The 288,358-nt window shown below is 39.9% G+C and overlaps 5 protein-coding genes, 1 long non-coding RNA gene and 1 pseudogene across 21 annotated transcripts in view; 3 read left to right on the forward strand and 4 right to left on the reverse strand.

Moving 5' to 3' along the window:
- The first annotated feature begins 35,751 nt into the window (after positions 1-35,751).
- On the forward strand, positions 35,752-48,298 carry TMIGD1 (transmembrane and immunoglobulin domain containing 1). 2 transcript variants are annotated; one of them, XM_072782183.1, is made up of 7 exons: positions 35,752-35,826; positions 37,945-38,048; positions 40,333-40,611; positions 43,309-43,584; positions 46,467-46,570; positions 47,590-47,630; positions 48,180-48,298. In XM_072782183.1, exons 1-7 carry the CDS (start codon positions 35,780-35,782, stop codon positions 48,181-48,183), a joined length of 855 nt encoding a protein of 284 aa, XP_072638284.1. In that variant the 5' UTR covers positions 35,752-35,779; the 3' UTR covers positions 48,184-48,298. The 2 variants fall into 2 exon arrangements, with proteins under 2 accessions (XP_072638284.1, XP_072638283.1); XM_072782182.1 differs by having other exon boundaries at positions 35,764-35,826; positions 37,942-38,048.
- Positions 48,299-68,518: 20,220 nt separating this feature from the next.
- On the forward strand, positions 68,519-116,738 carry BLMH (bleomycin hydrolase). The gene is made up of 12 exons (XM_072779170.1): positions 68,519-68,717; positions 69,045-69,242; positions 71,996-72,105; positions 72,795-72,936; positions 73,512-73,600; positions 75,040-75,132; positions 92,450-92,605; positions 93,545-93,703; positions 93,820-93,887; positions 95,722-95,839; positions 98,828-98,897; positions 115,791-116,738. Exons 1-12 carry the CDS (start codon positions 68,705-68,707, stop codon positions 115,940-115,942), a joined length of 1,368 nt encoding a protein of 455 aa, XP_072635271.1. The 5' UTR covers positions 68,519-68,704; the 3' UTR covers positions 115,943-116,738.
- A 12,065-nt stretch (positions 116,739-128,803) lies between these two features.
- Positions 128,804-165,527, forward strand: SLC6A4 (solute carrier family 6 member 4). Of its 2 annotated transcripts, none has more exons than XM_072779171.1 (14): positions 128,804-128,957; positions 141,299-141,753; positions 144,084-144,218; positions 145,161-145,380; positions 146,152-146,290; positions 146,868-147,002; positions 147,322-147,425; positions 148,491-148,618; positions 149,655-149,767; positions 150,617-150,748; positions 151,793-151,892; positions 153,813-153,913; positions 157,597-157,764; positions 163,412-165,527. In XM_072779171.1, the coding sequence occupies exons 2-14, from the start codon at positions 141,411-141,413 to the stop codon at positions 163,484-163,486; spliced, it is 1,893 nt and encodes a 630-aa protein (XP_072635272.1). In that variant the 5' UTR covers positions 128,804-128,957; positions 141,299-141,410; the 3' UTR covers positions 163,487-165,527. The 2 variants fall into 2 exon arrangements, with proteins under 2 accessions (XP_072635272.1, XP_072635273.1); XM_072779172.1 differs by lacking the exon at positions 128,804-128,957 and adding an exon at positions 131,742-131,894.
- Positions 154,198-165,470, reverse strand: LOC140606180 (uncharacterized). Its single transcript, XR_012008568.1, has 3 exons — positions 165,201-165,470; positions 161,355-161,438; positions 154,198-156,688 (listed from the first exon to the last, which is right to left on the reverse strand). It is a non-coding gene; the product is annotated as an uncharacterized lncRNA (long non-coding RNA).
- Positions 165,528-178,499: 12,972 nt separating the features above from the next.
- NSRP1 (nuclear speckle splicing regulatory protein 1) lies at positions 178,500-232,610 on the reverse strand. 7 transcript variants are annotated; one of them, XM_072779176.1, is made up of 8 exons: positions 232,457-232,504; positions 231,323-231,416; positions 225,203-225,375; positions 188,974-189,030; positions 184,351-184,479; positions 182,776-182,983; positions 181,706-181,814; positions 178,500-180,078 (listed from the first exon to the last, which is right to left on the reverse strand). In XM_072779176.1, exons 4-8 carry the CDS (start codon positions 188,980-188,982, stop codon positions 179,034-179,036), a joined length of 1,500 nt encoding a protein of 499 aa, XP_072635277.1. In that variant the 5' UTR covers positions 188,983-189,030; positions 225,203-225,375; positions 231,323-231,416; positions 232,457-232,504; the 3' UTR covers positions 178,500-179,033. The 7 variants fall into 7 exon arrangements, with proteins under 7 accessions (XP_072635277.1, XP_072635280.1, XP_072635274.1 ...); XM_072779179.1 differs by lacking the exon at positions 225,203-225,375 and adding an exon at positions 229,951-230,046; XM_072779173.1 differs by lacking the exon at positions 225,203-225,375 and adding an exon at positions 231,988-232,017 and having other exon boundaries at positions 232,457-232,493.
- Positions 232,611-240,129: 7,519 nt separating this feature from the next.
- Positions 240,130-288,358, reverse strand: part of EFCAB5 (EF-hand calcium binding domain 5) — a 177,895-nt gene continuing 129,666 nt past the window's right edge. For 7 of the 8 annotated variants that reach the window (XM_072779183.1, XM_072779188.1, XM_072779184.1 and 4 more), the window contains 11 exons: positions 287,742-287,956; positions 286,206-286,362; positions 275,023-275,312; positions 273,306-273,475; positions 272,597-272,825; positions 270,025-270,177; positions 268,424-268,539; positions 256,418-256,671; positions 254,983-255,269; positions 254,500-254,596; positions 240,130-240,870 (listed from right to left, as the gene is read on the reverse strand). In XM_072779183.1, coding sequence (XP_072635284.1) covers positions 240,677-240,870; positions 254,500-254,596; positions 254,983-255,269; positions 256,418-256,671; positions 268,424-268,539; positions 270,025-270,177; positions 272,597-272,825; positions 273,306-273,475; positions 275,023-275,312; positions 286,206-286,362; positions 287,742-287,956 — 2,162 coding nt within the window. In that variant the 3' untranslated portion in view covers positions 240,130-240,676. Of the gene's footprint in view, positions 240,871-254,499; positions 254,597-254,982; positions 255,270-256,417; positions 256,672-261,322; positions 261,427-268,423; positions 268,540-270,024; positions 270,178-272,596; positions 272,826-273,305; positions 273,476-275,022; positions 275,313-286,205; positions 286,363-287,741; positions 287,957-288,358 lie in introns of all 8 variants that reach the window. The other variant, XM_072779181.1, reaches the window with a different exon arrangement.
- LOC140605609 (mitogen-activated protein kinase 3 pseudogene) lies at positions 256,678-260,227 on the reverse strand (annotated as a pseudogene).

A 288,358-nucleotide genomic window follows, 5' to 3' on the forward strand; every position in this document is an offset into this window, starting at 1 on the left:
TTTCCCTCCTCCCCGTTTCCTCTTCTGCGTTTGCTCCGCTTGTCCTCTACTCGCCCAATCTCTCTGTTATGGCTTACTCGTTAAAGTCCCACCCACTTTTCTCTGAGTACTCTTACTAGCTCCCTTCCCATCTTTGTTGCAGTTTTCCCCACTGCGCTTTAACGCTTAGAACCGACAATCAATCGGAAGAATCAAAGGTTCCAAAGAATCAAAGGACTAAAAACAAAACAAACAAAACAAAACAAAACAAAAGGTTCCAAAGAATCTACGTTTAAGGAGCCAAAGGATGCCTTAGCCCTTTCCACCCTGAGCCCTTTCCCCTGGAGCCGCCCTGCCTTGGCTTGAGCCCAGCGCCGTGCAAGCCATTGAAGACAGTGGGACGCTTCAAGCTCACCTCACAAGGCAGTCCATTCCAGAGTTTAGTTTCTGTGTTGAAAGAAGGTGTCTCCTTTATGTTTAGCAGAAATGTGCTGTGTAGTAGATTCCCTTTGTGTATACATTAGTAGAATCATGTATGATGTATATTGTCTTTTGATGTCACTCCAGGTTATTTAACTGTCACCAATTCTTGTGTGTGCTGGCTTCAGCCCTATGTAGGCAGATTTCATTTCTTTTTTTTTTTTTTAATTTTTATTTATTTATGATAGTCACAGAGAGAGAGAGAGAGGCAGAGACACAGGCAGAGGGAGAAGCAGGCTCCATACACCGGGAGCCCGACGTGGGATTCGATCCCGGGTCTCCAGGATCGCGCCCTGGGCCAAAGGCAGGCGCCAAACCGCTGCGCCACCCAGGGATCCCCAGATTTCATTTCATAGTTCGCTTTCTCACCTCTCACAACTCTCTTGAAAGATTTGTTTAACTTTGGCCCTAGAACGGCATTCTTAAAGCAGCAGGTATGACATTTCTGGAAACACTTGCTTGGTGACTGTAATTCCTGAACTCCTCCATGTTTTGTCAAAGCTGGCAAATAAGGTTTTCATCGTCTAGAGAAGAGGCCTTTTAAAATGGTTTTTAAAATAATCTTCAGTCACTTTAGCTTGAAGAAACACAAAACCTCAGAATTCTTTTATCAAGTGTGAAATTTTACCCATCTAATAACATAATTGCAGTAACTGTGATATTTCCTTCTTTCAGAGCCAGATATTTCAAGGCCCTTTCTCTGAACTATGATTGAACCCTACTATGACTAGTACAGAGTTAATTCATTTCTCTGTCGAATATTTATTGAGCAACTACTGTCTGCCAGAGCTAGATGCTGACAAAATAGAGATCAGATACAGTCTATGATAGAGACAGTCAACCTGAAGGGGAAAAAAGGACAAGAGAAGCTGAAGGAGAAAAGAGGAATTCTGGGCAGAAGGAGGAGCAAACACAGAAAGCTGCAAGGCTTGAGAGCAAATAATGCAGGCACTGAGGACTGCATGCAGGTCAAGATTACTGATGTGAAGACACTCACAGGTTTGGAGGTGACCTGATAGGACACAAGCCAGCGAAGCAAGACCAGAACCTGAAAAGCCTCACAAACTAGGCTCTGGGGAGCATTTAATACAGAAGACCATGGAGAGCCACTGATGGATTTTAAATTTGAAAAATCCCCTTGATATGGAGCACCTGGATGGCTCAGTGGTTGAGCAGCTGCTTTTCGCTCACATCATTTTTCTGGGGTCCTGGAATCAAGTCCTACATCAGGCTCCCCACAGGGAGCCTGCTTCTCCCTATGCCTATGTCTCTGCCTCTCTCTCATGAATAAATAAATAGAATCTTTAAAAAAGAAAAGAAAAATTCCCTTGACAGTAACAGAGAATAGAGCAGAAGGTCTAAGATTTGAGACCAAGAAAGCCATAAGGAAGATACAATCCAAGAAGACATGATGAAGTTCTTAACCTTCAAAGGTGGTGCCAGTGGAAGCAGAGAGAAGGAAATGGGTTTGAAAGACTTTCAAGGGAGAAAGTATACAGAATCTGGTGACAGAGAAAGAGGATTATAGGCTGACTCCCAAGTTACAGCCTAAGCAACTTGCAGGTGTTCACTGAGATACAGGACAGAAGAAAACATAGGCTCAGGTGAAGATGATGAGTATAGCAGTCACTGTGCTGGTCCTGTAAATGCCTCTTTCTCTTTCATGGCCCACTTAGTTTAGTGCACATCATACACCACAGCTGCAACTCATCGGGAACAGAAGCCCCCACTCTGTACAGAGACCACTTCCTCTTGGAGAGTGCTTAATCATCCAAATCAAAGAAGCCCCAGGGGACATGTTAACCTCTAATCAAATATTTCCTTTTCTACTATTTTCACACTCCTTTGAAACCTCTTCCTGCCACCTCACTCCTGCAACCTCACCTAGTGAGGCATCCTTGAAATGTAAATAAACAAGCTTGAGGGCAGTTAAACAATGTGATGTAACTTGAGCCAGGGCCCTCCCAGGAATCCTCTGACCTCTTTCAGGTCTAAGCACACTGTGCCAGTGGTTAGAAGTGAAATCTGACCCTGGTTACTGCTCACTGGAGGGGAAACCTCCAGCTATATACCTCTAGCTGTCCCAGAGAAGTCTTGAACCCTGTGACAGGTATCCCTTTCCTTCTCCCCCATAAGGAGAGTGTTGTTCTCACAAATGAGGGAACTCAGGAAAAACTTGAAGGTGAAAAGGCTTCCTGTTCACAGAAGCAGAACAGTAATGACCTGGACTTTCAAAAACAAGTCAGAGCTGTTGGATGGTCTTGTTGACTTTGGTAACCACTTTCTTTAAAGGACTTGAAGGTAATTAAAGCACAGCATAAAAAAAAAAAAAAAAAAAAAAAAAAGCACAGCATAGACCATGAACTTGTAAATGTCACATTGTCTGGCATGAACACTCATACACTTACAAATTCAGTTTGATAAATGTTTATGGAGCACCCACTCTAGTGAAAGGCCTACCTTGCTGGGGGCAGGAGAACTGGAAGATGAATAGGAAAGTCTCCCCTCCCAGGAGGCCAGAGTCTAATGAGGGAGATAGAGCATAGACAGGAAGGACATGGTGTGTCTAGGGCCAGAGCTATGCAAAGGCACTGTGCTAAACCCTTTCTGTTGGCTGCTGCATTTAATTCTCACAACCATCCTGAAGTAGGTACTATTATCATTCCTATTTCAAAAATAAAAAGACTGAGGCACAAGATCTCAGAACTGGCAAGCCACAGATCTAGGACTCAAACCCAGGGAGTTTAGCTTCAGAGTCTATTTGTTTAATATCTGTAACAAAACTGCTTTTGTGTAGTCAATTAAAAACAACAACAACAACAACAACAAACCTGCTACTGGAACACAGGAAAAGGCAACTAATTGTGACGAGTCAGAGAAATTTTTACCAATGCTGTCAGATCATGAACAGAGTTCAAATCCTAGATCAACCATTTCCTAGCTGTATTAACTTGAGAACGTTATTTCAGTTTTCTGATGATTAAATGAAATAATACATGTATAATATTTGTGTCATACTTTGCATATTACAAGCTTTCAGAAATCATTTTTTTAAATAATAATAATAATTCTCAAACAGGAAAAAAAATGGAGGAAGAGGCACTCCAGGCAGTGGGACCAGCAAGGATAAAAGGACAGAGGCAGGTTGTGAATGGTGGATAGAATATAAGATGTGTTGACAGAAGCAGGAGTCATAGCTGTGAAGGCAGGATGGTGCCGGATGGTAAAAGGACTTCAGTACTATGTTGAGGGGGTTTTGCTTAATTGCACAGCAAATAGGAAACTTAGGGAGTTGCTTATGAATGGAGTGGTATGGATTACATCTTTGTTCTAGCAAGAGAATTGCAGGGACAGTGTGGGGCACACTAAAGAGCAGTTACCATCCAGACAGAAGCTGTCTGGCAAGCATTGCAAGGGCATAAAGGAGAAGATAAATTAGAAAGATGTTTGGGTTGTTGGATTGGTGAGATTTCCCAACGGCTTGGGTAAGAGGGAAGAAGAAGAGAGGGATGACTTCACAAGCTGGTGAGAGTGACCAGATAGATAGCCTTGCCATTATCCAAGACAAGGAAGGCAGAAGACAAACTCTTCGAGATGAGGACTAAATTGAATTGACCATTCGATTTAGCAGCGCAGAGGTTCCTGGTGACCTTTGTAAGAGCAGTCATGGCAGAGTTGTGCAGGAAAAACCGGGATGGACTGGGTTCAAGAGATACTAGAAGACAATGAAGTGGAGTTGGTGAAATAATTCTTTTGAAGAGTCCTGTTATAAAGAAGAGTAGAAAATTGGGACTAAACGAGTTGGGTGCAAGGCCAACGAGTTTTTTGGGTTTGGGTTTGTTTTTTGTTTTTAAGATGGGAGAAATAATAGGTTGTGTATTGATGGGAATGATCTAGTAAAGAGGGAAAATCTGATAATGCATTAGAGAGGGTGGAGAATTGCTGGAGCCATTGGATCTAATCCATCAGTGGAAGGGCTTAGGTAGGAGCCAGACACTTTATCTGTAGTAACACAGAATATATGGGCGTAGGCACAAGTAAGTGGGTAGATAAGGTGATGAGAGCTGGTGGATATTCTCTGATTGCTTCTGTTTTCTTAATGAAATGGAAAATAAGGCCATCAGCTGAGACTAAGGATGCTATAGTGGGTGTCAGAAGTTTGAGAAAAGAAAGGTGTGAAATAATCATCTCAAAGACTGGGAGGGAGAAATGGAGGGTAATAATAGTTTCCAATCATTGATACTTAATAGGGACTGGCTGTTTTTTTATCACGTCCTTTATACCTGAAAGCTAATGTGACATGGAACAGAGGGTCTGTTTGTTTGTTTGTTTGTTTGTTTGTTTGATTGATTGATTGATGAGATCATCTGGGAGCCTGAAAAGTGTAGTTAGAGTTCAAAGAATTGGGTTCTGAAAAGCCAGCTTGAGGGGATGGAGGGCTCCTGAGAAGATAAACATAGACAAGGGAAAGGTTGGATCACAGTTAAATTCTCCATTTCACTTAAATTTTGCTCCATGCCCAGGTCCCCCTAGTGTTGACTCACTCAGATAAGTGACCACATGCTCTTGGTTACCTCTGCAAAAGAATGTCAAATCCTAGCAGCTTGCAGCCCAGGAAACACTAGTAAGAGATGAAATCATCTCATTCTGACCAAAAGCAACCATCTGAAAGCAAATTTGAGATTTGAAAGAAAGGTATCATGTCAATGCAGTTTGCATACTAATAACATAATGTGCTTTTATGTATGTTATTCATGCTCACAACAACTCTGATGGGTAGCAGGGCAGCCTAAAAAGTTTCTAGTTTTCAGCTGCTACTAAACAGCTCAGACAAGTTCTGTAGCTAGACACACAGCAGAGCTGGGAACTCCAGCCCAATCTGCAAAATCTTTCCAGAGATTCTGCCCTCACACCCTGAGGCTCATTGCACTTAACTCACACTGAGCTGTCAGTACATGGTGTGCACATCTAACTTGCAATGAAAAAGACTGAAAGAAATAAGCAACCAAGCCTAAAACAGAAGTAGAAGTGTATGTTGGTGAACACCCCTTAAAGAATATGGAAATAATTTTAAGGGGTTAACAAAGAAATGAAATGCCTTTTTCAGGTGACCAGACACATGGTTAGTGCCTGTAGAGGAAGAAACTGAAGAGTAGGGATGCCTGGGTGGCTCAGAGGTTTAGCGCCTCCCTTCGGCCCAGGGCATGATCCTGGAGTCCCAGGATCAAATCCCCCCCACATCAGGCTCTCTGCATGGAGCCTGCTTCACCCTCTGCCTGTGTCTGTCTCTCTCTCTGTGTCTCTCATGAATAAATAAATAAAATCTTAAAAAAAAGAAAAAGAAAAGAAAATGAAGAATAAACTGAAGGCCATAGAAACTTAAAGAAGAATTAGAGAAACTGACAAAAAGTTGTGTATAGGAGATGAGAATGATGAAAACATGAAGCAATATTCAATTAGAATTTTCATAAGTTTGCTGATGTGTTCCAAGCAACACAACACAAAAACAGTTTGATTTCTGAAGAGGAATTCTTAAATATAAAATGAAGCCTCAAGATGGGTGAAGTAAGGAAATTTTCCAGAGAAGATCTGACCACATCTTGTAGGTGCTGTTGGATCCTTGCCCAGATCCTCTTTACCAAACCAGCCTACCCATCCCCTAACAGCTGCTATACCTACACCCTTTTCTGGAAGGTTCTCCTTATCTGACAGGAGATGCTTTATCCAGAAATCCCTGCCAAGTTGCACACACTGCCTGTATGTGCCTCCCTGCTCCTCACTCCACTCCCCAACCAGGGTCATGACAGATGCAGGGTCCCTTGCCTCTGGATGGGACAAACTTTGCAGCAATTTATGATCCAAAGCTTTCTGTGGAATCAGGCTGAAGTAAGAGTCCTTTCATCTTTACTTAGCTTCTTCCCCTATCTTGCTTCCTTTAATCCCTTACAGGTTTCTCCTGAGGGCACTTCCTCAATGAATCATTCATCTAAGAATGTCTCAGACTGTGCTTCTAGAAAACCTGCTTTAAGACAGCCAGATAGGGTGTAACTCCACAGTACTTCTCTCTATGGGTTAGATAGGATACATTTTGTTTTATGTTTTTGTTGTTGTTTGTTTTTTGTTTTTGTCTTTATAGAGTTTGCTCTTACTTTCTTGGAGTCTGTTTCTTTCCAGGGCAAAGAGAAATGAAAGATGTTGATTGAAATCTCTTTCAAAACTTACCCTTGGTTAAGCAGGCCTGTTCTTTAAATTTTAGTTAGTTAGGCCTGTTTCTAGGGCATATATATACTGTTGCCCAACCACAATGCCGCTGACAGTGATTTTGATCTGCGTTTCCAAAAAATTCACTATCAACCAGCACCAAATGGACAGCAGTTCTATTCTCACAAGGCAGAGAGGGAGGTAAGCAAGTATCAAATACTTTCAGTTATACATATCAGAAAACCTGACTCGTTTAACTTGAATAATAAATGGAATTTGTTGGCTCATAAAACTAAGAAGTCCAAAGGAGAAGCCTGGATTCAGGCATAGCTTTACCTTATGACTAAATGGTCACCAAGCACCTGTCTTCTACAATGTTCACTTTATTCTAAGTTTGTCTCCCTTTGAGGTCCCAAGGGGGCTGCCTGAAGCTCCCAAAACCACATGCTTTCTCATTTATTCTCAGCAAGAAACAAAGGATGTCCTTGTCCTATTAATATTGCTGAGTTTCACTTAGATTGGATCAGCTTAGGTCACATGCTCACCCCTGAACCAGTCACTGCTGGAGAGATGGAGTCTACTGATTGGCTTAGTGTAGACTATGAACTCCATGGCTTTGGCTCGGGATGGAATCTGATCCCAGGAACTACATGGATCCTCAGATGGAAGTCAGAGCCTCTAGCAAAAAGTAAGTGGAGAATGGAAGCTGGGAAGACAACCAATCTATATCAACCTGTGTCACCATACTAACAACAGAACATTTTATCCATTCAACATTGGTAAGGTATATATCCATGTGCCCCGTACTGGGGTCTGGGAGTTACCTAACCTTGTATGAGACAAAAGGAAGAAGAAAAGAAGAAGGAAGCGGAAGTCCTGCAATGCAGTGAAATAAGAACAGAGAGGAATAAGTAAGAAATACGTGAATAAGTATGTACACAGTGCTGGTAACTAACACCCATGTGGGCATTAGAGCTTATAGTATGCTCTTTATACAGTTTGTCTTGCTCTTCCTCACAACTTGAAGAGAAACAATTGTCCACATTTCTGACTGTCCAGTATCCAGACCCCCTCCCTTCTTTTAGGGAATCTTCCACCTTATGAGTCTTGGTGGGATGTGAGACTTTCTCCCACAATACAGGCTGAAAATGCCAGGTGCTTGCTCTCCCGGGTCATGGGCACACAGCCTGGGTTTGGCCAAGCAGATGGACCTGAGAGCAACTTTGAATTGTGACACAAAGAGGCAGAGACTGTTGGAAATTCATTTTGATTATAGTGGAGTGTGAGTGGTAACAACCTATAGTTTCCATGTGACAGAGCAAACAGGACACCCCACTCTGAGCACCAGTGGTAGTGGCAGGATAAGCTGCTGCAGATGGTACTTGGTGACAGTAGGAACAATGTCCTAAATTCTGCCACTTGCCTTAGGGCATTGTTACTCTCCAGGTAGCATCTTGGATTTTCCAGTCCTCCTAACAATTCCGTGAACCAACCAATATCCTTTTAATAAACTCATCTTAAACCAGAATCTGTTTGTGTGGCTGCAACTTTCTGATATACAGCCCTTGAGGTCAGTTTTTTTTTTTTAATATTTTATGTATTTATTTGAGAGAGTGACAGCATGAATAGTGAGGAGGAGCAAAGGGAGAGGGAGAGGCAGGCTCCTCGCTGAGCAAAGACCCTGATGATGTGGGGCTCAATCTTGAGGTCCTGACCTGAGCCCAAGGCAGATGCTTAGCCAATTGAGCCACCCAGGTGCCCTGGGGTCAGTTTTATCATCCTTATTTTTCGGGTGAAAATACAGGCTCTGAGAGGTTCAGTAACTGGTGCTGAGGATCACCCTATCTTCCAGCTAGTTTGTTCAGTACAAGCCTCATTCATAGGTAATGAGAGAAACTGGGAAAGACTCCTTCATTCCCCAAATAGTCCTTCCCTTTCCCCCATATGTCTAGTGCCTGAAATATGCCTTTAAGAGAGGAGTTCCTCAGAGTCTTAAAGGATTTTTTCCTCAATTCAAAGGCATGCATGTCAGGGATCTTGTGATCTTAGCTGAGACCAGGGATGGGGTGGGAATGGTGGGGATTCTTAGGACTTAACTAACAGCTGCTTGAGAGCTGGGCTCATGAGAGTAGGATATAAGTGGGTGGAACAGGAGAAGGAGAAAAATCCTCAAAAAAGAATAGGGTTGCCATGTGACTGGAGCCAAAAACAGACTTTGCCCCCATATTTCTATAGAGGATCTTTGGCTTGGCTGGCTGCTTAGTCTGCCAGGGTAAAGAGTGGAGATGTCAGCAAAGGAAGCCCCAGGAAAGACAGAATTGTTCTATGCTCGTGGTTCTCAACTCTGGTTACCCTTGAGAATCCCAGAGGGAACTTTTACAAAACATAAATGCAAGGGGAATGGCTGCTTGCCAGGGACAGGGTTTCTTTTTGGGGTGATGAAAATATGGTGGACTTAGATAAAGCTGATGGTAGCACAAACATTGCGAATGTACTAAATGGCATTGAATTGTGCACTTTAGGGGACCTGGGTGACTCAGTCAGTTAAGCCTCTGATTTCACCTCAGGTCATGCCCTCAGTGCCCTGGGATTGGCCCATCAAGCTCCCTACTCATTAGGGAGTTTGCTCTTCCTTCTCCTCTCCCTCTCCTTTCCCCTCTCTCTGCTCATGTTCTTTCTTTCTCTCTCAAGCAAATAAATAAAATCTTAAAAAAAGGGATCCCTGGGTGGCGCAGCGGTTTGGCGCCTGCCTTTGGCCCAGGGCGCGATCCTGGAGACCCGGGATCGAATCCCACATCGGGCTCCCTGCATGGAGCCTGCTTCTCCCTCTGCCTATGTCTCTGCCTCTCTCTCTCTCTCTGTGTGACTATCATGAATAAATAAATAAAATCTTTAAAAAAAAAAAATCTTAAAAAAAAAAAAAGGAATTGTGCACTTTAAAATGATCAATTTTAGGGGCATCTGCATGGCTTAGCCAATTTTTATTTTTATTTTTATTTTTTTATTTTTTATTTTTTTATTTTTTTTTTAGTGGCTTAGTCTATTAAGCATCCGACTATTGATCTCAGCTCAGGTCTTGATCTCAGTGTTGTGAGTTCAGGCCCTGTATTGGACTCTATGCTGGGCGGGGAGCCTACTTAAAAAGAAATAAACTAAATGGTGAGTTTTAGATTATATGAATTGTGCCTCAGTTAAAATTTTAAAAAGATACTAGCACTCTGCATCCCTTAAGAGGGGAGAGGGTAATAAAGGGCATGTATGAGGGTGGAGAATCTCAGAGAAAAAAGGAAAATTGGAGGAAGCTCTTAAAAAGCGAGACTTTAGGAGAAAGTGTGTTCTATAATGGAAAGGTAAATCCTAAAGCAAAATATAAAGTTAACAGTACTTAACTTTTCAAGACTTTTATGGGAGTTGGATTTGGATTTTTTTTTTTTTTTTTGATGTAATTCTGTGCTGAGACAGAACCAAAGGTAGCCTAGTTTTATTTGGGTTATACCTTATACCTATTTTACAGGTTTGCCCAAGGCTGGCCCTTGATTCCAGCCACATATTCATATGGGACCAAGTGCTCTCTTGCCCAGATGTGGTAAGGAATGCCCAGATTCAAAGACATTCTCCAAAAAAAGAGCAAGTAACTGAGATTGTGCACTCTTGCATAAAGACCTCAGAGTACAATTCACACTCCCTAACCAGATTAGTTTAGTTACCAGGGGTGCTCTGGCAGCCAGCAATTTCAGCCTCTAATTTTGATGAAAATACTTGCCGAGACTGAATTGGCATAAGCAACGCACATTCACACCCAGCCAGCTGGACTCCATCTCAAGAGTACATGATAAAGCTCCAGAAGGTGAAGAGATTGATGCTATTTATGGGAACAATCTGCAGTCATCTTTCCGTTATAGGTCTGGGTGGAAATAGTACAAGGGAATATAGGAGCTATAAGGAGAAAGCAGCTACTGAAATGCTGCAAGCCCACACAAGGAGCCAAAGCTCCCAGGATAGCCTGAGTGCCAGGGACACAGAACAAGGCAGTGGGTTTGCAAAATGACCCTTGTAAGAAGTAATTACTAGCTCATTTGCTTACTAAAGAAGGGAAACACTTTTCACAGCACCCAAAGAAAGACCAGACAATGAAGACAGATAAAAAAAGAGTGAACTGATGCAGTCAAAGATAAAACAGAATGAGTGGAAATTATAGCAAAACTCTAAGGGCACCAGAGCAGATGTTCCCATCGGGTTCTCAAATGTTGCTTCCCAACACCACCCCACCTCTCACTCTCATCTTTGCCTCCTTCCAGTACTTCGTTGTGTTCTGCAGGTATTCCATCCATTTATTAGTTCATCTAACATATCTTGACTAAGCACGGTCTCTATTGCCAGACTCAGTCAAGGCTCTGGATATACAGAAGTGAAGAAAACACAGTTAAAACCAGATTAAGAAAACCATCAGAGGTCTTAAGTGCCGAAGAGATTATGGTTTCTCCTTCCCAAAAGACAATTCACAATAAAATTTTATTTTTCAGAATGCCACAAACCTTACATATGTGCTCAAATTAAAAGCTTCTTTCTAGATTTAAGGATTACAAAATTCTGGTTACATTAATTAAAGATGGATATTTGTCTTGCTTTCACTTTGGTGTTCCTACCCCCACTGGTGTCTTAAGGGGTCCCAGCTTTGGACATTGTCTCTTCCCTTTATTTTTTTTTTTTAAGATTTTATTTATTTATTCATGAGAGACACACAGAAAGAGAGAGAGGCAGAGACACAGGCAGAAGGAGAAGCAGGCTCCATGCAGGGAGCCCGACATGGGACTCAATCCCGGGTTTCCAGGATCAGGCCCTGGGCTGAAGGTGATGCTAAACCACTGAGCCACCCGGGCTGCCCTGTCTCTGCCCTTTAAAAGCTCATGGGAGGGGGCACCTGGGTGGCTCAGTAGTTGAGCGTCTTTCTTGACTCAGGTCATGATCCTGGGGTCCTGGGATGGAGTCAGGCATCAAGCTCCCTGGAGGGAGCCTGCTTTTCCCTCTGCCTATGTCTCTAATCCCTCTCTCTGTGTTCTCATGAATAAATGAATAAAATCTTTATAAATAAATAAATAAATAAATAAATAAATAAATAAATGCTCATGGGAGGACGCCTCTTGCTTTTCTGGCTGCTACAACTACTTTTCTCGTTCCCAATTTCTGGTAGTCATCATGGTTGTTAATGAGTGAAAGGAAGAGGGGGGTGGCAACAAGGGAGGAATTGGTATTCTGGAAAAAGAACCAGTCTGCTTGTTGACAAAATCCCACAAAATCATTGTCTCTCATATCAGGATGCTGAACGAACTTTTGGTGGTTGTTACTTCAAGGTGTGGAGGAGGTTTTGAGAACAACAACATATTAGGGAGACAGAATGGCTTCCATCTTCTAAATCATTTTGTACTTTTACCGCTATCTAGAAATATAGAAACTGGAAGGTTATATGACCCCAATCATAAAGATATGGCTTCAGCAAATGTGGCCTTCTTTACCATAGCCTTGAGCGCTAGAAATACAGGTTACTTCTTGAAGCTGAACACAGGCACCAATGTAGCCCAGAGACTAATGCTTGGGGATAATGTTAAACCAAGCAGAACTTGGTAGATAGCAGGCCCAGCAAAAAGTAGTATAGGAATGGGTCAAGGCCAGGAAGGAAAAGAGAGTTCCTGAGGTAGCTTCTAAGAGCTAAAATAATTAGATTTGGAGCCTGGGAATTGCAGAAAAAGAAAGTTTCCAATGCTAAAAGCTGGACAATGGGAGAGGAAATAAAAGTCAATGATTTACTGACGAGAGTTGGCTCCAAAGGCAAGATGAAGTAGCCAAAGAAAAATATAGGAAGAGAATGTTGACATGTTAGCAAGGTGGGGTAGGTTGTTAAGAGGCCTAGATGGCATTTTGGCTACTGGACCCAACAGAATGTTGTTCAAATGGAAGTCCCCTCCCAGTTCCTCAGTAAGCCTGAGAGGTCATACAGGAATTTGTCCATGCATGATCAGAAAAACTCAGAGCTGAAAGATGTACCAGTTAAGTGAGATTAGAAGTGTCTAAGATATCTGACTTGTGGTTGTCAAGTGAAGAACAAGGGTTCCAGGACTTTTGGATCTCATGGAAATATAAACTTTTTTTTTTCTTTTTGAGACAGCCTGTGCACACAAGCAGGGGAAGGAGCAGAGGGAGAGGGAGAAGCAGACTCCCCGCTGAGCAGGGAGCCCATCGCAGGGCTTGATCCCAGGGCAGGATCCTTGAGATCATGACTTGAGCAGAAGGCAGATGCTTAACTGACTGAGCCACCCAGGCGTCTAGCAATATAAACATTCTTAAAAATTAAGATGAATATATAGACGTGTATTGTTTTACCTGCCTCAAAGAGTACTCTACTTCTTTAGAAACTGTTCTTCCCGGGGCAGCCCTGGTGGCTCAGCAGTTTAGCACCGCCTTCAGCCCAGGGTGTGGTCCTGGGGACACAGGATTGAGTCCCACGTCTGGCTCCCTGCGTGGAGCCTGCTTCTCCCTCTGCCTGTGTCTCTGCCTCTCTCTGTGTCTCTCATGGATAAATAAATAAAAATCTTAAAAAAAAAGAAAAGAAAATTTTCTTCCCCATTCGAAACACAGTTATGGTAGGGCAGTCCAATCATAGTTTCTCCATTCTCCACTACAGGCCTGGCATACAACCGAGGCTGGTCTCTGCGATAAATATGGTGATTGATTCAGGGATGATGTGTACCCCAAGCCAGAATGATCAATTTCTTTTTTTAAATATTTTACTTATTTATTTATTTGAGAGAGAGTGAGAGCAAGAGAGAGCACAGAAGAAGAGGTTAGAAAGAGAAGCAGTCTCCCTGCTGATCACGGAGCCCGACACAGGGCTCCATCCCAGGACTCTGAGATCATGACCCGAGCAAAAGTCAGACACTTAACAGACTGAGCCACCCAGGCTCCCCCAAAGATCAGTTTCTAAGTGGAACTAACGAGAAAGGTGATTTCTTCTCCGTTCAGTTAGAAGACCATGTGGATGAAAGTCTAGACTTGCCTGAAGAAAAAGTTCCAATTTACCAGGGACAAATGAATTTTGAGAATGAAGCCAACATGTGAATAGAGGCAGAGCAAACAGGTTATACAGGAGTGATCTGAGAGTAATTCCTGAGGGCCGCTTCATCTCTGTCCTCCATGGATAGGTTGAGGAGGCAATAAAGACTGTTTTCCTTTTTTTTTTTTCTTTTAAGATTTTTATTTATTTATTCGTGAGAGACACAAAAAGAGAGTCAGAGACACAGGGAGAAGGAGAAGCAGGCTCCATGCAGGAAGCCCGATGTGGGACTTGATCCCGGGTCTCCAGGATCATGCCCTGAGCCAAAGGTGGCACTAAACCGCTAAGCCACCCAGGCTGCCCTGTTTTCCATTTCGACTAGTTTAAGTTGTGTTCTTTAACTTTTATCCAAAGAGTCCTATCCTAGCAAAGCTAATCTGAAACATTCCCTGAAATTGATTACCTGGGGAATTTATAAAAAGTTGCATAAGTACCATCACACATTCACTAGACAGTTTAAAACTTTTTAAAACTGACAAGACCAAAGGCAAAACTGCAGAGAAACTGGGACTCTTCTACATTACTGGGAAGTACAAGGTAAAATGGCAAAAATAAATGAAATAAAACACTTTTGTTAGACATTTTCTAATAAAGTTATAATAGACGTCTCTGATGAGAGCTGATCTACTTCTAGGTATGTATCCAAGAGAAATGGAAAATATATGTCCACAAAAAGATATACAAGATAATTCACAGCAGCTCTATGATTAGCCCCAAATTGGAAACAACCCAAATGAGAATGAATAAACAAACTGCATATATTCATACAATGGCATAACACTTAGGAATAGAGGAGAATGAATTACAATGCGCCTAAATTTCAAAACATTTTACTGAGCAAAAGAAGCTAGGCGCAAAGGAGTACATACTGTATAATTTCAGTTATTTTAAGTTCTAGAGTAGGCAAAACTAATTTATAGTGATAAAAGTCAGAACAGTGCCTGTTTGGAAGGAGAGATTGCAAGGATGCCCAAGGAAACTTTCTGAGGTAATAGAAATATTCCATATTTTGATTAGGGTGGCAGTTACATTAATCAATGTATTTTTCGAAACTCATCAAAGTTTTTTTAAAAAGAATATTTGTATACTCTTGTTCACACAGCAGCATTACTCACAGTAGCCAGAAGGTGAAAGCAATCCAAGTGTCCAATGACAGATAAACAATATATGGCAGATACATAAAATGGAAGATTATCTAGCCCTAAAAGGGAAGGGAATTCTGACATGTGCTACAACATGGATGAACCTGGAGGACATCACACGGAGTTAAACAAGCCAGTCACAAAAGAACAAACACTATATGCTTCTACTTATATGAGGTACCTAGAGTCAAAGGCAAAGAGACAGGAAGCAGAATGATGATTACCAAGGCTGAGGGGAGGAGGAAATGAGGAGTTAATATTTAATGGGGACAAAATTTCAGTTTGCAAAATAAAAAGAATTCTGAAGATGTACTGTGGTGAAGGCTGCACAACTATGTGAATGCCTTTAATATCACTGAACTGTATATTTAAAAATTGTCAAGATAGTGAATTTTAAGTCATGTGTATTTTGCCACCATTTAAAAAAAAAGCATATTGAAAAAAGACTAGGGGCACCTGTGTGGCTCTGTGGTTGAATGTCTGCCTTTGGCTCAGGTCATGATCCAGGGGTCCTGAGATTGAGTCTCATGTCGGGCTCCCCATAGGGAGCCTGCTTCTCCCTCTGCTTATGTCTCTGCCTCTCTGTGTGTCTCTCATGAATAAATAAATAAATCTTAAAAAAAAAAAGAAAGAAAAAGAAAGAAAGAAAGAAAGAAAGAAAGAAAGAAGAAAGAAAGAAAGAAAGAAAGAAAGAAAGAAAGAAAGAAAGAAAGAAAGAAAGAAAGAAAAGGAAAGAATAAAGACTACCTACCCAGGGATTGACATGAGGTTGTCTACTTTTTGCTTTGTCAAGTAAGCATACTGATGAGCAACAATCTGCCATCTATTACCACCTGCATTTCCTAAAAGGAGGTACATTTTTGCAGTTAAGAAATGTAAGAAGATTGGGACTCCTGGGTGGCTCAGTGGTTTGGCCCCTGCCCTCGGCTCAGGGCCTGATCCTGGGATCCGGGATCGAGTCCTGCTTCGGGCTCCCTGTGAGGAGCCTGCTTCTCCCTCTGCCTACGTCTCTGTCCCTCTCTCTGTCTTTCATGAATAAACAAATCTCAAAAAAAAAAAAAAAAAAAAGGAAATGTAAGAAGGACATAGCTATGGGGCGCCTGGGTGGCTTAGTCAGTTAAGCCTCCAACTCTTGCTTTTGGCTCAGGTCAGGATCTCAGAGTTGTGAAATCGAGCCCCACTTCAGGCTCTGCACTCAGGGCAGGGCTGCTTGTCCCTCTCCTTCTACTCTCTCTCTCTCTCTCTCTCTCAAATAAATAAAAACAAAATCTTAAAAAAAAAAAAAGAAGAAGAAGAAGAAGAAGAAGGACATAGCCCCAGGATAAAAAACAGTTCTTTCCCCAAAATGACATTTGGATATGTTTTCCCATATTCTTACTCTTTTTATTTCATTACTGATTAATTAAACACACACACACACACACACACACACACACACAACTTCCTGGGTTAGCATCGTTTTGGAGACCAAGAGTTTGGAACTGCTACTGGTAGATACTACAAAGTAGGGATGGATGGCACCACCAATGATAGAAATCCTGAGTCCACCAAACCATTATGCTGATCCAATATGATCTTTCTAGTGTCCCAAAAGCATGCTTTCTTTCACAGGGAAGAATTTAAAGCAAAAATGTCCCAGAGGCAGTGACTGAAAGTCTTCAGACACCATCAGATGGTGCACTGGTGCTTCTCTTGCGCCTACATTTTTATTTGTGTGCTTGTAATGGGGGCCCTGCTTAGCCAGCAAAAGCTTCTGCTGCCGCAGCTTCTCAGAAGCCAGGAAGTAAAGCAACCCAAAGTCGATGTAGCCAGGGAGGCTGAGTCTGTGTGGGTGGTGGTAAGGTGAGAAAAAAAAAAATAACAAGTGTGAAACCACAAGGAAATTCATAGTTGGTTTCAAGGTTTAGCCTTTGCAGCAGAGTCCCAGGAAATCTTGGGAGCCTGAACACTAAGCTTCATTCACCTGCTGAGGAAAGAGGTGAATGGGCACTGCAAAGTGAAGTGGTCAAGGAAGTCTCAGTGTCTACTGTCTACCCGCTTCATATTCTTTGAGTAGAATTAAAATATTTTTTTTACATTAGCCTTATGAAATTCCTTAATGATCTAGCTGAAAGCATTTATGTATTAGAAAAGTAAGACATAGTTAAAAGGAATCTGTATCATGTGATTAATATGATACTCCCAGCATTTGTATACATACATATCAAATAAGACTTTAAAAAATATTGTCTGTGTCTTGTTTCCTTCCCAATAAGTAGCTGAAATGTTAGAAAAATAGTCTATGTGAAAACTACATTTTAAAAATAGTCATACACTGTCAGAAAAATCACAAATAAGGACAAAACACTTTTTTATGCCCTCCAAAGGAGATTCCCTTTCACCATGCTCAAGTTCTCAAACTCTATTCCAGTCAGTGCTCCCATGGAGAGGACTTCCTCTGATACCCTCGCCAGGTCACCTCCATGCATGAACATCTTCACCATCTGGCTCAGGCTCTGTCACTCTGCCCTTAGCTGCCACCACCACCACCCTCACTCCATATGGATATCCTTCTCACCCTGCAAGGCTCCAGCTTCTTGCATTCAAGCAGATCTCCAACATCAGTACCTTGCATAGACACCTACCCTGTGTGGGGCTGCTCCTCTGAATGGTTACCCTCTTTGCTCTACTCAGGCTCTGACATCCTGTGACAGGCCACACCACCACATAGATGTCCTCCTCACTTTGGCATGCTGGCTCTTCTTTGTTCAAACATGTAGGACCTATTTTGTAAACATCTGTAATTGTTTTGCTTTATTTCTAGATTTACATAAATCTGACTTCGTGACTAATCCCATTACATCACGTTTCCCCCATTCCCTAGGTTTTTATTCTGAAATATCTTAATTGACTGGATTTCATCATTAGTAGCTATTACAAAAAGTATTTATATATGCCTTACCTGAGCTAAGCCTAACCAAATAGTACGACTATTTGTTGATTGCCTTCATATACAGGTAGAAATTGGGCTGGGTATAAAATTCTTGGGTCACACTTATTTCTCCTTAAAACTCTGTAAACATTGCTCTATCATTTTCTGGCATGGACCATTGCTGTAAATAAGTTTGAATCCAGCTTTACCTCTTCCTACAAGTGACTTGTAGGGGTGCCTGGGTGGCTTAGTGGTTGAACATCTGCCTTTGGCTCAGGTTGTGATCCTGGGGTCTTGGGATCGAGTCCCACATCAGGCTCTTTGTGGGGAGCCTGCTTCTCCCTCTGCCTCTCTCTCTCTGTGTGTCTCATGAATAAATAAAATCTTTTTAAAACAAAACAAGTGACTTGTATCTTTTGCCTAGATGTATGTAGAATTATTTACTTGTTCATGAAGTTTAGTCATTTCATGTGACTATGTCATGTTTTTATGCCTCTCGCATTAATTTTTCCTACAACACAGTGTATGATTTAAATTTGTAGATTCTGTTCTTCATTTCAGGAAACTACTTTCTCTTTGAATATTTTTTAAAATAATTTTATTAAAAATTTTATAATTTTTTTATAATTTATTTTTTATTTATTTTATTTATTTATGATAGTCACACACACAGAGAGAGAGAGAGGCAGAGACACAGGCAGAGGGAGAAGCAGACTCCATGCACCGGGAGCCCGACGTGGGCGCCAAACTGCTGCGCCGCCCAGGGATCCCTCTCTTTGAATATTTTTATTCTCCATTTGCTCAGCTTTCTACTCAGGGACACCAAGTATATACATGGTGGATTTCCATTGTCTTTTTTCAATGTGTTTCATTTCTACGACTGCAAAATTCTATATAGATGTAAAATGTCTAAGTTTGAGCTGCTGTAGCAAAAATACCATAGACTGGATGGCTTACAAACAAAATTATTTATCTTAGTTCTGGAGGCTAGGAAATTCAAGATCAAGTTGCCAGGAGATTCAGTGTCTGGTGAAAGTTCACTTCCTGGTTCTTAAATAGCTGTCTTCTCACTGTGTCCTCACATGATAGAAGAGGCAAAAGAACTCCATGAGGTCTCTTTTATAAAGGCACTAATCCCATTCATGAGGGCTCCATCCTTATGACTTTATCACCTCCTAAAGGCCCCACCCCCTAATGCCATCACATTGGGAGTTAGGATTTCAACATATGAATTTTGGGGAGACACACCCAGTCTACAACATAAAGATAATAATCATTACTATAGGTATGATCCAAATATGGACATTTTAATGTTCTTTTTCAGTTCAGGTCTCATATGGTCTTTAGTGTATGTGTGAATGTGTGTGTGTGTCTGTGTGTGTGTGTACATGTGAATGTGAGTATATATATAGTTTTTATATGAAACACTAAAAAAAATGTGCTAAATGGGTGTCACTGTTTATAGTAATAATGAAGGAAGAAAACAACACTTATCTTGAGACAGATGTAACACAAGGTCCAGACTTTATAAGAATGTGAATGTGAAGTCTCTGATGTAGTAGGCTGAGATAAAAGATAACGCAGCAGTCAATTTGTTTTCCAGGAACTACAGAGACCAGACAATAATTAGAACTAATTTTTATTTAATGCTTAAATAATGCTTCAAAACTGTACAAGGCAAGGACATAAGTTCTTTAGGCAGCTCATTCAATGAGCACAATAACTATATAAAATAATTATTATTAGGCCATCACTTAATAATGGGGAGACTAAGTCTTAAAAGTGTTAAATAAGTCTCCAAGTTGCCTTAAGTGGTAGAGTGGGTTTGGAATCTGAGTTTCCCAGAGCGGTGTCTCCACACTAAGCCTCTGGATTCTCTTTCTCACCTATTTTCTGCTACACTGGGAAGTCCTGAAGGAGAAAGAGAGATGTGTGTGCCTCTAAAGGGTACTCATATTTTAAGAAGTCAAATCTGTTGGTTCCCATGAATGTGTATTATCTTTACAGCAATATGTTAAAACTGTAAAACATATGGACTGGAAAGTTGTTTTTAGCCTCTGTCACCCACTGTCTTTTTTTCCAATTGCTCCTTTGATCTTCTCTCTTAAGGTCTCAAAGGCAATCAAAACTGGAAGGTTTAATATGAAATCCATTGTTATATGACCCAATAACTTTTTCTTCTTTTGTTTCAGTCATTGATGCCTCCCTCTCCTGGCTTTCTAAATGCCATTAGTCACCAAAGCTTATTGCTCTGTCTTCTTTTCACCTCATTTTCTGGTATCTGTCCCTTTCCACCCCAAATGACACCACCCTAATTCAGCTTCTTATTACCACTGACCTGCAATGTTGTGTGGCAGAAGTGTTGACTGGTCTCTTGTCCTAACATCTTTTTTTTTTTTTTTTAAGATTTAATGTATTTTTTCATGAGAGACACAGAGAGAGACAGAGACATAGGCAGAGGGAGAAGCAGGCTCCATGCAGGGAGCCTGATATGGGACTTGATCCCAGGACCCTGGGATCACTACCTGAGCCAAAGGCAGACGCTCAACCACTGAGTCACCCACGCACCCCTGTCCTAACATCTTCTTGCCTCCCCTTCCTTTATCTTGTACATAGGCTCAGACTTCTCTTTCTAAGCAGTGGTTTTCAATTTTAAAAAAATATTTTATTTATTTATTCATGAGACACAGAGAGACAGAGGCAGAGACATAGGCAGAGGGAGAAGCAGGCTCCCTATGGGGAGCCTCATGCAGAACTTGATCTCAGGACCACGGGACCATAACCTGAGCTGAAAACAGGCACTCAACCACTGAGCAACCCAGGCATCCCTCAAATTCTTTTGAGAGCACACCCTCTCAATAAAAATGCTTGAGTACGAATATCTAGTATATTTACATATTTCTAAGTAATGTACATAGGACTAAACATATACGAACATTGTAAAATGTGCATAAGAATATAAATTAAAAGGAAATAGAGAGGAAATGACTACTCTTATTTAAATTTTTATTTGATTTCTCAGACTTACAAAACATTTTTGTTCTCTGTATACATGAATAAATATCACTGTTTTTGTTTTAACATTGGTTCAATAATTAGTGACTCAGAGGTTCACAAGTACATTTCTAACTTTGGTTTATTTTGAAAAAAGCTTTTATTCATCATCATAGCTGAAAAAGATACAAAGTAATATAGTATTAAAATGCACCAAAATGCATTATTAAATCCTAATATTCATTTCCACCCACCAGTTATGCCAGGTTTTATCAAAATTCAGCCAATAAATTTACTGATGTCAAAGAGTTGTTCTTGCAAGCCAATTGAAAGGCATTGTAATCGTATGTCTGGAATATGACTAGATTAGAGGACTTTGTTTCCAAAATTTTTTACACATAAAGATTCAAATGTTTCCTAGGTGATGATACAGTTATATTAATTTCAGGAATAAAATAACAATGGAAACATTTCCAGACATCCATTTTCAAAATGGTCTCTCAATAAAAAGAATTTCTTTGCAAAAGCAGTTACTTTTATGTTGCACTACCTTTTCTTTTAAAGATATGTCTAAATGTATTTATTATTTTAATATCTGCTAGGTAGCATAGCATTGAAAGTCACTTGTCATAAGAGAAAATGTCAAGAATTTTGGAATACTAGTCTTTTTGTAAGAGAAAAAATGTGTAATTCAAACATTAGGGGTAAATTTTTATGATTTTGGATTAGGCAATGTTGTCTTAGATATGATATCAGAAGCACAAGTGACAGAAAAAATAGGTAATTTATACATCTTCAAAATTAAAAACATTTGTGCTTCAAAGGACACTATCAAGGTAGAAGAAGGACAACCCACAGAATGGGATAAAACAGGCATAAATAATATGCCTGTTAAGGGAATTGTATTTAGAATATATAAAGAATCTTACAACTCAACAATAAAAAGAAAAATAACTCAATTGAAAATGGCCAAGAGGAGTGAGGGTGGCTCAGTTAGTTGAGTGTGTGACACTTGGTTTCCACTCAGGTTATGATCTCAGAGTCATGGGATCAAGCCCCACATCATCATCAGGCTCTGAGCTCATCAGGGAGTCTGCTTGTCCCTCTCCTTCTGCCCCTTCCCCCACTCATGCTCACTCTCTTTTTCGCGCTCTCTCAATAAACAAACAAACAAACAAACAAATCTTTAAAAAAAGAAGATGGGTAAAAGATTTGAGCATTTTTCCAAACACAATACACAAATGGCCAATAAACACATGAAAAGATGTTCAACATTATTATTCATGAGGGAAATGCAAATGAAAACCACAATGAGATTGCTAAAGGGAATGGAGTTTGTTTTGAGGATGATGAAAGTGTTCTAAAACTGATTGCGGTGATGGTTGTGCAACTGTGAATGTATGAAAAACCACTGGACTGTACACTTAAAAGATCTTATTTTTAAGTAATCTCTACACCCAACGTGGGGCTTCAACCCACAACCCCAAGATCAAGAGTCACATGCTCCCCCAACTGAGCCAGCCAGGTGATCCTGGGTTGTACACTTTAAATGGGTGAATTGTATGGAGATAAATTATATCTCAATAAAGTTGTTAATCTTTTGGTTAATCCACAATGAGTTACCGCTTTAAGCATACTAGCATAGCTAAAATAGAAAAGGCAGACAACAACAAATGATGAATATGCAGAAAAATCGTAACCCTCACTTCTTGCTGGGGGGATTGTAAAATGGTACAGTCAATTTGGAAGCTTCTCAAAATGTTAAACATAGAGTTATCATAAGACCAAGCAATTCCTCTCATATGTATATACATAAGAGAAATAAAAACACATGTCCACACAAAAACCTGTACATGAATGTCCATAGCAGTATTACTCATGATAGCTAAAAAGTGGAAACAATCTAATTGTCTATGAACTGATGAAGGAATTAGCAAAATCTGTCATATCCATATAATGGAATAATATTTGGCCATTAAAAGGATACATGCTACAAAATGGATGAATCTTGAAAATATCATGCTAAATGAAAGAAGTCAGACATAAAAGACCACATGTTGTGTGATTACTTTCATTGGACATGTCCAGAATAAGCAAATCCGTGGAGATAGAAAGTAGATTAGTGGTTTTCAGAGGCTGGAGGGAAAGGGGGACTAGACAGTGACTACTAATGGGTAGAGGGTTTCTCTTTGGGATGATGAAAATGATCTAAAATTTGATAACAGTGATGGTTGCACAAGTCTACGAATATTCTGAATACCACTAAGTTGCACATTTTCAAAGGGCAAATTTTATGTGAATTATATCTCAATCAGCCTGTTATTACAGATTTTTTAAAAATCACAAATAGGGGTGCCTCAGTAACTCAGTTGGTTACATAATCAACTCTCGATTTCGGCTCAGGTCATGATCTCAGGGTTGTGAGATCAAGCCCAGCGTTGGGCTCTGTGCTAGGCATGGAGACTGCTTAAGATTCTCTCTCTCCCTTTTCTTCTACCCTTGCCCCTTCCTCTCTAAAAATAAAAATAATAAAATAAAATAAAAATCACGAATATAGTAATGTGAATGCAATAAATCAAAATAGCATTATAAAGTTGAATAGGGGCTGCCTGGGTGGCTCAGTGGTTGAGCATCTGCCTTTGGCTCAGGGCGTGATCCCGGGGTCTGGGGATTGAGTCCCATGTTGAGCTTCCTGCATGGAGCCTGCTTCTCGCTCTATTTATGTCTCTGCCTCTCTCTGTGTCTCTCATGAGTAAATAAATAAAATCTTTAAGAAAAAAATAGTGACTAGGACTCTAGAGAAAATATAGAGTATGATTGTATGTTATAGGATAAGCTTCTGAAAATGTGATTATTTTGCACAAGAAAGCAAAAATAGTACAAATAGTAAAAGGGATACTGAGTATCTGAAAATTAGATATTACTGGGCTAGCAGTTTATTCATCCCTATTCTTCAGTGTATTGTTTATTATGAACTTGTTCAGATATAAACATAAAGCCACCCATGACTTTTTATTGTCTTTTTCAAACAAAACATGGTGAGCTCTCAATAAAGAAGTAGTATTTTTTCTAGAATAAGAACAAAATAATACTTTCCAAATTGATAAATTTTGTTTCTAACAGCAGACAGAAAATATTATAATTATAGCAACATTATTAAAATCTACACTTTTGGGATCCCTGGGTGGCTCAGCGGTTTGGTGCCTGCCTTTGGCCCAGGGCGCGATCCTCTAGTCCCAGGATCGAGTCCCATGTCCGGCTCCCCACATGGAGCCTGCTTCTCTCTCCTCCTGTGTCTCTGCCTCTCTCTCTCTCTATGTCTATCATAAATAAATAAATAAATATTTTTAAAAAACCTACACTTTTGCAGCAAAACAAGGCTATAAATCATTTTATTGCCAAAAAGGTATAAATACAATCACGGGGCTAATTACACAATTTATGCTCAAAGAGAAAGCAAACAAAAGTTGTTTATCCAGTAATGTTCTAGGCTGTTGCAAAAATTCAACAACATGCAATGTAAAAGAGCAATTAGTATCGTGTGCATCCTAAAAGATACTTCCCTTCACACAGGAAGGAAAAGGCTGCTGTTCTATGTACAAAACTGCCCTTGGTATTTGTGGCTACATATAGGAAGGGGAAAATGCTCCATGACATTTTTTTCAAAAGATTATATTTATTTATTCATGAGATACTCACAGAGAGAGGCAGAGACATAGGCAGAGGGAGAAGCAGGCTCCTTGTAGGGAGCCAGGTGCGGGACTCGGTCATGGTACCCTGGGATCATGCCCTGAACCAAAGGCAGATGCTCAACCACTGAGCCACCCAGGCATCCTGATCCGTGGCATTTTATTCTATTCATCACTGCAGATTCTTGCTATGGGAGAAGAGTTTTCATCTATAATAATCATTTTGTGAAAAAAAAATATATTGGAGTCGGTATTGTTGGAAACGTGGCCATATGCTTAGTAAAGAAGAGCATTATTCTAGGAATAAAAGGTTGCACCGGAATGACAATCCACACACTGCTTCCCTCACAGAGAACAAAGCAAACAATAGGTGCCCTGACCTTGACTCAGGGCTGAAGGAAAGAGAGGAGATTGCAAATATGCAATATAACCAATGAGTGAATGCCTTTTCAGTATGTTTCGAGAAGAAACAAGAGTGCTTCTCTAAGTGGAGGCATGTTGTCTGCTGCAGAAGGGTGCTCCCACACATTTTTTTTTTTAAATAAAGAAAGTGATTTATAGTATTTCCTTGTGACACTTATACTGCATGTAGAGATATTTCTCTAATTTCAAGGGGATTATCTCAGCTCTGTGTTCACATGCTTGTATGGCCTCAACCCGGCACTTCAAGACTGACATAGCAACAAGTCTTAAAAGTTGAAAATGGGAATAAACTCACAGAGTTTCTTAAGAAGATGTAAGCAACCTATGTTAGTTATTTATCACTGCATAAATAATTACCCCAAGACTTGGCAATTTACAATAAACATTTATGCTCTCACAGTTTCTGTGGGGCAAGAATCTGGGTGAAGCTTAGCTGGGTGACTCTGGTTCAGGGTTCCTCACGAAATTGCAGTCAAGTTATTAGTGAGGGCTGCAGTTATCTCAGGGCTTGACTGGAGAAGGATCCATTTCCAAGCTCACTCAGGTGGCTGTTGGCAGGCCTCGATCATCCCTGGCTGTTGGCTGGAGACAGTTCATTGCCATGTGGACCTCCCCCAGGGCATCTCACAACGGCAACTGGATTCTCTTGGTAAGTGCTCAGATGGAGAGCAAGACAGAGTTGGATTTGTAACCTAATCTCGCAGTGACATCCCATAGCTTCTGCCATATTCCATTGTTAAGTCCTGGCCACGCACGAGGAAAAACAATTACACGCAAATATGGATACCAGGAGGAGGGATCATTGAGGTCCTCTCAGAGACTGCCTGCCACAGTATCCATATACATGCATGGACTTTACCCAGACCAGGGGTGCCCCCATGATTCACCAGGTCTTGGTCAGTGAAGCTCTATACTCCTCCAATTGGCATAGCCTGAATTCTCAGTGCTCTGTGATATAGAAGGCATATCTTGACCAACCATGTTAGTCATTGGAGATAGGTCCAAGGTCTAAGTCAGATCCTCATTAGGAGTCCAATGCCCTTGGGTACATATCTATTATAGAGCTGGTGGGTTTCCAACCCTGCCTCCTTCAGTTGGCATGGCTATGTGGTGGGACAGGTCTGGGCCTATTGATCTTCTTTCCGGTGGCAGGGACAAAGGTTATCTTTGGATAGCATGCCCTCCTAGCCAGGATACATTGAGATACTAATTATGCCAATCCCTCAAATGGAGTTGGTCTGGCGTGACCTGAGAGGTCAGTGGAGTGGGTTTGACCTGAGAGGATGCTTCATCTTTATCCTTGGGAGTTGGCTCTCAAACATGTGTAATGTTTGTTTCAGCCAGTCAACTAAAACAAGAGTGTCCTGAGTTGGGGCAGCAAGGCTCTTATTGATCTGCTCCATCAGGGATTAGAAAGAGCTGGTTGTCCTTCAACCTCCATTTCCTCTGTACTTAATAACAAAATCCCTGATTATTAGCTGGGCATGGAGCTGCCTGGAGTAAAAACCACAATGATCAGTCTTCTTGCAGTTAGATGTGGTCACATAACTATGTTCTGGCCAATGGGGTATAAGCAGTAGCTATTGTTATAAGCAATGTAAGTAGTTGGTACAGGCAACTTCCAGGAAATAGCTTTAAAAGAGGAAGCAAGTTTCACCCTCTTCCCTTGTGTTGGCTACAATGTGGATGCAATGACTGGAAGTCTAGCAGCCATGTTGAGATAACTTTGGGAATAGAAGCCATGAAGGATAAAGCAATATGTAAGAAGGGTACGGTGGCACACCTTACCAATCCTGGGATGACTATCTCTGGACTTCTTAAATATGGGAGAGAGCAATAGATTTGCATATTTAAGTCATTTCTAGATTTTTTTGTTACTCCTAAGTGATTCTAGTCCTAACTAATGATGTGGCGTTGTTCAAGGCCAGACCCTAAATGTATACAATCTAGTCTTGCCATGACATGAACTCCCCTACTACTCCCTATGATATTCTTCTAGTAGGCAGATATTGTCTCTAAATGCAGGGCAGAGAGTTAAAGCAAACATTGCCAGGGTTCTCATTGGCAACTCTGCAATCTGCAGAGAGGAGGACATTCCTGCTGAACTTAGGGATGGAGCTACGTCAGGACAGGGGCTAGTCCTTGGAGTTTTCTTTAGATAGCAGGACCAACAGGTGCCTGTGGGGCTCTGAACTGAGCTCTCCTGCCATCTGTCCTGGGTGTTGCTGAAGTCCAAAAGCCTGATAGGTTCAAGATGTGTAGGTCAAGCCCTTGTCTTACTCAGATATGCAGAGCCAGCAGGTACTTTAAGAACAGAGAATGGGACTTGGAAGTACAGATAAAAGACAAGTAAAGCTGTCTTCTGGAAGAAGGCAGGGACTGGACACAAACAAAAAGTCTGTATCAAGCACCAACGTGGACAGTGTTTGTGTTGTGTGTGTAATGTCAGCCAGAGGGCCCTGGGAAACAAAGGCCATGTCTGTTTTCCTTTCATGGCCTCTGCTCCCCGGTGTCAATTACTTTCTCAAATGAAACCCACACCCAGGCTTATGCCAGGGCTATGTTCAGCTCCCACTCTCCTTTTCACAGCATGCCAAGGAAATAACTTGGCTTGGGGCACACATGGGAGGGCATTGCTCGGGGATTTTGTGTTGATAGACCCCAGAGTATCTACTAGTTTCTTGGGCCGATTGAATTCCTAATATAAAATGTAAGTCCTGTTTTGTAGAAAGGGCAGGAATTCACCTTAGGCAATAGGAGAATTTCAGCAAATTATAACCTGCTATCAGACTTCTGGTCTGTGCGTATTTTTTAATGCTTCTGAACAAACTTAACTTTAGCTTGATAAAGTCACTCCAACTTCTTCAGACTGTTCTCTGTTCATATTCACTGGCCCAATAATACCTCTAGTTCAAAATCCATTACCCAGGGCCTATTATTTTCAAATATATTTTCCAAAATGGGGCACTCGCTGGCCCAGGAGTGGTCAGAGGGATGGAAAAGATGTGGGTCCTCAAATCAGGCAATCTGTAGGGAAACCAACACTCTCACACTACAGTCCAAAGATATCATCTGTAGTTGTGGAATAAGAAATAAAGGAGTATATGCATTACTTAGAGTTATAAAGGACTAGCTGAGGAAGTAAAAATATTGATAAAGCTTTAAAGGGAAGCAGTCTGGGGGGTGAAAGGCAAATGTTAGCACACTAGATCCTTACCTTACATAGCAGGAAGCCAACTGATACATCAAATGATGGTATTTTTTCAACAAATATTTGATGTACGAAGGCAATGAGGATACAGACGTAATACAAACTAAACAAATTCACTATACTCATCATTCTACTAGTAAGCCTATCAGCTAAAGACAGAGTTATTAAGGTGACTACCAGAAGGAATAGTAAAAGCTTAAAAAAAGTTGCCTTGGGGAGCAGATTTAGAAGGGGGGGAGGTGGAGAGAAATAGGACAAGGGATTGTTTCTCCTGCAAGTTCTGCCAAACTGTGTGTACATTAAATATGTCAAGTTATTACTTAAATATTCTACTACCTATTAGCTAGATATCCTTGAATAGATGACTTCAATCCCTGGGCCCCCATTCTTTTGTCTGGAAATTGGGGATAATAATGATCTCAAAGACTAGTGGCTACAAGAGTATCTGCATAAAGTAGACACAAAAATGTCCGTCCCCTCCCTATGTTTCCCATATAAAATTCTGCAGTTTAAGACTTTCAGGCTGAGAAGTGACATAATGTTCCTGGGTCTGGCCTGAGAAAGCCGTATGACTTTTCTCTGTCTGCTTTTGTCCATCTGATGCAAAGATGCTCATTTCAAATTTCTCCAAGTGCTAGGGGAATAGGATGTGCATTGGTGAGAACCTGCATCTTGAAAGAACACTAACCAAATAGTACCATGATTTCCATCTGGACGATGCTGTGCAAGTTGTCGATATGGTCTTTACTACTCACTTATGGGCAGCTAAGGTAGTGGCTGTCCTGACTGTGTCATTGCCTCAGAAGCTTTCACAACCAGCTCCTTAATCCCTGAGGTACTGAAGTCCTCATGATGTAAAGGAGAGAACAATTGTGAATTCAAGAGAGAGAGAGAGAGATCACTGCCTGGAATTAGGATGTAATTAGTAAGAAAACACTAAAATGTCAACACAGAGCAAGGAGGATTGTTGACATCCAAGCTGGCTATGAAGGGGAAGTGTACAAATGTGATCCTTTGTGCGTTTACTCACACACAAATACACACACAGGGCAGCACGCTTGCAGGTTCTGCGATCTGTCAGTGAGGGGTTGGGGTAAGGGAGGTTTTAGGGATGAAGCATGGGCAGCGATGTGCTGGTAAAGATCTAACTACCAGTCCTGGGGAGGAGAGCCCTGTACTGTAGCAGTTGCCAGTTTCAATGGTGTAAATATTCCCCACGTGGCTCATTTCAAGCTACTACTGAGTTGCAATAACTGAATGCAGAATTGAGAAGAAATGCACAGAGTCAGCTTTTACCAGCTGGTACTAGTGAGTTCTAACACATTGCTGGCTGCAGGTTTCCAGCACAGTTCTTGTTCAGAACCGCCCCCCCACCCAAAAAAAACCCACCCCAAAAAACCCAGCTCCTTACACTCATCTGCTTCTGGAGTTCTAGATATTGATTTCGTTTTTATTCCAAATTCATGCTAAACCACCCAAACAGCATTGTTCATTCAACCCTTATTGATTATTTACTCTTTTGTAAAGTTCGTGCCCCATCATAGCTCATGGGAATTCTGGGACTGGAGTATTTCCCCCCTCAAAATCTACACAATGGTTGGCAGGGCCATTTGTTTATTCAGAAAGCAGCCAACAGGATGCTACAGGCCCATCAGTGAACTACCCTGGCCCTCAAGATTTGGCAAGCTCCTGTTGGCCAAGGAAAGCTCCTAGCAGGCAAGAGGGAGCTCCCTCACTTCTAGTGCCCCCACAGCTACAGTTCTTTGGAAATTAAGTGGCTGTCTGTCTGGCACATGTACGAACCTCTTCCTCATCTCACAGGAAACTCTCCCTCGTTAGTCTCCAGGGCTGCCTCTATTTGAACCATCCTCCGCCCCTTTCCTGGAGCCAGAAGAGCTACATCCAGGCCCCAAGGGGCCTGATGTTTATATACTTAGGGGATCACCTTCTTTAAAGAAAAGAATATGTCAATATAAATATAAAGCTATTAGGGTCAGGGCCTTTAGAATGGGCCTGTGCAAATGAGGGTCTCCAGCGGAAGCTTCATTAGCTTCCAGTAAACACAGCTTGTACCAGACTATGCTTCAAAGAAAGCTGGATGTTTGCCTGGTGACGGTGAGCAGTGGAAGGTCCTGTGATTTTTTTTTTTTCCTTTTGGAGGAGGAGGAAGCTCCAAATCCTGTTCTGCTTAGAAACTCTGCCTTTGAGCCCGATACTGGAAGACATTGTCCAACTTCTGAGGAGGCCATTTTATTCTGTATCACTCTTGCTGTATCACATGGCTACTCCCCCCTGCTTGGCACAGAACACAACAGTATGCCTGTAACAGGCAGAGACCTTCCCCATTGGCCCAGGAAAACATCTCTAACTTCTAGCAGTCTGACTTCAAAATCACTGCAGATGAGAAGGGACCTCTAGTGGTCAATCTCAAAGGTCACATCACGGCTACCTTCTCCTTAGTCCCTGAATAATGTTCTAGTCTGTCAACTCTGGGTTGTCAGTTCTAAGAGGTAGAACAAGGAAAATATAGAATAGATCAGAAGAATTTTTGGTTTTGATATAAGTAGGTTGTGGAGGGTAGGATGACTTCTGCTGTATGGCGTGTAGACGAGGTAGTGGGTACTTTTTTTGTATTCTTGCAGACAAAATCTACTCATCCCGTAGGGAGACTGGGTCCAGGGTTGTGCCAGGGAGTGAAGGCATATAGGGGAATCAGAATTGGGACCTCAGCTCAAAGTAATAGATGTTCTTCATTTTGAAGGTGGAGCATAATACTGTAAAGGAGTGGATTTTAAGCTCTTTTTAAAATCATGACTCCTTTGAGAGGCTAACTAAAAGCAAGAAACTGTCTCCTCAGAAAAATAACCACGTGCACTTGCACACAGGTACACGTCCACACACACAATTTTTGTCTGAAATTCAGGAATTTCACTGATGCTCTAAGGCATACCCATAGTGGTTCAAGAAGCTGATTAAACTCTGGAATAAGGCATTTGGCTAAGAATGCAGTGGGGCAGCCAGAAATCCTGAATGGATTTTAACCCCTGTGTCACTTTGGACAAGTCTCTTTACCTCTCTGGACTGCACTTCCTTATCTATTAAAAAAAAAGGAAGGGTAGACATAGAGGTAGGATTTCCAGATAAAAGAATACTTAATTAATCTGAATTTCAAATAAATACAGATTTTTTTTTAGTACAACTATATCCCAAATATTGGCTTTGTCATGAGTTAACAGGACATAATCATACTAGAAAAGTATCCATTGTTTACCTGGAATTAAAATTTAACAGGGATGGAGGTGGATCCCTGGGTGGCTCAGCTGTTTGGCGCCTGCCTTTGGCCCAGGGTCTGATCCTGGAGACCCGGGATCAGGTCCCGCATCGGGATCCCCGCATGGAGCCTGCTTCTCCCTCTGCCCGTGTCTCTGCCTCTCTCTCTCTCTCTCTCTCTCTCTCTGTCTATCATGAATGAATAAATTTAAAAACATATTTTAAAAAAATTAACAGGGTGTCCTGTATTTTCATTTGCTAAATCTGCCAGCCCTAGACAGGTGGCCTTTCAGGTCTTGATTTAAGGTCTAAGATTTTTGATGATGAAGAAATCCAATGGAGATTGGGAAGTTAGAGGATTATTAATCACTGGTTAAGCTAGAAATTCTGAAGTCCCATGACTGAGTGAGTATAAGCAGTGTATTTATTTTTAAAACATTTTAAAAAGATTATTTATGTTTTGGTAATCTCTACACCCAACGTGAGGCTTGAACATATGACCTCAAAATCAAGAGTCATGTATTCTTCTGAGCAAGTCAGCCAGGTGCCCCTGAGTTTAAGTGGTTTAGTGGGCTCTGTGTCAGATTCTGGATAGTAAAGTCACCCAAGTTTTCCTGCATTGCTCAAAGAACCACTCTATTGTTGCTAGGCTGTGACTGCCAGATTTCTAGCTTTTCTGTCACTTTAAAGCCCTCAATGCATTCCCCGTGACCCAGCTAGATGATCCTCCAGGCTTGCAACCCTCCAGCCATCTGCTGCCTCCGTCACAGCAGATGTGAAGGCTGTGGCTCGAAGACCTTTGAGAATGGCACTGGTTAAAAATGGCTTAAAAATTGTGCCTCTCAGACCTTTCTGACATGCTGGTTGCTTATTTTCCTCTCCCATTCTTCATTCCCATACCACGGGAGGTACTGTGAGGCCCATGCACCTGCAGAGTCCATCTTCTACAGACAGCCCTGTGTACACAGTCTCTTCCAGGGGAGCACCCAACCTGCATCCCTAATTTATCTCCAAGTGGGTATTCTCCCCATCTCTTTCCCCCTTCCTTTCTTTCTCTTCCCTCCATTCCTTCCCTCCTTTCCTTACTCCTTCCCTCCCTCTTATTCTTTTGCTAATATTTCTTGAGTCCTGTCATTCAGTAGGCACTGCTCTAGGCACGTCCCCCTTAGTTGAGGGGCTCCCACCTCCATCACTCTCATCAACATTTAGTCCCATAGTTTGTGGTTCTCAAAATGAGAAACCTGAACACTGTGTCAGTCACCTGGTAGGTTGTTAAAGATGAACATCTGAGTCTCATCAGAACTGATGAAGGAAAGGTGCCTGGAGACTCCCCAGGTGTTTGTTTGTTTCTTTCTTTTAAAGAGATTTTGTTTATTTATTTGACAGAGAAAAAGCAAGGGAGAGAGAGAGCATGAGCAGGGGCAGGGGAAAAAGCAGACACCCCGGGGAACAGGGAGCCCAACACAGGGCTTAACCCCAGGACCCTGGGATCATGACCTGAGCTGAAAGCAGCCGCTTAACCACCTGAGCCACCCAGGTGCCCCTCTCCAGGTGTTTGTTCTGCTCACCTAAATCAGCAGGCTGTGGATGCCAGTTCTCAGACCCCCCTCCTCTGTCCAGAAATGCATGGGACTAATGTGGACCAGATTGGTTTCTACTCCAAAGAATTTCCAGATTCGAGTCTGCCTCTCTCCTCTCCCTCTGGGCCTGATCTACTTGTGGAAGATGTGAAGTATAGACACTGTTAATACTCCAACCAGCCAAACTACTTGGGCTTAATGGTTAACTACGAGGCTTAACTATTTGTGGCAAAATTGTTTTCCTTTTCTGTCAGTTCTAGGAAAGAAGAATGTTCCAGAAATGGCTTTTTTGACCTTAGACAAATCTCATCACTTCTTTGACTCTCCAGAAGGGGCGCCATGATATCATTTTTTAAAAATGTGAAATGCCTCTCCAGCACTGAGTGCATGCTGTCTGGCTCCTAACCATTATTAACTTTCCCTTTAAGATGAGAAGACCCTTTAAGAGAGAAGCTTTGCTTTGTGCATCTTTATATCTCTCAGGGTACCCACTTACTGTTGTGGAATTCAGGAAGCACCATTCATCTTGTAGACATCATAGATTTATATAGTTAGTAAAGCAATTTTCCACAGATGTCAGGAGAGTGACTTGAGAAGCAAAGTCTTTTATTTATTCATGATAAAGACACCATGTTGGCTTGGATGGCACTCCCGGTGTGTAGAGTATTCAGCACATAGGAGATACTCAATAAATATCGCTAAATAATTTCCCTTAACATTTTAGTTATGAAAATGTCAAGTATGTAGAAAGGTTGAAACTGAGTATCTATTTACCCTATCTAAATTCTAGATTCAGTAGGTGTGAATTTTTGCTATTTGTTTTGTGTGTGTTTGTATGTTTATTCTTATTTTATTTTTTAAAAGATTTTTATTTATTTATTCATGAGAGACACACACAGAGAGTGGCAGAGGCACAGGCACAGCACAGGCAGAGGGAGAAGCAGGCTCCGCACAGGGAGCCCGACGGGTGACTCAATCCTGGGTCTCCAGGATCACGCCCTGAGCTGAAGGTGGCATACACTGCTGAGCCACCAGAGCTGCCTCTATGTGTATTTTTGCTGAATCATTTGAAAGTTAATTGCAATCCTTGTGGCACTTAACCCATAAATATTTCAGCAGGTATCTCCTAAGAATTAGGACATTCTCGTACATAACTGCAATTCTATTATCACACCTAAGAATAATTAATCGTTATTTCTTAATATCCTTTAGAAATAGAAGTTGATATTGGTGCCCTGCTCACATGCCTTTGGCCTGCCTAGAGGTCACCTGCAAACAGTTCCCATATAGCAAACCGGCGACTTCCTGAGAGTCAGGAATGTTCATGGCTGGATTAAAAGAGTGCACTCCACCCTCATAGGATGGGCTGGAGATGCTGGGGAGTCAATACCTCAAGAATGTTCCTTAACTTATGATGGAAAGAAGTTAATGGATAAATATCTAAGCTTCCTTCTCCTCATGAGTTGATTCTGAGGTGTGCTCCGCAGAGCCTGTCAAAGGGTCCATAGGACAGTCACCCACAGCCCTAGCTTGTTTATTAACATACCCTTTATTCGTTATCCTTCCTTCCCTACCTCATTTCCTTACTGTGCTCCCTGAGATCACCTTGAATTAAACTACTTGCAGCAAAAGCTTTTGCCTCAGAGTTAGCTCTCAAGGGACCCAGAACCAAGACATCAGTTCATTACTAAATTCATTTACAAATGATGATAGTAAAACACACTGCTCTTGGATTCACAGAGAAGCAAACTCGAACCTTCTTAGATGGTGCTTGCAACTCAACCACAGAAATGCCCTTAGCTACGATTCTTACTGGAACGATATTATATGCTGAGGCTGTTTTTATTTATTATGCCTGCCCAGCCTGTATTATTAATAATAATAGCTACTGCTAATTAAGAGCTTACTGTGTGGCTGCTTCACATACTTTATCTACTCCTCACAATGACTTTGTAGGGAGCACGTTATTATTTTTCCCACTGTCTTGACAAAGAACTTGAATCTCATACAGGTTAAATACCTTGGTGAAGTCACACGACCACCAAGAGGCAGATCTCTGGTATGTGTCACCAACATGTTAAAATGTGCAGATAACTGTAAATGTTCTTTTATTCTATTCTTGTATAAATGGGAACGGTACTAGCCACGTAACACAGTGTAACAATACCATAAACATACATATTTTTTAACCAATAAAAAAGTTATCTTCAATTGCTAATTTGTGAAAGTGTAACACAAGGATTCCCTCACAAGACATGAGTTAAAGGGATAAAACTTTTCGTTGTCGTGCTTGGCTCAGTACAGCTTATGCACCAGGCATAGGTTACCAGTGGCAAGTAATATGTCTCCAGCATTATTTAAGTTGTGGAATCTTCCAGTATTTTGGCTGCCATGTTCAAGTTAGATAACTTTGATAATCTGACATCCTGAGAATGGTAACAGGGCGAGCCTGAGGAGAGGGTTGATTTTCACAGCAGCCAAAATAAAGCCCGGTGCATTATCTAACTTGAACATGGCAATGTTCTGTGAAATGTGCCACACAGTTTTGCACAAGGTCAGGTTTTCCTGGAATAATTACATCCTTAGTAATATCTGGTCCCACCTGGTAATTTGGGTACACATGAAAACTTAGAGTTGAAGATGTCTTTCCTAGTTAGTGTCTTCTCTAAGAATCCATAAAAAGAAAGAGACTTTGAACCCAATTTATTTTGTTTGCTTGACCCTACTGTCATAAAGTGTTTAAACGCAAGTATTATAAAGATGGTAATAGGGAAAGGATTTGGGGTTCCAGATGAAGGAACGATTGGCCAAGGAAGTCAGCTTTTCAGAGCTCAGCAGGTAAGCAGTAAAACTTTGTCTTGTATGAAGAGTAGAGAGTTGTGAAAATTTAGAACAAGCCAAGTAAGGGAAATTCATTTTTAAAAGATGCTGGCTGGTGTGGTGGAAGGGGAGGGGAGATGTTAATCCTCCTCCTTAATTACTAGGGTAGGGCAGGGTCTGCCAAGGAGCCCATACACTTACTCAGTTCTTATTAGGCACCTTCGGTGGTCAGTGCTTCAGAAAACTCTACAAATGACCAAATTCTGAGGTCATCACCATTGGAGTGCCTTGATAGAAATCTTTTTGGCAAAGTTTTAAAATTACAAAAAGAATTGATGTTGGTACTAACTACATTTTGTGGAAATATTGATGTAAGGTTACCAGTCAGAAAGGGTGAGTCTGGCGGGAGTGAAGCTTGCTCCTGTCAGGACAGGCTTGAGGAGGAGCAGAGCCTGTCTACAGAAGTCCTAGGGAAGTTTCAGCTCTTGAATGTTAATATTTATATTAAAGGCACAAAACTCCATGTCCCCCTGTGGAGAGGCCAGGGCTCAGAAGGGATTAACGGCACTGCTGCTTCTTCTTTAATTCATGAGAGACACACACAGAGAGGCAGAGACTTAGCAGAGGGAGAAACAGGATCCCTATGAACAGGACTCGATCTCAGGGCCTTGGGATCATGACCTGAGCTGAAGGCAGACGCTCAACTGCTGAGCCACCCAGGTGCCCCTAACAGCAGCTTCTTAATGGAGAATAATATCAGTGGATGCAATGGGATGGTTAAGAGCCTGGCCTTGGGAGTATGGGGTTTGAATCCTAGCCCTGACATTTACTGCCTTTGGGATCTTGGGCAAATTATGTAATCTCTCCAAACATTTATTCATTTTTTTTTAATTTTTATTTATTTATGATAGTCACAGAGAGAGAGAGAGAGGCAGAGACACAGGCAGAGGGAGAAGCAGGCTCCATGCACCGGGAGCCCGATGTGGGATTCGATCCCGGGTCTCCAGGATCGCGCCCTGGGCCAAAGGCAGGCGCCAAACCGCTGCGCCACCCAGGGATCCCCTCTCCAAACATTTAGAAATGACCTCAAGAGGGTTGCTAGGGACTTCATGGGGATTGAAAGAATGTATGTAAAGGGTTTAGCACAGTGCCTGTTGCATAGGAATCATTCAACTTGTGTTTCTACCATATTCATAGCGGTACTCTTGAAAGGAGGTCAACGAATGCATGTTTTTCCCAGATGAAGTGGAAAGTATCTAGGGAGGCAGATGACAGAAGCAAAAGCATAGCAGGATAAAAAGGAGGACTTTATTATCTATTATTTTTAGTTTACACTGGGTTAAAGGGAACGCATATAAGAGGGGGACGATGGTGGTGGGAGGGGAGAAAGCAGAGAGATTAACTTGGTTTAAGACTAGAGACCATACTGCAACTGAGTCTTTTCTAAGTTATGAACCATTTGAGTCTATGGGATTTGGAGGGGGTCTCAAAAACTCTCTTTAGCAGTGAGCAACTTTTACAAAACGACCCAAGAGAGGCTTTCTTTTTTTTTTTCTTTTTAAGATTTTTATTTATTTATTCATGAGAGACACAGAGAGAGGGAGAGAAGCAGAGACACAGGCAGAGGGAGAAGCAGGCTCCATGCAAGGAATCCGATACAGGATTTGATCCCGGGACTCCAGGATCACACCCTGAACCGAAGGCAGGCACTAAACCACTGAGCCACCAAGGGATCCCTAAGAGGGGCTTTCAAAACCAGAATTACTACAGTTCAGTAGAGACTGTCTGTGAACGAAGCAAGTTTATTTTCTCTTTCTGTTAAAATGACATTCTATCCATTTCTCCAGGGAAGACTGGTTCTACCCTCCCCAGGGCTTCTCCAGGGCTGCCCTATATCTTATAGCCTATATCTTTGTGGTTTTCATTTTCTTGCCTTAAAAAAATCTTTAATACTGAAGGTACTTTGAACTCAGTAATCAGAGCAAGATTGTTTAATTAAAAACTAGAAAAAGTACTGTTACAGCTGGGATGACTCATCTGGGATTTTATTTTAAATGCAAGATAGACAAGAGGAAGGTTCATAAACTCAGTGTAGACCAAAGTTCAGAACAAACTACACCCTTTTTTCCCCAGCAGATCAGAAGTAAATTTGTTAAAGATGGCGTGGAACATCAGGGAACTAATGAAAATGTGCAAATTTCTTCTCTTAGCGATTTTGTTTCTTCCACGTGAGGTGACAAGTAAGTTAATAATATTCCTTTGGTCTCTTTGTAAATAAAGAAAAATTCCCGATTAAAACATGATCAGTTGGCTCTGGGAAAATCCAAAATCCAAATCACCAGATACACAGTTGGTATGGCTCAGAGAACGGGAGTCAGACAACATGATAAAATGTTAAATGGAAAAATTGTTTATGGCTCTGAGATGGCAAGGTAGAGTAAATATTCTGTTATCTCCATAGCCGCAGCCAAAATTTTTCTACTTTTTAAAACAATTTTTTTACTTTTTAATGCATTTCATTACTTTTTTTTAAGATTTATTTATTTATTTATCCATGATAGACAGACAGAGAGAGAGAGAGAGAGAGGTAGAGACACAGGCTCCATGCCGGGAGCCCAACATGGGACTCGATCCCAGGACTCCAGGATCGCTCCCTGGGCCAAAGGCAGGCGCTAAACTGCAGAGCCACCCAGGGATCCCAATGCATTTCATTACTAATGACATCCAAAATAAGTTTTTTTTTTAATTTTTTTTTATTATTTATTTATGATAGGCACACAGTGAGAGAGAGAGGCAGAGACACAGGCAGAGGGAGAAGCAGGCTCCATGCACCGGGAGCCCGACGTGGGATTCGATCCTGGGTCTCCAGGATTGCGCCCTGGGCCAAAGGCAGGCGCTAAACCACTGCGCCACCCAGGGATCCCCAAAATAAGTTTTAATGTCTATTTGAGCATACTGCTACAGGAAAATCTTCCCTGCATTTGTTCTCCACCCCACCCTGGAAGTAGATCCCTCCAAACCCCAATTTTAAAAGTAATACGTAGTCATTGTGAAAAAAAAAAGGGGGGGGGAATATATAAAAGAATAAAGAAGGTGTGCCTGGGTGGCTCAGTTGGTTGAGTGTCTGACTCTTAATTTCATGGGATGGGCCTGTGTCAGGCTCCAGCTCAGCAGGGAGTCTGCTTGGGATTCTCTCTCTCTCCCTCTTTCTCTGCCCCTCTCTACCCTGCACGCATGTGCACATGTCATGTCCTCTCTCTCTCTTGATCCTTCTCTAAAAAAAAATTAAAATCTTTAATAAAAAAAAAAAGAATGAAGAAAACCAAATCCCATCATCCAGAGATAATCACTCAACAACATTTTGATATATATTCTTCCAGATTTTTGAAAAATACTAGGCAGCAATCACATAGTTTTCACCAGTACTTTGTGCATTTTAAAGGAAAAGTTCATGTGTTTACAGACTGTATTAACAAATGTTCTGTAGAAAACAAGTCTGTGGCAGCTAACGCCATTTTTAGCTGTGGTTACTTGGTCCTGAACCAAGAAAGTAAGAACTGAAATTCAGGTGTGTTACAGTGAATGGATTTCTGGAAATCAGAGATGAAAACCAACTGCTATGTATCCTGATTATCCTTCCACCACACCTCGACTACCCTCAAACCATAGCTATTTAAACATCAATTATTTTACTGCACTGCCCAAATAAGACATAAGAAATGCAGAACCAAAATTTCCACAATCCTGCCACACTTAATCAGAAAGCTTTTCAAATTGGCTTCTGCCCATATTCAATTGTATGTTCAATTTTATATATTTATAGTTATTATTATAGATGTACTTTACATTATGCCTATTCTCCTAAAGTTGTATCTTAAGTATGTTTCAATTTTACTATAGTCCTTTTTCATTTGTATTTTCCTCTCCTGCCCCCTCCCTTTGTTACTTTCAACTCCCTTTGCTACTTTCACATAAACAATTTAAGTCTGGAAAGGTTTTTTTTTTTTTTTTTTTTTACTTTTTTCTCTATTTTTATCAATCCTACTCAGTATACACAGTGAGATTTTCCCCAAGATTTTTTCTCATAAATGCATGCATGTGTGCATGCATGTGTGTGTATGTGTGTGTCAATGGGATAGTTCTGTGCATAGTAGTTCTGAAACTTCACTGCACATTAGAATTGCCTGAAGGCTTTTTGCAAATGCAATGCCCAGATTGCACTCATATCAATAAATCATAATGTCTGAGGGTGGAAATCAAGCATCAGTATGTTTTTAAAGATTCCCCAAGTGATTCCAACGTGCAGCAAAATCTGGTAATCATCATTTTAACATTTTCCTTTTTTTTAAAGTTAATAATACATTCTGAAGCTTTTCCCTTGTAAAATTGTATAGATCACTATGACTTTTTAATTATTGTAGAGTAGTTCATTGTACTGGTGTAAAGTGATTTATTTAACCAATCCCCTGTTTATGCCACTTAGATCATTCATTTTGTGTTAATGGTTTCTTCCTGCCCTCCCAGGTTCTGTTCTAACTGTGAATGATAGAACTGAGAACTATATCTTGGACACTTGGCTCGGCTCCCAAGAATCTCTGAAATGTGCTGTTCAAAACCACACCAGAGAGGAAGAACTTCTCTGGTACCGAGAAGAGGGGACAGTGGATTTGAAATCTGGAAACAAAATCAATTCCAGCTCTGTGTGTGTCTCCTCCATCAGTGAAGATGACAACGGAGTCACCTTTACCTGCAAACTGCAGAGAAATCAGTCGGTGTCCGTTTCCGTGGTGCTGAATGTCATTTGTGAGTGAGGGGGGAGAAACTGCTAGTCAGTCTGTGCTGTCTGCCCTATATTAAGTGGTACTTGAAATTTGGGACTAAAGAGTGTGTGTATTTTAACATTTGTTTGGTGTTGCCTAATTGCCCTATTTATGCTCCTGCAACAATGCATGAGGGTGCCTATTTCCCCATACCCTCGTGAGCACTGAGTACCCTCAAACTCTAAGAACTTGCCAGCCTGATTTGAAATTTTATTTTCATTTTCCAAATTAAGAATGAGGGTGTCCACCCTTTCATAAGTGTATTGGCTGTTATGTTTCTTTTCTGTGAAATGCCTGCTCATGTCCTTTGCCCATTTTTTCTATTGGGTTATTTACCTTTTTTTTGGGGGGGGGGTTATTTACCTTTTTAAAATTGGTTTGGCTAGGGGTTCCTGGGTCGCTCAGTTGGTTAAGTGACTGACTCTTGATTTTGGCTCAGGTTATGATCTCAGGATTGTGAGATTGAGCCTCCCAATGAGCTCTGCTAAGAACTCTGTGTTGAGCCCCATGGGGAGCCCTGTGTGGGGCTCTGTGCTGGGTGTGGAGCCTACTTAAGATTCTCTCTCTCCTTCTCTTTCTACCCTTCCACTCCCTCACCCTGAAGAAAAAAAAAAAGAAAAGAATGCCCATGAAGTAAAATGATTAAAGTGTCCTATATTACACTGTAGCGCTCTAAAACAATGAGCTAGGTCTCTATGGTTCAATGTGGATATATCTCAAAAAGATACAAGCTATTGAGAGAATAAAGTCTTTTATGTAAGTCTTCTAAAACAATATGATGTATTTCCTATTGGTACATTATATGTATAAAAATGGTTTTTAAAAAAAGATCTGAGAAAAAAAAGATCTGCAAGGATTTACATCAAACTCATAGCAGTGGATATCTTTGGGGAGCTAGAAAGTGAACAAGATGGAATCAAAGACGACCTTAACTTTATCTGAAACGTACTAATTTTTGCAAAAAAAGAATACTCATGTATAGTTGATAGACTTCAAAATTAATTTTAAATAGTTAAATAAAAGGAACAACTAATAGGGCATGTCCACAGGTCCTATGATATATTTGGTAATAGTGTTATCTATTCTAGCAGCTTCCTACATATCTGAATACCATGTAACATTCTTGTTGGATATGGATACAGAATTTCAAGCTCATTCCAAAGAGCAACAAAATGTCATTCTTCAGAAAGAGTTATTAATAGCACAGCCTACTCATGGTCTAATTATTCAGTGCACAGATTATACAAGCTTCCTTTTTCCTCTTCTCCACCTCTATCTCTTTCCTACTACCCACTTTTCAAGCACTTTATTAATCTTCAGCACCTTGACCAGAAAAGCAAGGGGCAAGGAGAAGAGAAAGAGCTCAGCCATTTCTCCCCTTGGATGTTGGAAAGCCGTGTGGGGGTGAGGGCTGGAATTATCTGGTGAGGATAAATGTGTTCAAGTATCTATGTCTCAATGACTGCTCTTATCATAGAGGGACTAAGGACTTGCTTTAACAGAGGAATGAGAGAGACTCAGAAGATCATACTTTCCATGGATGTCAGAGTTGCCACCATTGGAACACCTTCTGGGAGGAGATTATTTCTAGAGGATCACTGAGGAAATGCAAATAGGTACTGGTAAATGTAGCCAGGGCAAATGTGGTTAGATGAAATGCAAAAACAGAGGATGTGAGGACACCACAAAACCACCGTGGCCACTGCCACCACCACCACCACAATAATGGTTATTAGCACTGTGGTAAATTCTTTGCAGGCATTATGTCATTTAATCTTTACAACCCCTTGTGAGGTAGGTAATATCCCACTTTTCTAGATGAGGAAACTGAGCGGTTACGTAGCAGTTAAGTAACTTTCCCAAGGTCAGAGTAAGTGGCATGGATGGAATTACCGATAACTGCAATTTCTGCTTTCTTCATATTATACTCTTTTCTCCAACATATTAGTACAGATGGGTTTCAGAGAGCAAAGACTCAAGGCTTATACTTTTAGGTAGTGTTATAAATTGTCTACTTGGTACAGATTCATTATTTTAAAGAAAGATTTATTTATTTGAGAGACAGAGAGAGTGCTCATGCGTGGAAATGGGAGGAGGGGCAGAGGGAGAGAATCTTCAGGCAGACTCCTCCCTGAGCGTGGAGCCCAAACAGGGTTGGATCCCACCACCCTGAGATCATGACGAGAGCTGAAACCAAGAGTTGGACACTTTACTGACTGAGCCACTCAGGCACCCCCAGATTCATTATTATATACATTTGTTTCATGGTTTATCTTCTGTACCACATAAAAGTTCTACGAGGTTTGGAACTGGATGTATATAATTTACCATTGTATCCCCAGTTCCTAGTCCAACACTTGGCACAGAGTAGATGCTCAACAAATTTTAAAAAAATTATTTGTTTATTCATGAGAGACTCAGAGAGAGAGAGGCAGAGACATAGGCAGAGGGAGAAGCAGGCTTCCTGCGGGGATACCAATGTGGGGCTTGATCCTAGGACCCTGGGATCATGATCTGAGCTGAAGACAGACCCTCAACCACTGAGCCACCCAGGTGCCCTTCAATAAATTTTTGTCAAATTAATGAATTACTCCATGAGATGGACTGAAGGGAAATCTTGAACACTGATAGTAAATTACTGCTTATCTGCTAATTCAACCTAAATGCTTGAGTCTTGCAGTTCCTCCTATTCTAAGTGGAGACGACTTCCAAACAGTTGAGGAAGGCAGTGATGTGAAGTTGGTTTGCAATGTGAGATCCAACCCCCAGGCTCAAATGATGTGGCACAGAAATAGTGATATCCTGAATTTAGAGAAAAATCACCAAGTCCACCAGACAAGTGAGTCTCTTCAACTGTCAATCACCAAAGTCAAGAAATCTGACAATGGAACCTACAGCTGTGTTGCAAATTCATCTCTGCAAATGGAGACCAAGGACTTTCACCTCATCGTCAAAGGTAACTCTCTCTTTCTCTCTCTCTCTCTGGTAACTCTCTTTTTAAGTAATGGTAACTCGCAAAAAGTCAGAATAGGTTTTCATAAATGTTTTTGTGGCAATTGATGATGACAGTTGTGATTAGTAGCTATGATTTTCTTTAGTGAGTCATCCCTATCTAAGGAATTTCCACTAAGAATTCCAAATCTTCCATTTGGGATGCCCATTCCATATGAAACACTGCTTTTTGAGTAAAGGTCCTTTTTAGAACCAAGTGGGGGGACAATTCTGATCAGCGTTTAGGGAGGAGTACTTTTCATGAATTCTCCTGGGCAACAAGGTTCGTTGGAACTGGACTTTTGAGTTTACAGCCAATGACAACCAGAAAGAGAAGTCAGAAACACCAAGAGAAAGATAAAATAGATAAGAAAATGAATCTCTAAAATCATTCTTATCCCTGAAATTGTGATCTACAGGCTAAGCAGTAAGGAGGGAGGGGGAAGATGGTTCCTGAAAGGTCTTTCTCTTGGCTTCATGCTCCATCTACCCAGATTCTTCACACCTGCAATTAATAACAGGGAACAAATGAAGTTCCAAGTGTTCTTCCCTCCTCATATTTCTCATTCATACAAGAAGAGAAAGGGGACCTGAGCAGAGAAAGCAAGGAAGACAGTAGAAAGAAATGAGGTCAGAGAGCAAACGGAATGCAGACCAGTGTTCCCCCACCTCCACGTACCACTGGTGATTGTGGCAAAAATTGACCTTGAGGTGAGCAGCATGAAAAGAAACTCTCAAGAATGCAGCTGTGATGACTGAAATAGGAACAACCATCTTGGTACCAGGATAAAGAAAGCCGCAGTCTAAGCACAGCACAGAAGACCCGTAGAGGATGTTGAGTCTTGAGGGCTTTTTTAGGCAGTGCCCCAGCCCTGGAAATTTTCGGGTGTTGAAACAAGCAGGACAGTGTGAGATAGAAATTGGCAGTAGTCAAGGCTGTCAATCATTCTTTGCTGCTATTAACTGAATCCAAGTTCAAAAATAACTTGTTTTTTTGATACAGATTCTGAAAGTTTGATTAAAGTAGTCAAGTTTTCTTAGATAACATCTCTTCTAATTTGAAAAAAACATTTATTAAGACCCTTAACTGTCAATTTTAGTTGCTGAATATACAGGCATACTAAAAAAATCGTTAAAGTTTGCTTTCATGTTAAAACTTCAATTATGAAGTTGAGAGACATATCAGATGATGTCATCTGCAAACTTGGGCAAGCTAAGTTAATTTTCTGGTTAGAAAATTTGAGGTACCTGGGTGGCTCCGTGGGTTAAGCTTCTGCCTTTGGTTTGGGTTGTGATCTTGGGGTCCTGGGATCTAGCCCCCTGTTAGGCTCTCTGCTCAGTGGGGAGTCTGCTTCTCCTTCTCCCTCTGTGCTCTTTCTCTCTCTCAAATAAATAATAAAATCTTAAAAAAGAAAAAGAAAGCCTCTGTTTGGGTACATTTAATAAGTTCCTTCTTGTTCTAATTGGATCATATGGATCGGTTGAAACAGAATTTTATTTTTCTGAAAAAATCAAAAAAGAGAAAGGCAAGATACCTGGCACAGCAGATGCAGAAAATGCTCATGCACACATTTCCTGGTCCGAGGCCAATATGCTCAGAGCAGCCAAACAAGCTGAGGCTCTTCTTTCTTGTTAGAATATTATTCACTTTGTCGTTTGCTTCCCTGTGCCCACTCATTGCCTTTCTTGCTAGTTCCTAGGAAGCCAACTGAACCCCTGCCAGAAGTGTTGGACTATGTGACCACTGGGCTTATTTCCTCCCCCTTCGGGGAGATCTGGGACACAAACACAGTGGCTGGTGGGGAGGAAGAGCCACTGCAGTTCAATGCCCATTACTGTGATTACTGGCGTGTTCAGTAATTTGTCCTGCAGAGTGACAGTATGCCCAGGGGCCGCTTGCTTTAAAAACCAAAGCCACAAATAACCCAAGTACTCCTAGGATAGAAGGGGTAGAAGAGGCAGCTTATTGAAGTTGAGGCTATTCACCTCTCCACAAAAGCATGGCTGGTAGGGACCCCTAGCCGAGTCATTCTTTTGTGTGTGTGTTTTTTTTCAAAGATTTTGTTTATTTATTCATGAGAGAGAGAGGACAGAGGCAGAGGGAGAAGCAGGCTTCCTGCGGGGAGGCTGATGCAGGACTTGATCCCAGGACCCTGGGATCATGACCTGAACCAAAGGCAGACACTCAACCACTGAGCCACCCAGGAGTCCCCTGGCCCTGTCATTCTAACCGGCTGTAAAATTACATGCAGAGATTAGGGAATTATATCATCCCTCTTGGTTACAAAGGAATCACAAGTGCTCCGTGATATAAAAAAATATATATATACACAACTCATATGGCAAGCTGGATGCTAGTTTGGCAAATTGGCTTTCAAGTGGGCAGGATCCTGTTTTGGGTGGAGCTCTTCCAAACCAACTTGTTTTTCTTATTTTTTCCTGCTCTATTATTTTCTTGGCTGTGGGCTGCCTTCACAGCTTTAAGTGCTCTGCTGCTGGTGCTCAGGCTAACTATGTTTGACATGAACCTCTCCGGGCTTCATAGCTCAGTAGAGTAGTTTCTAAATGAGGCCACACAAAGCTAGAAGTGAAAGCACAGATCTTGAGCACAAGCGTTTATCCTATGTGTTGGGATTATCTTGCCTAATAAATATGAAGGAAAAAATACCAAATCTGGTTACCAATAAGAGAGTAAAACTTGGGTAGGTATTATTGGGTTTGTTTGAAGGATTTAATTAAGAGGATGATATATGTGAAGTGCAAGGCATCATGGCTGGGACATAGAAGTACGTAAATTAGACTCATGTAAATGTTAGTTGCTATTCCTTGTGTTTGCATTTCCAACAGATAGAGCTGTGACTGTGCCAAAAGAACCCATTATTGCCGCATGTATTGTGGTCTTTCTGACATTGTGCTTTGGACTGATTGCTAGAAGAAAAAGAATAATGAAGGTATCTAAATATTCTAAGCTATTGAGGTATAAATTCATCTAAATCCAGTCAGGAAACTGGCTATCTAAATGACTATAGAGTTGGGAACCATAGTTGGACAATCTGGTCTCTCCAAAGACCAAAATGGAAGTAGCTCAAAGGAATAAAATGGCACACATATGATGAATACAGCTTTAGCAAAGAATGGAAATACATATGGACAAAACCTGTATGAAAATAGCTGTGGTGTTAGGAATAGGGGATTTGGGGCTGATATTTCTTTCTTTTAAATTTCCCTTTATTGTTGCTATGGTACCTTTGGTACAATAAATAAACATACAGAGAAACATCTACTGTGGATTCAGAGATCTGCATGAAAAAAGTGACACTGAACAGCAGTTCACCTCTGAGTATAGCCACAGTCCCTGGTAGTAATGAGCTAAAGTTTGAATTGTTGAAGGGTTAACCTTGTCAGTTAGCTTGATGCCGAGTATGTGTATGCATAGGTTAATGCCATGCATTTGGCTCCACCCAGTGCCAAAGGGAGGCAAATGTGGCAGAAAGCCTCTAAGGAAAGACCTGTATGATCTAGGCTGTTAGTTATGCAGCAAGAGGTGTTCTTGAAACATATGGTAACTGGGTGTGATTCAGGGGAACAACGTCTCCCAAGAAGAAATTCACCCACCCCCTGGTGCCAATCCAAAGCAAAATTTTTTCCTGGGAAAAGAAAAAGGAAGAAAGGAAGAAAAGGAAAGGAAAAAGAAATATTCAACTACCTAAGAATCCTGGAAGCATTTTGGTTTAAGAATTACATCTTTGTAGGATCAGTAGAAATAATTAGTATGGCCAAAGACATAAGACCTGCACCAGTGCAGAGGTTCTATATTTCCAGCTACCTCTGTATTGATGAGTACTTTTCTTGGTAGGAGATTAACAGACATTTGGGCTTCCTATCCCTTGAGCCACATTGATGCATTCAAAATGTTTATCTACAGCCTTAGAAAAGCAGGCAAACTCATTGCCCCTGTGTTTGCTTTTAGCTCTGCATAAAGAATGAAGATCCTCAAAGAGAAACCGCTTTGTAAGTACTCTGGGCTGGGGCCAATGATTTTCCATGAGCAGACAGGTAACAGTGGTGTGTGTCATAAAGCCCATCCTGGGCAAACTCCTCCTGAGATGGGAGGTGCTGGGAGGTGAAGAGGTTCAGATTAGAATGGAGGGTGGAGGAGAATCTGCCTCTACTTTAGAAGAAGACAGGTGAGGCTCCATTGGAAGGTTGCCTAGAACTGAGAATACTACCCTTGCTCTTAAGCCTGTTTTCCACTTAGGAAGTTCTGGGCTACTGTCCAGCTCCTGCATTGTATAGCTACATAATGTAAATGACTGAGAGGGCTGACCCTGGGGGAAGCCATGCGGCTTCTCCTTCACAACGACGTCAGAAGCCACAGTCCTCATTCTGAACACTGCCTTCTCTGTGGGGCTTCCTTTTACTCTGTTGGCCCCAGCCTTGGAGAAGTAAGCAGTCAGTAAAAAGAACGAAGGCATTCTTTCCGAGAGTGTGGATTTTGTTTTGAATTTTTTTTCTTATTGCCATGATCATCATTATAATTGATTTCTTGGTTCATTTCAGATGAGAAAGCTGAGATGCCATCCAACACAAACAAGAGTTTTGCATCAGGACTTCCTTGATTTAATGTAGTCCCATCTGTATTTATTGCTATTATTAAATTCACTCCTGTCAAATTGTCAGAGGTTATGAAGAAGTGTTTCATTAGGCACTTAACAGTAGCTGTGATGACTAATTTGATATTCTTGCAGAACATTTTTATGGAGAAAACTATTAAGAAGGAAAAGTAAGATTCTGTTGTCTTCTCCTTGAAGCATATGTTATTTAATGGAGGTTTGCTCCAAAAAGCTTGGTCACCGTTTACCATTTAGTATGTATTTTTCTAGGTAGGAAATGGGCAGACATTTGGGTTTCATGAATAAGTGCAATACCAAAATGGAAAGGAGAGCTGAACATAGAGTGATCAATTTTTGAGTTGCCAAAGAAGTACATAAATAATATCAATTATCATCTACTTTCACTGTCGTCTCATAAATGAAATGTTTTAGGACTAAAAAAAGGATGGATATAATCTCAGAATATAAGGCATTCCTTTAAACAGAATAAATTTAGCATTATGAAAAAGTCAGCATATGTCCTTATTTTTCTCATCTCATCCTGGTTTGGTGACACAGTCGCTGACTTTGTAAGCTCTATGTGGGGATGGAGATGAAAACTGCCGGGGACATGGGCTAGCCAACGGCTCTGCACACAAAGCAGCCTTTGCCCTTTTGGCACAGTTGTTTGCCTAGATCCAGCAACATTAATTATGAATCAGCCTATACTCTTCTCGTATACCTCTGTTATAAATTGCAGCTCTTCTGATTTATCATCAACCTTCACTACTTCCATTATTTCTTCATTCTCTTTCCCTGAGAATCTCTGCTTTGCTGTCCCACACAGTGGGATGGGTTAGGAGAAGAAGCCCTCTTGCTCAGAACCACCTTTGATATCTGCTGTGCTCACCCTCTAACTTAGGGGGAAAAAACCAGAATTTTTGGTCTAATATTGCAGTAGCTAAATGTGCCACAGCAAGAGAGAAAGCAAGAGATCTGCTATCAGCCAAGTGGTTAAAAGTTTCTCACTGACATGGAAGCAGAGAGGAAATGAGCAGATTGTATGAAATCCCAACAGTGTTGTGTGTAAGAGGGACCCAGACACATCCTCCTTGTTAGGCTTCTCTCTGCTTCCTTGGAACCTTCTGCATGGAATGGAGAGACCATTAAAGACTGGGACTTACAGGTTTTTCAGTCTTCCTGGAGGCCCCAGCAGGTTTTTGTGGGGAAGCCTTCAGATCTTGCTCCTCATTCAGGATTTCTCAAAGTAGAATTTGGAAGCCTTGTGAAAACAGTGTAAGAACAAAGTAGGAGGATTGTGAAAATCTGAAAGTTTAGACAATTAAGGAGAATTCCAGAGACTACATAGAAAAAACTAGATCTCAGGCAATGATTGGGATAGTTTAAAGTGGAATGGGAAATGGGGAAAACCTATTAAATTGGTCTTGGAATCAGGAGACCCGAATTCCAGTCTTGCTTGTGTTACCTTGGACAAGTCCTTTAAGCTCTCTTGGGCCTTTGGAAAATAAGGAGGTTGAATTAGAAGAAGGATTAGGATTAATTTTCATGTTAAATTTCATGTTAATGCATGTGATGCTCAAAAGATTCCCAAATAGTTTAGTTAAATGCTGAAAGGAGTTGGCAAGAAAAATGAAAACGTAATACCTTTGCCCTACCTAGTAGAATTATGAATCAGCTTTGTTCTAGGACATATGGCAATCCTTAAGTATTACAGGTCATCAGTAGAGAATCTCTTCACCCTTATAAACTACTGTGACCTTGTACATTAGCACAGACAAGGGACATTAAGTGGTTTTAACAGAGCATGGCAATATCATAAACAGTCACTGCATTTCATTTTGTTTCGGTTTTGAAAAAAACACAGAGCCTTTATTAAAAATTGTGTCTGGGGGATCCCTGGGTGGCTCAGTGGTTTGGCACCTGCCTTTGGCCCAGGGAGCAATCCTGGAGTCCTGGGATCGAGTCCCAAATCAGGCTCCCAGCATGGAGCTTGCTTCTTTGTCCTCCTGTGTCTCTGCCTCTCTCTCTCTCTCTGTCTGTGTGTGTGTGTCTATCATAAATAAATAAATAAATAAATAAATAAATAAATAAATAAATAATCTATATTAAAAAAATAAAAATAAAAATTGTGTCTGTTATTATTATTATTATTATTATTATTGAGGGGGATGAGGGGCAGAAGGAGAGGGAGAAAAAGAATCCACACCCAGCAAGAGCCTGAGGTGGGGCTGGATCTTATGAGCCTGAGATCATGAGCTGAGCTAGAATCAAGAGTTGGACATTTAGTCAACTGAGCCACCCAAGCAGCCCCAAACTGTGTCTCTTATTTAAAATGAGAAGTTCAGCCTAGAACCTGACTTAAAAGGTCATGAAATTCTAGAACTTAAAAGAAGCCCCCATAACCTTTCCCTAAGTGTCTTCTCTATCTACCATAAGCTACTTGAAATTCCAACATTAATAGTCTGTTTTTGACAAATACCAGTGGAGAAGTGACAGACAAAGCCAGTTGCTATCTTCTCCACCTTTCTATCAGTTGCTATCTTCTCCACCTCTATCAATAGAGGTACCTTTTACAATAATTATTTTTCTCCGTCTAGGGCCCCATTTTTTGAAAACAAAACAAAACAAAACAAAACAAAACTGGTCTATCAAGCACCTGAATTTATTAGGTAATAATAATCTGCTTTCCCAATTTTCAAAACATCAGTGATATTGGGGTGCCTGGATGGCTCAGTCAGTTAAGCATCTGACTCTTGATCTCAGCTCAGGTCTTGATCTCAGGATTATGAGTTCAAGCCCTGCATTGGGTTCCACACTGGGTATGAAGCCTACTCAAATTAAAATAAAGAAATAAATAAAACATCAGTGATAGCTACTTGCCAGTCTGAACTTCTTTTATGATTACAACACAATTACTCAGTTGATGTAATTCCATTTCAAAGCAAAGAAATCTGGTGCTTGACTTAATTAACCTGGGCAATCTTTTATAGGTTAATAATAAAATCACTGCCATTAGGTTTTTTGAATCACTGAAAATAGCTTACAAATTCCTTTGCCAATTTTACCCCTGTTATGGCCACCATCACCAACTTCCTGAACTTACTGGCAGGAGGTCATAAAGTCAAATTCTTACAGAGGTTAAGCAGTTCAGTGGAATAGGCAAGTGGTAAAACAATAGGAAGTGGTGGGAACAGTGGCAAATGGAGAACACAACTTTGTCTAAAAAAGGGTTAATTGCTACCATCGGGCACAGATTTTCTGATTCTTTAAGAGAAGTCAGAACTCTGAATTAAAATGTGTAATTTTGGGCCAGCCCTGGTGGCTCAGCGGTTTAGCGCCACCTTCAGCCCAAGGCCTGATCCTGGAGACCCAGGATTGAGTCCCACGTCGGGCTCCCTGCATGGAACCTGCTTCTCCCTCTGCCTGTGTTTCTGCCTCTCTCTCTTTCTGTGTCTCTCGTGAATAAATAAGTAAAATCTTAAAAAAAAAAAATAAAATGTGTAATTTTCTTACTTAAAAAAATTTGGCGGGGAGTGCCCTGGGTGGTTCAGTTGATTAAGCATATGACTCTTGGTTTCTGCTCAGGTCATGATCTCACAGTTGTGGGATCAAGCCCTGCTTCAGGCTCTATGCTCAACATGGAGTCTGCTGTTCCTCTCCCTCTGCTCCTCCCCCTGCTTGTGCTCCCTCTGTCTCTCTCAAATAAATAAATACAATCTTTAAAAAAAATTTTAAATTTAAATCCTGGATGTCTAGGAGTAGAAGAATCCTCTTACCCCAATACATGCTGATCTCTGTTAGTTAAGTTACAACCCAGCATTGTCTTGGGCTTTCATTATTTCGTGGAGATTTTTATGAAACAGCTCTTGTAATTTTCACTCCTATCCTCTTCTCCAAAGCTCAGGCATGACCATGAAGAAGTAAGCCAGAGGACAGTTAGTTATATTGTGCTGAGGACTTTACCTGCATTATTTGATCCTGTAAACAACCCTTACAAAATACTCATGGCTGTCCCAACTTTAATGGAGCTAACTAACTTATAGGGAGTGGCTAAGATGGGATTCCTATTGGGCTGATCCAAAGCCTGGGGCCTGGAATAGGGGAGAGGATATCAAAGAAGGGGCAAAGGTTGAATAATAAAGACAAACTTCACTTCTCTCATATGTCACCAAGAATGATGTCCAATCCTACTTCTAGTGACCTATAGACAATTTATTTGAGTAAGTAAAGGGAATTTAAAACAAACTTAGTTGGGGAGCATCTTGAAGATGTTACAACACTCCTTGACATCATTCGATATGTCTTGCGGTGTTGCAGCACTGGAGCTGAGAATTGCTGCCCTAAATATTTGCTCCTTCTTCTTCTGATTATAATCAATGAGTATTACTCTTTGCCAAAGGGTTTGCCTAGATAATTTCTTATCATTGCAACAATCCTAAAAGGTAGGCGTTGGAATCCTCATTTTATAGATGAGGAAATTGAGGATTAGAGAAACAAAATAGCTTGTTCCAACTTGCACAATTAGAATAGGGTGGAGTTGGGATTCAGTGGCCTCAAATTGACTTCACAGTCCACACTGCTTCTCTACACTGCACTGTCCTGGGGTAGGGGACAGGGGTAAAGATACTGGAATGTGACTGAGAGCATCTTACTGACTGGGGGCTTGAGGGTCGTGGCAAAGATATTTATCATTAACTGAATATCCTTGTTCTTCTCACACTTCCCTGCCCGCTACTAGATAGTCCATATGACTAGTCCTATTCAAGGGGCTATGGGTAGAAATAACAGTGTCAGTTCTGGGCAAAGCAAAGCAGAATGGGTGCATGTTCTTTAGATTCTTTTTTCCCTGACATGGCAACTGTGGAGAGATGTTAGAGCATCTGCCAGCCTGGGATTCTGAGTAGCTATGTAGAACAGAGCTACCTGTTCACAGGTAAGTGAGAAATAGACCCTTGTATTAAAACCACTAGGCTTTAGGATTAATTTGCTACTGCAGCATAACTCAGCCTATCCTGACTAATGCAGGCATTTCATTATAATAAGAAATCAAGAGACAATTTAATCTAGTTTAATGAAATGATGCTTAATATCAGGCACAAGTTAATCATAATCCCCATTCCCTCCCATCAGAGACCCTGCATTATTTAAAATGCTGACAAGCCTGAAATGAAAATCACATTTTCCCCTTTGAACAAACTCACATCTTTAAAGAAGACAACACATCTTTAAAGAAATAGGGCATCCATAGTGTACCACAAACTCTTTAACACTCTGGAGAGCTTTCTTCAAGAGCCTATCTCTGCAACACAAGGTGATTCCAGAGCAAACAACATAGAGCACGGGTAGTTTTCACTGACAGAATATGGAAAGACATGGAGGACACTACTGTGAATTCCCCGACACTTGAGTTCTCAGAGAATTATGCACATGTTAAGAAAAAAATTGTGGAGATCTGGCACCCCTGCCAACAGATTCCTATGGTAAAGTATTGCTGTGGAAATTCAGGAAATAGTTGTCTTGATTTCTTCAGACACTCATGATAGCAACAACAATAGCCTCAGCCTCTACTTAAATTATGGCTACTAATAACAATTTGTTATACTTTCACGCTACCTAATAATTTATGGAACATTGGTACATGTATCTTTTTTGATCCTCATAGCCACTCTGTGACATAGGTAGTGCTCTTTTCCTATATGATTTGCAACCAGAGATACTAACGTTCAAAGGTTAAAGTCATCTGTCCAAGGTCACACAACTAGTAAGAAGAGTCACCCCCTCTTATCACCCTGCCTTTGGGCTCTGTGTCAGTACTGCTGTTGCTTTCAGTTTTGTACAGGACAGTCATTCAGCCCTCCGAGCCTTGTAAGTGATCACTGTATGCCAGGAAGAAGGGAGACAGAAGAGGAGAAACTAAACTAGCATACACAATTATTCGGAACTGTCAAAATTGAGTTCCTAGTCTAGGTAACCTGAAATATCCAGGCATCACAAAACAATAGATACACTCTTCTATGTACCTACCTTGCTGTGTCCTAAGTACTTTTGTAAAAAAAGATTTTATTTATTTATTCATAAAAGACACACAGAGAGGCAGAGACATAGGCAGAGGGAGAAGCAGGCTCCCCACAGGGAGCCTGATGTGAGACTCATCCCGGGACCAGGATCACACCCGGAGCCGGAGCCGGAGCCGGAGCCGGAGCCGGAGCTGAAGGCAGATGCTCAACTGCTGAGCTACTCAGGCATCCCTGTCCTAAGCACTTTAAATATATGATAATTCGCTTAATCCTCATAACAATCACACAACAAAGATCCTATTTTTATCATACCCATTATACAGGAGAGGAAAACAAGGGCACAGAGAATTTAAGTCCTGTGTGTCCTGGGTCACACAGCTTATTAGTGGCTGAACCAGATTTAGACCTGGGTAGTATGGTTTCTGAGTTTTTAACCACTAGGAAAAATTACCTTTACATTAAGAACTGACTGGCAAAAAAAAAAAAAAAACTGACTGGCACAGTACTTCCTATATGGCAGGAACAAACATACATAGACTGATTTAAACCCTATTACACTTAACATTTGAATTCAGGTTAAAAGTAGATGTAGAGTGTCAGAGTGAGGGGGGAATGGATAAAAAGGGCAGAGGTGAGGAAGGGTGGGGGGGAAGGAAAAGAAGGTGGGAGAAAGTAGAAGAGGAGGAAAGAAAACAATGTAGAAGTGCCTGTGAGAGGCTGGCCTTTCAATGCAAAGAACCTGCGCCCTGACGTGAGCAGAGGATGAGGAGGAGAATCAGCTCTCCCAGCCAGTTCTAGTTTCTTCACGGTTCCTAAAGTGTGAGCATCTCATGAGCTGAGGATGAGTCTAGTGTTCAAGGATGTGCATTTATCTTACAACATGGCTCCTAAAGCAAGCCAACTACTTAATTTGGTTCTCAACCAAAGAAACAGCAATCTCTTCCCATCCTGGAATGAAAACCCACTCTGCTATGCTGATGAAGAGGAGCTGTTTGGGTCTTGGAAGTGATGCTTCCCTAACGAATTTCCAAGGATATTGGTTATAATCCATTTTTTGCCTGACTTTGGAACTTAATTGAGTAACACCAAAACCCATTTGTATCATCCATCCTGACTGGTGCTGAAGGAGGTCATTGAATTCTGTAGTTTGTGATGCAACTCTGCTGTGTATATTCAACATTGCTCATAGAAGAGTTTTAGCTATCAGATGTACATGAAACTACCAGATGTATGAACAGTTGCTTTGGGGAAAAAAAAGGCCTCCTTTCTTGGCTCGGCCACTAATGAGCTGCTCAGTTCAAGGGTGTCCCATAATCTTCCAGAGATTCTAAACTGAAGTTCTAGACCAAAAGATAATCTCTAAGATCCTGTGAGTCCTCATATTAAATGATTTGATAATGAAACACTTCTTCGGAGGCCCTATACTTCCTTGTATGGCATTTTGCAAACTGTATGCTTCTTTTGCAACAGATTCTCAGCCCCAAACAGGTCATTTTTCATTCTGTCATTTGTAGGCTTTATAGGCAGCTCAAGGGCATAATTTAAAACATTCCACCCAAGAGGGTATAAACTTTGCTTCTGCTAAAGAAGTATAGCCTTGACTTCCTGAATTTTATAGTTATGGTACTCATAAAAGTGTTTAATAACAAACTTGGCTCACTTGGAAATTACTAAGCTACAGGACTTTGCCCCCATTTGAGACATGTATTATATTTCTTTTTAAGAAAATATTTACTGATTTATTAACAAGTTCATATTTCTTTTTTTTTTTTATTTATGATAGTCACAGAGAGAGAGAGAGAGGGAGAGAGAGAGAGGCAGAGACATAGGCAGAAGGAGAAGCAGGCTCCATGCACCGGGAGCCCGACGTGGGATTCGATCCCGGGTCTCCAGGATCACGCCCTGGGCCAAAGGCAGGCGCCAAACCGCTGCACCACCCAGGGATCCCCCAAGTTCATATTTCTGCTAGAGATTTCTGTACAATCTCCTTTGATTACTCTAAATGCGGGCATAACTTATTTTATGATTCTGTAATGCTATTAATCATCTAAGGTTTCTGCCATTGATCCTTCTTTGTCTTGTTGCGTGGTCTTCATGATTTTCTACTTTGTCAGACAAATTAAAATGGGCCAGTGTAAAAGCATAACATGTAAGTGTTATATGTAAATGCCTAAGACAAACTTCCTGATTTTATCTCATTTGTCAAAACCTAAAATAAAAGCACCCATAAACCTAAACCATCCACAAATTGAATATCCACAATGGTTGCTTTGTTGCAAATTGAAAAATGACATACGACACACAATAATTTATAAATCTGCAGGTTTATTGTTTAGGCTGACATGTCTAAAGCACTTGAGTTTCTTTTTTTCTTTTTTTTTTTTTTTAAGATTTTATTTATTCATGAGAGAAACACAGAGAGAGGCAGAGACATAGATAGGCAGAGGGAGAAGAAGGTTCGCTGTGGGGAACCTGATGTGGGACTTGATCCCAGGACTCTGGGATCATGTCCTGAGCCAAAGGCAGATGCTCAACCACTGAGCCACCCAGGTGCACCTAAAGTACTTGAATTTCAAAATGCTTTCATTTACACTTTATCTTTCAAGCTTATATTCTTAGTCTCTGGAATCAGGCTACCTGGGTATAAATCCTAACTCTACCACTTCACTAGCTATGTGATGCTGTATAAATTACCTATCCTTTCAGATCATCTAATCTTTACCATGACCCTGAGTTAGGATGTAGCTTCTATAACTATCCGCATTTTGTAAATGAGGAAATAAAGGAACAAAGATTTGTACATGTAAGACTGGCATAATAAGCACTCACTCAATTTTGGCTATTATAACTAGTATCTTACTTTTCAGAAAAGGAAATAGACACTCAGTTTAAATGATTCTTTATGCCTATAAATAGTAGTTGAGACTAAAATCAGATTTAATGGGCTTCAAACCTTTACTCCATGCTGCGTTTCTTATTTAACATTAAAAATTGGCTTTTCAGGGCATCTGAGTGGCTCAGTCAGCTAAGCTTCTGCTTTCAGCTCAGGTTGTGATTCCCAGGTCCTGGGATTGATCTCCACATTGGGCTCCCTGCTTACAGGGAGCCTGCTTCTCTCTTTCCTCCCTGTTCATGTTTATGATCACTCTTTCTCTCTTTCAAATAAATAGATTCTTTAAAAAAATCAGAGCTGCCTGTTTGGCTCAGTGGTTGGAAAATATATGTATATATATATATATATATATATATATATTCTACAACTTCTTTAACCATTTATCAGTTGATGGACATTTATGCTCTTTCCATAATTTGGCTATTGTTGATGATGCTGCTGATAAACATCAGGGTGCATGTGTCCCTTCAAATCAGTATCTTTGTATTCTTTGGGTAAATACCTAGTGCAATTGCTGGATCATAGTGTAGTTCTATCTTTAACTTTTTGAGGAACCTCCACACCGTTTTCCAGAGTGGCTGCATCACTTTGCATTCATACCAACAGTGTAAAAGGGTACCCTTTTCAGTTTGCATCCTCATCAACACCTGTTTTTTCCCCCTGTATTGTTAATTTTAGCCAGGGACGAGGAGGTAATCTCATTGTAGTTTTGATTTGGATTTCCCTGATGATGAGTGATGTTGAGTATCTTTTCATGTGTCAGTTAGCCAGCTGTATGTCTTCTTCCAGTGATATTTAATTATGTTCTCTCAGATCTAATTTCTTCTTTTTCATCTCTATCATGTTCTCTTCCATTATGCCTATTTTTTCCTTTCATCTTCATTTTAATCTTTTAGTAATTCGACAAAATTTAGGTTTTGGTGATCATTTTATAAAGATAATTGGCATGAGGAGAAGCATTTTTCAGAGCAGCTTAATCAGGACCTCCTGTGGCTAGATTATCTGAGAGCATTGTATCAGTGCTCTGCTTTGTTGTTTACAGGCATCTTCCTTTCTTCCCAGCAAAGGGAAAGAAAATGGAGGCAGTGTTCCTGCATTTTCAGAATAAGGTCTCAACCTCTCAGTGGGCACAGTTGACCCTCCATGTTTGACTCCTGCCTTTACTCTTAGCTTGAGCTATGTTCAGTGTTCTCAGTTCCCAAACAGCAACTTTTAGCCTTAAGATCTTTGAATAAATCTTACTTCCACCTAGAATGCCTTTCCTCAATCATCACTTAAGGAACTCCTAATTGTCCCAAACTCAGATGATCTGTCATCTCTTCCACGAAGCTCCTAGTCTAACTTAGATATTCCTTTTCTATGCTCTACATTACATGGTGCAAACCTCTACCAGAGCATAATGGTTAGGATCAGGCTTAGAGTTGGTTTGGGCTAGGGTGATTTGCCTCCAAAATATATCCCATATATATCTACTTCTTTTTCTTCTCTATGGCTGCCTTCTAGATCTATGTCACCATTCACCTTTTGCCTGAACAAATTCTTGTCATCTAACAGGTTTCCTGCTTACATTCCTGTCTCTCTTCAATCTATCACTTACACTACAGATAGAGTAATCTTTTTTTAAAGATTTTATTTATTTATTTATTTGAGAGATCGAGCATGAGGAAGAGGCAGAAGGAGAGGAACAAGCAGACTCCCTGCTGAGAGGGAAGCCTGATGCAGGGCTCAATCCCAAGACCCGAGCCAAAGTCAGATGCTTAACCAACAAGCTACCCAGGTGCCCCTAGAGTAATCTTTTTAAGAAGAAACCTTTCATATATACAAAATATAGATAATGTATAAAATTAGGTATAATGAATAAAGTGAACAGCTACCAATTTAAGAAATAAAATATTGCCTATACCTTTGAAGCAGACTGTGTCTCTTTCCCAAAGGTAAACACTATCTTGAATATGGTGCTTAATTTTCTCTTGTTCTTTAATTGTTCTTAAGATTTTATTTTAAGTAATCTCTACACCCAACAAACTCACAACCTTCAGATCAAGAATCCCATGCTCTGCGGACTGAGCCAGCTGGATGCCCCTTCCTTTGTTTTTGTTTTTATTTTTGTTTTTATTTTTTTTTAAAGATTTTATTTATTTATTCATGAGAGATACAGAGAGAGAGAGAGAGAGAGGCAGAGACACATACAGGCAGAGGGAGAAGCAGGCTCCATGCAGGGAGCCTGATGTGGGACTCGATCCCTGGACTCCAGGATCACGCCCCAAGCTGAAAGCAGAAGCACCTAACTGCTGAGCCACCCAGATGACCCTGTTTTTATTTTTTATTATTATTTTTTAAAAGATCTTATTTATTTATTCATGAGAGACAGAGAGAGAGAGGAGGAGAGAGAAGCAGGCCCCCTGCAAGGAGCCTGATGGGGAATTCGATCCCGGATCCTGGGATCATGCCCTGAGCCGAAAGCAGACACTCAACTGCTGAGCCACCCAGGTATCCCTTGTTTTTATTTTTTAATTCCTTTGCCATGTAGGCATCTCTAAACAATACATTATTTAAATTTGCTTGTTTTTGAATCTTGAGATTTGCATGCCATTTGCTTTGCAATTTGCTTTTTGCACTCAACATTGTTTCTGAAATTCATCCATGTTGATTTTCACTCTGTGCAGTGTTCAATTGTATGAATGTCACAATTCATGCAAATTACTGTTGATGAACTATTGGAATTCTTCCAGGTGCTATGCAATCACCAACAATGCTCAGATAAATGGTTTTGACTGTGACTTCCGGTGCACGTATACAAGAATTTCTCCAGGGCAGGGTTGTCCAATACAACTTACTGTGATGATGAAAATGTTCCATATCTATACCATATAATATGATTGTATGTGTAGTTACTGAGCACTGGAAGGTGACTACTATGACTGAGAAAGTAGAGTTTTTAGTTTCATTTAATTGAAATTAATTTAAAACATTTTAAACAGCCACAGGTGGCTGGTGGCTACCATAGTGGATGGAGTATCTTTAGAATATTACACCCAAGAATAAAATTGCTGAGTTATAGAGTGTGTGCGACTCCAATTTTATAAATATTGACAGATGTTTTCCAAAGTGGTAATATTTATGCTTTCACAAGCTGTATGTAAGAATTATCAACAGTATTTTATAACACCCCACCTTTAAAATTTTTACCTGTCCACATATTAAGTGGCATCTTATCATAATTTTATTTTGAATTACTATCATGACTGTTTATTTGCTAGTTATAATTTTTTTTTTTTTTTGGTGAAATGCCTGTTTTGTCTTTTTCTCTTTCTTTCTTTTTTTTTTAGAGGGAAAGAGAGACGGTGGGAGGAGGGGCAGAGGGAGAGGGAGAGAGAATCTTAAGCAGACTCCATGCCTAGCACAGAGCCTGACGCAGGGCTCAATCTCATGACCCTGAGATCATGACCTGGGCCAAAATCAATGACTGAGTCTATTTTCCTATTAAGTTGTTTGTCTTTTTCCTATTTATAGTTGGGAATTCTTCATGTATATTTTAATGTTTTTTTAATTAAATGTGTTACATATACATTCAGTGTATCCTTAAAAACATAAACCAGGACATGTGCTTCGCTCCTTTCCATTGCACTTAGAATAAAATCTAAACATCTTACTGATGTAGTAAGCATTGAGGTTGATGCCCCACAGCCATCCCACCCATCCTGCACTCCAAAGAAGCCACGTAGTTTAGGGAATTGACTATTGCACTAGGGATAGGCCAGATGGATGTAGGGGTAATCCCATTCCCTTAATCAATGGTCAGTTCAGGAAAAGGCACATGACCTCATTGTAGACAGTACAATCCAGGGTGAAATTTCTTGGAAGCTCCTGAGAAAGATGGTCTGAACTCTTAGAAGGAAGTAAGAAAAAGCCAGGTTTTTATCCATTAGACTTGAAGAAGTAAGCACAAGGGGAACAAGGCCAGGAACAGTGCCAATACTGAGGATGGCAGATCCCAGTGCCAGAAAGAAGTTGGGTTCATTTTTTCATTTTTTCTTTCTTTCTTTCTTTCTTTCTTTCTTTCTTTCTTTCTTTCTTTCTTTCTTTCTTCCTCCCTCCCTCCCTCCCTCCCACCCTCCCCTCTTTCTTTCTTTCTTTCTTTCTTTCTTTCTTTCTTTCTTTCTTTCTTTCTTTAAATTTTTATTTATTTATTCATGAGAGACAGAGAGAGAGAGGCAGAGGCATAGGTAGAAGGAGAAGCAGGCTTCATGCAGGGAGCCTGATGTGGGACTCACTCCTAGGACCCTGGGATCATGAGAGGAGCTGAAGGTAGATGCTCAAACACTGAGCCACCCAGGTGCCCCAGCACCTGGGTTCTTTCTGACTTTGTTGGCCACTGCTTATTTCTCTAATGAGGCCCTTGCCTTCATTTTCCTCGTTTCTTGCTACTTTTTCCCAGAGATCCTCACATGGTCAGATCTTTATTGCCATTCAGTCTCAGCCCAAATGGTCACTTCCTCAGAGGGGCTTTTTATGCTACCACTACCTCTAACCAGTCACTATCACATCATGCTGTTTTACTCTCTTTATATCAGTATTGAAATTATCTGCATCTGTATATGACGTTTCCCCCACTGGAATGTAAGCACCATGAGGGCAGGAACCTTGTCTGTCTGGTTTTCCTGCATATTTCTCTATCTAACTACAGTGCCTGACACATAGTCAGTACTCACTGAATATTTTTTTTATTAATCAAAAAATAATGATCAATTTTGTTTTTTAATTTTCTCTACTAGATTGAAGCTTTTTAAAATTTTTTTTTATTTATTTATGATAGTCACACAGAGAGAGAGAGAGAGAGGCAGAGGGAGAAGCAGGCTCCATGCACCGGGAGCCCGACGTGGGATTCGATCCCAGGTCTCCAGGATCGCGCCCTGGGCCAAAGGCAGGCGCTAAACCACTGCACCACCCAGGGATCCCTAGATTGAAGCTTCTTGAGGTCAGGGACCAATATCTTATTTATTTTTGTGTTTCAAGTGCCTAGTTCAGTAGCTGCCAAATAGTAGATAGTTCAATAAGCTGTTGAATAAATGAGAGAAAGGAAGAACAAGAGGGAAAGAGAGAAAGAGAGGAAGAGACAAAGAGAAAGAAAGAAAGAAAGAAAGAAAGAAAGAAAGAAAGAAAGAAAGAAAGAAAGAAAAGAAAAGAAAAGAAAAGAAAGGGAAGGAAGGAAGGAAGGAAGGAAGGAAGGAAGGAAGGAAGGAAGGAAGGAAATAAGGAGAAATATAATACTAACCTATTGCTTTTATGGGCAATATTACTTGAAGATAATTTTCTCCCAGTCTTCTTGCTACCTTTGGGGGAATTTTGTAGATACAGTAATATTCTCGCGAATAAAAGATGCATGACCTTCATAGTGCTTCACAATCTGACTATAAATGATCTTTTCAACCTTATTTCTTACTACCTATATGTCTTCTTTTCCTCGTCATTTACTCTTGCCACACCAAATTCTAGTGCAGTTGAATTTTATTTTTTAAGATTTAAAAAAAAATTATTTATTCATGACAGACACAGAGACAGAGAGAGGCAGAGACACAGGCAGAGGGAGAAGCAGGCTCCATGCCGGGAGCCTGATGTGGGACTCGATCCCGGTTCTCCAGGATCACGCCCTGGGCTGAAGGCAGTGCTAAACCGCTGGACCACCAAGGCTGCCCCGCAGTTGAGTTTTTTTTGTTTTGTTTTGTTTTGTTTTGTTTGCAGTTGAATTTTATACAAGGGATACATTCCTGAAACTTTACACAAAGTTAAAAACATCCATAATTCAAGACTATTTAGCAGTAGTATTCAGCAAGACTGTTTCATGATAAATGTAAATTTATTGAAGGGAAGATACTATTTTACTAGCTAAAATGGCTCCTCCATGTGGCAACAGAATAAGTAGTTTCTTTTTTTTCTTCCTTCCTTCATTTCTTTCTTTTCTTCCTTTCTTTTTCTTTCTTTCTTTTTTCTTTCCTTCCACAGAAGTACTTTCTGATTTACTGAGCTACCACTAGCTTTGAAAGTATGCCATTTCTGACAAATGTTAAACATCGTGAAGGCTTCATGTTGCTGCAAATTTTGTGCATGCAGCAAGGTATTACTGATAGTTTATAATGAACTATTTCAGATGTGTATAAATAACATACTCACAAAACTTGACCAGACTTTCTTACTTCTCCTGAATCACATTCAAGCCCATTTGTGCCTCTTTGCCTTTGCATATGCTGTTTCCTCTGCCTGGAATGCTCTGTGAATGGGTAGCATCCAGAACAGGGAGTGCGTGGCAGAAATGTCATATCCAGAGGAAGGAATAATATTACTGATAAAACAATGTCATTCTAGAATATGGAGAATGTTTAAAAAAAAACCATGGACATGATTTACAACCGATGCCAAATATGTCAAACACTTAAAATCTGAATCTGGAGGAAGGGTAACAGGGTTGGATTAAGCCTACATGGAGTTTAGAAATGGCAGAGACTGTAGAAGACCTGAAGTTGCCAATTATCTGTACTCAGATGAGTGCATCTGGAGAAAAAGTGTAGTGAAGGGACATGGGCTCCTTTGGGCCCCAAGAGTCCCAAGATCCAGTATCTGAAAGCCTTATCTGAGTCAGCTCCTGCTAACTTTACTCATCTCAGGGAGGCAGGAATTTGCAGGTTAAGGGTAGGGATGGGTATAGAAGGAGAGAAGTAGAGCAGCCCAGGTGGCTCAGCGGTTTAGCGCTGCCTTCAGCCCAGGGTGTGATCCTGGAGTCTCAGGATCGAGTCCCACATGGGGCTCCCAGCATGGAGCCTGCTTCTCCCTCTGCCTGTGTTTCTGCCTCTCTCTCTGTGTGTGTGTCTCACATGAATGAATAAATAAAATCTTAAAAAAAAAAAAAAAAAGAAGGAGAGAAGTAGTCCTTCCAAACTCTGCCTAGGTCACCTGAAATAAGGGGATGAAAACCCCAAATATAAATAAATGTAATAAATGTAAATGAGTGAAACAAGCTTGATATAAAAAAAATGTTAAGGAGGCAAGCCTCCTTAACTTGTGTTTTTTTTTTTTTTCACTTTTGATAGAGAAATGACTATTGTGGGGAAATATTTTCAAAAGAAGCCAGTAGCCCAGATTTGTATATAAAACTTCCCAATTCTAAATACTGGCTCAAAAATTTTAAAACACCATGTAGGCCAAATGATACATCTAGGAGCTGAATTTGGGCCAGCAGAACAGCAGTATGTGACCTCTGAAGTTTACTGTCAGGTCTGGTGAACTATCAGAAGGCTTTCTGATCAAAGCAAATCTCAGCGTTAACTAGGGCAACACTTAAATTCAGAATACTTACATTAGATACTAATCCAGACTTCCATCCAACATAAAAATCTGTTCTTTTCCATCACAGTGGAAGCAAATGACCAATAGATGTCAATACTGGTGGACAGCACAGGAGGGAGCCAGGATGTAGAATTTGCTTGGAGACTGGTCCTGTTTGCTTTAACTGGGTGGAACCCAAGGAAGCAGCAGGTGCTAGGCACATCTGCAATGGCAGGTGGCATCATTTCACAGGAGTTATAAAGGCTTCCATTTCTAATATTGTGGACTTCATCCTAGAATTGTTTCAGTTGTTTTGTTCTATGAGGTGTCACTGGCCCTAACAACATCTCTTCTGGATGGAGTTAGAGGGGTAGGTCCTAAGAATTCTATTCTTGGGGAAATATCTTTCTGGGTGGGTCATTTGGGAGTGAACCCACTGAGAAACCAGTTTTATTCTGCCCTTCTTCTCTGTGCTCACATGGGGGCTGAATACTTGGGTGTGAGTTGCTGGGTGGAAAGCTGGTACTAAGGGTGCCACCCTGACAATGAGGGTAGAGCAGGAGATCTGGCAAAGTGATGATAGGAATCTCTGGGCATGGGGTGGGGAAATGTAATCATTGCCATGAAAAGGGTGGCAGTAGCTGTAAAACTGGCCCCTCCACCTTCTCCAGTGATTCCATCTCTCCTTTTTTTCTGGGCTCTTGTTCTAGTGATTATACACTTCTGGCATCCATCATCTGTACTGGTCCCTGCCTTTCATCCTCCTCATAAACATAAGATTTCCTTTTCTCCCCAAAGAGCTTCCCAGTTAGTTCTTCCGCCTCAGTTTACTGCAGTGTGGCTTCTGCCCTCCGCTAAAGCCCTCCTCTCTAAGCTCACCTCTGATCTGGTGGTGAGCCAACTGCTCTGAACCTTTCCATCCCCTTCACTATCTTCTCCTTGCTTTCCTGGATTCCAAGACATACCACTCTATATCCTCTCTTACCTCTCTGTCTGCTTTTTCTGTCCTTCCCTGCTGGTTCCTCTGTCTTCACCCATTCCTTAAATGTTGCTATTTCTAGAATTAGTGGTATCCTCATATGGCTTCCTTGTAATAAACAGTAAAAGATGCACCATATGCTGAGTACAGTCCTGGGCCAGGGTGCATGGCTTGGCAAGCAGAGCTTGGACTGAGCTTCAGGCTCTATTCACCCCACTCAGCCTGGCATCCTTGTTCCTCAAACACCCTATAAAACTGCATGCAGGGACACCTGGGTGGCTCAGTGGTTGAGCATATGCGTTAGGCTCAGGTCATGATCCTGGGGTCCTGGGAGAGAGTCCTGCATCAGGCTCCCCGCAGGAAGTCTGCTTCTCCCTCTGCTTATGTCTCTGCCTCTCTCTGTGTCTCCCATGAATAAATAAATAACATTTTTCAAAAATAAAATAAGATAAAACTGCATGCTGTCAATGAGGGTACTATCCTCACTCCTCATTCCCTTTTTGCTTTATTCTCTTTCACTCTGCAACCTTGTTGACTTTCATGGTTCCAAGAAGTGCATGTCTTACTTAATCTTTAGACATCTTTTCATTTGCTTCCTCTAATTCTGTTCTTGGGGATCCTGTGGGTGCCCCAAACTTGCCAAGGCCCAAACTGAATTCATGACCTGCTCACTCACATACTTCTAAATATGTATTTTTCTATATTCCCTCTGGGTTAGACACCACCATCCAGCTTCTCATTCAACTGTAGACTTCCAGGTTATCTGTATCTCTTTCCTTTCCTCAGTTCAAGGATCGTCTCTCAAAGGCACTACTGGAACATTCTCCTAACTACTTTCTCTATCTCCAGAATCCGTCCCCTCTAAGTCATCTTCCTCATTGCTTGTTGGCTTTCTTTCTTTATCCATTGCTCCTTTGTTTAAAAATCAATTCTCCTAATTAATCATAGAATAAACTACAGATGCTTGGGCATAGCATATAAAACCCTTCGTATCCTGACCAAACTTACCTTTCCAGTTCTATACCTTGCCCCTGAGCTCAACATCTTCCTTTCTCTTAACCACATCAGACTATGATGCACAGTTTCTTCAACATGATTTTGCCATGTGTTTTAATGCTCTGTGCCTTTGCTGTTGCCTTGTATGCCCTTCCTGTTTTTTGGTGTTGTTTTTTTCCTTGTAAAATCCCATCCACTCTAAGATTATGCTCACTTATCATCCCCTTTTTCAGGCACTTCTGGCCCTAATTAATGGCTCTCTCCTCATTGGTTCTACAGTACTACTGGTATACTAGTATAGATTGTCTAAAGGTTATTTTGCATCTTCCCCACTGCATTGTGAATTTCTTAAGGGTAAGCTTAAGCTTTGTTGATCTCCATATCATCAGCAGCTTGCTCTGTGCCTGGTACATGAAAGATATTGAATAAAATTTTGTCACTTGAATTGGGCAGGATGCTTGGACATCATTTTGTGAAAGAGCCAAGACTTTTTTCAACATAGTTTCAGCCTGTTCCTTTTCTTCAGACATCAGAAGAATCTCAAAATAGGACAGTTGATGGGCTCTTTTGGAGATAGTTATGTCATATCCCCAAACTTTAGGTAGGTCTCTGTGGGGACATAGAAATTGTGTTTTCTCAAATAACTTGTTTCTGAGTGTGGATTTTTCCAGATAATAGGGTTCCTTAGAATCAGCGATGACTTTCAAACTAGGATCTAGATTCTGGGTTCCACAGTAGACTCTCACTGTTCTGAGTAGCAGAAAGGATTTTCAATAAGGCAGATATATTTGTTATTTGCCTTATCATCTGTGGGCGTCATCCCAAAATCTCATTAAAGGTTGAGATTTCAGGGGTACCTGAACAGTTGGTTGAGCCCCAGAGTCTTGGTTTTAGCTCAGCTCATGATCTCAATCCTGGGATCAGCCCCACACATCAACTTGAGATTTTCTCTCTCCTTCTCCCTCTACCCTTCATACTCATGCTCTCTTTCTCAAATAAATAAATAAATAAATAAATAAATAAATAAATAAAATCTTTAAAAAAAAGTTTGAGGGGCACCTGGCAGGCTTAGTGGGTTAAGTGTTTGCCATGGCTCAGGCCATGATCTCAGGGTCCTGTGATGTGTGTAGCCTGGCAGCGCCCTGCTCAGCAGGAAGCTTGCTTCTCCCTCTCCTTCTGGCCCTGCTCCTGAGCTCTCTCTCTCTCTCTCTCTCTGTCTCGCTCACTTTCTCAAATTAAAAAAAAAAAAAATCGTAAAAAGAAAACAAGGTTGAGATTTCAGAGCACAAAAAAAAAAAAAAAAAAAAAAAAACCACATAAAGGGCTTGAAAATCTCAAAACCTTCGAAAACTGCTGAGTTCTCTTGAAAGCCTGCGGAAAGGACAGGGGCGCCCATCTGCAGGCTCTGTGGAGGGCCTGGCAATACAATGTTGATGCATCCTACTGACCTCCGGCTTCCCCTTTAGTTAAGCCCACAGAACATGCTGGGCTAAGCAGGAAACACTCACTGACTCCATGAAGCCCAAAATGGGTAGTTTTCTTGAAACGAGCAGAGGCATATTTGTAGAACCGTGGTAGTAGCTTCTGAGTGGGTGGGAAAGAGCTTGGTTCCAATTTTCCCTCAAATACAAGAACTTGGTTCTGACTCGAATCCAAGCAACAAGTTGCCATCGAAAATGCAGCGAATGGTCAGCGAAGGATGCCTATAGGAAGAGCCTCTGGGCACATTCCGTGCACGTGGGTGCGTGTGCGCGCGCGGCGAGCCCACGCACCCCAAGCCCCGCGTTAATTCTGCAGCCCCTCGGCTCCGCCCTCGTGCCTCGAGCTGCCTTCAGGCTCTGGAAAGGCTTCCTGGGTGCATTCCCCAAAGCCAGGGTGTTCGGGCTCCGGGCCGGCGCGGCGCGGCGCGGCTCGGCCTCCCCGTGGGCCAGGGTGCCGGCGTCGCGCGGGGCAGCTGCCGGCCACGCGGAGGTGGGCAGGGGCGCAGGCGGCACGCAGCGATCGTGAGCCCGCCCGCTCGGCCCTCCCCCGGGCGGGGCCAGCCCGTTCGGCGCTGACTCAGCAACGCGAGGGGGAGTTTTGTCCCTCCGCGGACCCCGTTTCCCCGGGCCTCAGCCCTCCGCCGCCACCGAGCCGGTTCGCTCCTTCCGGCGCTCCGGCTGCGAGTGGCAGGTCCGGCAGCTGAGGCCGCGAGCCCCCGCGTAATTCCGGTGCTCCCCCCCGAGAACCCCGAAACTACCGTCCCCCAGCCGGGCGCCGTGGCCACCATGAACAACGCCGGTGAGGCGCCGCTCTTCCCCGCCGGGGCCCTCCCGGGTCCTCCCTCGGGGGCGGGGGCGGGGGCGCCGGAGGCCGGCGGCGGGGACAGCCGGGCCTGGGACCCGGGACCCGGGACCCGGGGGCGCGGGCGGGAACGCAGCGTTCTGGGCGGGCTGCAGCGCTCTTGGGGGGGGCCGGCCCTGCGGCGAGGGCGCCGGTGAAGGGCTTCGCCGCCGCCAGGGTCCCCTCCGGAGGGTCTTCCGAAGTTAGAGCAGGGCTCCGGGAGCCCCGGGTCAGCCCTCTTCAGCCCCCTTTTGGTGTCGCAAATCCCGTGTGGTCTTCCAACAGGACTGAACCCGGAGAAGGTGGCTGCTCTGATTCAGAAACTGAACTCGGACCCTCAGTTCGTACTTGCCCAGAATGTGGGGACCACCCACGACTTGCTGGACATCTGCCTGAAGAGGGCCACGGTGCAGGGTGCCCAGCATGTGTTCCAGCACGCTGTGACTCAGGAAGGCAAGCCGGTCACCAACCAGAAGAGCTCAGGTGAGGTCTCACGGCTCCTTGCACACTTTTCTTGGACCTTATTAACAGCGCCCCGTTTCGAGGTCTTGATGGTCTTGAGCAGAAGTTTGTTTGAAAGAACTTGTAGCGAATTTCAGAAAACAGACACAAGGAAAGGCAGCTCCAAGGACAGTACCTTGTGACTTATTTTGGCCCCCCGTGGCTTGGTGGTGTATTTGCTTCGAGAACACCGAAGTGACAAGTCCATGGTCATTTGTTTGAATGTAATTGAGGATATTCCGCCCTGAAGTCATGTGATTGTAGCCTGGAGTCTTGGAGAGATGTGTTCTTGGTACAAAACGGACCATCCAAATACGTTCATGCTCTAGAAAACTCCCCAACGTGTTCTCGCCCTGAAGGCCATACACAAATGTCTGCAATGGAAAAAACTCAATGTAATTGTATCAAAATATCAAATGTGTGGGGTTTTAAAAAAAGATTTTATTTATTTATTTATTTGAGAGAGAGAGAGAGAGAGAGGCAGAGACACAGGCAGAGGGAGAAGCAGGCTCCTCACCAGGAGCCCGACGTGGGACTGGATCCCAGGACCCCCAGGATCACGCCCTGAGCCAAAGGCAGACGCTCAACCACTGAGCCACCCAGGGATCCCCCAAATGTTGTTTTTAAGGCTTTTTGGTTGCAGTTTGAGCAGATGTGCTATTGGGCTCACTAGACCAATTTGTAATGCAGAAAAACACTCAGTTCTCATGCTTTACCTGTTAAGAGTTCTTATTTTGTTGTCTAGCACCACTGTCAGAAAAACAGCTACAGTAAAAGATTGGTTATCCAGGAATCTAAATAAGGAGGACATTCTTGTAACAAAATCATACTAAAATAACTTTTTAAATTGTATCCATTTAAAAACTACTCTCAGTCTTTTTTTTTTTTTTTTTTGAAAGAGAGAGTGAGCAGGAACACAAGCTGGGGGAGGCAGAGAGAGAAGCAGACTCCCCACTGAGCAGGGAGCCAGATGTGGGGGTCAATCCCAGAACCCTGAGATCATGACCTGAGCCAAAGGCAGATGTTTAACCGACTGAGCCACCTAGACACCCCACTCCCAGTCTGTTTTGACAGAAAGCAGATCGGTGCTTGCTGAGGACCAGTCAGAACTCAAAGTGTACATTTAATATGGGTATATTTCATTGTATGTAAATTATACCTCAGTAAAATTGATTTTTAAATGTTAAGGGGAAAAAAGCCATGACCTTGCCATAGTTACTGTTGTGCCATAGTAAGAAGTGCTTGATGGTGTGGACTGTCAGGCTACAAATGATCCAGTTAGTAATGTCACACTGGTCTTACATAGTTCAGATTGCAGTGATCTCTTAGGGAAAAGCCTGGAAATGTGCCTCTAGAATAGATCACTTCTTATATATTCTGTAGTATCACTTTTATTTACAAGAGATTCAAGTAGCACATAAGCTATGTAGTTTATTTCATGCAGTTTTCACATTAACAGTTCATCTGGATCTTCTTTACTGGAAAATAATATAGTATATATGAGAGAGGTGGCATACAGACAAACCTAAGGTAAAGATGCACTATGTAATTAGTGACTTTTAAGAAACACTGTAGTTACTTATTTTAAATTGTTTTCTCTTGTTGCAAAATTATTGTTATTTTTAAAAAAGATTTATTTATTTTAAAGAGAGAGGGCACACCAGTGAGGGTAGAGGCAGAAGGAGAGGTAGAGAGAGAACCCTAAGCAGATTCCACACCCAATGGAGAGCCCAGAGCGGAGCTCTGTCTCATAATGAGATCATGACCTGAGCCAAAATCAAGAGTCAGTTGCTTAACTGACAGCCACCCAGGCACCCCTGAAGATTTTATTTTTAAGAAATCTCTACATTCAACACAGGGCTGGAACTCACAACCTTGGGATCAAGAGCTACGTGCTCTACAGATTGAGCCAACCAGGCATTCCAACAACTTTTTCTTTTTACTTCTCTTTGGGAGAATGGAAGTTGACTTATGTTAGGGTTACCTTATTTTGAAGCATATACTTTGTGTTCCAGAATAAAGGGTAGAACTTTTTCAAACTTTTGTCATATATTGCCAAATTGCTCTCAGATATCTTTTACCTGTTTGGATTTATGTCCAGACTGTATAATAATGCTGTTTCCCAAATTCATCCCAATATTGGGCATTATCAGTTAAAAAATAATGTATCCTCACCTAACAGGTGTCTTGTGATGAACTTCAAAAAATGTTTCTTTGCCATTTGTATCTTTTTTGGCCATTAAATTATCTATTCATGATCTCTGCTCATGTCTTTAGCAATATATCTGTTTTTTTCTTTCTTTTTTTTTTTTTAAGATTTTATTTATTTATAGAGACACACACACAGAGAGAGAGAGAAAGAGAGAGAGAGGCAGAGACACAGGCTGAGGTGGGACTTGATCCCGGGTCTCCAGGATCACACCCTGGGCTGCAGGCAGCGTTAAACCGCTGCGCCACAGGGGCTGCCCAATATTTCTTTTTCTAATGTGATTTTCTTAGGTGATTTGTATTGGATTCTTTAAATGATATATAAAGAGTTTTTTTCATATGTTAAGGATATTAAGTCTTTGCATATATATTTCAAATACTAATTTACCTTTCCTATTTTGTTCTTTCTAATTTAGTTTTAAATTGTTCAAGATCTTGTCATGCATTCAGTTTTGGGAAACAGAGATAGAACAATGTAATGTATGTGAACACTAATTCTAATTTCTTGGTTTGCTTTCTTGTTTCAGGGCGATGCTGGATCTTTTCTTGTCTGAATGTTATGAGACTTCCATTCATGAAAAAATTAAATATTGAAGAATTTGAGTTTAGTCAATCTTACCTCTTTTTCTGGGACAAGGTAGGGGACTGATCTTGCAAGACTCTTTGTTTTAGTATCAACGTTGGTAGGGAATATCCCTTCATTTCTTGCTTTTCCAGTTGTAGTTTGCCTTCCATTATAGATGGGACATCACTTATTCTGATTTTCAAAGTATCAAAGGTTGATTCTCTTCAAAGGCAGAATTGCTTTTGGTTGGTAGGAGGCTACTTTTTACAATGAAATAGTAAGTCTACTTACCCTACTGTTTCTTTGTTTCTTATTTAAAATTTTTTGTTTTGTTTTTAATGATTTCTCCTTTTACCATCTTTATTTAGGTTATTTGGTCTTTCTAAGACCAAATTTCCCATCTCTGGGTACTGGTTATTTGAAAAACAGTAAATAATTTTATTTGTTTTTTAATTTTTAAAATGTGCTCATTAGATGTGTTCATGAGGGGTTTACTGATTAAGACTCTAAATATCAGATTTTGTTTCAAAATAAAGCAATGCATTGTTTTGGATAAACTATTGGAATGTATCTGTAGAGCTATAAGAAGAAAATAAATATTCTTATGAAGCCAGATATTCGTATTTAATTACCAACTTTAGTTTAAAAATACCTACTATGGTGGGTCTATGCTAGGCCCAAGATTCCTATTGTGTTGCTAATGCCTATAAAAGTATTAGTTCTTTTTTTCCTTTAATTTTATTTAACTTCTCTTGTTCTAGGTTGAACGTTGTTATTTCTTCTTAAATGCTTTTGTGGACACAGCCCAGAAAAAGGAGCCTGAGGATGGTAGGCTGGTGCAGTATTTGCTTATGAATCCCGCAAATGATGGCGGACAGTGGGATATGCTTGTCAATATTGTTGGTAAGAGCATTTCTCTAATGGAACTGAAATAGTGTGGTCAAACAAGAGTCTATGATTGGGCATGGCCATTTCTTTGTGGGTTATGTACAGAGTAGAATAGAATTAGTCTCCCAGAAGGGTATACAGTTAACTCTAAGAACTTTTATCTCACACTCTCACCTTTCTTAAATGAGAGGTAAGGAGATAGGTACTGTGATGAGTTGGTTGTATTAAGTAGAACTAACTTTCTGTGAAAAAGCTTATTTCTTGTCCATTGATATAATCAAGAAACATATTGAAACTGCAACTATTTGAAAATATCCTCAATCAAAAAGTAGTGCCTTTTGGAAAAACCTCATCATGCTGAGCACTTTACAAAGTATGATAGATCAAAAGAACAATTCATTTTTAGATATATTGATAAATATCCAGATTAAATGATCTGTTTATTAATATGAAGCATAAGGTTGTTAAGTTTTCTGATTTAGGCCAGAAAAATACGGCCTATTCTTTAAAACAAAAAGCTATTTTTGCCCCAGTTTTTAGTGTTGAAGTTTATTTTACCTTATCGATCACTAAACTTTGTTTTCTTTTAGAAAAATATGGTGTTGTCCCTAAGAAGTGCTTCCCTGAATCTTACACAACAGAGGCAACCAGAAGGATGAATGATATTCTGAATCACAAGGTGCAACATATGGAGCAGGGTGGGATTGAATTTAGTGTACTTACCTTAAAACTCTTAACTGATTTTCCATGGGGATTCCTGGGCATTTCAGTATACACAGTCTATGTACAAGGTAGCTGCTCAGTGTCTATCAAAGGCAATGTAGCTACATATTAACTATAAAAATAATTGAGACTGGAGTTTTTCTTTTCTTTCTAAAAACCTTCTACTTTTATTTCTATTGATTTAAATGTTTTCTTATAGGTACTGAGGAAAGAAAAGTCTCATGCTTAATATGGGCTATAAGCCCGCTGGGTTCTAGTGGGAGTGGGCTGGGAAAGCTTTATGTTCTAGTAAAACCAGAGAGAACTATTTGTGAGACTTTCTTAAAGAGTATGTAGAGTTCTGAGGTGACCCGAACCACATCAGTGTAGTTTATCCACCCACTAAACGTTTGATGTAGTCATTGAACTGCTTTTCATTGCTTCAGTTATCTTAATGAATCATTCTCTTTCTCTACATAACCCATTTTCCCAAGGCGGGAAATATATATATAATTTTTATATTAAACTCTACACACAACGTGGGGCTTGGACTCACGAACCCAAGATCAAGAGTTGCATTCTCTACTGACTGAGCCAGCCAGGCACCCCCAGGAGGTTATAAGTATAAGTCTTAAAGGGATGCTGTTCTACCAGCCAGACATCTTTTTTGAGAACTGGGAGTTGCCAGAATCTGTCCTCTTGATCTATGAGGCTGAAATTGGATTTGTCACCACTGGGAGAAAGATTACATTTTAAAATAAACTATACATGTGTTTCCCCAATATTAGAGATAGGTTATTTTCCACTCAGGAAACTCAGAATTCTTATCCACAGGTTAAAAGATCTTTAATAACATATTATTGGATTTCATTTTAGAGGAGAGCAAGATCCTTTTTAGCACGGTGGTTAGATTTAAGACTCACCTTTATCTTAGGTCCTTTCAAAATTGAAAACAAAAAATGAAAACTATTGGGGGGGGTGGTGGGCATAGCCATTGTTAAAGAGATTTGGCAGAGAAAAAGTGAATAACCAGTAAAATTCTAAATAAAAATCTACTAGAATGACTTAGTAGCATAATCAACTTAAGTCTCCTGCTTTTCCTAAGGGTGATAGGCATTATGGGATCAGACATTTTCCTCATACCCAGGTACAGACTGTCACAGAGCATATCATCAGTTGCAAAGCAGTAGCAGTTCCACATAGAATTCTTTGGGAATAATCCCTTTTTTCCCTTTACGGAAAGTTTTTAACTATGTGTTTAAGTGGACTGGTTGGGGAAAACATATATGTTTTTATGAACTTTGCCCTGGGTCTTGGCCTAGTTATACTTCAAAAGAACTAGCACTGGTCTGCTAGGCTCATTTACAGTTGAAGTTTGGTTAACTATTTGGAGTACTGAATAAGTTTCTGTCATAGATGAGAGAATTCTGTATACGACTACGGAACCTGGTACATAGTGGAGCGACCAAAGGAGAAATCTCAGCCACACAAGATGTCATGATGGAGGAGGTAATAACAATTGGGATTTTTGGTGACTGTTTTAAAAATCTCTCAGGATATTTCCAACTGTTAAAATAATTAAGCATAGTCATTGCAGTAAGTATAGAATTGAATTGAAAATTACAGCTGAAAAAACTGAGGTATACATTGCATTTTAGTATGGGACTTATACTTTCATCTTCTAATTCTCAATTTAGTGTTTTATATAATTTATTCTTTTATTCATTTCATAAGTATTGATTACCCACTAGGACCTTAAGGCACTAGGGATACAAAAGAGAGAAAGACAGCTCTACAGAGTTCAATCTCTTCCAAGAGTATGTATCTTGGAAGAGATATGGTAAATCCTATGCCACAGGTGTGAAAAAAGGATTTGGTGGTCTTAGAGGAGGGAGTAACTAATTCAGTGAGCTGAAGGTTTTGTGGGAAAGATATTTGAACCAGCTCTTGAAATAGCAATAGGAGTTTATCAGACGGGTAATTGGGAAGGCCATTCCAGACAAAGGGAATTGCATGTACAGGGGCATGAGGACAGAATCCTCAGAGAATAGAGTAGCTGAAACAAAACATCTTGTGTGTGATTGGTAGCAAATAAAGCTAGAAAGGCAGAGCTGTGAGGGATATTAGGTAGTTGCCAGGACTTTTGGCTTTATTTTGTAGGAATAAAGATGGGAAGCTGTTGATGGTTATTTTAGTTAAAATAACATATGTAAAAATATTTTGGAAAACATAAAAAGCATTAAGCAAATTTTATGTGGTAGTATTTATTATATATGCAGTTAATCTTTATTACTTAAGACTATCCATAATACAGGGGTGCCTGGGTGGCAAAATTGGTTAAGCATCTACCTTCAACTCAGGTCATAATCTCAAGGTCCTGGGATTAAGCTCTGTGTTGGGTTCTCTGCTCAGTGGGGAGTCTGCTTCTCCCTCTCCCTTTGTGTGCTCTCTCTCAAAAAGATCAATAAAATTAAAAAAAAAAAAAAAGACCATCCATAATACAGATGACTGTGTAAAAGTATGAATTACTTTGAAAAAAGAAAAGCGTTTCCCTTTTTCATCCAGTGGGCCGTTACTAGGAATCAGTCAACTGTTTCCTTTCAAAACTATTTGTATAGAGTTAAAATGATCTAATTTTTTCACTGCTTTGGACAAAGCTAGTGCTTCACTCATGTTTTCCTTTGAATTTTAGAGAGCCAGTAAAGTATAGTTGAAAGCATGGTCTCTGGAGTCAGACTGTCTGAGTTCTAATCTTCTCATTATTTAACAGATATGTGATCAGAGACAGAGTTCCTTAAGCTCTCAAGTCTGTTCAAGTGTAATGTGTCTAGCCCAGTGCTTAACACAGTAGCTCGCTTGCTTGCTTGCTTGCTTTTTCTTTCTTTCTTTCTTTTTTAAGATTTATTTATTTATTTGAGAGAGAGAGGGAGAAAAAGAATCTCAAGCAGACTCCCTGCTGAGTGCGGAGCCTGATGTAGGGCTCAGTCTCACAACCCTGAGATCATGACCTGAGCTGAAACCAAGAATTGGACACTTTACTGCCTGAGCCACTCAGGTGACCCTGTTTCTTAAATATTCATTGGTTTCATTTTGTCAAAAGCATTTAAATTATTTCATACTTACCTCATTTAAGGATTCCTATTTTAGAGAAGTATCTAAGTATAGTAGAAAAAATAATCTTTGCAGTTAGATATGGATTATAGTTTGAGCTTTACCACTTATAGCTCTTTGACTTGGGTAATATATATATATTTTTAAAGATTTTATTTATTTATTCATGAAAGACAGAGAAAGAGAGGCAGAGACATAGGCAGAGGGAGGAGAAGCAGGCATGCAAGGAGCCTGATGTGGAACTCGATCCCAGAACTCTGGGATCATGCCCTGAGCCAAAGGCAGACACTCAACCACTGAGCCACCCAGGTGTCCCAGATTTGGGGTAATATTCTTAACCTGTCTGAGTTCAGTTTGGGATTTAAAATATATTCCTCATTGGATTTTTGAGGGGATCAAATAAGGAATCAAATATAAGAATGCAAGTCATGGTGCCTGGCACATGGCAGTTGTCTAGTAAGTCTTCTCTTCCTTCTGACTTGGAATGCTCTCTCGTTGAGACCATATTTCCTGCATAATTTGCCTTCATTTATGATGAAGTAAAATGGTAGGATGTAATAAGGATGAAAATTCTGTAAACAGTTATGGAAAAAGGCTTAGATAATATTTGTTGCCAATAATAAGCATCCTGTTGGCTTTAGTTTGCTTTAATGATCTTTCAAATGATGTATGTAAGATCTGGGATTGGCTGGTAAGAATTAGGGCAGGTATATTTCACATATATTTCCTTCCCTGCTCCTACTTCAGAAAAAATAATAAAATATAACCTTATTAAGTCCTGAGTATGGATGTTTTATAAGATTATTTACCTAATGATTCTACCTAAATTGTTGACTACAGAATTCTGTGTGGTAGGTCTTTAGATTTTTACAGTCTCTCAAACCCATCTTTATTGATCCTGACTCTTTGGTAATGGAAGAGTCTAACTAAGGTTTTAAAAACCACAAATTAGTACCTATGATTTGCCTAGCCTTTTAAGCACATCAAAATCAACAGCTGTGAAGCTCAGATAGCTTTGAATGAAATGTGTTTGTACTAAAGGCATTATTTAGAGAAGTGCAGGTTGCTTGTTGTGATGACAGACCAGACAGCTCCATTTTGGAAACATGTAGTCACCTCTGTTACAAGTTTTCTCAGTGTATCTACCCTTTTTTTTTTTTTTTTACTCCCAGATTTTAGGATTATTAATGTATTCTTTCAAAACTCTCTTAAAAGCAGAACATGAAACAAGGAGTAGAAATAATATCAATCCCATAAAAGAGATAGGAAGCCATTGTGGTTTGCTTAAGAAATTCTGTAGCAGTGGCTCTCAGCTCTTAAAAATAGAATATAGGCCTAGGCTTGCTCCAGACATGCAAGATCAGTTTCCCTGAGACTGGAGCCTAATTATGTTCTTTTGTTTTTTATATTAAATATATCTTTGAATAAAAAGCATTTTCTAAATATCAAGAATATAAAAAGGTATATAGTGAGAAGTCTTCTTCCCATTCTGTTCTCCATCCTTCTAGTTCCCATACACCCCTGCAACCAGTTTTATTAGTTTCTGTTCTTATATTAGTTGTTAGTTATCCTTTCAGAAACCTTTTTTCTTCACAATCCAATATGAATTTATATTATTTTCCTCCTTTTTTTTGCAGAGATGTTAGTATTGTACTTATATTGTTCTGCACATCCTTTTGTTTAACTTAATATGTATTAATGTATCTATGTCTATTGAATATAAGTGTACCATAATTGATTTATTTGGTCCTTAGTAATGGACATTGTTTTCAAGCTTCTATTAAAAATATTGTAAATAATGTTGTACATGCATCATTTTGCATACATGCTTGTATATGTGTAGGTTACGTTTCTAGAAGTAGATTTTTTTTTTTTTTCTCAATAAGTAGGTTCCATCCCCAGCATAGAGCCCAGTGCAGAATTGGAACTTAACAACCCTGAGATCAAGACCTGAGCTGAGATCAAGAGTCAGGAACTTAACCGACTGAGCTGCCTCAAAGTAGAATTTTTTGTAAAAGTAAACTTTACTTAATGTGGGCTTGAACTCATGACCTTGAGATCAAGAGTGGGCATGCTCTACCACCTGAGTCAACCAGGTGCCCCAAGAAGTAGGATTTTTGGGTCAGAGAAAAATACTCATTTGTAATTTTAATATGTAATGCCAAATTATCCTCTTTGGGGACTATACCATTTTATACTCTCATCAGCAATATCTGATAGAACCTATTTCCCATTAGTTTTATCAAGGCAATATATTTATCAAACAACTGGATACTTACCAGTCTGATAGGTAAAGAGTTGATAATCTGATAGATAAAGTATCTCATTGTAGTTTAAACTTATATTTTTCTTTCTTTGAGTGGTGCTGAGCATCATTTCTGTGAACTATTCATATCTTTAGCTTGTTTTTCTTTTATAATTTCTAGGTACTCTTTACCTTAGCCCTCTTTGATATATTGCAATTTTTTTCATAGTTTATTGTTTATGTTTTTTTCTGTGCAGCATATTTTACTTATATATGATCAAATTTGAAAACTATGGTTTTTAATTAGAAAGGCTTTTCTCTAATTATGAAAGAATTCTTCCATTTTTCTTCTAATGCTTGCAGGGTTTTTATTTTTGTATTTGAATCTCTAATCCACTTAGAATTTATCCTGGCATAGGGTATAAGTTATAGATCTAACTTTTTTCCCCCCGAGAGACTACCTGGTTTACACACATTTTTCCTTTTATCCTCTCTCTGCCCCTTAATTTGATGCCATTTTTATCATTCTAAAGCCTCTGGGCTTTCAGTTCTGTTCTATCAGTTTGTTTATTCATTTGCCAATAACTCTATTTTACTTGCTGAAGCTACTTATAATGTAATATTTGTGAGGCTAGTCCCATCTCATTCTTCTCTGTTTTCCTGTTTTGGCATTGGTCTAATTAAGGCATCTATACTATTAAAGATTTGGTGAACAGTGAGTAGGGTAGTTTACTTAGAATCTTAGGGCAGAGCTAGAATGGTATTTCTCAAAAAGAAGTCTATTAAAAGCTTCTCAGATGTCTGGTTAAGATCAACTGTTGCAAAGAAGTAACATTTTCTAGTGTGATTATCTCTTTTGGATTCTGGAAGAGAAGAGAGAATTATTTTTTTGATAGCCTTAGAGGACATCTCTGACACTGAATAAGGAACTAACCTCAGGTTAATTCTTAAAGGTTCTTAAAGGGAATAGATAATGTTCACATATTATGTTTCCTTTTTTACTAAAGAGATATATAATAGGAAAACTAATAAGTACTTCAACCAAAGACTCTCTTTAATAGTTAAAATTCTTGAGTAATAGGAATTAAATATTTAAATTTAGGTAGCCTCTTTTAAGTATTCTGGAGCTAAAAGTTAGTTGACTGAATTACTTCAGAAGTGAAAATTTCACATCTCCAAACAATACAAAATCCTTAGTTAAAATGGAGATAAATTGTGTTTTCATGTTTGCTTACAACCCTAAATACATTTTACATCATTATCTGTCTTGAACACCAAATATAATGAAGATCTTTATTCCTTAACTTTGTAAACTATCATTTAAATGTCTTCATTGAATCTGAAGTCACATTTTTCTTTTTAGCTCATTGAGGATCAGAAGTTTTTTTGAAAATAAACTTGTATGTCTTCTATCATAATTAATGGATGCTGTTAAAAGAAAGACAAAAGCCCAGGAACATGTTTCCTTCTCACAGTAGATGAAAAACTTTTATCCTTCTAACTCTTGACTTGAAAGAATGTTCAAAATTGCTTACTGAGTCAGACTTGGATCCATCCAGCCCAAGGTTCTATTTCTGATGATAGCACTCAGGAGGCATACTGTATGAAGCATTCTGGACCTCCATAGCATGCAGTCAAATATTTCTCAGTGCCTGTTATATGAGAAGAGTTGCAGATAATACATGTAAAGTAACTTACATTTAATAGGGAAATAAAATAAGTAATACAAAGTGAAGTAAATGTCTTGAGAGATATGCAAGCATATTTAACTACAATGATAGAATTGCTACAGTTTACTTGGTGATCAAGAAAGACTTCCTGGAGAAAGTTGCATTTGAGATGTGCTTTGAATGAAGTGAATTTGGAGTAAAAAGCATTCTTGGTATACTCAAGGCAGATTTGGTGAGCAGTGAGTAGGGTAGTTTACTTAGAATCTTAGGGCAGAGCTAGAATGGTATTTCTCAAAAAGTAGTCTGAAGTCTGCATTAGAATGATCAGAAGTTTGTCAAAAAATGCATATTTCAGAGTCCCACTGCAAATACACTGAATCTGAATCTCTGGAGATGATCCGTATAATCTGCATTAAATTAGTGATCCTGAGGCACATTGAAGTTTGAAGCTAGAATAATGTGGAAAGTTAGAATTAGATATAATATCATAGGAGTTTTGAATACTAGGATGAGAATTTAATTTAGTAGGAAATGAGACGTTAGGAAGATTTTTGAAGAGTGATGTGAAATAAAGCTGGACTTTAGGAGATTAATTAGGTGAAGTTGGAAGGAGGAGAGTTAGGGAGACTAGTTATGAAGTTGTAGCAGTTCAGGTGGTACTAATTTGGCCTGAACAAGGGTAGTGACCAGAGAAATGGAAAAGAGTGGAGAAATTGAGGAGAATCTGTATAACTTGGCAGCTTATCTGCCAAGAATTCATCATTAAAAATAATGTTAAGGAGGGGATCCCTGGGTAGCTCAGTGGTTTAGCGCCTGCCTTAGGCCCAGCGCATGATCCTGGAGTCCTGGGATTGAGTCCCACGTCAGGCTCCCTGCATGGATCCTGCTTCTCCCTCTGCCTGTATCTCTGCCTCTCTCTCTCCGTGTCTCTCATAAATAAAAAAGTAAAATCTTAAAAATATATATATAATTTTAAGGAAATGAATAAACACAAACAGGAAACAGAATCAGACCAAAAATACAGACAACAAACTGATGTTCGCCATACAGAAGGAGGTTGGAGGGGTGGGCAAAATGGATGAAGGGGAATGGGAGGTACAGACTTCCAGTTATAGAATGAATAAGTCATGAGAATAAAAAGTACAGAGTAGGAAATATAGTCAATGGTAATGTAATAATGATATATGGTAACAGACGGTAGCTACATTTGAGATGAGTGTAGCCTAATGTATAGAGGTATTGAATCACTGTTTTACAACTGAAACTAAAGTAACATTGTATGTCAACTATATTCAAATTTAAAAAAATATTTTTTTTTTCAAATTAAAAAAATTTTTTAAAGAATACAGTTAATCTGGGAGAATGCTTTTGTGGTTCACACAAGTCAGAGAAACTATTTTCAGAGACCTGTGAAGAGGAAAAATAATTGGCTTTAAAGTGCCTAGTCCCAAGGCACTCACTGTCCAGTTGGAGATGGTTTTCAAGCATATGGAATCAATTCTGGAGCTCAGGAAAGAGAATGATCAAGTGATAATGATGATAGTACAAATGGCTAAAGTTTTGGGAATGATTCAAATCCCTGAGGGAGAATAGAAGGTATTTTTGAGCATGTTATGAAGACACACATGTAAGTTGTGTCTTTCTACGTTGTCAACTTTATTCAGTCATAAAGCAGGGTTAAAATAATTGTAAAGGAGGTTCAGGATTCCAAATTCATTGACTGTATGTTTAACTTGGCTTCATACACATCACACAAAGGAAAGTGCAACACAAAGTCATACAGCAGACAAGATACAGCAAGGGTAAGAAGTTAACAAATGCAAAGTCAGTTGGGGCCTTGGCCTGGATAGGGTCACCTCTAGACATGTGCTACTTGTTATGTTCAAGCAGTGGAGAATCTGTTCAGAGATGAGTCAGGCAGAGCTTTGGTGGCAGTTGCCTTTTTGATTTGGTCAGTTGTGAAAGGGTCAACATCTGTTGTAGGGTCTGACAGTTTGCTGCAAAAATCCTCCCATTTTTAGAGTTAATCAGCTGTGAGCCTTTTGCAGGCTTCCTCTGATTGTGCTATCAGTTCTGGTTGTCAGCCTTTGCTGGTTTTGGCAATATCTGGTCTTAACCACTGCAACACCCTTAGCTGCTTATGTCACTGCTTAACATAAGTCACTGCTTGATGTGAATGATTCCATCTTGCTTCCTCCAGGGGAATAGAACAGATGTGAGTAAAGAATTCTGGAAAATACCCATTTCTATAAAAGTGAGTGCCAGAACTATGTTGTGATGTAGGCATTGGTCATCAGTGTCAGATGTTGCAGATAGGTCAGATAATAATGAGGACTGAGAAAAGGCTGCTGATTTCCTGAATAGGGGTGTGTCAGGAAAAGTCAGCAGAAAGGAGAAGGGAAGGAGCTAGATGGAGAGGAGTCAGACCACGCAAGAAAAGAAAGGCAGTTTCAAGAAGCTTGGCAATGAAGAGAAGGAAAAAAGTTGATACTCATTAAGTATTAATGGAATGCCTACTAAATATTAATCATATCTAAGCACTAGGATTACAGTGATGACCAAGACAGACATGGTCCCTGCTCTCATGGACTTTACGTTCTGGTGGAGGGAGACACACAATACACAGTAAATGAACCAAGAAACTATCTAATGCGATATACATACTTTGAAGAACAAATAATATGATGATTGTTGAGGTGGTCAGGAAAAGCCTTTCTGTGGTCAAATTTGAGCTAAGACATGACAAACAGGAAGACCACCCATGCAGAGATGTGGATACAGAGCATACCAGACACAGGGGACAGTAAGTACAAAAACTATAAGATGGGAGAAAGCTTAGTATTTTGAAGAACAAAAGAAGACAGTGTGGCTTGGCTTGGAAAGAAGGTGAAAATGGTTGGAATGGGTCTTGTAGAGGAAAGGAGAATTGGCTTACATGTGGCCTGCAAGCCATGGTAGTGAGGTAACTATGACAGTATTAAAAAAAGAAAAAATCCCTCTGAGTGTTTTGAGAATGGATAGTAAAGCAGAGAGAGAAAGTAGGGAGGTGAGTTAGGGGGCTCTAGTGGTTATGTAATGAGAGGTTATAGTGATTTGGACCAGGCTGGTGACAGTGAGGATAGAGAGAAGTAAATACATTTTGGAGTGTATTTCTGAAGTGAAGTTGTCAGGACTTGCTAATATGGAAGGGACAGGTAAAAGGGAAGAATCTGGTGATGTCATGGTAGCTTGAGGTGGAGAGCTTGCAGATATGAAAGAAGGTCTTTTGGCAGTTAGGGAGTGTGAGGGAACCCGTGTGTGGAAAGGGCTAGCAAATGCAAATGAGAAAAATAATAAATACTAAGGTTTTAGAGAAGGGAAAGAACAGATGTGGTCTAAAGTAGTGCTTTCAAACTTTAATGTGCTTACCAGTTCCCTAGAGATCTTATTAAAATGCAGACTGATTCAGGTCTGGATAGAACTGGAAATGCAGATTTCTTACTGTTTCTTTGATTCAGACACCACTCTAGAAGTATCCTCAAAGTCATCATTTGACTATTAGTTATCAGCTCTCTATATGAGCTCATTTCCTTTAACATCACAGAAGGGCACATAGCTTTTAAGTATACTTTTTAATGTCTTGCCCTGCCTAAAAATATATGTAATGCCTCCAGAAAATATCTCCTCTGCCACAGGTAGGTGTTTTTATCTTATTTTTTTAATTAATTTATTTTAGAGAGGGTTGGGACTGGGAGAGGGAAAGGGAAAAAGAGTCTTAAGCAGGCAGAGCCCAACTTAGGGCTTGATCCCAGGATCCCGAGACCAGTCTGAGCTGAAACCAAGAGTTGGGTGCTTAGCTGACTGCAACACCCAGACACCCGTTGATTCTGTTTTTAATCATTGCCTTTCTTTCATTCTCCACTAGAAAGCAGTAGAGAGCTGTCTTCTCTGCTCTGCACATGAGCAGTCACCAAGGTCCCTACTCCTTCCCTCTTGTAACTAGCTTGTTTACTTCCACATTGAATTTTCTTTCTTCATAGTTCACCTGTTTTCTGTTACATTTTTGTGTCCGTATGACTTTTCTACTCTGTGATCAATAGGTCCATTTACCTTTGAGCTTAATTCCTTGGTCAGTAAGGAGCAGATGAATTTTTTTTTTTTAAGATTTTATTTATTTATTCATGAGAGACACAGAGAGAGAGGCAGGGACACAGGCAGAGGGAGAAGCAGGCTCCGTGCAGGGACTTGATTCCAGGACCCCAGGATCAGGCTCTGGGCTGAAGGCGGCGCTAAACCGCTGAGCCACCTGGGCTGCCCCAGGAGCAGATGATTTCTTAAGGGCACTGTAACTTTGTAACTTTTATAACAATAGTAGCAACTAGTATTTCTACAGTGCTTCAAATTTTATTGTACACTCTCTCAACAACCCAGTTTTGTAAATACAAATAAAGATTCCAAGATTCTGTCACTTCTGTAGTGGTTCCAAGCCCTGAAATCTTTTACCTTCACTAGTTTTACTCCATTACAAGTTGTTAGGTTATCTTTGAACTGCCTTTCCATTGTAACCCTTCCTCCATTCCATGTCTGCCTGTAGCCGACTTTAAGCTCTCACCCTTGTAAAGATTCATGACTCACTCAGCTGTTGCCCCCACTTTACTCCCCCATCCCCCACGTCGGTCTCCCACTGAGCCAGGTGTATGGGAATTGACTCACAGCCACATCATTTGTCTTTGAGATCCACACATCCATTGCTTCCTGTTCCGTGCTTCATGCTTTCTGTGTCCTTTTTTCTTTTTCCATTCCTTTATTCACCATGTTAGATTTCAGCAAATCGTTGAAAATGAACAGATCTCTCTGGGAAAAGTATTTTTAGAGACCAATTACAATAGACCTTTCTTCATAAAATTAGACTTGAGAGGCAGAATTTTCTTTATAATTTACATTCTGCCTACTTATAGGCAATATAATAGGTAATAATATAGGCAACAAATACAAAATGAATATAAACTGGAAATAAGACTTTTGCCTTTCTGACCCCAGCTGCAGCTTTTTGATGCATTACAAGTTGGTCCTCATATTCACATTGTGAAGTTAGTTTCAACTTCCAGTAATTTTAATTAGCCAAGGATATAAAATCATAGAAGCCAGTTGACCACAAGAGGCAGCTATAGATGAGGCATATGGCAGCGGAGCTTCCCTTTACTCCTCAAAGTGTGCGAGGGAAGGATCTCAGTGACTCCTTCACCAAGATCAATTTTTGGCATATTGCTGCCCTGCCCTCTTATATTTGGTCCACATCACAATTTTAAGACAATATCCTCTAATAGTCTATATTTAAAGGAATAATTACAAACTTTGGATTCTTCCAGGTTATTGTTATTATTGTCATTTTTTTATTTTTTATTTTATTTTATTGTCATTTTTAAAACTATATTCAGAATCAGCAGGGTCACCTTATTATTTGGTTGGGCAATTCAGAGGAAAGCAGACTCAGTTCCCAGGTGACATTAAGGAATAGATCTTTCTACCTTCAGCTTTCTAGCATATTGGAAAACCTATATTCCCTGGATGCACTCCCTTGACTCTGTTTTAATACTTTTTTATTGGATTGGTTCTGATGCTAAGTGTAATATAAAATCACAATTACGAGTAATTATCCAGTAAATATTTTTTTTTAACATATATACCTGATACTGTCCAGCTAGGCATTGGGGATTTAGCAGTCAACAATACAGACAGGAATTCCAGCCTTCGTATAGTTTACTTTCTAATAGAGATGAATAGAATAAGTAAAAAGTATAATATGCCAGAAGGTAAGTGCTATGAACAAAAATAAAGGAAAGATAGGAAGTGCTGGGATGGGGAATGGGTAATTTCAATTGAAGTCACAAATATATTTTCCTAAATGGGCTAATTGTGGCTTTACATATGTACTTATATTCTGAGGAATATGCTTTTAGTCTTAACTGTATTCAATTGTGTGTAATGACTTGTGTTCAATGTCTGGTATCTTTCTTTTGTTCTGAAAGCCAAATGTATCTCGTGAGAAGTAGGTGATGCTCCCAGGTTGACCACCAGAGAGCAGAATTGGCTGTCCAAAGCTCTCTTGTCAGTTTTGTACCTTTGAGAACAGGGAATGTTATTTTAGAACAGCAGATCCTCTTATCAAGAAGATATAGTATCAGGGACTCTGGAGATTATACTTTGGAAAATTTTTTTAAGTTAGAGCTCATTTAACTATTTTAGTTGGCTTCGAGCCCGGTACTCTTTCCAGAGTGTTACAAACTGACGTGAATGTGAATGGCTTTGGATAATTATAATCATGGTAAACAAATAATATAAAACAAAGCAACATGTCTCAAATTATGGTTTTACTAAAATTCTAGAAAAAAGGATGTCACTCTTACTTTCATTTATGCATTATAGGCATCTTTAATAAAATTTCAGATTTATAAAACATATGCAATAGGGCATAAGCATTTATCTTGCAGAAGGATTCACCATAGAATCCATTTAGATAGCAAAAATTTGAATTTCCACTAATGTATTTTTGGGGAGAAGGAGGAAATGATTTAACATTTTTTACTTTAGATAGAGCCAAATAGTAAGGTACTATGTAAATTATAGTGTAAAACATCTGTATTTATATTTAAAATGTATTTAAAAGTAAACAAATTCACCTAGTTGTCTTAATATCAATGGGCTTAGCTCTAGCCTTTCCTTTTTATTGGCCACTGTCTGGCAGAGCTTGATAAACCACCCTTGGTTGACTAAGAATTGATCAAAATGGTCTCACTGATATATGGCCATACACGTGTAACAAATACTAAGTTGATAGTACACATCATTTAACAGTGTGATGGTTACCAGAAGGAAGGGGATAAGAGGATGGGTTAAATAGGTGATGGGCATTAAGGAGTGTACTTGTCATGATGAGCACAGGATACTCTGTGGAAGTGTTGAATTAACTATATTGTACACCTGAAACTACTATTATGCTGTACATTAACTGGAATTAAAATAAAAGCTGTAAAAAAAAGTACACATCATTTAAGTTTATAAAACTTTCCTCATCAAAGCGTGTTCTAGCTGTACACTTTCATTGTCATTGTCTTGAGCATAGTTACCAATGACAGTGTCCTCCTCATGACAGATTTGTACGGTTGCCATATGTGACCTTGGTGCTGAGCAAATACAAATGATTTTCTAGTCCATGTGAATCCCAAACAACTCATTCATCCATGGTTAGAGTAGTTCAATTACAGTTGCTCATATGATGCCCTGCCTCTTCAGTAGTAGAAACCAACCTGAGAATGATACAGCCTTAAGAGAGAGGTGGTTTAAGGACCAACTGTTCAGGCCCATATAGTAAATACTGGTAAAGGAATATTCTCTCTTGGAAAACAGAACATAACAAAATGAAAGGCAAGCATAACCTCTTCCGTTGGTTAATCTGCTTCTATTAAGATGGTAGAATCCTGCTCTGTCTTCTATAATAACCCATGAATTAAGAATCTCTTTTTCCTTAATCATTGGCCTAATGTAACAAGCAGGCTTGTTCCTTGTTTTCTAGCTTTGGTTCAGAGCATAAATTTGAACCGTGGTATCAGGTTCCAGTCTCTCCCAAGTGTTTTGAGGCCTGAAATGCAGTGGGGATGATGAAGAGAAATAAATACATAGCAATTTCGGTTTTGATGATAAAATACAAATGCAAACTAAGCATTAGGAGATCTTACGAATGTGTTCCCTGATGGATGAGGAAGTCAGATAGGGACGAGGGTATCTAATAAATTTCCCTCAAGGTCAAACTGGAAAAGGTTCTGGCTTCTGAAATCAACCACTCAAGTACAGCTAAGGAGTACCCAAAACTAAGCTTTTAACGTGGTCTTTCAGAGTAAAAGTGATGGGTGAGGATGGGAGAGGCATAGATTATCTGGTGATTTCACTAGAACAAAGGTAGGAGCAGATATTTCTGAAGGGGAAGGACTAGAAAGTGAAAAAAGAATGTGGGTTCAGGTTAAGGACAGCAGGGTTCTCCAGAGTAGAATAGGTCCTAGGAGAAGGAGGGGAAAGAGAAGTGTTTCTTAGAGGCTATAGCTTTGTTTTGTTCTCTAAGCTTTTGCCTGCTTTTCGGGTACCTTTGGGATATGGCACAGGTCATCCTCTGAGTTAGTCATCTTCCTAGGTTGAGACCACAGTGATGGAAAGAGCCCATAGAATTCGTAGGACATTATTTTAAAAATAAAATAGCTCCACTGCTTCCAGGAATGACTCTGCAACATAGGATAGGCTACCCTAATCGTATCCATATTTAGTACACCTTTTCTTAAAATTTAGAAGGACAAAGTTCAGAGATTTTCATTCTAACAGAGAATTTTCCAAAGTATAAGTTTCTAGTAGATGAAATGAGAAAAAAAAAAAAACCGGTGTTATTTTGGGAGCCATTGTTCTTCCCTTAACTGGAGGAAAACGAGAAATGTCCTTAATTATAAATGGAATTGATAGATGATGATTTCCTAGTATAATCAGCTTGTGACAGGTGTGAGTCCATGGTCCATTTGTCAGAAATGGCCTGGAGCTGGCATGTTTGACTTAACTATTACCGAGTTCTGGGATGTTGGAGTGTAGGAAAATATTGTCTATACCTGTGAATAAGGCCTCAACCATCAGAATGTTTTTAAAGAGAGCAGAAGCTGAGTTTGAACTGAATTCAAATTTCATGCCAGTTGCTAGAGAACTTTTGATTTAAGAAAACTGTTTTAATGTGGTTCTTCTAGGGCTTGTTGGGATATGTCTAAGACCTAGTTCCTGTCCGTACTGATTAAGTCTAGTGGTGGGGAAGACCTTAGAGAAACATAAATGGCTCTATGGAATCAAATGTTAAATTTTTATGCCAGGGGCAGCCCGGGTGGCTCAGCGGTTTAGCGCCACTTTTGGTCCAGGCCGTGATCCTGGAGTCCTGGGATCAAGTCCCACGTTGGGCTCCCTGTATGGAGCCTGCTTCTCCCTCTGCCTGTGTCTCTGCCTCTCTCTCGCTCTCTGTCTCTCTGTCTCTCGTGAATAAATAAATAAAATCTTTAAAAAAAAATTTTATGCCAGAAGTGTTCAAAGAATGGTTTGTGTGAGCTGGAATAATTAATGAAAACTGAAAACTTTCTGAGGGAAGAGTATTCTGTACTGAGCTATAAAGTATGGGAGTAGGATTGGGATCTCAGGAACAGAGGAAATAACAAAATTATGAAGGTGATAGTGAGTTGAGTGCATTCAGTGGACAGTAAAGAGACCCAGACAAGTCTGACTGGAGAGCAGGGTCCATGGTGGGAAATAATGTTTGGTGAAGTTACAAGGGGCCTTTAAAAACTGGGAAAGGCACATTAAAACCACATTGAGATTCAATTACATAACCATCAAAATGGCTAAAATTAAAAATAGAATGTCAGGTATTAGGAGGAATGAAGTACAATTGAAATTTCCTTACTTTTTTTTTTTTTCTCTCATACTGCTGAATATATAAGTTCCTTCAACCATTTTGAGAACTGTTTGGATAAAAATGTCCATAGTAGCTTTATTCATACTAACCCAAACTGCAAACAACTCTCATGTCTCATGAACAGGAGAGTAGATAAACCATAATGTGTTTACACAGCGGAATACTACGGAGCAGTGAAGAATGGATTAGTAAGCCCACTCGTAGGCATTATGTCAACCAAAGAATCAGACACTAAAGAGAATATGCTGACTGATGAGTCACTGAACTCTAGCTCTGAAACTAATAATACACTATATGTTAATTAATTTAATTTAAATTTAAAAAAGAATGTGCTATATGAGTCCATTTATATGAACTTAAAGAAAGACAAAATTAATCATTGGTTATATAAGTTAAAATGCCACTTACCTTGGGGGAAGTGTTGGTTATTGATTGCAGAGGATCCAGGGAACCTCAGGAGTCTGGAAATGTTTCATATATTAATCTAAATGGTAGTTATATGAGTATAAGTGTATGTGAAAAGTTGAATAGAGTTGTATGTTTCAAATTAGTCCACTTTACATACCTACTGAATATGTTATGTCTTAGTAAAAAAGTGAGAATAATAAGTTTCAGAGTTTAGATTTGTTGTGGGAGGTAATACGGAAGCATTATGGAATCTTCAATAGGAAATGACTTGAAGAAACTAGTGCTTCTAAAATTATTCATCCTCTAATGATATGGAGACTAGAACAGTGTTCAGGTCAGCTATCATATCTAGATCAAATATAGTGCTAGATGTTATAGGAGAGACAAAATATCCATGACCTGGTCCTTATCCTTAAGAATTGAAGTCTTTTGGAGGAGACAAATTATTTGAAACCCAGAAAGTTACAGTGATAAATGCTTGATTTGTGGGGGTATGGAAATGCCACTGAAATCAGATCTGAGTTCAACTCCTAGTTCTGCCATTTATTAGTTTTCTGACTTCAGTCAAGTTATTTATTTCCTTGAATGTTGGTTTCCTTATCTGTAAAATAGGAATAATATCTACTACTTTTGTTGAAAAGATTCAGAGATGTGATATTCAAAGATTATAGTACAATGCAGTAGACATTTAGTAAATGTTCCCTTTTCTTAAACCCTGTACTTATACAGCGATACATATTTTTTTAAAACAATGTATCACCTTCATTTAGATCATGGTTCTTGCACTTATTTGCTATGTGGCCTTAGGCAGTTTACTTAATCTCTCAATCTTTTAGGAGGGAAAAATGGGAAGGGAGATTATACCTTAAGAGAGAGTTATGAGAATTAAAAGAACCTAGCGGATATGCAGTATCTAGCACAAAAGAAGCATGCTAAATAAATATAAGAACCATTTCTCTTGTATGTAATGGAGTATACAAATGTGTAGTACAGGGACACTTGGGTGGCTCAGTGGTTAAGTGTCTGCCTTCGGCTCAGGTTGTGATCCCAGAGTCCTAGGATCGAGTCCCACATTGGGCTCTCTGCATGGAGCCTGCTTCTCCCTCTGCCTGTGTCTCTGCCTCTCATGAATAAATAAATAAAATCTTAAAAAAAAATGTGTAGTACAAATAATGCAGGTAATAAGTGATGAAATTGAATCAGGGTAGTAACTGTGGGGTGGAAGAAGAAGCTGATCTTGTTATATTTTAAAAAGATACAGCAAATTTGATATAGCAGAAGAAGCCTTTCTATACTGTGACCTTTTATAAGGTATCTCTGTATGCCTCTATTTTTGTCTTTTTATAAGATGAAAATGATACAAAATATATCCTTGGATTGTAATGATGCTAACTTGAAGGTGTGACATCATTAAAAACTTTGGTAGGGTCTCAACCCAAAAAGTGGTATCTTCCCTTGAAAGTTATTCCAAGCTCCAACTGAAAAGTGAATGCCTTTTCTATGAGTGGAGACCCCGTCACAATCAAAGCAAAACCTAGATACCTAAAGGGAAGAAAATCCATTTATGATATGTGTCATTATTTGTCACTTGAAATATAATCAGCAGAGTAGCAACCCAGGTCTTGTTGGGTATCAGTGGTGAGTGGTTTCTTGACTAAAGTTTAATTTGCAGGGCAAATACTAAGTACTGAATATTAACATTTCAGAATTGTATTGTTCAGTGTTTATGAACTCACAAGTCAACTGATATCAAATCCTGGACCTCAACCTTCAAATTTCTGGAACAATATTAGATTTCCTGTGAAACTTCTAGCTTGATTTAGCTGCTAATTTCTAGTGTTTCCCAAGCTTGAGGAAAGCAAAGAGGTAAAAAGTAAGGCTTTTCCCCAGCCATTGCTCATTTGTCCTTCTCCTTTCTTCCAGATATTCCGAGTGGTGTGCATTTGTTTGGGTAATCCACCAGAGACATTCACCTGGGAGTATCGAGACAAAGATAAAAATTATCAGAGGATTGGTCCCATAACACCATTGGAGTTTTACAGGGAACATGTCAAGCCACTCTTCAATATGGAAAATAAGGTTGGAGACTGGCACTGGCAGCCACTGGCTATTTATTTTCAAATACCTGTTGACTACAAGGAAAGGTCTAAGATTCTTTGCTTGGTCATCAAACTAGACACTGAACAAACTTTTTTTTCCTTTCCTTTGAGGTATTTTATGTATGTAATGATAAAGTTGGTCATCTGAGGATCTGTCATCTTTCCCCATTGCTCCTCTTCGGAGACTTTTCTAACTAAAGGCCAGCGGTCAGTTTAATTCCCACACACTCCTCCAGTTTGGTCCCAGAATTATTCTAAGGTGCAAGCCAATGAAAGGAGATGAAGTGTTTCTCACCATGAGTTCCGAGCATCTCTGTACTGTGGGCCTCACTGGGGACTTTCTCATAGAAAGGAGCGCTGTCCTTAAAGCACTGTTCTCTTCAGGTTTTTCCTGTTCTCTTCAGGTCTTCTCCAGCTAACTAGCAAGATGATCAGAGCCTCTTACTCTATTGGCATTTCGACCCTCTTACAAGTGGCTTTGTTTTAGGAGTGGAAACTCAGCTTGGTTGCTGTGTTGCCAGGAGTTGAGCCTGTCTTGTAACGTGAGAGCAGGAGTCTTATAGTGACAGGATCTCTATCTTGCCATGTTCAGGGCATACAATTCGTCAGAATTAGTTTGGAGGTAGTTCTAGTAGGAAAAACAATTAGATGCAGCTCCCAAAGGGTGTCCCTTGCACTAACTAGGTTATGCAAGAATCTCTCTTCACATGACTTTGCCACCTTTTGTTTCTTTGTTTTATTTTATTCTTTATTTTTTATTTTATTCTTTATTTTATTCTTTAACAAGGTATTTGTAGTGTTTTATTCTTGTAGGCAGAAGTGATGAGTTTGATGCCCATGTATGAATATAGAGGAAAGGTGTCTGCTTGTTTGACATTCCTGGTTTTATGTTCTAATCAACATGCGTTAATCTCAATAGATTTGTTTAGTGAATGACCCTCGGCCGCAGCACAAGTACAACAGAGTTTACACAGTGGACTACTTAAGCAATATGGTTGGCGGGAGAAAAACTCTCTATAACAACCAGCCCATTGACTTCTTGAAAAAGATGGTTGCTGCCTCCATCAAAGATGGAGAGGTTGGTGTCTTTTCTGGGTCTTCCTCATTGGGGTTAAAATTTCTTCTCTACTTATTTGATGTAATAGGCAGGCAGGATTTATGTTGACTCTTTTTTCTTCTTTCCTCTGTTTCTAGGCTGTGTGGTTTGGCTGTGATGTTGGAAAACACTTCAGTGGCAAGCTGGGCCTCAGTGACATGAATGTGTGAGTACAAGAGATTTAAAATAGAAAATCATCTGTGGGCTATTGCTGTTGGATTGCACTCTTGGTATGAAATGACTTAGCTGAGGTTCACCCAAAGATGAAGGTTGGCCTGAGGGCGGTTCTATCTTTTTCCATCTTTTTTTTTTTTTAAGATTTTATTTATTCATGAGAGACACAGAGAGAGAGAGAGAGAGAGAGAGAGAGAGAGAGGCAGAGACACAGGCCAAGGGAAAAGCAGGCTCCATGCAGGGAGCCCATTGTGGGCCTCGATCTCGGGACCCCAGGATCACACAAAGGTAGGCGCCAAACCGCTGAGCAACCCAGGGTTCCCCCCTATCTTTTCCATCTTGTAGAGTTTAAGGACTCACTGCATAAGCTCCACATATGTATATGCTCTAACCTGGGAAGTTAATATCATACTTCATATCTGAGTTGAAATTATTGCATGTTCCTAAAAAACTATCCTATATGAGAAAAGCACTTTCATTATTATTATTATTTTTTAAAGATTTCATTTATCTATTCATGAGAGACACAGAGAGAGAGAGGTGCAGAGACACAGGCAGAGAGAGAAGCAGGCTCCATGCAGGGAGCCCAATGTGGGACTCAGTCCCTAGTCCCCAGGATCATGCCTTGGGCCAAAGGCGGCGCTAAACCACTGAGCCACGAGGGCCGCTGAGAAAAGCACTTTTAAAAAAGAATTGATTACTGTGTAAATCTGCTCAGTACATTTGAGGTGCGATGAAAGGTTTTCTACACTTCTTGTTTGCTATTTCTTCCTTCTTAACTACTTCTCCTACTTTGATGCCTTATATATTTTGTCTTTATGGCAACTAGAACTAATTTACGTGCATACTTTAAAGCATGCCTCCTGTTTGCTTATGGCAGTGAAGGTTCATTTGCTAACTAAATCATACAGAATTCCCTATTATGCCCCTTTTGGTTTCTTATTGTTACTTTTAAGAAGTTGAGTAAATAATTTGACATTTAACAACAGAGAAGAGAAATCTGCTAAAAGAGAGAATTCATGATTTTTTAAACTTTGACAGATATTCTCTAATCTTTTTGACATTATTTAAATTTTACTGTCAGCAGTGGTCTAAAGGAGTTCAGAAACTGGGTGGTTCAGCTCAGAAGAGATTTTTTTTTTTAGAGTGGGAGGGGCTGGGAGGGGCAAAGGGAGAGAGAATCTTATGTAGGCTCCACACCCAGCATGAGACCAATGAGGGGCTCAATCTCCTGACCCTGAGATCATGACCTGAGCTGAACCACCTAGGCACCCCACAGAAGAGACCATTTTTAAAAGAGGTTACTTCAAAAAAAAATTTTTTTTGAGGTTTTCTTGCCAAATGATCATCACAAACTTGTCAGCCTTTGAGATGGGAAATTTGTTGACTTCATATTTTCCTCAGTACTCTTGCCACACGTAGAGAATGGAATCCCATTGAAAGACCAAATTCTGGGATCCCTGGGTGGCTCAGCGGTTTAGCCCCTGCCTTTGGCCCAGGGCGTGATCTGGGGTCCCCAGATTGAGTCCCATGTCGGGCTCCCTGTATGGAGTCTGCTTCTCCCTCTGCCTGTGTCTCTGCTCACGCTCTCTCTCTCTCTTTCTCTCTGTGTCTCTCATGAATAAATAAATAAAATCTTAAAAAAAAAAAAGAAGAAAAAAAAAGAAAGACCAAATTCTGCATGTGTACCATATTCTCTGAAGAGCCACAGCCCATATTTGGACTGTAGAACTCCTTCAGTTTCTTTTATGTTCCTTTTGCAACCAGAAGTCAGTTTTCCCCATGATTATACTGTCCTTATTTTGTACTACCATGCTTTTTTACAGCTATGATCATGAGTTAGTGTTTGGTGTCTCCTTGAAGAACATGAATAAAGCTGAGAGGCTGACTTTTGGTGAGTCACTTATGACCCACGCCATGACCTTCACCGCTGTCTCAGAGAAGGTATGACCCTCAGCATGCTTATTGCAGTGTTTGCCCAGATGGACCTACGTTCTCCTGTAGACTGTTATCCAACAGATCTTCATTCATGTGATTTCTGTTAAAAGTTAGCTTCCAGGCAAGACATTGTACATGCGTCACTTGGGGTTTGGCTGCATGCTCAGAGGTAATAAAAATAGGAACTTTCCATGAAGAGTAAAATTTGGGTCAAACAGGAATAAGGAAGTAACAGCTTTTCTGTGACTTTGGAAGTTCTTGATTTGAAGAGAAAACCTGAGGGAAAAGATAAGTTCTATTTATAAGGAATTAAAATGTACCCTGAAAGTGTTCATATTTTGATGACTTACGTTTTCAGACTTACCTTCTTTTCATTTGTCATTCAGATTCTTCTGCAATAAAATGTCAATACAGTAATTTGTGGACTCCTTGCCCATTATAGGATTTATACAGAGCTATTCAGAAAATTGGACGTAAAGTATTTAGAATTTCCTATGAAATACTCTGAATAGTAGTATCGCTATTTCTGGAACCATGTATTGGAAACAATAACTGAAATTTTATCTTTCATAAATAAGCTTTCCCATTTCTAGGCTGTAGAGTATATATTTCACTCCTGTGCTCAGGGATCATGGGAAGAAAAGACTTAAAACTACTTTAATTCTTTACCAACACAAGCAAAGGTGTTCTTTTTCCAGCCAAATTACTGGATAGAAAGTTAAAGAGTAACTACCTTGATATTAGAAGCAAAGTGTTAGAAGGAACTTTTCATAAAATGCTATAAGAAATAGAACAAAATACCAAAGTAAGTAAAATACTAAAATACTTAAAATAAAATATTAAGTGGCTTTTATTTATTTATTTATTTTTAAGATTTTCTTTTCTTATTATTATTCATTTATTCATGAGAGAGACCGAGAGAGAGGCAGAGACATAGGCAGAGAGAGAAGCAGGCTCTCCACAGGGAGCCCGATGCAGGACTTGATCCAGGACCCTGGGATCACAACCCTAGCCAAAGGCAGATGGTCAACCAATCGCTGAGCTACCCAGGTGTCCCTTAAGTGGTTTATATTTATATATTTGGACCTACCATATTGTAAAATTCAGTGTATGTATAATATACTCAAATTATTTAGAGAATTATTAAAAAACAAAAATAAATGAAAAACCAGTATTTTCCAGGAGAGGTTCAGCTTTTTATCATTTTCCATCTCTATTATACTCCTAATTTTGAGAAATAAAAATCATACACACCATGTCATTTTCTCTGAAACTTCCATTCTTTGATTGGTATGGCTTATTAACGTGCCATTTTTTTCCTCAGGGAAATGGAGCTACTTTATGTGCTAATAGTATAGAGCTGAATTTATGTTATCATAACTGGAATTCTATATTGAGATCTCTCTGATCCCGCCACTTTGTGTTTTTGGCTACCAATACTAGTTTGTACTACATTTGAATAATTATGCAAAGGTAAATGGTAGTAGCTATATTCTAGGTTATTTTTCTTGGTTGCTGATTTCTTGGAATCTGTGTTGGAGGTCCAGGTATTATACCATATTTGTAGATGACACAGAGAACAGCTCTATCTAGGTCATGCAGGCAAAGGAAAGAAGAGGAATCAATTGCAGACTCATAGTAAATGACCTTAGGTGGTATAGATTCTAACGGTGATATTTAAAAGGAAAGTAAAAATGTACTACAATGGGGAAGTGGAAAACCAAAACAGACATCTGGTAGGCTAGCCCAAAATATATAGTTTAATTGTTGTTATTTTTTTTTTTTTTTTAAGATTTTATTTATTCATAGAGACAGAGAGAGAGAGAGGCAGAGACACAGGCAGAGGGAGAAGCAGGCTCCATACAGGAAGCCTGATGTGGGACTCGATCCTGGGTCTCCAGGATCACACCCCAGGCTGCAGGCGACGCTAAACTGCTATGCCACCGGGGCTGCCCTAATTATTTGGTTTTGAAGGTACCCGGGGCCAAGATTAAGGGGTAGGACAGATAAGAGTGTTTGAAACTTGTTAGTTTGATAGTTGGCTATTTCTGAGACTGAAAATTATTGAGAGCTAAGAAAAGAGTAGAGTTAGATCCCATGTAGATGAGACTCATGCAGTTATATGCAAGTGGGAGTTGACAGATGAAATCATTAGGGGCCAGGGCTCTTCTCAAAGATTTGAGTTGTTTTGACATCAGCAAATGCCCTGGGTAAATGTAAAAGAAAAAAGTCTTTTCCCAAATGGAGCCTTCCTCTTGTCCCTTTCTGTGTTACTATAGTAAAGGTTATAAATGAAGGTTATCATGATAACTATCATTGTCCTTTTAAGAAGATTATAATTGAGTTTATTTTATTAATGAAGATAAAAGAGGGAGAACAATAGAAGAACTGTCTGGATTTTGTTTTATGAAAATAGTCTTTGTACTTTTGCTTTGCCATTTAATCTCTATTGTATTAAATTCCATATTTATGTAACTGAATCAATAAAAGCACACATTTGGGGAATATCATTACTTGGTTGCATTGAGTAGAAAATTAGACAGTATGATGAGAATGTGTTTGTTTTCTTTTGAAACTCTGACCAGGTCTTAGAGTCATTTCTAAGATGAATACAGTAGGAAGCCTTTACAGAGACTGCTGATTGGTTAAAAGCAAGGGTCCCTGGGTTCAGATGGTGTTGACCACTTTTAGTAATTTGATATTTCATATTGTCAGCTAAGTAGCACTTTAATATGTTTATTTTTAGCATCGAATATAAAGGAGAAAATAGTATTTGTTGTTAGGTTTATTGCATTTTTACTCCCAAGAGAGTTAAACGCCACTTTTATTAGATCCCCTTAGTTATAGTAAAGAATACATGGCCCTGATCATGTATATCATAGCTGTATAGAGAAGGCTATTTCTTCTGAGTGGCTGAAGAAGAGCTGAAACTATATGATACTTCAGCAGGAGGGATCTGTTTCAGACTATACACTGTTATCCACTCTTTTGCAGGATGATCAGGATGGTGCATTTGTGAAATGGAGAGTGGAGAATTCATGGGGTGAAGATCATGGCCACAAAGGTGAGCTTAGTCTAACAATGCTAACTCAGGGTGACTGGAGTTTTCACTACTCTCTGCCTCCTAAGAGATATGGGTAAAAGCTGCTCTGGTGTAGAGCATTTTTTTAGTAATTAATCCATTGCATAGACTATTGCACAGAAAACCTGAGGATCTCGTTTGCCCCCTTGATCTCTGACCGACATGGTATGCCTGAAACCCCCAAGTTGATTCTGAGACCAGTATGTGCTGGTCTTCATTGTAAATCATGCTGACCCTACCAAACCTCTTTGTACCAAAACCACTTGACCAGTGAGAAGGTTGAATTCCCTTTGCCAGGATGCTTTCCTATAATGCATCTGGTGTATTTTCATCTACTGCACAAACTCTCTAGAAAGTCAGAACCTTCTGAATGGGAGAATGGGATTGGCAAGAAACCTTAAGCATTTGTTGGAGTCTCCTTAGACGTTGTGAAGTCCAAAGACTTCTAATGGTTACCATTTAGAACTATTCTATTCTGACAAATCAATACCCAGGCAGAAGTCTTAAGGAGATTATAGTGATTGGGCTAAAAGCAAACAGTTGTAATATATGAGTCGTAGAAAAGTAAAAAAGGAATCCCTGGGTGGCGCAGCGGTTTGGCGCCTGCCTTTGGCCCAGGGCGCAATCCTGGAGACCCGGGATCGAATCCCATATCGGGCTCCCTGCATGGAGCCTGCTTCTCCCTCTGCCTGTGTCTCTGCCTCTCTCTCTCTCTGTGTGTGACTATCATGAATAAATAAATAAAATCTTAAAAAAAAAAAAGAAAAGTAAAAAAACACATATATAAGCAAAATGAAGAAAATAAAAATTTAAAGTAATTCTATCACCCAGAGATCACCATCAATTAACAGCTTAGGGTATATTCTTGCAAATTTTTGAGACCCTACTTTTCAAGACAGTTTTTCATAGTTTAGATAAAAGCCTTTTAAGGTTTTTTTTTTTTTTTTTTTTGTATTGTTGGTTTTTTTAAAAAAGATTTTATGTATTTGTGCGTGCACGAGAGAGAAAGAGAGAGAGAGAGAAGGAGCAGAGGGAGGGGCCAAGGGACAGGAAAGGCAAACTCCCCACTAAGCAGGGAGCCTGATGTGGGACTTGATTCTGGGATTCCGGGATCATGACCTGAACCGAAGGCAGATGTTTGACTGACTGAGTCACCTGGGAGCTGCAAGGTGTTTTTATGCTTTAAGTTTTACAGTTTCTAACCCAAAGTGGCAACCACCATAGAGTATTATGCAAGTGAGCGTGTATATTCACTTGTGTTGGTGGTATTTTGTAGCAGCTCTTTCCTAGAGTCCATATTCTTAACATTTAGCCAGTGGATTCTGACTAGGAAAAATGCAATAACCACAGCTTACTAGACTAGCTAGAAGACTGAGAAGAAATAGGTAGGAAATTGAGTGAGATACCCAAACGTTTGGAATCAAACTTCATTATACATCCCACCAATCAAGAATCAGCCAGAAATTTCCTTACTAAAAAAGAAAAAGAAAATAGAGATCTCAGCAACTCTTTGTTACCTGTTTAGATAGTGGTTTCCCAGTTGTGTTTTTTAGTATTTCCAATGGTAAGAGGTAGAAGAGGAGGAGTGCAGAGGTTTGGGGGTGAACACATGGGACATCAGTCATTTTTATTTGAAAACTGCTATTTTAGAAATTGAGCTTTGAACTTGAGTATGCTGTGATTCAGCAGCACAGGCCAAAACCTGAAAGCCATATAATTTGTCATTCCCAGTCTTTTCATCTCCCCGTGATGTGATCCTTGTGAATTTTGGCTGACCATCCTTGGGATCTGCTGTGAAACTCAGCAGCTCAGTGTTTCTGTGTAAACAAATACAAGTGCTATTCGTGCATTTCTGTTCATCAGCAGTTGGGTGTACTTCTGTGATTTCTGCGATTGTTTTATGGTTATATGGTGCTTGTTATATTATGACTTAAAGTAAGGTATTTTTTAAAATTAGCGATTCCTTATATGATGAGTTTTAAGACAAATACACATTGGGATCAGGTGGAAAAGGTTAGAAAGCTTAACAAACCTAGCAGAAAGATTAAGATAACTCATGATATAGTTACATCTGCAAATTGGTAGTAAAGAAATGAATGCAAAGGGATAGCTTGCCTTGAATTGGAAGGATTTGATATTTGTAATATTTTATTTTATTATTTTATTTTATTAAAGATTTGTATTTATTCACGAGAGACACACAGAGAGAGGCAGAGACACAGGCAGAGAGAGAAGCAGGCTCCATGCAGGGAGCCTGATGTGGGACTCGATCCCGGGACCCCAGGATCACACCCTGGGCTGAAGGCAGGTGCTCAACCACTGAGCCACCTAGGCGTCCCAATATTTGTAACATTTTAAAACATAAGATATTGCTTCATATGCACTTCTGTAGCTTCTGTTTCATTTTTGGTCTAATTTGGTCCCTGTAATTGGGTTTGTTATCATAAAGGTTAATGCTTAGGAAATGGACTAAAGTTATGGTTTAGATGAGCCTGGATCTTTTGGCTTGCTTCTATGATATTTTTTCCATCTGTAACAGTCACTCGGTTTATAGATTAGTAGTATGTTTTTTGTTAGTCTCAGCCTGCCAATAACCAATGTTGTGGCTTGATCAGTCCTTGTGGTTTTTATTTGTTTGCAAGATGCCCTTCAGCAATAACCATCAGGAAATTTTGAAAAAATAAAGGTTTATTGCTTACAGAACCTGGAAATTACACAGCTCACCTGGAGCCAACACATCAGTGTTATAGGTAGACAGAGAGCATGCACATGCCTGGAGTTATCTTTTAATGGGAGTTGAGGGTGGGAGACGGGTTTCGTGGGCTCACTGTTTATTGGTGAATTTAAAACATAAGAGCAGGAACTTAAAGTGTGGGAAGAGAAGAAGCAAGTGGCCTAAATGGTCAGTTACCAAAATCAACTAGGATCTCCAAAACAAAGGAGCCTCAGTGGAAGGAGGTGGCCTGGCTCTTTATGTAGTCATGTGGCTGGCAGTGTGTTTATTTGAGATAGCCATCTCTGCAGTGGATGTCTTAGCAATCAAAGCTTAAGTCAGGCCCTTGCATTACAAAAAAAAAGAAAGAAAAACAATTCTCAGGTTTTACACTACACAGTTATATCCATTTAAGATAGAATAAACACTTGTTAAGTCAGGCAAATGTTCTGTTTGCAGTGTAAGTTATTGAACTTACTTTGAACCTAAATACTGTTTATTACTTTGAACCTAAATACCATTTATTTATTTATTTATTTATGAGAAAGAGCAAGAGAGCAAGGGGGAAGGGCAGAGGGAGAGAGAATCCCAAGCAGACTCTGCCAGCTTGAGAGCCAACTCGGGGCTCGATCCCAAGATCACAACCCCTGCCAAAACCAAGAGTTGGATGCTTAATGGCCTGCACCACCAAGATGTGCCCCTAAATACCTACTCTTAAAGAAGATTCTGGGCCACTTTGTTATTTCTTTTTCCCCAATCAACTGTACCCCTTTACTACTAAATAAAAATTTTATTTTTGCTAATTTAGTAATTCCATTATATTGAGAGAGCTGAGGTCTTATTCACCCTATAATCTGCCTGTAATCCTTCTTGGTGAAATCTTCAACTATCTAATGAAGATTAAACTAACTTTTTTGTTGTTCTTGAATAACTGAGCAAAGCATTTCAGTAGAGCAAAAAGATATGAGCTAATTGGGGGTAGGGGGTAGTTCTCAAAGCCAAAATAAATTATTTTCATGTATTTTTTAGTAATTTTTTTGGGGGGGAGGGCAGGCAAAGGGAGAGGGAGAGAAAATCTTAAGCAGGTTCCACACTTAACATGGAGCCCAACTCAGGGCTTGGGGTTTGATCTCATAACCCTGAAATCATGACTTGAGCCAATTAAGAGTCAGTGGCTTAACTGAGCCACCCAGGCCCCCCTTAGCAATGTTACTTTTTACTTAACAGTAAGGAAAGAAAGAAAACCGTATCTAACTTATTAATTAGCACACTTGGCCTGACCTTAGGAGAGTATGTGTAGTATGTTATTATGCTGGTGATACACATTCATCCCAGCAAGGCCCTCCTGTCTGTCATCCTGGTGGGCATTGACCAGCATATGTGAGGCAGAACCTCTGTGCTCTCTCAGGAGACAAAACAATCTTAAGCAGCATTGCTGGGATTGTTTCTGTAGATAACATTGTTAACCGTTTGTTTCTATTCTATTTCTGCCTGTTAAGATTGATGGTTTCTGAAAAAGCAGTGTAGATATAAACACAGCAGAGATAATTAGGCGTGCTGCCGTTGCCCTTTGCCCACTCCTGGCTTTGGTCTTCCCCATTGGTCATGTTCATGGCCTTTCTTGCCAGAGATGATGAAGTAAATCGAATAACCTGTTTACCAAAATGGACAAAAGTACCTTCTGACCCCAAGAGATGTAAAAGGAGAAATTAATTCTGGTCATACTGGGCCCCTTGGGTTACTTCCTTTTGGTGAAGTCCAGCATTCTTAGCTGAACTGAAATTGGACCACATGTCTAACATGTTGTTTTACCAACATGGCTTTCTTCTTTCACTTGCTTCTTAAAATACTTGGCTGTGCATTTTGTACATTAATGGATCACAACAAAATGGAGGGGCTCAGTCATTAAAGCATCTGACTCTTGATCTTGGGTTGTGAGTTCAAGCCCCACATTAGATATAAAGATTACTTTAAAAATTAGAATCTTAAAAAAAATTGATTTCACAACTGGATGAGGAAGAGACCTTGGGACTTGTTACATTGTCTTTCATTTTGAAAAGTCAGTAGGCTTATTTGTTAGAGTAAAATAGTTTGGTAAAACATTTAAGAATTTAAAAATAGAATAGCCTTTAGTGCTTCTCTCAGTTAGTAAGTCACTTGAAAAGAGTATACTGTAAACCAAAATAAGCTGCAGGTCATCTAGCTAATAAGTGATGGAGCCAGAATTATAATCCAGACAGTCTGATGCCAAGAGCCTGTTTTTTTAACCACTAAACTTTGCTTCCTCTCAGTTTCTCTGTCCTAACAGCATGTGGTCTACTCATGGAAACAACAAATCAGTTCATGATCTTTGGTGATCAGAAACTAGTGGTTGGGGGACATATAAAAGTATAAAGGATCTGGAGACATCATGTAAATGTGCCATGCCAGGGGAAGGGGCCCGAGGAGCACCATTATGGCTACGGATCTGAATGAGTAGGGAGGGATGGGATATCTTGTGAAGGTTTATGTTCAAATACAACAACACATTGTGCGTTGGGCAAGTAAAAAACTTTAACCACCTATAACTTCCCAGAATTATTGTGTCCATGCTGCTTTATATTTTTTTACCTTATTATCATGCATAATTTCAAGTATATATAAAGTAAACAGAATAGTATTAAGGAACCTCCCATGTGCCTGTCACCCAACTTCAATAACTATCAAATTCTGGCATGCATGTAATAAAGTGTTTCTGATAGTCAATAAATTGAATTCTTGAATGGTCTTCCTAGTGAACCAGTGTCATTATAGAACTTCTTTATGGTTGATTCACTTAATCATGAGATGTATTCTAGTTTTAAAGTCTGATACAGCAGAATTCTGAACATGGAATTATCATAGCAAAGTTCTCAATGTTCATTTAGTCTGGTTTCTTAATATGCTACATAATACAACCATTGAGTGAGGATAGGGAGAATATTATTTTCTAAATCTTTTCACTGTAGAAAAGAAAATATTTCTTTTTTTTCTTTAAGATTTTTTTTTTTTTTAAGTAATCTGTATACCCAGCAAGGGGTTTGAACTCACAACCCCAAGATCAAGAGTCACATGTTGTACCAACTGAGCCAGCCAGGTGCCCCAGAAAATATTTTACTTACTTATTTTTAAGATTTTATTTATTTATTCATGAGAAACACAGAGAGGCAGAAACACAGGCGGAGGGAGAAGCAGGCTCCCCACAGGGAGCCTGATGTGGGACTCGATCTCAGGACTCCAAGATCATGCCCCAAGCTGAAGGCAGATGCTCAACTGCTGAGCCACTCAGGCATCCTGAAAATATTTCTTTTAAAAATTTTGTCTCTCCTAGTTTTTATTTTGAACCAAAATTAGTTTTTCATTTTTCAAATTGCTTTTGTACCTTTCAGATGAACATCTAACATTTTTTTAAGGGGCGTCTGGGTGGGTTAGTTAAGTGTCTCCCTTCAGCTCAGGTCATGATCCCAGGGTCTTGGGGTTAAGCCCCAGGTCAGGCTCCCTGCTCAGCTGAGAGTCTGCTTCTCCCTCTCCCTCTTCCTGCCGCTCCCGCTGTTTGTGTGTGTGTGCATGCGTGTGCACGCACTGTCTCTATTTCTGTGTCAAATAAATAAATAAATCTTTACAATTGTTTTTAACCCATATTCTTCATCTTTTCTTACAAGTAGCCTCTCTGTTCCTGACTTCATTTTAGTGACATTTCCAGGCTTCTTTCTAAAAGAGAATGTCTTGATTTCCATCAAAGAGATGTTGCCATATTATATTAGAGATTTATCTGGAAAGAAATTTATTTGGCTGATTCAGGTTATATCTGGACTTCTGCTGCTTCCTGAAAACTAGCCTCACCAGCCAAACTATACCATATGATTTTGGAGATAGTATGTCCAAAGCTAGGCAAAAAAATCATATCCTTCATCTAATGTTTATCGTGAAACCGAAAGAGACAGTTACTACTTTCTTGATTATAGATCCTGGACAATAACTTAACTTTGTATAGTTTCACATTTCTCTATCAGTAACATGGATAATTTCTATTTCTTTATGACGTCCTACAGTTTGTTTATAGCCATCAAATGAAATAATACATGAGTGCATATTTCAAACTGTATGCTGCATACATATGTATGTAACTCTGAAGAGTTTAAGGAGTATTCCATATTTTTCTCAGAGGTACTCAGTATATATAGTTCATAGCATCTTTATAAGAACTCAAAATTTGTTGATGCATTTGTATTTATTTTTCCTCGTGGCATGGAGGTAGAGTAACTCAGGATAGGAGCATGGTTGTGTGGCTCAGTGGTTTAGCATCTCCCTTTAGCTCAAGGCATGATCCTGGGTTCCTGGGATCGAGTCCCACATCAGGCTCCCTCTGGGGAGCCTGCTTCTCCCTCTGCCTATGTCTCTGCCTCTCTCTCTGTGTTTTTCGTGAATAAATAAATAATCTGTAAAAAAAAAAAATAAATAAAAGAAAAAAGATTGTTCTCCAGAGAGTGAGTTTGCACATGCAAGTTGGGGGAGAGGCAGAGGGAGAGACTCTCAGGCACACTCCTCAAGCCCATCCCAAAGTTTAATGCCACAACCCATGAGATCATGACCTAAGCTGAAACCAAGAGTTGATCGCTTAACCAACTGAGCTATCCAGGTGCCCCGGGATTCAGATTTCTTAATTTGACAAAGACAGCTTCCCTAAAAATGTATATTACCTATAAAAGATAATGTAGTATATGCAGATCTGTTTGAGATTCAGTTTTGTACAAGTTACGTAAATTACAGGCAATATTGAGCTAAATATACTGAAATAAGAGAAAATTATACAAGCTAAAAGCAGAGGCTTCTAACTTTCTGGAAAGGGGCAAGGTACAAATTTGTTGTGTTGCCTCAGGGTTTTCATGTCTCTACCAGCTTGGGAAAAGTGCTGCTGTTACCAAATAGGAGTATCAGAGTTCTTTCCTCCATCTTTATTAACCAGAGAGCCTGCATGAATCGGGCTAAAAAAACAGTACATGTATGTGGAACAGAGGGAGTGTGCGTTCTCAGATTGCTTCTTCCTTATCAAAGTGTGTGACTAGGAAAGAGCTACCATTTGTGAGAGGGGACAAACAATGGCACAATAGCTCCTTTTGACCTGTAACAGGCCTCTGCTTTAGGGATAAATCTCCTCACATTCAACATAGAGTTTTGTGCATATATTTGCTTTCTCCTGTAGAGAGGATCTACTGTTTTCACCTGATCATCTCCAAGGTGTATTTGCATTGATTTGAGAAGGATAAAGGTGAAGAAACATAGGATCTGGAGCCAGACCACCTGGGCCTGGCAATCCCACCTGTTGGCGGTCTGACCTTGGTCATGGTATTTAACCTACTTATACTGTACGTTTCTTATCTGTAAAATAGGGATAATAATTGTACCCCCCTCATAAGGTTGTTGTGAGAATTGTGGCAGGCATATAAGGAGTGCTCAAAAATATTAGCTGTCGTTATTATTGTGGTTAATGTTACCTTTGGACAAATGAAGGCAGAACAAGAAGGCCCCTTAAATATTCTCTTCTAGAGGAGGGCTGTTTAACTTGCCCATGCTTCCCCAGTTTCAGATCTCTAAGAATTCAGGATCATAGTGTGACCATTGCACTACATCACCAGTTTACCAGATGGATGGCTCATCACGTGGGCTTAGTTTCGTGAGAGAAAGCAGTGGGGATGAATAAACCTAGTGCTGAGGAAAAACCATTAGCAATAGCATCACCTCACATTTATTGATGGGATGCAGGGAACCATGCACAGACTATGGTGGAATGAATGTCTGACCCTCCGAGGAACTGATATTCACCAGGGACACAGGAAAGGGGTTTGAAGAGGGCTGTGATGGGACAGAAGTGGCATTCATGGTGTGCTCCTCAGACTGTAAGATACAGGGTCAGTGGGCCCAGAAAGGGAAGTGAAGAGATGATTTTTCCAAGAAGGCAAATGACAGAGAAAGGGATAACTGCAGAGAGCCCTCTCAATAGGGAGACAATAGGAAGACTCTGAAGCCAAGGTGGGGGCTTTTCGAGAAGTCAAGGAACTGCAAGGTGTCAAGGAGAACTTGGTGCTGAATAGTGCTACAGCAGAGCAGTCAGAAAATGAGTCAAGGGAAAAGGCTTTTGGGCAGTTTTTAGAAACTTTAGGAGGGATGGGAATGGAAGCCCAACTGTCCTATATCTACCACATCAGCCAACAGCCGTACTAATCCCTCCAAATGCTAGGTACAGGGAGGGGACAGGAGGATTGGAGCTGGGACAGTTGAGGTTGTAAATCTTGCTCCATATATAGTGTTTGTAATTTATTATAAGAACAAATAAGTAGGGGCAGCCCGGGTGGCTCAACGGTTTAGCGCCACCTTCGGTTGAGGTCGTGATCCTGGAGACCCGGGATTGAGTCCCATGTCGGGCTTCCTGCGTGAAGCCTGCTTCTCCCTCTGCCTGTGTCTCTGCCTCTCTCTTTCTGTGTGTCTTGGATGAATGAATAAATAAAATATTAAAAAAAAAAAAAGAATAAGTAAAACAAACACAAAAATAAGTGCAAAATGAGGGATAAATTGCAAGGTAGATGGTGAGTGGTTAGAACTGTGAAGGCCCCTTAGTGAGTCTTCAAGGGTGAGTGGAATTTTAAGAAAAATTTTTTTGGAAAGGAAGTGGGAGGCCAGTAGCCCTTGGCATGTGGAGCATGCGTCAGGTAAGTCTGAGGAATGAGGCCAAGAAAGTGTGAGCTTTTGAGGATATCAAAAAGCAAGCTTTACCTGCAGCAGGAGTAGTGACAGTTTTGGGGTCAAAGAGAAGTCTTTGAGTTTCAGTGGACAGTAGAACCCTTGGATGACACCTAAATCTGTACTTTGCTCTCATGTCCATCATTAGAAATCTGGCAGAATTGTGTGTGTTCTGGATAGTGCTTACTGGTCCAGGGGAAGGAGAAATCTGACTGGTTGGTACGTTGCCTTCTCTCCTCAGTGCAGAGGTGGGTGGGATCCTTCTGGACTCCTTAGCAGAGGACTCTTCCTCTTTATTAATTGAATAATTGAACTTCTGTTAATTGAACTTGGTTGTGATTTGATGCTTCTGTTAATTGAACTTGGTTGTGATTTGATGGTTTTAAAAAATACAACCCATAAACCAAAACAGCCCTCTTTCCCTACCATATTTTTCACTCTGTAAATTCTCTAGCTTTTGTTGTTGTTGTTGTTGTTGTTGGGTTTTTTTTGGGAAAAAAAAAAAAAAGTCATAGGTAATACCAAGCTAGAAGAGTGTCCCTTCTATTATTGAAAGATTTCAGGAATGTGTTCCCACCATATAGCCAGACTTCTGTGTTTACTCGAGGGAAGAGAAGCCTCTTTACAGATCACTGTCCAATGTCTGTCTCATAATTGGTTCCTTTTCTCTTTTTTAACATCCAGCCCACCCTGTTCTCTGTCTTCTAAATACATGCATCCAGATCATATGGCATCTCTTTGATTTAAAGATACAGAATACCTCATAAGCAAAAACTGGGCCATGACATGGCTATTGATGTGAATGTGTGAGCAGGTGGAGTTGGTACCAAGCAGGTACCTGAACTAGATTACGTGCTGTTACTTGTTGCTTCAGCCATAACTACCAAGTCTCTAAGCTCTCTCTAGGAGGAAGCTGAGCCCCATGGCAGACACTCTGATATTGAAGCCCAGGTGTGCATACGGGCTTTACTTACTGGCTATATGACTTTAGACAATTCATACCAACCCTTTCTGCCTTGTAGTGTTGTTTAGGATTAAAACCAAAACAAGGATAGTGAATGTGTTGGGATCCTTGGGTGGCTTAGCAGTTTAGTGCCTGCCTTCGGCCCAGGGCTGTGATCCTGGAGTCCCGGGATCGAGTCCCACATCGGGCTTCCTGCATGGAGCCTGCTTCTCCCTCTGCCTGTGTCTCTGCCTCTCTCACTCTCTGTGTCTCTCATGAATAAATAAAATCTTAAAAAACAAACAAAAAAAGGATAGTGGATGTGAAATTGCATTGTGAAATGAAACTCCCTAAAGATTTATGTCTATGCTTTTGTTTGCTTTCTAGAGTGTAATTCTTTTAATAAATAATAAAATCACACTGCTCTAAAATCAAATTACAAGAAAGCATATCAAGGGAAATCTTATTTCCCTGTCACTCTCTACTCTCTTCCCCTTCCCCTCTTTCAGGTTACCAATTTCTCTTAGTTTCTGTTTCATGTTTTTAGCATGTTTTAGTGCATCAAAGGTAACACACCATATTACCCTGCTCTTGCTCTCACTTCACTAAACAGCATGTCTTGGAGGCATTTCAATATCAGTATGTTTCCGTAACGGGACAGCTTGGTTATTTTCCATTGTCTGGATGTACCATAGTTTATTCAACCAGTTCCCTTACTAATGGAACTTGGGGTGTTTCCAGTCTTTTGCTGTTACAAACAATATTGCAGTAAGTTAATATATATATGATACTTAGAGCAGTGCCTAGCATATGGTAAGTGCTAAATGAGTATTAATTATTGTGCATAAATACATAAAGTATTTGTGCAACTATTGTATGTCTGTGGGATAAGGTCCTTGAAATGGCATTAGTGAAGGTGGGTAAATGCATTTGGAACTTTTGTAGATATTGCCAAATTCCATTTCATAGGGATTGTGTCATTTTGCACATTAACAGCATACCCTATAGAAATAAAAGATATTAAGGCTGCTTTACACAATGGGCACCTAACAGAAGTGGTTGACAGATTATCATCACTTATCTGTAGAAATTATGTATGTTCATACTTGGAGACTAGACTGTGCCAAGGCCATAGTGAGTGATGGGTTTTCATTTAGACTATGCTTCTAATATTTTCCTACCACTTAACCTACCTTTTTCTCGTATTTTTCATTATAATAGCAGAAACATGTTCATTAAGCATAGCACCAAAGTTAAAACTGTAAAGGAGAAAAGATTGATAAATTTGGCTTCATAAAAATAAAAACGTGGAGTGGGCTAGAAAGCATCACAGACTACATTAGAAGGAAAATGACATGACAAGAAAAAAATGTGTGCAGCCATGCTAATGTATTAATATATGACATGTTATTACCGATCCCTGTGAAAAAGGGAAATACACCAGGTAAAAATAGGCAGAGGCCCCAGATGGGAAGTTTGCAAAAGAAAACTATAAATACAAGTAAATACACAAACACAGAAAGGCTTAAATTGGACCCAAAAAGACCAATTTGTTTGTAATTATAGATACCAAATATTGATGAAGATTTAAGAAAATTAAATAGATAATTAAGGATATGTACAAAGATTTAATTGCAAAAATATTTATAGCATGAAAAAACAAGTCAGACTTCATCAGTAGGGGATGGGTTAAAATTCATTGGTTTACTCATCCAAATTCAGCACTTAAAAATTATGATGTAAATAGTTGTATTCTTTAAATTAATATGGAAAGAGATGAAGTGGAAACCAGCCTGTGTGGTACTTTGTAATAAAAAAGTATATGTGATGTCTTGTTTTTATTAAATGTATAGAATCTACACACACCGAAACTTTATCAAAGACTGTATGTAAAATCTGAACACGGCTTATCTCAAGATGGTGAGATTGTAGGCAGTTCTTAAATTTATCTCTCTCTTCTGCTCCTCAACCACCTCTTGCTCATTTTCTTCCTTTTCATCTTCCTCCTCTTCCCATGTTTACAAAATCTCTTTAATAAGCGTTGTTTGGGTAATCTTTAGGTTTGGGAGTCAAAAACCAATGTAAGACTTAATTCAGAAGTTTTGAGGAGAAAATCACCTAACCCGTTGTATAAAATTACCAATTTGTTATTTTTTGTAAGGTTTCTTCACCTGTGTACCTGGATTTGTAACATGGTTTTAATTATATTAGATATATCGTTTTTATATAGTTTACTCTCATTGCTTAAATATTTTCCATGTTGTTACATGGTCTTTGCAACTTCATTTTAAGTTTAATTTCATTTTAAGCTAATGTTCCGTGAAGTAGTTTCAAACTATTTTTTAAATTTTTTTTTTAAGATTTTATTTACTTTTTCATGAGAGACACACAAAGAGAGAGGCAGAGACACAGGCAGAGGGAGGAGCAGGCTCCATGCAGGGAGCCCGATGTGGGACTCGAAACCGGGTCTCCAGGATCAGGCCCTGGGCAAAAGGCGGCGCTAAACCGCTGAGCCACCCGGGCTGTCCAGTTTCAAACTATTTATTAGGAAGTTGGAAATATGAGACAAATGCCAGTGAGGTTTTTGTTTTCCTTTCTTGGAGGCTTTCTTCAACGTTGAATTATCACCATCAGATGAAAGATTGGCAGTGACTTAATGAAGCCATGAGAGTCCAACCTCCTTAGGTCCCTTCTGCCAGACACATCCATCAGAGCAGAACAGAAACTTGATTTTGTCACACCTTTTTCAAAAACAGTCCCCCCCCCCAAACACCACATCAACCCCAAATCATGTGTTAGTGAGGCAAAGTACCTCATAGAAGATAGCAAAAAATACATCTAATTCATAACTGATAATATATTTATCACTTTAATCAAGTCTGAAAGGTTGAAATGTAAGATCTCTGGTAGAATTTCAGAAAACTCTTCTCAGGTAAAGATCTTCTTTCCCTTACACTAACCTTTTCTTTTCTTTTTTTTTTTTTACACTAACCTTTTCAAAACTATTCTGTTTCTGAGTGAATTTGGCCTAATCAGTCTAGAACTGTATCGACAAACACTGTTGTTCCCTTTACAGACCAACACTACCCTTTCTCTTAACAAATACAGAAACATTGGCAGTTTTATAAGGGACTGTTCACTTATTTCTTTCTCATTGTATGTAAATAACACTTTAAAGCTTAAGCAAACTGTAATTTCACCTATTTCCTAAAGCTGAATTTCTTTATCCATTTATCTGTTTCCCTAAATATAACCCTGGGATCCTGGTTGCAGATTTTTCTTTTCCTTTTTCCCTGGGGAATGCATGTTCCTAGTGGCCACAGTGCTTACAGGCTAGAAGCTGCAACTTTCTTCAAATCAAAATTTTAACCTTTAAACCTGCCTAGGGGGGAAAAAAAAAAAAAGCCAAAAAAACCCAAACACCCTGTCTGAATGGGTATTTTGCTGCTCCCCTACGCAGTGCTTGCTTGGGTTTCAGACATACTGATCTTAATCTGAAACTCCCAAGACACACAGTATACAACAGTTACAGCAGCCCCAAGTTCATTATCTGCTCAGGGTGCAATTACCTGGCAGCCACCTAGAGCGTGAGGTTTTTCTGGGCCCCCAAAGAACTCATATCCTGAAAAGAGAGACTAATCAAGGCAGGTCCTCTGGGTAGGGACACTGCGAGGGTGGATTGCAATTGATAGGAGCTTTAATTTGTGAGGACTTAATCTAATCTGCTTTTGGAACAAGATAGTGTACATGTATTTATTGTCCATTTTCTCTGTGCATTCTTTGAAGACTCATTTGATTGTGTGATGATAGTATTGTCATAAGGACACAGAACTTTATTACATGAATCTGCCTCTGTCCTTCACCTGCCTCACTGCCCAGAGCTACTCCAGGGATTTATTTAGCCTGCGTTATGTTAAGGGGAAGGATGACTATTGTCTCAAATGGCATGGTGTTTAGGAGTCTGGTTTCCTGTCCTGAAAGCCCCTTTTGGGGAAGGCAGATAATGAATTTCTCAGGAAGCAGTTACTTAGGATGCAGCAGGAAATGGTACTAGTTAGCTCTTCAGTAGACAGAGTTGTCTGTCCGTCAATAGAACTTGGTAGCAGTATAGGTGATAGTGCAGCCAGGTCCTCGACTGACTGACAGAAGGAAAGCCAGGGACTTGGGAGTCTATAATCAAGCCAGGAGCCAGAAGCCGCCCAGGCTGCAACACGGACCTGTGTTCCCTTGTCAGGACCTTCCGTTGAGAAAAGGAGCTTTGGATCAGGAGGCTGGCATCATGGACAAATATGCCTTCCTTTACCCGTCCTGGAGGGAGCCCATAAGCACTTTGCCAGGGCATTTTCTGGTGATGATAGACATCCCGTGCCACATCACGGGGAGCTGTCTTTGGCTTCTGTCAGAGGAGAAGAGGGGAAGTGGGTACGGGTCACCTGACCAAACAGTTGTGTTTTCATGTTAAATAATGTCCCCTGTTACACCATTTAGCTTACACAATTAGATTTGCCATCCTGTTGTATTTTAAGTACTTAAATCGGTCTGGCCTGTAAAGCAGCAGTTGTCAAAGTGTGCAGGTCCCTAGGGCCCTCTTAGGAGGGTTGCAAGGTCTTCCTTCAACAACATATCTGTGTGAGGCCAGACTTTGCTTCCTCTACTTCAGCCAGAGAACAGATTGCAACAGATTGAAGACAGAAGCAGATAAAAGAATTCACCTGTCTTCTGTGAAGCCAGACATTAAATTGGAAAACAAAGCCACTTTTCTAACTAAAGTTTATTTTGTTTTGGAGAATATAATGATTTTTTCCTAAAAATATATTATTTATATTCATGTTTTTTTCATTCTTATGAATTAGTATTTTTAACTTTTGTTTTAATTTCTAATATGGTAAATATCAATAGCTGTTGCCTACATAAACCATTTTTGGGGGTCCTCAGTAATTTTTAAGAGTGTGTCATTTGGATTCAGGGACCTAGAAGTTTGAGAACTACTGCACTAGAGGACTACCTTGGGAGAAATACCTATATCTTCTTCCTTTCTTTTGGTCCTATGTAGTGAGAAACTATATAGCACAGATACAGATTTGTACAAACAGTTTGAGAGAAAAATGGCTCAAGTGTCAGGTACAGAACAGGTGCCAAATACAGTAAGATAGGTGATGATGATGATGATAACTGCTAGTGCCCCTGAGTCCTTGGATGTGTAGGTGCACACAGTACCTCTATGTAGATTCACATTTTTGTGCTCTGTGCTCTCTCCTTGACCAGTTCTTGTTTTATTTTATTTTTATTTTTTTTTTTAATTTTTTTATTTATTTACTTATGATAGTCACAGAGAGAGAGAGAGAGAGAGAGAGAGGCAGAGGGAGAAGCAGGCTCCATGCATCGGGAGCCTGATATGGGATTCGATCCCGGGTCTCCAGGATCGCGCCCTGGGCCAAAGGCAGGCGCCAAACCGCTGCGCCACCCAGGGATCCCCAGTTCTTGTTTTAAATACACACACTTTAGTCTCACATTTTAATTTTGCTCTTTATATCATCTGTGGCTCAAGCGAAGCATTTCCCAAGCATTTCCCCCTGCCTGTTTAGATTTGTTGGATGTATGTTCCTGAAGGGGAATTTGTTTTGTCCTAGTGGAGCCTGAGATACAGGGTTATTCTTCCTAATGGGAAAAGGCAGGCTTCTAAGATGGATAGATTGGTGACACCATGTTTTGTCCCACCTGCACTTTCAACCTGGGGCGCTTGTACAACTGTGCCTCTCTACAGCCCTCCCCACTAAAGAGATCCAGAAACCCCAGGGACTTGCTGAGGAAGGCCTTCCAGTGCTGCCTGAACTTCACCACAGATTTCCCACTAGGAAAGTAAAGACTGTGTAACTTGCATATGTGTTATCATCTGCAAATAAGTGGCTAACCTGGCCCCAGGTTTCCCCTGGCAGCTTATTAACTGGTTGTAGGAATTTACAGTAGGGAGGAAGGTAGGAGATGAGCCGGTAATGCTGAGAGGGTGGGGAGGGTAAGAATGGAACTAGTGTGCTTGCCCTTCTGATCCTAGAGATTAATCCCCTTGGTGTGGGCTATATGAACACGAAGCGTCTCCACCTGTCTTCTGGGGCCATGTGCTCATCTTCAGCCCAGACAGCCTGGCCAGTGCAATAGCACCAGATATGGTAACGTCTTTGATCTGAGGCCCAGGTCTGAACCTTACCTGCATGACTGGAGCCTGTCATTTACTTACTCTGGAATGTCACCCAGTTTTCTTATTGATAAAAGTATAGGCATGCCCGTCATGTCTGCTTCACAGAATTGTTAGTAAGACTTAGATTAAGTGAGGTTATATAGATGGGAAAGCTGAAAAACATGTGCAAATACAAGTTTTGTAAGACACTTTTTTATAGTGCCAGTAGGGTTCCTGCCCTTTGCCCCTTGCCCTTTGCATTCACGAGGCTTCTGTTCTTTTCTCCAGGTTACCTGTGCATGACAGATGAGTGGTTCTCTGAATATGTCTACGAAGTGGTGGTGGACAGGAAGCATGTCCCTGAAGAGGTGCTAGCCGTGTTAGAGCAGGAGCCCATTGTCCTGCCAGCCTGGGACCCCATGGGGGCTTTGGCCAAGTGATGCTGCCTCCAGCACTCTCTTCCTCCTTTGGGACCTGAAGTAGCTGCAAAAGACAGATCCAAGGACTGAAGCCAAAGTTACACAGGTTCCCACAGGACACAGTCAGACTCTTGGATTTCTCCTCCAGGAACCTCTTTGGAGAAGTGTGCTTTATGATGAAACAAAATATTCTTAAAGGAAAGATCAGGTCACACTATGTACTCTCCTCACCTCCAACAGCTCAGGATCTCTTCGCATTTTAATCAGATGTAATTGTTTGTCTTAATTGTCAAAACAGGTCTGGTGTAGTTAGTGTCTTTTAATAAGACAGGAGAGGATGAGCGATTGAATATGGAGAGAAAATGGACCTGATGCTCCTTGTTTCTAGAGTAGAGTTGGGGGAGGGTTATCCTAAGATTTGAGCTTTCAAACTGCATGCTGCCTGACAGTATCACTGTCCTTCCTAGATGGCAGTCACTAAATTCATTTTTTTTTTCAAGGTAATTTTATGTGCCTCTAATAACCCAGGAAAGGGAGGTTGATCAAGTCTGACATGATTCCTTCCTATTGTTTGGAACTGTGAGGGAGCACAGCTCTACTCCAGCAGGGTTAGTAGAGGCTTAGAGAAAGAGGAGTGTGAGAACAACTAAAACTTTATCATGATCTGAATTATAATCATTAGGGGGAGCTCTAGCCAAATGGTTTAACTTCTGCCTCTGGAATTGGGAGTTGGGTGGGTAGGAAAAGGTGATACCATTCTTTCTGACAACTAGATGGTGCTGAGAAGCTTTTGAATAAAACACTTTGCTAAATGAGAGTAAGTGGCTTATTTGATCTATCTAAGAGTTTCTTTATTTAGCAACAAAGGGAGGCAACCAGGTGACTCATATTCCTCAAAATGGAAAAACAGCTAGAGAGTTCAGGGCTTCCCTGCTTCAGTTTCTCTGTGGTATAGATAATCCTTGCCAGCTGGTGCCGATCCTCACTAGCTTCTGCAGAGGATTTCCAAGCATCTAAGAGAGCTTGCGTCCCTGCACTTAGCCCTTTCTTTCATCCAGATCCAGGGTCTCTATAAGAGTAAGAAATGAAGCTTTGTTGAGTCCAGCCTTGGAATTGGCTGGAGAGTATGTGATTTACTGAGACTGCATCTCCCTTTCACTGAAAGCAAATAAGTATAGCATCCTAATCAGCATTTCCATCAGTGCCTGAGCCCCCTACCTTTCTGGCTTTCCTAGAATCTTCTCAGTCCTACCAGGGATATTGTCTGGTAAAGCACTTTCCAAGATAACATTAGATAAAGACCCAAGCTTTAATCGAAGTGTTTACAATATTGTTGTAGACCCTTGATGTTCCAAGCAAGATAAATAAACCCATTTCTAGACACATCATGTCAAAACCCTAGAACAGATCTTTTTTTTTTTAAATTTTATTTATTTATGATAGAGAGAGAGAGAGAGGCAGAGACATAGGCAGAGGGAGAAGCAGGCTCCATGCACCGGGAGCCTGACATGGGATTCGATCTTGGGTCTCCAAGATCCTGCCCTGGGCCAAAGGCAGGCGCCAAACTGCTGCGCCACCCAGGGATCCCCCTAGAACAGATCTTAAAAGCATCTAGGAACACAGATTATTCCCTCCAAAGAAAAGACAATTAGATTGACAGCTAACCTCATCAGCATCTGTATAAGCAAGAAGACAGTGAAATATATCTTCAAGGTGCTGTGAGAAGTTAACTGTGAGCCTAGAATTCTATACTCAATGAAACTGTCTTTCAAGGGTGAAATAAGATATACTTTCAATCAAACAGAAGGGAAGTGATCCAGTATGGAAGTTCTGAGATATGATAAATAAGTGCATCTAAACAAAATGTGCCTGTAGGTAAGTCTAGTAGCATTCAAAGAAAGATGAAACTAAAATACACAAAAGTAGATAATTATAATTAGGGAGGTGATTGGACTAAACATAATCCTTGTCATTTAGGAAAAAATATTGATTAATTTTAGACTTTGGTCTGTTAGTGCTTGCTTCATCAGCACATATACTAGACTTTGGTATGTTAATAATTTATCCTAAAATTCTCTAGATTAACTACTAAAAAATAAGGATATAGTTTCCAAGCAAGAATATAATCAATCCATGAAAATACAAGATGGTGAGAAAAAAAAATGTGGAACAAATAGAGCGTCCAAAATAAGAGATAAATGTAAATGTGTCAATAATTACAATATGTATAAGTGGGTTGTGTTCCTGAAAAAAGATTGTCAAACTGGAGTTTTGGGGTTTTTTTTCCTAAGATTTTATTCAAGAGTGAGAGAGCATGAGGTGGGGAGGGGCAGAGGGTAAAGGAGCAGACTCACCACTGAGCAAGGAACCCAACGCAGGGCTCAATCCCAGCACCCCAAGATCATGACCTAAGCTGAAGGCAGATGTTTAACTTGACTAAGCCACCCAGATGCCCCTCAAACTGGAGTTTTTAAAAAAGAAATTCAGCCATAAGCTGATTACAAGAAACATCAGCAACCTGGGGTATAAAAAGGATAGGAAAGATATATCAGGCAGATACTAATCAAAATAAATCTGTTGTGGCTATACTAATAATTAGCAAAATTAAGGCTACTCAATAACTAGATTGATTCTTGGGTATATTATTCACAGCCTTCCTGGAGTTGTACAACACAGTGACCTTGGAAATAGGCTTAAAACAAAAAGCAGAGATATTAGAGATACAATCAATGCATAATTATGTGTTTACTTGATTCTCCAGAAAAATATAGATCCTAAATTTTAAATTAGTATGTACCTAATAACCTCAAAATATATAAAACAAACTATATGGAAAAATAATCCAAATCATAATGGAAGATTTTAACACACTTCTCAATCGTTGATAGATCAAGCAACCAAAAACTCAATTGAGTATGTAAAAGATTTAAGCATTTAGTAAGTTTGGTATAATGGACACTGCAACTAATAACTGCAGATTCTTCTTGAGCACACATGGAACTTTTTCAAAAATTGGCCATGTATTACAGAGTAGAGTCAACCTCAACAAATTTCCAAGTGATTAAGTTAGAAGCTAAAATTAAGAGATAGCTAGAAGTTTCCTATATGTTTATAAATTAATTCATAGATCCAAGAAGAAATCAAAGGAAATTTAACCTGAACAATGGTTAAAAAAAAAAACAAAAAACAACCTGCGTATCAAAATGGCAGGTCCAGCTAAAACAGTACTTAAGTTTTATAGCATTAAATTTTTATTAGAATGGAAGAAAGGCTGAAAATTGAGCTAAACATCTATGTCAAGAAATTAGAAATGCAAAATCAACCTAAAGAAAGCATAAACGTAGGGATCCCTGGTGGCTCAGCGGTTTGGTGCCCACCTTCGGCCCAGGGGCGTGATCCTGGAGACCCGGGATCGAGTCCCACATCACGCTCCCTGCATGGAGCCTGCTTCTCTCTCTCTCTCTCTCTCTCTCTCTCTCATGAATAAATAAATAAAATCTTAAAAAGCATAAAAGTGCAGAAATTAAAAATAGGATCAACTTAGCCATAAATTGGTCCTTTTTTTTTTCTCATAAATTAGTCCTTTTAAAAAATGAAGTAAATTAACAGATCTTGGCAATTAAAACATACACAAGAAATTAAAAGGAGAATACTATTAGGGCACCTCGGCTCAGTCGGTTAAGCATCTGCCTTCGACTCAGGTCATGATCCCAGGGTTCTGGTATGGGAGCCCTACATCCAGCTCTCTGCTCAGCAGGGTGTCTGCTTCTCTTTCTCTCTACCCCTCCCCCAAGCACTTGCTCTCTCTTAAAAAAATAAAATATTGGGATCTCTGGGTGGTGCAGCGGTTTGGCACCTGCCTTTGGCCCAGGGCGCTATCCTGGAGACCCGGGATCGAATTCCACATCGGGCTCCCGGTGCATGGAGCCTGCTTCTCCCTCTGCCTGTGTCTCTGCCTCTCTCTCTCTCTCTCTGTGACTATCATAGATAAATAAAAATTAAAATAAAATAAAATACTTTTCAAAAAGGAGTATACTATTATAGATACTGCAGATATTTGAAAACTGGAGGATACCCTCAACTTTGTTAAATGGTTTAGAAGACCTACATCCACAACCTCCAGAGTAACAGAAAAGGAGAAACAGTAATCTGGAAAGCAGACAGAGGCATTGGAAGATTTAGCAGAGCTGAAAAAAACTGAATCCTAAGCAATGGTGGAGAAAGCCAGCGCTAAGCAAACCAATTTACATTGCATAATCCCCTGAATATGGTAGTTCCAGCTAGTCATTAAGGGAATTGGGAACAAAAGGAGGGTTACTGGAGATGTCTGTTAGGTTCCCCCTCCCTACTTTGGGCAGCTAAGTAACTGTACATCCCCTGCTCTGTCAGCCAACTCAAGATTTATTCTCGAGGGAGAAGAGTTCATGGACACATAACTGAGGATGAAAGTGCCATAAGAGGATAAAATGAGTATTTGCATTCTGAATGTTCTCTGCCATGGTGGCTCAGTTAAGCACCCATCTCTTGGTTTTGGCTCAGGTCATGATCTCAGATGGAGCCTTGCATCAGGCTCTGCACTCAGTGTGGAGTCTGCTTGTCCCTCTCTCTCTCTCTGCTCCTCTCCTGCCCTCCCCCCCATAAAGTCTTTCAAAAAAAAAAGTTCTGGTGCTCAGGAGATTGGAAATCTCTGGGGAATCTTGACTAGCCTAAAAGGAAGGATGTAAAGAATTATTTTATGGCATAAAACATTATTTTATGATCTGGCATAACTATCAAGGATAGTAAGAGAAAAAATTACATGTAAATCACACATAAATATAGATGCAAAAGTCCTAAAACAAAGTACAAAGCAAATCCACAATAAGTAAAAAATAATCTTCATAACCAAATATTTAATAAAAGCTATTTCTCTTTAAAAAAAAAAAAGATTTTATTTATTCATGAGAGACACACAGAGAGAGGCAGAGACACAGGCAGAGGGAAAAGCAGACTCCATGCAGGAAGCCCCATGTGGGACTCGATCCCAGGGCTCCAGGATCACGCCCTAAGCCGAAGGCAGATGCTCAACTGCTGAGCCACTCAGGCGTCCCTAAAAACTATTTCTCAAATAAAATTCAGATCCAGTGGAGAGAAACAAACAACATTGCATATGTGCTCTCTGCTGAAGACTAAGGGAAATGAACCAAAAGTTTAGCTAGAGACCTGAATTGGAGGAACTTGCAAATATTTGGGTGACTGCTGAATGCAGAAATAGGGAGGTGGGACTGGGAACTCTTTAGCTTTACTCTGACCCCTAGAAAGTCCTTGCCAGCCAGGATGACTCTGGAGACATGTAGAGTCATGCTGACCCTACACATCCAAGAAGCCAGGACCTGATAATGAGACATGCCTTCAGGATGTGGTTGTGGAGCATTTGCTTGCTCCAGCTTGTCCTTAAAGAGCAGCTTAATTCGAATTTGCTGCTGGCAGCACCAGGGCCCTGTGCTGTAACTCATTCCTCCAGTTGTGTGGTGTGGGCCAGCAGTGCTGCTGAGCATGGGCACCGCCATTGAGCCTGACTCCTTTAAGTAATTCCAGATGAGCATTCCCATGTTTAGGACAACTTGTTCAAACAGTTGTTGTTGTTTCTGACTCTGACTCTTCTTCCCTGGGGGTCTATGAAACAATGTGATTGAAAATTAGCAATAAGCCAGCCAGAGCTGTTTTGTTTCCTTTTTTTTTTTTTTTAAAGAGAGAGAACAAGCGGGTTGGGGGGGGTGTTGGGGGAGGAGAGACGTAGAGTGGGGAGGATGGGAGGGCAGAGGGAGAGGGAGAAAGAGAACCTTAAGCAGGCCTCACACCCAGCACGGATCTGCTCCATCTCACAACCCTGAGATCATGACCTGAGCCAAAATCAAGAGCCTGAGCTGCCCAGGTGCCCCTTGTGTCCCTTTTCAAATTCAGCCTTTTCTGCATTACCACAAAGGGAAAGGAAGACAGGGATGGAGGGAGTGTTCAATCGTTTGGTTCCTACCAGCTGTAGCTATTTGGGAGCAGGACTGTGAAGACGGGAAGCCTCTCTGCGCCTCTCTCTGTACAGTTTGAATACTAACTGTTCTCTTTTTTGCTTTGCTTTGCTTACTCCTCTAGAGCTCTAGTTCTGTAACTCCTCCTGAAGTGGATGGAGTGCTCTTGGGAACCATCTTCCCGGCTGCCTCATGTTTGTTTTCTTTTTTTTAAATCAGCTGCAGGGATCTCTGGGTGGCGCAGTGGTTTAGCGCCTGCCTTTGGCCCAGGGCGTGATCCTGGAGACCTGGGATCGAATCCCACGTCGGGCTCCCTGCATGGAGCCTGCTTCTCCCTCTGCCTGTGTCTCTGCCTCTCCCTCTCTCTCACTGTGTGCCTATCATAAGTAAATAAAAATTTAAAAAATAATAAAAAAATAAAATCAGCTGCAGTTCAGGAGAGCAGAGAAGCCAAGACAGGGTGGGCCAATGGTGGAAAGTACTGGAGTGTGGTTGACGTAGAGTTGTAGCCTCCCTGCTTCTCCCCTGGCTGGGGACCTGACTTGCCCAGAACAGTGAAGAGATCCTTGGAACATTCTGTGCCAGGAGCACTCGGCCTCCTCCCTCGTGGCCTCTGCCCACCTCTGCAGACTGGACTTCCTCATCTCCCGTCTTATTCACTCTGCTGCTGCCAACCACCCTCTTCCTATTTTGCCCCTCAGACACACCAAGCTCACTCCCATCTCCTCTCCCTAGAGCTCTTCCCTCCCATCTGTGCATGGCTGGCTCCTCACGACCCAGGTGATGTGAAGGCCAGCTTCCCTCCCCACTGCCTCGACCACTGCCACACCAGCCCTCTCTGCTGCCATCGTGGCCTATTTTCTTCACGCTTATCACTTTCTGTGATGATCCTATTTATTTATATGTTTGTCTGTGTGCCCCAAAGTCGATTCTCCCTGTCAGCTCCCCAAGGGCAGGGGCTTTGTCTTGCTCACCACTGCGTTCACAGGCCTGACTCGTGGTAAGCACTGATTGGCTGACTGATTGAAAATGCCCTATTTTCTGACAGCTCTACTCAATTAAAAGTTTATACATAGATCTGAAGTCTGCTTTCCTATATAACTTGCTCAACGGGGACGAGGAGCAGAACAAAGTCTCTGTGATCTTCATTTCAGTGCTGAACAGAAAGGTCTAGACTTCATGAAGGTGACTTACTTAAGGCGAGTAGAAAAAAGAGGGAAAACCCGCCAAGTTTTATGTCACTTTTCTCACTGCTTTTACCTTTCTCATTTCAAATCAGCCCAGCACCATGGGAGGCGCAGGGCTTTTGGACTCAGTCTGGTTTTACCACTGTCTGTGTAACCACGGACAAGTTATGGAACCTCTTTGAGCCTTGGTCTTCCTACCACTTTTATTGGAAAATAATATTTTTAAGTGTATTAAATATGAAAACTTTCAGCTTGAAAAGGATGAAAACTGTCCATTATTTTTAAAGACGTTTACAGCAAAATACAACCAAAGAGTTTATACTGCATATTACCCTATAAAGTAGGAGAAGGACAAAGGACAATGTGTAGAATGAGTCTGGTAGATGCCCATTAACAGTAGCTTTTATTTTTAAAAAAAAAAGATTTAATTTAGGGCCGCCTGGTTGGCTCAGTGGTTGAGCATTTGCCTTGGGCTTGGGCCATGATCCTGGGGTCCTGGGATCGAGTCCTACATCAGACTCCCCGCAGGGAACTTGCTTCTCCTCTGCCAGTGTCTCTGCCTGTGTGTGTGTGTCTTACGAAAAAAATAAATCTTAAAAGAAAAAGTTTTTATTTATTTGAGAGAGAGAGAGCCTAAGGGGGTGGGGGAGGGCAGGGCAGAGGGAAAAGCAGCCTCTGACACTACACAGGACTCAGTCTCAGGACCCCAGGATCGTGACCTGAGTCAAAGGCACACTTGATTGACTGAGCCACCCAGCACCCCAAATGGTAGCTTTTATCAATGATCAGTTCTCACAGAGCTTCTCCAACGCATCCAGTATTGTGCCAGGGCCTCTGAGGTCCAAACAATTCCCTCCTCTCTAGGGTTGATCATTTTGCTGGGAAAGTCAGGTGTTTATACACAAGCCGGGGGAAAAGGTGGCTTTCTATGAGTGAGACCTTCTAGTAAGTGCCATACACTTACAAATGGCTTGAATGTTGGCAAAGGAAAAAAATGCTGACTGGTTCTATACTCACTTCTAACCACAGTGACTACAGACCTCAATGAGGCTGGTGGATGAGGGTGGCCAGATTACCAAGAAGAGACAAAGGGAAAACCTCCCTACACACAGAGGCACAAGTTATCTTGAAGTTCCTAGAAGGGAAGAAAAGCCAAAGAGAGGGTGAGTGTTTTATCATCTTAAACCGGCGATGGAAAACTGGCAGTAGGAGCACAGGCTGGAGGGGTGACCAACCTCAGGGGCTGGAAGCACAAGACAGGTGATCCAAAAAGAATTATGTACCTTTTGGTCTCATCTTGAGCGAAGCCCTAAACTTCACCTCTCAGCTCGCTACATCCTTGCTAGTAAGAGCAAATATTTGCCCCCTTCCTTAGGGAAGAAATGGATTTATAATGGTGCTGATTAACTTGGCCCTGTTTGGGGAAGAATCAGTCTGAACCACGTGAGGCAGAGCCACGGTCCTGGGGACACCTCCAGGTTCTACCCTGCTCCGAGGCAAGGCTGGGGCTCCTGTGATGTCTTCCTGCCTTCTTGCTTTCCCTCTGTTTCTCTCTCCCTTCGTGTTCTCCTCCTCCCTGTTCTTCTTCCTCACCTGTATATACTTTGATTTCAATGCACATTATCAGCCTCCCCCTGCCCAACAAACAGAGTAGCACCTGCTCTATGCTCGGCTTTTTTCCCCCCTCGGTTAACAGTAAATCTTGGGGCACCTGGGTGGCTCAGTGGTTGAGCGTCTGCCTTCAGCTCAGGGCCTGATCCCAGAGTCCTGGGATCGAGTCCCACATCAGGCTCCCTGCAGGGAGCCTGCTTCTCTCTCTGCCTCTTTCTGTGTCTCATGAATAAATAAAAATCTTAAACAAAAACAGTAAATCTTGTGAACTTCCCAGATGTGCCCCAATCAGCTGCCTCCCTCTTTCCACCAGCTGTGTGGCCCTCCACTGTGGGCTGTGCCAGGATTTACCTGGAGCCCTGGTTTCAGTGGTGCTCCCAGTCTGTCAAGAGCAGAAAGCACTTCCGAACTCAGCTCCCTGGCAACAGGGGGGCTTCCGGGGCCTGCTGTGGGCGAGGCGGGGAGAGACTGGAGCCCCCTCCCTCGGGAGCTCAGAGCCCCGGCCCGGGCAGGCAAGGAGGCGAGACGGGGTTACAGATACCCGGTGGGGCCCACAGGGCAGCAGGGCCCTTCCTGGGGCTCGTGCTGCTCTGGGCTCAGACTCCTCTGCCAAGGGAGAGGGTGAGAAACCAGCCCCGTCCAGAAGGTGGCCCCCAGCTCAGGGGGTTTCCCGCCTGAGGAGGGAATTCCGTAGGAAGGAAGGAAGGAAGGAAGATCAAACATCCCAGTTCAAAGATATGACACACGGTTGTCACAACGGGAGGGCTTGTTTATCAAACGCAGGAGGCTGCTAAGGGCTGGGAAAGGAGGGGCCCGGAAAGGTGACCAAAGCACCTTCCTCAAGGCTGAGCGGGAGCCAACGTCCCAGGCGCGCCGCCCTCCCGGGGCCCTGCTGGCGCTCGGGATGGGGCTGCCCGGCCGAGGCCCTTCCCTGTTTCTTCGGGATCCGGGGAGCCCGGCGCTGGGGACCGGCCCGGCCCTCTGAGGGGGAGACGCCGCAGATCCCGCCCCGGGGCTCTGGACTCTGCACGTGGCTGGACGCGAACAGAGGGGCCAACGCTGTCCCCTCCCCGCCAGTCACGGGACGGGGCGCTTCGGAAGGGATGGCGCAGGCTGAACTGCGAGGGCGCGAACGCTGCGAGGCCCAGAGGCGTGGGCCGCACTTTCCATGACTGTGTTAACCACAACAGAGGCCGAGGGACGGACGGCCCCAGGCCTGCAGGAGGGGGCTTGGCCTCGGCGCTGTTCCTGGTCTGGCTCCGCAGGGGAAGGGCTCGCGGGGCCTCGAGGCGCCCAGAGACGGTGCTCCCGGTGGCGGCGGGCTGCGTGCGCCCTGCAGCAGCCGGAGCCCGGGAGCAATCGCGGCGGAGCGGCCCGGGCTCCGGGCTCCGGGCTCCGGGCTCGGGCACTGGGGCGGCGCCGTCGTGCCCCCTCCACGCCGGCCAGGCGCCAGCCTCACAGGTCCTCCTCCAGGCTCTGACTTCCGCCTCCCTCCCGGCCTCCTTCCTTCTGTTCCAAGGGCCCTGCCTGCGCCCCGCGCCCCCCAGCTGCCCTGGGGTATCCCTGGCCTGGGTCGGGCGAGCCCCGGGAGCCTTCCCCGGAACACGGCGTCCACGTCAGCTCTGCCCTGCTGCGTGGCTCTGACGGGAGAGCCTCCGCGCTCCTGTGCCCGCACGAGCAGGTGCCCAGGCCTGAAGGCGCTGGGATGGGGACGGGCAGCCGGGCAGGGCGCAGGGCTGCGGGAGCCCACCCTCAGGGGGAAGCAGGGAGACAGCCAGCTGCTGGAGATCCCTGGGCAGCTGCGGCAAAGAGTCAGCAGCAGGTGGGGAAGGGGTCACCCTAGGGAGGAGAGACGGGCTGGATTCAGGGGCGGCTGAAGCTAAGCAGTGTTTGTAGGGTGGCACCCACAGGGACAAGTGGAAGAGCAAGCCCATGTTTAGAGAGAGGATGGGCTGTGTGGGACAGTTCTGTGTGGGCTCCACCAGGGAGGCAGTAAGGAACGAGAGAAGGTAAGTCTGGGTAAAGTCTAACGTCTTTTTCTGGTAGTGTCCCCTTAGCCAGGGAGCAAGAGGACAGAAGACTGGCCTGGGTGGTCCAAGGCTGAAGGAGGAGGATGGGGGAAGCATCTCTCGGGAGGAGAGGTGCACAGCTGGGCCATGCAATGTCAGCCTCTTCGCACCCCCCAGCTGGGTGGTGCCCACCATTCACAGAATCCCTATTTCACACATAAGGGACCCAAAGGGCAGACAGGTTGACGTAAAGGAGCTCACCCTGTGTGGGAGCAAACTCACATAGACAGGACAGTAAGGGCTCAGAGCCGAGATTTAACCCAGGCCCGGGGCTTCCCACTCTCCAGGCCAGCACCGCACCAAAGAAGGCACCACCCAGAGCGGCCTGGGCTGGCTGGCCAGAAATCCTACTGGGATCTAGGAAGAAGGCCAGGAGCGGAGCGGTTGGTGGGGCCGTGGAGCGGTGTTACAAGCCACGTTGGAATCAAGGTGGAGGACAGACTCGGTGGAGCCTAAAGTCACCCCCAGTGCTGCCACAGCCTGTGGCCCCCTCGCACTCTCGTTCCCGGTTCTGCCCTGCTCCCTCCTTGGAACGACACCCTGTGTTTGCTTAGCCCCTTACCCATACTGCTCTTACACACGAGTTTAAGAAGGCCAAGGAGAACCCGGGGAGGGCGGGGGACAGCAACTTGTTCGCCTGAAAGGGGGAGGTGCCCACGCGGGCCCCTGCCGCCCGGGGATCTGGCCCGAGATGAAGTTCCCAAGCTTGCCCAGGAATCACCAGCCTGGCTCCGCAGCGCTTCTCGCCCGCGGCTCACCAGAGCGGCCCGGCTGCCTTGTAATTGCCACCCTGATGTCTAGGTGGCGCCAAAGCCTCACACTGACGGCTCCCAGGTTGGGGAACCCACCTGCTCCCCGCAGACACCTGCTCAGCCCGGCTGAGTGCATGCTCAGCTTCGTGGGTTCCATACCTCCAAGTGCATAGGGGCTGCAAGCTTGTAATTCCTTTCTTCCTTCAGCTTTGCTCCGGCCCTGGCCTCCTTTGGGAGGAGCGCGAGGCGCTAGTCCCAGCCCTCTTATCTCTGCCTCAGGGACACCCCAAAGCAAGGACTCCATCTGTTCTTTTCAAAATGTAACAAAACAAAACAAAACTGCAATAATCTACTGAAAAGGTAACCCGACAAATAACATGAAATTCATTTTTAAACTTAAGTTTAAAAATTTTTTTTAAAATCTAAGCAGTATTTTCACATTGGTTCAAAACAATAAGCTCCTGTTGAACCTCCGCAGATAATGCAGATATCGTAGCACCTTATCGACTCTAGCAACGACCAGGGGCATGTCCGCTTGGGCCGCTCACTAGCCAGACGCTGTTCCCATACAGCTTTGAAGTGTGGCTAGTTAACAGGGGAACGGATGCCTTCATTCCTTCTGTCTGCAAGTATTTGGTGTGAGCCACTAAGCTGGGCACTGCTGGAGGCCTTGGGGATGGCCAGGTCCCTTCTGGCCCAGCGCACGTCCCGGGGCGGGGGACGGGGGCGGGTGGGGGGCAGATGAGCTCAAGGACTGCCAGGCGCTAAGTCCTGGGGAGAGAAATAGAGCAGGACTCCGGGGTGGGGGGCGGGGGGAGGTGATGGGGTGTCAGTGGTCCAGAAAGATCGCTCTGAAGGAGTGATTTTTAGCAGGATCCCAAACATAATTTTGGGGGCAACTGGTGCGGGCGGAACTAGACCTGCGGGCTGTGGGGCGGCCCCCTCTCCCGCAAGGTGAGAGCAAGGAGGTTGGGATCCTTGGCTCGGCTCGGCCTCCGCCAGCGCCCCCGCTGGCCCCGGGCTCCCCCGTTCCCAGCGCGCTGGCCCCTCTAGGGAGGGGGGGGGCCTCCTCACGTCCCCCGGGGCCCCGCCACCCCCCGAGCCCCCCTGCAAGGCGCGGCCCCTCCCCCACCCGGAGAGCGCCCCGGGCGCCCCCACCCCACCCCGGGGGAACGCCGAGCCGCGGCCACGCGGAAATGTAAAGTTTCTGCGGCTCAAAGTGACGCAAAAATTCTTAAAGAGCTCTTTGGCGGCGGCTATCTAGAGATCAGACCATGTGAGGGAAGGAGAGTACAAATACGGCCGCTCGGGCGCCAGCTCCGCACAGGCAGCCGCGCCCCCGGGCCTCGAGGGCGCGAGGGTCGCCCCACCTCGGAGCGCCGCGGACCAGCCTCCGCACCGACTCCCGGCAGGTGGGTGGGCGGCCGCGGGGGCGCGGGGCGAGCGGTCCCCGGACGCGGGGGCTCCTTCGCCTCCCGAGGGTGGGGGGCTTCCTCCGAGGCCGGTACCGGAGCAAGACCCTGCGAGGCGGCCGCACGCCGAGCGCTGCCCGGCGCGGGGGGAAAGTTGCTGCAGCTGAAGTCGCGGCTTCTGCGCGCCCCTGGGTCAGCGCGCGGCGCGCAGGCGGCCCGGCCGAGGCGTTTCTGCAGGGAGGGTCTGGTTGACATCAATGCCCGGTATCTAGAGAAGTCTCTGAACGACGCTTAAGTGGGACGGTGGTTTCCGCCGGCAGAGCCCAGGCACCGCTCAAACGCCTCCCGGGCCATTCAGAATTTATGGGAAACTCAGACTCCAGCCGTTGAAGTGTGTTAAGAAAAAATGTTTAGTGTTGCTAAAGAAAAATGTGTGCATTTAAATATGTCTTGGAAAACACTCTGTGGAGCTAAAGAACGCAAAGGAGCACGTTTCCTTTTGCACTGGGTCTTTTTGCATAAAGAATTTCTTTTTCAGTTGGGGTTCTGAAGAACTTGAGAGGGGTGGAATTTCTAAGAGGCAGACATTACAAACGCTTGTGTGTGTGTGTGTGTGTGTGTGTATTTTTATGATCTATTTTGTCCAGAAAAATGAACCAGGTCAATGGATTATTTATGAGCCTGCTAGCTCTCATCATGGTAAGACTAGATCAAATATTTAATGTGTTTTGCTTTCAGTTACATAGGGAAAATGTCTAAGAAAACAACACTGGGATTTATGTTTAAATGAGACGGAGGGGCAGTATGAGCGGCATTAGTGTTTGGGTTTTCAGCAGTGGAGGGAAGCACACAGCTTTGACTCTGCCCTGCTCCTTGCTTTTGTGTGGAGCCACTGATGCCCAGTGGTGGTTTTCATACCACCAGCACCAATGAGAGTCAGGTCCTAGTGGGGCTGGTGCAAACTAAGCAAGCTATTTTGTGCATGGGTTTTTCTTTTTCTTTTTTTTTTTTCCCTGAACCTGAATAAAAACAGATAGAGACTGCTTCACAATTAATCAAAAGTCTGCTCAGCACTCTGGTGATCTACGTGGGACATTCCAGAAATGTAGTAGCAGCACAGATAGACACTCAACCCATTTCTTTCAGGTTCTTGCTTAAGAAACATATACTAAGGGGGTGAAGTGGTGACGGTGGGGGCAGAATGATGTTGAAGTTTTAATGGAATTAGCAGAACCTCAGAAATTCCTCGTTGGGGAATTTTTAGAGCTATCTGAACATTTTTTTATAATGTTTTTTTTTAATTTTTATTTATTTACTTATGATAGTCACAGAGAGAGAGAGAGAGAGAGGCAGAGACACAGGCAGAGGGAGAAGCAGGCTCCATGCATCGGGAGCCTGATATGGGATTGGATCCCAGGTCTCCAGGATCGCGCCCTGGGCCAAAGGCAGGCGCCAAACCGCTGCGCCACCCAGGGATCCCCTATCTGAACATTTTGATGCGACTCAGAGAGGCATGTCCAAGAGTTTCACGAATGGGCCATGTGGTGGTGGAATGGAGGTGCTTGGCTGGAGGTGGTTGTCTCTGAGGGCAGGCTTACAGGAACATCCCCAGTGTCCCCTTCTGAAGAGAGACCCAGGTGATTCCAGAAATTAAGCCAGTAAGTGACAATTCCTTCTCCTTTGTAGTCATCAAATGGTTTTATCTGAGAGAACAAAGGAAGGGCTGCTTGAAGAAGTTTAATTTGATTTAATGAATCAACAGGATATGGTCATGATTTGACTTTTTGAAGAGAGATGCCCATGTGACCAAAGGGAAAATTATGCAGTCATTTCTCTATCACAAGGTACCTCACACCTTAGTTGTTCCCATCACAAATCAGCTCCTCTGGGTGTCACAGTCCTAAGCTCTAAGTGAGGGGCAGGAGGCGGCCCTGCATGACATGATGTCTGAGTCCCCTCCAATTCATCCTAATCTCTCTACTTTAAGCAAACGCCACTTGAAATGATGGTGCAAAATGCCTGAGTGCCGGGACTCTGCCCAGATGCTGCTGTCAAGTCAGGGTCCTCTGGGGCCCCGGGCTTTCATTCTAAGGCAGCGGTTTGCACAAGTCAAGTCCTGCACCTCAGCACCAACAGGTAACAGGAGCCTGAGTTTGCCCACTCCCCACATCCCTTTTGCAACATGCCCAGGGTGTGGTGCAGTGGAATCAGCCTCCAGGCAGTGAGATTTGGGCTGTGCCGATTTTCTTTCCAGCCACCGAGCTGTTGCCAATTGGCTGTAGTCCTCCGAGGTTTGTTCTACGTAGCAGTAACAGGCTTGGTTGTGGAGCCAACGATCTGATAAATCACCCCACTTCTCCATTTCTGGGGCAAGTGAGACTTACCCTGCTCCTGTGGGGAATTAGTTTCTGGGCTTACTCTCACAGTACCCTAAGGAAAGAAAACTCATCTTTCTAGGAGGGATCCAGATGGGAAATAGATGAAACTGGCCCGTAGAAGAAACCTGGCATGGGCAGCCCTGGTGGCGCAGCGGTTTAGCGCCGCCTGCAGCCAAGGGTGTGATCCTGGAGACTCTGGATTGAGTCCCACGTCAGGCTCTCTACGTGGAGCCTGCTTCTCCCTCTGCCTGTGTCTCTGCCCCTCTCTCTCTGCATCTCTATGAATAAATGAATAAGATCTTAAAAGAAAAAGAAACCTGGCATAAGTGATTTTCCCTGAGCAGAGGGTGAGCAGCTTTTCTTGGGTGGGCACAAGACCCACCACAGGCTGACACAGCCCTTTTATTTCTAGGCAGAGCTCATCTTACTGACTTGGCCCCATTTTCTGAAATGATCTCTGGGTAACGTCTCTATGCAGGGGCATTCCCTCAGCTTGACCTAGGCTGGCTGTCAACGAGTGGGAAGATCAAGGGATGTTGCTAACACACTTTTAAACCAAGTAAGTGTTCTCCTAGCCCTGTGTCTATGTGGTGACAAAATGAGTAGAGAGGAGGTCAGTGTGAGGCAGTTCGCCTTATTTTTTCCTTTCTTTTGGCTCCCCTGCAACCTGGCAGCAGCTCCCTTGCTGCCACCCATCCTTGGATCAACGGTCCTTGTTAGTGTGTATTTAAGCCATAGGCTTTTATATTTTTAATCAGTTAATTTTATTTTATTTTTAAGATTCTATTTTTAAGTAATCCCTACGCCCGATGTGGGGCTCAAACTCACAACCCTGGGATCAAGAGTCACATGTTCCACTGACTGAGCCAGTCAGGTGCCCCTAAGCCATAGGCTTTTTTAAAAAAAAAAAAAATTTATTTATTCATGAGCGACAGAGAGAGAGAGGCAGAGACACAGGCAGAGGGAGAAGCAGGCTCCCTGCGGGGAGCCTGATGTGGGACTCGATCCCGGGCCTCCAGGATCACAACCTGGGCCGAAGACAGATGCTCAACTGTTGAGCTACTCAGGTGTCCCAGCCGTGGACTTTTTAAAAGCCAGGACTGGATATACTTTCATGAATCCCAGACCCCGCACCCCCAGCCCCTGGACTGCAGGGCAGGAGATGAAGCCCAGCAATGTGGAGACGTGGAGGTAACATCCCAGGGCCAGCCTGTGGCCAGGGTCTCCAGGCGCTGACCAGGCCAGACGGCAGATCTAAGAGCCCATCGTGTACTCTGGGAGAATCCAGAGCTGGAGGCTGGCAGAGAGGCTCGCTTGGAGGGAGTGAGCTGGCGGGCTTTGCCTTCTTGTTTTTGTGTGATTTTTCTGGGCACAAAGAACATTTAATTTCCATTATTACTGACCTGCTGAATGAAAATAAAATAAACACCATTTTTTCCTCTACCTGAAGGACTCCCTCAAATTTAGGGGGGAGCAGAGCTGGAAGGGCTCCAGGTGCCCTGTGGCTTATTCGAGCTCACCCATGGCTGCAAGGGCTGGAACCCGAATCTCCTGTGCCTCTGTTTTTGCCTCTCCCCCGAGTGTGTTGTTTTTAAAAACTAATCAAGCTAGAGGGGGGCACTTGACGGGATGAGCACTGGGTGTTATTCTGTATGTTGGCAAATTGAACACCAATAAAAAATAAATTTATTATTAAAAAAAAACTAATCAAGCTAGCTGGCTCTTTTCCTTGTTTCAGAGGAAAGGAGCTGAGCTGCAGGAAAGGGGAGGAGAGGCCCTGCCCGGGGAGAGGAGAGAAGAGATATGCTATTCTGGGTATGTCTCAGCCGCAGGGAGGCCTGGCTGACTGGAGGGTTCCTGGGTTCCCAGTGCTCACTCCGAAGACTAGAGTGATTTTCCTCCCCCTGGTTCTTTAAAAAATATTTTATTGATTGATTGATTGATTTGAGAGAGCGCACAAGTGGGAGAGGAACAGAGGGAAAGGGAGAAGCCGACTCCCCGCTGAGCAGGGAACCTGACTTGGGACTTGAACCCAGGACCCTGGGATCAGGACCTGAGCTGAAGGCAGCCGCTCAACTGACTGAACCACCCAGGTGCCCTGTGCCCCCAGTTTTTTATTTTAAAGAATTTCAACTAAAACATCAGAGAAATGTCCCAGTGAACCTTCCCTCAGAGCCAATAGTCATTAACATTTTGTCACATGTGTGTACACTCTAACTTTTGCATCTGTAACATACATAGTTTGATACACTTTTATGTAATATGTGTGACATAATTCATGTAACAATTATACAAACTATATATTATATAATTTTTCTGTCGAACCTCAGAATTTGCAGACATCTAAATACTTCACCTCTTGTCTCCTAAGAATAAAGACATTCCCCTACATAAGCAGAGCCCCACTATGGTCACATTTGGGAAACAATTTGATAAAATATTATCAAATGTGCAACTATTACAGTCCTTATTTAAGTTTTCCCTACTAGCTCATTGGTGTCATTTGCAGCATGGAGGGTTACTTCTTGAGACTCCAGACTCCCAGGGATTGGAAACCACCTCTTGCTCTGACCTCTGTGCATCTGAGGCCTAGCTCGATACTATGTAATGATGAACTGATTTTTATTTTTATTTATTTTAAAAAATATTTCATTTATTTATTCACGAGAGACACAGAGAGAGAGAGGAAGAGGGAGAAGCAGGCTCCATGCAGGGAACCCAATGTGGGACTCAATCCTGGGTCTCCAGGATCACACCCTGGGGCAAAGGCAGGTGCTAAACCACTGAGCCACTGGGCTGCCCTGAACTGATCTTTATTAATGTTGCCAAACTGTATGTGTGACACATTGTAAAGCACCTTTCAGAACTTCTTGACCTGAGCATATACGCCCCTTCAAGCAACATTCTCTGAATCACTAACATCTTGTGGCCTCCATGACTCCTCCACTCTCCACCCCACTGTGTCCTCTCTGCTCCCTGCCCTGCCCAAACAGGCCCAGCTCACCCTTTCCTCTTGCCTCCACCACTCCCACTGTACTTCATTCCATCTCAGATCTCTTTCTCCCCACCCTCTCTCACTGCTTTGCTCAACTGCCACAGGTAAATCCACCCTCCCTTCCTAACACCCTCTCCCTGGGTGGGGTGGGGGTGGCATGTTCTCTCCCTGCCAGCTCTCCATGTCCTGGCTCCCTTCGTGGGCCTAATCATGTCTGTTTTACACAAAAGTAGTTTTAGTGATAGGCTTTGTATTAGGGAAGAGAAAATCTGTGTTTGGAAATACTGCCATGTTTCTGGATCTTGATTTCTATGTATGGCATAAATTGCATTATGACAACAATAAAGGCCTACTTAGAAGGTGTAAATGACCATCTGAATCCTGCCCGATCTAACCTGTCAGCTGTCTGAGTCTCCCAAGTCCTCTCTGGGCCTTGTCCACATTGAAACAGTGGCAGCAGTTTCATTTTCAGCAAATAGTTGGAAGTTGTGAGGTTCCATATGATAAATCCATGTCCTCAATGTCTCTAGCTCTAATAAAGGTGCCTGGAAGACTCCTCCACAGAGTCTGCATAGGATTCTCTCCACTTCCTGCCCTCTCCTGAAGTTTAGTTTTTCTGAAGAACCAGAAAAAAGTTCAGATGGATAGATGCCAGTTGGGAGATAACGCCCCATCAGCTCCATTGTCCACCCCCATCGTTGGTCATACTTGACAATGCTGTGTCCCACACCTTCTGTTTTAGATGTTTCAGTGTTTTCTGGGTCAGCATGGATTTTGTAAGCTAGTTTAAGAGGCTAACCATCCTTTGCAAGATTTATTTCTGTAGGTAGAAAATACATTCCAAATTCCAGATGAGGAACTCACAGATGAACGTTTGGAACACAGGCCGTTGATGGGTGTGCCTGCTGGTACTTGTTTCAAAGTCTAAAAGCACAACCTAGACTCTTCTTTAATCCCAGACATGTCAGTCTTTTGTAGTCCACAGTCCATTAAAATGATTGTTGTGACAGTCCTCCCTCCACCCCCAAGATACACAGCAGATCTCTCTGATAGGTGAGCAGCAGAGAGGGGTAGGCTCAGAAATGCCTCACCTGGGGCTCGCTAGGTCCTGCACCCAGGAAACCCAAAATAGAACCTCTGTGTGGGCAGCTGCACAAGTATTTGAGTACAGAGATGTATGAGCCATGGCCCCTGCTGCCAGGGCATCCAAAGCAAAGGTACGTAAAAGGATAACTAATGATACACAATAATCAGTGATGAATGCACATTAGTAATTGTACACAGTAGAGAGGGACCATCTTGGGCTGGAGTGGTGAGTAAGGCTGGAAGGATATGGGATAATTCAGGGAAGCAGCAGTACAGGGTAGGGATGTACTGGGCGTGCTTGGTGGTCCACCTGCCCCTGATAACCTAGAGCGCTTGTGAAGCATGCAGTACCCACATGGATCTTTTGAATTATAATCTCTGGGACAGCAGCCTGGGAATCTGCTGTCTATAACTTTCCCAGTGACCCCAGGGAGAGGAACTGACCGAGAGGACCAAGCACAGTCAGGGAGGGCCCATGGAAGGGCATGGAAGCCCGTCCTTCTGTCTCAGGCTGCCCACATATTGTGCTGTGGGCTAGGAATCACCTAGCCTCTGGGCCTTAGGCCCCCTGACAGAGCTGTGAAGCTGGAGGGCAGGATGCGCTGCACATTGTAGTGGCCTGGTGGCCATCAGCTCCCCGTCATTTATTGACACTCTCCACGTGCTAGACACTGAGAAAAGCAGCCGTCACCCCCTCATTTCCCACAACGGCCTTTAGGAAGCAGGAATTTTCATGGTCTTTTTTACATACAAGGAAATGAAAGCCCAGAGTGGTTAAGGGACCTGCCCCAAGTCACATAGCCAGTAGGTGGAAGGTCTGGGGTCCTGGGGCAGATCTGTGAGACTGGAGGGCCATGAGGTGTAGGCATGAGAACAGTTAAGTGGTGCCTCTGGAAGGTGGTTGGTCTAGGCTTACCCTCTCCCAGGCAGGGAAAGTTCTGGACAGAGACCTTTGTCCTTTCACATGATAAGGACCTAAGGATTATAGGCTATTTAATTCCTCTCCAAAAAAGTAAACTGACTGTCTCACTCAAAGACTTCTTCAGTTGGGATGGCGGTGTTCATTTCTACCCCTTTTGTCCAAAAACAAGTGGATTTTCCCTGTCCTCCCCATTCACATTGTGAGGTCTATTTTGTTTGAAGGGTGAGCCAGGAGGCCCTGTGGATACAAATATAAACCACTGTCTTTACACTGTGGGGACCATGAGCCAGAACCCACTCAAGTCCAGGCTCCTGTGAGACAAGCTGCACAATAGGAACCAAAGGAAAACTTTTAAAATCTGAGGGCACCTTGGAGCTGGAAATGTGAGGCCTCTGAACATGTTGCATGGGGTCAGCGGAAAGCTCTGTTTACAATAGGATGTGCAACAGCGATCGCGAGCAGCACCTGCCTCTCCCTCTTTAAGCATAAATACTGCTTTTCTTGCAGTCAGATTTTGGCTTTGCACCATGAACTCCATGAAGGCAGGACTGTGCCTGCTTTGCCTCCAAGAGCCGAGCACGTAGTAGGCATACAGTACATCTCTGCACAGTGTTGCCGGTGGCGGAGGGCCAGGCTCAAAATCTCAATGGGCCTTTGTAATTCATGCCACCCTCAGGAGGGGTCTTGGGAACTTCAGACTCCCTCTCTGAAGAGAGAATGCAAATTGCCACTTGGCTATATGAACTATAATTAATCTTTTCTCAGCGATAAATCCCTAATTCGTGCTGGATTTGGTTTTGTTTTGTCATTGAAAATGAAAACTGAGTGTCTTGAGACATGAACTCACTTTGATCTCGACAACTGAAGTCAAAGTACAAACTTTCTATAGTGTTTCTGCTTGGAGTGTGCTGACAGATGTGACAAGTAGGGTCATGGACATTTCCAAAGGTCTGGGTGGTTAAAAAAAAAAAAAAAAGATCTGGGTGGTTTCATGACTAATCACTGTGATTACATGCTTGTTCCAATACTGGTTCCCTGGCTACAGAGACAGGATTTGTGGGAAGAGGAATGGAGATTTGATCAGAAGAAGTTTAAATAGAAACAGTCCTCCTTTCTACTGTGGTAGAGGGAAAGGGGGTGACTTAGCCCCCCTCCTAGGCTGAGATGAAGCAGGGGTATGAACAGAAAACAGTCAGCCCACCAATGGCACCACCACGTTGCCCACGTGCAGAGATGCGGGGACAAGGGTCCTACATGTCAGGTTGTCATCCCACTGAGGAGCAGGGTTATGTAGTGCCACCGTCAGCCTGGCACCTGCTCACCCTGGCACAAGGGTACACATTCAGGGTGCCAAGGAAGGCTTCTGGGGCTTTTTCTGGCCACAGAGAAACTCAAAGGCTGCCTGGAGGAGGTCACAGCTATAATGTTGACCTCGTTTACAATCTCTACCCAGCAGGATAAAAATATCTTCTAAAAAAGAAAGCTTTTAAGAGAACATTCTTAGAAGCCAATTTTCTTAACGCTTACTTCTATATTCCTGAGGCAGCTTGCTCTCAACTGTGATCTGCTGGTCTCAGTAGAAAAAGGTGGCCAGTACTCTGTAAAATCAGAAAGTGGGAGCCACAGAAGAGGGTCCAGACCAGGCCGTCTACTCGTGGCCAACTGGATTAGTAACGGGAGGAGCTTTCTTCCAATTGGGAGACGGAGAAAAAAAGATGTGCGTCTTTTGCCTGTTCGGTGGCTTTGGGTGGCTGTAACTTATGTTTGTACCCCAGGTTTTGTGATCAGGAGTGCAGGCACCATCAGAGAAAGCTAGAGAGCAGAGCTGGCTGGAGAGAGACCAGCCTGGGGTTGTGAGTCAGCTGAGGATCACTCTGGACCAGCTTTCTTACAACTTGGGCCATTTCAGCCTGTTGATGCAATTTAAAAAAAAAAAAAACGTGCTGGGGGATATTTCCGGAAACAAAGTCTTTGTAATGCTCAGAACGAACATAGAGAAGAGTGTGTTACTCTTCTAGGAGCTGCTTGTGACAGATGCCAAGAAATCCAGATCAGTTACCTTAGGGGATGAACCCCTGAAGATACTGAAGAACAGGCATTGCCCCTAAAAGTTCACCAACACATGTACATTGTCCAGCTTCCCTGCAGAGTGCCCCAAGGGAGAATGTACAGGAAACCCCGGTGTCAGGAAGGTGACAGAGGCACTAGTGTGGCTAAGTATCTGCTCATCCTACCACTGTATTCTTCAGAGATGGGTGACGTGTCCATCCCATAGCCCGCCAGAGCAAGATTGGAGGATATAGCTGCTCTTTGAATTGTAGTTTTTTGTTTGGTTTTTAAATATTTTATTATTTTTCATGAGAGACACAGAAAGAGAGAGGCAGAGACAAAGGCAGAGGGAGAAGCAGGCTCCATGCAGGGAGCCTGATGTGGGACTCAATCCCGGGACTCCAGGATCACACCCTGGGACGAAGGTAGCCGCTCAACCACTGAGCCACCCAGGCATCCCTTTTGTTTTGTTTTTAAAGTAATCTCTACACCCCACCTGGGACTCGAACTCATGACCCCGAGGTCAGGAGGCACAGGCTCCGCCAACTGAACTGACTGGGTGCCCCTGAGCTGCAGTTTGCACAAGAGCAACAGTGCAGTATTCAAGATAGGAAGAAGTTCCTTCAGAAGACTTTGGGTACCATTTTGAAGGTGGAGAAAGAAAGGTGGGGAAGGGGGAGCATTGGTCATAGGCTGTCTCTGTCCCTTGGATGCCATTGGGCTGCACACCATAAAGCTCCCTGTCATCTGGTCTTCAACTTCTTCAGTGTTGAACTTCTTCACGGTGGCAAACATGTGGTTGATACAGGCTGAAGGGAAGTGCAGAGGCTGTCTTCAAACAACAGAACCAGAGACTGCAAAGTCCAGATTGAATTTAGCTGTGTATTTAAATACACTGCTTTTTCATCTCTTGAAAAATAATGAAATTAAAAAAAAATCCATTAGCCTGTTACATGGTTACTTATAGTGGATGAGAGACTGTGTGGTTAATTTTAAAAGTCTGAGGGTGGGGGATCCCTGGGTAGCTCAGCGGTTTGGCACCTGACTTTGGCCCAGGGCGTGATCCTGGGGTCCTGGGATTGAGTCCCACGTCAGGCTCCCTGCATGGAGCCTGCTTCTCCCTCTGCCTGTGTCTCTGCCTCTCTCTGTGTGTCTCTCATGAATAACTAGATAAAATCTTTAAAGAAAAAAAAAGTCCATGGAGGGGGACAGGGAGAAGCTGGAGAACAGCATAAAGATGAACACAGTGGGGTTTTATCTAGATCACTGTCAGAAATTCATGCTCTTCTATGAGTGGTGTTTGCATCCTTGAGCCCAGGGTAGGGTCAGGGGGTGGGGGCCAAGCAGCTGGAATCGGTAGAAGCCAGGATGCCCACCCTGTCCCCTTACATACACACATACACACCCTAGGTCGGTAGAGCTGGTTTCTCTCTTGTTGCTGTAATATTTTCGGCAACAGTCAATCTCTTTAAAATTTTTATTTTCTACTTCACAGGAAAATGAACCCAATGAACACAAAGCTCTAATTATTTGCCTCACCTCATGTTCATTTCTCTTCCTTGATGATATTTATGTACATAGTCATCGATATGTGAATCTACTACTTTGTGTTCGAATTTTTCAGGGCATTAACTATCCATTTCTAGCCATCCTCCACCTGTTGGATTTGAAGGGTGATATCAGATCTTCGCAGATGTGAGCAGTGATAGCACTCATCCCTAGAAAGGTAGGACACGATCTGAGCTAAGCAGAAACCTATTTCAGCTCCCAGACTACCTCAAGAGCTAGAAAAGTTCAGGTCCAGATGAAATGAAGCTAGCTGGGAGGTCTTGGCTCCTTACTACTTTATAATAGGCCATAGGTTTAAAGTCCAATAGGGCTCAGATTTCTGCCTCACGTTTGACGGGTGAGGCCTCGGTCCAGATTGCTGCCCTGACTTCCCCGCACCTCGGCCCCGGCAGGGCTATGGGGGTGTTGGGGCCCTGGCCAGCCCTCCCTACCAGCGTGCTGGACGCAGAGACACGGGCCAAGCTGGCATCTGTAACCTGCACGCTCCTCTCACTGGCTCTTCCGGCCTAGAGGAGAAGTGACCCCGCCTGCCCACGGTTGCAGAGTAACTGGTGGATCCGCCTCAGGAGTTGCCGGGAGAGGCAGGTGAGATACACGGTGAGCAGCAGGGCCGTTCAGAGCCGGGGCAGACTTGCCCAGGCACCATGCGGACGCGGCTCCGCGAAGCACAGATGGACTGGACGTGGCCAGAAGCAGCTAGAATCTCTAAGAGCTGGACCACAGGAAGAATGGAAAAGTCCACAGCTAAGGAGCTAGGGGTGCCTCCCCAAAGGTGGCCTTTTCACCTCATGCCTTTACTCTTTTCCTTTTAAAGTCACACCTATAATTTATGTAAAATATAGCTCATGCTCAGCTTAAATGGTAGTAAGGATTGTCCTAATAATCTATTTGCAAGTAGAAACTGCTTCTTTCGTTGTTTCTTCACCCACCCTCTGCATAGCATTCAGGACAAGGTAAGTGCTCTGCAAGGTTTTGATGAAGAAAGCCCTCTTCTTACCCTCTTCCAAGTTACTGGTAAACTCCAGGATGCAATTCCAGTCCCTCTAAGTGAAGTCAGTACTTTGTTCTTAAACAGAGCCGATGCAAGACCTGGGTGATTTGCTGTCTTTGGTTTGTTGTTTTGGTTTTTCCTTTGTGAATGACTTGTGATTTGATACCTCATACAGGTTGAAAACTGTAGTTGATTTTATTGACTGCTATATAGCAAATAAGAGGTTTCACTCCTGATGGATGCATTTGTAATCCCATTAATTAATGTAGTTTAAGATGTCTTTTGAATTAATACCAAAGACAAGTAAAATGCGTAACTCTGTTCTCCCTTCATTGTGTGCCTTTCCAACAGAGCTGTCGATCCCATTGAAATAAAGCTCTGAGGAGATCCACAGATCTGAGCCCTGAGAATTCAGTTTGGATCCTCAGCAGATGGGTGTCAGTATCATCTCCTAGCCAGCAGGATGGAAACCACAGCCTTAAATTCCCAGAAGGAGCTATCAGCATGTAAGGATAAAGAAGACTGTCAGGAAAATGGAGTTCTACAGCAGGGTGTCCCTGTCCCCGAGGATAAGGTGGAGTCTGGCCAAATCTCCAGTGGGTACTCAGCAGTTCCAAGCCCTGGTGCAGGAGATGACCCTCAGCACTCCATTCCAGCTGCCACCACAGCCCTAGTGGCCGAAGTTCATCAAGGGGAACGAGAGGCCTGGGGCAAGAAGATGGATTTCCTCCTGTCGGTCATTGGCTATGCCGTGGACCTGGGCAACGTCTGGCGCTTCCCCTACATATGTTACCAGAATGGAGGGGGTCAGTATCGGGGGTGCAGAGGCTCTGACCCAGGGATGGTCTGTAGATCCTCTTGGGAGGCCAGAGCAGTGATCATGTCTCTTCAGTCTTACCTAACTGATGAGTCTGGGAACCTGATTGCTTAGACTTCCAGGCTGGTCCAAAAAACAAATCCCCAGAAGTCAAATGTTAGGTTAGCATGTCTGAGCCTCTCTGAGTTATGAAGTTGGATAAAGCTCTCCCAAACCTGCCCTCACCAGATTTTCAGCATCCTTAGTGCTTTGTGGAAGAGCCCCCTTCTCATCCCTGCATTATCCAAGCTCTGCTCTCACAGCAAGAGAATGGCCATCAGCACTGTGCATGTTCTGCTCAGCAGAGTCCAGAGAGGTTACATCTGTGTAAGGATAAATTGGGAAGTGGCTCTGGAGTCCCAGACCCTCCTGGGCGTTTGGACTTGTGTGTGGTCAGAGAAGGGCGTCAGCTTAGGTTCAGTCTTGAGCTGGAACCTGAGCATGATCCAGAGCTGAACCCAGCCACAGCCTGGCATTAATGATAACCCCAAACCATCCACTGAATCTGCCTCATGTCTCCTACAAGGGTGCTAAATTTTTGAGGCGAGAGACTATTTTATATTCCTCCTTTTTTTTTTAAGATTTTATTTATTTAATCATGAAAGACAGAGAGAGGGGGGAGGGGGCACAGGCAGAGGGAGAAGCAGGCTCCATGCAGGGAGCCCGACATGGGACTCGATCCTGGGTCTCCAGGATCACGCCCTGGGCCGAAGGCGGTGCTAAACCGCTGAGCCACCGGGGCTGCCCCATATTCCTCTTTCTACCCTTAACGCCTTCAGAGCAGTTAACTTTGTAGATTATCAAAAAGAGCAGTTGACTATAGGCATGGCAATGGGAGCTGCAGAGAGTAGAATGGAGAGGAGGGAGTAGGTATGGGGCCTTTGCATTGACATTGGACTTGCTATCAAAATGGGAAAAAGGACAAGAAGTGGAAGTCAAATCAGTCAATATTTATTTTGACAGAAGCTCTGGCAACTGATTTGGGAGGGCAGCTAAAATGAAATTTGGGAAAGAATTCATTAGTGTCCTCATTTCCTCGATGGCATGATGCAGAGTTGCCTGGATTTGCTGCATTTTTAAAGAACCTTGGTCCATGTGAAGGCAAAGGCAGCTCCAGGAGGCCTGGGAAGCCCAGCCCTCCTTGCCGGGAAGGAGCAGAAGTTACCACTAGCCTAGGAGGGCTCACATTTTGCTTGAGCATTTTATAAGGGGCTGGGGGTACTGGTGATGTTTCTCCCACCCTCATTCCCCACTATAAAGCCAGTCAAGCAGATCCATTGGACAGATGCCACCATGAAAACACAACATGGTTCTTATTCTCAAGCCAGATGTTGTCAGGGTGTTTGCAAGTGAGGTGGGAACTTTCTGAGTTGCACTGCCTTCTGTGTTCAAATTTAGCGGTGAAAATCACAGCTGACCCACCCTTTGGGCTAAAACTCAGGCAGCAGGTGAGCAATTCCCACTTTGGTGTTTCCAAATTCTGTCTCAGCCATGAGAGCCAGGGGACACCAGCATCTCCAGTGACGCAGCAGCTCCGCACTTCCTCATTCTGTGGCAAACTGACCATTTCAGCCACATCTGCAAAGGGTGGTTAAAGAGGGGAGCATTCTGGCTTAGTGGGATTGTGGGAATATAGCCAAATATCAGTAATAAGTGTCTGGAGCCAGGGATGTTATGGATGAACAAAGATAAGAATTCAGGGACTTGTAGATTATTGCAGCGATCATGCAGGTTGTCATAGGTGATCTGTCCTAAGGGTCTCAAACTCTGGCTGTGTTAGAATCACTTGGGCAGCTTAAAAATTACCTTTATACACCCATCCCTGGAACTTCTGCTTCAGGGAGTCTGGGTGGATGTGCGTTCTTAAACTCACCACCAGTGATTCCTGTGTGTGGCTGGTGTGGGGAGGCTCAGCCCACCTCAATCCTGTCATTTCATGCTCCCATGACAGGTTCAGGGAGGGGTGGTGACCAGGGTCCGCTGGGTGGTTAGAAGCACAACCCATTCCAGGGCCTGGTCTGTTGATCCCAAATCCAGCTTTCTTTCCATGTACTCTCTGGCTCCTTCGTTTACTCTCTGAAACCCCTCTTTGACCGTGGAGTTCTGGCAAAGCACTAAGACCAGGGGCACCGTGTGAGGTCATTCAACACAGGGTAGCTTTGTGATACTTGAGTGTCAGATGGCCCTGTGAATCTTGGCATGACCTCTGGTGTCCAGATCAGTTGGGCTGTTCTGGGGCAGATGTGGGCAGGGGGTGAAATTGTCTTTCATCTACCTCAGGGGCATTCCTTCTCCCCTACACTATCATGGCCATTTTTGGGGGGATCCCGCTGTTCTACATGGAGCTCGCGCTGGGCCAGTACCACCGAAATGGATGCATTTCAATATGGAGGAAAATCTGCCCGATTTTCAAAGGTAACTGAAAGGCTTGCTGGGTGGGTAGGTGAGTGCATCCTGCAGGGAAGGTGATTTCCGTCCATGTGTGGGAGCCAGGACCTTCTTCTGGAATCAGGCCTTAAGGTATCTCTGGGAAATAATTGAGTAATTAAGTTTTTTTTTTTTTTTGAGTAATTAAGTTTTTGACTGCTCAAGTGGCATGAAATTGTTAAAAGGAAATAGAATAAATGACAATTAAAAGTAAACCTGGGGCACTTGGCTGGTAGAGCAAGCAACTCTTGATCTCGGGGTCATGAGTTCGAGCCCCACATTGGTTGTAGAGATGACTAAAAAAAAGAAACTTAAAAAAATAATAGAAGTAAGATAAGCATTAAAAAATAAAAGTAAACTCAATAGAGTCCTATAAATATAGAGGATAAACTGGTGGTTGCCAGAGGGAAGGAGGTGGTGGATGGGCGGAATGGGTGAAGGGGGTGAGAGGTATGGGCTTCCAGTTATGGGATGAATCAGTCACGGGGATGAAAGGCACGGCCCAGGGAATAGAGGCAGTGGTGTTTGTAATGTCGTGTGGTGACCGATGACAGCTACGCTTGTGGTGAGCAGAGCATAACGTGTAGATTGTCTATCTGTGTTGTACACCAGAAACTAATGTAACATTGTGTGTCAACTATATTCAAATAAAAATATTTTTTAAAGCAACCAAACTAGAAAAAGTTTAAAGCATTAACAGCACATGCACTTGCACACACACACACACACACACACACACACTTATTTTGTCAAACGTGTAATCTTACAAATACATCTAAGGAATTTACCACATTGCCACCTGCCCACCATCTCCCAGGTCTTGGGGGACGTGGCGAATGGCAGCCCCTCCCCCCCCTCACCTGAGCTGCAGGGCCCTCCAAGGCCCAGGCCGCCCTGTAAACGTGGCCTACCGCCCCCTCCCTTTCCCAGGGATCGGTTATGCCATCTGCATCATTGCCTTCTACATTGCCTCCTACTACAACACCATCATGGCCTGGGCACTCTACTACCTCATTTCGTCCTTCACGGACCAGCTGCCCTGGACCAGCTGCAAGAACTCCTGGAACACTGGCAACTGCACCAACTACTTTTCCGGGGACAACATCACCTGGACGCCCCACTCAACATCCCCTGCAGAAGAATTTTACATGTAAGTGAGGGGGTGGTCTGTTAGGTGCAGGTCACACCCCTGGGACTTGGCTTCCGAGGAAGGAGGCAGAGGCTCTTTATCTCTTTCCAGATTTATGAGAAATGCAACTCTGAGGGCAAGGGAAGTAAATGAAAGAGAGGGAGCAGCAAGGCCAGCCCCAGGCAGATTTGGAGCCAGGGGGACTCTACCTTGGGTGCTCCCTAATATGGCCTTCTGTGTTGTCCCCCTCCTTTCCAGCATGGCAGGCCAGGTTGCCCCAGTGTGCCCAAGTCCATCCCTTTTTGCACATTCTGAAATTACTCCTTGTGTCAGAAGCACCTTCTTCCTGGACCCCACTCTCAGCCACTTGTCATGGAATCAAAGCCTCCCACTGCTTCAGTAGTTGGAAACTATTCAGAGAGTTTCTAGTATCATGTGTTCACTTCACAAGTGGGACCTACCCTTTGGAGTAGGTAGTACTCTTTAATGCCAGAATTTCTGGCAGCTGAAGCCCAAGAGAGAGTAATTTTGAGGTGGGAAGGGACCCACCTGCACACCCAGCCAGGAAAGGAGATGCCTGAAAGTCCGCCTTGGGAGCTGAGTGCTCCTCCCGGGGTTTGTGGGCCAATTGTGGCACCCTGTGCCTCAAGATGGGCAGAGCCAGGAGTTCCTAAGGCTGGTCCTTGTAGGGCGATGTCCGCTTCTTCTGGCACCTGCCGGAACTGTCACAGACCACCAGCTCAGCGTGCTGCTCAGGCCATCTCACAGACCTTTTTTTCTCACTCACTCCAGGCGCCACGTCCTGCAGCTCCATCGGTCTAATGGACTTCAGGACCTGGGTGGCATCAGCTGGCAGCTCACCCTCTGCATCATGCTGATCTTCGTTGTTATCTACTTCAGTATCTGGAAAGGTGTCAAAACATCTGGCAAGGTGAGGAGGACTCTGGCTGTGGATCCAGGCCTGCCAAGGGGTCCCAGAGGATTCAAATTCAGAACTCAGTATCCTGGACAGCCACAGACAGAGGGACATTGTTTCCTTCAACACCAAACACGATTCATGATTCACAATTCATTTGGTTTCTCTTTACCAAATCTGTTCAAAAATTCTAGAAATGGGCCAATCCCAAGAACCATTGTGTGATTTTTTAAAAAAAAATTCCTTTAACCTATCTGTGGTGTCACAATTAATAAAAATGGCAATAATTTATTGAAAACCCATGATGGGCCATGATCAGTGCGTTATTGATCACTGGCTACTTCATTATCTTTTGCTGGGTGTTTTCCCATATTACAGGTGGGAAGTGGGTTTAGAGGTGATAGTACTAGCAAGCTGTGCACCAGATCCCTGTCTGGTTCAAAAGGCTCTGATATTTCAGCCATGTCACCCTGCCTCCTATAGTTACAGAAAAGGAGAGGTGTGTCTCTTTTCTAGGATGTTTTCAAGAATGAAAGACACCAACATCTATCTACCTGCTGACAACCTGTGTTTCTACTCCCTTCCTTTACAGGTGGTATGGGTGACAGCCACCTTCCCTTATATCATCCTTTCTGTCCTGCTGGTAAGGGGGGCCACCCTCCCTGGAGCCTGGAGGGGTGTTCTCTTCTACTTGAAACCCAACTGGCAGAAACTCCTGGAGACAGGGGTAAGATGATGAGGAAAACGATGTGCACCTGTCTGTCATTTTACCAAATGAAGCTCAATAGGGACAACTGAAATTTAGGTTCAGTGGCAAGTTTGCAATAATGTTATAAATCAGAAATGCAAGCATGAAAAGTACAGTCAAGGCCAGGGAATTGGTTTATGCCAAAACGTGAGGAAGAGAAATCACATTTGTTTGCACTTGGTATGTGGCTGCCCCTGGAAGGAGCTTGAAACCTGGTTTTTCACTTTGCATGGAGCCACATGGAGGGGAGAGCGCTGGCCCTGGCTCAGTTCTTACCCTTACGTCTCCTGCCTTCCAGGTGTGGGTGGATGCTGCTGCTCAGATCTTCTTCTCTCTTGGTCCTGGCTTTGGGGTTTTACTGGCTTTTGCTAGCTACAACAAATTCAACAACAATTGTTACCAGTGAGTATCTGGGGCTCCCCAAGCAAAGCTTGAATGTAGGGTGAGCATAGTCAGCTGGCCCGGAGGAAGGCAACCGAACTTATGGCCTCAAACTCGGCTGGGCTTAGGTGTACCACAGGTCCTTGACCAGCTGCACCATGGCCAGAGCACCCACCTAGTCCATAGCCTCACCCAGGCCATTCAGAGATTGAGAGGGGCCCCAGGCCAATTCCATTTGGTGAGAGTCTCTGTGTATAAAAAAAATTAAATTCCAAAACAGATTTACAAAAATCGCAACATGTTAAATATTTAGATTTCACTTATTAATGTGTTTAACAAAAATTATAATGTGACCATTTATTTATGCACATCTTCACAAAAGTATAATGATTGAGTTATTTTGACCAATGCAAAATGCCATAATTTTTGTGGCAAAATCTCATTTCAGAAATTTTGATGAAATAGGGAGTGTAATACCAATTACAATTTCAATATCACTCATCATCTTTAGAGTTAACTTTGTTTTAATGCTCTATAACAGATGGCAGTGTCCAGCAGTCTAATGGTGCTGTTCACAAGATAATTACAGAATTAATTTTTTCTTAAAAAGTACCCTAATCAATGTGGCATTGCACTGAGACACCAACCTGAAGTTGGATGACAAGGTCTTCTTTTAAAAGTGTCAGGATATCCCTATGGCAGTCTTGTAACCTGTTTGCACATAATGTTTATAGTCTAAATATGAGGGCTTCATAAATGTGAGGCCAAGGCCCTCAGATGGCCCGACTCCAATCCGGGCCCTGCTTCGGAGAAATTCTTATTTGAAGTCAAGAAATCTGTGTTCCAGTTCACAACAGGACCATCTCTTTAACCAGTCCTGACCTGCGGCTCTCCCCTCCCATGCATGGCGGTAATGGCAGCTGCCAACCAGTCTGAGAGGCAGGGACTGGGAGGAGGGGAGGGGACACCAGGACAGGCCTGAGGTCCCTGCGGGTTCAGCTGGCTCACCCTGCCTTGGCTGGAGACAGATGCTCTTGAGACTCTCTACTTGGAAATGTCTCAGACCACATGGGTTTTCTGCTCTAGAGACGCCCTGGTGACCAGTGTGGTGAACTGTATGACGAGCTTCGTGTCAGGATTTGTCATCTTCACAGTGCTCGGATATATGGCTGAGATGAGGAACGAAGATGTGTCTGAGGTGGCCAAAGATGCAGGTGGGAACTTGGGTTCTCTTTACATGCCTTGCTCTCACTGAGTTGCTTGGCTACTCTTTGGATCCTTACAAATATATATCTTTTGAATTATTTCTAAGTGTTCCTCTAAAAACTTTCCACAGTTTAAGAGAAACTCACTGCCTCTGTGTTTAGCCATGGTGGGGATGGGGCAGCACCCGTGGCATCTGGTTCAAGGGCCTTCAGTACACTATGGGCTTGAAAATATGACTTGGATGAGGGCTTTTAGAACCAGTGGGTTTGGGTCTGGCAATGAGTCCAAGTCTAGTAAGTAAGCAAACGATTACTAATCCTTAGAATTTCCTCTTGCAGAAAAATAAAATGTAGATGACATAGTCCCTCTACTGTATTATGAGGTTTCCATGGAAAAGAAGTAACAGATATTGAAAAAGTGGCAATGGAATCTTGTGGATGGAATCCCAGGGCTTTCTTGCTTCTGTCTTTGGCCTGATGCATAGCTCCAATCATTCCTGTACTCCAAACTAAGGCACCCCTATCTAGCTCATGAGAGATTGAGGACATGTCCCTCACGCTATCAAAAGGGACTTTAAAATAGTGGGAGATCTTTATTCCAAGGACTCTATGACTCTTTTGCAATCAGTTTCACATTTCCTACCATTCTGGAGCTCTGGAGCTAAAGCCATCAGAAAGAGCTAAATGCTATAGGGCTATATCCTGGCCCTGGAAAAAAAAGCTCTGAATTATATGGCAGAAACTCTTATTCCTGTATGCAGCTTTGTTAGTCTTAGGGTCTTGGGTTTGTTTCTCTTTCCCCCATTGATTGAGGGTTCACAATTTTCAAGATGATACTATTCCCTCCTGGCCTTGCATGATATTGGGATGGGCAGGTGGAATGGTGTGGAGCGTGAGCAAGAATTTGGTATGTGTTAAAGCCTAATTCATGTGTAAGGCCTTGTGACAAGAATTGTCATTGTTGGTGTGGCTGAGTTTCCCCCTGAGACATCTTTGCAGGGAAGGTGTTGGTGACTACCACCTCCTCTCTCCCGCTCTGTTTCAGGCCCCAGCCTCCTCTTCATCACATATGCAGAAGCCATAGCCAACATGCCAGCATCCACATTCTTTGCTATCATCTTCTTCCTGATGTTGATCACACTGGGCCTGGACAGCACTGTGAGTGAATGGGGAAGGAAACCTGGCTTTTTGGTGGAGATAGGGGAAGAGGAAGCAGGGGAGTGGGAGGAAGGTGGACCTATCCCTCCCATCCCAGCCACCCCAGACATTGGCTACTTCCTCCTGGGGCTCCCTCAGCCCTTTGCTCAGCCCTCACTGTGGTGCTCTTGATCTTTAGTGCATTTAGAGGTTCATTAATGGGCTAATGAGTGAGGTGTCTGCATAGGCCAGGGCTCAGCATATGTGAACTATTATTACTATACCCTGTTCCTTGACCAGATGGCAACAGCCAAAGGCCAGAGCAAAGTCACTCTTGTGTCTCCGTACCCTGCTGTCTCACATTTGTCTCAGCACCTTGTATTTACTTATTAGTGGGGGATGACTTTCAGCTTTGAGCTGGCCTTTCTGGCACAACCAAAGTCTCCCCAAGAGACCTCACATAAAGAAGTCCTATCTAGGGGCTCTGGGTGGCTCAGTCAGTTAAGTGCCTGCCTTTGGCTCGGGTCGTGATCTCAGGGTTCTGGGATTGAGCCCCATGTCTGGCCCCATGCTCAGCAGAGGGTCTGTTTCTCCCTCTGCCCCACACTCTGCTTGTGTGCTTTCTCTCAAACAAATAAATAAAATATTTTTTAAAAAGGAAGTCCTGTCCAGGTACTATATTTTCTTTCCTTGATATCCTTAGGGCTGGGTTCTAAATGACATTGTAAAACAGGGTGGTATATTTCCAGTGAGGGCCGGTGTAGAAGGGGATCTACTCATGACCAGCAACTCTCTCTCCTGTTTGTTGTCCTTAAAGGTAACAGACTTGTCCCCAGCCCTCCCTTGTGATTGCTTGTGTGTCCCTTTCAGTTTGCAGGCTTGGAGGGGGTGATCACAGCTGTGCTAGATGAGTTTCCACACATCTGGTCCAAGCGCCGGGAGTGGTTTGTGCTTTGTGTGGTCATTACCTGCTTCTTTGGATCCCTGGTCACCCTGACCTTTGTGAGTACCACAATTCTCAGCTTTGCACAGCCTCCCCTGGGCAGCAGAACACTGCAAGAACCTGTTCCTTTCCTCCCATCCTATATGGTGCCCTGAGGCCATATAAGGGGCCAAAGTAAGAGGGGTTGACACTGCTGTTAAAATATCACCAGGGACCAGAAGAGCAATGGTTTCTGGCAGCATCTGTTGGTAGAATCTGTGCATGTAACTGAAGGTCTTAGCATTTTACAGGAGACTCAACTAGATTTCAGGCTTGACAGAGTATCTGGAGAAATAAGATTTGCTTCTCGGCTTTCATGGGATTATTGCCCTGATGTCCTAATATGCAGAATATCTGAAGGCTGGCATCTCATGCTTGTAATGTCACTTTGTCTCCTCCAGAGAATTTGCAGTGGTGAAGAAGTCAGACCATCTCCCATGATTTTTTATTTTTATTATTTTTTTATTTTTTTGTAGCTGAGGCAAATACTGTAAAACAGAATCTGATAGAACCCGCAGGCATCCTAGGCTTGTGTCCTCCTGACTCAGGATAGATTTTGAAGACATGCATCTTCAAGCCATCATCCCAATGGCTCTGGAGCTTCAGCAGGTGGTGGGGGGGAGGGTTGGGGAAGCTGAGGAGGACCCAAGGAATTGGTGAGTTAAGACAGAAGGTGATACCAGGACCATTGTGCTCAGTGTGTCTGGTATTGTGTGAACTCTCCCAGGTTCAGTCTCCAGGGACCAGGATTCTTTAGGGTAGAGTACACAGTAAGTGTTCAGTAAATTGAAAGTTGAAAACAGATCCAGGGGTTCTTTTGAGTCTGTCTCTTAAAGCTTAGTGGGAGAGGAAACAGGGAGAGAGTGCTCCATAGGACAGGAAGAGACATCTGATGGAGTGAAATCTGGCCCACACTGCAAGGGCCTAAGAGGCAGGCTCTAGGGTATTTATATTAGGTCTAATGCAGGAATTATCCTAAGTTAAGAACCTGCTTTTGGCTTTCATCATAAAGAGGAGGTAGTGCCTCAGAAGGTACTTAATCAGGTTTGTGATCTCATTTCCAGGGCGGGGCATACGTGGTGAAGCTGCTGGAGGAGTACGCCACAGGGCCCGCAGTGCTCACCGTTGCACTTATAGAGGCAGTTGCTGTGTATTGGTTTTATGGTAAGATGCTTCCTTCCGCCAGTCATGAGCCTTTCTACACCAGCTTGTAGCCGCCAGAATAAAGAAGGGCAGATTTCATCAAAGAAAGCCAGAGCGGGGTACAAGATGTCACCTGCCTGGGGGTCTGTAAAACCACCCCAGCAGAGTGCCTGCTTCAGAAACAGGTCACCTTTTCCTTCACGCTCTACCACAAATTCGCCTTACTTGTGGAAAGACATTTTTTTTCCTTCTGAGTTTAAATGTTCACCCAGCAGAGATAGGCTGAAGTAATTCCATATAGCTCATCTGTAGTGGATGCTTAAAATATTGATTGGCTCTAAGAATTGCAGACAACAAAGAAATAGTGCAAAGTGAATGCATTTGTTAGAGTGTACAATATACTACTACTTTATAGAGTTGGCCGCCAATTTAAATTTTGTAAGAAAGAGCCCCTCCGCAAAGCCTTGAGATAGAGTTTAGGAGATTATCTTCCAGGGAAGAGGCAGGAATGTTCCTGTTTGCATTATCTGCTTTGGTAGAATCTCCAGTTCACCTCCTATGAGCCTGGGATGGAATCTGATAAGGTTGACACTAGCAGGAGCACAGAGAGTGAGCTAACGTGGGTCTGTTGGCAGGGGGTCCCAAGAATCCGTGGGTGAGGATGGGGATGACCCAGGCAATTGAAACGAAGAGAGCCAGGTTCAGGGGCTCCTGGCTGGTTCAGTCTGTAGAGCATGTGACTCTTGATCTCAGGCTTATAAATTCAAGTCCCACAATGGGTGTAGAGATTACTTAAAAAATAAATAGATAAAATCTGAAAGAAGAAGAGAGAAAGAAGAAAGAAAGAAAGAAAGAAAGAAAGAAAGAAAGAAAGAAAAAGAAAAGAAAAGAAAAGAAAAGAAAAGAAAAGAAAAGAAAAGAAAAGAAAAGAAAAGAAAAGAAAAGAAAAGAAAAGAAAAAGAAAGAAAAACCAGGCTTGGAGATACCTCTCTTCATCTTTAAAATCAAGAAGTGATTATTTCATTCTGAAAATGTATTGATTTTTCCTAGTTTCTATGGTAATAAAACAGCGTTAGCATGTTTGCCATTATACATAATATGAAGAAGGGGAGGCCCCATATTCTGAGTTGCACATGGGCCCAGTTTTTAAAAAAAGAATTCCTCCCTACCTTCTCAGTGATGAGGACAGAGTTCAGAGTATGTGCATCGCTGTGGACCTCGCGGTGCTGGACTCTCAGGGAAGCAGCTGCAGCCTAGTCTTCCCTTCCCAATCTCTCACCAGTCAGGAGTTCTCAGTTCTCTCCTTCACATACTCTTTATAGAAGAACCTTGGTCTTGATCCGGCATATGAATGGTCAATATGTGGTTAAAATTTTATCTTGAAAGTTTCCAGTGTTGGGTCAGTCTCTTGTCAAGTGGGCTCACAATTCCTAGATAAAATTCAACTTTCTGGGATACCTGGGTGGTTCAGTGGTTGAGCGTCTGCCTTTGGCTCAGGGTGTGATCCTGGGGTCCTGGGATTGAGTCCTACACTGGGCTCCCTGCAGGGAGCCTGCTTCTCCCTCTGCCTGTGTTTCTGCCTCTCTATGTGTCTCTCTTGAAAAAATAAATAAAATCTTTTTCTAAAAATTCAACTTTATTTTCTGCAGTAACAATAAAATCAAACGTGTGCTGAGATCTTAGAAAGGCAGTGTGGGCACCAGGAGGGGGCTTTGGGTCCCTGCCCAAATGTCCACCCAGCCCCCACTCTATGTAGACAGAACATTGCTTGTATCAGGTGCAGTTGTGTAACGAGTCCGCCGTCTCAACTTCAGAGCAGATTGGTGCCCCTGAGCCCAGCTGAGGAGGAATTCCAGAGCTGCTAACTGTTTCTGAGAATCAAGGGGTAAGACGGGCCATGTCCTCCCTCAGTCAATCTCTTTCTCTTGCGCGTGATTTTAGGCATCACTCAGTTCTGCAGTGACGTGAAGGAAATGCTTGGCTTCAGCCCTGGATGGTTCTGGAGGATCTGCTGGGTAGCCATCAGCCCTCTGTTTCTCCTGGTGAGTGGTCGTTTCCCTCTCCTTCTGGCTCTGAAGAGTCACCCAAACACTTATAAAAAGTAAATTGTATTGAGGTGTAACGTACACAGAAAAGTGTATAAATCTTAAGTGTGAGTCTATATGGAGTTTTATAAATCAAGCACACTTTTGCAGCAAAAACCATGCTAAGAAATAAAAGCATGACCTGCGCTTCTGAAACCCCATTGACGACCCCTCCGAGTCACTGCCCTCCCCATGCTTCCCACCTCTTCTGATTCCCAGCACCACGAAAGGGTAGGCTGGGCTTGAGTCCCTGCTGCATGTGTCACATCACTCCCCAGCTCAGTGATAATGATAAATAACACTTATTGAATATGCACTGCCAGGCCAGACTTTGTGCTAAACTTACACTCATTGCTCTATTAATCCTTACAATTCTGTAATTCTTCCTAACACCCCATTTTACAGTTAAGGAAATTGAAGTCTAAAGGGTCCCAGGTCACATGACAAGTAGGACCTTTTCAAGACCTGGGAAGGATTTACTGAGCTTCGCTTTCGAATGCCCTAGGAGTGGTCCTTATAATTTCTTATTCATTCTCTTATCCCTCACACAAAAGTCCTCAAGCATAGGCCTAAGTCAAAAGTAGAATCTTTTTGTTGACAAAGGACTCTGGGTGAGAACGTTCAGTTCTAAGTGTTGCCTATTTGTCAAGACATGATCAGCTGTCCCTACCCCTTGCAGCATGCTCCTCTGCCTTCCTTCTGGTATCCTTCTGAAGGAGACACTTGCCCCAGGGTGGCTAAGTGTCCCGGACTTGGCCTGGTAGTTCCTATTACAAGTTCCCTGGTGCTTTTAGGTAGATTAAAAACACATGTATATTTTTCTTTCAAATTTTTATTTAAATTCTAGTTAGTTAACATATGCTTTAATATTTAGTAGAGTAGAATTTAGTTATTTTATTTTTTGAAAGATTTTATTTATTTATCCATGAGAGACACAGAGAGAGGGGCAGAGACACAGGCAGAGGGAGAAGCAGGCTCCCTGTGGGGAGCCCGATGCGGGACCCAATCCCAGGACCCCAGGATCACGACCTGAGCCGAAGGCAGATGCTTAACCACTGAGCCACCCAGGCATCCCAGTAGAGTAGAATTTAGTGGTTCATCACTTACGTACAACACCCAGTGCTCATCACATCACATTGTGCCCTCCTTAATGCCCATCACCCAGTTACTCTGTCCCACATCCCTCCAGCAGCCCTCAGCTTGTTCCCTATAGTTAAGGGTCTCTTATGGTTTGCTTCCCTTTCTTTCTCTTTTTTCCCCCTTCCGGTGTTTATCTGTTTTGAAAATGTGTATTTTTTTTTTTTTTAAATCGAGAAGTTTGGTTGTTTTCAGTAAGAGGGTTGGCATTGAACCACCTAGTCTGCCATAACTAGAAGCAGAAGTGCTGACATAAATGGATTATTAATTTATATTAATAGCAGTGCTGCTTTTTTTTTTAAAGGATTTTATTTATTTATTCATGAGAGACACAGAGAGAGAGCGAGAGAGGCAGAGACACAGGCAGAGGGAGAAGCATGTGGGACTCGATCCCAGGACTCCGGGATCACAACCTGAGCCGAAGGCAGAGGCTCAACCACTGAGCAACCCAGGTGCCCCAATACCAGTGCTTCTTGATAATCTACTTAAATCCTTTCATTTGTTTTTCAAAGGAAAAGGAGACATTGCATTATTTCCTTGAGGGAAGAAGCTATATCTGTCTGTTTATTTGTGTTTCCCCCACATGGTTGAGGAAACAATGTCCAGGCCTGGGATTTGGGAGAGGCAAGTTAGGCATGCACCACATGTGTCAAATTTAAGGGGGGCCATAAACCTCAGTAATCAGGATAAAGACTATTTTAATATAGTATTTTTTAAAAACCAAAACTAATGCAAAAGAAGTCCCCAGTCAATAGAGTTCAAGATTTTAAATAAACACAAAAATCTGACCCCATACTTGCATGTCTCACCTCACTGACCCTAATCTGGCCCTTTTAGTTCTTGTCTTTTTAAAATGCTGCACTCGCATATTACTTCTTGATTACTGAAATTTACTTAAATGTTATGCCCATGGTGAGTGTCTCTCATGCTCCACGGTCGTTCTGGCTCCAGGCTTTTACTACTTTAATTTCTGCGCACCTCTGGTTGTCTTACAGACTGAGTGAACACTTGGTTTACAGTCAGTGAGTTTCTTTGCTCAGCAAAACTCACGCACAGATTTGTTTCAGGGATATTCACTCATAATCCCTGTGATGTTTGCTTTACTCACTTCCTCTAAAGGCAAATGCTCCAGAGCCCAATTAAGAGGAGGCAAATCTGTCTTCTACTTGTGGGTTTACTGAACCCAGAATCCCTTGCTCTGTGCTTTTTAAGGCTGCTTTTGGTAAACAATGAGTAGCTTACTAAAAATATTCTTTTTCACGGAAGCCAAGCTACAAAGAAAGAAAATACTGTATATGAGCAAGGAGAGGCAAAGAGGTGTACAGGGCAGCACTTACTACTCCCACAAGAGCTTGAGACCTCTGGGAACTGCACTGGATTTCACACACCTACCATCAAGATGAGATGAGCTAGAGAAGGGAGGGCTCCTCACTAAGTCTATCCCATCTTTTCTGTGTTCCTTAGCTGGGTCGAGGTGTGAGTAAATGCGGAGAAAGGTTTGCAATTGGCCAGGTCCTGTTTGGAAAGCTTCCTCCCAGATGTAGGATAATACTGTTGGGAAGATGGATGTGTGTTTAACAACTTCCCATTTTGTTCCTGCTGACAAAGAAAAAAATATATAAGTAGATGTTTAACCACACAATTTACGTTACTGCTTTCTTTATGACTATGAAGTAATACAATAAAATTAAATCAAGAGCCGTAATGATTTTGGTCCAGTAGTTACTAGGCAAAAACTGGTAGTTACACTCTCTCTAGAAACCAAACCAAGGTAAGGAAACTTATAAACCACGGGTTGGGAGCACATCGTGAAATTTTTCTTAGGAGACATTTTCACTTGAATTTTCAAGTAAAAAGTATATTAAGCTGCTTTTTCCTTCCATTATTCCTTTCATGATGAGGGCCTATGGCAGGCAGTCACTCGTTGTTGAGATGGGTCCTGGCTGGGCCATCCTTGTGAAAACCCCAGGCGAAGGCGCTCAGTGCAGAAAAGCAGAGAGCTCAAGAAAAGGACAAAGAGGGAACACACACCCAGGAGTCCACATCCTCTCCAGGTCTTGAGAATCTTAATATCTCTCCTGGACATAGGTAACTTCCATCTGACAGCTGAGAAATGCAGGACAAAATGAAAACAGCTCAGAGAACTGTGAAGCCTTAGGACTGGCAGGAGCCATACAGAGGTCCTCATCCAGTTTGTTCCTCACTGTCTGGTGAGACGGGGCCCAACTACTCTTAATAGATGCCAGTCTCTTCCTTTTTGCCCTGAAGGGGTTGCTTTAACTCCTTGTAAACAACCTTCTGGGCCCTTGGCATCTCCACCTGGCTGTTTTACTGTTACAGCTTGGGCAGAGAAATGAGTGGATTCTATGCACCAATCTAGAATATATCACATTTGGGGAATTTCCTGAAAGGAACTCAGCTTTAGCATTTAGTGTTCATGGTATCAGAACTGTCTGCCAGGATATTGTTATGATTTTTAATGTTTTTTGGCATTTCTGTTTCAGTTCATCATTTGTAGTTTTTTGATGAGCCCACCACAGCTACGACTTTTCCAATATAATTATCCGCAGTGGAGTATCATCCTGGGTTACTGCATAGGAACCTCATCTTTCATCTGCATCCCCACATATATAACTTACCGGCTGGTCACCACTCCAGGGACATTTAAAGAGGTAGGTACTAGTGTGTATGTTCAGACTAGTAATTGTTTGGGGAGAAAAGGATTTTCTTATTCTGCTCTATTTAAAGGAGATAAGTTAACCATGTGAAGTTCACCAGCTGGTTCTCAATCTTATATATTTATATACCAAAACCAATGTGCAGAGCTATAATGGTTGCCACTCATATGAGCCTTAGATGCAGTGGCAAAAGTGTGAGTTGTTATTTGCATGCACCACAGCACACAGGTTGAGGTGTGTATAGCATTCTACACTTATCAGATGACTATTTTGCCTTCTGCTTGCCATTGGGGATGGACATTAGATCTGTAATGTCTGAAGCAATACATATATTTTTTATTAGAGATTTGTTTATTTGAGAGAGAGCCTACGAGCAGTGGGAGGGGCACAGGGAGAGGGAGAGAGAGAATCCTCAAGCAGACTCCCCACTGAGCCCAACACAGGGCTCCATCCCAGGACACCAAGATCATGACCTGAGCTGAAATAAAGAGTCAGCCACCTAACTGACTGAGCCACCCAGATGCCCCTGAAGCAAGACACATATTTTGATTTAAGTGGAGATTATGGTGGAAAATGTCCCTTGTCATTTTTCTAACATCAGTGTGATGAGTGCTATTTTGAAAATCATCATTAAATAAAGATGTTACAGCAATATAATAGTTTTAGCTCAAACCATTGGAATAAAAAAGTCACCATTATAGTAATATTAATACAGTAATGAATAATGTGCTATAAAATTTTCTTATTAAAACCTTATAATTTGTGTAAGATTGTATATTTTCTAAAGCATCTTCATGTAGATTATCTCATTTTGCTATCAGCACCCTTGTGAGGTGGATGGGTAGATATTCTTAGATGTAAGATATTGAGGCTGGGAATAATTTTGCCAAAAGTTCCTTATTTCAACGACTTGTCCAAGGACATAACTATGGGAAGCTCAGAATCCAGGTGCAGTTTTGTTCACTTTTGTCCTCAGGGTATCTATAGTTTATGTAGAAACTTGTACTAGAGGTTCAGGAGCAATGAGTTGCCATTTTTCATCTAGTGCCACCGGGGTTCCCAGTAATGTGGTATTTCATTACTTTGAGAATTGAAAATGCTTGAGTTGTTACTTGTTTGGTTATCTTTCTTGCCATAGCAAAAAGGTTACTGTGGCAGAGGAGCCTAAAGAAGTCTGCAGTTCGGTGCTTTTGTAGATGAGTGCAAAGGTGAAGAGTGGTGTTGGGGAAAGCTAGAAGGGACCTTATCTGTAATGACCTGAGAATGGAAGTGGGCTAGTCTACTGGCTCTTATATGCAAAGCTCAAATGTGAGACCATCCTACTCACCTTCCTAAAACATTTCATAAGAAACATTAAGCAAGGGAATATAAGGCAATTAAACATCAGATCTTTCTCAAAAGAGATGAGTTCATTTCTTTTTCCAAAGAGAAAAACTGAATCCTAGATGAACAGAACTCTGCAAGGAGTTATTTTCTATACTGAAACCAGTCCTATCACAACCTCATTCCTCCCCAAGGGCTTTGGACTCTGGTGTTGCTTGAAATACACACTCAGACCCAGAATCGTTGAATTTGTTCCTTCAAATTGTCCTTTATCATGGTTGTGATGATCCACTAGTTCCATTGATTAAAATCCAGAGGTCGAGGTCAAGGGTGGGAACTCTAGTTACGTTAGTAAATGTCAGTATTCTTCGGTCAGACTACACCTCAAATGCTTATCATCTGTCTTGCAAATTCCCCATTGACTACAGGGAAATGTCACCCAAAGGTGAATAATTAACACAGCTCAGATCCATTAGCAATAGAGTTAAGTAAGGGTGATTGCAGGGTCATCTTTGCCATAAGCCACCATATGGTTTGCAGGAAGCATGATACAGCCAGTCAAGGAAGACTGGTAGAGAAAGGACCTGGTCGAATGGTTTGGCAAGTCACTCACCTTCTCTGGGCCTTAGTTTCTTCATCTATAAAATGTGCTTATTGGACTGGATTACCATTTCTCAAAGTGTTTTTTTATTTTATTTATTTATTCATGAGAAAGAGAGAGAGAGAGAGAGAGAGAGGCAGAGACACAGGCAGAGGGAGAAGCAGGCTCCAAGCAGGGAGCCCGACGTGGGACTCGATCCCAGGTCTCCAGGATCGCACCCCGGCCGAAGGCAGCGCTAAACCGCTGAGCCACCCAGGCTGCCCTCAAAGTGTTTTAAGGAATAAAATATTCTATGGAATATCACTAGGTGTTACTTCTGGGGGAAAAGGTTATGTGGTCAAATATCTTTGAAGAATGGTGGATTAATGCAAGTTACATACGTTTCTTTACTATAGTACTTCTCAAAAGCCTTTATATGCCCCTTTGCACACTTAATCTCTGAGAAAGATAAAACATGTTGGGTTCTTTTGCCAAGCACTCCAAGGAACTATACTTCTTTGTGAATACCAGACTTGATGGTCCATAATTCTATCTATGATAAGAGGGAGGCCTCATAGGAAATTTTGGTATAGTTAAAAAAAAAAAAAAGACAAAGAGAAAGGTAAATTTCTTAAAATCTTTGCACCTTCCAACCATATATAAGGTTGGAGTTTGTGGAATGGTCCACCACTTGCTCACCTGGAATTTGGCAGATATCACATGTACCTATCAGATAAAGGGCTAGTTTCCAAGATCTATAAAGAACTTATTAAACTCAACACCAAAGAAACAAACAATCCAATCATGAAATGGGCAAAAGACATGAACAGAAATCTCACAGAGGAAGACATAGACATGGCCAACATGCATATGAGAAAATGCTCTGCATCACTTGCCATCAGGGAAATACAAATCAAAACCACAATGAGATACCACCTCACACCAGTGAGAATGGGGAAAATTAACAAGGCAGGAAGCAACAAATGTTGGAGAGGATGCGGAGAAAAGGGAACCCTCTTACACTGTTGGTGGGAATGTGAACTGGTGCAGTCACTCTGGAAAACTGTGTGGAGGTTCCTCAAACAGTTAAAAATATACCTGCCCTACGACCCAGCAATTGCACTGTTGGGGATTTACCCCAAAGATACAAATGCAATGAAACGCCGGGACACCTGCACCCCGATGTTTCTAGCAGCAATGGCCACTATAGCCAAACTGTGGAAGGAGCCTCGGTGTCCAACGAAAGATGAATGGATAAAGAAGATGTGGTTTATGTATACAATGGAATATTACTCAGCTATTAGAAATGACAAATACCCACCATTTGCTTCAACGTGGATGGAACTGGAGGGTATTATGCTGAGTGAAGTAAGTCAGTCGGAGAAGGACAAACATTATATGTTCTCATTCATTTGGGGAATATAAATAATAGTGAAAGGGAAAATAAGGGAAGGGAGAAGAAATGGGTGGGAAATATCAGAAAGGGAGACAGAACGTAAAGACTGCTAACTCTGGGAAACGAACTAGGGGTGGTAGAAGGGGAGGAGGGCGGGGGGTGGGAGTGAATGGGTGACGGGCACTGGGTGTTATTCTGTATGTTAGTAAATTGAACACCAATAAAAAAATAAAAATAAAAAAATAAAAAAATAAAAAATAAAAAAAAAAAAGATATCACATGTACCTGCAGCCTGGAAGTCCCAAGTTTGGAGTCATCAGCTGGATTAGGTCTCTGCTGTAGAAACTCCTAGTATACTGCACAAAGACCCTGGGAAGAGGGGCCCTGATAAGTAAGGATTCATGAAGACATCAACGGTGACCTGTTTCTTAGATTATCACCTCTCAAAAGGCCAAGTGGCCTCGCAAATTTTGAGAGCAACGGGAGTCTGGCAGCTGGAATGCTGCCAAAATATGGAAAATAAAAGTGGGCCTGGCATTTTGGGAGATCAGCAGCCAGAAGGGTAGCTGAATGGTGGCTGGGGACTCTGACACAAAAGCCAAAAATTCTCCTTTCCAATGTTTATACCATGCCACCTTACACCTAGTGCTCTCTTCTCTTCCCGCACAACATAGCTCCACTTACAACTGGTTAGGATGATCTGTGTCTAGTTCCCAATTAGCTAGACATAATTCTGTTCAATCAGTATGGCTTACACATTCATCTCTGGGGAGGGATAGTTTGTGAAATTTTGCTTCCTATGGCTTGACATGTCCAGGTAGCTGAGGAGGACCGCAGCAACTCCTTTTTAAGGGGATTTCTAGTGTGATATATTTCAGCCATTCAGAACACAAAATGTACAGTTTTGTTAATTTCACTAACTATGCGGATGGAACTGGTTGGATTCCATAGGCTCTGCTCCTTAAAGAACAAAGTCCCAGAACCAGGAAATAAAAGATTGAAGGGCTGAAACTAATGTAACATTGTGTATCAACTATACTGAAAAAAAAAATTGAAGGGGACTACATACTTTTTCAATCCCAAATAAAAAGGAACAGTAGCAGAGCTTTACCTACAATCCATAAATCAAAAAAAGCTTTCAGATCCAATTTCACCCACTTCCCATACATACTTTTGGCCATCATCGATTTTACCAAGCAACTTAATGAAGATTTTCCTAAGCCTATGAAGTGCTGCTTCACTTCTTCGCATCCCTGAGCTGCTTCATGTGACCCTGATGCTACCGGTGGGCTATGGATTTCATACCTAAACCCAAGCATATGTCAGATCTGTCTTAAAGATTCTATGTATCTCGGTTCAGCGGTTTAGCGCCACCTTCAGCTCAGGGCCTGATTCTGGAGACCTGGGATCATGGAGACATGGGATCATGGCTCCCTGCATGGAGCCTGCTTCTCCTTCTGCCTGTGTCTCTGGCTCTCTCTCTCTCTCTTTCTCTCTCTCTCTGTGTGTGTGTGTGTCTCTCATGAATAAATAAATAAAATCTTTAAAAAAAAGATTCTGTGTATCTCAGCTGTTTTAAACTAAAAATTCCTAAACTCTTCCCTGTAATGAGTACTATGCCAACATAAGTTTGCTTGAGGAGTGATGATTTAAATGGTCACATCTTTTTAAATTATGTGATAGTTTGTACCCTTGTGTGAACTAACCGGTACTTCTTCACTGGTAGATTCATGAGATCAGTAACATCCTGGCCATCACTGTGGCCATCAGCTGGCACTGCGCACCAGGCCTCTGGTGGATACGCAGGGTGCAAGGAGCCTGGCTGAGGGTGAGGGCCAGAGTCCAGCATTAACTCTGCTCCCTGAACCCTGTGGTGTGGGGCTACAGGAAGCCGCCTCTGTCCAGAGAAAAAGATGTCCTTTCCTGGGTCATCGAAAGCATGTTATACACCAGTGGAGGTTCTAATGAAAGCTCATCATTTTCTCCCATTAGTATTATGATGATTTCTGTAATTAGTTGACAGATGCTTATAGTTCTTGAATATATCCTTAAGTTGTATTTATTTAAGTGATCTCTACACCCAACATGGGGCTCAAACTCATGACCCTGAGATCAAGAGTCACATTGTCCAACTGAGCCAGCCAGGTGCTCCCTGAATACATCACTTTTATCGGTATTTGAGAACAAATAAATTGGGAATTCCTTTCATGAGGAAAGTCAATGATACTATTCCAACTTACTAGTAAAGCCATTAAAATGCTAAATGTTTTAATATTAACGTTGAAATATTTTTGCAAAACTGTTAAAAGAATGTGTCTAACATCATATTTTCTTCCCAACAGCGTATTATTAGAGGCATTACTCCAGAAACTGCGACAGAAATTCCTTATGGGGACATCCATTTGAATGCCATATAACATGCTTCAGTGAGAGAAAGTGGCTTCCTAACAATCTCTTCCTCTGGTTCTGACAAGTCATGCCTCACCTTCACCCCTCTAAGTGAATGAGTTTCCAGCTACCCCTGACAATGGAAGGGCCTTCTCATGGAGAGATGGTCCCAGAAGACTATGGTGCCCAGACTCTTATGGCCTCCAATGACTTGTTTCTCTGAAATCTCTTGGACATATCACCATGTTAAATCTATGACATAGCTAAACTGGACTATTTTAGATGTGTGAGGCTGTGTATGGAGGTCATGAAAGCCACCATCTAATCAGGATTAGGTTTAGAATCAAGTTTGTAAAAGTCTCCTGCATCATTTCTTGTTATGATCATTGGTATCTGACATCCATTTGCTTCTAAAAGTTTCACTGTTCATAAATGCATAAACCATGTAGAAGAAAACAGGGACGCTGTTTTGCTAGCCATATATTTTCTGAGTAGCATAGAATTCTATAGCTGGAATCTACTAGAACCCTGTAACAACCCATGTGCTGCTGTGGAGTCAGGAAGATGTAGAAACTAAATGGAAATAATGTATACATGTGAGCCTGTGTATATGCTGTTGTTTCAGTGGATCCTTATCTCTATTCTAATACTTTGGGCCCATTACAAACTATGAATTTGCTCTGATTTTTCTTACATTAACAAATGTGTATGTATGTTATTATAAGGGTATAACTACTACAACATGCTCTGCCACCTTCTTTTCCAGTGACATTGCGTTAGCACACACCTTCCTTTATGGACCAGTGTTTAGCATTTGCTGCACTTCATTGCTATCTTCCTGTCTCTGCCAGCTAAACATTCAGGATAATGTTCCACAGGCAAATATGGCCTATTTCATTAGGGATTGTGGCTTGGCCATAAACTGCTTTGTGGAAGGATACTGACAAATGCATCTTCAATGTTCAGTTGACTATCTGGTTTAAGCTCTGTTTCAAATGACTGGGTTTGGCTGCTCAGGTTACTTTGCTTTGGGAAGAAAGGTTAAATCCAATTCTTGCTTATAGGGCATAGGTTTGGCACCGTGACCTTAACCAAGATCACCCTCAATCCAGAAGTGATTGGAGACTCTAGCCTTAAGTGGAATTCCCCCAACCCTTCCTGGTTGGTCACCAGGATTGTGAGCCCTCCAGATAATATTCAGGATTGAGTTGAAACTAAGTAAGGCTAATTGGAAAAGGGTCAGTTAAGTGAATAATAACCTTGCATCCCACACAAAGCCTTTGATACAGATCGAGTAAATTTGACCTTTGGTGGCTTGTGACTTTCAAATGCATGAGTGAAGAATTTATCTTGTAGCATAAAATTCCTCACCAAAATCTTTTTTTTTTCCTCACCAAAATCTTAAAGGGGATAAAGCCTAGTCAATGATAAAAGGGACTCAGTCATCTAGCCCCATATAATTTCAGTCCTCTATATATATCGAATTTAATTCTAACAGCCTTATAGAAAGAAGACTCATATAGCAGAGGCTTGGTTTTATCCAATTATAGATCTTCCTCTCTTGGTTTCTTTCCCCAACAATCTGCCCCAGCCATTTCCTTGTATTTCCCCTATATCCTTCTATTTCTGATTCTTTGCTTCTCCCAGCAGGATATTTTCCTTATAGATATGTGCTGCTGAGAAGTTTCCCAAAATATTAGAGGAAAAGAAGAGGGGTTAAAAAAATGTCCCTCACTGACCTACCTTCATTATCTTCACTCTTTCATTCCTTCACGCTACCTTATTTTCATTCTCTTTTCTTCCTAGCACGCTGAAAGGAGAGGGGTTGTATAAGTGGCAGCGTGTTCAGTGGTAAATAGCTTTGCAAATTTTAAGAATTACTTTATAAAGATATTCGGATATGAATTCTTTCCATCCCACACACACTTACACATGCTCCAAAGATATCATTTCTTAAAAGCACTTTTTCAAAGGGAGTTAAAGTTTTGCCAAGACAGGTGTTGAGGGAATTATATAGGTGTTTTGAAAAGTTTTCAGACTTCGCTGGACTTAAAAAAAAAAAAAACAAAACCAAAATCTCTGTTCTGCACATTTTGCATTTACTTGATCCCTATTTATCAGTATTACTATGGATTTTTTTTAAAGGAAAACTTAGAAGTAGGTAGATGGACTTTAAAACAATCTTTTAAAGACCTTTTACACCTAATGTAGTATATACACAAAAGTAAAAAAAAATAAAAATGGAATTGAATTGTAAAGTTAAGTACTGAAGTGAATTTTTTTCTGTGATTTTATTAGTAAGAAATAGGCAAGACACAAGATAAAAGCATGGGGGCAATTCAACTGATTAAGATTGTTTCCTATATTGATAAGCAATGAAGCCAAAGAATTGATTTGCCTTCCAGAAAACTTACAACCCATTGAAAATTTATTACATTTGTGTGTAGAATGCATATGACTTGTAACCTAAATTCATTGCTCTGGCTGCCCCATCTGGAAATGGAGGCAAGAGCCTGACAAACACAAAGTAAAAATAATAGCTCCAAGATCAAACAGTGAAAATCAAATCAAATAATGAAATCTCACAATAGGGCAAAAAAAAAAAAAAAAAGTTATTTAGTGAGCTGGCTCACTTCCTCATCTTTTTTTTTTTTTTTAAAGATTTTATTTATTTATTCATGATAGTCACAGAGAGAGAGAGAGGCAGAGACACAAGCAGAGGGAGAAGCAGGCTCCATGCACCGGGAGCCCGATGTGGGATTCGATCCTGGGTCTCCAGGATCGTGCCCTGGGCCAAAGGCAGGCGCCAAACCGCTGCGCCACCCAGGGATCCCCCTCATCATCTTTTTATTAAGCTTGTTAATTTGATGACACCAATCTCAAAATTTAAGCTTAAATATGAATTTCCATTTAATTCATCCACCCCACCCCCAAGCCTGAAAAGGGAGATTACTCTCCTAGAAGTAGAATCATATTCTTTCTGATAAGTAGGAAGGAGTGACCTGATATGTTCCACCCGTTGTATTTGGGGTTTGGGGTTCACCATCAAAACAAAGCTTAAAACTATGGAATGCAATGACTTAACTGTGTGGTGTTCTTACACATATCTTAGTGCTTAGCTACAGAATCATACAATCCAAGCCTGGTTCCTTTCTTAGCACATCTCTACTCATAAATCAATAACTGGTGTTTAAAATACCAGAATTGTTCAGAATAGTTGTCTTCATTAAACACAGCAGTAACCAGAGGGTACTTTTCACCATACCCTTTCTTCATTCTTTTTTTTTTTTTTTTTTTTTTTGGTCAGGATGGTGGGAAAGAAAAGCAGTAGGTTCCTCAGAGAGACTATGTCATAACCTGTCATCCCATAAGTAATGTAATAAAAACAAAATAGTCCTATGCTATGTGGGAAGAGTTATATACTTTAAAGTCATCCTGGAGCTCATGCATCATTTAAAATAAAAGGTGAGTTACACAAAATGCTCTTCACTAGAAGTCGAGCTTATGTTAGAGAAGTTTATAAATCCAAATATGGGAAAAGAAATGTAACCACAGAGATTGTCTCTAAACTGCAGAAAGCTGTTCTGGCCCATTTGAAACATTCTGCTTTTTGAAATTTTTTTTCAATATCAGAGATAAGTAAATTATCTTATTAAAATTCAGTGTGATTAGTTCCATGGATGGAAATCTCTAATTTTTTTTCTTACTTTCCTTTCATTGCTTAAATCTTTAAATTTTTATAATAGAACAATATTTTGAAGTTCAGATAACCACATTATAGGCAGAGCAAACTTGTGATCTAGATTATTTCTATGCTCTTCTTGGGATCTGGAAATTTCTAAACAAAGGTGAGGTTATTTTCTCTGCTAGAATGAAATAATATTCCTAATTGGTTTAATGGAATTAAATTAAATTAAATTAATTAATTAAATTTAATTTAATTCCATTAACCTTAATGGAAAAGATAAACATTTTAAGATGGAATCTTAAATATGTCCTTCTGTTTTATTAATTGAGATCTAAATTGTTTCTAAATTGGGTGTTTCAGAACAACTCATCTTTTCAAGTTTTTTTTTTAAGATTTTATTTATTTATTCATGAAAAAAACAGAGAGGCAGAGACATAGGCAGAGAGAGAAGGAAGCTCCATGCAGGGAGCCCAATGTGGGACTTGATCCCAGGACTCCAGGATCACACCCTGGGCCAAAGGCAGGCGCTCAACCGCTGAGCCATCCAGGCGTCCCTCAAGAAAAGTTTTGTTTTTTTTTTTTTTTAATGATTCACAATATATTTCAGTTGGAATTTCAGATGGTATTTCTCTTACCAATACATCACAATATCCAGGCCAAATTACTCAACTAAATTATCATTTATTATTAAAGATCATTTATTAAAGATCATTTATTTCTAACAGTTTGTAAACACTGACAGCCCAAACAACAAATATTTGGGGAGGAGGAGTATTCCATCTTTATGCTAAAATACTATAACCAAATAAGAACATTTTCTGTTTTTTGTTTTTTTTTTTAAGCTATTTTGGGGGCACCTGGCTGGCTTAGTCAGTAGAGCATGCAACTCTTGATCTGAGGGTTTTGAGCTCAAGCCCCATGTTGGGTATAAAGATTACCTAAGAATAAAATCTTAGGATCCCTGGGTGGCGCAGCGGTTTGGCGCCTGCCTTTGGCCCAGGGCCAGGATCGAATCCCACGTCGGGCTCCCGGTGCATGGAGCCTGCTTCTCCCTCTGCCTGTGTCTCTGCCTCTCTCTCTCTCTCTCTGTGTGACTACCATAAATAAATAAAAATTTTAAAAAAAATTAAAAAAAAAGAATAAAATCTTAAAAAGAAAAAAAAGCTATTTTGAAAGATAATTCTTATTCAAACTCTAATACTAGAAGTACACTTTAAGAAAACTTGGTATGAAATATGAAATATGAAAAATACATATTTTAAAAGATAAAATTAGGGACTTGCAGTTATTTCTCCAATGGCATTTAAAATAGGATTTGATTGGGGCACCTTGGTGGCTCAGGGAGTTGAGTGCCCCACTCTTGATTTCGGCTTAGGTCGTGGTCTCAGGGTAATGAGATGGAGCCCTGAGTTGAGCCCTGCCCACAGTGGGGAGTCTGCTTGGGATTTTCTCTCTCCCTCTGTCCCTTCCTGAGTCACACACTCTGTCTCAAATAAATAAACATTTAAAACAAAATAAAATAGGGTTTGATTTACAAACAATTTTTCAGGATACTTTATGAGTTGGACATATCAATAAGGTGCTTCAAGTTCTGGGTTATGGTTAATTGAATTATATAAATGGTATTTCTTTCCCCTCATCTTTACTTTCTTCTTCCACATTACCTACAGCTAAAATTAAGTAAATTCCTTCTTCTATTCACTTCTGTCAACAGTGGGAATATGGAATTTCTCAGTTATTTTTTACATGAAACAATTATTTTTAAACTTTAGTGGCAGAACTAAACTATGTTTTATTTGTATAAAAGTAGAATCCCCTCTTTAAGATGCATAGCATGCCCTTGTATTCATTTATGCAGTTTAGTCATAAATGGTCTGAATTAGAGGAGAAGTCTTGGCAAATGTTGTGAACTATAACTGTAATAGCTCTTAACAGCCTGATATATAGCTTTCTTCTGTCTCATGATAAAAACAAAACTCCCAAACTCTCAAGGTTAAGATAAAAATCTTAATTGTATATTATCAAAACATTTACACAATTCCCAAACACTGCATATCATTTACAAATATTTAGTATCAAAACTACCTAGAATGAGAAATATTAAATTTCAGGAAAGCTAAATTATTACAAGTCCTTGTAATTTGTGTAAAATTTTAAAACTAAAGTTTTAATGTATTTTCACACATATTATCTCACATGATCATCAGAGCTCTGGGTGACAACAGTTGTTATTTCCCTAGTGTTGCTGATGAGGAGCCTGAAGCCCAAAGAAGTCAATTACTTCTCTCAAGTTCACAGCTGAAAAGTTGCAGGACAGGACTTACACCTTGGTTTTCTGATTCCAGGCCAAAGGTTATTTGCATGCTGTCTTTAAAATCATCATCCATAGAAGCCTAAATACACAGATCCTAATTTCAAAAATGAAAATCATGTGTGATGAATTTTCAACAAATAAGGACATTCTCCTACATAGTCAAAATAGAACCATCAAAAGCAGGAAAGTGACATTGATGCATCACTGCCATTTAATCTCAGACCCCGTTCGATGACGTACTTTTAGCAAAAGGATCCAGTCCAGAATCACACTTTTCATTTAGTTTCAGGTCTCTTTTGCCTTCTTCATGCCAGAACAGATTTCCAGTCTTCCCTTGATTTTCATGACCTTGATACTTTCGGAGATTACAAGTCAGATATTTGGCAGAATGTCCCTCAGTTTGTTTCATTTGATGATAGATTCCACATGATTAGATTCAGGTTAAGTATTTTTGGCAAATATTGTGGAAATGATGCCGTGTTCCTGTATCTGGTGGAGCACAATTTGATTTGTCCCATATTGGTGTTAACTTCAATCACCCAAATAAGGTTGTGTCTGCCAGGCTTTCCACTGTAAATTTTTTCTTTTTGTAATTAATTAGTATTTTGTAGGGAGTGTTATTCTGAGACTGTGCAAATATTCCTTTCCTCCTCTTTTATTCATTTATTTTGTTTTATGGATTCCTATTTTGTTCAGTGGGCTGTAATCATTAATTTTGATGCTCAAATGATCCCTTATTTAGCCAGTGAGAGTCCTGGCAATATCGTTTCTGTCCCTTTGGCATGTCCTCATCATTTAGAACACTTCCTTCCTTTCTGGAATAAGATGTTCCAGGATCATCTTGTACTTTCCCTGTGACAGCCTTTCCTTCAAGAAGCCCTGGTTCATTTTAGTGAAGAATGTATTTAGAAACCAAGGTCTAGGGGGTAGATATGATCATAGTGGGTTGTCCCTGATTCCAAGTCTCTCATTGGACAGAACAAAAGCATGTGTGTGCATGTGCATATTTGTGCGCACACACACAGGCATCCATAATTATTTCTCGATCTCTACTGTGAAAACTGAGTTCATAGCAGTTATCTCCAGTTCTAATCCAACGCTGTAACAGTCTCTCTCAATTTTTTTCTCTTTATGACTCCTTTAGGACAATGAGAAACCTGGCTCCCATTATCCTGAATATATTTACTTATTTGATTGGTGTCCCTGAATGTAAGCAATATTCTACTGCTCCTCTCCTTATCCCAATCAGGTTCTGACACCTCACACTGGGATTGTGCACTGAACGAATGCCCTTCTCACCTTGCTCAGGCTGACCACTCATGCTGGGCAGTCACCGCTGACACTCATGCTATGGATGCCTTTTTTTTTTTTTTTTAAGATTTTGTTTATTTATTCATGACGGGTAAGCGGGGGAGGCAGAGACAGGCAGAGGGAGAAGCAGGTTCCATGCAGGGAGCATGACATGGGACTCGATCCTGGGTCTCCAGGATCACACCCCGGGCTGAAGGCGGCACTAAACCAACCGCTGGGCCACTGGGGCTGCCCTATGGATGCCTTCTTGACCACACCTGGAATCGACCTCTTGCATGGACCTCCTCTCTTCATAATTACTCTGCGCCCCCCCCCCCAACCCTCATTTGGGCTGACACAAAGTGTAGGCTGCTCCTACATAAGTTCTTCACTGTGTTTTAGTGACACCCAGCTCTGGGCCATGACAGCTTTTATCCTGCACACTTAATGAACTGAATTGCTAGGGAAAGGATAATCAAAAGGGGAGAGGATCAGTTTACATTCATAGTTATAATTATAACCTTAAAAAAACATCATATTTTCTTAAGGGGCCAAGCAAGGAAGGGGATTAGTGTATAATGAAGTGGGCAGAGCTTGGACAAAGAAAGCAACTTCCAAGGGAGAAACTTAAGCATATGTCTAAATTCTTTTTCCCAATCCACAACCTTGCCTGATAATAAACTATTATTTCTTCTTTTAGGCTTTGTCTTCTTAACACAATGAACAAGAATCTAACACATGACACATAGCCCTCAATTTGATAAATGTATGAAAATATGTCATATTTCATGTCATTCATTTGGCCTCGTTCCTTCCATTGTGTGACTGTCATCTATTTCTCCAAAAGCAAAAAAATTCCCTGCACCAATGCAAAGTACAACCAGACAGGATTGAGAAGATAAGGGCTCAAGTCCTTTCCCAGCAACTACCAAACTAAGTAACCTTAGTCACTCAACTTCACTGGCCCCATCTCCTTATGAGTAGTAACAATATTACTAATATTTATTGTGTGCTTACTAATGTTGGACACAGCATTGCATGCACTGTTTCAAGCAATTCTCACATCAATCTTATGAAAGACACCACTGTTTTTTATTTTTTTTAAGTAATCTCTGTACCCCACGTGGTGCTCAGACTCAGAACCCTGAGATTAAGAGCTGCATGCTCCATTGACTGAGCCAGCCAGGTGCCCCAAAGACACACTTTTATTACTCCCATTTTACAAATGAGACCGAAGCTTAGAGAACTTAATTTGTCCGAGGTTATGCAGGTAGTAACTAGTGGACCCTAGACCTCCAAGTTTCAGCTCTTAAACATGATGTCATAGGCATGCCTGGGTGGCTCAGCGGTTGAGTGCCTTCAGCTCAGGGCGTGACCCCGGATTCCCAGGATTGAATCCCACATCGGGCTCCCTGAAAGGAGCCTGCTTCTTCTCCCTCTGCCTAGGTCTCTGTCTCTCTCTCTTAATCTGTGTCTCTCATGAATAAATAAAATCTTTTTTAAAAAAGACTTAAATATGATGTCATAGTGTATTAAAAACATTTTAAATTGGAAGGGCTACATTAGATGATGTCTAAGGTCATTCCAGTTTTAAAATTCTAATTTTAAGAAATGTTTATGGGATATTAAGATAAAAGAAACAAAAACTTTGCATTATAGTAGGCACTGGGCATACAAAGTTGACATTGGATCTTTGCCCTCCAACAACTAACACACTATCATAATGCACAGAATACAAAGGAAACAGGTGTTGCTAAAACAAAGAGGAGTATTAGGAGTGGCTCTCTGAACACTTTAGTTCAGTTTTAAAAATAAGGAGTTGGATAGAAACATAGGTGGTGTTCTAAGCAAAGCAACCAGTATATATGAGCATGGTTATCATGAAACAGCACTACTATTTTATGTGATTGGAGTGAGAATCAACAAAGGGAGAGAGAAGGAAAATGAAAACATTTTGAGTTATTTATGTATTGTTGAAAATGGAGTCAGAGGAACAGCCACTTATCAATTCATAAAATTTCTTTAAGGTATATTATTTTGGACTTTATTTATTTATTTATTTATAAAACAATTTTATTTATTTATTCATAAGAGACACACACAGAGGCAGAGGCACAGGCAGAGGGAGAAGCAGGCTCCATGCAGGGAGCCCGATGTGGGACTCGATCCCGGGACTCCAGGATCATGCCCTGGGCCGAAGGCAGGTGCTAAACTGCTGAGCCACCCAGGGATCCCCAGGATCTTATTTATTTTTAAAAAGATTTATTTTTTTTGAGAGAGAGGGAGAGAGAGAGGAGGGGGGCAGAGGTAGAGAACCCCTAAGCAGATTCCCTGGTGGGCATAGAACCTGACGCAGGGCTCAATGAGATCATGACCTGAGCCAAAACCAAGAATTGGGACGTCTAACCAACTGAGCCGTCTAGGTGCCCTCTGGATCTCATATATTTAAAAGAATATCCATCTAGGGGCACCTGGGTGGTTCAGTCAGTTAAGCATCTGCCTTCAGCTCAGATCATGATCCCGGGGTCCTGGGATTGAGCCCATGTCAGGCTCTCTGCTCAACACGGAGTCTGCTTCTTCCTCTCCCCAGTAAATAAATAAAATCTTAAAAAGCCACATATCTAGGGTGCCTGGGTGGCTCAGTGGTTGAACATCTGCCTTCGGTTCATGATCCTAGGGTCCTGGGATCAACTCCATATCAGGCTCCCCGCAGGGAGCCTCCTTTTTCCCTCTGCTTATGTCTCTGCCTGTGTCTCTCACAAATTAATTTCTTTTTAAAAAAGGCAAACTGTCCCATCTATCAATAAATTTAATGAATTACTTATTGATAGTAATTGTATGAGTTTCAAATTCATACAATTTCAAATCATACATTATCAAATACTGCTGCCCTGTGCACAAGCTAAATAATCAATATTTCTATAGATTCTTCCTGTAGAAATGACTAAAATTAACCAGGATGGCTAACAGTTTCTTTGACTCATAAATTAGAAATTTTAAGATTACAAAAATGTTGTGAGATGTATTATCCATACAGAATAACTACCATCCAAGTCAAGAAATAGAATATTGCCAGCATCTAGAAGCCTGTGTGTACCTCTCCTGCATCATGAGTCTTGACTTTAACAATCATTTCCTTGCTTTTTTCTTTTATTATCTACCCACGGTATTTCTATACCATACCATTTTGCTTGTTTTAAAAATAACTATGCAAGTTACTTTATGTTACTTACAATACTGTGAAATTCATCCCAATTGTGTGTAGGTCTTATTGTGCAAATATATATACCAGATTTATTTACTATTGATAGACACTCTAGGTTGTTTCTGGTTTGATGAAAAACACTTATTATGAAAATTCCTGGTGCATCTGTGGAAAAAAACAAGTTACAGAAAACGCGCAGCATTACCACATTGTTTTCAAAGAAAGTTCTACAAGTTCATTTGCCACTGGTAGCATATACGACTTTTTATTGCTCTCCACGCCCTCAACAACACTTGGTATTATATCTAAACATTTTTGCTGTTCTCAGTGGATGTTCAATGGTATTCATTGTGGTTTTTACTTAAACAAATTTTCACTCACTGGTGAGTCTGATGGCCAGATGGAAAAAAAATCTTAATCCCCATATATTACGCTACATAAAAAATTCATTCTGGGTACCTGGTTAATCAAATTGTGAAAAGCGGACATTATGTAGAAGTAAAAGCATTATGCTTCTAGAAGAGTGTTGCCCAGAACTTTCTACAATGGTAGAAATGTTCTATAATAATCTGCACTTTCCTATATGGTAGCCACTAGATACATGTGGCTATTGAGCTCTTCAAACATCTAGTGTAACTGAGGAAGTAAACTTTTAAATTTTATTTAACTTTCGACTAAGCTAAACTTTATGGCAATTAAAGATTTCTATTCATTAATAGATACCAGTATGAGAGTGAAGAGGCAAGCCATTGAAGGGGAGAAGTTACAAGTTACTTACAAGGACAATTCCTACTCAGAATATATAAAGAATAGGGTGCTTAGGTAGCAAAGGAGGTTAAATGTCCAACATTTGATTTTGGCTCAGGTGGTGATCTTGGGGTTGTGAGATTGAGCCCTGCGTTGGACTCTGTATTGGGTGTCGAGCCTGCTTGGGATTCTCTCTCCCTCTGCCCCTTCCTTCTCTTTCTCCTTTTCTTAAAACAAAACAAAAACCATTTAGGTCATGAAAAAAAAAAAAAAGGCAGGTAATGTAGCCCCAGCCCCTCTAAGATAGACAAAAGAAACATACTCTTCAAAAGGGAGATTTAAAAAAAAAAAACAACAAAAAAAAAAAACAAAAGGGAGATTTTAGGATGCCTGGGTGGCTCAGCGGTTAAGCGTCTGCCTTTGGCTCAGGGAGTGATCCTGGAGTCCCAGGATCTAGTCCCACATCAGGCTCCCTGCATGGAGCCTGCTTCTCCCTCTGCCTAGGTCTCTGCCTCTCTCTCTCTCATGAATAAATAAAATCTTTTTTTTTTTTTTAAAGGGAGATATTCAAGAGCACCTGGGTGGCTCAGTCAAGCATATGCTTTTGGCTCAGGTCATGATCCCAGAGTCCTGGGGTTGAGCCCCACAGTGGGCTCTACCCAGTGGGGAGTCTGCTTCTCCCTCTCCTTCTATCCCTACCCCCTACTCATGCTCTCTGGCACACGCTCACTCTCGCTCAAATAAATTAAAACCAAAAGGGAGATATCCAAATACTAACACAACAGCCATAAGAACCTCAAAACCATGAGATATACCAACAGAACGATGAAACTCAAAAGACAAAAGGTAAACAATTATCAAGTGTAAGCAAGAACGTGGAATAACTGTAAGTCTCATACACTGGTGAAGTATATTTTGTATAATTTATTGATAGTTATCTACTAAAGCTGAACATATTCCTAACCTATGGATCAGCAATTCTATCCCTAAGAAATACCTAACCAAAACATATTTATGTGCAAACTAGAAGACAAGGATCAGAATGCTCCTACAAGTATATTCCATAATAACCCCAAATAGGAAATAATGTCCATCTATAGTAGACTGCATAAATACTGTACAATCTAGAAAACACGAAAAATTAATCTATAGTGTTAAGTCAAAGGCAGGGGGCAGGGTGTGCCTGGGTGGTGGCTCAGTTAGTTAAGCATCTGGCTCTTGGTTTCCATTCAGGTCATGATCTCATTGGTCATGGGATTAAGCCCCACGTTGGGGTCCATGCTCAGCAGTCTGCTTGTCCCTCTCCCTCTGCTCCTCCCCAGCTCATGCTTTCTCTCTCAAATAAAAATCTTAAAAAAAGGTGGGGGGGAAGGAGTAATAAGTGGGCCAGGAAGGGGTATGAAGAGAGCTTCTGTGGGTCAGATAATGTTCTTTTTATACCAGATCTGTTCACCCTGTGTAAACCAATTAAACTATATACTTTATATGCACTTTATTTTTTTTAAATATTTTTTTTATTACTTATTCATGAGAGACACAGGGAGAGAGGCAGAGACACAGGCAGAAGGAGAAACAAGCTCCATGCAGGGAGCTGGACGTGGGACTCGATGCCCTGGGCTGAAGGCAGCGCTAAACTGCTGAGCTACTGGGGCTGCCCTATATGCACTTTTTAAAAAATGCAGGTTATGCTACAAGTTTTAGAAGTTTATTACGAATGTTCCAGTAACTTCTGCCATGTACTTATCATAAGTAGAACTTCGAATAAAATAGGGCTTTTTTGGCTGTAGTGCCAGAAATCCAACTGAAACTTGAAGAAAAGGCAGGGTAAGTATTGGTTTAAAATATCTAAAAAAACCAACTAGAGCCAGAAAGTAGAAAGTAATCAGGTGTTTGTCCTTCTCTCCACTCATTTCTACTCTTTTGTGTGGGCTTTATCCTGTCAAACAGTGAGGCATTCATTCTCCCACAGAATTCTGGACTCACCTCAATCTTTGAAGTCGACAATGGTAGTGGAAAACATCTCTTTAAGTCTGACAGCATCAGAAGTGGCCTCGCTGAAGTCACATACCTTTTCCTGGAGCCTTTTCAACCCCTTTTGAATCACAAGATTAAGTAGTGAAGGGGGTTATTTTCCCAAGGGAAAACCAAGATACTGTACTCAGAAAAGGGTAATATGAATGCCAGAGATGCAAAAACATCTATCTGGAGATCAGAGAAAACCCTTAATTTGTAGTTCACCCCTGAGTTATGTCAAATTTTGTTAATAAATAAAAGTAATATATAGGGATCCCTGGGTGGCACAGCGGTTTGGTGCCTGCCTTTGGCCCAGGGCGCCATCCTGGAGCCCCGGGATCTAGTCCCACATCGGGCTCCCAGTGCATGGAGCCTGCTTCTCCCTCTGCCTGTGTCTCTGCCTCTCTCTCTCTCTGTGACTATCATAAATTAAAAAAAAAAAAAAAGTAATATATATAGCTTTTCCTATCCAAAACATCTAGGCTGCTTGTGAAAATCTCTGAACTTCCGGGGGAAAGGAATCGAGTTTCTTATTAGAACTCTTGGGACTCCAGTCTTCTCCCTCCTTGACTCTGTCTTACATACTATGTTCCCAATACACAGCTCTAGTTATAACAACCCCAACAAAGGAACCATATTCCCTACAGAGGTTGAAGATCTTTAGCCAGCCTGTCACTTGTGGTCCTTCTACCACCTCACCTGAACTTTTTCAGTTACATTATATCACTCTATGTACCTGCAATCAGTGCTTTTTAAGTGTTTGTCACCAATCTATTTTATTTCTATTTAAAGATTTTATTTATTTGGGAGAGAGTACGCACACAAACGCAGAGAGAGAAGTAGACTCCTCACTGAGTACGAACCCAGCACGGAGCTCAATCTCGAGACCTGAGATCATGACCTGAACCGAAGGCAGATGCTAAATGGACTGAGTCATGTGGGTGCCCCATCACTGATCTATTTTAAATTATTAGGATACAACTGATAATTAATGTGTCAGTCAAGAGATACAGGCATTGAATTTCTTGTTACTTTCCTTTTTGGCTTTAAAGGTTTATTTTTATTTTTAAATTTTTTAGAAAAGATTTTATTCATTTATCCATGAGACACACAGAGAGGCAGAGACATAGGCAGAGGGAGAAGCAGGCTTCCCACAGGGAGCCCAATGCAGGACTTGATCTCAGGACCCCAGGATCACAACCTGAGCCAAAGGTGGACGCTCAACCACTGAATCACCCACGCGCCCTGGCTTTAAAGGTTTAATAAAATGATTTATGAATACTAGATTTGATCCTTAATATAATTTCTTTTCTAAAAGCCAATATTCTTTTTTGTTTTTTTTTTAAGAGAATATAGGGGGAGTGGCAGAGAAGAGCAAGAATCTTAAGCAGACTCCACACCCAGTGCGAGCCCAACATGGGGCTCAATCTCACAACTGTGAGATCATGACCTGAGCTGAAATCAAGAGTTGGGCACTTAAGTGATGGATCCATTCAGGTGCCTCCAAATGTTAAGTTCTTTATTAGAGTACATAAAATAAGAGGCTCTTTTTTTTTTTTTTTTTTAATAAGAGAGGCTCTTAAATAGGCTACCTGGATCTTTAGCTAACTTCATTTAGATTAAATGTCTCCATCTTTTCATCCTTAGCTAAAACTGACTGAAATAATATAACTAATTTACCAACTTGCTAGGGTTTCAGAATTAAAGTGATTTTTAACTAAAAAATAAAAAAGGAATTGTGGCATAAATTAAGGACATACTTTTAAAATAAAATATGAGCACAAATTAAATGTACAAACACATCACTATTTTTATTTGCATTTAAGCCAAATATGCTGTGAGCTAGAAGTTACTCGACAAGATGTATGATCCCTATTTTATACATTAACACAAATTTCAGAACACAAAGTACAGCAACAGTTTCTACTTTATTGTTCAAATCCACATATTTTTATCCAGAATACAGTACTTATAAAAGTAATACCTCTTGCAACAAAACTAACATTATTAGGAGAGTTGTTTGAATTATTTTTTAATGGTTATAGTGGAGCCCATTTTCCTCATTAAGTAACTACAGGGATTTAACACTCTTGAAGTTGTTTGAATACAACCAGGTATTGATAATTAAATAAATATGTATCAACTCACTCAAATATTCAAGATAAAAGGACTTATTTTTTACTTAAACCAAAAATAAATTTTGGAAATATATTAAAAAATAGCCTCTCAACCACTGTTAACACACTCCTTTATACCTTCACACAGCATGTTCCAGGAGTTATAATCTTCTGTGCTTTCACAGGTCTACTTGGGTAGTTATCAATCATCTTCTTTTTCAATATATGTCTTTGCATTAACCCGTGCCATTTGTCTGGCCAGGTATCTGTCTCTAGCTGACATTACAGTTTCTTCATTGCTTCGCTTTGCAAACTTGTTCCCCACCTCATGTGGTTTCTCTTGTTCTTTGCCCATCTCTTGACATTCCTCTGTGAGTCTGTGTTTTGCTCCCAGTGATGTTTCAGAACTGGAGGGTTTCTCTGAGTTTCTTTCTTTGTCCTTTTCCGTATTTCTCATTTTATTGGATCTTTCCCGGTCAAAAAACCTATCCTTTGCCCTAGAATTTGGGCTGCTTTCTTTTTTGTCTCGGTTTCTTCCTGAAGATTGAACATTTATTTCTTGTTGTTCTCGATCTCTGTACTTATCACTGTTTTCATGTCTTTCTTTCCTTGCTTTCATATGCTCTTCCTTTTCTTTGCTTTTCTCTTCCTTCTCTTCTCCTTTCTCACTGTGTCGGTCATGTTCATTTCGTTGTCTATCTCTTTCTTGTTCTCTTAGGGAGTATTTCTCCCTTTTCCAATCTCTGTCTTTTCTTTCTCTTTGGTCTCTTCCCCTCAGTTTATCTTCGTGTTCATGCCTCTTCCAGTGGGAATCTCTATGACCAGCATCTCTGTGCCTATGGGAATCCTTCTTTTCTTTTCGGTAATCACGGTCAGTGTAATAGTTCTCATTATCCCTGGATTGTCTCTCTTGGTGCTGATCTTCCCTTTTCTCATGAACTCTTGACTTGGACCTTTTTGTATGGCATTTGATACCATGCTCTCTTTCTTCACTAGAAGATGGGGAGTGCCTCTGATGCTTGGAGTCACTCTCAGAAGTCTCTGTGATTTTTTTCCTTCTGCAGTTCACTTTATTATTTTCTTCCATTTCATCATCCTCACTATTAGCATCAAAGTCACTGTCTGCATCTGGGTTTTCCCCTACTTGCACAACAGTTTGGAGACTGCATTTCTCACGTGGTATTATTCTGTTCTCTGAACTTAATTCATCAGAATAACCCCTTGATTTCTCTTCCTTTATCTCAGACCTTAAAACAACACAAAATGCCACATTATCATTGAAGTAAGCACATGAAGTGTTCATGCAATTTTTCTCAATACTTAAACCTATACAACTACTAAATGCAAAAGGTGCTATTTAACTTGTAAACATTTGCCAACTAGTATTTTCTAACCATTCAGAATATTTTCAGAAAAAGGTAGAAGTGAAATAGAGAAAATCAGGCTTTCTGTATTGGACCACTAGAACCTTCAGGCATTAACATTTTTATAGACATGACAAAGAATAATTGGGAAAAGTAAGATATATTCTGGATCTAAGTACTATTTTCACAACATGAAGTTCAAGTTGCAGCTCTTTGCTGGATTTTTCTCTCTTTAAAAAATTTAAAAATAGTCCTCAAAATAAGTAAAGATGATTTTTTTTCACAGTGAAATCTAATTCTAAATATCACTAAATAATCTCTTATGATTAAAAAAGCACAACCTTCCTGATATAACCCTTTGGCACCTATCACAACAAAATGGGAATTTGTGAATCCACCTGATTACAATCACTAACACTAAAAATTGTTTACATAACTTACATTTTCCCAACTGATAAGTGTGGCTAATTTATTTACATCAATCACACATTCATTCTTATGGATTACTTAATAATCATACTAACAGAACAACTGTGGTTCTCTGGGAATTGCTGGCAGAATTGTCTGGGCTAAAGGATTATCTAATAGTTAGAAATTCTATTATTAGACTCCAAGAAAAGTACAACTACCAAATGACATTATGGAGTTTCATGGCTGGCCTCACAACTATTCCTGATGAAACTCTAATAGAAATTCTTTTTCCATTCAAAAATCTCTCTTCAAATATACTTTCTAAGACTTATAATTTTCATCAATTTTGTAATCAAACCCAGCATTTGGCAGAGCAAAGTATAAATCTGATTCCGTCTCTTTAGTCATAATTCCCCTCTTTCCTTCAGCAGCAATACAGACTTAGATCCTCTAATCTGAGGTTTCTGCTCCAAAAAACCATTTACTCAGATATGAGCTCAGGACAAATTCTCCCCTTTACCTTTAGCTATATACCTATAACAGTCATTTCACCATTCTTACAATACTTTATGATTTTATCCAAAAAACCCCTCCAATACTTACTTTCTATGTCAGTGCTAATGGACATATCTACAGAAATTGTAATGTTCATATCTGTGCCATCTAATATGGTAGCCATTAGCCAAATGTGGCAACTGAGTACTTACAATGTGGCTACTATGACCAAAATTTTAGGTCTTCAACAGTCTACATGTGCCTAGTGGCTACATTATTAGGTGGTACATTTCTAGCCCTTGATACATGAATCTTATGTTTTATAGATGCCATGTTCTACTTACGAAAATAAACCACTTATTCTATATACTATCTGAAAATACCTGTAGGATTACTGCAGAATAGAAATATTTGAACTAAATCTGCAGGTTTTTAATTAAGAAAGTATAAATCCCTAGCAATTCAATTAGATCAGGTTTAACTGACAACACAATATGCAATGCTGTAATCCCCTATCTTTCAAAGGGTTAAAATGATCCCACAATTATAGATTATGAACAGAATCTTTCTTCTTTCTTCTAATATTCCATATGCCATGTCTCACCTGGCTTCACGAAAGCTGCATGTAGGTACTTCCTCTTCACCAACTGCTTGATTTAATAGGTGTCTATAAAATCCACTGAGATCTTTCTGCTTGGTTACATCCAAACGTGCTAAGAGAGGGAAGGCAAAAGCGAGAGGAAAATATTCAACAAGGCACAACACAGTTCAATTTTATGGTGTAGACAATGTAACATACAGAGTGTATAAAACTACTCTCTAGATCTGTAGTTGGCAAACTACAGCGTTCAGGCCAAATGTGGCCTATATTATTTTGTAAATAAATTTTATCGGATGTAGCCTTGTTCATTTATTAAGGCTGCTTTTGCCTTAGAAAGGCAGAACTGAGTAGCTCTAGCAAAAATCATATGGTAAACAAAGCCTAAAATATTTATGTGGTCTTTCACAGAAAACATATAAACTGGTATTCTAGATGAATACCCAGTACATGGTTAGACATAATATTATAGATTTAATTTTCTTCTATTTAAAATTGATGAATATTTGCCAATTAAGCTATTTAAAAGAACACAATGTACTTAGATCTTGAGAAATGACCATGAGTAGAAAATACTGAAATAAAGTACTAAGACATTCTTTGGCTCCTGCACATCTTCTGTTATTTCTTGAATTAATGTTATTCTTTTTCTAAATGCCCATCCTTGAGTGATGTTATTCTAGTTTTCTAAACCCAGAAAATACAAGTTAGATTTAAATCTTAGTTTATATTGTTTCTGACAAATATTGTGGTGTTGTGCCTTGTAACAAAGGTTTTTATATTTGGAATCATTTTCTAAGGCAATGACTTGTAACAACCATAGTTTTAAGCAATAAAAGGAGAGTTGTGAAAAGTCCAGTAGAAGTAATAGTTACTGAGAGTGCAGCTGTGTTTTCAGTCATCATCTTTTCTGTTTTATAATACTACAGAATATCATAACTACATCTTGAATTCATACACATAAATGAGGACCATAACATTATCATCTAGGAGTTCAGGGACAGAGCACATGGCTAAACCACAGGGCAGAATTTTGCTGCTTGTTTCCTTCTCCCCTCCTCCCTCTTCCAGTTCACCTTCTAGTGCAGCAGCCCTTTTCTCTCTTTCTTCCTCTTCAGCTCTCTCTTGCAGTTTTTTCTTATAAGCAGATGTCACAAATGCCTCCTTATCATCAAACTCTCCCTTCTCCATTTCTCGTTCTCTTTGTATTTTCTTTTCCATTCTCTTTTCTTGTTCCTTTTTTCTGATCTCAACTGCTTTTAGTAAGTTGTGAATATACTTGGGCTAGGGGGAAAAATAAGATTACTTAGGAAGAATAAAAAATAAAAATTAAGAATATTCTATTTTTAATCATGAATTAAGATAAAAATGGCTAATCCAAATAAGTGGGATCCTCATCCTCTCAAAATTCAATATAAATTTACTAGCAAGGCTGAAACTAAAAGTCTTTTCAATAAATATTTAAGTGTAAAGACAGAAATTATTCAAAATGCCATTTTACTTTTTTAAAATTTCAAACTAAGTAATTTTTCCACTGTGTTTTCATACTTTTTACAGGTATTGTTCTGAGTACTTCAATAGATAAGTGAATCAGAAAGGTTTTTACTAGATTTTCACATTAGTTGATATACGGTTATTTAAAAGAACAGTGGGGAGTGCCCGAGTGGCTCAGTCAGTTAAGCGTCCAACTCTTGATCTCAGCTCAGGTGTTGATCTTGGGATCGTGAGTTCAAGCCCCACACTGGGCTCCATGTGGAGCCTACTTAAAAAAAAAAATAGTGGCAATTTTACACCAGCACCCTACTTGTACATACTATAAAATGCAAAGATCTTTAAAAATCTATGTTTGTGAAAGAAAAAGTGATAGAAAATCTGAACTGAGATGAGAGGATGATAAAGCATAAAATATGAAAAGAGGAGTTATTAATATAAAGATTTTCTAAGAAAAAAAATTTCAAGAAAAAAATTTAAAAAATTTATTTGTGAAGGGGTTAAAGCAAGTAAGAAAACTTATTGCTTTTATTCTTAGATAATTTATTCACTTTAGTAGGATACTAAACCTAGGGCTTCCTGGGTTCTAAATCAAATCTATATCATCTGGAACTGGGGGCTCTTCACAATTTAAATACCTGAAAGCTTTTCCTCATATCATCCTCATGCTAAAATATGATTGATATAAAATGTAGGTCAAGGGGTGCTTGGTGGCTCAGTTGGTTAGGCGGCCATCTTCGGCTTGGGTCGTGGTCCTGGGATCCTGTGATCAAGACCCATGTTGGGCTTCCTGCTCAGTGGGGAGCTGGCTTCTCCCTCTCCCTGTCCCGGACTCATGCGCTCTCTTGCTATCTCTCTCTCTCAAATAGATAAATAAAATCTTTAACAACAACAACAACAACAACAACAAATTCAGGTCAAGGGGTGCCTGGGTGGCTCAGTTAGTTAAACATCCAACTCTTGATTTCAGCTCGGGTCATGATCTCAGGGTAGTGAGAATCAAGCCCTGTGTCAGGGTCTGCACTCAATGGGGAATCTGCTTGAGATTCTCTCCCTCTCCCTCTTCCCTTCTCACTTGCAGATGCAGATACCCTAAAATAAAGAAATAAATCTTTAAAATACAGTTAAGGTCAAATAAATTTGTATTTTCAGATACAAACCTTTCGGTCTTTTCCCAAAAGCAATTTAGGATTATTTTCCTCTCTTTTTTTCTGCATTTCATCATAAATACTGTCATATTCATATACAGTGGAATCTTCTGCAAGGGCCTTCTGGATTTCTAGTTTGGTCTAAAATAAACAAACAAACAAACATGTCTAAAAAATATAAGCCAGCTAATACATAAAAAGTCTTAGGTAATTTTTTTGAGAGAGGATCGTGAATCAGATATATATTATAAAAATTCTATGAATCACATTTCAGACTGAAAATATAAACACCGGTCTGGAGCCAGGCTGCCTGGGTTTCAATCCTGGCTCTATACTTACTAGCTACTCTGGGCAAGTTTGTGTACTCTTTTTGTGTCTCAGTTTTCATCTAAAAAAATGAGGATAGTAACTGTATTTACATTCCAAGTTGTTGTATTATCTATTTTATACAGTTCATTCATATATGATTTTAAAAAATAAACAAACAACACCTCAAACCAAGATCAAAAAAAGAATTTCTGAGCTTAGCTTGAGGATAGCTGCCAAACACCTACTGAAAACATTACATCTAATGATGACATTTAATAGCTTTTCCGATGAAATAGGGAGTAAGATAATATTGCCATCATCAGTTCTGTGCACTGTCCAGATAAAAGAACAGAAAGAAAGAAAATGTCATCTATTAAAATACCCCATTTCTTAAAAGGCATCCAAATCAGCAAAGAAGTCAAACTCTCACTCTTTGCAGACGACATGATACTCTATGTGGAAAACCCAAAAGATGCCACTCCAAAATTGCTAGATCTCATACAGGAATTCAGCAAAGTGGCAGGACATAAAATCAATGCACAGAAATAAGTTGTATCTCTATACACTAAAAATGAGACAGGAGAAAGAGAAATTAAGGAATCTATCCCATTTACAATTGCACCCAAAACCATAAGACACCTAGAAATAAACCTAACCAAAAAGGCAAAGAATCTATACTCAGAAAACTATGGAACACTCATGAAAGATACCTCATGAGGAAGACACAAAGAAATGGAAAAATGTTCCATGCTCATGGCTTAGAATACTGTTAAAATGTCTGTTACCTAGAGCAATCTATAGATTAAATGCAATCCCTATTAAAATACCATCAACTTTTTTCACAGAGCTGGAAAAAAGAATTCTAAAATTTGTATGGAACCAGAAAAGACCCTAAATAGCCAAAGGAATGTTGAAAAAGAACACCAAGTTGGTGGCATCACAATTCTGAACTTCAAGCTCTATTACAAAGCTTTAATCATCAAGACCGTACGGTACTGGCAGAAAAACAGACACGCAGATCAATGGAACATAACAGGGAACCTAGAAACGGACCCTCAGCTCTATGGTCAATTAATCTTTGACAAAGCAGGAAAAAACATTCAATGGAAAAAAGTTTCTTCAACAAATGGTGTTGGGAAAATCGGACAGTCACATGCAGAAGAACAAAACTGGACATTTTCTTATGCCATACACAAAAACAGATGCAAAATGGATGAAAGAATCAATAATCCAATCAAGAAATGGACAGAAGACATGAATAGACATTTCTTCAAAGAAGATCTTCAAATGGTCAAGAGACAAAGGAAAATGCTCAACATCACTCAATATCAGGGAAATACAAATCAAAACCACAATAAGATACCACCCCACATTGGTCAGAATGGCTAAAATTAACCAGTCAGGAAATGACAGATGTTGGCGATGATGCAGAGAAGGGGGAAGCCTCTTACACTGCTGAGGGAATGCAAGCTGGTACAGCCATTCTGCAAAACAGTACGGAGGTTCCTCAAAAAGTTAAAAATAGAGCTACCCTTCACCCAGCAATTGTACTACTAGGGATTTACCCCAAAGATACAAACGTAGTGATCTGAAGGGGCACCTGCATGTCAAGGTTTATAGCAGCCATGTCCACAATAGCAAGACTATGGAGAGCGCCCAGATGTCTATCAACAGATGGGATCAAGAAGATGTTGTGTGTGCGTGTGTGTGTATATACACATATATATGTATATATATGTGTGTGTATATACATATGTATATATACACACACAATGGTGTATTTGCCATCTTAAAAAAAGGAAGGAACAAAAGGAAGGAAGGAAGGAAGGAAGGAAGGCAAGGAAAGAAACCTTGCCATTTACAACATGGATAGAACTAGAGGGTATTATGCTAAGAAAAATAAGCCAATCCAAAACAATTATATGATTTCACTCGTATGTGGAATTTAAGAAACAAAACAGAGGAGCATAGGGGGCGGGAAGGAAAAAGAACAAGATGCAATCAGAGAGGGAGACAAAGCATAAGAGACTCTTAATCATAGGAAACAAACTGGGGGTTGCTGAAGGGGAGAAGGGTGAAGGTATAGGATAACTGAGTAACAGGCATTAAGGAGGGCATGTGATGTAATGAGCACTGGGTGTTATATACAACTGATGAATCACTGAACTCTACCTCTGAAACTAATAATACACTATAAGTTAATTAATTGAATTTATTTATTTTATTATTATTTTTTATTTACTTATGATAGTCACATAGAGAGAGAGAGAGAGAGAGGCAGAGACACAGGCAGAGGGAGAAGCAGGCTCCATGCACCGGGAGCCCGATGTGGGATTCGATCCCGGGTCTCCAGGATCACGCCCTGGGCCAAAGGCAGGCGCCAAACCGCTGCGCCACCCAGAGATCCCATAATTAATTGAATTTAAATAAAAATAATAAGAAAAAATAAAATACTCCATTTCTAAGAGTATTTTATCTTAGATATAGTAGTCAAGTTAGTATTCTTCATCATAAAAGTTAGTTAGTGGAGAATAAAGTGAAAAGCAGGAAGTACAGATGTTCCAGCTCTGTGAAAGCAGCAGGAGGGAAAAGGTACATGAAGAGCATAGCAGCACTCCTAACTTTCAAGCAAACTATGAGAAAAAAAATCTCACTAAGAGAAAATGTAGTTTGGGACAGCTAGGATTAAGAATAAAGTTAAATTTGGGATTTATGCTTTAAATAGGTAAGGAAAGGCAACACAAAAAATGTCAGAATAAACTAGAAAACAAGATAACTACATGACCTTAGAAAAGTCACCAGATTCTCCATAACTAATTCTTTCATCAATATGGTGAAGAAGTTGAACTCTGATGGTCTCTAAAAATTCTAGAGCTCTAAAATTATAACTCAAAGCATTTCAGCATTTATGTTAAAAAAAATCACATTTTTTAAAATTGCACATTAAATCATTTTCAGACTGCTGAATTACACAGTATATTCCACTTTCATTAACATAACCAAAATATATAATTCTGTGCCATTCCTCGGAGTAGCAGTAAACATAGTTACTAAAAGCATGAGCTCTGCAATTGTACTGCTTGGGTTAAACTATGAGACTTCATGAAAGTCACATAAATCCTTCTGCCTTCCAGTCCTCAATTATAAAATGAAGATTTTAAGAGCGTCTATCTTAGAGGATTATTTTAAGAAGTTAATTCTTAGAAAGTGGTCACCATAATGTCTGGCACATTAGAAAGTATTTAACAAATTCATTCCTATACAGGATTCAGGTAGAGTAGGGAGACATAGATGCTAAAGGATAAAGAAAATGTGGAGGGGAAAAAATTAAAAAGAAAGGTACCGTGTCATTGTTTAATTTCATTATGTTTTGCAACAGCTAAATCGAAGATTCAATGGTGTAGTAGAAAAATTAGTAAACCTTCAGGCCTAGTTCTGTAATTAGCTGTGTGATCATAAGGGGTAATTTATCCTTTTGAACCTTCAGATTTCTTAATCAGATCATGGGCAGATTTGTGAGAATTTAAAAAATATAATGTATTTACAAAAAAGTGCTCGGAAATACTATAGAGCACTATATAAAGTGCGAGAGAAATCTATTAAGAATTATCAGATATTCCCCATTCTTAGTAGATTAATTTCAAATAATTATATAATGATGAAATCACTTTGGTGTGAAGAGACTTTTTTTAAGCAAGGCTCACTAGTAAGAATTATTAAACCATATAATCCACTGTAAGACTGACTACTGAGTCAGCTGAAAGCAGAAATGGGTTTAATCTACAACAGAGCAATAAAGAGCTAATTCTCTATTGTGCTTTTTTCTTTAAAATTTATCACAAAACCCTGAAATATATGTAAATCAAGAAATATTTTAAACATTTTCAGAAAATGAGGGTCAAGATAATATTATCTCTCTATACATAGCTATACTGCTTAGTCTCAGGACCTAGATACCAAACCTGACATTTAAAAATATGGGGTGAGGCAGCCCGAGTGGCTCAGCGTGTTAGCGCTGCCTTCAGCTCAGGGCCTAATCCTGGAGACCTGGGACAGAGTCCCACATTGGACTCCCTGCATGGAGTCTGCTTCTCCCTCTGCCTGTGTCTCTGCCTCTCTCTGTGTGTGTGTCTTTCATGAATAAATAAATAAAATCTTAAAATAAAATAAAATAAAATAAAATAAAATAAAATAAAATAAAATAAAAAAAATAAAATAAAATAAAATAAAATAAAATAAAATAAAATAAATAAAATAAAATAAAATAAAAATGTGGGCTGAAAATATTTATTTCACCAAATACATATATTTACTCAGCCACCTTACCTGTTTCATTGCTTGCTTCTTAGCAGCTTCCCTTTGAAGGCTTTCACTCACGGAGGTCTATAAAACATAAAAATGTTGTCACTGTTTAAGCCAATTGAAAATTTCTTTTCAAGTATTCTGGCTGGCAACTAGTTCCTTACTTATACGAAAAACCAGAAAAGTATTATGAAAAATATTATAAGTAAATTACATTTTCAAAGTCTTTACCAAAACCTTAAGAAATAAATGAATTTTTGTTATAAATCAAGACAGTAGGCTGTAAGGTATAAGAGTGATACAGGAAAAAAATGAGGTGATGTGGCCTTTTATTCCCAACTTCACCACTAAGGTACTCAATCTCTATGGACTACAATTTATTTTGTATGCACATGTGAATGTGAGTATGTGAGTGTGCATGTGTTGGATGGGGGAGCACTGGTCCCTTCCAACACATTTAATGGTATGATTCTCAGCAACAAAAAGCACATTTTTTATACTTATTTTTTAAAGATTTATTTATTTATTCATTCATTCGAGACACACAGAGAGAGGCAGAGACATAGGCAGAGGGCAAAGCAGGCTCCCCGCAGGGAACCCACCGACAAGACTTGGTCTGGGGACCCCAGGATCATGCCTTGAACCAAAGGCAGACACTCAACCACTAAGCCACCCAGGCATCCCTAGCACATATTTTTAATATAGCATATTGTATATAGTATATCAAGTTATCAGTATATGCTTAAGGCTTAGTACATGCTTAAGCTAAAACTATCAGTGGTTATAATCATTCAATAAATATGTACTAAGGTGTTCCAGCTCCTGAAGATAGTAAAGAAAATTATAGGCTCTATCCCTGAAAGATAAATGGTCTGAAAGGGAAGACAAGTAACTAAAGAGATAACTACAATATAGATGTGATATGCTATATATAATAAAGGGATTAAAAAAGTCTGTGGGAGCACAGAATCAAGAAAGTGTTCCTAAAAGAGATATGACAGACCTGAACCAAAAAGAATTTAAGAGAAGCCAAGAGGTGTTTAGGAAGTAGTAACCACATGGGTGAAAGTAAACATTTACAGCTAAACTTTATATATATATATAATTAAACTACTTAAATATTGTCTTAAGGGGATCCCTGGGTGGCTCAGCAGTTTGGCACCTGTCTTTGGCCCAGGGCGCGATCCTGGAGTCCCAGGATCGAGTCCCGCGTCAGGCTCCCGGCATGGAGCCTGCTTCTCCCTCTGCCTGTGTCTCTGCCTCTTTCTCTCCGTCTCTCTCTCTCTCATAAATAAATAAATAAATCTTTAAAAAAATATTGTCTTAAAAGTATAAGGTTCTGTAAATATATTAACACTGAAATGTATACTTTAAAAGGGTGAATTTTATGTTATGTGAATTGTATCTTAAAATGAGTCTACTGATGAATTTATCTTTTATTGAAAAATATAATCCTCAGCCCTAGGCTAGTTTTCTAGCCTATTGACATTTGCTGCTTTCAGCTGTACAATATCAAGTGGTGCTTCCTTTGTCTTCCATGGCAACAAACAGAACAGAAAAAATAAACCTAATTCTAGTTCCCTATGACCATGGAGATAAAGTTAATTCACAAAGGCAATTCAAATAATCGAACACATATTTAATAAATTAAAGAAGTGGATAGGCAAAGAACTAAGGGCATTTTAGGTGACAGTAAATGGACTACAACTAGAGGAAAAGATATTATTAACAAAAACAATAGCTAACATTTACGGAGCCAGGTGCTATGCTAAGTGTGTTACTTGTGTATTACATTTATCACTCATTTAATACAAATTTCCCTATCATGTAATAATACATTTTACTCATTAGAATGTCCATTTTAAACCTTAAAAAATATTAAATATTCTAATAAGCATATCTCATAAATTCCTTCCAATTTTTAATATTTCAGTCTTTCTAACCAGTATAAATTAAATATTTCTTGATCATTGACTTAATAATGTCTTAAGAATTGACTAGAAGTCTCCAAATACTAGACTTTTACTTGCCTTTATTATTTTTTCCTCTCTCCTCCATTTGGTCACAGTTCAACTGCTGTCTTTTTTTTTTTTTTTTTACATTTTTTAAAAGATATTTACTTATTAGAGACACAGAGAGAGAGAGAGAGAGAGAGAGAGAGAGACACAGGCAAAGGGAGAAGCAGGCTCCATGCAGGGAGCCTGACGTGGGACTCGATCTGGGGTCTCCAGGATCATGCCCTGGGCTGAAGGTAGTGCTAAACCGCTAAGCCACCGGGGCAGCCCCGCTGTCACTTTCAAATTGTTTCAACTCAAACTACTGAACTTAGAAAAATAAAACATAGAGCTAGTACTTTTTAGACTCTCATAATATGGTATAAGCAGACTGGGAAGAGCCTTTCCAACGAAAAGTATATATATATATATATATACTGAGACAAGAGGTTTTATTTCCATGTTTTTGGCTGTTTTGAAGGATGATGTCTCTCTGACCTTTGGAAAAAATCAGATATTACTTACAGGGTAGTATCACAATGGAGGGGAGTACAATAATTTTACGTATTCTATTCACAGACTTGTATCCCTGGAATTTCAACAGCACCATCAGGGGATAAAGAAGTAGTTCTGAACCTAAGCTGAAAAAGTCATAGATTATCTCCTTTTGAAGCTCATTTGATTGATTTTTTTTTTTAAGATTTTATTTATTTATTCAATAGAGAAACAGAGAGATAGAGAGGCAGAGACACAGGCAGAGGGAGAAGCAGGCTCCATGCAGAGAGCCTGACGTGGGACTCGATCCAGGGTCTCCAGGATCACACCCTGGGCTGCAGGCGGCGCTAAACCGCTGTGCCACCGGGGCTGCACAGATTTTACATTTTAAAGGTTGTTTTTCCAAGTCGTTAGAGATATCCTTGAATTAAAATACTAATAAAATTTTAAGACTCAACTTTAAATTTATGAACATTTCTCAACTTATGATGAGGTTATATCCTGATAAACATATCATAAATTGAAAATATTCTGGTGCTCGGGTGGCTCAGTTGGCAATGTCTGCCTTTGACTCAGATCATGATTCCAGGGTCCTGGGATGGAGCCCCGCCTCAGGCTCCCGGCTCAGTGGGGATATATAATAACCACCAACACATCAGCCTTGAACTTTAGAATTCCTTTATTGTATGGTATAAAAAGGAAGTACAGAATAATGGCTTAGGAATCTAACCAAGATTCAAACTGTTCTTTCTCTTATTAGCTGTCTTATTTCAGGTATGTTACTCATCTATGTAACAGTACCTACACTTCACAAGGTTCTTTAATCCTCACAAGGATTAAATGACATAATCTGTAAAAAGTGGTTAGCAACTACCTGGCTCAAAGAAGTGCTCAAAAAAATATTGTTTATATCTAAACAATAAGTTGTGGGAAAACAGTACTACAATTAAACCAAAGTGTTTACCACAAAGCATGCAAACTATGTCTAATATATTTATCAGCATAGTTAATAAAATATAAGATTGGAATTTATTCAGAGTTGTACAGTATGATTCAATTTACATCTACTAAAAGAGAAACATCTATTCTGTTGAATATTCAAAAGGCTGTGCATGTTTTGTGTGCTAAGATTCCTTAAGGTTTGATATTCAATATATCAATAAACAGGAAAATGGAGGATCCGTACATTTGAGTCCATCACTAGTCATGGGAACTATGGCATAGCTAAGGAATGGGTTTTCTAGAACTGATAGTGGCTTTCCTAGGAACTGCTTATAAATGAGAGTACATTCCTCAAAGCATGAGTAGATTAAAAAAGAACTCTTCTTTGAGGGAGTCCTCTACTACACTGCTATAGTAATAACTGGATGGTGGGACTTGATACCAAGGAGATGCCAACTGAATGGGTATCTGCCTTTAAAAATTGTTTTGGTTTAGGGTGGAGTTCTTGTCAAGGTATATTTTCCAAAACTTTGTTCTGACATAATTATAAATTCACAGGTACTTGTAAGACATGTATAGGGAGGCCATTTACCTATCCTCCCCCATCTTGTATTAACTACAGTACAATATCAACCAGGAAACAGACATTGGTTCTAGCCACAGAGCTTATTTAGATTTTTACCAGTTGTACATTTGTGAAAATATGTGTACAGTTCTATGCTATTTTATGACATGTATAGCTTCTTGTAACTACCATCTTAATCAAAATATTTAACTGTACCAACACGATTCCTCTGTTACCCCTTTATAGCCATATCACCTCTTCTCCTCATCCCTAATCCCTGACACCACTAATCTATTCCTTATCTCTGTATGTTACTTCATGAATGTTTAATAAATAGAAGCATTTTGAGATTGGCTTTTTTCACTCAGCATTATGTTAAAGGAATGTATTTTCTTTAGTACAGATATCACAAAACCCTTTAGTTCTTGCCACAAAATATTCTAGCCTACAAATGACCTAAGGAAAAACAGCTGTTAAATAAAATGATTAAGGTTGAATGTGAGTGACCTAATCACACAATACAGTAATTAATTGATTAGTTCCAAAAACGAGCAGGCAGGCAATTATTCAAATTTTATGTTTGAAAACCAATTCATTCACAGGATAATACAAGAGAGTATTCAGTAACCGTGCCTTTTAATAAAACCACAAATTACCATTAGTTTTAAATGTAGGAAGATAAAAAATTACTCCCTGTAAGGGTCTTTATATTATCTTTTCTTTTTAAGAGAGAATGAGCAAGTGATAGGGAGGGACAGACAGAAAGAAAAGAATCTTGGCCAGCCTGGGTGGCTCAGCGGTTTAGTGCCTGCCTTGGGCCCAGGGTGTGATCCTGAAGACCCTAGATCCAGTCCCACATCGGGTTCCCTGCATGGAGCCTGCTACTCCCTCTGCCTGTGTCTCTGCCTCTCTCTCTGCTTCTCACAAATAAATAAAATCTTAAAAAGAAAAAAAAAAGATGGGGATCCCTAGGTGGCGCAGCGGTTTGGCACCTGCCTTTGGCCCAGGGTGCGATCCTGGAGACCCGGGATCGAATCCCACGTCGGGCTCCCGGTGCATGGAGCCTGCACCCCTGCCTGTGTTGTGTCTCTGCCTCTCTCTCTCTCTGTGTGTGACTATCATAAATAAATAAAAAATTTTAAAAAAAAGAATAAAAAATTAAAAAAAAAAAAAAAAAAAAGAATCTTAGGTAGGCTCCATAATCATTGCAGAGCCCTACTTGATCTTACCACCCTGAAATCATAACCGGAGCCAAAACCAAGAGTTAGACACTTAAATGAACTGAGCCATCCAGGCACCCCGGACCTTTATCTTAAAGAAAAAATAACTGAAGTTATAAATGATACATTAGTAATTTATCATACCAATCTTTCAAAATAGGTTTTATACCAAAAATCTCAGGGAAATAACCTTTTGTAAAACCTCAAGTAGTATTTCCTTGCAAATATTTCAATTTCACTCAACAAACATGTTCTGAGAACCTGCTATGTGTACAACACTGAAAGGGGGAGAGGAATCATTTTTGATCAACATGTTAATTTTTTTTAAAGATTTTATTTATTGATTCATGCAAGTCACACATAAAGAGGCAGAGACACAAACAGAGGGAGAAGCAGCCTCCCTGCAGGGAGCCCAAGGCAGGACCCAATCCCAGGACTCCAGGATTACGACCTAGGCCAAAGGCAGACACTCAACCACTGAGCCAGCCAGGTACCCCAACATGTTAATTTTTTGTCTAATCTAAGAGTTGGTAGGTTTCTATTAACTTTAATTCCAAATAAAAAATGAACATAAAGAAAAAGGAGATAAAATGCCAGGTCTATTTTATACCTACTAATAATATATAACAATATACTATTCCCTCTACACACACACACACACACACACACACACACACACACACAGATGTGGTTATCAAGTACAGGCACCATAAACTGCAGAATTAAGAAAAACACTCCACAAAAAAAAAAATTAAAAAAATAAAATAAAATAAAAAAGAAAGAAAAACACTCCATAAAAAAAAATTAAAAAAATAAAAATAAAAAAGAAAGAAAGAAAAACACTCCAAATAAAAAACTAGTTGGTCTTTACTACCTTCATTGTTCTGTGTAGAGAATAAAAATTATTTAATCAATCTAGTGTTTATTTCATTGGGATGTAGTCAGATTATGACTGAATTAAAAGGAAAATGGTTTTGAAAACCTTCACAACTCAGATAAATACAGGAGAAATCACACAATTGCACATTTCTTACATCACCATGGATGTTCAGATGGGTTGACTCCTGGGCTGTGAGAACTGCCAGAAGAGAAATAGCTTTATATGTATTACCAGAGCTCCTTCACCAATACACAGAATATAGTTTAATGACACTAGGAAAGAAATAAGATACTGGCCCATTAGTTTTTATTACTGAATTACCTTTCTTTAGTCACAAAAATATTTTATAAAATTAAACAAAAAAATTTTTAAAATAAGAAAAACCCAAAAATTCAGAAAAGGGGTCTGAGTATTTTTTTTTCAGAAATCGGTCTTTTTCCATAAGTCAAAAATTTTTAAAAATCTCATATAGCCTTCTTTATGAAATAAGATGTTTACCTATCCACTTATCCAAAATGGTTTGCAACTAAAGAAAAAATAGTTCAAGAATCAGTCCTTCCTCAAATAAATGGCTTATGGCTATAATTTTTGGTTGTGCTCTGAGAACTTAGAAATGAAAACTTCCTTCTTTATCTTTTTTTAACTTAGCAACAGATCATTTACTAAAGGTCCTACAACTCAGTAATCTCTATTATGAGCTTTGTTTGTCCACATTCACATGACTCTTTTGTATGTACAAAGCTTGTTTAAGGGCTGCAAAAAAGATACAAAATTTTTATTATATAAGCTCAGACAAAAAATGGACATGACTATCAACAGAAAATTAAGAGTAAACATAAAGGGCCATTAAGTATGAAAAAATGAACTGAAACTGAATCTTACTAATAACTAAAGAGATGAAAGTACTTTTATTATCTATCAAACTGATAAAGATTTTTAGAGTTCTAATCATCTAATACTGGCAAGGTAATGACTAAATATATACTTTTACATTGTGAGAAGTGTGAAATGGTTCCAATTTGGCAAAATGTATTAAAAGCCTGAAAAAAATAACCACTTCTTTTGATCCAGTAATTCCACTTTCAGGAGTTTGTTGTATGGATATATAAAAAAAGATATACAAAAATATACAAAAAGATTTTGGTGCTATGATATTCATTGTATTATATATGACGGGATATCCATTCACATTAGTGAAAAACTTGAAGCAACCTAACTTCTTAACATCAGAAGATCAGTTAAGGGCAGCCCCAGTGGCTCAGCGGTTTAGCGCTGCCTTCAGCCCAGGGCGGGATCCTGGAGACCTGGGATCAAGTCCCATGTCAGGCTCCCTGCATGGAGCCTGCTTCTCCCTCTGCCTGTGTCTCTGCTTATCTCTCTCTGTGTGTGTCTCGCATGAATAAATGAATAAAAACTTAAAAAAAAAAAAAAAAGATCAGTTAAGTAAGCTGTATACCTTTCAACAGAAAGTTCCACAGCCATTTAAAAATTTGTTTTCAACAACATTTAATGTATGGGGCAAACTTTAATGCTATATCCATATTAGTCCACATTCGCTACTCAGGAAGTAGCGTCTCAGGAAGCACTACTCAGGAAGTAAGTCTCCTGCTAATAATAATCATCCCTTTCCATATTATGGTCACATTGCTTCTTGTGTCTTTACCTTGACTAAAACCTTCCCATGAAGTCCTTTATAATCCCTGCATGCCATGTGACTGTTACTTTTATCCCTTTTACTCTCAATTTATATTACTATTTCTGACACCCTGATTATGCCATCATCATCATAGATAACCATACAACACTTTGACCTGACCTTATTTTCCTCAGGTCCAGTTATAATGGTCTCCTCTCTACTTAGCCACCCTATCATGCTCATCTTGCCATTATCTGTGACTGACCTGGCTCTGAAACTATGAATCTAGACAACCAATCCAACAACCACTACTCTTCTACCAAATTTCACTGAATAGAAGATGTACATTATTTCACATCCTTGTATCAATGAAATCAGGATACGCTTTATAATCAGTGGGCATCATCTAACTACTGTTGATTAAGAGGTATTCTTAATATAGTTGGTTCTATCTGCATGTGTGTGAGTATTACATGGTGTCAGCATCAAAACTTGCAGAATGAGTGTCATCAAGTGTTGGTGACGTAGTATTTAACATTATGCTGTTCGGTAGAGACAATTTACTTTGGACTCCCTCTTGGGACTACTACTTAACATGCCTAGTTTACCACCTCCAAATACCATCCTATGACTATTAAGCTTGATGTCAGAAAGAATGATAAACTTGGAAAAATACAGTCATCAATGAGTCTGAATGAAAAAGAAAGTCCAAAAAAAAAAAAAAAAAAAAGGAAAAAGAAAGTCCAAATAAAGACTGATGATGACTCCCTCATATGCATCCTTTGGAAAATCTAAAAACAAGAACTCACAACCTCACGACTATTAAGAAAAAAACAAACAAAAAATTCTGGATTTGAAAAAGTTTTAGGGATCCCTTAACTAATTATTTTCATTCCTATTTTGCTTTTATATATGTATAAGAATAATAGTAAAAACTTACATTTTAAGACTAAAAGAACTCTTTCAATACTGCATTGTGTAATAAACATGATTAGAATTCTAACTCCTAAGACTATCAAAGATTTTTTTAAAAAAATATTTTATTTATTTATTCATGAGAGACACACAGAGAGAGAGGCAGAGACACAGGGAGCAGCAGCAGGCTCCATGCAGGGAGCCTGACGTGGAACTCGATTCCAGGTCTCCAGGACCAGGCCCCGGGCTGAAGGCGGCATTAAACCTCTGAGCCACCTGGGCTGCCCCAAGACTGTCATAGATTAATTGGTAGTGGTTTCTTTCTTTTTTTCTTTTCTTTTTTTAAATGTTTATTTATTTATGATAGTCAGAGAGAGAGAGAGAGAGAAAGAGAGAGGCAGAGACATAGGCAGAGGGAGAAGCAGGCTCCATGCACCGGGAGCCCGACATGGGATTCGATCCCGGGTCTCCAGGATCGCGCGAGCCCGACGTGGGATTCGATCCCGGGTCTCCAGGATCGCGCCCTGGGCCAAAGGCAGGCGCTAAACCACTGTGCCACCCAGGGATCCCCTGTTTCTTTTTTTTTCTTTTTTCTTTCCTTCCTTCCTTTCTAGATTTTATTTATTTGTTTATAAGAGATAGAGGGAGAGGGAGGGAGAGGGAGAGGCAGGCTCCCTGTAGAGCAGGAAGCCTGATGCAGGGCTCAATCCCAGGGCCCTGGGATTACCACCTGAGCTGAAGGCAGATGCTCAATTAACTAAGCCACTCAGGCACCCCGGTAGTGTTTTCTTAACGATGTATAAAATAAAAAGGCAACTTACAATATTTCAGATTTCAGTAAGATGCATAGCTCTCTTGAATATTTATTTCCACTATATCTTTTCTTTGATCTTACAGATGCCACTAATCTCTTGATTTTTCCATTTTCTATTAGACTCTTTACAGTAGTGAATCTTCAGCTACTCTTGCCAATAATCTAAACTCCCACTGCCCATCTTTTATACCTACTTGATAAACACAAGTCTTGGATCCATGCAACCATCTGCTATCTATAGTAGGGCTGCCAAGCACTCCTGAAAATTATTTCTTAGCTTCCAACTGTACCTCTTTAACCAGGCCCTAAAGGTATTTACCAAATCTTCTCTTTTACTAATCAAGTCTCTCTTCTTTCCCTATCAACTATATTCAAGCCTCCTCTCTTTGCAAACGTCCTACACCCTGTCAACTGTCCCTATACCTGCTACCTTTAAAAATTATTATGAAAAACTATGTACAAAAAGAGTACAAAAAAATAACATAATACCTGTGAATTCATTACCCAGCCTAAGAAATGGAACATTATCAATAAAGTCACTATATATATCCTTCACTAAATCTCATCTCCCACCTTTCCACCCTAAATTTTGTTTATATAATCTCCTTGCTTTATGTTAGTTTTGCCACATATGTATTGAATGAGTTCAGGACATGGCCATCCAAATATGCTGCTTTTGGCATATTCTGAATTGAAGACACTTGAAAAACAGCTAAATGTAAGGACACTCAGACGTTCCTTTCTCTTCCTAAAAGCAGAAGATAAACTTCTCATGTGAAAGGTGCCTTCCCTGTGCCAGAAGGTAGGAATGAACTTATCACTGAAGATGGGGAGTCAAGGCCAAGAGAAATCTAAACATACCTTGTTAAAATAACTATCTTTCTTTAGTCTATACATATATTTTGGTTATTTTCCCACAATTTCTGCTCTGTTCAACCTAGTGTATAAGTACTTAGGTCCAGTCACTTCTTTGGGTCTTCATATTTCTTGTGAGGGCTCCCATATAAATATAAATGAGCTCTGCTTTTCTCCTGTTAATTTGTCTTATGTCAGTCAAAGCCAGAGACTATGACAGTGGAGGAATAGTTTACCTCCCTATGTATGTCTCCAGATGTTGTTTATTTTGCATGACCTGAAACTTTTACACATTCTCCTGCTGATAAACATTCATTTGAGTAATTTCCTTTTCTTTTTTCCCCAAAGAAAGCAGCTATGAAAATTGTCCATGTATTTGGATACACGTGTAACTATTTAGGAGAAGTGTTACATTGTAGGTCACCTATCTTTAACTTTACTAAATACTGACAAATTGTTCTCCAAAGTGGTCTAACCAATTCACCCTCCCACCAAGAGTGTATAAATTCCTATTACTTTATTCCTATGAACATTTTATATTGTCTATACTTTTCTATATTTTCTAAGTGGTCGAAAGGAATACTTATTTTTATATAACCAGATTACTGTAATTTATTAAGTAACCAGAGTTATTCTAATTTATTATAACAAAAGCAACTTTAAGATCCTACTTAGAACTGAAAGCTAAAAAAATAAAAATAAAAAAAAAAAAAAAAAAAGAACTGAAAGTTAATTATGCTTAGTATCTTGACCAATATTAAGTGCCACCTACCTTAGTGTGGTCAAAGTTTCCAATTCTACACCTTCAGTCAGTTAGTACTTAATGTTGCTAGGTCACTCTGTCCAACCTTTAAAGAACTAAACAAACTAAACAATAATACCTTTATGTAACTAAAGAACACTTAATACCAACCTAATAGCATTTATTCATTCATCTAAGTATTTACTGAGCATATGCCATGTGTAAGGCACTATTCAAGGCATTGGTTAAAAATAATAAACAAAATCCCTGCCCTTGATGAACTTGTAAGGAAACAAAAACAGACAAGTAAAATTTATGTCAGATATATTACACTCTATGCCAAAAAAGAAAAAAAAAAATCAAAGAAAGGTACAGAGACTAAAGAGAGGACTGAATTTAAAATAGGACACTCAAGGAAGGTCTCAATGAGGTGTAATTTGAACCAAGACCTCTAAAGGTTAAAAAAAAAAAGACCTGTAAAAGGTAAGAAAACAAGTCACAATGAGATCGAGAGAATAGTTTTTCAGGCACAGGGAATAGGCAATGGCATAGCTGACATGTCCAAGGAAGTGGGCAAGGATCAAAGAGAGTAAATGGAGAAACTTACTATAGGTATTAAAAATTCAGAGAAGACATTATGGTCTGAGAGAGTCAAAGAAATATCTATGGAAGAGGAAGGTCTAAGGCAAATTTAGAAAGACAGGTAACATGGGGAAAAAACGTTGTATTACATAAAGGAAACTCTATAGGGATGCCTGGGTGGCTCAGCGGTTGAGCGTCTGCCTTTGGCTCAGGGCGTGATCCCAGGGTCCCAAGATCAAGTCCCACTGCGGGCTTCCTGCATGGCGTCTGCTTCTCCCTCTGCCTGTGTCTCTGCCTCTCATGAATAAATAAATAAAATCTTAAAAAAAAGAGAGAAATGAAGGAAACCCTATAAAGAAATACAATAACCTAGGGGTGCCTGGGTGGCTCAAGTGGTTGAATGTCTGACTCTTTGATTTTGGCTCGGGACTGAGCCCCACGTAGGGCTTTGTGCTTGGCTCAGAGTTTGCTTGGGATTCTGTCTCTCCCTCCCCCCTTTTCCATGTTTGAACTCTCTCTCTCTAAATAAATGAAGTCAGAAAGAAAGAAAGAAAGAAAGAAAGAAAGAAAGAAAGAAAGAAAGAAAGAAAGAAAGGAAGGAAGGAAGGAAGAAAGAAAAGAGAAGAGAAGAGAAGAGAAGAGAAGAGAAGAGAAGAGAAGAGAAGAGAAAAGAAAAGAAAAGAAAAGAAAAGAAAAGAAAAGAAAAGAAAAGGATATAAACCTGGCAGGAAAGAATAAGATCAAGATGATTATAACAAATGACTTCTACATGGGTGCTAAGAACTAAAATTGGACTCAGACTACATTATGAAAAATAGAGCCCTCTGATGCAAAGACAAAAAAATAATTTTTTTAATTCAATGAAAAAGTCATTTAGAAAAATGATCTGGAATCAATGTAATATGGACAATAGGGAATTAGACTAAGGGGCACTGAGATTATAAGACCATAGTACATGGGAATGGATAAATGGGATAAACTAGGCAATGCTTTAAAAGAAACAGAACTTGGAAGCAGACGGACAGAAGGAATGAAGAAAAAAAGAGGACCAAACATGGTATAAAAGTTTCTAAGCTAGGAGGCTGCAGAAATAGTAATCAGAAGTAGAATCATACAAATATCTGGTAGAGATCACTTCATCCAGACCTGTGTCTTTAGAATTGTTATGCATTGACCAGAAAATTATACTTTATCCAAAAGATATGAATGTGTATTTCTGAAGTCTTATGACAAGTTTTCCATTGAGAATTCAATTATATCTCATATATAGGACATGATCCTCATAATTTTACCTCCTTAAAATACTTTATCATGGGGATCCCTGGGTGGCTCAGTGGTTTGGCGCCTGCCTTTAGCTCAGGGCGAGATCCTGGAGACCCGGAATCTAGTCCCACATCGGGCTCCCAGTGCATGGAGCCTGCTTCTCTCTCCTCCTGTGTCTCTGCCTCTCTCTCTCTCTCTATCATAAATAAATAAATAAATCTTTAAAAAAAAATACTTTATCACATTACAAGTGGAGAACTTTCTGATTTATTCTACATTTTTCTCTAATATCTAAACATTTAGGTTTTGAAAAATGGGCAAAGATGAAAAATGTATTTTTCTGAAACAATTTCTTAGGAAGGCAAGTTTTAAATCCATGGGAATATGATAGACTATTTAATAAAATGAGGTGGAGACAACTGTCTGCCTTTTGAAAGAAATATTAAAACTGACATCTTACCTTATTTTTAACAAACATCAAAATATATTCCAGGCATTATTAAATATTTAATTGTAAACACAAGTTGTAGAACATTAAAAGAATAAAATGTTTTATTAAAAAGTAAAGTAACAATATATCCATACAAAGGACTTAGAGCAACTAGGACTCTCATATATTAGTAGTGGAAACGTAAAATGGTGTACCAACTTTGGAAAAGAATTAAGAAGTTTCTTAAAGAGTTAAAAACACAATCCTATGTATTCATCCAAGAGAAATGAAAATCTAGGTCCATACAAATGTTCATAGCCACTTTACTTTTAACAGCCCTAACTGGAAACAATCCAAATAATCAACAGGTGAATTAGACAAATTGTGGTATATTTATAGGATAGACTACTTCTCAGCAAGAAAAGAGAGTAGACTACTGAAACACACAGTGTTAATTAATTTCAAAGTAATTATGCTGAAAGAAGCCACCCGCGTCCCTAAACCAAAGTATATATTGTATGATTTCATTTATATAAATCCCTCAAAATGAAAACTACAGTTATAGAAGTCAAATCAGTAGTTGCCTGGGGGTTGGAGAAAGGATAGGAAGGGGCAAGAAGGAGAAACTACAAAGGGACAGAAGGAAATCTTCAGGTGTGTTGGACACGTTCATTATCTTTATCTCAGTGACCGTTCATGAAATATACTTGTGTCAAAATTTATCAAACTGTATACTGTAAGTAGGTGCATGTATGTTATCAATTATAGCTCAATAAGGCTGCTTTTAAAAAGTAAAATAACATCAGTCCATACACAAAAAAACTATAGACTCTTTTTATCTGTGGTGGGTAATTATAAATTTAAAAATATATATAACAATTTTAAAATAAAATGAGCTGTGCTTATTACAACTCAAAAATTTGGAAGACCGAAAGAAGAGAGGATCTGAACCAGTGACAGGGCTGACCAGTGTTTTAGAAAATCAGTTGCAGGAAAGCCTCAATGAATCACCTCAGGAAGAACAAAAGGGCATATTTAGAAACCAAAGCCAAGAGAATATATATGTCAAACCAACTACATATGAGACAGGTACAGAGCAAATTCAGAGGCAGGAATCTGGTAGTAGAGGCAAATTATTATGCAACAGATCAACAGACTGACAGAGACAAGTTAAAGAGCAGGGTCCAAGTACACAAAGCAAATCATTCCTGGAATGCATAAAAGATAAGGAGGCTGATTTCAAGAAGAGAAAGCAGGGTAGCCCAAATCAGATGAAGCCATATGTAGCCAAAAACCATCATAGTCAAATAGACTGCAGAATGAACAAAAGCTGTGTACAAGAAAAGGAGCCCACAAAAAAAATTCTTCTCAAAGTAAGGCTGGTTGTTCCATCTGGCCTTTTATCCCTGGGTGCTCAAAGAGAAATGGCCCTAATCCTAACAAAACACCCTTAGTAGCTTCTGAAATTTTAGCTTCTCTCAGAAGTGAAGATATTTTAGTTTTAACCTAAATTATATATAAATTCACTTTCATAAAGTATTAAAAAGAGCTCCTTGAAAGCAGAGATCCTCTTATTCAAATTTCTATCAGTAGCACCCATTATAATTTCTAGACATAGATGCTTAAATAATGATACTTAAAAGTTCTGAACAAGAAAACGATACAAAAAAAGTGCACTGAAATCTACATTATCCACTTTCTGAATTATCACTTAATATTCCTAAACCAGTTTCCTTCCATTGCCCAGGACCTCCCTTTGTTCCTTTCCCACTGTCAAGACAATATATGATTCCTAAATGGTAAACAACTAGTAAAAGCTTAAATTAATAATTAGAAAAATTAGAAAATTTTGTGACAAAAAAAATTAAGTAATCAAAAGCCAAAAGTACATAATGTTTTTTCAAAAGTACATAATTTTTAAATTAGTCATATTCAGCTTACAATTCTTGATAAGATATTAACCCAAGCTCTGTCCCTTTGAAATTGTTCTACAAGTGAGAGGCTAGATATAAGAAACAAACAAAACTGAAAAACCATTGGGGAAATGAACACTGGCTTGTCTAGACAGAGGAAGGGAAGAGTAGTAACCCAGAGTTGAACAGTATATGGTACACAATTAGGGGGCTGGATGGTGGGAGAGCTTTTTAGATATGTCTTCCTCCAGCCTCATCGGACAAAAAAAAAGCAATTGCTTTGAGGTAATGTCAAAGCAGCACTCCAGTTTAGCTATGGTGACAACCCCAATCTTTCCTTTTCCATTGGCTAAACAAAATTTCATGGAAGTTTGGTCCTGATAAAGAGTAACCCTCTGACAGAGTTATTAGGAGGGGTCACTTGATGGATGATGCAAATCATCCAGACTTGCAGTCTGATGGAAATTCCAACTAACATCACAGGCTCTCTGCCCTGAGGTTCTTCTTCCTTTCTCCTACCTGACCACTCCTCTCAAACACAGTACCAGCTAATTTAATGTGGTTGAAAATCTCAATGGAAAATGTGTTCATAGAAAAAAACCCCAATCAAGCAAGCATTGAAGAAGTAAAAGAACTATTAAAATCTTTTTAAAGATAAAAAATACAAAAACTGTACACAGAAAAAAAGAGAACTAAAGAGCCAGTAAGAATATAAATTTTAAATGACCATAATACATAACCTCAGACATGAGAGGATGTGGGTAACTTGAAATAGAAATAGTTTTTAAGAGGGACACCTGCGTGGCTCAGCAGTTGAGCATCTGCCTTTGGCTCAGGGCATTATCCTGGAGTCCCAGGATCGAGTCCCACATGGGGCTTCCTCCATGGAGCCTGCTTCTCCCTTGGCCTATGCCTCTGCCTCTGCCTCTCTCTCTCTCTGCCTCTCATGAATAAATAAATAAAAATTTAAAAAAATATTTTGTTTATTCATGAGAGACACACACACACACACACAGAGGCAGAGACACAAGCCAAGGGAGAAGCAGGCTCCCTGCAAGGAGCCCAATGTGGGACTTGATCCTGGATCCCAGAATCACACCCTGGGCCAAAGGTAGACGCTCAACTTCTGAGCCACCCAGGCGTCCCTAAATAATTAAATTTTTAAAAAAGCTTTTAAGAAAGAAACAGTTTGAAATAAGGTGTACGTATAAAAAATATAAATATAGTTAAAATGAAAATATAAAGAAATACGTGAATGGATTAATGGGTATAGCTGAAAAATGTTTTAGTGAGCAGAAATTACTAAACTAAGAAACATTCGTGAGACATAAGAGGAAAGGACAAAAAAGACTTTTTTTAAAGGTATAGAGACATGATGGAATATTAACTTCATAAAAACAGAAGACACAGAAGATGTATAAATTAAACAGATTCACAGAAATATATGAGTGAGAATTTTCTAGAATTAAAAAAAAGTCAAACTAAAGAGCTATGAATGCCAAAAAGAGGATAAATAAAACATACATATATACATAAACATCTTTATACAACGAAATTTAAGAGAATCAATGACAAAAAGAAAATTCTAAAAGCTTCTAACAGAGTAGTTCATCTATAAAGGAATGAGATTAAAATGACATCAGATTATCTCATCAGTAACACAAGATTTAAAGTAATTCTTAGAATTACTGTGCAGAGTTATTTTAAAATGTTGATAGAGGGACACGTGGGTGGCTCAGCAGTTGAGCATCTGCCTTTGGCTCAGGTTGTGATCCCAGAGTCCCGAGATCGAGTCCCACATTGGGGTCCTTGCATGGAGCCTGCTTCTCCCTCTACCTGTGTCTTTGCCTCTGTCTCTCATGAATAAACAAATAAAATCTTAAAAAAAAAAAAAATGTTGATAGAATTTTGAACCAAAAAGTTTATACCCCCCCCCAAAAAAAGTTTATACCCATGTAAACTATCACCAAAAAGTAAAGATATCTTAAACATAGTCTTAAAGATTTCCTGCATTAAAGGCTCTCTTTGAAAATACCCATTAAAGGAATTATTCCCAGCAAGAAACGTCACTGTAAGATACATGGAAGTGAACAAATAATTTAGTAAAACTTACTATTATCTTCAAAAAGGAAAACATAGAACCCAAACAATATAGAGTAGCCAAACATCCAGAGCCAAGTATCTAGAGTAGCTAAGTATAATATAGAACTTTCTGGAGTAACTAAAGTATTCTATCTATATCTGCATTGTCCAATATGGTAGCCATTAGTTACATGCAGCTTACGGACAACATGAATATGGCTAGAGTGACTAAGGAACTAACTTTTAAATTTTATTTAAGGTTAAAATTAAAATTCTCTATGACTAGTAGCTACCATAACAGATAGCACAGATCTCAGTATATTCCATAGAACTTTACTTAAAAACAGGCTGCTGGCACATAGGCCATAGTTTGCCAACATCTCACTTACTAGATGACATAAAAACAGTGATGATGTGGGGTTGGGAACAGCAGGAGGCCAGAGTCTGCTGTAGTACTTAGGTTGAAGGGAAGTAGGTAATGTATATAAAAATACTTATAACAACCACAACTAAAAAACCCAAATACATAAATGAAAGTCTGGACTTAAAAAAAAAGTCTGAACTAAAAATGACCATTTGTCTTTAAAAAAAGAATTTATTATTGCAGTACAGTTGACATAGAACGTTATATTAGTTTCAGGTGCAGAACATCACTATGTTCTGCATATAGATTCGATAATTCTATATGTCACACTATGCTCACCATGAAGTATAGTTACTACCTGTTACCATACAATGACCAAAATTCTAACTAAAATAGAACAAAATGTATAACTTTTAAACTATGAAAAGAAAATCCAATCTATTCAATGGGAAAAGAAAAAAAAAGTATGATAAATAAAAAATACAAAATAATGTGACAAAAAGTTCCAACCCAACATTCCAATACATGTAAATGAGTCAAACTCACTGATCTAAAGAGAGACTCTTAAGATTGGATTTTTTTTTTTAAATGTAGGAATAGGAGGTCAATAGGAATAGCCTAAGGAGGCTAAATCCCAAAAGGCACAAAAATGCTGAAAATAAATGGCTAGGAAAAAAAATATGAAGACAACTATAAACCAAGAGCTTCACAATAATTAGAAAATTAAAACAGAATTGAAGGCAAAAACAAATATAAAGGACAAAGTAAGGTATTATATACTGAAGGAAAAAGAGATCAAGAACTAGCATACATAAACATTTATGCTTCTTATAATAAATAAAACACCAAAACAATTCAACAGGGGAAAGAAAAGTCTTTTCAATAAATGGTGCTGGAACTAGATACCCATACTCAAAAGAATGAAGCTGAATACTTACTTCATACCATATTAAAAAAACTCAAAATGGACCATAACCTAAAAATAAGAACTAAAACTATAAAACTTAGAAAACAGGAATAAATCTTGTGATCATGGGTTACACATTACATGACAAAATTTGTGAGACCTACTAAACCTAGAGTACAAGCAATGACTGAAAAAAGACATAAATTGCACTTCAACAAAATTAAAAGTAGTTGTGTTTCAAAGAATACCATCAAGAAAGTGGAAAACTAGCCACTGAATGGGAGAAAATATTTGCAAATCATATATACAGTAAGGAATTCGTATCCAGAATAAAAAATTCTTACAATTCAACAATGCAAAGACTAAAACCAATTTAAAAATGGACAAAGGACTTGATTGAAGACTTGAATAGACATTTCTCTGAAGATATATAAATGGCCAACAAGCACTTGAGAAGCTCAGTATCAGTCATCAGAGAGATGCAAATCAAAACCCCAATGAATGTCATTTCACACCCGATAGAAGAGCTAAAATAAAAAAGTAAGTGCTGATGAGGACATGGAGAAACTGGAATCCTTAAATGTTGCTGGTGGGAATGTAAAATGATTCAGCAATATTGAGGTCTGTCAATACCTTAAAAGGTTAAACAGAGAGACAACATATAATCTAGCATTTCCACTCCTAGGTATATACTCAAGAGAACTGAAAACATGTCTATACAAAAACCTGTACATGAATGTTCATAGCAGCATTATTCTTAATAACCAAAAAATGGAAATCCAAATGCCCACCAAAATGAGTGATAAACAAAATATGGCATAATATACAAGAGAATATTATTTGGCCATTAGAAGAAATGAAGTAGGGCAGCCCCAGTGGCTCAGCGGTTTAGTGCCGCCTGCAGCCCAGGGCCTGATCCTGGAACCCTGGGATCGAGTCCCACTTCGGGCTCCCTGCATGGAGCCTGCTTCTCCTCTGCCTGTGTCTCTGTCTCTCTTTCTCTCTCTCTCTCATGAATAAATAAATAAAATCTAAAAAAAAAAAAAAAAAAAACTATTAAAAAAAAAAAGGAATGAAGTGTTGATAAATGCTAAAACACAGATAAAACTCTGAAAGCACTATGCTGTGTTAAAGAAGCCATGTTTTGTTACTACAAAAGGCCACATATTTTATGATTCTACTTACTTGAAATCCTGAACAGGCAAACCCACTGACTAGGAGACAGAAAGTCAATTAGTCCCCAGGGTCTGGGGAAAGGGGGAATGGGGAGTGAGTGCTAATGTGCACCAGTTTCTTTTTGGGGTGACAAAAATTTTCTAAAATTAAGTAATAATAATGACTGCACAACTACGTGAGTATATTAAAAACCACTGCATTTTATGGCATATGAATTTCTTCGCAATAATGTTACAAACACAGGCACAAAGCAACAATTCTCAGCATTATAGGACATCAACAATTTTAGATAGCAATTTTAACTTATTCTTCTCCAAAACTAATTGATCAACAGGAAAAGATTAATTACAGAAAATACAAGTAAGCTCTAACAAATATATAGAGAACTTACATACTGTAGGAAGTACATGCTTTTCAAAGATAGAAGAAGCATTTATAAAAACTATGTGCTGGCCACAAAGCAAACATCATATAATCTATGTTCTTTGGTTTTAACAATAAAACTATAAACCCATAACAAAAAAGAAACAGCAGCAGAAATATATTTTTAGGGACGCCTGGGTGGCTCAGCAGTCCAGGGTCTGCCTCTGGTTCAGGGCATGATCCCGGGGTTCTGGGATCGAGTGCCGCATAGGACTTCCTGTATGGAGGCTGCTTCTCCCTCTGCTTGTGTCTCTGCCTCTCTCTCTCTTTCTCTCTGTGTCTCTCATGAATGAAAGGATAAAATCTTAAAAAAAAAACCTCTACCCATATGTCTAGAAACTTAAAAGCCATACTAAATTCTCAGGTTACAAAAAGTGTAACAATAAAAATACTATATAACAAAATTTATAAGACATAACTAAAGCAGTACACAAAAAAACCTACAGATTTATATACTCATGTAAGATTAAACTCAAGTTGAAAAAATATCTACACAATAACTTAAAAAAAAACAAAAGAAACAAAGATATGAGCAGAAATCAATCAAATAGAGTAGAAACCCACGAAATGAAAAGATGAATAAAATAAATTGCTGGTTCTTTGAAAAGATTAATAAAACATAAACTTCTGGCAAGATTAATCAAGAAAAGTACAGAGATACAGGTGATGATAGACAAAAGATTTAAAAGTACTATCATAATAAAATAATATTTTGTTTACATTATAAAAGATCATAGATCTCAGGTTAATAGATCTGAAAATCAGAATGGATACACTTTCTTAAATTGGTTAAGGAATCTGAAGAGACCAAAAACCAAAAAGACATCCTCTCCCAAAGAGCCGTAAACCCTGATAGCTTTACAAATTGAATTCTCCCAAATTTTTAGGGAGCAAATAATCTCTATTTTCTGCAATGTGTTACAGATAATAGAATGCAAAGAGGGAAATACCTAACATGTTTTATATGGCTGACATAATTTTGATTTCAAAACTAGATAGTAGGGACGCCAGGGTGGCTCAGCGGTTGAGTGACTGCCTTCGGCTCAGAGCGTGATCCTGAGATTTGGGATTGAGTCCCACATCAGTCTCCACGCGGAGAGCTTGCTTGTCCCTCTGCCTCTCTTTCTCTGTCTCTCATGAATAAATACACAAATCTTAAAAAAAAAAAAAAAAACTTAGTAATAAAAGAACAGAGAGCTGTTTGTGTTTCCTTAGATTCTGTATTTGTCTATTTGGCATCCATCTACCATAAGGCCAATTACATTAAATGTATTTTCTTATTTTCTGTATTCTTGATGCTCTGGCATTTGTGACTTCACTGAATAGGGAGAAACTATCTCTACCAGGACTGGCCAATTCCTGACAGAATGCAAAGGGTTAGTCCAGGAATGTATTTTTCCTATGTAAACTAACCAACCTAGAGCTCATACTCAAATCATCTCCTTTACTTAGCCTAGTTATTATACTCTAGGAGGCATTATTCCTCTGCCCTAAGCACTAAGGGTCAGATACTAACAACTGGAGATCACCTCTATAGTCCAGAGCCTGCCAACATTATTCAAACTAGCAAATTCTAAACTGTTTATACTGCCCTGCCTTGCCTTTCCCCTTGCTCCTTCTTTTGCCTCCTGACCAAACCTGGTGGTTCCTGTATCCCCTGTATTTGGAATTAGCATGCTCCCTTCTCTTGCAAACAGTAATAATCTTTCAATGCATTGACCTCTCCATGTTAATGTCACCTCCATAAATTAAAATCTGCAGGCACATTTTAAGACAATAACTAAAGCCCATTTCATTTATGAACATAGAAGTCTGAAACTCCTAAATGAAGAATTAGTGAATTGAATCTATTAGTATATTAAAAATAACATCCTGCTCAAAAATAAACAAGAGATACAAGAATGGCTTAATATTTGAAAATCTAGGGCAGCCCCAGTGGTTTAGCAGTTTAGCGCCGCCTTCAGCCCAGGGAGTGATCCTGGAGACCTGGGATCCTGTCCCACATCGGGCTCCCTGCATGGAGCCTGCTTGTCCCTCTGCCTCTCTCTCTCTCTGTGTGTGTGTCTCTAATAAATAAATAAAAAATCTTTTAAAAAATTTTGAAAATCAATTTAATAATGGACTACAAGAGAAAATTACTATTTCAGTAGATTCAGAAAAGTCATCTGACAGCTTTAATATGTATTTATGATTTATTATAGTTACCAGTAAACTATGACTATGACTGAAGGTAAATAACTTCATAAAGCCTACATACTAAAAACTAATCAACATCAAACTTAATGGAAAACTTCATAATCATTGCATTTATGATACAGACAAGAAAAGATGCCCATTGAGGCTTTGTTCAACATGTTACTGGAAGATGTGGCTAATATAATAAAATGGGGGTGGGAGAAAGCAAGGTATAAGGATTAGAAGAGTAGGCAAATTATAGTAAATGAGTTTAGAAAGACTGCCAGATGCAAAATCAACTTACAAAATCAACAGCGTTGCTCTGTACCAAATAGTCAAAAGGCAAATAAAGTATCACTCAAATTAGTTTTATGAATTATCTAGGATATAACCTAAAGATAAGGCAGAGAACATTAATGGGGTAAAATTTACTTCATAAAGAAGTCTAAATGATTCAAAAACTATACCACACTTAGAGGTAGTTCCTTAAAGATTAATCATAAATGCAAGGCAGTTTCAGTACAAATCAGGAAGGCTTTGTTTTAGTTTTCAAGAAATTTCACAAACTTACTCTAAAATGTCTATGTAAGAATAAACATCTAAAAATAATTCAATCAAGTTTAAAGAGAAGTATAAAGGGACTCACTCTACTAGAGAGTAAGATTTACTACTAAGCCGTAACAATAAAACTTGTATAATTGCCATAGCAACATATTAACAATAAACAAGAGCTTAGCAGCAGATTCACAGATATATGGAAACTTGACATGATAAAGACGGCTGATAAATCAGGAGGAAATGCATGCATTATTTATAGATGGTACTGCAAGACACCTGCACCATTTTAAGAAAAGTAACACTGGATCCCTACCTCACATGTATAAAGGTGAATTCAATATGGATTACAGATCTTTATATAAAAGGTATCACAAATCCAATAGTAGAGAGAATAATCTTGGGAGCCTCAGGGCAGTGACTATCTACTTAAACAAGACTTCTATAAAGCATAAATCATATAGGAGGAAACTGATTTGGCTACATTTAAAAGAGAGAATTTATCCTCCATAAATGCTACATTACAGTCAACTCTAAACTTGATAGTAAACTAGCTTTTGAATATTGGGCTTAAGTTTATATATTTCTTAAATAACTATTCCAATGGGGCAATTCAGTTTGGCAAGACAACTATTTAGTACACATGTCATTCAGAAACCTAAGCTCTTTCTAGCTTACTGCTCTATTTGCTAGGGTATGCAGAAAGTTGGGTCATGGCCTAAAATAACAAACCCATTCATCTTCCAACTTGTAACAAGAAAAAAACATCAACATATTTTCTTTTAAGCTACTGAAGTAGAAGTGCACATAAACTTTTGCCCACGTATGACTGACAAAATTAGTCACATGGCCTCAATTAGCTAACAATAAAGTTAAAAAATACAATTAAGCAGCTATGTGCCCAGTTTAAACTGTTACCTTTTGTAAAAGGGAAGACTAGATTTTAGTGAATTACTAGCAGTCTTCACTATAAGGAAAACAAAAAAAGTAAGAGACTGAAAGATTGTCAATCTCTAAAACCAACAAGGGATTACTATCAAAACTATATAAGGAACTCATAAATTATAAAAGAGAAACAGAAAATACAATAGAGAAGTGGTCAGTGAATATAAAGGAGAAATTTACAGCATAAGGAATGCCTAAAAAACACATGAAGAGATAGCTCAACTTCATTAATATCAATAAAGTGCAAAATAAAAGAACTGAGAACTGATTGTCAGTACTTAATTATCTATACTCTTAAAAAAATTTTTTTTAAAAATTTATTCATGAGAGAGGCAGAGAGAGAGAGAGAGAGAGAGAGAGGCAGAGACACACAGGCAGAGGGAGAAGCAGGCTTCATGCAGGGAGCCTGACGTGGGACTCGATCCTGGGACTCCAGAAACATGCCCTGGGCCGAAGGCAGGTGCTAAACTGCTGAGCCACCCAGGGATCCCCTATACACTCTTTGATTAAAAAATCTCACTCCAGGCAGCCCGGGTGGCTCAGCGGTTTAGCGCCTGCCTTCATCCCAGAGGGTGACCCTGGAGACCCTGGATCGAGTCCCACGTCGGGCTCCCTGCATGGAGCCTGCTTCTCCTTCCACCTGTGCCTCTGTTTCTCTCTCCGTCTCCTCTCTGTGTATTCTCATGAATAAATAATTAAATTAAAAAAAAAAATAAAAAATCTCACTCCTAGATATATCCCCCAAAGGAACTCTTTGGTGAGACATGTATGAGAACAGTTTTTTTTTTTCTCTTTACAGTACTGTTGTGGTAGGAGAAACTGAGGTAACTTAAATGCTTATTTCTGAGGGAATGATATCAAATAAAATTGACATAAATACTGTAGTTACAATCAACTAGGTATACACGTTGCAATGCAGTGTTGACTGAAAAAAAGATCTGATATTTATACATATAAAACACACATGCTCAAAAACACAATACAAGAGGACACGTATTCAAGCACATCTATATATCAAACACACGAGGGTATGTTTAAAAGGGAATGGGAGAGGGGATTACGGATAAAAAGAAAAAATAATAAAACAGGAAAAGAGCTTTGTACAGGCTGATAATTTAAGTGTGCCTTGAAACAAAGAGTATGACTAACAATTCTGTTTGAAAAAAGTTTACTACATATGTAACTGTTCTTTCCATTGCCAAAGAAATGTCTCAGTTCCAGAAAGACATATACACACAGATATGAAAATGTCATGAAAAATGCAGTTCTGAAATTATCTTCTCTCTTCTGTGTGGTAACTTCTCTGTGACAGAAAGACAGCAAAAAGCAGGAGAAATATAAAAAGAGTGTTTAAAGGAGGGTAATTATGGTTCATCAAAAAAAGTACAGTTCTTTAACACTCACATGAAGTACAAGATACAGATTTAAAGAAAACAAACTGAGAACATGGTTTTCAATATCCTGTGTTGCATCAGTCAAAGAGCTATAGAAAATATTTTATAAGATTTAGCAAAATTATAATTTACTGCAATTAATGACCTCTTCCAATTACTGCTTAATTCACCAATAAGAAGAAAATTGTATTTTATCCCACTTAAAAACACAAACTTATTTTCCAATGGGACATCATTAACTATATTGGTAATAACTGGCATACTTATGATCAATAGTCAAGGTCTTGCAGTCCTCCCCACACAAATTTTAATGAAATACACTTGGCAAATTTTTTTTTTTTAAAGACAAGCAACAGTTTGGCACCTAATATATAATCACAATGACTAAGTCAGGTGTGCAGCACCCCCAGTACAGACTTTATTAGAGTTCAGTTATAAATACACAATCTCTTGACACTGAAGATGTAGTTCTTGCAGATAAAGCCCAAAGGCAGGAAATGAATCTTCTCCCAAAAGCTGGTTCTTATCTTTAAAGTAACCTCAAATTATTACTAAACTAATAAAGTAATTTTGTTCCAGAAATGATCTGATCTATTTTATTTTCAGCTTTTGATAAATCCAAGAATGAGATGGGGGATTATTGCTTTTTGTCTCACTATACACACTGAAACACAACATGAAAATACAGGAAAAAAAATTTTTAATGATTTTTTTTATGGTAAAGTTGGAATAAGCAATAACAAAGCCTGTCAATATATGAGGAAGATGTGTATGGTTTTAGAAAAATAAAAAGCTAACTTTGTTATTTAATAGTAAATTTGGAAGCAAAGCTTTTACTATCTTCTAATTAGAAACTGTTAATTAAAAAAATGAGTAAAAAAGATACAATAAGATTGTATACAATCAAACAAACCAGTAATTCAAAAATATAACTATGGTTATTACTGTCTTCTTTATGGAATTTTTTCTAATACAATGGCCCTCTGCTAATGGCCACAATCCAACATGAAGATCAAGATTCTATTAAAGACACAAAAAAGGTCAGGTTACCAAAATTATGACTGTCAAATACAACATAAGATGGAGACAGCACAAGAAAATTTCAGGTGCCTAATGATTAATGATGATATAGAGAAGATACTAGTTTTATTATAGCAATCTAGGTACCATTCATTACACTTCTACTCTAGGCATTCAATATCATAGCAATATAGGTGCCATTTATTGTTTTTTTTTAAGACTTTATTTATTCATGAGAGACACATAGAGAGAGAGAGAGGCAGAGACACAGGCAGAGGGAGAAGCAGGCTCCATGCAGGGAGCTCAATGTGGGACTCAATCCTGGGACTCCAGGATCACTCCCTGAGCCGAAGGCAGACACTTAACTGCTGAGCCACCCAAGCATCCCTATAGGTGCCATTTATTACACATCTACTCTATGCTGCACAATGTACTAGGCATTCAAGATATACTCTCTAATCCTTAAAATAAACTTTTAGTAGGCCATATTAAAAAATAGAGGTTTTTTTTTTTAATGTGGAACTGAAACTAAGATTAAACAATTTGCCCAAGATCTTAAAGCTAGGAAAATAATGCAAAGCTTCTGGTTTAAGGTGGCAAATTAATACATGCTGCAGCCGTCTCCTCCTCTTCTTCCTCTCCTCCTCCAAACCCTCAAAATGACAGAAAGGAAATCCATAATCATGCTACAAACAATGGGAACCTTCAATGGACTCAAAATGTGAGGAAGATAAAAGCCAAGAAACCAAACTGCCCACAGAAATTGAATGCTAGAGAAGGTAGGAATATTTCCCAAGGTGCTACAAACGCTAAGTAAGGGACAGAAAACAGGAAAAGACAGAAGATAGGTTAACTGAAGTTTTTGCATCAGAAGCAGCAATACAAGTGGATTCTTATATTCTGCCTTTTTTTGGAAAAGGCAAATAACAGAAATTTCATTTCTGCCATTAGCTGGAATGAACGAACATAGGAACTTGAGTAAGCCTGGTAAAATTTTAGAATACCAAGGATAAAGAGAAAAACCTTAAAACATCTGAAGGGAGTTGGGAGTGCAGATTACTCACAAAGAATTAGATATCACATACTTCCATTTATAAATAGTGGATATAAAAACAAAGTATTATATTTAATAGTTCTATAGGAAAATAATTTTGAACTTGGAATTCTATATGTAACAAAACTATCTTTCAAGTATGAAGGCCAAATAAGGACATATGCAGGTCTGCAAGGATTCAAAGATTGTTACCCACAGACAGATAATGGGACATCATTAATTCTCCAAAAGAATTACTTGAGAACATATTTATGCAAGTACAAGACAGAGAAGTAGCATGATGAAACCAACAACAAAAAAACCCCAATAAATTCTAAATGATTCTGGTATTAAAGACAAAATATAAATTATAAACTACTTTTTAAAAAATATATGAGGTCACTAAAAAACAAAGCTTGTGACCTGCAAAGCAGGACTGTAGAAACACTTATAGCTATTAATAAGTTTCTTAGGAAAGAAAAATGACTTTTAGTCAAAGAATTTAAAAGAAAACAGACCAAGAATAGAGAAAGATTACAAAGGGACACTGGGCTGGCTCAGTCAGAAGAGCATGTGAGTTGAATTGAGTATGTGTGTTTTAAGTTCGAGCCCCATGTTACTTAAAAATAAAATCCTAAAACAAAACAAAACAAAAACAAAATAAAAAAAAACAATTATAAGGAAATAACAAAGAAAAAAGTAATATAATAGAAAACTGAAAGAGTGAATATGATCAGTAATCGAAAAGCTGATTCTTCGAGAAGGCAATAAATAATATAATCAAACTTTTGCCAGGTCTGACCAAGAAAAAGGAGAAAACAAATAAACTTCAGGAATACAATCAGACAGAATCACAAATTAAGAGATTTTAAGAAAACGTTTTAACTATTATTGAAATTCTCTGCAAGTATGATTCGAATCCCTAGAAAAAAAATGAACGATTATTTAGGAAAATGTAAATGGACATTAGCTGAAAAGTAGAAATCTGAACAAATAAAAAAAAAAGAAGAAATGGAAATAGTCAAGGACAAAATGCAAATATATTACTTTGCATTTTAACAAATTTTATTTTTTTAAAGATTTTATTTGAGAGAGAGAAAGCACAAGCAGGGAGAGAGGCAGAGGGAGAAGAAGCAGACTCCCCATGAAGCAGAGAGCCTGACGAAGGGCTTGATCTCCGGACCCCAGGATCATGATCTGAGCTGAAAGCAGAAGCTTGACTAACTGAGCCACCCAAGGCGCCCTGCATTTTAACACCTTTTATTTTTTAAAGATTTTATTTCTTAAAAAAAAAAAAAAAAAAAAAAAAAGATTTTATTTCTTTATTCATGACAGAGAGAGAGAGAGGGGCAGAGACACAGGCAGAGGGAGAAGCAGGCTCCATACAGGGAGCCCAACGTGGGACTCGATCCACGCTCTCCAGGATCACACCCCCAGCTGAAGGTGGCGCTAAACTGCTGCGCCACCGCGGCTGCCCATTTTAACACCTTTTAACTACTCTAAGGCAGAGGTTCTTGAATATTTTGGTCTCAGGACCTTTTTTAATACTTTTAAAACTTACTGAGGACCCAAAGAGCTTTTGCTTATTACATGAGTCATCCTATCAATATTTACCATATTCGATATTAGAAAAGAAAATTTTATTAATTCACTGAATCATAACTATAAATCCATTCATGCTAATGACATTCTTATGAAAAATAAATGTACTTTACAAATAAATTTAGTAAGAAGAGTGGCAGTGTTTTATATTTTCGGTGAATCCCTTTAATAGAAGATTGCTGGGGATTCCTGGATGGCTCAGCGGTTTAGCGCCTGCCTCCGGCCCAGGGCGTGATCCTGGAGACCCGGGATCTAGTCCCACGTTGGGCTCCCGGTGCATGGAGCCTGCTTCTCCGTCTGCCTGTGTCTCTGCCTCTCTCTCTCTCTCTCTCTCTCTGTGTGACTATCATAAATAAAAATAAAAAATAAAAAATAAAAATAAAAAAATTTAAAAAGGGGCAAATAGTGTCTTATTATTATGAAAACAGTATGACTTTGCAGACCTCATGAAAAGATCTTGGGGATCTCTAGAACTCCATATTACAGCTTAAAAAGTTCTAAAGAGTGGTAATGATTGTACAACAATGTAAATGTACCTATCTCCACATCTAAAAATGGCTAAATGGTAAATTTTATGTTATGTATATTTTCCCACAATAAAAAAAAAGCAAATAAAATCCAGCTGCACATATAAAGGAATAAATACACCAAGACCAAGAGGGTTTATTCTAGTAAAGAGTGGTTTCACTTTAGAAAAATCAATGTAATTCACCATAGTAATAGATGTCAAAAAAAAAAAAAGTGATAAAATTCAATCCAAATGCCTAATAAAAATTTTCAGCATTCTAGATTATTGTCAACTTCCACTAATTTATCCTGTGTTAACAAATAACATCATCAAAATCTCATAACTCAGGGCACCTGGGTGGCTCAGTGGTTGAGCATCTGCCCTTGGTTCAGGTCATGATCCTGGAGTCCTAGGATAGAGTCCCAAGTTAGGCTCCCTATAGGGGAGCCTGCTTCTCCCTATGCCTATATCTCTGCCTCTTTCTTGCATCTCTCATGAATAAATAAAATCTTAAAAAAAAAAAAAAAAACAACGAAAACCAAAATCCCATGGCTTACAGTATAAAGGTTTATTTCTTGCTCATGCTACATGTCCATTATGGATGGCTTGTAGGTCCATACTGACTTCATTCCAGGCTGAAGGCAGACCCTATCTGCAATACGCTGTTCATATCGGCAGAGCGGAAAAGCAACGCCTAAATCAAGATGGCTCTGAAAGCTTCTGCTCAGATATAGCTTATCAGTTTCACTCACATTCCACTAGTTAAACAAGTCTCATGGATAAGCTTAGTATCAAGGGCAGAAAGTATATTTTCTCACAGGGAGGAGCATCTGATAGAACTCTATAGAGATGGACCCAGTAGACAGGATTACCCAAAAATTGTAAACAAAAAGATTTAGAAATGATATACCTACAACAGAGGGCAACTTCTCCAATTTGAAAAAGGGTATTTACCATGAACCTAGAGCAAATGTAACTATTGCTATATATCAGCAATAAATACTTAGAAAAAATATAACAATAAATTTAAAAGACCCCAATCAAGCATATGAGCTATGAAATCAATTAACTATGTGATCTTAGGCAAGTTAAACTCTCTGCTCATTTACTCAACTGTAAAATGAAGATAACAACACCCTATTTCAATGATTTTACAACACATTTTTTTCACATTTTAATGTCTCAGAAATTGATGACATCTTAAAAATAATAGCTGTCACCCAGGAGGCAATAATGATATGCCAAATGAAAATCTCCACTGACACTTTCTGGTGACTCAAGAAAGTATCACTAATGAAGCATCTTAGAACCAATATATCAAACCAAATTATAATGCTAGAGTAACTGAAATAAAACTGCACTGGAAAAGGATTACAGAAAGAAATCAATGGAACAGAATAGTCTAGAGAAACAGACCCACATATTTATGGGAATTTAATATACAATAAATGAACCATTTTACATCACTGGGAAAGGCACAAAACAGTACTTCTCAGTCCTATTATACTCAATACCCTTCTTTTATAGGGCTCTTTATATTGAAATGAAACACAGATAATAAACCTTCTATACAATTTTTTAAAATTATAGACATATTCCTTCTTTTTTGTGCAGCTTTGGATACACACATATACATCCATAAAGAACTATAAAGAATAAAGGGAAGTAACTTATAATGGAATAATACTGTATTTCTATGTGTAACTGCATAAGCATATTAGAAAATAGTAAGTATCAAAGTATCATTCTACTACATAGACTCACTATAATCACCATTAATGCTATAGATACAAATGCTACTGCAGAACTGATAACTAAATATCACAAGTGATATTGATGATGGTGACAGAATTTTTTTAAATGAGCTCTCTGTAAAAGTTCTCTCCCCCTCTCCCCTGGTAAAAACAAAATAAGATATAATCTCTTGATGTACAAAACAAATTAGTGGAAATTTTAGCATATGTTTTGCCATGTAAGAATACTTTTCTAAAAGGATTAAAATTTTGGTTAAACTTACTTAATAAAAAAAATGTACAAAAGATTTTGTGTTTATGTGCAAAAAGAACTTAGGGATAGCCTCATAAAATTATAGTTTTTAATCTATAGGATCTTACCTATATAGATGGGGGTCATGAAATGCAGAATATCCACGTTCCCTGGCCCACATCAAAAACTGGTGTCAATAATACTCTCAAAAACTACAATAAGCAGGAGCCGCCATAAAAATTTCCCAATGCCCCTCTGGAAGTAGTGACACCTCTACTGAAAACCCTGGGGAGAAACTCCTCAAAAAAATATTCTGGACAACTGAATATCCACTTTGTTGAAAGTTAATAGCCCCATCTCCTTAAAATATTCCTAAATCACTGGAAGCAGAGCTGTGCAATTTCACATGGTAAAAACCATGTCTCAACATAACTTCTATTTGTGTTCCTTTTCCAACCAGTAAACAAGACGGAGTCTCTGAAGTCTGTCTGATCTCTGCCAGTCCCCAGACTAACCCTTTTTCTGAAATCCATTCTCTCAAAATTTTTTTCTCAAGATTTTATTTGCTTACTTGACAGAGAGAGAGAGAAAGAGAGAGAGTGCACATAAGCAAGGGGGACCAGCAGGCAAAGGGAGAGGGAGAAGCAGGCTCCCCACTGAGCAGAGAGCACCAGGTGGGGCTAGATCTCAGAACCCTGAGATCATGACCTGAGCCAAAGGCAGACACTTAACAGACTGGGACACCAGGCACCGCTCTCTCAAACTTTTAAAATTCTATTATAAACAACCTACCTCTCAAAGGAAGTATTATAATGTTTAAAAGCATGGACTTTGGAATCAGGCAGATCCAGATTCAAATATCTTACTATTACCCAAGTGCTCTGTGTGGGATATACACCAATTTACTGCTTGACACTTTTGCTTCCTTAGCTATATAATCTCTTCTTTTCTTTAGCTTCTTCCCTTCCAGCTTAAACATACATAAATCATCTCTATCCTAAGAAAACAAGAAGGAAAATTCCACTAACTCTACTATTATTCCTTTAAGTTATCATCTCTAACTCTTCTCTCTCTTCCCTGTCAAATCCCTTCAGAATAAGACCACAAATTAAATCAAATGAGTTAATGGTCAGGTAATAAAACAATAAAAGGGATGGAAAGGGAGACTGAAGAACTAAGAAAACATACTGAGGACTGAAATAACACCATTAGAGGTAATAAATCAGAAACAGCAAAAAACAGAAAAGACCTAAATACCAACAAAGGTTTAAGATAATGTTTAATTCAGAGAAAAAAGACAAAAATTGATTAATTTCCCCAAATATCTGTTTAACTCTTATGTTACCTGGCTTTACTTTATCTTGGTCCTTGTCACCTTGTAAATTAACATGTAATTTACTTATCTGTTAGATAACTATCACCTCTCTTCCTCTCACAAGAATGTAAGCTCCACAAGGGCCATGGCTTTGTTTTGTTTCATTGGCACAGAACAGAAATCACTAAATATTTGTTGAGTGACATAATGAATAAGTGCACAACAATATAAAAACCAAGATGATCCTCTAAAAAGATAACCTAGCAAATGGATCAGAAAAAGTATTCTGATACAGTGATAATAAATTTTTGGGAAATGATGAAAAAAATTAGATATTTATTTATATATTAATTTTAAAGATTTTATTTATTTATTCATGAGAGACACAGAGAGAGAGACAGACCTAGACAGAGGGAGAAGCAGGCTCCCCGAAGGGAGCCCGATATGGGACTCCCCCTTCGGATCCGGAACCTGAAGGCAGTAGGCAGTCGCTCAACTGCTGAGCTACCCAGGCATCCAGAAAAAATTAAATATTTAGATAAAAAGCAACAATTCATTCCAGGAAAAAATAATTCCAAATTATTTGCACCAAAACACATTGAACTTAAAGAATAAAAAGAAAATACCCACTAGTTGTCCAAGCCAATAAAAAAGTCATCTAGAAGAGGGATTAAAAAAAAAACAAAACACTATAGTATTGTACTTTCTCATAAGAATATTCTACAACAGGGAAAATGACTAATGGCTACAAGGTTTTGAAATAAATTGTTATTCTAGAAATAGTACACCCATTCAAGCAGATATTTAGGTGATAAAAGCAATAAGCAATTATTTCTTAATAATTAAGATTGTTAGGAAAATATGTCCCTATGAGCACCTGCTGAAAAACTACTCAACAATGAAATTAAAAAATAAAAGAAAAGAAATTAAGCCAAAGACCTCAGAAATGGAAAGCACCAGTAAAAAGACTGGCAAGAGTGCACCAAATCAGACTAAATAATAATTAAAAAATTCTAGGAATATAAGGATGGCTTAACTTCAAAAAATAAATTCATGTTAATAGATGCTAAAAGATTAAAATTTAATACTCATTTATAATAAAAATTCTTAGTAAACTAGAAACAGTACCAAAAACTTACAGCTCAAACATCACATTTAATTATAAAACTTTATAAGCAACTCCCATTAAAGTCAGATGTGTAATAAGAATGTTTCTATCACTGTTTTCTATTTAGCACTACATTGTAGTTTCCAGGTAATGCAATTACACACACACACACACACACACACACAGAGGAATAAGAAATATTAGTGAAAAGAACTCAAAAGAAATCATCAAGTTATGAGATCTATATAGGAACCAGAATTAAATCAATAAAAAAAATAAGCAGCATTCATATGTACTAGTAATAATAATTCACAAAAAAAGTCCCTTCTACAACAGCAACAAATTGAAGGTACCTAGATAAATCTAATAAAAGATGTGTGTGATCTGAAAGAAATTTTCAAATTGTACTAAAGGATATATAAAACACCTAAACAAATAAAGACATATGTCGTCTTTATAAATGAAAAGACTAAAATATTAAAATATCAATTGTCTTCTAAGCTAACCTATAAAACCAATACAAGTCCAATCAAGATACTTAGTTTTTATTTTTATTTTTTTAATGATTTTATTTATTTATTCATAGAGACACAGAGAGAGAGAGAGAGAGAGAGAGAGAGAGAGAGAGAGAGGCAGAGGCACAGGCAGAGGGAGAAGCAAGCTCCATGCAGGGAGCCTGATGTGGGACTCGATCCAGGGTCCCCAGGATCAAACCCCGGGCTGCAGGCGGCGCTAAACCGCTGCGCCACCGGGGCTGCCCAAGATACTTAGTTTTTAAAATGTGTACTTGAAAGTGCACTAAAATTCACTTACTAAGGCAATTTTAAAGACTCAAATAGGGCAAGACAGCAAGAGAATAGCAAGACAATGTATGACTTTGCAAGTCAAAAATAAGGATTCTGGTCCTCATACTAAGAGCAATGGGAAGCCAATAGTGATTTAAAAACCAGGAAGAGGACTTTATCTGAAGTGTACAAAAATGTATTGGAGAAGCTTAAAAGATACCTTGGGAAGTCACTGAAAATGGCAGAATATGGATGCACAAAACTTTCTTTTTTAACACTGGCAAAAAAAAAAAAAAGTCAGAATTGGTATTTTCAGAACTCTGGAAATTAACTAAAGGCTTAAAGGAGTCCAGGGAGCATTTATTCAAGAACAGCTGAATCTAGTAAGAACTCTGTAACATTTTAACTTCCCCCATTTCCATCATCCCCTCCCTAATGTCATGGTAGCCTAAAAACAACAGCCTACAACCATGGCAGATTGTATTGTGCTACAGAAACCAGCAGTCTAGCAGCCACTAGAGAAGGCAGAATGGGGTTAGAGATCCTTCAAAACCTCTATCCCAGAGAATTATTATTGGACCTGTCTGGTGGTTCCCGGAAGACACACCACTCACAAGGCTGCCTTTATTTAACTTGACAGAGCACCAAAGTAAAAGAGCCTTTTCCCTGGAGCTGTCTGTCAAAAACAATCAAAGACAACTGCTGAACATCAGGGCTGCCTGCCATAATGCATACCAGTTGTAACATTTGGGGAAAACAATAGGCTAAACAAAAAGCTTTAAAAATGTTGAGAAATAAGATGTTCAATAGGGGGCTTTGAAAGCTCTCCCATATTCCTGAGGATCATGAAGTCCACATGCATACAGACATTTGTGCCTGATCAGGAAAGACCTGAGAATGTCCTAAACTCTCACAACGGACCCTGAGGCTCTGCACAAGCAAGAAGTGAAGGCTAAGGCAAAGCTGTAAAATGCCTGATGGTATACTGCAGACATGCCCTGCAATTAGAGCCCCTTGGCAGACTGGAGACTTATTAGTTAACAAGTATTTAAAGAAATCTCTGTCAAATCATTAGCTAACCACTAAGCTAACCAAACATGAGTTCAGTGGCCACACACAACAAAACATATAAACTTTAAGAATTAGTTCAGCAAGGCCATTACATAAAAAACAACAAAAAACAGCAAAAAACTATAAACCTTGGAAAGAGGAAAGGCTCTGGTTTCCAGAGTTGGCAAACGGTAGTATTTTAAACTTTCAGTTCCCAATCAAAAATTAAGAGACATGCAAAGAAACAAGAAAGTATGATCCATACACAGAATGCATTCAAAGAACCAAAGAAAACATCTAAAGAACTAAAGTATGAGAACAATGTCTCATCAAATAGAGAATACCAATAAAGAGATAGAAATTATAAAACAAAACACTCAAGCTGAAAAATACAATAATGCTGGCGCATTATATTTCATACCAAAAATTTTTTTTAAAAGTTGCCCATCTGCAAACATAAGTAAGTCTGGCTAAAAATGCATAGATTTAAATATAGATTCACAAACCAATTATACATATCTACAAGGACTCATGATTAATAGTAGCATTTCCTTCCTAAAAAAGATAATAAACTCCTACCTCATCTCATCTTCATAATCTGGGTTCACTCAGCTACTTCTCTAATTTTACCTTCCAATAGGTTGGGAACAGAAATGAAAATTCTCAGGGCACCTGGCTGGCTCAGTCAGTAAAGCATGTGACTCTTGATCATGGGGTCGTGAGTTCAAGTCCCATACTTGGTGTACAGCTTACTTAAAAAAAAAAAAAAGAAAAGAATAGACTTCTTTTGTCATCTGTCCCACTCCTTGTAACAGACTTCTATCATTTAGTGCTGTCTTTTTTTCTCCTCTTGCATTTTCTTAGGTTTCTGTTTCACTTATGGACAGCAAGTCATAGGGATGCCTTTTTTAGTAAAACTGCACAATTACTTCAAATCCCTCATGGCTTATATTGCTGTTAGATATACTCAGTATCATGAATTTACCAGGAATTCATTTTAGTAGTATGAGAAAAGTATGAAAAATTTTTAGTCACCACTAAAATAATATACATTTTCTGCTTTCCATACATAATCTGCTTTGTCATGTTTACATAAAACTGTCATTTTAACTATACCAGACTATATTCAGAGAAATAGAAAATTATTATAACTAACGAAAAACCACAACTGAAACTTTATAGGTTCAGATGTACTATACTGTTGTGACAGATTAACATTTTAACTTTTTCTCACTATTAGCAAACCAAATAGGCATCCAACCAAAATAATTAGTTTTTTCATTAGGAAAAACAGACCTATGCAGACTACTTTCCTAGAAAATGCTTTTAAAAGATTGCAATTAAAGTGGAGAAAGATTAAGAAATAGTGAAAGCAATGAAGTGTTATCATGTAACCCAGTTACTTATTAATGTTTCTAACTTCAAGAATATACAATTATGGCTATCTTTTTTAAAGCACTCATTTCCTTCTATTCTTCAAAATTTTAATAACAATATAACTTTTTTGAAAACTAAAAAACCCACGTGCTATCATCCAAAAAAGTAACAGATTTCATTTATTTTTCTACTTGCACATATGTATACAACTATATTATTCAGTTTTGTATTCTGCTCATTTCACCTTACTTCATGCTTCTAAGTAGTTCCAATACTCACTGTTTCATTATGCCTTCTATCAGATGAAATGTGTTATTTCCTTTTATATTTTAACATGATTTAAAATCTAAGTATCTTATAGACAATGCTTATCAAATTCACCATTAATTTTTCTTAAAAAATATTTTTTCAATTATACAACTACTGTGGAATATTTGGAAAATACATAAAAATACAAAAAACAACCGTTCATCAGTAGACTACACAAAGACAACTATAATTAATATTCTGCAATGCTTTCTTTTTTCCTTTGATTTTATCTGTAACAATTTTGTATATACATCACACCACATTTAGCCATACACTTATTGTAGAAAGCTGGACTGGTTCTAAGTTTTTGCCTTCATAAACAACCCTGAAACAAAGATTTTTGAGTATCTATAAATCTTTAATTCAAATTTCTGATAATTTCTTCCAGAGAGAATTTTAGAAGGGAAAATACAGTTTGTCTTTGATTGATATACTGAGTTAAACACACTTAACTTCTAAAGGATTGATATAAATTGCATAGCTACATTCCAAAAGAGGCACCAACTTATACTAACACAAGTGTGAACACCCATTTCACCAAAACCTTGCCATTACCATTCTCTAAAAGTATTTGCTAATATAGTAAAAAATGGCAGCTCACTGTTGTCCTAATTTAATTTACACTTCTTAAATATACTATGATGAAATATCTGTAATGTTTATTAGATATTTCTATTCTATATTTGTCTATAAATGCATTTTCCTGAAGTATTAGTGTTTTTATAAATGCTTCATACATCTTGTGACAAATGAACGCTTAACCTATAAAAGGACTATACAATGGCTTCTGAGTGACTCAAAGTGCAATTTTTGTTATCATCCACCATTTATCTGACATTTCTGACACGTTTAAGAAAACTAAATTAATAAATATTTGCTATCTAGTTTAACTCAGTAATTCTTTTTTTTTAACTTAGTAATTCTGTAAAGAGATCAAAGAGTTCTGTATCTTGATCTAATCTGAAAATTGTTGCTTTTGGATAAAGATAGCAAACTGCAACAACTTTCATGTTGTATTGCTCATACTTCTTTCATGAAATTACAATGTAAAATAGGATCTTACAAGAACATTGTCTAGAAATAAGTATTTCAGTTGCCAAGATTAAAAGGAAAAGCCATTGGCTCTGCAAAATGCACAAGCACTTAGTAGCAACATCTAAAATGAAGTTCCTTGTTTAACCTGTCATGCAAAATCTATTTTAGTCACTGACTATCTTACAACATTTGTGAAAAACTACTGGTTATCACAAGTACTTTTGAGAATAATTGTGTAGACCAGGGGTCAGCAAGTTACAGCCAAAGCCAGCCACCCCTCTTTTTATAAGTGAAGTTTTATTAGAATACATTCATTAGTCATGTTCGTTCGTTTACATATTATCTAATGGCTGCTTTCACAGCAAGAGAGTGAAGTTCAACAGTTAGTCTGCAAAGTCCAAACATCTACTTCCTGGCTCTTTACAATTCAGACAGCTAAAGCATCTGAGTAAGTAACTTTACATGTAGTAAACGTATCAGCATAGATATCCAGAACCTAACCCATGGAGCTCATATAGTAAAAAGACTTTCAAGTAACTTACAACACAAGGTATAAAAAGCTAAGTGCTAAGAAAAGAACAGCGACCAAAAAAGGATGAGACTGCTTCCCCTGAGGGAAATGAAGAAAGCAGCTTTTGCAATGGGTTTTGAAAGATGGCTATAATTTGGACACGCAGAATGAGGAGACTTCTAGTGTGAAGAAAAGCAGAGTTGCAAAAAAACTCAGACACATACATACATAGAGGAGCACAGTTAGAAAAATGTTAATAAGCATTTGGAAGCCAGAGCACAGTGAAGGCTTTCAATGTCAAGCTTTCAATAGCAGTTTAGATTTTAAATACGATTAGGTTCAAAAGCAAGAGTTACAGTGAATAGAACTTTAAAAAGATCAATCTGTAAACAGTATTTCAAATTAATTTAAGAAGACAGATGATAAAAAAAATTAGTTACAAAGCTATTAAAATCTAAGTAATGAAGGTGGTGGCAATGGGACTGGAAGAGGATACACTGGAATAAACATTACTATCACAGCAAAACTTTTCTAACACATGATCAGACAGTAGCATTTGGATACAATATAAACTTCTTACTCATATAGGGTAAAAACTCCCATCTTCTCTACCTTTGAACAAAAATAATTACTTCTAATTAGTTTCGATAATTTTTAAAAGACGAATCATTTAAATAGTACTTTCCTACTTTTAAAACTTACTCTGGATTTATAAGTATATATTAAAATTGAATTCATTTACTAGGGCCCCATCTGCTGGACCATTGGAAACAAAGTCTAATCTTAAATTTGGGCTCTCAAATGCTTCTTAATTGCTGCAAGCACCAATGCATTTGCTTTGTAGCAGCTCCTTTCCAGGTATATCAAATGCCCTCTTTAGGAAAGAACCATAAAATATCTTTCTCCACATTTTCCCCAAGGCACCAATAATTTCATTGCTGCCTAAATTGTTGATTAATCTTTAAATAAGAGATTTATATTCAAACGTCACAACTATTTAAATATACTTAAGAAATTTACTTCTCAGTATAAGAATAAGCTGGAATTCATCAGACTGATCTCATTATTGGTAAGTTGTTACACTAAAAAAGTTTTATATTCTGTTCATTAAGAACTAAGCTACAACTTTCTTGTCAGTTGGCTTCTGGCTGAGCTCTACCAAAGGAAAACAAAGATGATCTATTGGAAAGATCAAAAACAAAGTATTCCTCTCTGCGTTTTTCTCTACTTAAGACGGAATTTCCCCAGTGGCTTCAGCTCCTTCTGTAAGAATCCAGTTCCCAGGTCACCCTAGCTCTTGGCCTCCAAGACCTGTATCTTACCTGTATCCCTCCATTTATCACTACTTGCTCTTACTACTGCTAATCTCTGGGTTGCCTCACCATCCTCTTTTTGACTATTTATGTAACTAATTCGCTGCTAATTAATTAAACTAATTAACTTTAATTAACTAATTAAAGTCCCTCTATGTAAAAGAAGGGGAGAAGAAAAGAGGGAGGGGTAGACAGAAAGAAGAAAGAGCAAAATGGACTAGCCCAGCTTTTCTGGCTCTAGTGTATCCACTGTCCAGCCTCATTTCACAATGGAAAAGAAAGAACAATAACATATGTAAACTTTTCAAATCACTTGTGTATATCCATCCTTCTCAGATTTTTGCTTTGTGTTACATGGTATGCCAGGATGTGAAACTACAGAATAAGCATGTCCATGGTAGGTTATATATATATATATTTATTTGTATATTAGAACAAATGACAGAAGTGTTGTCATTTTAATGGAGAATAGTCTTCAACAAACGACACTGGGACAATTGGATATCTATATGCAAATAATAAAGACCCCTATTTCATACAGTATACAAAAATTAACTCAAAATTGGATCACAGGGCAGCCCCGGTGGCGCAGCGGTTTAGCGCCGCCTGCAGCCCAGGGCGTGATCTGGAGACACTGGATCGAGTCCCACGTCAGGCTCTCTGCATGGAGCCTGCTTCTCCCTCTGCCTATGTCTCTGCCTCTCTCTTTCTCTCTCTCCCTCTCTGCATCTCTATGAATAAATAAATAAAATCTTTAAAAAAAAAAAAATTGGATCACAGACCTAAATTTAAGTAGTAAAACGACAACACAGGTACAAATCTTTGTGCCACTGGATTAAGGAGTGGTTTCTTAGGTACGCCACCAAAGCAGTAGAAACCTAAGGAAAAAAATAAATTGGACTTTCTCAAAGTTGAACTTTCGTGCTTTAAAGGATACTACCAAGAAAGTGAAAAGATAACCCACGGAATGGGAGAAAATATTCACAAATTATATCTAATAAGGGACTAGTATCTAGGGTATATAAAGATGGGGCGCCTGGGTAGCTCAGTCAGTTAAGTGTCTGTCTTCAGCTCAGGTCATGATCCCAGAGTCCTGGGATGGAGCCCCATATCAGGCTCCCTGCTCCGTGGGGAGTCTGCTTCTCCCTCTCCCTCTGCCTGCTGTTCCCCCTTTTTGTTCTCTCTCCCTCTCTCTCTGTCATAAAATCTTTAAAAAAAAAAAGAATATATAAAGAAAATTTACAACTCTTAAAAGGACAAATAATCCAATTTTAAAATAGGCAAATGATACCAACAGACATTTCTCCATAGATGCTATCTAAATGGCCAATATCACTGGCCATCAGGGATATGCAAATAAAAATCATAATGTGATAGTTGTCTAGGCAGAATGTAGGGAAGTAGACTGTATCCAGAACCAATTTCTTAAACAGAAGGAAAGCAAAAAGCAGTATATTCAAGTATATTGAACATTATAAAACGCAATATGTTCAAGTATATACCTATTGCATTATAACATCTGTAAAAACTGAAAGAAAAGCTACCTGTCTGCCAGAACAAACGAAGTACGAGATTAACTGATGCAAAAGTCTAGAAATACAGAAAACGACTTAAGTATTAGACAAGGATAGATACATTTGGGGTTGTTTCTACTATAAGCTGTGGATTTCACAGGAAAACATTGTTTTGGCTGCTAAAACAAAAAATATTAACATTAGATGTTATTGTAGTAGTATCAATAGCTCATTTTCAGGGATCTGTATATTAACAATTTTGTCACATCAGTATTAGCTGTCTAAAACAACTCTGTATAACTGCTTAGAAATAACTGAAATTCACAACTTAAAAAAATACTTAGATCACCCATGTATCACTTATGAAGAAAAAAAATCAGTGAGAAGTCTTTCTTTAAATATTCCTTTTGATAATGCTGTAAATATAATTATCACATACTATACATTACACAAACTTATATATCATATATACTTACATATAATATTTAGAGTGTATATATTATATATACAATACATTATATGTTATATAATACTCCAGATACACTGCGATGACAAGGCACGCAAAGACATCAAATTTGCAAGTTCTATTAAAAATATTATTATTTCCAACAATGCAACGGAAAAACATAGGTTCCCTTACCTCATCATCATCATCAGAATCATTCCCAAACACTGATGGTTTTTGCAAAACAGGGTGCAACTGCTGTGCTTTCTTTGGCAAAATAAGCCCATACCTGCATTTTTTTTTTTTGAAATAGAAATTACACCATTATATTTAAATGTTAAAAAATAATACATCCACTACCTCTTCCAGATGAAGCTAACACGCCAAAACATATCATATAGGTTATGAACATGTAACAGTTTCTGCTTTTTAGTGATCTCAAAATTCTAATGTGCGTTAAGATTTTATAAGTATTACTTTTAAGTAACTATTTGCAGACAAGAGCCAAATTCAAATACCATTTTAATCAAAGAAAAGAAGTAATTAAAGAATGTTTTAGATAATGAAATAATAGTATCGTTTTAGAAAGAACATGTTAGCGGAAAGCTGTTAATGCCCACTAACTGAGAAACCCCTGTAGACACGGGGCAAATGCCCACTACACTCTACTGAGTTCATTTGCTGTCCTGGATCATCTCAGAGAACCGTCTGATCCAACTCATTTAGTTTCTCACGTTTTTGGCCTTTAAAATGCCGAGATCACGGGAAGTAAGGATTATACATCAAAGGTAAAACTTCCAAGAACACGTAATGTTTGTCTCTCTTGCGGTAATGTATACCCCAGTTCCCTATATGCCTACCCTTTTCTGTGGTTTCTCAGCACAACATTCCTAAAACAAGAAGGGAGGGCGGGAATCAGGACTTGAGCAGCCAAGGAGAATAAGGCCGTCTAAGGAAGCCAGGAATTGTCTCTTCTCATTGCCCATGAAAGCATCCAACCACGGAGAAACTCAAGCGCGGGGTAGGAAGCAAGACTGAGGGGCCTCAGACCGAGCTTTTGGAAAATAGAAAAGTCTCGCTCTCTGCCCCTCAGCCTAACTTCCTTTATTTCCTCACAAGTTTCTCCCTCAAACTTCGGGCTTCCATCCTGGAAAATGTGGGGGGGGGGGGGGGGAGGGGAATATGTTCCTCAGGATTTCTCGCTTTTCCCCGTCTCTATCCCTGACGACACAAGCCCCTTCATTTCCAGCGCACTTTTACTCCTCGGCCAAAGACAAAGTCGCCGCGATTTTCCGTTCCCAGCTTGACCCTAACTCCCGGATCACTCACTGCCTGCCCGGAATCGCCATCTTGCTCCCGTCTCCGCTGAACGTGGCTGACGCCGACGTGACGCTGACGCCGACGCCGACGTCGTCACGTAAACTCTCGCGCGGGTCTGGGAGGTGCGGACCACTTGTGGCTGCTGAGTCCTTTTGAGTTGCTTACGCCTTATGGGGAGACGACTCCTACGGCCTTCGGCTTTGTTTGGAAACCCACTGGCTGTCTCGAATTTAATGGGAGGAAAGGAATGACAAAATTCTAAGCCAGTAGTTCCCAAAGTGTGGAGCATCATCCGGGAATTCGTTAAATGCGAATTCCCTGGCCCTTTCCTAGACCTCCTGTCTCTGAAACTCCCGAGATAGGACCCAGCAATCTGAATTTTAGCGAACCCTCCAGGTAACTCTGATAACCACTCAAATTTGAAAAACACTGCCCTAAGGCTATCGATATTTGTGTCCCCCCGCCCCGCGGAGGTAATCTGTGTGAGTATACCTGGCTCCAGGAACTCGGCAGAAGATGAAAATCTATACGTTAATACAGGACCTGTGCTCACGGGACAAAGGGATGAATAACGTGTCAATACTGGGTATAGAAGTCAAAATCATATATATGTATATTTTTAAATCTAGTCACATTCCGTCTGTTCATTCACTAGCAATTGGCCCATTCCAAGCTGGTCTTACGGCAACCAAAGATAATCTTTTCAATTAACAGAAGGATGTTAAAATACTCGACTATAATTGTGGATCTATTTCTCCTTTCAATTCTGTCAGTTTTGTTTCTTCTATTTTGCAGTTCTGTTATTAGGTATATAAACACTTAGGATTGTTAGGTCCTCTTGCATTGATCTCTGCCATTGAGAATTACCCTCTTTTAACGTACTGTATGTGATATTAATACAGCCAGCTTTGTTAGCATAGTATATCTTTTCCCACCTTTTTAACCTATTTGTGTCTTTATAGTCAAAGTGGGTCACATATTGATAGTATTATATATTTGGGTCTTGCTTTTTTTGTCTAATATGACAATTTCTTTTACTATGTTGTTTAGAAACCCCATATTAAAGTGATTATGAGTATAGAAACCCCCTATTAAAGTGATTATGAGTATGGTTGCAGTTTTTCTGTTTTCCAATCTGTTCTTTGTTCTCTAACCCTCCCTGCTCTTTATTTTCCTTTTTTTTTTTTTTTTTTTTTTTGCCCTCTTTTGGATTGATCAAGAAATTTTTACAATTCACCTTAAGATTTTTATGATACAACGTCTTTGTTGGCTTATTAGCCATACTTGTTTTTTTTAAGGTGTTACTTTAGGTTTCTCATATACATCTTTAATTTATCTCAGTCGGGATCCCTGGGTGGCGCAGCGGTTTGGCGCCTGCCTTTGGCCCAGGGCGCGATCCTGGAGACCCGGGATCGAATCCCACGTTGGGCTCCCTGGTGCATGGAGCCTGCTTCTCCCTCTGCCTGTGTCTCTGCCTCTCTCTCTCTCTCTCTGTGACTATCATAAATAAATAAATTAAAAAAAAAATCTTTAAAAAAAATTTATCTCAGTCTGTCTTCAAGTAAGAATATACTTCTCTATGTATAAGTTAAAAACCTTACAAAAATGTACTTCCATTTTCCCTTAGACTTTGTACTATTGTTTTCACACATTTTACTTCTATGTTATAAACACATAATTATTTTTGCTTTAAGCAATTATCTTCCAAAAACATTTTTTAAATAAATATATTATGTTTGCTCACATATTTACCATTTCTGTGTATATCAGATTTCTATCTAGTACAGCCATTTTTTTTTTTTAAGTCGGGGATGGCCAAGTGGGGGAAATGAAAGAATTTTAAGTAGGCTCCACAGCCAACATAGCGAAGCCCAATGTGGACTTGATATCACGACCCTGAGATCGTGACCTGAGCCAAAATAAAGTGTCAGTCACTTAACCAACTGAGCCGCCCAGGCACCCCCAATTCACAAATTTAAGGTGTATAATTCAGTGATTTTTAATATATATTCAGAGAGCTGTGCTACCATCACCACAATCAATTTTAGAGTACTTTTAATGCCCAAGAAAGAAAGCATATATCCATTAGTCAATTATTTTATCCCAGACCCTTTGACCCTAGGTAACCAGTAATCTACTCCTGTCTCTTTGGACTTGCAGTTCTATCAGTGTTAGCTCCACGGATTTTGAAACTCTGGTATTAGATGTATAAATATTGAAGATTGCTGTGATTTCTTAATTGACCTATTTTTCATTATGAAATGACCTTTATCATGGTAATATTCTTTGCTCTGAAATCAACTTTGTGTGTTATTATTATGGTCACTCCAGCCACTCTTTTGACATTAATTCCAGGGAAAGTGAAAAAATGTTTACAAAAGGAAAATTATAATTTACCTCATGGCTAAGCCCTTAAATAGCATACATAATCACAATGCTAATGCTAAATTAAATATCAGTCTATTCTAACTTAAATTACATTGTAATATATTGTAAAGGATGGAGGAATAGGAAATGTTTCGTGTTTGTGTGTGTCAACACACATATGGGCAAGAAGCTAAATCCTTGTAATGCATACTGGGAGGCTAATAAATATTGTTTAAATCGGGGGGAAAATGTAGCCACACAGCATGTTCATTCACACTGTGGAGGTACATATCAAAAGAAAAGCCAAGATAGGGGTTGGGAAACTTTCTGTGCCAAGGGTCAAATAAAAAATATTTAGGTTTTGTGGGCTTGGGGTCTTAGTAGCTTGGCAGCTACTGAACTGTGCCCTTGTAGTGTGAAAGCAGTCATAAATGCCCACTTCGGCAGCGCATATACTAAAATTGGAAAGCAGTCATAAACATTATGGGCATGACTTTACTTTCTTCTTTCCTTCCTTTCTTCTTTCTTTTTCCCTCCTTCCTTTTTAAGTAAACCCTATGTCACATGTGGGGCTCAAACTTATGACCCTGAGATTAAGTGTCACTTGTTCCACCGAGTCAGCCAAGCACCCCTGAGCATGGCTTTTTTAAATAAAACTATATTGTAATAGGCAACTGTCTAGATTTAGTCCTTGGGCTGTTTATTAATGCCTGAGCTAAAGGAATTGAAAGTAGTTGACTCAGAAGTAAGAAAAATAGGGGGGAAGAGAGACTGAGAAATGCTCTGGTCTTAAAAGACCTTGTATAACAGGATGACTCTTTAAACTATGAGTATATGTTATTTTGCTTAAAATAAAAAGAATCAATAAAAGGTAAAAATCAAGCCCTCTGCCAAGACTGTCTGCCTCTTGCTTGAAGAGACTGAATAGGGAATTAGTTATACAAAATTACCCAGCTCAATATCCTATATATAAAGTGAGCTTTTGAATTGGTGTATTGGATCCTGTATTCTCCCATTACCTTTAGGATGTAGTGAAGGAGTTGTATGATTTTCCCAGAGGTAGAAGGGTTTCAGAGAGCTCAGGTTCTTCCGTCACTTGGCAGAGTTTGCAGCAATGGTGGTTCCTGATCAGTGAATCAGAAACACAGAGAAACCTCCTAACATTTTGAACCTGAGTTTAGGAACTTTCATTGAAGATGCGGGAAGAAAAGAAGCAGAGTAAGCCAATAAAAGATGGTATCATCACTACCATACTCCTGTCTGTTACACAAGAGATAATTCTTAGACTTTTAGAAATAAGACCTCAAGAACAGAACAGTTGACTTAGAATTGGATCCAACACAACTATAGGGTCCTCAGCACCCAAACTAATGGATCTTCCATTGAGTCATTTGACATTAACGTTACTGATGTTATTTCCTTACTCTTTAAGTCTCTGGTGTTTTTTGTACCCTTTGCCTTTTTGTGCATTCTTATCCCTACCCATTCTCTAAACTTTTTCTCTACCAACAGTTTCTGCTAACTTGTACTACCTGAAAGTCAGTATGTTTTAATTTGTTTAAGGCCTGGCATGAAACTTTTGGCCTCTCTAAACACTTAACTATCCTTCTAGACACTGCTTCTATTGCTATTTCCCAGTTTGGTTTATCCATGGTTTGGTTACTTTCTATATTAGTCCATTTCACAAATTGGTCTCCCTTTGGCAAAAAGCTATGGCTGGAGAGTTAGGGTCATATAGAACAAAATATGGCCACCAAGAGGTGCCTTCTGGTTGTGGCTTGTGGGCAGGACAGTCTAAGCCCAGGCAGCAGATTGAGGAGAGGTAAAATAGAATTAATGACTAGGAAGTGGAACACCCTCTGAGTATAATTACCATGCCTAATCACAAAGAAATAGGCAATATTTAATTAATTGATATTATCTATTGAGGGAGGCCTTTATAATAAAATCATATAAGGGAGAGTAAGAACACAGAGTTAATGATGTAGGGTGGGCTTAGGTGAGAGTGGCATTACATAAACCTCCCATGAGAAGAATGAAAATTCCCAATATTACTGGCAAAAAGATATGAGTCAGTGGATTGGGGATGTCTATAGAATGTAAGAGTAGCTGGTAGCTTATATTAAGAGGGAATGGGAAATCAGTCACAAGAAATCACATAATATGTGATTCCATTTATATAAAATATCTAGAGTAGGCAAATCCATACAGGAAGGAAAATGAATAATTGCCTAGGGCTTGGGTGGGGGAAAATGGAGAGTGACTACTAATAGGCATGAGGTTTCTTATGGGGGTAATGAAAATGTTCTAAAATTGATTGTTGTAATGGTTGCAAATTCTGTAAATATACTAAAAACCATTACATTGTACATGTTAAGTGGGTGTATTATATTCTATATAAGTTATATTTCAATAAAGCTGTTAAAAGAACCAACAGGAACTTTTGAAGATTCCAGTATCATTGTCTTGAAAACTTGTTCCTAGACCATGGAAAGCCATAATTAAAAAGGAAAATGTTCGGAGCAGACAATCTCTCCTCTGCTGTCCTGGCCACTGAGGCTCCTTTACAGTTTAATAAACTTCTATCTCCTTTCTTCTGCCTTAGGTGAGTTCTTTCACTGCCTGCACCACCGGCCTTCACCCAATCTGAATGTCCCACATTTTGTGGCCCATATGGAGAACCTCTCCTGGGCGGAGACTATTCTCAGATTCTCTTGGAATTTCCCAGGACTTTTCCTCAATGGACCAACTCTAGTACTCCTTAGGGGACTGACAACCGTGGCCAAGGTTATTCCTTGGTGAGGATCTGAAGCCCCAGGGGGAGCCCACCACACCACCCTTGCTGAAAGGGTGAGGAATTTACCCTTTTGCCCCTTTTGCCCTTTGATCCTTCCTTCCCTCTCCTTTCTTTTGGGCCCTTTGGCAGTCTAACCCTAGTACTTCTCAGACAACTGAAGATCTCTGGCCAGGATGGCTCCCAGGTGTGATCTAAAGGTCTGAGGGCAGACAAGTCAGACTGCCTGTGCCTCTGAGGGTGAAGAATCCCTTTCCTTTCATCTTCCACTCCATCTCTCTGAAGTCTCTGTTCCTAATGGACAGTGCACTTGACAGTAGAAGCTCATCTAGGGAAATCTGCATGCATGATGGACTCATTTGGGACCCTTTCCTTTTTTTTTTCTTTTAAGATTTTATTTATTCATGAGAGACATGGAGAGAGAGAGAGAGAGAGAGAGAGAGAGAGAGAGGCAGAGACACAGGCAGAGGAGAAGCAGGCTCCATGCGGGGAGCCCGATGTGGGACTCGATCCTGGGACCCCAGGATCACACCCTGGACCAAAGGCAGGTGCTAAACTGCTGAGCCACCCAGGAATCCCTGGGACCCTTTCCTGATGCTGATTTAACTCAGCTGCCTGGCTTCTTTTGCCCCACCTCCCCACCCCTTTTCCTTTTGTTCCCTTGGGTCCAGCTGCCATCCTGATCTACAGGCAAAATATGTTCCTATGCATCTGATTGAATCCAACAATTACATACAAATGATGATTCCACAAGGATTCCAGCCCATGCCATCAGAGGGTCCCCTCCCTCTAAATCCCATGGACCTGGCCACTAGGGAATTTCACTTAAATTCACTCAAATCTCCTCTCAGCACTTTAATATAATGCCATGTTCTGGTCTATGACTGCACAAAACCCTTGATGGATCCACAAGTTTAGGTAGGGACAGCATGCCTTCCTCTGTTCAATATGAAGCAGCTACTGAAGATGATTCCTCTGCTCAAATGCCAAAGATTTGTCATTGTTGATCTCTGGGGGGGGGGGGGGGGTAGGTGGGGAAGAATGTAGAGGCCACTTGTAGACAACAGGCTTGACCAATGGAAACCTGAGAAAGGCTAAAGGGCTCACCATGACCACTGGGCTGAATGCAAACAGGCTCATTAAGTGACCCACTTCAAAATAGCCATAGGCCCTAGCTGACCAATGGGCTACTTAAACTGGACATAATTACCAAAGAAGGAAAATTGCATACATTCTCATACCCTCTCATTTCCCCCATAATTTTAGCCCTACCACCATGTCCTGGTAGATAGTCTCTCCTTACTCGTTCCTCCCTTAGTATATTCAATAAACTTCTATCTCCTTTAAGTTAAAAAAAAAAAAAGAATGAAAATTGTCTAGATGGTTGACACCATACAGTGTCCTTGTTACCTATAAGCTACAGCAAAGAGAGCCAATAAAAATCTAATCAATTATATGCTTCTGAAGTATATGTAACTATAGGTAATTCAATCTGTTCAGATTATTCAAATCAATCTATCCAATAAATAGATTTAAATATAAATCTGTATCCAAATTTTTGCCAAGTGTAAACAGCATCTGCTTCACTTAAAGTAAGTTCCTGGTGTTAAGGCATGGTATTTTACTTGAATGATGGTCAAATAAATTCAATTAATCTTAATTGTTGGTTGCTTAATTTTAAAGTAGTTTCCAAAAGCCTGATCACATGGTCATTAGCTTGGTAAAGGTTGAAAAGTGTTTGTGAGATGACTGAGGTGCTGGCAAAAATTAGGAAAGATGAATGCTAGGTCCCCCTGGTTCTCACTAGCTGTTTGGACCTAGGTAACTCACTCTTTGAGCCTATGTCCTCATTTATAAAGTGGGGATTATAATATTGGACTGACTACCTTACTGGTTATTGGGAGGATCAAATGAAATGGAGTATGAAATTACTTTTAATGAGTTAAAATCCACGCAAATGTATGATATCTGTTCTCATTAGGCTAGATGCCATTTAGTTAACCTAATGCCTGTGATAATGGTTAAGAAGGTAGCATTCTGCAAAAATGTCCTCTCCTCACTGCCTAAAATGCCATTTGTATGCACAGTGAATTCTATAAGCTTGTTCCGAAACCATCAGGATATGTGACTCTCAGTTTAATATCTTCAAGAACATTGTTCCTAGAAATGTTGTTGCAAATGCCCTGAAAAGCCCTCTTCTAAATATGAAATAGGCTTATAGGTTAAAACTGGGCATCCAGGAGATGAGGACTGGTAATAACACTGCCATCTTATCAGAAAAGGTTAAGAAGGGGCCTCCAATCTCAAATTATAAGATGTTTGGAACACATCACATTTTGTCAACAAAATAAAGAAAATGAAGTTTAATTTCCCAAATTTTTATTAAAAATGGACTCTCATCAGATATCTTATTGCAAAGATGAAATCTCACAAAAGAGCAGTAAAGTTTGCCATAATAATAAGCTTTAAATAAATATAAATTCTTTTTGCAGTTCTTGAACTTGAGAGGTTTTTGTTATTAAAAAAAAAAGTGTTTTCTTTTTTCCATGAGTCATGGACATTTTTCCACAAGAATTTCTATTCATCGGAATAATTTGTTAAAATAAGTGGGGAGGGGAGCCAGAGCTGGGGAGGAAGAAGAAGTGGTGCTCACTTAAGTCTCTGAAAAGTTAGAAAAACAATTCCCAGTTCATTTCTTAAAATCTTTATTACTTGGTACTCTTAATGTAAAAATTGCCATTTTTTCCCCTTAAATCCTCAGTCTTTACTTTGTACCTTAAAAGAATAAAAATAACTCTACCTGATTAACCACAAGAGTCCCATGGCAGATACAAAGCTAAGACTAAAAGGAAACTTTTAAATATATTGTATAACATATATTTGGTTACGACTACCTTAACTAGATAGTTTTTAGATCAATTTCTCCTTAGGTAGCATTTTTGTTTTAAAAGTGCTGAGGTAAATGTCTAGGAGAAGAATATGTCTATGTGGCACTCCTTTCCAATTGAAAATGTTTTATAGTTAACAAAACAACATGACAAAAATATCCTAAATACAGTACCAATTCATTAGCATTTCCCTGGCAAGTTTCCCTTTGGCATTTTTGCATAAACACAGGAGTCAGTTTTGGAGGGCAATGGGGGTAAAATAGCACTGCTTGGTTTTTTGTTTAGCTCCATGAGAGCTAAGCAGATGTGTGCCCAGTGGTATAGGTATTCGATGACAATATTACCAAATTTCCATACTTCAATTCGAGAATGACCTGTACCAAGAAAAAAAAGTTAATTCGGATAGTTTTGTAATTCTATTATTAAAATATAAGTTCTAGTATTATAATGAAAGTTCATTAGGTATGTTAAGTTAAAGCCATAGCAGAATTTTATGTAATTATAAGAAAATAGATTATAATAAATGTTGCTATATTCATATAATATTATGTAGCATTTTATGATTAAAGAACTAGAACTACTTTTGATTATAAATCTCAAAAACAAATTATCACAAAAAGTATATTGTAAAATAATATGTTCTTGGGGCACCTGGGTGGCTCAGTTGATTAAGCATCTGCCTTTGGCTCAGGTCATGATCCCAGGGTCCTGAGATCATCCCCTGCTCAGCATGGGAGTCTGCTTCTCCTTTCTCTGCCCCACCTCCCTGCTCATTCTTTCTTTCTCTCTCAAATAAATAAATAAAATCGTTTAAACAAATGTTCTTTTAGATAAACCAAAACACTGCATAATATTATATTGTTTATAGATTCATAAGCATGTAATAAAAGAAATCATGCATAAAACTGATAAACATCAAATCATAATGTTAACTTTAGAGAGAAAAGAGAATGGGATCAAGGAGAGATAGAAAGTCTCAACTGTTTCTATAATGTTTTATTTCTTTAAAAGTGTCTGACTCATAAATAGCGTTAAGATTGAATATAGCATATGGCACTGTAATGACTACACAGGTGTTAATCCTAACTTATTTTAAAGTAAACTCTACACCCAATGTGGGGCTTGGGCTCACAACCCCAAGGTCAAGAGTTGCATGCTCTTCTGATTGAACCAGCCAGGCACCCCTCTAACTTCTATGTTTAAAATATTTCCTGGGATCCCTGGGTGACGCAGCGGTTTGGTGCCTGCCTTTGGCCCAAGGCGCGATCCTGGAGACCCGGGATCGAATCCCACGTCGGGCTCCCTGCATGGAGCCTGCTTCTCCCTCTGCCTGTGTCTCTGCCTCTCTCTCTCTCTCTGTGACTATCATGAATAAATAAAATCTTTAAAAAAAATAAAATATTTCCTAATTAAAATTTATTTTAAAACATGGGCAGCCCCGGTGGCGCAGCGGTTTAGCGCCGCCTGCAGCCCAGGGTGTGATCCTGGAGACCCGGGATCAAGTCCCACGTTGGGCTTACTGCATGGAGCCTGCTTCTCCCTCTGCCTGTGTCTCTGCCTCTCTCTCTCTCTCTCCCCCCCTCTCAATAAATAAATTAATCTTTAATAAAATAATAAAATATGTGATCACGGCACACCTTGATGTTTCATTTGTCAAATTGAAAACTATTAAACTGTCATTTATAAAAGTTACTTTTCCCCAGGAGTCAATGACTAATATTCAGACAGAATGGTCCAATGAAAAGGGAATATGCTTTGAAAGTTGAACAGAGGGACGCCTCAGTGGCTCAGTGGTTGAGCATCTGCCAGTCGCCCCAGGGCGTGATCCTGGAGTCCTGGGATCGAGTCCCACATCGGGCTCCTTGCATGGGCCCTACTTCTCTCTCTGCCTGTGTCTCTGCCTCTCTCTCTCTGTGTCTTTCATGAATAAATAAAATCTTTTTTAAAAAATTATAAAAGTTGAACAGATCTGGGTTCCAATTTGGCTCTACACCAACTAGTTCTGTGACTTTGAGCAGTCCACTTAATCGCTGTTAGTCTGTTTCATCTTCCATAAAACAGGGATAATACCTCAGATATTTTATGAGGATTAACAATGTTATAGTTTCTAAAACATATTAATTACCTTCCTTCTTTTAGGTTGACTCTCACCCTCAGCTTGGTGTTTTATACATTTTTGTTAATCCTATTGTCTACTATAGTGCCTAACCCAATAAATGTTTGCTAATTTGAGTTGACTAAACCATTAAATGATACTCATAATTGAATAGGAGTTTTTAAATATCATCTTCTATCCAATGGCTTATTGACAACAATGACAATTCTGTGCCTCATGGGTATCTATTAGAATGACAGAACATATTTTATTTCCCTATATTCTAGCCCTTTTTTTTTTATATATATATATGAAGGAACAAGATTCCTTGAATTAGATTTAGCCTTTCTATGGTTTCAAAGTTTTGGTAACAAAAGGTACAATATGAGATATGAAAGTCACATAAAAACTGGGAAATATTCACAAGACTCAATTTTTATTTGAGGGTAACTTTAAAACATGGGGGTACAATTTTGTAAAATTCTCTCTTTTAACACACACAGAAGTACTATCTTTTTTCTAAATTGTTCCGGGACTAAAGTACGGAATGATTAAGTTAGGTTTTTCAAATCTTAAAAGTCTTTTCAGATTATAGCTTATTAACATAAGTGACCATAATGAATGGAAACAAAAACAGATGCTGGTCATGAGAGCACATTAAAAATACCTGATTCATCTCAAGTTATATAATACTAGACCAATCAACATAAACATTTAAAAATATTGAGGTGCATTTGTTATAATTGATCCCTGTTGTATTAATTAGTTTCCTGGAACCTTTACAAGGTATGCTATAGGTTGCAAAGTTTACTTTGATTATCTTAATGTTCCAATGTTAATGAATCTAAAGTTTATTCAAGGTTTCATTCCTAAAACCAAGCCTAATTCATTTTCTGAGATATCAGCTTTGTTGCACCCAACAGTTTTTATTCTGCCCTTCCCAAATCCCCATTAAGAGCTCTGTTCCCTTGATGCCTGCCACAGTGTTCTTATCTGAACATCCAAATGAAACAGACCCCTATCTGCAGCCATTATTAAGCTAGTCAGCCATCTCCACGGTGATTCAAGGACATGAGGATGGGGAGGGAGGCTTCTCCCTTTCACAAGCCCCTTTTGCTTATTTCCTGTCTTTTTGTTACCGGGGACAGAAGCTCTGGACCTATCTGGGCTGTGGTTCCTGTTTGCCTGAGTTTTCCAATGAAAGATTGATGTGTTAACAACTGGCTGTAATGATTTCTCTAATGAAGCCTCCTTGGCTCTGTTGGGTTTCCATTAAAGATGGTTGAGCGCTACTGCCCTCTTGTGATGGAGAGATGCCAGATTTTGCCGCTTGGCAGATGTCAGGTTGCACAGGTTTCATTAATTCTTTGAAGCAGATATACTACTTTTGTCTCTTTTCTAACTATAAGAAATTGTGTTTTTTTGCTTTGCCTTGATAAAGGTTATAGTAAATTATTTGAAGGCATCTGAGCGGGGTAGCTGGGTCAATCTTCAAATCTCTTTATGAACCTATTGACTCAGAAACATTTTACGGTATTTTTGTAGGTTCTATTTAATCAAACTTACATAAGAAGTTGATTTCGCTGAAAACATTGGGATGTTTTAGGATATTTCTTTTTTTTTTAAGATTTTATTTATTTATTCATAGAGACACACACAGAGAGAGAGGCAGAGACACAGGCAGAGGAAGAAGCAGGCTCCACGCTGGGAGCCCAAGGTGGGACTCGATCCTGGGTCTCCAGGATCACACCCCGGGCTGCAGGTAGCGCTAAACCGCTGCGCCACCGGGGCTGCCCTGTTTTAGGATATTTCTAATTCAAATTCCCTTTATGGATCTCTGCTTTAACACTAGATTAGTTAAATCTTTAGAAAGATGGGCAAAGCAAAAATAATGAAATACTTAAGCATCAAATTCCAAAGTTAAAGTGTGACTGCTCCTTTCAACTAATAATCCAAGATCAGCAGTATGTCTTGAATGTTCCTCTCTTTATCATTAGTTCTTAGTTTTAGTTCCTTTATTTCTATTGTTCTATACATCCTATGCCACCTTTTCATATTACCGTTACATGCAATGAGCTCAATGTCCATGCAACATTGTATACTTAAAAGAGCATGTGTGTGTGCATATTTCAGTTTTCATGTGGGTCAGAAAACTCATATTTGCTATGGCAGTCAGGCACTTAATATGTCATTGTTAATTTAATGTAGTCTGAAATGTACTGTAGGGTGTTGCTTCCTGCTTATCAGGAAAGAACCAGTGGTAAGTAGGAGGAAAAACACATTTTTTTTTTTTTTTACATTTTCTTGAATTATCCAAAATTGAATAGAATTTTGTTCCGGGTGGAACATTGACTTCTTGTAGGTATATTAGTCTCATTTTTGTTGTAAGCAAAAAATTTTTTAAAAAACACTTACTTAGGGGATCCCTGGGTGGCTCAGCGGTTTAGTGCCTGCCTTCAGCCCAGGGCTCGATCCTGGAGTCCCGGGATTGAGTCCCGCATCCGGCTCCTTGCGTGGGGCCTGCTTATCCCTCTGCCTGTGTCTGCCTCTCTCCCTGTGTGTGTGTCTCTCATGAATAGATGCATAGAATCTTAAAAAAATAAAAATAAAAAGACTTATATTTATTTATTTATTTATTTATTTATTTATTTATTTGAGAGAGAGAGAAGCAGATTCCCCGCTGAGCAGAGACCCTGATGTGGGACGTGATCCCAGGACCCCAGGACCAAATAAGCAAAATTTCTGTAAGATATTACATTGTATTGGCTTGTTTTCATGATATAGCTATAAATCAAATGCGAGAATTGAAATCAATGTGATTTACTGTACAAAAATTCATAGTTTAATGCAGTGGCCTCTGAACTCTGTTTTGATTATGTGCTTTCCTCAGTAACAATGTTAAGCATGGGCCCCAATATATGTATATTTATGAATTATTCATTTAATTTTTAGTTTATTTAAAGATTTTATTTATTTATTAGAGAGAGAGAGAGCACAAGCAGGGGGAGTGGCAGGCAGAGGGAGTGGGAGAAGCAGACCCCCTCTGAGCAGAAAGCCCGACATGGGGCTTGATCCCAGAACCCTGAAATCATGACCTGAGCCAAAGGCAGATGCTCAACCTATTGAGCCACACAAGCACCCCATAAATTATTCATTTTAAAATATTTAAAAACAAAAAATAGAAAGTAGGCAATGATGGGATAAAATAATTACAAATAAAAGTCCTATAATATTTTTCTTATACCCCAAAGATATAGGTATCAGTTGTTTGCTCCTTTTGTTTTCTCCTTTTTGCCTAGAGCTTGGTGGGAAAACTTAGAATATAGAGGTCTCTATATTCAGTAAACAGACTCAGGTTGTCCCTGTTTTCACTCTGGTACTCTCCGTTCTCGACTATGTCTGAAGTCCCTAGTCCAAAGACTTTCTATGTTACCCTCTTTGAGAAACAGCTAGTGTTGGAGAAGGAACTTGTCCATTGGTGTGATGTAGAGATGAGATACAGAGACCAAAACAGTAAAACAGAAAGAAAGGAGAAACAACAGAGAAAATAAATCTTCAAAAAATAATTATTGTTAATACTCTGAGAGATAAGATGTTGCATTCATGAAACATGAACAAGATGTTGTACAAAGCAAAGATTTAGAGAACCAAAGCTCTTAGACATTAAAACATGCAGAAACAAGGATTCGATAGGATTAGGAGATCAGGTTGACAGAAGGTCTCAGAAAGTGAAATAAAAAGATGGAAAATAGGAGAGAAAATATAGGGATTTGAGAGACTTAATCTAGGAGATCCAATGTCTGAATAATGGGAGTTTCAAAGAGGGAGGGCGGTGTCACCACCCTCTAGGTTACCTTTGTGTAAATGAGAAAAAGACACCTACCATGGATGAATACACTCTGTGAGTGCAGCTCAGTAAGCAGAAAAAGAGGCAGAAAGAAAAGGATGCCCCTCCTGTAAGCAGACATAGCCTTAAGCTAAGGCGCACAGTTTAGTGAATAGAATCCTGGTTAGATTTCAGTCTCCACCCACCTCCTCAGCAGGGTACCTTTATGCAGTAGCAACAGTGATGCCATGGAAGACAACACACAGAACTTAAGGACCCGAGTTTCACAAGAGAAAAAAGGCCCAGTGAATGCTCAGATCAGTAGATGAAAACAGCCCTATATCAAGGCATAGCAGCATTATGAAATTTCAGTCTTGGAGGAAAGGGGGGTGATTCTCCAGCTTCTGGAAAGAAACAAAACTACAAACAAAAAAGAAAAGGTCACAATGCACAGAATCAGGTTTCAGAAAGGCTTTAGACTTCTCAACAGCAATCTTGGTAGTTTCCAAGCTTTTTCAGACAATGGAGCTACCTCCTCAAGAAGTTAAACATAGTTTCCCTATGACTCAGCAATTCCACCCCCTGTTAGACACCCAAGGGAACTGAACGCATATGCTCCCACAAAACTTGTAAAAAAAAAACTTCATAGCAGCGTTACATACAATATCCAGAAAGTAGGAACAACCCATATGTCTGTCAACTGATAAATGGATAAATAAAATTTGGTATACCCATATAATAGAATACTGTTCAGTCATAAAACATGAATGAAATATTGATACATAGACCAAAGATGAACCTTGAAACATTACGCTAAGTGAAAGAATCCAGATACAAAAGGCCACCTATTGTATGACTCCATTTATATGCAATGTCTAGCTAGAATAGGCAAATCTTAGAGATAGAAAGTAGATTAGTGGTTGCCAGGGGCTGTGGTAGAGAGAAGCAAGGGACAGTAACTGCTAATAAGTGCAGAGTTTCTTTTTGGAGTCATGAAAATATTCTAAAATTAGATAGTGGTGATGATTGCAAAGCCTTGTAGATATACTAATAACTACTGAATGATACACTATAAATTGGTGAAATTTGTGGTATGTGAATTATATCAATTTCTCAAAAAAGACAATGAGGCATTGTCTTCAAGATTGTTTCCTGGCAAACAACAGATCAAATGTGAGGGCTGAATAAAAACATTTTCGGACATGAAAGGTCTCAAAAAATTTACCATTCGCCCACTTTTTCTCAGAAAACTGCTGGAGATGTGCTACCTCAGAATAAGGCAAAGTAAATTCCTATGATAGCAGCAGAATGCATTTCAGGAAGGCAACTGAGTAGCAGATCTGGGGTGCGGGGAAGACCCTAGATAGAGAATTTTTTTTTAATTGTTATTTATTTATGATAGTCACATACACAGAGAGAGAGAGAGGCAGAGACATAGGCAGAGGGAAAAGCAGACTCCATGCAGGAAGCCCCATGTGGGACTGGATCCCGGGTCTCCAGGATCGCGCCGTGGGCCAAAGGAAGAGCTCAACCGCTGCGCCACCCAGGCAGCCCTAGAAAGAGAATTAAGATCTCTAGAAGAGATGTCATCAAGAAAAAAAAAAAAAAAATGGAACTAAAAAAGTTAAAACTTTCCCCCAAATTTTCCTTTTGGGAAGTTATATGAAAAGACAAATGGATGGAGTGGGAATTATCAGGAAATACAAAGAAAACTTAGCAATTAAAAAAATAAGAGCTAATTATTTACTTCAGGAAAAACAAAAAATGAAAAAGGAGCAATTAAATATGTTACAGTGTTCAGCTGTAAAATCATGTAAACACTGCATTTTTATTTAACCCCAAATGGTAATGTAATTACATTGGGAGGATAGGATAAGAGAATGGTGGTACAACAGGGCTAAACTTTCATCTATAATAAGAGGAAATCAACTGAAAAGGTTTAAAATTGATGAATGAAAAGATAGCAATATTGTATATTAGAAACACAGAAATGTGTGAATGTCAGAAGAAACAGTCAAGGGGCACCTGGGTGGCTCAGTGGTTGAGCGTGTCTGCCTTCTGCTCAGGTCGTGATCCTGGGGTCCTGGGATCAAGCCCTGCATTGGGCTCCCCTCGAGGAGCCTGCTTCTCCCTCTGCCTATCTATGTCTCTGCCTCTATCTCTCATGAATAAATAAATTAAAATCTTAAAAAAAAAAGAAGAAACAGTCAAAAGAGTCAAAAGGAATTACCTCTGGTGAGGGGAACTTTTGTTAAAAGAGTTGACTCTTGTTAGAAGGCTTTTAGTTCTTTTTGACCTTTTAAAATACTTTAATAAAAATAAAATTTTTATAATCCTTTGCAATAAAAGATTACTTAACATCTACCAAAGTTTAAAAAAATGTGTCAAGGAACTCTTGAAAATTATGTTTGCCTTAAATAGAAAAATGTTGTCATTAAACTGATCTTTAGCAGATTTATCAGATATTAAAGCATCAGTGATGGTACCCAGACAACTAAACCATGTTGTTTCTCTAAATTCAAAAACTATTGTTGGAAAATAAAAGTTTAAAATCAAAAGAGGTGATAGGAGCAGAAAGAGAATTGATTATTTGATTTTTTTTTCTTCTTTCCCCCTGGAGGACTTGGACTGGAGATGGAAGGGGTCTGCGTGCAGGGGAAATGGGTCAAGCATCCAGGCCCCAAGTCTTTACTGAACCCTAAAATAGTTTCCCAAACAGTGTGTGAATGAGTACTTGTTCAGTATCTTCACTAACAGGTGCCTTTAAGAGTTTTTTCCAGGACAAAAGGAATCTTCTGAAACTGAATGGATGTCTCCTCCTCTAGAACCTGAAATCTGTGAGCACTTCATAAATGGCACACTCCAGGCTCCCTGCTAAACCCACATCAAACTGTGATTGCAGCTTTTGTCCAACAGGTAGGAAAACAAAAAATTCCAGAAGTAATCACCATCCAAGAAACTAGGTCTAAGAAGGTGGTAGAGAATGTAAATCCAAACTAATGATAATATACAGAGTGTCCTAATTAGTAGGGCAAAACAATGTTCTTGGTATCTCGTAATCCATTTCACTTTGACTTGTTTAAAAGAATCAGGCACATCCTCACAGCTGCAGATTCAATTCAGCACTGTATTCATATTGATTATTTCTGGAAAGTGGGAGAATCTTGTGAAAGATTCCTGTCTCATATTCAGCTGTGCAGTGGGGAATGAAGGAGAGAGTCCTGTCCCATTCTTGTAATGGAGGGAGTTAGAGAATAGCACTTGCTAGAGCCACCATGGTGGTGGCAATAGCACTTAGGTCAAGATCACCTGGGGAAGGTGAATCTTGAAAACAGAGTTAATCAGGCCTAGGAGTCCAGCAATCCTTTCCTCTGATGGTGGGGTATCTCCCTCCATTGCCATCTTTGGAGGATCATCATGGTGTTTTTTTGAGGAAGCTGGAAAATTTCTTTATAGATAAGAAAATTTCTTTATAGATAAGATAGATAGATGGTAACAGCACTGAGGCTCAGGCTGCTTTGGCATAGGAGGAACTCTAGGGCTCTTGCAGGGGAAGTGAAGGGTCTGGGGAACTCTTGCAGAGACCAGTGCCTGTGGACTTAAGAGACCCTTGGATTTAGGCATGGGGAGGAAGTATGGCCACTTGGCAGAAGTACAGACTCTATATAGCAAAGTGATTATGGTCACACTTGAAATGAAAGGCAGTGTTCTTCTTGCTTCCAGGTCCAAGAACATTTCCTGGTAGACACCATCTGTCCCAACCCCCTGGAAGGCAGACATGGGACAGGTATGGGATACCCTACAGAAAGAGCAGACAAGATTGGCAGCAGATGTCCAAAGTGGAGTGGGGAGAATAGATCCTTGAGAAGGTGGTTCAGGCCTTCTTTGAAGGTTGTCACTTCAGGCAAAGTGACAGAGGCTTTTAATGTACTACTGTATGCACAGCTGTCTGGGTCCTGGTCCAGTGGTCACCAGAGTCACTGGGTTCTTGACAGGAAAGTGTGTCAGCAACATTCATGTGCAGTGGCACAGCCTTAGAAGCCAAGCCCACTGAACAAAGCTACCCAATGATCCTTCAGAGATGCCCCAATCTAAAGGCGGGATTCTGCTGCCTGGACTTCTACCAGAATATAATAAAATACCCCTTTCTAGAAATGCAAATCAAAACTACAATGAGATATCACATCACACCTGTTAGAATAGCTATTATCAAAAAGAAAAGAAGTAACAAGTATTGATGCAGGTGTGGAGAAAATAGAACCCTTGTACACTGTTGGAATGTAAATTGGTAGAGCCACTTTAAAAACAATAGGGAGGTTCCTCAAAATTTTAAAAATAGAACCACTATATGATCCAGCAAATCCAACTTTTGGGTATATATCCAAAGGACATGAAATCACTATCTCAAAGGGATATCTGAACCTCCATGTTTGTTGCAGCATTATTTACAATAGCCAAGACATGTAAACAACCAAAGTGTCCATCGATGGATGAATGAAGAAAATGTGGTGTACATATATACAATGAAATATTATTCAGCCATAAAAAGAAAGAAATCCTGTCCATTTGTAACAAAATGGATGGACCTTCAAAGTCATTATGCTAAGCGAAATAAGTCAGGGAAAGGCAAGTGCTATATGATCTCACTTGTGTGTGGAATCTGAAAGAACTGAACTCACAGAAACAGAGATTAGTGATTACCAGAGACAGGGATTAGGAGGTGGGGGAATGAGTGAAGGTGGTCATAAGGTACCTTCCAGTTATAAGATAAATAAATTCTGGAAATGTAATGTACAGCCTTGGGATTATAGTTAACAATCCTATGCCATATATTTGAAAGTTGCAAGGATGACAGAACATGAGAGACTCCTAACTCTGGGAAACGAACAAGGGATAGTGGAGGTGGGCACCCCACTCCACTTTGGACTCCTAACTCTGGGAAACGAACAAGGGGTAGTGGAGGTTGGGGTGACTGGGTGACGGGCACTGAGGGGGGTACTTGACGGGATGAGCACTGGGTGATATGCTATATGTTGGCAAATTGAACTCCAATAAAAAAAAAGTTGCTAAGAGAGTAGATCATAAAAGTTCTCATCACAAGAAAAAAAATCTTTTTTTTATTTTATTATTTTTATTTTTTTTATTTTTATTTTTTTTAAATCTTATAACTATGTGAGGTGATGGATGTTAACTAAACCTATTGTGACAATTTCTCAATATATACACAATCAAATCATTATGTTGTACACCTTAGACTAATACAATGTTATATGTTATAATGCCTCAATAAATCTAGGACAAAAATAATAAAAAATATACCTTTTCTAAACATTAAAAAATATATATGCCTTTCTAAATCTAGGATGGAATAGGGTGAAAAAGTTGGCAACAGAAGTCCTAAGAAACTATGGGTGCACCACCAGCCCTGATTTTATCTTCTTGGCAAAATCATTAGTTTGAAAGGCTTGATGGGTTAGGAGCTGTTAACAGTCCCTCCCCAACATGGGCAGAAGGGACAAACATTGTTGGTGGTATTTCATGCTGGGTAGGGTTATTGAGTAGGGCCCTAACTGACACCGCTAGGAGGCTCAGATAAATTTCAAGCAACAAATTGCCCTGCCAGAAGTCTCCTCTTTTTTCAGCACAAACAGAAAGGTGCCCCCAAAAGTTCCCCTTCCTTTCCCCAACTGGGGAGCTTAGAATCTCCAAATACAATTGCAAATGAAGGAGAGAAGGTTGGTATCTGGGTGGCCTATGGACTTTCTTGATTGTAGCAGAGACTATAATACTAGAGCTCTGGCAATGGTTGTAGGGGAGGCTAGGAGCTCTGGAGCTCTGGCTGAATCCAACTGCAATTAAAATTCCTGCCACCTGAGGACACTGTTGGAAAAGATAAAGTGGGAGCACTGGCGATCAAGGCAGCTCACGAATTGGTTATACAATTTAAAGTGGGGTCAGGCAAAGGAGGCGGAAATTGGCATGTTTCCTCAAGCAAAGGAGCTATACAAGACTATGGGGTGGGGGTGGGGGGGTAGTTCTGATAGGGAAGTTAGAGGTGGAACCTGAGGAGATTCCCTTAAAGCACTGGGATGATGTCACAGAATAAGTCTTTATCTGAGGATGAGTTTATTTACGGCAAGAGCCAAATCCTGAACACCATTGCAAGATGGAGAGTGGATGGGCTTGCTCCCCATCCTCAGCTTCCGTCTGACAGAAGGACTAGATTGTTCAGTGGTGAGTGCCTGCGTCCTTGCCCAAGAAGGAAAACAGCAGTCTGAGAGGACATGAGTGTCCCTGGAAGCAGGGTCTGGCTCTTGGCCAAGGAGCTGGCAGGTTGGGGGTGACCAAAGTGGAGCAGGGGCTCAGGGAGAGTTTCCCACATGGAGTGGGAGGGTGTGCTGGAGCTCATGGTAGGGAGTGAATCTACTTTAAAGGAAAAAAGGGTAACCAATATAGAGAATATTTCTTCTGGGTTTTAAGTCATTAGCGAATGGAGAGTGAACAAGTATGGAACAAGATAGTCACAGAGTATTAATTTTGTTGTTGCTGTTATTACTATTTCCCTTGAATAACACCTTAGAAGAAGTGATACCTGTGACATCTGTGAATTCAGAGGCTTCCAGGAAATCAGCCCAGTCACAAGGCTACAGTAGAAGCCATTCCAAATAGAAATTCTAATCTTGTTCATATCACACTAATGGTCCACATGAACTCATGTTAACTTTTCTTTGGATTTCATGTTCCCTCCTCTCTCTAGCACTCCCAAACTTCTGAGACTGTCTTGCCTTCCTAGGCTAAAACATCTTTCTCCCTTATCCATCTGCCCTGGCTCACTGCTACATCCTTCCACTGTGCTATAAGCTTCCACTACCACAGACACCCCTGAGGAGTGAGTGTCTTCCTCTGGTTGCCTTTCCCCTCCTATTCTCCTTGGAGTCTCTCTGGATCTGAGCTTCTAGGCCTCATATATGTATCACAGAAGTCAAGAAACCCTTCTGACTTGGCGCAGAGTCTCCACGAACAGTAGCAGAGGGAGAAGGTGAGGAAAGGGACAGGTTTAGTGAACAATTTCTACAGAGCCATCATCTCAACTGATGATTAGTTTTTCATAAGTAATCAAAAAAGAAATAAAATTTAAATTTATTCCTTTTTGGCCCATTCACACAAACAGCCTGAAGTCTTTGGTGAGATAACATACACGCCTGGAAGAATGTATGCTTCTATGTGTATATTTACTCTTTTAAAAAAATGTTAATTCCAGTATAGCTAACAGACGGTGTTATATTAGTTTCAGGTGCACAGTACAGTGATTCCACAATTCTATACATTACTCAGTGCTCATCATAAGTGTATTCTTAATCTCTTCACCTATTTCACTCTGGATATTTACTGTTACATGTGGTAGTTCTCTGTGGCCGAAGAGCTCGTCACCTTCTCCAACCTGGGAGCTTCCCTATTCTTGATTCCTGCTGATTCTACTTTTCCAAAAAGTCTGTTAGTAGTCTATAAAGACTCAAGATCTGTTTTTCCTTTGGTTCTTCATTGAAACCTAAAAGGTAAGCCTTTTTTCCTTAATGTACTTGTTTCCCATCTTCACTACAACCCCTATTCACTTTTTTTTTTTTTAAGATTTTTATTTATTTATTTGACACTTGGAGAGAGAGAGAGAGCACAAGCAGGGGAGTGGCAGGCAGAGGGAGAGGGAAAGGCAGACTCCCCACTGAGCAAGGAGCCTGATACGGGGCTCCATTCCAGGGCCCTGAGCTGAAGGCAGACACTTAATGGACTGAGCCACGCAGGTGCCCCTACTTTTGTTTCTTTTAGTAAATAATGTAATGTAGTTAAATAAGTGGGAGATGGATGTGACTCAGAATTCTCAAATGTGTGGCATGAATAGTCACTTCGGGGAATACAGTCGATCATAAACAAATATCCCTCCTTTTAAGACTACTATCAGAACTGTTTCTCCTAAAAATTGATTTTATAAGCCACTTACTTTATTGTAAAAAAAAATCTGTATATCTGAATTGCAACCATGTTTTATTGCTGTTAGATTTAGACCACAATTAAGTGTAAATTTACCTCTGATATATTCACCAATGAGCTGTAAATTAACTTCCACATGCTTAGCAGTTGGATCAAAGTCACAAATATTCTCGACTAAATATCTGCTAACATACTGTGAACAAAAGAACAAAAGTGATGGGGGAGCACCAGCAAGTGGAAGTAGAGTACCCAATTCACCAGTTTACATAATTCCATTTATGTACATTTTAAAACAGGCAAAACCAATCTATGGTGTTAGAAGTCAGGAATGATTCTGATCTGGTCACTCTGGGGTGTGTGTGGGTGTGTGTACGAATGTGTGATGCGGGGTGTATGGGAGAGGATACAAAGGAAGGTTTTGGGGATGCTGCTAATGTTTCTTGATCTAGATGCTGGTTAAAAATGTTCATTGTATGAAAATCCTTGCATTTGTACATTTAGGATTTGTACAATTATTATTGGTAGACCGAAACCTGTGTGTGTTATTCTTCAGTAAAGAGAGTACTTTTAAAAACTTACCAGTTTACACTTCTCCCAGTTTCCAAACTCACTTGATAATTCCAACTCTGGATGGATGAACAAAATAACCCCTATCAGGATGTCCTGTACTAGCTTTATGTTGGCTTCCAACTCCTGGGTCTTGCTGTCTGGTAGAGATACGGACTCTGCTGGAATATGATAATCATAGATCAACAGTGATACAAAGTCTATGGAGGTAAGCAATCGGAGGCTTTCTTGCAGCTCTTGTAGCATGATTCGGAAAAAGAGAACTCCTGCCCGCTGGACTTCTCCTACATTTTCAATCTCTGAAACAACAGGGTGACATTCCCCACATTCAGTACATATATTAGTTTTTCAGAGCATTCTGAGCATATACAGTACACTTCTTTTTTTCCAGGAAAAAGGCCATATCCTAAGGTTTTAAACAATCTTAGTTTCTCTAGTCATGAAATCAAAACATGGAAATGAAATTATACCTGAAGCTCACAGGAAGAGGCTTTAAGGAAAGGTAAAAACTCAGGTTTTGAGGTTGGACCTTAGTTTGAATACCTACTCTCTCCCTTTTGTCTTTCTGAACCCCCTTTTCCTCTCTGTGAGCATGGAGCTGATCCCTACTTCCCTGGTGATCTGCGGGAATTAAATGAGGTGATATATGTAAAAGTGCTTGTGGATAAGTACATAGTGGATGCTTATAAGACATGAATTTTGTTCTTTTTTCTTCTTAACCCACCTTACCTAATGGCAAGAAACCTCTCAGATTAATCCCACACATTACTCTATTTACTCCATCCTAGGTAGCTAAAGGTTTCCATGCTTCCTTCTTCCCTCTCTTATGCCCAAACTGGTTTTGTGCTAAGAGTAGCCTCGTGGGTGTGGAATCCCAGGCATGAGGGTCTAGTCTTGGCTCTGCCATTAGCTTGCTATTGGATCATTACTTTTATGGGCTTTAGCTTCTTTATCTGTAAAACAAAATGTTCCATTGAATTAGTGCTGTGTAATACAGTGGAAAGAACACCCAAACTGGGGTGCAAATCCAGGCTTCACCACTTGTTAACTGTGTGGTTTGGTGCAAGTTGTTTTGTTTTTCTGAACTTTACTTTCTGTACCTATAAAATGAGTTATCACCATTCGCCTGAGTTATTATGGTAAGGACTAATTGAAATTACATATTTAAAGCACTCGATATACAATGGGGCATTTGATAAATGCCAGTTCTACATTGCTTTTATGAGCCCCCTTCCAGTTCTACACCATGATTCCAGCCAAGGAGGTGAGATTCGTGCCCTTCGCTCTAATTTATAGACCATACTCATTAGCCCAAGACTGCATGAGGGAATTTCTTTGACTTAGAAAGAGCTGTATATTGTCATTCCATTTAGAAAATGCACCCTTCTGTGATTCCTTTGGTATTTATTAAACCCATGAATTGAGATTGTTGCCTCACTCACGATACCTAGGATATAGTTTTTCTTTATTTCTCCAGATAATTCGCCCAGTATTTCGTAGCAGGCAGCTTGGACCACTTTCATCATTTTCTGTAGGTCTTTAAATTCTCGATACAATAACATTTTACTCTTGCCAATGTTAAAATCAAGAACTCCCAAAGCTTTTCCTGTTCTCTCACGGAGTGGAATTAGTATGTGGTTTTCTCCACAGACAGAGGCCAAGACAACTTCGGAACTGTCTGTACATTTAAAGAGGAAGTCTCTGAAACCAAAACCAAATAAGCATGAGGACATAAAACATCAGCCTGCTCATAAAATTCCACCCAAATGTCCTGAATCACTCTTTTGTGCCAACAGTGCTGCAGCCGCACCAGCCCTTATTCCATCTGCCTGCACTGCTCCTCTCTGTGATTGCACAGAGCTCTCTCCCTCAGTTCACTCATCTGATAGAGAAGCCTTCTCTGATCAAGCCATCTAAGGTCACTCTCCAGCATGCTGCTCTGCTTTATTGTCTTTGCTAGACTTATGCTTTTCTGAAGGTATTTGGGGTTTTTTGTTTGTTTGTTTACATATTGTCCAGTACGTATCTGTTGAATGCCAGAAGGAACAGGGAGTATGTTAGGTAGGTCAGGCTCCCTAGAAGCAGAGCCTGAGACAGGAATGTTTATGCAAAGGATTTATTGAGGAAGTGCTTTCTGGGAAAACCTATAAAGGTCTGAGGAAAGTAGAAAAGGGAAGGAGAAGCTAATTAAGAATGTGAAGACTAGGGGCACGTGGGTGGCTCAGTTGGTTAAGCGTCTGCCTTGGTCTTGGGTCCTTGGAGAGGAGGGGATTGGGTAACTGGGTGATGGACATTAAGGAGGGCATGTGATGTAGTGAGCACTGGGAATTATATAAGACTGATGAATCACTGAATTCTACCTCTGAAACTAATAATACACTATATGTTAATTGATTAAAATAAAATAAAAATGTAATAAGTATGTGAAGGCTAGGGGCACCTGGGTGGCTCAGTTTCCTAAGTATCCAACTCTTGATTTTGGCTTAGGTCATGATCTCAGGGTCTTGAGACTGAGCCCCACGTCGGGTTCAGTGCTGGGCGGGGGGGTCTGCTTGAGATTCTCCCTGCTCCTCCACCGATTCGTGAGCACACTCTCTCTCAATAAATTAAAAAATAAATAAATAAATAAAATAAAATAAATAAAATAAAATAAAATCTTTTTTTAATATACACATCTCTATATTTATATATTAGATATAGGCACAGGGGTGGGCAGGAGCACCAGGCTGTCCTCGTGCCCCCAGCTCCACTTCTGTTCACCCACATATAGAGGCAGCAGGGGGTGTTAGATGTGGCAGCTTTGGGGGAGGGGGTTTAGGCCTGGGCCCTGCCCCTCAGGGGGACTAGCCCTGGAGCCTCAGGAATATTCCTTCAGGGAAAAAGGGGTGAGGTTTTAATGGGTCAGTGTCCCCCATACCCCCACCACCCTTCAGTCGGTCTCGGGCAGCCAGAGCCCTTCCATTCCAGAACTACCAGAGACTGGGATAGCTGGGGTAGACGAAGGCAAGCAGCAGAGGGCGATTTACTTTGGGGCCACCTAAGCCCCTCAGGTCCTGGGAGGGGAGGCGGGGCAGAGGGAGCCTTGGCCTGCCTGGAGCAGGAGACCAGAGCAAAGCCGTGGAAGGTGGCCAGGTGCACCCTCTGCCCGGACCTGGGCCATCTGGGGTCTGGGTGGGGCACAGTGCCCATTTCCTAACAGTCTGGCAGGGGAGGGGCAGGCAGGAGGCAGAGCCAGGCCCCAAGGAAGAGAGGTGTCTGTCCAGACTAGGGGGCCTCCAGTGCCCCAGGCTGGAAGCGGGCTGTCTCCTGGAAGATGAGCTCCTTCAGACGGTCCTTGGGTAGATCACCAGCTCCATTTTGAAGGTGAAAGGCTCCTCAGCAACTGGCTCATCTGTTGGGTCGTAGTAGTACTGCTCCAAGTAGGGATGAGCCAGTGCTTCTTCCACTGTGATCCGTTTGTTGGGGTTAAAGGTCAACATCCGGTCTAGCAGGTCAAGGGCTTTGGAGTCTGACTTGGGAAAAAGCTTGGCCCATGCCACCTTGGTCTGGGAGGGCAGAGACTGTAGGTAGTTTCGGGCCTTCATATTGATGATACAGTTCAAGTCCTCCTAGGATGGGGAGCCTAGGATACCTAGAATGTGGTTGAGCTGGTCCAGGTAGTGCTTGCCAGGGAAGATGGGCCCGTTGGAGAGCATCTCAGCTAGAATGCAGCCCACAGACCAGATGTCGATGGACTTGGTATAGCCCTTAGAGTTAAGCATGATTTCTGGAGCCCGGTACCAGCGTGTGGCCACATATTCTGTCAGGAAGCCAGTGTGGTCATGCTCAGGATCGGCAATCCCGGCCAGGCCAAAATCGCAGATCTTAAGGTCACAGGTGGTGTTGATGAGCAGGTTAGAGGGCTTTAAATCCTGGTGGAGCACATTGGCTGAGTGGATATACTTGAGGCCTCGCAGGATCTGGTAGAGGAAGTAGCAAACATGGTCGTTGCTCAGCTGCTGGCTTTTGCGCAGCTTGTATAGGTCTGTCTCCATCAGGTCTTGCACAATGTAGACATCTTCATGGCGTCCAGGGTGGGCGCCCGCAGAATGTCCCGAATGCCAATGACGTTCTCATGGCAGAAGCACAGCAAGATCTGGATCTCCCTCAGTGTACGCTGGCAACAGGTCTGATGCTCAAAGGGGCTGATTTTCTTGATGGCCACGCGAACCTTGCGCACGTGGTCGTAAGCTGGGCTGACCATGCCGTAAGCGCCCTCGCGGATGTAGTGCAGCTGGGTGTAGCGCGGACCCACGTTGAACGGCTGCCCTTTCACCACCTCCCCCTCACCCAAGATCCCCGGCGACCCCATCAGTTTCCCGGGGCTCCCTGCCCCCGCCCCCCTGAGCCGCCGCCGCTGTCTCCACTCCTCCCCTCCCGCCTCCCCGCCTCCAAATAAAATAAAATCTTAAAAAAAAAAAAAAAAGAATGCGAAGGCTAACCTCAGTCCTATTCCAAGGGAGCTCTGGAAGGCAAATTGTGCCAAAGAATTTGCCCCACCTTGAAGCAGTCATTGGCTCTAAGATGCTTTGAGTGTGTGTTTACATAACTGTGAGACACACCTAGTAAGGGGCTCCCATCACTCAAGGGCACTCCTCCAGAGCAAGTTATGGTGTGAGTCATTAGCAGCTGTACCTGCAGCAGCTGGCAAAAAAATATATTAGGGATCTGGGTAGCAGCGGCAGTACTTCCTCAAGGGGCCTGAGATTCTCATTGAAATGTATAGATGCTTCTGTCTCTAGTGACACACAGACACATCTCTCTCTTTTTCTTTTAACCTCTTTAACCCCCTTCCTAGTCTACATTGATATTGAGATGTCATTCTTCTGAGATATTTGTAAAAATGTTGGTGTTTGCATAGCCTCAAAAAGTACATTTATGGCTCATAACATCAATCCTATAATGCCAGGTAAGATTATATCCTCTTTTTTTGCTGTTCACACCCCTTCCTGCTGCTAAGCCACCAATCTGTGTCTTTACCATAGTAATGATGCATCATGCTAAACTTGCCAGGCATAACAATAAAGCTGATTGGTCAACAAAGTTCCTCAAAATGCAACTGTTCTAAGTTACACACAGGAGTCAAAGGTAATGAGTCTGGGTGTCACAAGGACTCTGATAAAACGCTTGACCAGCACAAGGAATAAGTATGTGGAAAAGAGCTTAAACCTGAATGAACATTTAGGTATGAGGCCACACTAAAATTTAATTACCGCATGTGGTGCTCCGCTTCGGCAGCACATATACTAATTACCGCATGTACTTCAATGTCAAATTAGCCCTCTGAACTGAGATTGGTTACTGCCTACTCAATTTTTGCAATATGTGTGTCCATTGTTAAGATCTGTTTTGCACCTGTCTACGGATGGGCAATGTTCCTTGCATCCCACAGGGAAAGGCACTCAAAATAATCCAGAACTGGATACTTTAATTAAAGACCATATTCTCTGCTTCCTCCCCACCTTTGCCCAGACTGTTGTCTCTTCCTCCTCTTCCTCCTCCTCCTCCTCCTTCTCCTCCACCTCCTCCTCCTCCAAGGTTTTATTTATTCATGAGAGACACAGAGAGAGAGAGAATGGCAGAGACATAGGCAGAGGGAGAAGCAGGCTCCATGCAGGGAGCCTGATGTGGGACTCCATCCTGGGACCACAGGACCACTCCCCAAGCCAAAGGCAGATGCTCAACCACTGAGCCACACAGACGTTCCCAGCCTGTCTTCTTTATTTGCTTAAAAAAATTTTTTTTAAACAAATGGTTTCCTTTTTTTCTTAAGATTTTATTTATTTGACAAAGAGGGAGAGAGAGCACAAGCAGGGGGAGCAGCAGGAAGTCTCCTAAACAGGGAGCCTGATGTGGGGCTCAATCCCAGGAATCTGGGATCATGACCTGAGCTGAAGGCAGATACTTAACTGACTGAGCCACCCAGCCTGTCTTTAAATGAAAAATACACATTCACAGGCTTGTTAACATTAAGATGATGAGCTCGGGTAAGTGTATGTATTTTTCACAGTCCTGGTGGTTTTTTGTTGAATTCCATGTTTACCAGGAAATCCTAGAAAATAAAACACTTATTGTGCTTAAAAACATGCAATTTTAATATAAAATACCAATGAAACCTGTTTTAAAAAGGACTTGAAGGGGGAAGGAGTTAACATGTCCCACAAAGACAAGAATTTTTCTTTAAAAATCAATCGGAATAGGATTCAGGTGTATACTAATAATAGGCAAAAGCTGTGTCTCTCAGGGCTGCTAACTTGGAGGGGGAATGTGTTTTGGCAGTCAAACAAAACAGGCATAAAGACGTATCTCATACCTGAAGATGCATGTCTTCCTGAAAATTATAGGGGGGTTCCTGTGGATTTCTGTTAGACCCAGGTGTCTGGTAACCATCATATTGCGTAAAACATAGTCTGAATCCTTGAAAAGATGAAGGAGTTTCAATAGAGAGGAATAATTAGACCTCATTTTCCCAGTAAAGGTTTTGGGAACAGAAAAATAGGAAAAAAATTAGGAAAGTTTAGATGATCTCTATCTTGAAGCATCTGAGACATTTTATTTAATACCATTAAGAACAAGGTGTGCACAAGAGAAAAATTTCAAATTACAATATTCTTTTAAGCACAGAAACTTATTTTTTAAATAATTTTGATAAAACCATGTGTTTATATTATTTTTTATGTGAAAAGTACAATGTAGAGCATTTGAAAAATACAGAAAAGTCCAAGGAAAATAAGAACAATAAAAAATATTCTCCCATGAGACCTTTGTCTTCACCATCTCATCAAAACCATTATGGTTAAGGTCACTAGTGATTCTCTCATTGTGAAATCCACTGATTAACCCCTAGTCATTATCTTCCACTACATCAGCATTTGACTCAGGGAACAACTCTCTTCTTGACATACTTTTTTCACTTGGCTTTTGGGACATCACTCTCTTCAGGTTCTCCTATGAATCACTCATATTCCTTTCTGCTTCTTTCTCTTCCTCACCTCTAAGAGATTTATAAACTGTAGGTCATAATCAACCTATGGGTTGTGAAAATATTTTAATGCCTTTCTTTTCTCTTTTCTTTTCTTTTCTTTTCTTTTCTTTTCTTTTCTTTTCTTTTCTTTTCTTTTCTTTTTTCTTTTCTTTTACCAAGAGAGTGCACACAAATGGGGAGGGGCAGAGGGAGAAGGAGAGCATCTTAAGCATGCTCCATGCTAAGCGTGGAGTCATCAAAAGGCTCAATCTCCCCACTCTGAGATCATGACCTGAACAAAATCAAGAGTTGATGCTTAGTTGACTGAGCCCCCCATTTTAATGCCTTTTAAAAACAGATTTATTGAAGTATCACTGATAAACAAAAAACTGCACATATTTTATGTATACAATTAGATGAGCTTGGAATAAGTCTCACCAACTTTCTTTTTTGGTAGAGATTAGTTTATTTATAAGAAAGTAAGATTAACATATCCTGTAAAATATACTAAACTGTAGAAAAGACAAATTCAATTAGAAGAAATAAAAAGGGGTTTTCATTTCCACCTGTAAACAATTCTGTGATTAAAAGGGAAACTGATAATAGAATTAATAGTGACTGTATGATGAATGGTGCTCTGAAGAAGCACACTGCTATGTAGTATGGAGCTTCCTCTTGCCATGACCTCAAGTGTTCCCTCAAACTTTTTGGACAAAAAGTGTTCTCCACAGAGTATTTAGCAAACTAGAAAGATTCTCTGATGTTGGCAAATGAGCATTCAGCTTTTACTAATTTCTTTCTTCCATGGCTTATTTAGTGTTATATATATTAGACTAACATGATTTTTTAGAGTCTCACTGTGACTATGTTTCTAGGTTTAAATCTTTAGCCCAAACTAAACAATTCCTCTCCTGTTTCCACTTCTCCCCCAAAATTGTGTCAGTCTGGCCACTTCTGTTAAGACTACAAGCATAATATAGAAAATAAGGGGCTCATAAATACTATACCTAATAATAAGCTTTTCATTTAATTTCAGTTGGACCAAGAAACTATAAATTCAGCAAGTGCCTCAGTAATTATTCAGTAATGAGATAATTACTCTGGTCAAAAATTTCCAGGAAACTGTTCAGAAAAAGAGCTGCAATGATACTATCCCCCATTTTATTTGTTCTGCTACTGGCTTGTTATTCCCCACCCCCTTACTTTTCCAATACAGGTTTGCTCCGCTATCTGAAAGTAGAGCATACCTAAGAAACTTTTCATAAGCTAAAACAGCATAAAGTGAAAAACTAATAACTTACACATTTTTTGAGATTTTTGAGCATTCCTGGACTCTCAGGCTTTTAGAGCACATCTTGCTAATGGATGCACAATATAAATTGAGATCAAGCACAGATGCTCACAGATACAGTTTGAAGGTGTGGTGGCTTGATGCTGACTGCAGTTGTGGGGTGAGGAGAGCTTAATAGGGCCGCTCTTGCTGCTCTACAGACTCACTGCAAAACAAATGCTGAACACTATTTTCACTTTTTGCCTTTCTAAAAATAAAAGCAAAACTGCTCATCAGATTTCTTTCGGTTAGCAAAAACAGGTACTAATGAGGGTCTTTTGTAAAAGAGAAGTGACCTAACATGAACTTTTGGAAAGTGGGGATACTAGCATCTGTCATTCTCACTTTATGCATTACACATTTTTCTCCTTTTTTTTGTTTTTATTATTTTTTAATTTCAGCTTTGAGATATAATTGAAAATAAAATTGTAAGATTTTTTAAGTTTAAATTCAATTAATAACTATATTAGTTAATTATATTAGTTAATTGACTATCAATTAACTATTATTAGTTTCAGAGGTAGAGTTAAGTGATTCATTAGTCTTATATAATACTCAGTGACCATTACATTACATACCCTCCTTAATGTCCATCATCCAGTTACTCCATCTCTCAATGGATATCTAGGCTCTTTTCCATAGTCAGGCTATTGTGGACATTGCTGCTATAAACATTGAGGTGCAGGTGCCCCTTCAGGTCACTACATTTGTATCTTTGGGGTAAATACCTAGTAGTGCAATTGCTGGGTCATAGAGCACTATTTTCAACTTTTTGAGGAAGCTTCATACTGTTTTCCAGAGTGGTTGCACCAGTTTGCATTCCCACCAAAGTGTAAGAGGGTTCCCTTTGCTTTGCATCCTCACCAATATCTGTTGTTTCCTGAGTTGTTAATTCTAGCCATTCTGACAGTTGTGAGGTTGTATCTCATTGTGGTTTTGATTTGTGTCTCCCTGATGTCAAGTGGTGTTTAGCATTTTTTCATGTGTCTCTTGGCCATTTATTTTTTTATGTCTTCTTTGGAGAAATGTCTGTTCGTCTTCTGCTCATTTCTTGTTTGGATTATTTTTTCTTTGGGTGTTGAGTTTGATAACTTCTTTATAGATTTTGGATACTAGCCCTTTATCTGATAAGACATTTGCAAATATCTTTTCCCATTCTGTCAGTTGACTTTGGTTTTGTCAACTGTTTACTTTGCTGTGCAAAAGCTTTTTATCTTGACAGAGTCCCAATAGTTCATTTTTGCCTTTGTTTTCCTTGCCTTTGGAGAGGTGTGACATGTCTAGCAAGAAGTTGCTGCAGCTGAGGTCACAGAGATTGCTGCCTGTGTTCTCCTCTAGGATTTTGATGGATTCCTGTCTCACATTTAGGTCTTTCATCCATTTTGAATCTATTTTTGTGTATGGTGTACGGAAATGGTCCAGTTTCATTCTTCTGCATGTGGCTGTCTAATTTTCCCAACACCATTTGTTGAAGAGACTGCCTTTTTTCCATTGGATCTTCTTTCCTGCTTTGTCAAAAATTAGTTGACTATAGAGTTGAGAGTCCATTTCTGGGTTCTCTAGTCTGTTGCATTGATCTATGTCTGTTTTAGTGCCAGTACCATACTGTCTTGATGATCACAGCTTTGTAATAGAGCTTGAAGTTTGGAATTGTGATGCCAACAGCTTTGGTTTTCTTTTTCAACATTCTTTTAGCTATTTGGGGTCTTTTCTGGTTCCATACAAATTTTAAGATTATTTGTTCCAGCTCTGTGAAAAAGTTAATGGTGTTTTGATAGGGATTTCATTGAATGTATAGATTGCTCTAGGTAGCATAGACATTTTACCAATATTTGTTCTTCTAATCCATGTTCATGGAACGTTTTTCCATTTCTTTGTGTCTTCTTCAATTTCTTTCTAGAGTGTTCTATAGTTTTCTGAGCATAGATCCTTTGCTTCTTTGATTAAGTTTATTCCTAGGTATCTTATAGGATGCATCACACATTATTTAGTATTTATCCTCTCGCTTTTCTCTTTTGACAAGTATTTTTTTTTAAGAATGAAATAGAATAGAAAATATTCTCAAATAGTAAAAGTAGGTATTGTTTTGTGAAACTTCTGTTTTAAGTGTGTGGTGTTTGTATTTTTGTCAGGGGTCAGTATACAAAATGTTTTTCATATAATAGGTCAAAGTCAACATAATTTTTATTTTTTTATTTTTTATTTTTTTTTAACATAATTTTGAGCCACAATGATTCCAAACACTTGGATTATCTCAGGGCTTGGACCTCAGACTTCTTTTCTATCCTCGCTCATTCTCTTGGTTATTCCATCTAGTCTCATGGTTTTTATTTTGCTTTTGGTTATTATGGTAAAATATACATAGCATAATATTATCACTTTAGCCATTTAAAAGTATACAATTTGGTGGCATGAAATACATTCACCGTGTTGTCTCATGGTTTTAAATACCATTTATTTGCTAGGGGGGATTTCTATCCAAACACTAGTTCATATATTCAACTGCCTATTTAATATCTCCATTTAGAGTCTAAAAGACATTTCATTTTTTAAATTAAATTTATTTTTTTATTGGTGTTCAATTTGCCAACATATAGAATAACACCCAGTGCTCATCCTATCAAGTACCCTAAAAGGCATTTCAAATTATAGTTTAAAAAATTGTTTTCAACTTAATAGGTAAAGGTTTACTTTTACTTAACTTTGTACTTATTTCATTATAGAATGGAACTTTTTTCAATGTTTATTGAATATGCTTAAAAATTTTTTTTTAGTATACTTGTCTTTATTTTTCTTTTGGATTTTTAAAAAATCTTACTAAGTTGTGTAGAACAATGTTAACTCTTTGTTAAATATTGGCAATTTCGTCCCACTTTGACTAAAGTTATTTATTTTGTCTTTAATTTTGGTGCAGGGAAGTTCTATATTATTATGTCATCATTGTAGCAACTTCACAGTTGTTTTAACCTGTGATGTAGGGTTAACTGTTCTTCCCCAGACCAAGACTGTAAATTCCCTCTCATCCCTTATTTTCTTAGCTATGATCATGCATTTATTCTTCTTCCAGATTAAAATTAAAATAATTTGGTCAATTTAAAAAATAATTTTGGGATTTTTTTCTTGGAATTTTGTTAAACTTATAGTTTTTGGAAGAAATTATATATATATATTTTTAATTTTTATTTATTTATGATAGTCACAGAGAGAGAGAGAGAGAGGCAGAGACACAGGCAGAGGGAGAAGCAGGCTCCATGCACCGGGAGCCCGACGTGGGATTTGATCCCGGCTCTCCAGGATCGCGCCCTGGGCCAAAGGCAGGCGCTAAACCACTGCGCCACCCAGGGATCCCAGAAATTATATTTTTAAAAAGTGGTGGTCTTGTCAAAAAAAATCATGATATGATTTTCTATTTTATAAAAAACTTTGATTCCTTGGCAATGTTTGTAGTTTATTTCATGTAGAATCTGAAGGTTACAGGGTGAAGTGGGGAGAATATTTTAGGCAAAATAACAGCAGTTTTGAAGCCTGAGGTAGAAAAAAATTGCTTTCTGGTCAATTTAAGAAATAATTTTGGGATTTTTTTCTTGGAATTTTGTTAAACATAAATAATTTTTGGAAGAAATTATATTTTTAAAAAGTGGTGGTCTTGTCAAAAAAATCATGATATGATTTTCTATTTTATAAAAAACTTTGATTCCTTGGCAATGTTTGTAGTTTATTTCATGTAGAATCTGAAGGTTACAGGGTGAAGTGGGGAGAGTATTTTAGGCAAAATAACAGTATTTTTGAAGCCTGAGGTAGAAAAAAAATTGCTTTCTATCATATATGATGAGTTGTGAAACATTAATTGTGGTATTGTATATTTTTTCCTCCTGAGAATCTCTTCCCCCTTCCTTCTCATTCAAGCAGAAAGTCTGTATTGCCTTAGAAAAGAAATGTGATGAGGTAGAAAGCAGCAATCATTGACTAATCTCTGGCATTTGCTTTTTCAAAAGCCTACTGATATGATTTAAGATAGCAAACCAGGCACACAGGTTAATCACTTGTCCCTCTCAAGACTTTAGGGATGTAAGATACTGGGGTCTTGGTTTCCTTGCCTGCTGTTTGCTGGGGACTGCCCTTAACTCCCAGAAACCTCAATCTTTGTACATAGCCCTGCACATCTCAGAACCAGCAACAAGTGTCCAATTCTTTACCCCCTGCCATCTCTCTGGTTTTTCTTCCAACCTCCCATCTCTCAGGGACCACAGCCAGAAAAGGTCCTATTCTTTTAAGGACTTAGGTGATTACAGTGGGACCTGGTATAGAAAAACATAGCCAACCCACAGCAGGCTGGCAGAAAGACTGCCAGAAGCAAAACACCCCAGCCTCACTCTCCTTTTGCCCTGCAATCTCCTATTGATACATCTCATTGGACAAACCTAAACAGAAGCCAAGGAGCCTATTGATACTGTCTACTTTTTGAGGTAGAAAGCAGGCTGGAGAAGGGAGCAGAATAGATTGGAGGAGCTGCAGATGAGGAAGGAGAAGCTTAAGAATTTATCAGTCAGGTGGTTGGAAAAAGGTATCCTATAGCCACCCTGAGCCATTTTCAACACCAAAACCTCACCTAGTTTCCACTTAGGATAAACCCCTGACTACAGCTTTGGACAGGCTGTTCTGGTCTCTGCCCAGTTGTGATGCTCCCCAGACCCTGGGCTGCTGAATGGTCCTCCTCCCCCCTACTTTGGAGATAGTCTTGTTCACCTCCATAACATGAGTCAGATGGATAGTGACTCTCATGATCTTGTCCACAGCATTGTGATTGTGAAAACTACATGCCCCAGAAGCCATGCTTTCTGTTGACTGCTGTGGGCAATTTTAACTTTCTTCATGGAGCCCTAGATATCATTTCCCTAACAAGGGAAATTTCAGGCCCTAAAAAGGGTCTTCTTAAGCATGGATACTGGCCAAATCAAATCCTCCCCAGATCCAACACTCCGACTGTGGCCTATCAGACCTGGTGGTCTGCTCCCCACACTGAATGGTTCTCAGCCCCCACCCCCACACACTGGGTGGCCCACCCCAGTTCTGAGGGCACTTGGAAGTTCCCTTTCCTACCCCACCCCTAGGAACAGCACCCGGGACTATGCGTTCTCCACCTCCACAGTCTCTTCATTCTGCCAGAGAGCTCTGTGATTCTGCTCTTTGGCCAGGGCCTTATCAGCTTGGTCCAACCACTCAGAGAGGAAGAAGCCTGGAGAGAAGGGGAGAGGCAGTTCAGGTCATGATCTCAGGGTCCTGGAATCAAGCCCCATGTCAGGCTTTGTGCTTAGCAGGAAGTTTGCTTCAGGATTTTTTTTCTCCCCTCTGCCCGTGCCACGTCTCTCTTAAATAAACAAATATTTTTTAAAAATTAATAAAATTAAGTGTGAAAAAAAAGAGAAGCAAACCAAGAAATAGACTCTTAAATATAGAGAACTGATGGTTACAGGAGGGGAGGTAGGCCATTGGGGGGTGGGGGAGCATGCAGAATGGGTTAAACAGGTGAGGGGTAGTAAGGAGTGCACTTGTGATGAGCACCGGGTGTTGTATATAAGTGACAAATCACTAAATTCTACACCTGAAACTAATATTGCACTGTTTGTTAACTAGCTGGAGTTTAAATAAAAACTTGGGGGAAAAAGTGTAAAGAAGCAAAATAAACATTTGGCAAAAACTCATCATGTTATAGATAGGCATTTTTAAACTGGTGTGATGTAATTATATCCTTCCAAACAGCAGTGCCTCATCTCTTCCCTCTTTACCCATATGATTCTGGTGGAGGCTATCAGTTACTGTAAATTCCTCCACCCCCACCCCCAGCTGGGGGACATATCTCAGGATAGACTAAAAAGAGCTCTCTTGGGTTTTCCAAATTGAAACAAAAAGGAAAGATTCTTTTTCAGTTACTAAGCATTTGGCTTGCCCTGTGGAGAAAGCCTATCTTAAGCTGGAAGGACCAAGCCAAAGCGTAGAGGGAAGCAAACACGAGAACTGCAGAGAGAAAACACAAGAGAACCCTAATGGTATTGAATTCCTGGTTCTGGTCATCCCAGAAGGCAGCCTGACTCCTGTCCTTTCTTCATTTTGGTCACATCAGTCAATCAATTCCTTAATTTTGCCTAAGGCAGTTTGAGATGGACTTTTGTCACTCACAACCAAGGATCTTTTTTTTAAGGTTTTATTTATTTATTCATGGGAGACACAGAGAAAGGCAGAGAGACATAGGCAGAAGGAGGAGCAGGCTCCCTGTAAGGAGCCTGATGTGGGACTCAATCCCAGGACTCTGGGATCACGCCCTGAGCCGAAGGCAGTCACTCAACCACTGAATCACCCAGGCGTCCCACAACCAAGGATCTTGAATTGGGATTTTGGGAAATATGTCTCCAGGTGGCTTTTTTTTTTTTTAATTTTTTAATTTATTTATGATAGTCACACACACACACAGAGAGAGAGAGAGAGAGAGGCAGAGACACAGGCAGAGGGAGAAGCAGGCTCCATGCACCGGGAGCTTGACGTGGAATTCGATCCCGGGTCTCCAGGATCGCGCCCTGGGCCAAAGGCAGGCGCCAAACCGCTGCGCCACCCAGGGATCCCTCCAGGTGGCTTTAACAGCTAATTCAATATAGTTTTAAAATATTAGCAAGATAATATATCTAGAAACTCTATTAGAGGTCTAATACTGCCCAACGTTGCCTACCTGCATTAGGCCAGGCTCAATGAAGTATGTAGTGATGGCGGTGATGTCAGATGTGATGTCACAGAGCCAGCCAATGCCAGTAATCACAACATGCAGGATGTGCTCCCTGCTGTGGACATAGTGATAGGCAGTGCTAAAGACATTAGCAACACCCTGTAGAGACAGAAAATTTTAATTTTCTTTTGTTTTTAAAAACCAGAAAATAATGCATTAATTGGATTTTCTTATAAGTTCATGATAATCTATTTCCGACAAATTACTTATCAGTTCTCAAAAGGCAGTGTTCTAGATTTTACAACAAAAGAAGGATCTCAAGAAATCAAAGGTGTGAGGGGCACCTGAGTGGCTCTGTCAGTTAAGCATCTGCCTTCAGCGGAAGTCATGATCCTGGGGTCTAGGATGGAGCCCCACATCAGGCTCCCTGCTCAGTGGGGAGCCTGCTTCTCCCTCTCCTCACCTCTCCTCACCTCTCGTGCTCTATCACTGTCACTCTCTCTTTCAAATAAATAAATAAAATCTTAAAGAAATCAAAGATGTAAGGAGAGATCTACTATAAGATCCATATAACTTATTATGCTTCCTGATAATCATCCAATGAAATCTGTGATATGTACTATCAGAGAATAGAGTCAGAAGAATAAGATAAAGTTTGAAATGAGGAAAAATATTTAAAAGCCAGGAACTAATGCCAGCCTTGGGCAGATGGGTAGGAGCTCCCCTGATATGATGAAATATTAACGTCTGGATCTTCATGTGGCTTCTGTCATCAGATCAGTAGTACAGGCTGTGCTCTGTTCCAAGGCCTGCAACATGCTAGGTTACACAGTCTTCTTATAGATGCAAAGAGGGTCTGTTCCACAGAGAAGGGATAGTAAGTCCTTAGAACCCATCTGTCATCCTACTGTCAAGAGACTCTAGGAACCACAAATTCTTCAAAACTATATGAATTTTATAATAGACCCAAGCCATCTAAGGGTAACCCAGAAGCTAGAGTCCATTTAAAATTCATTTTGACATGTTCTCTAACAAGACTATATTGATAACTCCATACTCCTTTGTTTTCTTTTAATTATCTTCATATCATTCTTTTTTTTTTCTTCATATCATTCTTATGTCAGATGAGAGTGAATCATATTATTAAAAAGATGTCCAGAGAAAAAGGTTCTACCACTTTTCTCAGTTATACATCCAGTAAATGGGAAGAGAAAATTTTATTTTTAAATATTTTATTTATTTATTTATTTATTTATTTATTTATTTATTTATTTATTTGAAAGAGAGAGCACAAGCAGAGAGAGAGGCAGAGGGATAAGGAGAGAATCTTGAGCAGACTTGACACTGAACCTGATGTGCGGAGTAATCTCATGACCCCAAGATCATGACCTGAGCTGAAACCAATAGTCAGACACTCAACTTACTAAGCCACCCAGGTGCCCCAGGAAGAGAAAATTTTAAATCATGGAAATAAACATAAAGAGCCAGAGGCTTAGAAGGGAACAAGTGATAAAGCAGCAAGTTCCTGATTGCTGCTACATCTCAGGCTATCACCTCCATGAAGGCTTTCAATCTTCCTTCATTGCAATTTCTTTTTTTTTTTAATTTTTTTATTTATTTATGATAGTCACAGAGAGAGAGAGAGAGGCAGAGACATAGGCAGAGGGAGAAGCAGGCTCCATGCACCGGGAGCCTGATGTGGGATTCGATCCTTGGTCTCCAGGATCGCGCCCTGGGCCAAAGGCAGGCGCCAAACCGCTGCGCCACCCAGGGATCCCCTTTCATTGCAATTTCTATTCATAAAATCAAAACGCTTGTAGAAATGGTGCAGTTGTAGTCTTTTTTTTAAATTTTATTTATTTATGATAGTCACAGAGAGAGAGAGAGAGAGAGAGAGAGAGGCAGAGACACAGGCAGAGGGAGAAGCAGGCTCCATGCACTGGGAGCCCGACGTGGGATTCGATCCCAGGTCTCCAGGATCGCGCCCTGGGCCAAAGGCAGGCGCCAAACCACTGCACCACCCAGGGATCCCGGTGCAGTTATAGTCTTAAAAGTGCTTATCTTTTTGTGCTCTAATTTGAAAATGTGCATACTCGAGAAACATTCAAGTTTTTTCCTTCATTCTTCATCCTCAAAAATCCTAACACTGAAACCAAGAGCCATAGGAATGTATTTGTGAAAATAGTAAAAGATTTCTAGGTTCTCCTATTAACAAAACACAAATATGTCTCTTCTAAAGGTTCCTTCCTACTTAGTAAATCTTAATTAGTAGTCTAATGGTTGGATTTCAGTCCTATAGCATAAAATGCTGTTCCTATGATTAGTGCAATGGGATACATATTAACAACCTCCCCAACAAGGCTGAAGCATAGATGTATACCTGAGGCTGAGAGTCCCTTCCACGTGTAATGGGGAACCTTTCAGAAGACTGTTAGGTATACACAGTGAACAGGGACGAGTATGATGACTCTATCTATATATAGCTTTACTCTTATCTGGTTTTAGGTTTGGCTTTTTAAAAAGTATAGAGGGAGAGGCCATCCTACCATTGTTCTTGAAGAATTCCTCCATGACTTACCTGATAGAATCTGATCTCATGAGGTACAAAGATGTTTATTTTTTTTTTATCTCTTAGGGTGTCCACAGCCATGACCCCAAAGATCCTCATGTATGCATCCTGAAGAGGCAGGGCCAGGAATGATCCATTTTGATCACTCTTCTTGAGGGAATGGTTCCAGAAAAAGACGTTCCCATGGTGCTGAACTTGGGGGACGTGTATTGGCTTACCTTCATCCACTACTGTAAAGCTGAGGAAGAGGAATATGAAGATGATAGAAAGGCACAGGAGGAGGCTTTAGATGAAACTGTGCAAGAAATTAGATAAATTCTCCATTCATAATTATTGGAATTATATGTCAGAGAAGTGGACTCAGGAAATTACCAGTTTGGAGAGTCTGACTTGAAAAAAGATTTTAAAACAAGTTTGGATCATAATAAACATATACAAATGGGATGCCAGAGACATAACTTAGAAAACAGGCAGAAATAATTGAGCTGATATTGTGAAGCAGAGTCCCAGCATGGCAAATCAAAGCCTAGGACTGAGCTCTAGAAATTACCATGTGAAATTATTCAAGACTGGAAGCCCATCACCTCCCACTCTAGAAGCATTGGTGACCTGAGGCATTTCTCTCTTGGGCAGCTAACTAGGATTTCAATACTAGTTTACTTTGGAAAGGCAATTATCTTTTAGAAGGATAAAACCAACCTCCTCAAGAAATTCTTACCTGATTCCCTTCATGTCCCTGTAGAGCACTTTGTTCAGTACAAATGGAGCATCATCTAAAGTACAAGCTACGTTCCTTAATACAACTTCCCCTCTATCAGGCAGTAGTAGGTTTTCTTCTAAGAGGGAAATATGAGCACAGATCTTCTTATTTCCATGGGCTTCAGCATCCTATGGCAAAATGTTTCTGGCCATAGTATTTGCCAATAGTCAAATAACTATTATTTTAATCATGTCTCCCTTCATTAGCCTGTTTGAACATCTGACTGCAATAATTACCTTTCATGGATAGTTGGGGAAAAGGCTGACATCACAGCTGTCTCCCAAATCTGAATTTTAATGAGTGGAATCAATTTACATTATATCAACTAGACTGGTTTACTAAAAAAAAAATAAAAAAATTTCAAGTCTTACTCAGATTTAGAGGTTTAAAACTTGGATCCCTTTAAACTATAGCCATATTGTCTAAGCTTCAGTCAAAAGTATTTATTTTAGAGGACTAGGGCAAGAATATGGCTTCACTTCACTCATATTTCTTAAGTAGATTTTCACCATCTACTATGAAGTTAATGTAGAAAAAAATGCTCTTAAGGAATTCTTAACATATTTTAGCTATGACATTTGATTTATGTCAGGAAAAAATTTCTTGGGGCCCCAGCTTGCAGACTTCATGCAACCACTATTTTTTTGCAACTACTATTTTTAAGTAAAATAACTGAAAATTCTCTGTACCCAAAATATTATGTTATTAACAATACTGTGTGTTAACACATATATTGAGCATGTCCATAAGTTGGTGACATGGAAAGATGCTTTCTTTGATATTTGTCTTCTCTTTCTATATATTTGGGTTTGCTTTTGATGCTGTTTTTTCTTCTGCCTTTAGTCTTTCTTTTCTACATAAAAGACCTATAGAACAATTAACAGAAATGTACCACAAATCCCTAAAGCAAGTTGAAATAATACCTCTTTTTCTAGATTGTCTTCTGTTGCTGGTCACACCACTCCAAACTACATTAGAAAATTCAGCCATTCAGTAAATGAGTCCATTAATTAGGTGCTGCAATTTAACTGAGATGAATGACTCCAGGTTTCCTGGACTAGTGGAATTTGTGACATATGTAGAAGACAGCCATGCTGTTTCTGCCTGTGAGGAGCAGCCAGCTGGGAGTTTAGGAGAGGATGGCAAAGCTCTGGGCAGTGGTCCCATCAGAGTCATGTATTTTAAGTAACACGATTCTATAATAGTATCAGCGTGTTTCTAAGCAGTGCTATGAAATATTGTGTGGTGTTGTATCCTACTTTATAATGATTTTGTGGTTCATGTAGTTCCTTTCTAAACCAACTTCCAAAACATCATACAAGGGAAATGTAGGTTAAATTGCCTGCACATCTCCTTACTGGTATTTTTCAATATTAGTCTATTTTCTGCTCTAAGCTTTATTTGACTTTCTGCAGAAATGAAATTAGAAATTTCAAGACATGATTCTGTCTTTTATACCTTTCCTCTTTATTTCTACCTTCCCAACCTACAATCATTCCTGTTGCATCTTTCCTAGATATTGGATCATTGTAATGTTTTGGAATGAATAAAACATCTATAGCGGTACCCAGTGATTTTTTCAAATAGCCTTTAGTGTACTACCTCTTTGCAACCATTGAATATTACCTACTATGGGGAAATTTTTCCTCTTATATATCACTTTAGAGAAACATACCTGGGTGAGGGCCTTAAAGGTTTCAGTGTACACAGGCTCCAGGGATACTCCACTTGTCTCTGCAGCATGTTGGATTTGGTATAGCCACTTTCGTCTGGCACAATTCCTCAGATTCTCAGTATGGCTCCTTTCTAAAGTATTCACCAGAAACTCCACAATACTTTCCAGAACATGATCTTCATTGCCCCTGAGTTCAGAGACAACCAATTCTATGTATTTCTGAAATTGTTTTGAAGACAGTCTCACTTCTTGATCAGGTTGTGGCTTTGGAAATTGGATGTGTAGTTTAGCTAAAAGACATAAACATGAAACTAAAAACTAATCAAAAGTTCATTTATCTATGGGGGGAAATTTTTATTCCCTTTTTATCTCTGACTGAAGCCCCTAACAACTGCTCCCCATGGGAAAACAGGTGTATATCAAAGGCATCTCAAAGTCCAACGGAAAAAACAAAACAAAACAAAAAAAACAAAGTCCAATGGAGCATCGTACAATGACTTCCTGTATTGAGCTCAAGAAGTCCTATGTTATCTTCCCTGTTTATGTTTTTTTATTTTTAATTTTTTTGTGGGAGAGAGAGGAAAAAAAGAAAAGAAAAGAAGAAGGAGAGGAGAGTGGAGGGAGGGGCAGAAGGAAGGGGAAAGAGAGACTCTTAAAAAGGCTCCATGCCGAGCCATATTTGGGGCTTGACCTCCCAACCCTGAGATCATGACCTGAACCAAAATCAAGAATTGGACACTTAACCAACAGCCACCCAGGTATCCTCTGATTTTTTTGTTTTGTTTTGTTTAAAACATCAAAACTCTACCACACTCAGCCAGGTGAAACCCCAGGGTCAACTTTGACTCCTCCCTATTTTTTACCTTCCATATCTAATAGGCCACTTAATCCTATCCTGTTAGCCTTTGGTAATATAGCTTTCTGCCACTCCTCTCCATTCCTACTTCCAGAATCCCAAGCCAGTATTAATCATTTACTACATAGTTAAATGACCAAGAGTAAGGCTCAATACATATTTACAAAATCAAATTAAAACGTAACTTGCAACAAGAAGCAGAATCAGACCTATAAACAGAGAAAACATACTGATGATGGTTGCCAGAGGAAAGGAAGCTTGGGGGATGGACAGAAAGGGTGAAGGGGAGTGGGAAATACAGACTTCTAGTTATAAAATGAATAAGTCACAGGAATAAAAGGCACAGCATAGGGAATAAAGTCAATGATATGGTGATAGTGTTGTATGGTGACAGATGGTGGCTGCACTTGAGGTGAGCATAGATAGCATAACATAACCAATAGAGAAGTTGAATCACTATGTTGTACACCTGAAACTAATGTAACATTGTGTGTCAGCTATATGCAAATAAAAATTTTTAAAATAAATAAATAAATAAATAAATAAATAAATAAATAAATATCACACAACTCAAGTGAACCTCAAAGGCAATAAGTCAAATTTCTGGCTTTAATTAATCACAGCATTTAAATAATCAAACACACCCTTCCAATTATTCCAAACAATATCTAATAAAAAGATATCAGCATGAAAAAATAAAAAATAAAATAGAGCACAATTTGCATTATGCAATTCCCTTGTTCAAAGTCCTACCATATTCAGTGACAGATGACATCTACACTTGAGGTATGCATAGCATAATGTATAGAGAAGCTGAATTGCTATGTTGTACACCCAAATCTAATGTAACATTGTGTGTCAACCATATGAAATTTAAAAATTAAAGATAAATAAAAAGAGACAAGGGAAAAAGTCTCACCATATCCAGATCCAGTCCACTTTCCAATAATATCTAGCCATAATACCGTATAGAAATTAGTTGCTCCAGTATCTCCATTCTACTTATGATCCTGACAATGTGTTGCCACTTCTGCATCCATAACTCTTTTATTTTTTTAATTGTACAATTACAAATGTGCTACCAAACCTGAATGTTACCAATAACACATCTTCCTCCATGTCCTGCCCTTGTTCCATACCCTACCTCCCCACACTCCCACCAATATCCTGAAATTTTGCTTTTGCTTTATTTTTTCTTCTTTTTATTTTCCCAATAGTGTTATTGTGTGTGTACTCCTAAACAATATGTGGTTTAGTTTTGCCTATTTGTAAACTTCAGAAAAAGGACATCATACTATACATAGTTTCCTGGGATTTACTTTTTTATTCTACATTATGTTACCATATCATCCATGTTGTTCTTGTAGCTGTGACTCATTCATTTTTACCACTATATACTATGCCATTTTGTAAGCATACCACCACTGGTTTATTCTCCTGTCAGTGGGCATGTAGGTTGTCTCCAGTGTTTTGCTCTTATGAACAGTGCTATGAGCATTTTTATACATGTCTCCTAGTGCACATGTGCAAGTTTCTTTGATACTTATAAATTAATGTCATAGGTTATGCACCCTTCTCGTTTAAATTTCAAAATCTCTCCTTCCTGAAGAAGTCTTCCACTAGTTTCTCCTTCCCTTGAAAGACAAGCAGCCATTATATACCATTTATTTGACAATGAACAAATACTGCCTGGTACATTTAGTAATCTTATCAATGAAAGCTTCTCTTTTTTTATTTTTTAATAATAAATTTATTTTTTATTGGTGTTCAATTTGCCAACATACAAAATAACACCCAGTGCTCATCCCGTCAAGTGCCCCCCTCAGTGCCCATCACCCATTCACCCCCACCCCCCGCCCTCCTCCCCTTCCACCACCCGTAGTTCGCCTCCCAGAGTTAGGAGTCTATGTTCTGTCTCCCTTTCTGATATTTCCTACCCATTTCTTTTCCCTTCCCTTCTATTCCCTTTCACTATTATTTATATTCCCCAAATGAATGAGAACATATAAATGTTTGTCCTTCTCCGACTGACTTACTTCACTCAGCATAATACCCTCCAGTTCCATCCACGTTGAAGCAAATGGTGGGTATTTGTCATTTCTAATGGCTGAGTAATATTCCATTGTATACATAAACCACATCTTCTTTATCCGTTCATCTTTCGATGGACACCGAGGCTCCTTCCACAGTTTGGCTATTGTGGACATTGCTGCTATAAACATCGGGGTGCAGGTGTCCCGGCGTTTCATTGCATCTGTATCTTTGGGATAAATCCCCAACAGTGCAATTGCTGGGTCGTAGGGCAGGTCTATTTTTAACTCTTTGAGGAACCTTCACACAGTTCTCCAGAGTGGCTGCACCATTTCACATTCCCACCAACAGTGTAAGAGGGTTCCCTTTTCTCCGCATCCTCTCCAACATTTGTGGTTTTCTGCCTTGTTAATTTCCCCCATTCTCACTGGTGTGAGGTGGTATCTCATTGTGGTTTTGATTTTTATTTCCCTGATGGCAAGTGATGCGAAAGCTTCTCATTTTTATGGTTGGACTTTTGTTTTCTATTACTTGGACTCAAAGGGTCCTAACTGATAGTCTTGAATTAAATTAAAAGTAACTTGTGGATTCTTCCTCTTCCATTTCTTCTTCTTCTTCTTCTTCTTCTTCTTCTTCTTCTTCTTCTTCTTCTTCTTCTTCTTCTTCTCCTTTTATTCCTTTTCCTTTTTGAACAATTAGGTCCTAGGCCATTGGTAGGGCAGGGTGAAGTAAGCATTTCCTCCTGATCAAAGGAAGCCATGATGGCCCAGAGCAGGATACCCGAATCCAGTGGGGTAAGGAGGGCATTGTTCAGGAAGTGACTTGGCATGGGTTGTCAGAGCCTGAGCAGGTAAGGATGTTACCCATGTAAAAGGGCAATCTTCAGCCTATCTGAGTGGAGAGGGTGGCCCTGCAGAGGTTGTTTAGCTTGGGGTATCAGAACCCAAGCAGGAAGAAGAGGATATCCACATGAGGTATTTAGTCCTGAGCAGAGTTAGGAGGGCATCAAATGGAGGGACAGCCTGACTTGGGAAGTCAGGACCTCAGTGTGGGGGGAGAGGACAGTGTGGTGGGAGATTAGTTCCATACAGGGGGACTGATTAAATAAATTAAATAAATAATAAATACTAAATAAATAAATAAATAAATAAATAAATAAATAATACAAGCAAAAAAGAAGGGAGCTACAAAAAAAGTGAGAAAACTAGAATGAACCCTGTTACTATTTTGAACTAGGAAGTATGGGCATGAACTTATGGTTTTTAATATTTTTAATATTATTTATTTATTCATGACAGACACAGAGAGAGACGCAGAGACACAGGCAGAGGGAGAAGCAGGCTCCATGCAGGGAGCCCGATGTGGGACTCAATCCGGGATCCTGGGATCACACCCTGAGCCAAAGGCAGACACTCAACCACTGAGCCACCCAGGCATCCCTGGTTTTTAATATTAATAGATATTTACACATGTACAGGTGTAAATGTTTACACACACACACACACACACACACATATTCTGCAGGAGAAACTTAGAAGCAGTGTGACCTGGGAGCAGTAAACACGTGTAGAACCAAGATCATGGCGTCTAAATACCATTCTCCACTAAAGGAAACCAGGGTTCCTCAAAGAAATGGGTGATTCCAGAGTGAAAGCAGGGCACATATAAGATGAATCTTGAAGATCTCATTGTGCAAAACAAGAGGTGTTCAAAGAAGAATGGGTATATGTTAAAAGGACACAAAAACAGTTTGGCAGTTTCTTATATAACTAAAAATACACCTACCCTATAGCCCAGAAATCCTACTTCTAGGTATTTATTAAAAATAAATAAAAACATATATTAGCACAAAATATTTGTACGATTGTTTATAGCATCTTTATTCATAATAGCCAAGAATAGGAAACAGTCTATCTATTAGTTGGAGAATGGACTCACAAACTATAGTATATTCATATAATGGAATACTACTCAAAAAAGAAAAAGAAACAAATTATTAGTACATGCAACAACATCTAAGAATCTCAAGAAAAGGATATGCTGAGTGAAAGAAGCATTAAGCAAAAGGGTATATATAAATGATTGCATAAATATGAAATAGAAGGGATAAGACATATTTATAGTGGAAAACAAATAGAAGAGTGGTTGTCTTGGGGATTGGGTTATGGGGATTGCATAAGAAAGGGGCATGAGGGAACTTTGTATTCTATATCTTAAAAAGGATATTGGATGCACAAGTTATGCTTTGCCAAAACTCAGTGAATGTACACCTAAAAATTAAGTATTTTGTTGTAATTTTACCTCAAAAAAAAAAGCTGTTAACATATATCAGACTCTAATTAAAGATATTAATGCTGAAGTGTTTAGGGAGGAATCTATTGATGTCTGCAGTTTATTTTGGAATGTATCAAAAATAAGAGAAATAGAAGGATAGAGGGATAAAGAGATGAATAAATAGATAATTTTTAAAGTGTAATAAAGTGTTAATGGTAGAATCTAGATGGTAGGTATATAGATGGTCACTGTAAAATTCATTCAGTTTTGCTGTACACTTGAAAAAATTTTAAAGATTTTTTTTTTTTTTAGAGAGAGAACAAGCGAGCACACATGACTAGGAGGAGGGGCAGAGGGAAAGGGAAAGCACAGAACCTGGCATGGGCTTTACTTCACAACCCCAAGATCATGACCTGAGCCAAAACCAAGAATTGGATGCTTACCCAACTGAGCCACCCAGGTGCCCCTGAAATTTTTCATAATAGAATGTTCGAGGGAAGAAGAGGACACAGGAGCCAAGCTGAAAGGACTCTCATTGGTCAAACTGGGACAATAGGAATGTTAGGATAAATAGTGTTAGTGTTGGATCACAATCCATTGAATAAAATAGGAAACCATGAATACATATTGTTATAATAAATGAACAAAAGGTTTGACCAGAAAGGGAATGATTCTGGGGGGCCTGGCTGGCTCAGTTGGTAGAGTGTGCAACTTGATCTTGGGGTTGTGAGTTCAAGCCCCACATTGGGTGTAAGGATTACTTAAAAACAAAATCTTAAGAAAAGAAAAAAAAATAAAGAATATTTCTATGGTTTCAACATACAAACACAAAAAACTTATTAATTACAAAGGGAAAAGAGTAATTTTTAAATGGAAGGAACTGACATATCATTTTTAATAAAATTCCAGTGTAATTAACATACAGTGTTATATTAGTTTCAGGTATACAATACAGTGATTCAACAATTCCATATATTACTCAATACTCATCAAGATAAGTGTATGCTTTAATCCCCTTCACCTATTTCATCCATCCCCTCACTCACCCACCCCCACTCTGGTAGTCCTCAGTATGTTCTCCAGGGTCAAGAATCTGTTTTTTGGTTTGTCTCTTTTTTTCCCTTTGTTTTGTTTCTTAAATTCCACATATGAGTGAAGTCTTATGGTATTTGTCCTCTGGCCCATTTTACTTAGCATTATACTCTCTAGTTCCATCCATGCTGTTACAAATGGCAAGATTTCATTCTTTTTTATGACTGAGTAATATTACACTGTATGTCAAGTGTGTGTGCTTTTATACCATCTTCCATATCCATTCATCTATCAACAGACACCTGGGCTGCTTCCATAGTTTAGCTACTGTAAATAATGCTGCAATAAACATAGAGGTGCATATATCTTTTTGAACTAGTATTTTTGTAATCGTTGGGTAAATACCCAGTAGCATAATTTCTCAATTGTACGGCAATTTTTAATTTAATTTTTAATTTAAAAAATTTTTTTAAAGATTTTATTTATTTATTCATGAGAGACACAGAGAGAGAGAGAGAGGCAGAGAGAGAAGCAGGCTCCATGCAGGGAGCCAGATGTGGGACTCCATCCCAGGACTCCAAGACCATGCCCTGGGCCAAAGGCAGGCTCCAAACCACTGAGCCACCCAGGGATCCCTATTTTTAATTTTTTGAGGAGCCTCCACAGATATCATGGGGCTTCTAAGATTTAATGAGAAGAACACAGCATCACTTACATGTTATTACTGCTAAAAGTGAATAATCTGAATTTAATCATGAAGAAACATAAGACAAACCTAAAAGGAGGACATACTAAAAACAATCAGCCTAAAATCTTCAAAAATGTATAGGTTATGGCAATCAAGGAAAGACTGAGGAGTTTCGTAGATTTCTTGTTTCAGAGTGAAGAAATAGCTGTTGTTTTACACTATTTGCCCAGTTTTCAGTTTCTTTAAAAACCACTATGTGAGTTTTTAAATGAGATTTTCTAAACAAATGTAGTTTTCAAGTGTTTAAGACTTCTAGAATTTGGAGACAAAATGCATCACCAAGATGTTTTAATGTTAAGAAAGTTAAAAATTCTACTTAGATAGAAACTTATATAGGGGTGCCTGGGTGGCTCAGTTGGTTAAGCATCCAACTGTTAATTTTAGTTCATGTCTTGATCTCAGGGTCATGAGTTCAAGCCCCATGCTGGGCTCCATGCTGGCTGTGGAGCCTACTAAGGAAAAAAGAAATTTATGTATTAAAACAGATATTATAGGGGATCCCTGGGTGGCGCAGCGGTTTAGCGCCTGCCTTTGGCCCAGGGCATGATCCTGGAGACCCGGGATTGAGTCCCACGTCGGGCTCCCAGTGCATGGAGCCTGCTTCTCCCTCTGCCTGTGTCTCTGCCTCTCTCTCTCTCTCTCTCTCTCTCTCTCACTGTGTGCCTATCATAAATAAAAAATAAATAAAAATAAAAAACAGATATTATAATTTAATAGAAAATTAAAGGGTGTATATATCCAACACATGTTAATAGCTATTACATGGCAAGTAATGGAGAAAGTGTGATTTAGTCCATTAAATTCTACAGTATAGACAGATCACATGTTTTACACATTTTATATATGATATTTCTTCTCAGAACATTAGGCTGTATTAGACAGGAATAAAAAGGGAAAATTACTGGCTAAAAGTTTCAAGTTGCCCATTCCTTATAAAAAACTTTCATTTTGAGGATACCAGCAGAAACATTTGTAGAAATTCCTAATTCTGTCACTTTATCCTATTCCCTCTAATTTTTATCCAATTTTTAATCTGAAATAGATAAGAAGGGTAGAGTAAAACCAAACAACAACAACAACAACAACAAAGAGCTATTTGAAGAGTTGCTGATCAATTATTAGCTAATGTTTGAATTTAGAATTTTCTTCCTTTCTTATAGAAGCTAAATCTGCCTTTCTTCTTCCATATGGCCATCAACTCAGCAATCATCCCCTTAGGCCAGGTGGCTACCAATATGTGTTTAGAGAAAGTCATTTTGTATAAGCCTACCCTTGGAGAGAATAATTTGTTCTTCCTGCTTGCAGAAATCTATTTCTGGCAGCAGATTGTGCCTCCTCATTACTTTCCTCCTTCTCATTTGCTGGGCTTAATTCATTACATTTTATGCTTTCTACCTATCCCTATTGCTGTACTTCAGTAATATGTATTGGAACTTCCTTATAATATCATCCTCAGATTTCTTAAATTCTAGAAATTCTCACATCTAACCTATTGCTGTACTTCAGTAATATGTATTGGAACTTCCTTATAATATTTATATAATATATATAATATAATATATCCTCAGATTTCTTAAATTCTAGAAATTGTCACATCTAACTGCTATCTTTTACAAATGAGGACAGGTGCTTCTGTTGAGATTCAGTAACCTGCCTTCGGTCATGTGACCATTTTTAAAAAGATTTTATTTATTTATTTTGGGGGGATGCAGAGGGAGAAGAAGGAGACTCCCTACTGAGCAGAGAGCCCAACACTGAGATGGATTCCAGGACCCTGGGATGATGACCTGAGCTGAAGGCAGATGCTTAGCCAGCTGAGCCATCCAGGCACCCCTGGTCATGTGACCATTAAGTGAAAGATCCAGTACTGGAACCCAGGTCTCCTGACCATTGTGTAGTGTTCTTTCCTCTATAGAACACAGTTCTGTATTATGAAATAATAAGTGGAAACCACTTCATTGTGTCCTTTGAAACTTTGTGCTTTGGATGCAGTTTATGACAAGTAGTGTAGTATAAAGTTTGCAAAAGACATAGTGAATGAAAAACACATGACAATTGATAAACTTAGGTACATTCAAAGATCAATGAACACATAATTTTTGAAAGAGTTGAAAACCTAACTAACCCTGATCATTCTTTTTATCATGCACCATATACTTTAAGAATTGGAAATCTAGTATGTAAAAGTCACCAGATAAATCTTTAAACCCAATGGAAAGCAAAATAATTTATACTGGAATCTAATCAAATGAATGAGGAAATTTATTATACTGGAAAAATAATTTTAGTAACTTTTGATTGGGAAGTATTGATCAGAAGAGAAAAATGAAGTTTAGGAGAAGTCATTAAGGAGAATTAAGTGGTTAAATTATTAAACCCAGGAGAAACTTGCAAGCCAGCTGCACTTGAGAGGTGAATCAAACCTTGTAGAGGCAGAGAGATACAACAAAGAGAGAAAATAGACAGAACTGAGAAATGTTTTGGATATTTTAAACCCTAAGAATGAGGGTAGCTAGGTACAAAAGTAATATAACTATTTAACATTAGGGTCTTGGACAAAGCACTCTACAACATATTCCACTCCTGTTAGCTCTGCCATTTTCTACACTTCCTATCAGCAGTGCATGAGCGTTCCGACTTCTCTATATCCTTGCCAACACTTATTATTTTTCTATTTTTAAAATTACAGCCGTACAACAAAAGTAACAAAAGCAAAAGTAAGTAAGTGGGAATACCTGAAACTAAAGGTTTCTGCACAACAAAATGAAAAGGAAACCTAAAGAATAGGAGATAATACTTGTAAATCATACATCTGATAAGGGGTTAATATCCAAAATACATAAGGAACTCATATAGTTAAGCAACAACAACCAAAACAAGACATTAAAAAATAGGCAAAGATACTGAACATATTTCCAAAGACATGCAAATGACTGAAAAAGTACATGAAAAGATGCTCAACATCACTAGCAATTAGATAAATGCAAATCAAAACTACAATGAGATATCTCACACCTGTCAGAATGTCTAGTATCAAAAAGACAAGAGATAACAAGTGTTGGCAAGGATGTGGAGAAAATGTAAAGAATGTAAATTGGTATAACCACTAAGAAAAACAGTATGGAGTTTCCTCAAAACATTAAAAATAGAATTGCCATATTATCTAGCAATTCCACTTCTGAATATCTACTGGAAAGAAATGAAATCACTCTCTCGAAGAGATATCTGTACCACCATGTTCATTGCAGAATTATTCACAATAGGCAAGATATGAAAAAAAGCTCTAAGTGTCCATCAGTGAATGAATGGATAAAGAAAATGTGATTCCTAAATGCACACAGACACACACACATAGACACACATGCGCACACACATGCACATACTGGAATGTTATTCAATCATGAAAAAAGATGGAGTGCTGTTGTGGATGGATCTTGAAGCCATCATGCTGCGTGAAATCAGACAGAGAAAGGCAAATATTATATCATGATATATACATGATCTACATATCATGTAGGATCTAAAAAAAGCAAAACTCAGAGTGTAAAATGGTATTTCTTAGGGGTTATAGTGGCGTAAATGGGGGACTGGTGGCCAAAGGGTATAAACTTTTTTTTTAAAGGTTTTAAAATCTATTTTAGAGACAGAGAGCATGCGCAAGCAGGGGGAGGGGCAAAGGAAGAGGGAGAGAGTCTGAAGCCAACGCCATGTGGAGTGTGGAGCCCAACATGGGGTTCATTTCTACAACCCTGAGATCATGACCTGAGCCAAACTGAGAGCCAGATGCTTAACCGACTGAGCCACCCAGGTGCCCCAAAGGGCATAAACTTCTATTACCGGATCAGTAAGTTCTGTGGGTCTAATGTACAACATGGTGATAATAGTTAACAGTACTGTATTATATACTTAAAAGTTGCTAAGAAAATAGATCTTAAATGTTCTCATCACAAAAAAGAAATAGTAATTATGGGAAGTTATAGAGGTGTTAACAAATGCTACTTTGGTAATCATTTCACAGTATATAAATGTATCAAATCAACACATAGTACACCTTAAACTTGCATGATGTTTTATGTTAATTATATCTCAATAAAGCTGAAAAAAATTATAACCATATTAATAGGTGTGAAGTGGTGTCTTGTGGTTTCAGAACCAGAGTTTTAACTATACATGTCATAGTACCGGAAAATTTGAAGCCAAGTTGTTACCACACCTTTAATAGGAAAATTCTTATCTTTTTACCTTTCTTCATGGATTCTTTTTCCATTCCCTCCTTGTATGTGTACAAAAGTTCATCAATTTCCTTCAGATCCAAGAAGCCTGAGCCATCACTGTCCCACTTCTGAAACAGGGCTTCTAGGAGAAGTTCCTGTCGGACTCTGGAAGCATTTTGTCTAGTCTAGGGATACAAACAAGATGACAAAGTACAGAAGACACACTATTCATTGTGCTAGCTGCCATCCTATGTTTATCCTTCCAAAAGTACAGCACTATTTCTAAAAACAGCTTTATAAAAGAAAGCTGAAATAGCATATTGATGGGAAAATGAATCATTTAATTTTAATCCTCTAAACACCATTTCTCTGTTTCACCCCTAGACCAAAAATACCAAACCCAACCCAAACAAAAACAGGCATTCTCTGCATTGGACTGAAACACATTAACTTAGGAAGAGGACTACACCTCTAAAGAATTTTTGATTCATTTCTTTCTACTCCCTCACTGATTGTTCAGAAATGTGATAAATACATGGCACGTTCTACCTGGCTTCTTGGTGGGAGATGCTGTGCAGTGAAAGAGGATGAATGTTAGTATTCAAACAATGAAAAATGACTGCATTCAAGAATTATTTTTTTATATTTTAACACAACTTGACATTGATTTTATTTACCTTTTAGATTTTTTACTAGGTTAATTATATAAGTTAGATAGATAGTAACTAAATTATTTTTTACATAGATTTAATTGCTAAAAGAAAGTGAATATATAGCATTTGGTTAAATGGGGGAACTGCAATTGAGGAAGCAAAAGCGATATCAATTCTAGGATTAGATTGAGAAGACTCATAAGGCTGCTGAGGTTAGTGAATATGCCTGGTGAGTGTAATTTATGTATTTCACAAAAGAGCACATAAATTGTTTAAATGGGCTAATGTGTATGCATTTATCACTCAAGTAACTAGTTAAGGTCTTAGGAAATATGTTTTACCTGGACTCACATGAATAAAAATATATATACAAATAATAATTGTACTCCTAGGTATGTGCATTTTAAATTCATTCACACAGCATATAGTGTGCACACACACACACTTTTTTTGTACATACACATATCTACTCTTCAGAATCTGCTCTTCAAGCTTCAGAGGAGCAAAAGAAAGCTGTACAATAAACCATCTCCTGCCACCAGCAATCATGTTATTAGGGGAATGAACTCTCTGGAGTGTGATCTCGGAACATTTGACAATAAAATAAAATATTTAATGGCTATGCTCATTGAAACAAAATGATAAATTTGGTTATAAATCTTTTCTAATGAAATTTATTTCTTTTATTAAGTAGGTTCCATGTCCTGTGTGGAGCCCAATGCAGGGCTTGAAATCATGACCCTAAAATGAAGACCTGAATGGAGATCAAGAGTCACATGCTCAGCCAACTGAGCTACCAGGGGTCCCTTGGTTATAAGTCTTTTAAAAAGCCACATTAGGAGTAACTGAGGTTGAGAGATTTACTAATAATAGTGACTCTACTTGTTTTATTGATAAATAATATCGCTCACCTGTTCTAAGCCACTTATTTTCTCTTCTTTTGTTTCAACATAGCCCCTCTTAAAAAAGGTTGTGAGAGTCTCACTGACACTCAAGGGGACATCTTCACCAACAAATGTCTCCAAAAGTTGCACAAACTGGAGCAGATTGAAGGAAACTCCATTGAAAGCACTTCTACCTTTTACTTCCTTGTAAGACTGAATATTTCTGATAATTGAGTGTAGGTCTAATAAGCAGGAAACATACAACAAACAGTAAAGTGAACAATTTCTTAAAGCTTAGGGAAAATATATGAGTACTTATTGTAATAAACATCTGCTGCCTTTTTTCTGTTAGGAATCTATGTTCCCCTCATCAGGAAAGCATCTCTTCCTTATTGTCAGCTTATATTTTTATTTTTATTTCACATGTACAAATATTTCATTTTTATGGCTGAGAAATATTTAATTTATAAATATATCACAATTTTTAAATTTATTCTCTTACTGAGAGACCCCTGAAATATTTCCAGAAAGTTTAGTCTATTATAAATATACCTGGTTTACATATTCTTATATGTGTTTTTGTTGTTGTTGTAAACATGCTTTTAATTCTATTGGATAAATACCTGGGATTGGAATTTCTGGGC

This window comes from Canis lupus, chromosome 16 (assembly GCF_048164855.1).
Source record: "Canis lupus baileyi chromosome 16, mCanLup2.hap1, whole genome shotgun sequence".
NCBI classification, from domain to species: domain Eukaryota; kingdom Metazoa; phylum Chordata; class Mammalia; order Carnivora; family Canidae; genus Canis; species Canis lupus.

Excerpts from the sequence above, each read along its gene's own strand:
- TMIGD1 (XM_072782182.1), top strand. The coding sequence starts at position 35,780 with ATGAAGGAACGATTGGCCAAGGAAGTCAGCTTTTCAGAGCTCAGCAG. Across the intron at positions 38,049-40,332 it reads TCTTCCACGTGAGGTGACAA|GTTCTGTTCTAACTGTGAAT; the intron begins GTAAGTTAATAA and ends CTGCCCTCCCAG. Across the intron at positions 46,571-47,589 it reads GAAGAAAAAGAATAATGAAG|CTCTGCATAAAGAATGAAGA; the intron begins GTATCTAAATAT and ends GTTTGCTTTTAG.
- BLMH (XM_072779170.1), top strand. Across the intron at positions 72,106-72,794 it reads ACCTCTTTTTCTGGGACAAG|GTTGAACGTTGTTATTTCTT; the intron begins GTAGGGGACTGA and ends CTCTTGTTCTAG. Across the intron at positions 92,606-93,544 it reads TCTTCAATATGGAAAATAAG|ATTTGTTTAGTGAATGACCC; the intron begins GTTGGAGACTGG and ends TAATCTCAATAG.
- SLC6A4 (XM_072779171.1), top strand. The coding sequence starts at position 141,411 with ATGGAAACCACAGCCTTAAATTCCCAGAAGGAGCTATCAGCATGTAAG. Across the intron at positions 148,619-149,654 it reads TGAGGTGGCCAAAGATGCAG|GCCCCAGCCTCCTCTTCATC; the intron begins GTGGGAACTTGG and ends GCTCTGTTTCAG. Across the intron at positions 151,893-153,812 it reads TGCTGTGTATTGGTTTTATG|GCATCACTCAGTTCTGCAGT; the intron begins GTAAGATGCTTC and ends GCGTGATTTTAG.
- NSRP1 (XM_072779173.1), bottom strand. The coding sequence starts at position 232,476 with ATGGCGATTCCGGGCAGGCA. Across the intron at positions 231,417-231,987 it reads CTGAGAAACCACAGAAAAGG|GTATGGGCTTATTTTGCCAA; the intron begins GTAGGCATATAG and ends AAAAAAATGCAG. Across the intron at positions 189,031-231,322 it reads ATTCTGATGATGATGATGAG|ACCTCCGTGAGTGAAAGCCT; the intron begins GTAAGGGAACCT and ends TATGTTTTATAG.